This window comes from Neofelis nebulosa, chromosome 6 (assembly GCF_028018385.1).
Source record: "Neofelis nebulosa isolate mNeoNeb1 chromosome 6, mNeoNeb1.pri, whole genome shotgun sequence".
Lineage (NCBI taxonomy): Eukaryota > Metazoa > Chordata > Mammalia > Carnivora > Felidae > Neofelis > Neofelis nebulosa.
In genome coordinates, this window is record NC_080787.1 from 75,609,012 (window position 1) to 75,852,804 (window position 243,793).

The window sequence follows — 243,793 nt, forward strand, 5'->3', positions numbered from 1 at the left end:
AATATTTACTTTTAGGTCACTAGTTTGTGTGCAGGGCCATTTGGGGTTTGCTGTTTTCTTTAGATGTGACACATGAATCTAGGAGTCTATTCCCTAAAGTTTGACAGCACAGTGTTTGTTAACAGTACCTGTAGGGGTCCTTCCAGCAAGGTTGAAGAGAGTCTTTTTGGAGGTGTCTTTTCCAATAGGCTAAATCTCTAGGTGGCAAGGTATGATGCTAAAGGTCTTTGTCTTGTGGGAGTGTTCTGTGAAACCATTATTCTACTAAAGCATGGTTATTCTCAACTAAGGCAGTTAGGTCTTTACGGTATTGGAGTGTATCTCCTTTTATCGGCTGTGGCTCCAAAGAGGCAGGGCCAGGTGCATCGGGTGCCCTGTGACTATCTGAAAAAGTGAGAGTCTATGAGTTCCAAAGGGGATGGATCTCATATTTAGAAGGACCAATGGCAATGCTTTTAGCTAAGGCATTTGAAGGGTCTCTGCAAATTTTGTTGATTGAGTCTGAATGGTGCTGTTAGTGCATTCTACTAGCTCTGAGGGTTGAAGTTGGTAAGTAAAGTGTTGTAGGACCAGCCAAACAGCACACATCTATTAAAGTACTTGACTAGGGGCGCCTGGGTGGCGCAGTCGGTTAAGCGTCCGACTTCAGCCAGGTCACGATCTCGCGGTCCGTGAGTTCGAGCCCTGCGTCAGGCTCTGGGCTGATGGCTCGGAGCCTGGAGCCTGTTTCCGATTCTGTGTCTCCCTCTCTCTCTGCCCCTCCCCCGTTCATGCTCTGTCTCTCTCTGTCCCAAAAATAAATAAAAAACGTTGAAAAAAAATTAAAAAAAAAATAAAGTACTTGACTAGTGAAGTGGGTCATCAAGTGGCTGCGAAACTCAAGTGGGGTTCCCCAGGTAGTAGTAGTCTTTTCTAACAGACTTTTTGCCACAGAAGCCCCCAGGTAGTAGTAGTCTTTTCTAACAGACTTTTTGCCACAGAAGCAGCAGTGGTCTATATACAAGGGAAAGCTTCATTCCAGTGAGAAAACATACAAACTATAACTAAAACATATTCAGATCCATGAGATGGGGTAAACTGTATGAAATCTGTTTATCAAACCTCAAATGGTCCACTGGTCAATTTAAAATCCTATAGGGCAGTGTGGGCAGGTTTCCAAGGACTGTATTTAGGACAGGCAGGACAAGCTAGATAGGCATTTCTTGCAGCCTTATTAATATTTTCCTACCAATATTTGTTCATGAGTGCTATCATTTTGTCAGTAGACCAATGGCTTAATTCTTGTACAATGAGTGGTAAGTAGTGGAAATTTGGGAAATTTTGGTAGGGCTGGATTGTTGTTTGGTCCAATCCAGAGTTATCTCTTTTTATCAAACCAATAATTATTAGATTTCCAATATTGGTTTTTTTGTTTTTTTTTTCTTTTCTGGGGCCAATTGTTGGGTGTCTCTGGCCAATTTTTCCAGATTATCACTTAGGAGGACATCCCTTTAGACCATGATGGAAAGTTGGTATTGGTGTCCTTGACAGAAACATTTTTGGCTGAAACCTCAGCAAGGTAGTTTCCTTTGGGGGTCGAGTCTGGAAAGCCCGGGACTCATAATAATATCCAGAGCAGCGAGCAAAAGTATGGCATCTGATAAATTTTGGAGATGGGAGCCATTTTTAATTTTATCCCCAATGGAGGAGAGGAAACTTCGCTATTTCCATAACGTCTCAAAGTCATGAGCTATCCCAAAGGCATACCGCCTATCTGTGTAAATATTTGCAGTTTCACCCTTGGCTAAGGTGCAAACCTGAGTAAGGGCATACAACTGAGCCTGTTGGGCCAGAGCTGCCAAGGGTAAAATTGCCACCTTGACAACTTCAAAAGGAATTGTTGCAATAGCATACCCAGTATGATATTCACCATTTTCATCCTTTAAATAAGACTATCAGTATACCATGAAAAATCTGCATTGGTTAGAGTTTTCTGTAAATTATCACAGGGAATCAGAAGGTGATTTGTTGGCATCAAGCAGGGGTGAGGGGTTTTATCAGCTAAAGAGGGGAGAAGGACAGCGGGGCTTAGGTTATCACAGTGAGGAAGAGTTACATGAGGAGCAGTTGGCAAAAGGATTTCATAGAAGGTGAGATGGCCGGCCAAAAGATATTGAGGGGGTGAGTATTCAGAGTTCAGAGGGGCTTCTGCATGGGGCGCAGGATGGTCAAAGGGGATCCTGTGATTATTTCTTCAGTGGTCTTATCCAAAAGGGCAGTGGCAGGAATGGCTCTGAGGCAAAGGGGGTCCTTGTGCCACAGAGTCCAGTCGTTGGCTATAATATCCTATGAATTGATGATGGACCCCATGTTTTTGGATGAGTACTCCAAGGACATTGCCTTCCTTCTCATATACAAAGAGAAAAAAGGGGAGTTGATGATCAAGTGTCCAAGCATGAGGGGCTTTGTCAAGCTTTTCTTTAAAGTTCCAAAAGCTATGTCAGCCCGATCTTTCCAAATAAGAAGATCAAGTTTGTCATTTTTCAGTGAAGCATATAGAGATTGAGACATAAGAGAGAAATTTGGAATTGAATTTTGAAAGTAGCCAGTTAGTCAGAGAAAACCTCATAATTGGCACGTAATTTTGCATTGGGGAAGTTCAGGATACCGTGAAGCCTCGCCGGGTCTAAATGTAGCCCCTGTTCCAAGGTCAGGTGCCCTGAATGCCAAGTCTGAGCAAAACTGCAATATTTCTTTGGAGACTTTATATCCCTTTAAGGCTGAAAGTTTTAACTGGTGGATGCTGTCTCCTCTGAAGAGAGGTTTGAGAAGAAAAGAGAAGCAAGTCATTTACATATTGTAACAAAGTAAAACGTGCAGAAAACTTTGTCATTCAAATCAGTCTTTAAAGTTTGTGAAAAGTAAGGAAGATTCTCATTAAAACTCTGGGGCATTAGTGTTCAGGTTTATTATGGCTCTTTCTAAGTGAAAGCAAAAAAAAAATACTGGCTAGCCTTATCAACTAGAATACTAAAAAATACACTACATGTATCAATTATAGTGAAAGATTTGCCTCAATGGGAATGGATGTCAGTAGCGTATAGAGGTTAGGAACAACAGAGTGCCAAGGGATAACAATGTCATTTATTGCTCACAGATCTTGAACAAAACTCCATCCAAGGCCACTGGTTTTCTCGTAGGTAAAATAGAGTAAAGTTAGAAGGAACAATGCAGGTGATAATGAGGCCCTGAGCATTGTAATCTATTATGAGCTTGATGCCTTAAAAGCCTTCTTTATTTATAGATATTGATTAATTCTGGGGAGAGGTTTTCAGGGGTCTATTTGAATCTTCACGGAAGGTGCACCGTGGATTCTGCCAATATTAGTTGAAGATTTTGTCCAGAAGGAGGGTGGTAGCTGATCCAGTAGGGACAGCTTATCAGTGCCCTCAGACTCAGCTATAAAGCAAATAATAGATGTCGAAGAGGGATTCAATTCACCTGGTTGGCTATTTTGATTACTACCATAAAATTCTAACATTATTTCCCTCTTTTGGGAGAAAGAAATTCCAGCATGATATTTTTCTAAGAATCTTGGCCCAATAAATGAATAGGGATAGAGGGACTAAGGAGAAACGGGTGGTTATCTCTTGAAGGGCCTTGACAAAAGGGAATAGGTTCAGAGACAGGAACCTGTAGAGGGTTATTACAGACCCACACTATTTGAATCATTTTAGTACTCTGAGGCAGGGGCTGCTTTATAGCAGTGGTCCTGAGCATGGAGAATGTAGTTCCAGTGTCAAAAAGAACAGAGAGCGATTCCTCCTCAATCTGAAGAGTTGTTTCTCCTAGTCAATTAAGAGGGGTGGGGGGGGATTAGAAAAAAACCCTGTACTTCCTTGGAGCTCCATCATTTGGAATTAGGAGGACACTAGGAAGGCTGGCTAGAAGGTGGAAGGCATCTGGAGGGTTAAGTTTGTAACAGTCTTTTTTCCAATGTCCTGGCTCTTTGCAATAATAGCAGAGACCTTTACATTTTTGGTTTTGTTGAGAGGCCTCCATTTGCCAGAGTTGAATAGTAAGAATTTTGGTGGACTTTCTTTTGGTTGAATCACGTAGGGTGCTGGCAAGGTGATTGGCCAAATTAAACTTGGAGTGTACCTAGTTCCCCATTCCATCCTGGTCCTTTTAACTAGAAGAGAAAGATCCCAGTGGGTTCAGCCCATTGATGAACATAGAGTTACAAGACCCCGACTGGATTCAACATTTAAAGGTAGACCAGATTTTTCTTTAAAAACAATTTGGAGGGGCACCCTGGTGGCTCAGTAGGATAAGCATCCAACTCTTGGTTTTGGCTCGGGTCATGATCTCACAGTTCGTGAGTTTGAGCCCTGCATTCGGCTCTGTGCTGACAGTTCAGAGCCTGTTGGGGATTCTCTGTCTCCCTCTTTCCTGCCTCTTCTGCACTCTCTCTCAAAATAAATAAATAAACTTAAAACAACAACAATTTGGAGCTGGCTATAATAATCATACATGGGCTCACCGGGCTTCTGGGCATAAGCCTGAATCTTATTCCAATTAGTAGGTTTGGGGAAAGCCCTAGCAACGGACTGGTGAGGTTGCTTAGCAGAAGTTGCATGAATGTGATCATATAACAAGGCAGATGGTCATGCCTTGTAGTTCTCAGACTTCTAGAGACCTTCCAAGATTGTCCCAATTGACAGTGTTCATCCAGAGTTATGCCTGGCTCTGCTGAAAAGCATGTGGACCTGATATAAAAGTGAGAAACTGGGTTGATAAGTCTCAGTAACTATGTTAAACTCCTCAGCAAATTTTTGAGGATCCTCAATCACTTTGGGAAAGTGTTTGTCCCTTGTAGTTCAGCTTTAGGTAGGGACTGTCAGAAATTCGGGGTTTAGCATTTGGCTCCTCAGAGGGTCTGCCTTTAAAGGAGCAGTTTTTTTTTTTTTTTAATTTTTTTTTTTTTTTTTTTGAGAGAGTGCCAGTGGGGGAGGCACTCTCCCCAAGAGAGAGAAGGCAGCAGAGGACCTAAAGCAGGTTCTGCATTGACAGCAGAGGGCACAATGCAGGGCTCACAAACCTGAGCCAAAGTTGGATGCTTAACTGACTGAGCCACTCAGTGCCCCTAGAATAGCAAGTTTTATAAAAACAGCCCTTAGTAAAAACTTATGGAGTGTTAAGTCAAGTTTTTGGACCAAAGTTAATTTATGTTGAATTTCACAATAAAACCAGTTTTTCTTGATGGGATTAGATGGAGACAGTGGATATTGTATAAGTTTTGTCACGGATACAAATATTACCTGTTTTTTAGAAAAATATTAAAGATAACCTAATATGCCAAAATGACTAGGTCTGTAGTTTTGCTTTTATAAAATGCCCTCAAATTTAAGTGTAATTTCCAAGTAGCAATAAAGTCCACATCTCTGGATTATCTATTATTTGCGCTACAGGTACCAAGAAACCATTTTCCCTGCCTAGAATAGTAACCCTTATTATGCCTTAGAAGTGCATTTGTGAAATGTTGGTTTAATGTATACCTCATAATTTAGAATTTAATTAGGTTACCACTTTTAATACCATCTAAATACAATATACTGACCCAATCTAGAAAGTTGGATCAAAGTTTGAAATGAAGATTCACATTTTACCTTCCCAGGCTTGTTATTAACATTTCACATTTATACTCTTAGCTTTGACTTGTATGCCTCACAGATGAATTCAAATTTAATTATAATTCCACTACACCATGTTAATTAGGTAGCTTTCCCAAATCTGAGAACATCAATGCTAATCTCTTTGTGATGTTTTGAGGCTTCACAGCTTAAATCCATTATAGTATTATGGAATCTATAGTTTAGGATTGGGGAGAAAGGCTTCAGAGGAGTATTTTGTTGTTGTAACAATCCAATTAAGGGACCATTTCAGGAATTGTTGGAAGGTGGGTTATTCTGTAGTAACTATGCTTCAACTGTCATGCAGTACATCCAGAAACAATCCATTTCAACTTCTGAACATTTGGTTTGGAACACTTGTTTGATGAATTTTCAGTTAAACACTTGGATACAAGCTCTTACTTACGAGAAGGTCAAATCTCTGCCGTTTATCTTGGAATGTGTCTAAAGACATTCTATTCCTTCTGTTAACTCTACACACTTGTTGCTTGGATCTCCAGTGCAATGATAGACAACGCCAACACAGAAGGCTGGGCTTTAGAAAATATGATCCTGCAGTGGCATGCCTTAAGTTGAGTTTCTAGTCTTTCAAAATTAAGGCTATTCTTCTTTCAATTGGCAAGTTCTCTTGAGTGAATGAATAGTAGAGTTGCAGAAATTGAAAGGCGATAGTAGCTTTGACTTTCCAACATACCTTCTCCGATACAATCTTTTCCATTCTCATCAAGTCTGAAACCGTGAACCTATGCTGGTTTATTCGGATCAAGTCAGTTGCCAATGGGACATTCCTTTCCTCTTCTACTGGTTTTACAGCCCAACAGAAGCAGCTTGGCCCAACACACCCAAGGTCTGTACCTTCGTTTGGGACAGGAATCTGTCCAGTAAATTCACAGCTAGAGAAAGTGTCTCTGTATCAAAGCCAAAGAACTGTTAGACTAGGAAGATCTTTTACTTCAAAGTCCCTTAGCCTTGCAGTCATTCTGAGGCCATTATCGTGTACAGATTCAATTAGTCTCAAGCCACAGACCTTTGGCTGACATCTGCACTCCTGCTCCAACAGAGCATTCAGCTGGTGTAGCAGTTTCTGAGAGTCAGTTGTTGTCAGTACCTCTATTATCTTGACTGTGACTGTGGCTCCTCTGCGGTAACCTCCCTCCCTGGGCCTGCTCTCACCTCACCCCACGGTATCAAATCCGACATGCTCACGAGGCGAAGGGACTTGACGGTAAGAGGTGAGCGGCCTGGGGAGGGGGGGCTGTCTTGGGTGGAGGTCTCTGCAACGCTCCCAGACGACAGTGCCCACCAGAGTCAGCTCCTAGCCCTAAAAGAGCAGGTTTGTAATAGGTTGGGGAGAGGAAGAAATGGGTGAGGTTTGAAGAAAAAGGGAAGTTCCCTGAAAAGATTAGAATGAAGAAATAGAGGGTATAAAGGATGTGGAGCCAGTGCAGGAGGAAAAAAGAGAGATGGTGTCAGGACATCTGGCATAAAATGTCTGTTGCATACCTGGAGACAAAGAAGGAGGGGGAGGTGAGCAAGAGGGTGCCTGACACAAAGAGCATGGAAGAAGGGAGAAAGGCCTCAGAAGTTTTTTGTCTTCCATTAATTGTTCACCTTGGTTAATTTGTAAATGGTATTTTGTAAAGAGGTGTTAGAATCCTGAAAATGTCTGGAAGCCTCAGGTTACAAGTTAAAATAGGCATCTTATTATTATTATTATTATTATTATTATCATTTCATTTAGAGCCATGGCAATTTAATTCTGAAAAAAACGTTTGGGGAGATTGAAAGTTCCCTGTAATAGCCATTGTGGTGTAAATTATCTTTAGCTAAATTGGCCCATGTAATTAAAAATGTTCATGAGGAGGGCCATAGTGTTTAAACCGTAGGGTTTAAAACTAAGTGAGGGTCCCAGAAAAATGGCTCTCCTGAGACAGTTTAGAGGATTGGGATTTCATTACTCAAAACCAAGGTTCAACAAAACAAAAAAGAACTCACCAGAAAAGACAAAGCTTTCACAAAAACAGAAAAGATAAAGCTTTTAAGCAGATCCCAAATTAAGCCTGGAGAGCTCAAAACACATAGAGAGTGGGTCTTTAATCCAGGAGAAAACTTACCTCAAACTCCAGCATCAACCAAAAAGCAGTTAGAGCTCACTGGGTTCAGTGGGTACCACCACCTGTTTCTCACCAGCCTTGGAGTTGCTGGGGTTCTACTCTGGATCCTACTCATCTGACACCAAGTAATATTGACCTTAGAACATTCAGTTATTTTACCAGCAAAATGGCTTTATTCAGGAATAACAGAAGAGTCGCAATTCAGGTCATGTGAGCTATGGTAAAACCACAGGCAAATCTGGAGATCAAAGGAAAGGAGTGTTGCTTTGCAGAGGAAAGGAGGACCCTGGGGGGGCTGCTTTGAACAAAAGTCTACTGGAGGAAAACAAGAGTACAGAGTGGTGACAGTTTCTCATTGACTGAGTTGTGGTCTTTTCTCATTGGCTGAGGTAGTTGCTGGCATGGAGAAATTCTTCCTCCTGCTGGAGTGGTAAAGTACGTTTCTTCCTACTTAATGCAAGATACATCTCTTCGGATTGGGAACTGCAGTTGAAGAGAATGGTATGAAGTAAGAACTTCTCCTTCCAGCCTCACTACCCCGTTTTAAATGAGGTTTCCTCTATTCAATTTCATAACTGCTACCAAAGAGATAGACCAGACAGGAATGCGGAAGTGGGTCCAGGGGAGTCTAAATTAAGAGGAGGTAGGGGCGCCTGGGTGGCTCAGTCGGTTAAGCGTCCGACTTCAGCTCAGGTCACGATCTCACAGACCGTGAGTTCGAGCCCCGCGTCGGGCTCAGGGCTGATGGCTCAGAGTCTGGAGCCTGCTTCCGGTTCTGTGTCTCCCTCTCTGTCTGCCCCTCCCCCGTTCATGCTCTGTCTCTCTCTGTCTCAAAAATAAACGTAAAAAAAAAAAAAAAAAAAATTTAAATTAAGAGGAGTTAGGGAAAGTGTCAAAAGCCTGGGAATTCCAGCTATTGGGGTGGGCTCTCTGGTGCTTGAAATGTGTATTTGTAAGGAAGATGATAATTCACATGAGGTATCAGAAAATAACTGAAATTAGATGAGCAAAATTGTAAAGTAGGTTAAGGATGTTAAGGATTCTGATTCTAACTGCTTATGTGAGTTGCTTATAGTTTTAAGCAAAAAATGATATATGATTATACAACATAATATCTCTATATATCAAGTTAACCTGGTTGCTTTTTTGATTGAAATGGTAAATTCTACTTGTGTGTGCTTTCTGTAAATTTGTATTCATGGAACATGACCCTTTATTTACTACTTGAAGCAGCAAAGCAGGAATTCCTTAGAGTTTATTTTGGATGCAATATATCTGTGATGCTTTGGCATTGTCCTGAACATTTTACAAGTATTAGTCATTTAATTCTGACAATAGTCCTCTGCTGTACTGTGATTAAGCTCGTTTCACACATAAGAAAAGGAGACATAGAAAGGTTAAAAAAACATAGACAAGTGAAATAATATATCATTGGTGGTGGCAATGTGATTTGTCTCTGGTGCCTCTGCTCTGCTCTTAAGCATTAAGTTGTGGCGTCTCTAGGTAGAACTACTGCCTGGTTCTTTAGTCCTCAGTGGAGTGGGATCAGTGTTCGAAGTGGAAAATGCTCTAGGGCTGAATCTGTGAAAGCTTGTTAGCTTAACAGGAAGAGAGAAGGCAAAAACAATATAATAAAAAGAGGACAGATTTCAAAAAAGCAAAGTCATCTGGGACATTTGTGTACAAGGCTTTTGTAGAAGGAGTTAACTACCATTGGGAAATTTGGGGTGTTATTTAGTATTTACAAAGTCACTTCTAAGAAAAGGGCTTGAAATTCTATCAGGTAAATCAACCGAAACTATCCCTCAGGTGACTTTAGTCCAAAAAAGCTTTTCTTACAGAACAGTACAATAATGATACCGGGTATAATGATACCCTGGAGACAGTAAGAACCCCCTTCCATACACACATATGCATATACTTTCATATATGCAACTTAATAAGGCAGAGTTGTGTGTGACTCAGTTTAAAACATTTCCATGAATATCAAGTTAAAGCTTTTTTGATGCATCTTTGGATAAATATGATATATGTACAGTTCTTTAGTTCCCTGATTTTTTCTAAATAACCCTCAGAACTGCAATTTTATAAAGTATAGTATTTTAGTGTAATTAATTCACCTGTACCAATCCATCCATCTTCATAAGTTATCAATATTTTACCACTATTATATCCTCTATCCACTCTCCACCCCTTCCTGATTATTATTTGTACTTCATTTTATATAAAATGTATATACCTTTATTGAAATGTGCACATCTTAGGTATAGAGTTTGAACAAAGATATGTACACATGTTATTTGTGTATTTATTATACTATAGAACATTTGTAATTCACCAGAAAGTTTCCTCCCAGTTAACCCCTACCCCTTATGGTAGCCAGCCTCTAAGATGGTCCACAGAGATCACCATATTCCCTTGTACAGTCTCCTCCCACACTAAATAAGATTGACTAAGGTAACCCATAGGATGTGATAGATATGATGCAGTATATCTTTAAAGACATTTCAGATTTCATCTTGCTCTCTTTTGGATCACTGTTTCTGGGAAAGGTCAGCTGTCATGCTGTGAAGATACTCAAGGCACTGTGGCAAGGAACTGAGGCCTACTGAGGCCCGAGTCAGTAGGGACCTGAAACCTTTGCCAACAACCATCTGAGCGAGCCATATTAGCAATGAATCAGCCAGCCCTGGTCAAACCATTAGATGACTGCAGTCCTGGCCATTCTCCCGATTTGAGTCTCATGAGAGATTCTGAACCAGACCTTTTGGGCTATGGTACTCGCAAATTTCAGAAACTATTTGATAATAATTGTTTGTTATTTTAATCTGTTAAATTGGGGGTAATTTCTGGTATGGCAACAGATACTACTGCATTCTCAATATATTTGTTCTGAGTTTTTATATTATTATTAATTTGCCTATTCTAGAACTTCATATAAATGGAATTATACTGTGTGTCATTAGTAATTGATTTTTTTTTTTTATCTCTCTCTCTATCTATTATGTAATCTCCATGACCAACATGGGGCTCAAACTCACAACCTCGAGATCAAGACTCACATTCTCTTTGACTGAGCCAACTAGGTGCCCCAGTAATTGATTTTAAAATATAATTTTATCTTTAATAGTTTGAACTTTACTTGAAAAGTTTCTGAAGAAATTAGTTATTCATTGAATTACCAAAGAAGCAATGTCCAATGGATAATAGTTTTTAATTGCCTTAGCAATTTCTTATTCATGTGTGTGCGTGTGTGTTTGTGTAACCCATTATTTATTTAGCCTTTTCATCACATTTGTTTGTTTGTTTATTTATTTAATATATATAATTTATTGTGAAATTGGTTTCCATACAACACCCAGTGCTCATCCCAACAGGTGCCCTCCTCAATGCTCATCACCCACTTTCCCCTCCCCCCCCCCACCCCCCATCAACCCTCAGTTTATTCTCAGTATTTAAGAGTCTCTTATGGTTTGCCTCCTTGCCTCTCTGTAACCTTTTTTTTCTTCCCCCTTCTCATCCCCCCCGGTCTTCTGTTGAGTTTCCCAGTATCCACATATGAGTGAACACATATGATATCTGTCTTTCTCTGCCTGACTTATTTCACTTAGCATAACACTCTCCATTTCCATCCACGTTACTACAAATGGCCAGATTTCATTCTTTCTCATTGCCAAGTAGTATTACATTGTATATATAAACCACATCTTTTTTTTTAATATGAAATTTGTTGTATAAAAAAACCCACATCTTTATCCATTCATCAGTTGATGGACATTTAGGCTCTTTCCATAATTTGGCTATTGTTGACAGTGCTGCTATAAACATTGGGGTACAAGTGCCCCTATGCATCAGTACTCCTGTATCCCTTGGGTAAATTCCTAGCAGTGATTTTGCTGGGTCATAGGGTAGATCTACTTTTAATTTTTTTGAGGAACCTCCACACTGTTTTCCAGAGCGGCTGCACCAGTTTGCATTCCCATCAACAGTGCAAGAGTGTTCCCATTTCTCCACATCCTCTCCAGCATCTATAGACTCCCGAGTTGTGCATTTTAGCCACTCTGACTGGCGTGAGGTTGTATCTCAGTGTGGTTTTGATTTGTATTTCCCTGATGAGAAGGGACGTTGAGCATCTTTTCTTGTGCCTGTTGGCCATCTGGATGTCTTCTTTAGAAAAGTGTCTATTCATGTCTTATGTCCATTTCTTCACTAGATTATTTGTTTCTTGGGTGTGGAGTTTGGTGAGTTCTTTATAGATTTTGGATACTAGCCCTTTGTCTGATATGTCATTTGCAAATATCTTTTCCCATTCCATTGGTTGCCTTTTAGTTTTGTTAATTGTTTCCTTTGCAGTGCAGAAGCTTTTTATCTTCCTGAGGTCCCAATAGTTCATTTTTGCTTTTAATTCCCTTGCCTTTGGAGATGTGTCAAGTAAGAAATTGCTGCAGCTGAGGTCACAGAGGTTTTTTTCCTGCTTTCTCCTCTAGGGTCTTGATGGTTTCCTGTCTCACATTCAGGTCCTTCATCCATTTTGAGTTTATTTTTCTGAATGGTGTAACAAAGTGGTCTAGTTTCATTCTTCTGCATGTTGTTGTCCTGTTCTCCCAGCACCATTTGTTAAAGAGACTGTCTTTTTTCCATCGGATATTCTTTCCTGCTTTGTCAAAGATTAGTTGGCCATACATTTGTGGGTCCAATTCTGGAGTCTCTATTCTATTCCATTGGCCCATGTATCTGTTTTGTGCCAATACCATGCTGCCTTGATGATGACAGCTTTGTAGTAGAGGCTAAAGTCTGGGATTGTGATGCCTCCCGCTTCTTTTTCAATATTACTTTGGCTATTACTGTGGTTCCATACAAATTTTAGAATTGCTTGTTCTAGCTTCGAGAAGAATGTTGGTGCAATTTTGATTGGGATTGCATTGAATGTGTAGATAGCTTTGGGTAGTATTGACATTTTAACAATATTTATTCTTCCAATCCATGAGCATGGAATGTTTTTCCATTTCTTTATATCTTCTTCAATTTCTTTCATGAGCTTTCTATAGTTTTCAGCATACAGATATTTACATCTTTGGTTAGGTTTATTCCTAGGTATTTTATGATTCTTGGTGCAGTTGTAAATGGGATCAGTTTCTTTGTCTTTCTGTTGCTTCATTATTAGTGTATAAGAATGAAACTGGTTTCTGTACATTGATTTTGTATCCTGAGACATTGCTGAATTCATGTAACAGTTCTAGCAGACTTATGGTGGAGTCTGTCGGGTTTCCTGTGTATAGTATCATGTCATCTGCAAAAAGTGAAAGCTTGACTTCATATTTGCCAATTTTGATGCCTTTGATTTCCTTTTGTTGTCTGATTACTGATGCTAGAACTTCCAACATCATGTTAAACAACAGCTGTGAGAGTGGACATCCTGTCGTGTTCTTGATCTCAGGGGGAAAGCTCTCAGTTTTTCCCCATTAAGGATGATATTAGCTGTATGATTTATTATCATAAATGGCTTTTATGATATTTAAGTATGTTCCTTCTATCCCGACTTTCTCGAGGGTTTTTATTAAGAAAAAATGCTGAACTGTGTCAAACGCTTTTTCTGCATCGATTGACAAGATCGTATGGTTCTTATCTTTTTTCTTTTATTAATGTGATGTATGAATAATTCTTTTTATATGCTGTTGAATTTGATTTGCGAGTATCTTGTTGAGAATTTTTGCATCCATATTCATCAGGGATATTGGCTTGTAGTTCTCTTTTTTTTGCTGGGTCTCTGTCTGGTTTAGGAATCAAAGTAATGCTGGCTTCATAGAGTGAGTCTAGAAGTTTTCCTTCCCTTTCTATTTTTTGGAACAGCTTGAGAAGGATAGGTATTTTCTCTGCTTTAAATGTCTGGTAGAATTCCCCAGGGAAGCCATCTGCTCCTGGACTCTTATTTGTTGGGAGATTTTTGATAGCTGATTCAATTTCTTCACTGGTTATGGGTCTGTTCAAATTTTCTACTTCTTCCTTTTTGAGTTTTGGAAGTGTGTGGATGCTTAGGAATTTGTCCATTTCTTCCAGGTTGTCCAGTTTGTTGGCATATACTTTTTCATATTATTCCCCGAAAATTGCTTGTATTTCTGAGGGATTGGTTGTAATAATTCCATTTTCATTCGTGATTTTATCTATTTGGGTCCTCTCCCTTTTCTTTTTGAGAAGCCTGGCTACAGGTTTATCAATTTTGTTTATTTTTTCAAAAAAACCAACTCTTAGTCTCATTGATATGCTCTACTGTGTTTTTAGATTCTATATTGTTTATTTCTGCTCTGATCTTTATTATTTCTCTTCTTCTGCTGGGTTTGGGGTGTCTTTGCTGTTCTGCTTCTATTTCCTTTAGATGTGCTGTTAGGTTTTGTACTTGGGATTTTTCTTGTTTCTTGAGATAGGCCTGGATTGCAGTGTATTTTCCTCTCAGGACTGCCTTCGCTACATCCCAAAGCATTTGGATTGTTGTATTTTCAGTTTTTATTTTTGTTTCAATATATTTTTAAATTTCTTCTCTAATTGTCTGGTTGACCCATTCATTCTTTAGTAGGATGTTCTTTAACCTGCATGCTTTTGGAGGCTTTCCAGATTTTTCCTGTGATTGATTTCAAGTTTCATAGCACTGTGGTCTGAAAGTGTGGATGGTATGCTCTCAATTCTTTTATACTTATTAAGGGCTATTTTGTGACCCAGTATGTGATCTATCTTGGAGAATGTTCCATGTGCACTTGAGAAGAAAGTATATTCTGTCACTTTGGGATGGAGAGTTCTAAATATATCTGTCAAGTCCATCTGATCCAATATATCATTCAGGGCCCTTGTTTCTTTATTTATTGTCACATCTAGACAGTGCGTAGAGGCTTATAATTGTTAGTTCTTCCTGATGGATAGACCCTGTAATTATTATATAATGTCCTTTTTCAACTCTTGTTACAGCTTTTAATTTAAAGTCTAGTTTGTCTGATATAAGTATGGCTACTCCAGCTTTCTTTTGACTTCCAGTAGCATGATAGATGGTTCTCCATCCCCTCACTTTCAATCTGAAGGTGTTCTCAGGTCTAAAATGAGTCTCTTGTAGACAGCAAATAGATGGGTCTTGTTTTTTAATCCATTCTGATACCCTATGTCCTTTGGTTGGAGCATTTAGTCCATGTACATTCAGTGTTATTATAGAAAGATATGGGTTTAGAGTCATTGTTGTGTCTGTAGGTTTCATGCTTGTAGTGATGTCTCTAGTACTTTGTGGTCCTTGAAACATTTCACTCACAGAATCCCCCTTAGGATCTCTTGTAGGGCTGGTTTAGTGGTGATGAATTCCTTCAGTTTTTGTTTGGGAAACCCTTTATCTCTCCTTCTATTCTGAATGACAGACTTGCTGGGTAAAGGATTCTTGGCTGCATATTTTTTTCTGTTCATCACATTGAAGATTTCCTGCCATTCCTTTCTGGCCTGCCAAGTTTCAGTAGATAGGTCTGCTACTACACTACCCTTATGTGTCTACCTTCGTATGTTAAGGCCCATTTATCCCTAGCTGCTTTCAAAATTCTCTCTTTATCCTTGTATTTTGCCAGTTTCACTATGATATGTCATGCAGAAGATCGATTCAAGTTACATCTGAAGGAAGTTCTCTGTGCCTCTTGGATTTCTTACCTTTTTCCTTCCCCAGATCAGGGAAGTTCTCAGCTATGATTTGTTCAAGTACACCTTCAGCCCCTTCTCTTCTCTCTTCTTCGTCCGGAATTCCTATGATACAGATACCGCTCTCTTTGATTGCATCACTTAGTTCTCTAATTCTCACCTCGTACTCCTGGATTTTTTTATCTCTTTTTTTCTCAGTTTCCTCTTTTTCCATAATTTTATCTTCTAATTCACCTATTCTCTCCTCTGCCTCTTCAATCTGCACTGTGGCCACCTCCATTTTATTTTGGAGCTCATTTATAGCATTTTTTAGCTCCTCGTGACTATTTCTCAGTCCCTTGATCTCTGTAGCAATAGATTCTCTGCTGTCCTCTATGCTTTTTTCAAGCCCAGTGATTAATTTTATGACTATTATTCTAAATTCTTGTTCTGTTATATTGCTTAAATTGGTTTTGATTCATTCATTAGCTGTCGCTACTTCCTGGAATTTCTTTTGAGGAAGTTTCTTCCGTTTCATCATTTTGGCTAGTTTTTTGTCCCTTATGCGTTTTAAAAGCTTGTTGTGTGCTCTGCACCTGTGAGCACTGCTATATTAAATGGGGGTCATACACTGTCCAGGGCCTGGACCTTCAGGAGGTGTTTTTTTGGAGATTGTTACTTGCTCTCTGTTGTTGTGTTTGGTTATTTTCTTACCCTACTTGTAGTAATATTTTGGACCCTCCCCCAGGTGTGCTTTGATTTGTTACTTGGTGTAGCCCTGTAAAGGAAACAGATAAACAGGAGACAAAAACATACAAACGCACAAACAAATAAACAAAAACAAAAATCTAAAGACTAAAAACAAAAAAACCCAAAAACGCTGACGACAAGTAAAGAAGAGGGTGATGCGGTGCTGATGTAAGAGGACATACAAAGAGAGAAATGACAGGAACTGGGGTGCTTGGGGGGGGGGGGTGGTGAAGAAAAAATAAACATTGACTAGGCGGAGAGACTGAAAGGCTTAATCCAGAGAGAGTGAAAGTAAGATAAAGAAGGAGGCGGGGAAAACGAAAGGAAGATAAAATTACCCAGACCGGGAATCTATATGGCTAGATTATTCCAGAGAAAGAGAAAGGAGTGTAAGGAAGGAGGTATAGAACATGTATCAAGATAATATATTAAATATGCCTGTTTAGACAGACCAATAACCTGAGTAACCGGCCTAGGGGAGGGAAGAGATAAGGAGGAGAAACGGGAGGGCGGGGCGGGGGTGGTAATATATCTATATATCCAGAATTGACCTATAGTTAATCCTGGCAATACTGCATCACTTGTCTCCAGTAGCTGTCCGCAGGGTCTGTGCCGCTTGGGTGTATACACAGTTACCCAGTGCAAAGGGGCGTGGTTTGGTGTAATCTGAACCCACTTCCATTATGTGCCCCAGGAGTGATCCCTGAGGCCCTGCCTTGGTGGTGGTGGGGAAGGGGGGAATGGTGACTCCGAGTCTCTTCTCCACAGAGTCAGACCGGTGGACTCAGTTTGAGTCGTCCTCACTGTGCTGTGGGAGCAGAGGGGGCGGTCCTTCTCGCTCCACTAACACTCCCCTGACCCTGTGCTTGGGTAGGATTCAGAGTCCTGCTCCGTGAGGTCTGGCGCTGGAGAAGCGCCTCTCAGTGCGGCGATATGTGGTCCCAGCTGGCTTTGTCTGTGCCATAGCACTTCAGGGAGGACCGTCTTCTCCTACTGCAGACTGAGCCTCCCGCCTTGCCACCACGAGGCCTCGCCACCACAAGCCCCGCGGGTGGTGGACGCAGGCTGGCTTTGTCTTTTCCCACAGCACTCCAGGGAAACAGTGGCCTTTTCCTCCTACAGACCGTGCCCTTGGCCCAGCCACTGTGTTCGGGAGTGGCAGATGCAGGTAGGTTCTGTACTATCGCGCAGCCCTCCAGGGAGGGATCCACTTTCTCCAGCTGCGGACTGAACCCCTGACCTACCACTGCACCCAGGCCTGGTTCCCCTCCTCCCCAGGTGCTCGAGCAGGGAGCTGGCTCCAGTCCCAAGAAAGCCCCACAGTTTGAGATCAGATCCCTCTCAGTCTCAGTCTGAGGTCTTTCTCCTGTCCAGCTATGGTCCTGCACTTCCCTAGGCGCTCTTTCTCTTCCCTTTGTCTCTCTGCAGAAGGAGGTCCCTCCCCTCCGTGCCAACATGGCCTTTTTTCATCTCCCCCAGTTCACAATTACCCACCTATCTTTTTTCCAGCTTTCCCATTCTCTTCCTAGTAGATTCAGTCTCTTTGCCTCCCAGGCTCTGGTGTTCAAAGTCCTTTGGCTTCTACACTTCTTTGTTTGAGAGACACGGGAAGTATGGATTCCTCCTACTTCTCCGCCATGTTGGCCAATGTCTCATCACATTTATTTAAATAAAATTACTTATTTAATCCTTAAGAATGATCTTTTTGGGATATTCCACTAGGACCTAGCTCAGGGCCTTAAACCCAGTTTGTGCTCATTAATACATGGTAAGTAAATACACAACTAAGCCAGTCAGTTATTGCCAACAATTCCAAATGTCTGGGTGATAAAGGATTAGATTGTGTGGTTCTTCCTACCTGTTCTTCATTTTCTCACTCATGCTTGCTGACCTGTAACTTGTGTCACAAACCATAACAGAAGTAGGTGTTGGACAGGGCCAGTTTGAGATTTCTGTAGCAATCAAAAGCAGCTGGGACAGGGTCTTGCATCATCGTGGACCCAAAACACATACCACCTGCAGATTTTGGCTGGTAATTCTTAAGTCGGGAATGTCAGGATGATATCACAAAAATGGACAAAATGTAGTTTCTCTTTTCTGAATCCAAGTTTTACCAGTGTCTCTGGATAATGCTACCACTTATTTTTGAGAACATACACATTGTTTAATTCCAAAGACATTAAGATAGGAAAATCTAGGTCCATTGTATTCATAACCAATATGGGGTATGAAAATTCAATTCTATAATAGAGTTTTGAAATTTGTTGCTTAAGGAGATACAGGTGAAATTGTTGAATTCTGTTCTCAGTGATAACAACCTCTTGGAAGTCCCTGGGTCTCTGCTTACCTTTAGAAGACCACCTCAAATGTAAATCTTTGCATCCAGTTACAAGTGAATCATTAATTTAAAGCACTGCAAAGATAGTCTTTTATAGTCATACTCAAATGGCTAAGTTCACCTTGTGTTGATTTTTCTTTTTTTCCTTGAATATATTTCTCTCTTATTATTATTATTATTATTATTTATATACAGCTAAAAGTGGTCAATATTCTTTGAAACCCAGTCACTAGGTAAGTGGAAAAGTAGGTAACCAGAATATAAATTCTCAAGCCTCAAAATATGATGGGAAGAAGTCAAAAAAGACAAAAGAGCCAGTTTAAAGGGGCTCGCAGTGGTTCAATCTGGGACAATTGAAAAAACACAGTAATGATGATAGTAATGAATTATAACACGTGAGTATAACAAAAATCCATGGGTCCATGCTGACATAAGTACATTGAATAAATAATTACACGAAGGATAAGGAACTGCTATTTATTAAAGGAGAATTCTAAGTAATAAGTGTGGAAAGAATGATGAAAATAGAAAAGTCATATTTGGCAAAAAGGAGAGGAATAATTGTTTTAGGCAAGCATCATCAAATGGGTGCTAAAATTAGCACATGAAAGTATTTACATAGACCTGAAGTATCTTCCCACAAGATATTTATTAGTTACGAAGAGAAAAATAGTAACATTATAGTACAGAAACCTGGCAGACATCCCTTTAATCAAAGTTACCCTCAACTTTAAAGAGATAAATTGATATCATGTGCCTTGTGATAATCCCCATGAGGAGGACACAACATCATTTCCCTGGCATTCTTGTCAAAAAATGCATATCCTGAATTTAATCACAAGCAAATATCAATCAAACCCAAACTGAGGGATATCCTACAAAACAATAGGCCTCTATTCTCTAAATATATCACATTCTTAGAAGACAGACACTAAGCAAGTGTCTAGATCAGTGTTCTAGAACTTTAGCATATATCATAAATATCTGGGAGGGTTTGCTAAAATGCATATTGGTGTTTCCCACCCTTCCCCCTAAGAATTTCTGATTCCTAGGTCCAGAATAGGGCCTGAAAATCTGCATATCTAATGAGTTCCTGGGTTATACACATGCTGGTGGTCTAAGGACCACACTTTGAGAACCAGTGGTCTACAATGGACAAACTATAGCCCATCAGCTAAATCTACCTGGTTGTTTTTCTAAATAAAATTGTATCAGGACATAGCCACACCCATTTGTTTATGTACTGTTTGTGGTTGCTTTCGGCCAAGTTGAACAGTATTGCTAGATATCATCTGGCCCACAGAGCATAACATATTTATCACTTGTCCCTTTACAGAATATGTTTCCTCACCTCTGATATAGAATCTGGTTTAATTATGCAACATGAGAACTAAATATATGTCTCTTGAATTAGAACCTGGATAAGAACACAGTGATATCAGTGGGAAACTTAGCAAAATTGTATGAGATCTGCAGACGAGGTAGTAGAGTTTATCAATATTTTTCTGTTTTTGATGGTTGGACTGTGGTTCTGTAAGATGCTAGCATTTCAAGAATCTGAGTGGAGGCTATATGGGAATTCTTTGTATGACGTTTGCAACTTTGTGTAAGTCTGACATTTTTCTGAAATAAAATGTTTAAAGTATACCATAAGACAACTAAAAAATCCCAAAATTGTGTCCTTTGTAAGCTGACTGTTACACACGTGATCAGGTTAAAGATGTGCTGAGAGAGTACCTGGGTTGTAAATGATGAGAGAAGCTACTCCAATACGAATTGCTCCCTGAATAACAAGGAAAATTCCATTACATTATAGAACAAGTTTCAACTTATGGACCCAAAATTGATTGCACCTTCTACCCGGATGGAATAAAGTGCGAGAGGCATCCTCTCTCTGAATTTAGAGGGGAAAAAGCATTGACACCCAATTTAGCTCTCAACTGCACCCCCTTGTCAGGAAATACTGCGTGTCAGGACGTTTCGTGGGCAAAACAGTGCTTGACTGGCTCATAATAAACATTCTCTATTATTATTTGTTCTTATTGTTTCTATCATCATGCTTGGTTTTGTTGTAATGAAATCCCCGGATTGTAAGCTGACATCTTCGGAGGGCCCAAAGAGGCACTGTTAGGTACACATCTCACATGTGGCTATTGCAGGGAATTCAGTAGTGTGGGAATTCAGGAGTGGGAAAGGCATTCAGCTCTGAGTACACTCTATTCCCTGTGGATCTCTCTATACCTGATTATCTTGCTTCTTTCCAGCTTCTCCCTACAGATGGCAAAAAGGGATTCATTCTGATTTCTTTTCTTTCCTACCCCAAACCTTGCTAAGCCATCACAGATTTTTCCTGGTAGCAGAACAATTCAGTGATTTTTCTATAATAAGCTAATAGCTTCAACAATTCTAATCTTCACACATTTAAAAATTAAGTGTGTGTGTGTGTGTATATATATACATATATACATATATACATATACACGTGTGTGTGTGTGTGTGTGTGTATAAATGTATGTATAAACAAACAAGTGGGGTAATATGCAATTTTCTTTTTTCTTTATGTAGCTTTTTACTTTTAGTTTGTACTTGAAATTTCCCCATGATGTGTCTCCGGCCTGGTACTGAAGCCTGCCTTAGGCACTGAACTCAAGGAAACTCTCACTCTCCAGAGGGAAAATGGAGCTCCTGCCCCACTGTCACTTGATCCCTTGTCACGATCGTGCTTTATGAACGACCTGAGACTATGTTTCTAACCTCCTTACATTTTATGACCAGGGATAGAAAAAAAGAGAAGAGGGCAGAAGTCACACCAACTCCAAAACGGGATCACAAGCAAAAGGTGGGGGATGGAACTCTAGTGAATCTCTAGAAGCATATTCCACCCACTACAACCTTGTTTGTAGAGGATGAGTTCTACTGAGTCCTGTTTATTCACATTTTTTCTAGTCCTCACTGCATGCCAGTAATGAGAGGTAGGCTTCAGCATCCCCATTTCCAAGGTGAGGAAACCAACCATTAGGGATGGATGACTTAGCCGGGCTACACAGCTTTCAAGTCACAGCTTGTTCCTATTTAGCTCATTTTTGTTGTTGTTCCGTTTCATTTTTTAAATCAAAGATTATAGGTAATATGCCAAGAGCCCTGTCATGCATACCACGCAAGGTTCCTGATCTTCACAGCTTCAGTCTGTGACTGAAGTCTGGTGACTGAAATCTTTTCAAGCATCCCCTACTATTTTCTAATTCCCTTTTCACACAAATCAAGATTTATAGCAATAGACTCCCCCCTCCCCCGCTTTTATAACAACAAACATAACAATGCCGGTTTCTCCATGCTTCTATGATGGGGGGAATGTCTAGCTTCCTTGAGTCTCTTACATGTGTCACACCTTCTCCCATTCCAGTCTCACTCATCTAAGAGTATCTTTGGAAGAGAAAGCAGAAAGAGACAGAGATAACCTTTCATCCTGGGAGTGGGCATTTTCGTTTGCAGGAGAACTGGTTGGCTGACTGCCTCCTGCCTCCTGTCACCTGATGCTGACGCTTGCAAGTCCTGCTGTCAGGGATACTGAACAGCTGGAGCCTCCACTTTGTTGGATTTGAGGGCCTCTCCAGGGTTTGCAAGGAGGTACTGTGTTGCATTTCAAAATAATTTCCTCGGCAAAATTATTTTTTTCTGTTAATTTTAACTCTTAAAAATCAGTGGAGGAACTGAATATTTTGTGGTGTGATAATGGCAATGTAATTATGTACGAAAATACAAATGTTAAAAAATTTTCAAAAATAGGTGAAGCAGTTGAGCAAAGTCTTGATAATTGCTGAATCTGGGTCATGGGGTTCATTGGACCATTAACTTTACTTTTGAGTATACTCTGAATTTTTCATAATAACAATTTATTTTTTGTTATTTATTTTTTTATTTTTTTGAGAGAGAAAGAGAGAACGTGCATGTGTGCAAGTAAGCAGGAAGGGGCAGAGGGAGCAGGAGAGAGAGAATCTTAAGCAGGCTCCACGCTTAATGCAGACCCCGGACACCAGGTTCGATCTCACGACCCTGAGATCATGACCTGAGCTGAAATCAAGAGTAGAAGCCTTAACTGACTGACCCACCCAGGTGCCCCTATTTTTCACTTGTTTTAAAGTCAATTATATTTTTAGGAGGTGGTAAAAATATCATGAAATCCAACAAACAGAAAGTGTGCAATCCCTAAAAGGTTGGAGGCTTCTATCTGGGTCTCTGTTATATTGTTTAGAACACAAATTTAATTATATCTTTTAAGCCCTAACTGAAAAGCGGCTTCTTAAGTATAAACAATATAAAAATCTAATAAACACCTTGATATTTGTTATAAACAATAGAATGATAAATAGTAATATAATAAGTAATACAGTATAACATGTATGATCACATATAATAATAAACTATGGTATACTATAAATAATTATTCTTATTTGCTATTCTAATTAATAATTATAAATAGCTATAGTAAATACTGGTCCTCCACTAGAATGGTGCTATTGCTATCTTTGTGTACAGTTGAGGAAACAGCAGTTGGCCATGTGGCCCTCGGCCTTCTTTCAGGTGTTGTAGGCAGGCTGGTTCATTTATGCTGGGGTAACAAGTCTCACTTGCTTCACCCAGCTTATCCTCCATGTCTGTTGTGTCACAAGGTCTTGTGAAATGGACATATAACACCTAGTTTTCAGATTACCACAGCAGAGGAAGAGAAAACTGGGGGGGGTGGGGAAGGGGTCATTTGGCCCAGAAATAGGAAGTATCCCTTTGAAAAATTAGTGCATTGTCTATAACTAGTTACAGGGCTTTACCTAGCTGCAAGGAGAGTGGGATTAGGGCATGGCCATTTAGTGAGCGATAACATTTCTCTGACATGGGTGGATATATGACAACCCATGATCTGAATATGAGAGCGCTTCTGGCAGCAAAGATCCAAAAGCCTTGGGAAAGGAACATTGTTTTTACTGGATCTCCTAGAATGAACAGCCTCTGGAGAAGCAGTGTTGGGAGTGGAAGGATGGTGGTGGAAGGAGGGTACCTGACAATCAAGTACTAAATGTTTTAGAGATCTGTTTTGCTAAAAAGGACAGGCTCTGTAGGAAGTTCTGGGAATGACGTTTAGAAATCATCAATTATATAGAGTCATATATACTATGCCAATAGGTTTATACTGTAGACAAACTTACTGAAAGGTGTTTTTTTTTTTTAAAGTTTAAGTGTGTTTAAGTAAGTTTAAGTTCGTTTTTAAGTTTGCTCGTTTATTTATTTACATAATCTCAGCGTGGGGCTCAAACTCAGGACCCTGACATCAAGCGTCTCATGCTCTTCTGACTGAGCCAGCCAGGTGCCCAAAAATTTCCTGAAAGTTTTTGACACTTGAACTGATATTATGGAATAGGTAGGGGCAGTTTAACTGTGCCATGCCATGGATGAGGATTCCCTAAATGTAGAAAAGTATGGTGACTTGTGTAGGGCCATAGAGGTAATTAGTAAAAGAACTAGGGTTCAAATTTCTGTTTCCTCATTCCAAGTTCAGATTTTGTTTAGTTATTTCTTGATTATGAGATGATTTTGGAAGATTAATCCAGTAGTGGTGTACAGAATGGATAAGGTGATAGGAAGGCCAGAGATGGGAAGACCAATTTAGCTAATAAGTTTTTTCTAAATGATGGCGAAAGGACTCTGAACTAGGCTGTTTTTCAAGAGGTATGGAGAGAGATATGATTGGAGCTTGAATGAGAGAAGTGCCCTCCCATTGGAGTCAGAGAACACTTCTCCATGCCTTTATGACTTCATGGACCAGGATGTCAGCCACATTCGTACTTCTACCTCTAGTGAGGTTGCAAGGGGGAAATGAAGCTGTGTGGCTCAATCCCACATTTTCTCCCCTTATTTTCCTTCTCTGCCATGCAGTAGGGGGATGGGGGCCTGTGGTGGTCAAGCTCAGCTTTGCAACTGGTGGATGAGTAGAATTCTGTGTTGGAGGGGAGAGTGTTAGCATATTCATGTGGCCATGGATTTCAAGCCACATTTTCAGGCTCAGCACTGTCAATGAAATTGCTATTCTTCTGGTCACCATTTGTGTCTCTAGTGTGTTTTTATTTTTTAGTTGGTTCTAAACTCAGGAAAAGAACGGGTGGTTATTTATTACCCTCCTCAAGCTGCAACAGAAAGAATAGAGGCTGTACAAAGGGAATCATAACTTTGGGATGGAAAAGACCTCGGAAATTTTCCGGGTCAACACTTTCTTTTTATAAGAAAAAGAACTGAGTTGTAGAAAGTTTGGCCTACTTGAGGTCACAGTTACAGCTGAGTAAAGTGTTGAATACTATTAATTCAGAGATCTTTCTCTTTCTAGATAAGGATACAATGGTAATGGGAAAATAGTCAACTATAAACAGCCAGCAGCATGCGTAGCAGGGAGGTGGATATAGGCCCAGAGCTGTATATTTAAGAGATTTTTTCCACCCCCTGTGGAAGTTTTATGTGTTTGTAATTGAATCTCTCACTAATTTCTTTATGCTTTCCAAGTGTTATGTAAATATGTATCTAGAAAATAGAAGCCAATACAGAAAACACAAATATATGTTATATATATATATGTGTGTGTGTGTGTGTGTGTGTGTGTATATATATATATATATATATATATATATATATACACATATATATATCTATATCTATATAAAATGTAGGCAAATATTTATAGTTTGTTTTTTTACATCACAAACCTTAACCCAATTGGAATTTTGATATGGCATGAGGTAGGACATGTTTAAATTTTCATGTCAAAATATTGTTTAATTAATTTGCTGAAAATATTATTTGTTGGAAAACCCATTTTTTCTCACTCATATGAAATAACACCTGTATCATATATCATCTCTTATATATACTTGGTACTTTTCCAAACTTACCTTTCTGTCCATTGATCTGTCTGGCTGTATCTTTGCCAATTTCATTCTGCTGTAGGTAGTTTGAACTGCACCTGACAATCATCATGGACAGCATGGGAAAAGGTCAGGCATTGGGTTCAAGCTTACCTGGGTTTGAATCCAAAGTATCTCACTTGTAGATGTATATCCATATGGAAGTGAATTAACTCTCTGAGCCTCTGAGTATATTCATTGGAGAATGATAAGAATTGTCATTAACTAACAGAATTTCCATGAAGGTCAGGGAAAATACATGTAAAGCACTTACACTTAACACTCTTGGATAGGAATATTATATAAATACTTTGCATTATTAATAAGCTTTCACTTAAAAATTCCTTATACTATGTTAAATTCAATGTTGTGTATCCACATGCAAGCTTATAAAGCATAATAAACATGGAGATTGCTTCTTTTATTTTCCTGGAAAAGAGTTAACTTTAGTTATGTCTTTATTCATTCTTCTTTAGAGGAATTAAGGACGATGAGAGTCGATGTAACAATTTGTTTAAATTTTTTTTTAACGTTTATTTGTTTTTGAGAGAGAGAGACAGAGCACGAGGAGGAGAGGGAGACACAGAATCCGAAGCAGGCTCCAGGCTCCGAGCTGCCGGCACAGAGCCCTATGTGGGACTCAAATTCACAAATTACGAGATCATGACCTGAGCTGAAGTCGGTTGCTTACCTGACTGAGCCACCTGGGTGCCCCTTGATGTAACCTAATTTTTAAAGACATTTCTGTCAAGCCTTGGTTTGAATCCCATTTTTTCCCTAAGCTTCAGTTTTCTCATCTATAAACTAGAGTTAGTACCTACCTCCTAGGTGAGTTGAGGATAAAATAAAATAATGTGTGTAATATTTGGGGCTTGAGCTGACAGAAGCAAGGCAGAAGCAAAGCCTGACAGAAGCAAAGGCAGATACACTGAAATACTGACATGAAATTGCTACTAGAAGATGAATTAATACAGGCATTTTGAAATTTATATGTTGACTTAGCAAATTTGAATCTCAACCTTTTATGAACATATGTAATATGCAAATCATTATACAATTGTATTCTGAAGAGCATTATCAAGTGGCAATAATTTTTATTATCTCATGCCACCTGGTGCCTTGACCAAGTTACTACAACCCATAATTGTGAGTTGTTAATGAAAATAATCATAGCTAATATTTATTGGATATTTTTCTGGGCCAGGCCGTGTGTTAAACCTTTTTTATATGTTAATTAGCTAATTGATTCAACAAATATTTATTGAACGACTGCTATGTATCAGCCTCTTGTATGTGTTCTGTGATTTTATCAACATGGCATCCCTCTAGGTCAGTTTTAATGTTCTCCCTGTGAGACTCAGAGAGATTGATATACCCAAGGCCATACAGCCAGAGATAGAAGGACTGGTATTTAAACCTATTTCTTCTTTCACTGCCTTAGTAGCATATAATAATTAATTTATTCTATACTATATATTCTATAGTCTATAGAGTGTGCTGTACTCTATTTATGTAGTCATTTTTCTTTTACAAGATGATAATGATGATTTCAATATGACAACCATATCAATAATCTTTTAGTAGGTTTTCTTGCTTTGGGGTTAACTAAATATTTATTTCATTTTAATTCCTTTGTTAACTTCTTGGCTATACTTCTTTGAAAGCTATTTTAGTGGTTGCTCTAGGGATTGCAATACTCACTCTTTATATATTACTGTTAATCGAAACAGTATGGTATTGGAATAAAACATATACATAGATCAATGTAACAAAGCAGAGATTTCAAAAATGACCATGCATTTATGGTCAATTAATTTACAACAAAGGAGCCATGAATATACACCAGGGAAGAGATAGTCTGTTTAAGAAATAACATTGAGAAAACTGGACAGCCAAATGCAAAAGAACAAAGCTGAACCATTATTTTACATCATACACAAAAATCAACTCAAAATTGATTAAAGACTTTACGTATCAGTGTCTACTTAGACTTAGTATCAGATCATTTCATACACACTGTAAGAAATTTGAACAGTGTAATTCCATTTATTCTCCCATTCTTTACGCTATTGTCACATATTTTATACCTGAATACATCATAAACCTCACAGTACAATGTTATGATTTTTTACTTTAAACAAACATTTGCATTTTGATGGAGTTAAATGGAAAGGATAACTATTTTTTAAGTTTTATTTTTATTTTGAGGGAGAAAGAGACAGCACAAGTTGGGGAGGAGGAGGAGGAGGAAGAGGAGGAGGAGGAGGAGGGGAGAGAGAGATTGAGAGAGAGAGAGAGATTGAGAGAGAGAGAGAGAGAGAGAGAGAGAGAGAGAGAGAGAACTGCAGGCAGGCTCCACACTGCCAGTGCAGAGCCTGATGTGGGGCTCGAACCCACAAAACTGTGACCTGAGCTGAAACCAAGAATCAGAGGCGTAACTGACCGAGCCACCCAGGTGCCCCAGAAAGGTAACTTTTATATTCATACAACTATTAACCATTTTTAAATCCTTGGCATTCCTTTTATTTGACATCGTTTCCTTTATTTCATTTCTGATTCCAGTAATTTGATTCTTTTCTCTCTCTCTCTCTTTTTATAAGTAATCTCTACCCCCAACATGGGATTTGAATTCACAACCCCAAGATTAAGAGTCGCATGCTCAGTCATCTATTTCTTTTCTAATTTTCTGCCTAGTTGTTCTTTCCATTACTGAAAGCAGAGTATGAAGTTGTTGTTATTGTTGAATTGTCTATTTCTCCCCTTCATTTACATTAACTTTTGCTTTGTGTGTTTTGGTGTTCTGTGTTTATATTGCATATATGTTTATAATTGTTTTATCTTCCTGATGGATTGATGCTTTTATCATTATGAAGTGTCCCTATTTATCCTTAGTAATTTTGTTTTAAAATTTATTTTATCTGATATTAGTACAGCTGCTCTGCCTTTCTTGTGGTTGTTGTTTACATGATATATCTTTTCCTTCCTTTTATTTTCATGTGTATGAATGTAAACTGTGTCATTATATGGACAGCACTTAGCTGGGTTTTTGTTTTTTATCTAGTTTGACAATCAATCCCAGCCTTTTGATTGTCTATGCTTTTTCTGCTTCTATTGAAATGAACACTTTTTTTTTTTTAGTTTCTTGGTGTAGTCAATTGTGCTGATTGATTTTTATTTTTATTATTATTATTTTTTAATATATAAAATTTATTGTCAAATTGGTTTCCAAACAACACCCAGTGCTCATTCCAAAAGGTGCCCTCCTCAATACCCATCACCCACCCTTCCCTCCCTCCCACCCCCCATCAACCCTCTGTTCTCAGATTTTTACAGTCTCTTATGCTTTGGCTCTCTCCCACTCTAACCTCTTTTTTTTTTTCCTTCCCCTCCCCCATGGGTTTCTGTTAAGTTTCTCAGGATCCACATAAGAGTGAAACCATACGGTATATGTCTTTCTCTGTATGGCTTATTTCACTTAGCATCACACTCTCCAGTTCCATCCACATTGCTACAAAAGGTCATATTTCATTCTTTCTCATTGCCCTGTAGTACTCCATTGTGTATATAAACCACAATTTCTTTATCCATTCATCAGTTGATGGACATTTAGGCTCTTTCCATAATTTGGCTATTGTTGAGAGTGCTGCTATAAACATTGGGGTACAGGTGCCCCTGTGCATCAGTACTCCTGTATCCCTTGGGTAAATTCCTAGCAGTGCTATTGCTGGGTCATAGGGTAGGTCTATTTTTAATTTTCTGAGGAACCTCCACACTGCTTTCCAGAGCAGCTGCACCAATTTGCATTCCCACCAACAGTGCAAGAGGGTTCCCGTTTCTCCACATCCTCTCCAGCATCTATAGTCTCCTGATTTTGTACTGATTGATTTTTAAATGTTAAACCAACCTTGCATTCCCATGTTTGACTCCATTTGGTCATGATGTATTATCTTTTTGTATATATTGCTTTATTATACTTGACAGGATTTTGTTGAGGATTTTTGGGTCTATGTCCACAAAGAATATTTGGTTTTAGTTTTCTTTCTTTATAGTGTCTTTCTCTGATTTTAATATTAGGGTAATGCTGTCATCATAGAATGAGTAGGAAAGTGTTACCTTAGGTTCTATATCTTGGACTTTTTAAATGGAATTGGTAATATTTCTTCCTTAAATGTTTGACTGAGTTCCCCAGTGAAGCCATTTGAGCCTGGAGTTTTCTCTGTTGGAATGTTTTAAAGTATGAATTTAATTTATTCAATAGATACCGGATTATTCACATTATTTTCTTGCTCTAAACAAAGCTTTTCCTAAACTTCTCCCACCTGTGTGAGCCAATGACAAGTTTTTAAATTTCTCACTCACACATGAATTTGGACTTTGTAGACTTCTGTGTGTTCTTATGTTCTAACTATTCTGTAGATTAAGTTTTGTGTGTTTAATTTCCCTTGCTTTCCCTTTTACTCTCTTTCTTTTTTAGGAAAACGTGTACAGGGATTCATATTTATGAAGCCAAAATTATTCTGCAGATATTCAGAAGCATTTTAAAGTGCTCTTTTAGTGATAACGTTCCAGTAATGAACTATGTTTCATAGTGAGGAATCCAGAAGGAGGATTTTTCTGGTGAAATTTTCTTCACTGGAGGGACCACACAGGCACTTCCCAGGCAGGATGACTATATGGTCATTAGGTGTTCTTTTGGCTTCTAAGTACCAATTCCCCATTTGCTTGGTAGCAGCTCCTTGAGTTATGTTTGGGTAATCTTTTTTACTTTGTATATAGTATTGGTCAACAAAATACCCTCTCTTCTTTAGTCATGGGGTAGCAATGAACTAATCTGGGCTAACCAGATGCTCTCCCCGAGGAACTAAATCTTGAACAGAATCAACGACAGGTGAGTCAATTCAAGCTAGAGGTTTTAATATCTTTGTAAGTCTCTAAATTACCTTCTGTTACCTGGATCTCTGGGTCTGCACTGGTGTCAGCTCTTTCTGAGCTGTTTGTTTCCTCAATTTTCATGAGCCATCCCATATCTTATAAAGTAATTATAGTTCTGCGTAAATTAGCCACAGGTAATTCCAGTAGTTTGTAACTAAGTAACCCTAACTGGGGGTAAGATGGTGGCTGTTCTCCAGACAGGGAACATAGTGTATAGCAAGGCTGTATGGGATTTATAGGGTTTGTCTATACGATATGTGGACCAACCTTATCAAAGACACCAGGTAGGGAAAGCTTATTAAGAATGCAGATGCTCTACTCCAGGCCTAATGAGTAAGAATTTCTCAGTGTGGGGTTCAGGAAATCTGAAATGTGAACAAATTGCTCAGAGATTATTCTGCAAAATACATTTGAGAAACACAACATAAGGGTACAGGTCTTGAAATCTGAAAAACAGAGATTAGAATGCTTTATGCTGTTTTAACTGGGGTTAGCCAATTAGTCCCACTGGGCTTGTTTTCTCATCTGTAAGATGAGGATTGTAAGACCTTGTTCATCAAGTTGTTTAAAGGATTGAAATATGCATGTAGAGATTTTCATATTGCCTCAACAGAGGAGAGCTGCATCATTACTGGGTGTTTATATCCCAAAATCTAATATGTCTTAGGCAAAAATTGTGACTAGCAAAAATTATGGTTGAAGATCATGTAAATCTATGATAGTAACCTATGGTCACAGTTATGCATAATGTTGGGGACAAATGTATGGTCTTTCACCACGTATATAACTAAGAATCTCCCTGAACAGTTAGAATAGGTTAGAGTAGCTAAACACCATGTAAAGTAGTTGGCTTGTGCTTAGAAGTCGTGTGCTATTAAAACAAACACATAATTTTTTTTTTTTTTTTATTAAAAAAAAATTTTTTTTTTTAAGTTTATTTATTTTTGAGACAGAGAGAGACAGAGCATGAACGGGGGAGGGTCAGAGAGAGAGGGGGAGACACAGAATCGGAAACAGGCTCCAGGCTCTGAGCCATCAGCCCAGAGCCTGACGCGGGGCTCAAACTCACGGACCGGGAGATCGTGACCTGAGCTGAAGTCGGACGCTTAACCGACTGAGCCACCCAGGCGCCCCACACATAATTTTTTAAAGTATGTATGTATGTATGTATTTAGAGAGAGAGAGAGAGAGAGAGAGAGAGAGAGAGCGCGCACAAGTGGGGGAGGGGCAGAGAGACAGGGAGAGAGAAACCCAAGCACAGAGGCCAACCGAGAGCTCCATCCCATGAACTGCGAAATCATGACCTGAACCTCATACTGAGAAATTCTTATTCATTAGGCCTGGAGTAGAGATAAATGGGTAAAAGTTACATCAACAACAAAAATTGAGGCAACGTTAAGTGTGGGTGTCAAAAATTTCTTTTGGTCCCAGTACTCATGATTATGTAAGCCATAACTTCAGGCAGGCTTTTAGAAACCTGGCAATACTGGCAGGTATACAAATTATGGCAATACAAATTATGCGGGGAGTTAAAAAAAATCAAGGGGTGCCTGGGTGGTTCAGTTGGTTAAGTGTCCAACTCTTGATTTCAGCTCAGCTCATGATCTCACAGTTCGTGAGTTTGAGCCCTGCATTGGGCTCTGTACTGACAGGGTGGAGTCTGGGATTCTCTGTCTCCCTCTCTGCCCCTCCCCTGCTTGCCCTTTATCTCCCCCCCCCCCCCCCAAATAAATGAATAAACATTAAAAAATCAAGGTGGCACGTATTTCTGTTTATGGATAAATGGCTCTGCCTCTTACATATGCATGTAGACATCAATATTTGGAGGAGTTTTCTGAGTCATCATTTGTATCTAAATCCTTCCACCAGGCTAAGCACAAATGCCAGATAACGTCACTTTGAAAGATGTCCTTTCTCTGGTGTCTACTCACAAGATTTCTATCCAGGTAGATAGTTCAGGTTCCTGAAAGATTGATCCCAAGTGTATCTCAAGCCCCTGCCGGAGATGAGAAGTCAGAGAGAAGTTGTCTGGATGCTTGAGAAGAGCAGAGAAAGGGATAATTCATATGCTGGATGGTATAGTAAGCTTAGATCCATTGGTTGGCTTAAAATAATGTTCATTAAAACACAGTACCTGGCACATGCAAGGCTTTCAATGCACACTAGTGAATAGTAGAATCAGATTCTTAAAATTAGAAAGACCGTAAACAACACCTAAATGAAGCAGAAGGCCTCTGAAGAGGCTCCTCCCATAGTGTTCATCCAGCCTGTGCCTGCCTATCTCTAATGATAGAGAATTCATTACACCCAAAGACAATCTACTTAACAAGAAGTTCTTTATACAGAGATGGAATTTATTTCTTCTGTTTCTTGTTCTTCTCTCTGGGACCAAACAACAAATTTAGTCCTTTTTTTTACAAGGGAGCCACCAAACATTTAAGGAGAATTAATATATCACTTTAAAAGTCTCATGTAGAAAAAACATCTTATGTAGACCAAATATCTCTAGTTTCTTTAACTCTACTCCAAATCACAGAATTCTGTATTGGAAGAAATATATTAAACAATGTACAAAAACTCTTTAATAATGGAGGCATCTCCAGAAAGTTCATCAGAAGTATCTATTCAGCTTCGTTTCTACCACAAAATCTCTGGCTGTTATGGATGAACTGTACCCATTCCCCCAAAAGATATGTTGAACCTAACCTCCAGTACCTAGTACCTCAGAACACGACCTTATTTGGAAATTGAGGTGTTGGAGACGTAATTAGTTAAGATGAGATCATACTGGAGTAGGGTGGGCTCATGATCCAATAGAACTGGATGTGTCCTTACAAGATGGCCCTGTGAAGATACCAGAGACAAGAAAGGAAGAACAGTGAGTGAGAACATCTTGTGAGGACGAAGACGAGATTGAGTTATGCAAGTCAAGGAACACCAGAGACTGTCGGTAAAACACCAGAAGCTAGGAAGAGACAAGGAAGGATTGCCCTACAGCTTTCAGAGGAAGTGAGTCTGCCAACCCCTTCATCTTGTACTTCTAGCTCCAGAACTGTGGGACAATGACTTTCTATACCCAGTTTATGGTACTTTGTTACAGCAGCCCTAGGAAACAAACACGTTGGCTTTGACTATATTTTGAATTTTCTTTTCAGAATGATACCGACAACATTATTCCACATGGTAATAATCAGCAAAGCAAGCAAATGCTAAAGCTCTTCCATCTAAGTATTTCCAGCCCTGAATTGAAACCAATTTCAAACAGTCTATGAACTCACATACATGTCGTCAAATACATGCTGCAGGGGAATGAATCTCCTAAGCTACTTAGCTGTACAAATATAACTAACATTATTTTCCTGCAACTTGATTTTGAAACAATAGCTTTGCTGAGATATAATTGTTACTAAATTCACTATTTTAGTGTACATTTCACTGGTTTTTAGTACATTCACAAAGTTGTGCGACCATCACCATTATATAATTTTAGAATATTTTCATTACCTCAAAAAGAAACTCCATACCTAATAGCAACCACTCCTCATCCTACTCCCTTTCCCTAGCCCCTGGAAACCACTAATCTACTTTCTGTTTCCACTGATTTGGCTATGCTGGACATTTCATATAAATGGAATTGTATACTATGTGACTGGCTTCTTTCACTTAGGACTATGCATTTAAGGTTCCTTTCTGTCTTTTCATGACTCAACAGCTCATTTCTTTTTAGTGCCAAATCGATTACATTGTCTGGATATACCACAGTTTATTTATCCAACCCGATTGTTTATCCATGTAATGACAGAGATCTTGGTTCCTTTCAAATTTTGGCAATCATGAATAAAGCTGCAATAAATACTTGTGGGCAGTTTTTTGTATAGGTATACATTTTCATCTCCTTTGGGTAAATACCAAGAAGCATGATTGCTGGATTGTATGGCTACAGTATGCTTAGTTTCATAAGAAACCTTCAAACTGTCTTCCAAAGTGACTGTGCCATTTTGCATTCCCACTACCAATGGATGAGTTATATGTTTATTTTTTAATTAGGTAACTTATCTTTTTATTATTAAGCTTAAGAATTTTGAAAAAGCATATTCTGGATACAAATGCCTTATCATTCTGACTGCTGGGCCTTCTTAAGTTCTCTGGACATTGATGCCACACCTGCATCTCTCTTGGCCATATAAGAAAAGCATTCTGCTGTTCCAAATGCCATCCCATGGTGGGGAGTTTGGGGACTCTGTGGTACTCCTAGGTCTATCTACAAAGAAATACACCTACAGTTCTTTTGTGTTCTATGGGTCTGCCTCCATGGAAAGTGGGAAAAACTGGCTCTTAAATTAGCATGCTTTTTATAATATTTTGTTTAGATCATGAATTTTGTGCCCTAAGTCATTCAGGTTCTCTAAGTTAAACACTCAGAAACCAGTCTTTAAAACTCAAACTCTTCTCTCAAATTATTGTTTCTGCCATCAACATTACAATCTACTTTAAAATTCTAATGCAAGGATTTGAGCCCTTGGCTACTTGTGTCCCTGATGCCTCTAGTCAAGTTTGAGTGGGAACAGGGCCCAGGACATAAGGATATAATACTACAAATATTATGTTGCTACACATGAAGGGTTTCCAAAAGCAAGCTGAATTTAAACAGGTACAGACCTGTATAGGTAGTGAAGCTCAGTGACAAAGAATAAACCAAGAGTCATCTGAAGAATGATGAGCAACTTCTCCTTGTGTTCCCTCCGGAGTCATGGGTTCTGTAGGTGTTCAGGGAAGTTAAGGTTCCAGAAACATAATTAGAAGTAAATATTATAGAGCAGAATCTATTTTAAGGGTATCATGGCATCTCATAGTCTCATGGAAACCCAGGACCTGAAAGTACATAGGCCTCAGGAACAAAAAGCATCAGGAACTCACATGTAGTCATATTTTTCACCTTTTCTGGTCCACCAGATTTCTGAAAACTTTAAATTTTTGCATCTCCTAGTGGTATTTAAAGATACCTTGTCTTTCCAAAATAACCTTCCAAAATTCCCAGAAAATGACAGTTTTCCAACTTAATATCAATGAAACCTGGCCAGGGTGGGTCCCACTATAGGAACAAAGATATTTCCATGGTTACCAGGCAGAGGGTGTGGTGGGGATAGATAAAATTTAAGAAAATTATTTTTTGCTTGGCGGACAAATCTTTTGGGTGTTCTCTTTGTTGTTCCTGACTATATGTAGTTGTTAAGTCCATCCTTCTTAGACCAGCATATGAAGACCTTGAAAATATCCCTCCAATTTATTTTTCCTACTGCTGTTAATCTTTATACCCCAAGTCTAGCAGCTACCAAACTGTTTTCTCTTTATTGAATCCACTCTGTTCCTTCTGGCCCTGTTAGTTTTTGCATTTTTTTTTTCTTTGTCTAGAATACCTTTTCCTCCCTAGTTTGGTAATTTCTACTCATCTTTTAGCTAAGCTAAAAGCCGAGCATTACTTCTAGAAGCATTCTTGATTTCTAAAAACAGAGGTTATTGCTCTTTGAATGTTTCACTTTGTTCACACTGTTCTAGACCCCCTATCAGATTGTAGTTGTCATGTAATTTGTCCCCTTTCCCTACCAACTAGGACATCCTTACAGGCAAGATTATATATTGAATGTATTTGTCTCAATAGCAGCTCATCTTTGGCCGGCACATAGCAAAGTCTCAATACATTCTCACTAGTCCTTTTATTATTTTTCTGTTTCTCCCAGGCTGAAATCATCTCAGTACCCCAGCTCCCCAGACTATTAGCAGACAGAAAATAAAGTTTGATTCATTTTTATCTTTGCTCTTTGTTCTCTTCTTTTTTAAACGAAAATGTAGCTATGGCAATGTAATTTAATTTTTTCTGCTTCTCCTTTAAAAAATAATAAAAAATATCACACACATAAAAATGAAAAACAATACAGCACCCACACCATCAAACGGAAGTAAATGGTAACAAAACCCAAGAATAAAAATCCCCCGAAGGTTGCATTTTTGAGCTTGGTGTAGGAGTTAGGAATAATGGATATAATTCTGGTTCCCTCTAGCAGTTTTTAATTTCTGTCTCTCAGTTCCAATCAGAAAACAGGCAGTTGGTTCATCTCCTGCCCTTTCTCCTCACCCCATTTCTTCTCTTTGCTCTCTTGCCTCCCATGTAAAACCAAACATAGTTTGGGAGGCCAAGAATGACGGAAGAGGAACATTCTTTTCCCCTTTTTCTTCCTCTTCATTTTCTCCCAGTCTTCTCCAAATTCTGTTTGGGCTGGTCCTTCCCCCCCTCCCATCTTCATCTGATGGAAACACTTTCACTTTTGTCTCATATTCTACTGTGATTTTTACATTCATGAGCAGGGAAGGTATACTTTTAAACGTATGGATTTTTAAAAAGAAAGTTTGCGAAGTTGATTATTAGAAATGTAAATTAACCATTCGAATTCTCCAAGTTTTTAAGCTAGAGTAAGCCGGTCAGGTCCATTTTCCCTGCACCTGGGCAAAAATGCATCTGAATTCCTACTAAGTGGATTTATAGGCTGAAATCTAAGTTTATCTCTCCAACTATCCTCTAAATCCTGAAAAACAAAACCAGCAAAAATGTATACATGCTTATTAAGCATTCAAGATATGAAAAAAGAGCGGAAGCTTCTTTTACTTATAAAATAATACAGATAAAGAATAGGAGAGGAGAAAAAAGGTTACATTTTAAAAGAAAGTATAAATCTTAAAATGAAAAAGTTATCGGAGGTAACAATGCAAATGACATCAGAAAAGAACAAATCTAGGACTGGCGAGTCACATTACAGACACGCCTCCGCGTCCCGAGCCCACGCAGCGACTTTGAGAAGACTCCACCTTCAGGAACAATTTCATTGGAGCTCACCTGCCCGCTCGACCCCACCCCGTTTCCTCTGCCGCATGCGCACTACAGGCAAGCGCCTGTGGCCTCCTCTCGTCACCTTCCCCACCCCCGAACTGCGAACTCGGATTGGTCTATTCCATGGGTCCGCCCCTTAGACCCAACCAATGTAGAAGTCGCCTCGGTGCTCCGCCCTCCCTGCCGGCAGTGTGCGGCCGCGTAGCTCGCAACCCTGGGCTGCAAGTGGGGATGGCGGCGTTTGCGGCGACTGCGGGGAGGCTGTTGGGGCTGCGTGCGGCTGGGACAGAGGGACGGTTGCTTCGGCTGCGAGGCGCGGGGCTGCAGCGGGCCTTGTTGCAGCCCGCCTCGGCCACTGGAGATGCGGCACAGAGGCGGCAGGTGGCTCACTTCACTTTCCAGCCCGATCCGGAGCCTCAGGAGTATGGTGAGCTAGGGGCTGCCCTGTCTGCTCCTGGTGCAACCCAGACTCCCAGGCCTGTGGGCGCCTCGCCAGGAGTGCCATCCTGCTCGTGTCGGCGGCGGCCGGCAGGCTGATCTCCTTGCATCTTGGTGTAATTCCTTCCCTGCTTTCTGGAGCCTCCCTACTATAGGGTTTGATTGTAGTTTCCACCTCGCTCTATTTTTGTGACTGAGCAACCCACGAGAGGCAGCCCCTCAGAACCCTCGAGTTGGGTGAGAGGGCATGCCGCGGTCTGGAGAGGCCGAGGGTGGAGGGATGGTGCCCAGGGAACCCCTCCTTTTCTCATTTCTCCATCCTCGCTTTCTCAGCCGTGGCCCTAGGTGTTGTCTGTTTGTCCGGAGCTGGGCCATTAACTACAGGTAGCGGTATTTAAAAGAGAAATTTTTTTTTCTTCTTTTTAAAATTTTCTTTTATTACTTTTTTTTTTTTTTTTTTTTTTTTTGCTTTGGCAGAGAAGAGGAAACGGAAGGATTAAGTAATTGAATTGATTTTTCCCAAGGTCTTAAAACAGGTTGTTCTTAGACATGGGAAAGAACCCAGGTTTTCCATTTGAGTCTAGCAATGAGCCTCTGCTGGACTAGGCTGCCATTTAGCCAAGGAGCAGGTAATTGGTGAAGGTGACCGGAAGAGGAGGCCACTAACACTCTCATTGGTAGGAAGGGCGCTAGCAAACTCTTCACCGTATGACAATTGCATGACTTTTACCATTTCTTCTGCAAGTTTTATGTGGTCTCTGAAAGATCGAGTGTCTATTATCAGAACATTGGGAACACTTACCTTTTCTTTGTCTGATAACTTCTCACATGCTAGAGTGATATTTTTGGAAGGGTGTCTGTACTTGTGAATAATAAGTGTGAACATATATTGAGTGCTTACTGTAGGCAGGTACTATGCTGAAAAATTTACATTTGTTATTTCATTTGATGCTTAGCACAACTTTTAAAAGTGAGTAATGTTAACTGAGGTCTTGACATAGTTTGTCCAAGGTTACACAGATAAGTTAGTGATAGCTTCTGCTTTGGATTTTAGTTATTCAGATTCTAGAGCTTCCATTCTAAACAATGGGCTATAATGCATGTAGAAATAATTTACTAAGAGGTGTCACACTTTTGTGAAACAGTAGATACCATGGTGAGTAGCAAGTTTTTCTCACCAACAAGATGAACCTTGAATTCTGTCTTCAAAGCAAAGAAACTTCAGCCCAATACTTAAGGAATAGAATACAGTTCTTCTTCATCCCCCACCCCCCTTCCACAACTGTGAAATTACTAAAGTCCAGGTAGAATGATAATCATGTTTATATGTTTGTTCTTATTATAAAAACAATAAACACATGTTACATTAATTTGGATAATAGAAAAAAGCAAGAAAAAGTAATCTCACCACCCACTACTATTTGTAAATACTGCTAACATTTTGGTGTGTATCCTTCCAGGTATTTCCTTTCAGTTTAGTAGAATTAAATTTTCCTGTAATTGTAGTTGTTTTTTTTTTTCTTCAATATATGAAGTTTATTGTCAAATTGGTTTCCATACAACACCCAGTGCTCATCCCAAAATGTGCCCTCCTCAATACCCATTACCCACCCTCCCCTCCCTCCCACCCCCCATCAACCCTCAGTTCTCAGTTTTTAAGAGTCTCTTATGCTTTGGCTCTCTTCCACTCTAACCTCTTTTTGTAATTGTAGTTTTAATACAGATACAATCTGCATTCTTTAGTCAGAGGTATTTTCCCATATTATTGCATAATTTTCATAACCTTCTTTAGAAGACAGTGTGTTCCGTGGAGTAGAAACACTGTAGTCCAGTGGTTGAAATCTTGGCCCTAGAATCAGATTGTCTTAGGATTGGTTTTGGCCCTGCTACCTATGCCTTTGGACTACTCACTTACCCTCTATAAGCCTCAGTTTCTTTGTAAGTGAGGAGTTACTAATAATATGTACTTCACAGGTTGCTATGAGGAGTAAAGACAATTTTGCACAATGTACACAAACCCAGTTTTGTCTGCTAAGAAACACTCATTAAGTGGAAACTTTTAATAATTACCATTATGCTTTTGTTTTACACTTTTGCAGTGTTATAAACAATGCGGATAGAAACGTTTGTGGATAGAAAGGTTTCATGTATCTTTTGTGTATCTGAGATTATTTCTTTAGGATAAATTCTAGGGATGAAATTTCTGACTCAAAGACATGAACAGTTTAATGGATTTTTAATGCAGAGTTCAAATTATCAGTTTATATTTCCATCTGTGTGTATAGGAGGGTGAATATTGGGTGCCATGATAAAATCATGATTGTGCTGTGATACTGTGATTTATAATAAGAAATACATATTGGTCTTTGTCCCCTTTTCCTGGCACAGAGCTCCTGAAACCTTTGAAATTTCTTTTGATGAGAGTAATAAAGATGTCTTGTTATGCTGATGGTAACTTTTTTTGGAAGCTCCTTGTTCATCTAAGGGTGGGAGCTGGTCACTAGAGGAATCAGTTGTGAGATTAGAGGGTTGGGACTTTCAGTTCTGGAGGTTCTGGAGGTTGAATGCATTTGATCAATCATGCCTACGTAATGAGGCATGCTGTGGAAACCAAAAAGGATGGGATTTAGAGAGCTTTTGGGTTGGTGAATAGGTATTGGGTGAATAGAGGATTGGGGATAGTGGCATGCTCAGAGAACGTGGGAGCTCCATACCTTGCCCTATGCATCTCTTACACCAGGCCATTCCTGAGTTACATCCTTTTATATTAAGCCAGTAATCTAGTAAGTAAAATATTTCTCTGAGTTCTGTGAGCCATTCTAGCAAATTAATTGAACCCAGAGAGAGGGCTGTTGGGACCTCCAGTCAGAAGCACAGGTGACGACCTGGATTTTCAGCTGGCCTCTGAACTGGGAGGTAGGCACAGTCTTACAAGGACTGAGCCCTTAATGTGTGGGATCCGATGGTAGCTCCAGGTCAATAGTGTCAGAATTGAGGTGAGTTGTAGGAGACTCAGCTGGTGTTGCAGAATTGCTTGGCTGTGTGTTAAAACACACACACACACACACACACACACACACACAGGAATTGGTATCAGAATTGTGTGTGTGCATACATGCTTGGATATTATGTGCTCACAGCATTTTGTTTTAATATATATTTGTTTTATTTCTATTAAGGAATAGTTACCAGATATTTGCTATATTTTTTTCTTATGAATTGGATGTTCCTTGTTTTTGCACATTGAAAAATTTGTATGCGTGATAATCTTTTTCTATCAATACCGATCCTATGTACCATTATTGAACAACTGCTATATTCCACATGTGTGGTGGACATCAGTCTATAACCCTCACAGTAACCTTGTGACCTAGAGAGTATTATGCTCATTTTGTAGATGGGAAAATTGAAGCTCAGAGCTGTTAGTGGCCTGCCCAAGTCTGGGTAGTGGCAGGGCCAGAATTTGAACCCAAATATGTCTACCTTTAAAGTCTCCCACACTACTTTTGTGTTAATGTTTTGTATATTAAAGATATTAATGAAGATAATAACTCTTTGTCTTTCGTGGATGCTGCAAATAGATTTATTTTTAAAATTTTGGTTACTTTGACACATGATAAAGACTGCTTAAATAGAGTGATGGGCAAGGTTGACTCTGAGGAGGTGACATTTAAACTTCACTGTGAGGACGGACAAAAGAACTACCTCCACAAAGACCAGGGTAGAACAGTCTTTTCCTGAAAGAAATAAGGACAAAGAATGATGAAATCCCTGAGGTGAGGTAAGCTTGTTCACTGGTGACCAGGGAAAGCCATCACCGTTGGGGAGATAGGCAGTTCTCAGAAAGATAGGCAGTTGTTCAAGGGTAATGAAGAGTCCTCTTTGTGAGAATGAAGGTCTTCTTTCCAGTATTAGAATTTGTAGAGAAGGGAACAACACAAGAGAGGCTAGAAAGCCTAGGGTTTTATGAGGAATGAGAAGTAGTGATTTTATCTAGAGGAAAAAGGGGAGGGGTAGAAATAAGTTTGGAAAGCCAGAAAAAAGGTTGGGGGGGGGCGTGGAGAAAAGATTGAATGTGGCTAATGTAGCTGACACTGTGCCGGGTGCATTACACGCAGGTTCAGATTTTATTCTGTGGGCTGTGGAGGGCCGTTGATTGTTTATAGGCAAGAGAGTGACTTGACGTGTGCTTGAATGAGATTCTTGGGAGAGTTTATAGAATTGATTAGGAAAGTAAGGAGGCAGAGATCAGTTAGAGGGATGTTGTACTGTCCATGAGAGAGGATGTAATTGTTTAAACTTGGGGACTGCCAATGGGAATAGTTGTGCTTTCGAAGGAATTGGCTGCATTTGGTGCTGTTTTGCCCGTGGGGGCTAAGAGAAAGGGGTATCAAAGATGACTTTGCCATTTCTCACCCGGGAGGCTGAAAGGATGGTAGAGTAGTGGTATCGCTCAAACAAATGAGGGATACTGGCCGAGAGGAGAGTGGTTTTGAAGAGAGGATGACTTAGGTTTGGATATGTTGATCGGATGTCTTAGTCCTTTTGGGCTGCTGTAACAAAATACCGTAGGCTGGTGGCTTGTAAACAACAGTAATTTATTTTTCACAGTTCTAGAGGCTGGGAAGTCCAAGGTCAAGGCATTGACAGATTCTATGTCTGGTGAGGCCCCGCTTTCTGGTTCTCAGTCAGCTGTCTCATCACTGTGACATTGTATATAATGGAAAGAGTGAGGGAGCTCTGTGGGGTCTCTTTCTAAGGGCACAGATCCCTTTCAGCAGGGCTCCACCTTCATGACCTATTCATCACCCAAAGCACCCCGCCCCCCCCAAGTACCATTATATTGGGGATGAGGTTTCAACATACGAATTTGGGAGGGGAACACAAACATTTATTCTATAGCATTGGCAGTGTTGGCAGAATATAGCATCCTGAGGTCGGCTAGTCTGAGTGCTAGTCTGGCACCAAAACAACCATGTCAAAAGTTGGGACCTTTGAGACTAGACAATTCTCTTCATATCTCTTTTCCCAGTCTTATCAGAATTGCCCCCAACTGTGTCCTTCCTTTTTTCTCTTCCTACTGTGTTTCCTTATTCTTTATCATTGCTCATCCAGACTTCTCCACGGCACCCCACCAAATGATAATGATGACAGAAGACACTTTTATAAGAGGTCACCTGGTACCAAGCACTATTCTGAGTGCCTTTCATGCAGCAATTCGTTTAATCCTCATATAACAGTGCTGTGGCAGGTATCCTACAGCACTATATTATCAACCATATTTATCAACCTATATTATCAACCATATTTTACAATGAAGAAACTTAGATACAAAGAGGTTAAACTTCTACTTTTTGACACTTGGGTGATGGGTATTAAGAAGGGCACTGGTTGTGATGAGCACTGGGTGTTTTATGGGAGTGATAATTCACGTGAAGCGAATATGACACTGTATGTTAACTCACTGGAATTTAAATATAAACTTGGAGAAAAACCCCCAAACTTCCCCAAGTGACACTATCTGTACGAGGTGAAGCCAGGCTTCATTTTTAAGTAGTGTGCTCAGTTTGCTCTAAGAGGCCATGCCCTGAGCTCTCAACCACACTGTCTTTTGCATTATTCGTACAGTTTCTTCACACCACACTTTGCCTGCTCTTAACCCTACCTCAAACCTGGCTTTCCCCAAATTTGTTGCATCTTTTGTGTCTCATTTGAATAGAGACTCCTGTCCTCCTTTATTACTGTTATTTACCCACCTTCAAGTTTCTTTACTTATGGTCCAGGAACTTGCTTATTAGTTTCTCACCTCATCCCCGCACCTTTTTTTCATTTCCAGTGTCCAACACATTGATTCAGTAATTCTATACACTACTCAGTGTTCACCCAGATAAGTAAGATCACAATCTGTCAGCATACACCATTATTACAGTATTATTGACTGTGTTTCCTCTGCTCTATTTTTCATCCCATTCGTACTCCATTTTTGCTATCATTTGGGAAATTGCAACTTTCCGGAGGCACTATTGCACGGAAGCCGAGAGCTGGGGTTCTTGAGTCAAACGTGCCTAAATTTGAGCCCCACTTTACAACTTAGCATTGTAAGATTGGCCGGGTTTATTAGTCTTCATAAGCTTTCTTTTCTTCATCTGTTCTGCCTCAGAGCATCGCTGGGGGGACCCAGCGAGGTAAGTCATGTAATTATTGGTGCCTGGTACTGGTTGTGCTAGATTCGGTCTCCCGATTCTAGAGTAGATGCTCTTAAATATTTGACCTTTGATAGTAATCATCCCGCTGAATTCCCACACTGGCCCTAGACATTAGATATTATTCCTGTTTTATGGAGTAGGCAATGGAGTGTCAGTGGTTAAGTAACTTTCCCAATGGCCTCACAGATTCCAGGCCAGGCGTGCATGATTATGCCAGTGTGTGTGCTGCCTTCATTGCTCTGTGTTGCTCCCCAAGAACACATCGGGGCCTCTCCCTGCCCCTGATTTTGGACATTGTGTGCATGCGTGTAGGTTTCTTTATTCATTCTGTGCATTTTGGTTTTCTTCTAGCTGTCAAACTTTGTGCTAGGTGCTTAGCACAAAACACAAATGTGGATATGGACCTGTCTTCATGGAATTTAAGTCTAGTGGGGGAGATGGACGAAAAATAGCAAGTAAATGCATACTTAAATCAATCCCAATTGCAATGAATGCCCTGTAAGACATGTTCAGGTGCTGGGAAAGAGAATAATAGAGACCTAACAAGGCCCCTAAGAAGAGGTTAGTATTTGACCACCCTCTAAGCGATCAGGAAAGAGTATCCAAGGAGGTGTGAAGGAGGTGCGAGGCAGAGGACCCAACATGCGTGAAGGTTCTGATGTAGCAGGGAGCTTGCTGTGGTGGAGCTGAGAGAAGACTCAGGTGGTGAGCCTTGGGGACAGTGGTGCAAAATAGGGCTTTTGAAGTGAACAAGGATGAGATCAAGCAGGGCTTTGTGGATGTGATGAGGAGTAGGGCTTTATTCCAGGTGCAGTCAGAGAACTTGGAAGAATTTTGAGCAGAGGAGTAACATATGACATGCATTGCTTTTTAGGACTTCTTATAGCAGCTCTTTGATGAATGAGGGATGAAGGAGTAGAAGTGAGGAGGTGGTACTCTGGTCTGAATATATCATTTCCCCATTACTATGTTGAAGCCCTAATCCCCAGTGTGCTTGTATTTGGAGATGGGGTCCTTGGGAAGTAATTAGGTCATGAGGGTGGAGGCTTCGTTAATGGGATTAGAACCCTTATAAGAAAAGACACAAGAGAGATTATCTCTCTACCTTGTAAGGATACAGCAAGAAGATGGCCTTCTGCAAACTAGAAAGAGGGTTTTCATCAGGAACTCACCTTGATTTTGGATTTGGCAACCCCCCAAACAGTGAGAGATAAGTTTCTGTCGTTTAAGCCACTCAATCTGTGTGGTATTTTGTTACAGAGGCCAGAGCTGACTAAGGCCGTTAGGAGATGTTTTTCAGAAACAGGAAAGACATGGTGAGTTCTGGAATTAGGACATGGTTGGTAGTACTAGACTTTAAGCTATATGTTGGAAGTAATATATTTGGAAGCTGGATTGGATGGATTGAATATACAAAATGAATAAAAGGAAGACATTCAAGGATATTTCCTCAATTTCTGGCCTGGATGCTTGGGTGGAGGATAGTGCTGTTTGCTGAGATGCAGAAGACTGGTTTTGGGAGCAGACATCAAGCCTTCGGTTGTGTGCTTACTGAGTTAGAAAAGCCTGACACCCAAGTGGGGAATTGGTGATGGTTGGATATAAATCAGGAATTCAGAGGAGGAGTCTGGATTAGAGATACTCATTTGGGAGTGACCAGCATACAGAAGAGTTTAAAAAGCATTTAGAGACTGAGGAGAGAAGTGTCCAGCTAAAGGGAGGGAAACAACTGTAGTTTGTTATACCATGACATGAGTTACCAGGTGCCCTCAGATGGGGACCCAGGGCTCCTAGCCATAGTTTCTTCAACTTTAAGGCTTTCTTAGGTCCTCCCAATGTTGGCCTTAGGTGGCAGCCCCCTCCCCCTTTACTGGCACCTTAAAAAGGCATTTGTGTTTATAGATCCTTCATTTATATTTTAATATAAAAGATCCTGTCTCTCATATTTGAATGCTCCATGAAACTTACTTTATGGGTTAGAGTTTGGGAAACCCCATAGTAGGGATTAGAGTGGGTTAGAGGTACATTTCTGGCACATAGAAAGGGATTCCTGAAGAACAGGCATCTGGAGGGGTGGAAGAAGTTCTGTTGGATGAAAATAGGTAGTTTCTTAGGCATCTTGCCATTTTACAGTGTGGTTAATGCCAGATTATGCCACTAAAATCATCCATCATGCTTCAACAAGCATATACTGATGGTCATGTTTGTGTTAGGCACTAAATGCTGAGGTTTCTAAGGAATATGACATGAAAATGCTGTAATACACATCAAGGACTAGGCAGCTCTGAGGAGGGCCAGTGCTGAATGTGCTGGCAGAAACTTTGGTTTCTGAAAGTAGACCCTAACTTTCCATATCATAGCTGTGTATTTTTTAAAAATGTTTATTCTGAGAGAGAGAGAGAGAGAGAGAGAGAGAGAGAGAGAGAGAGAACATGAGTCGGGGGGGGGGGTGGAGGGACAGAGAGAGAGGGAGAGAGAATCCCAAGCAGGCTCTGTGCTTACGGTGCAGAGTCCAACGGGGGCTCAGTCCCACCAACCACGATGACCTGAGCTGAAATCAAGAGTCAGGTGCTTAACTGACTGAGCCACCCAGGTGCCCCCATAGCTGTGTATTTTTATTTGTTCAGGATCTAACTACAAACATACTTACTGTTAAACATGCCCTGCTGTTGACCTGATTTATTTCTAGAGACTGCTCCTTGGGCACTCATTTGCCATTTTTCTCTTACATGCTCTAGCTGTGTGGAAGGCTTCTGTCTTCAATGCTACTGCATACTGAGTAGTTAGTCAGAATAACTGAAGATGCCATAGCAGTATCACTTCTGCCTCATTCCCCTGCTCCTGCAGTCTGACTTTGAATTGTAACACTGGTAGATGTTTTATCTTACTGTATTTCTTTCTCTTTAAGCAGTCCATTAGCAATATGCTTTGTAGATTTTATCTTTATTGAACCAGCCTCATATGTTCATTTGTGCGGTCATTCCACAAATATTTATTGAGCACCTGCTACATGTCAGACATTGTTATGAGCACTAAGCATATAACTCTGATCAAAAACAGATAGGAATCCCTGACCTCTTAGGGCTCATGTTCTATTGTGTTCCTATTGTGTTCTGACCCTGCATTACCTGCCACTTTATCTTTGCAGCAGTGGCGATGGCCTATTTTTTCACATGCTCTACTTAGGATAATTTCGAGTGAGTAGCTCACTTCTAGCCATAAAGCTATCTTACCAATGAGTGCCCATTAGCTTGTATCCCTGACTAGGGAAGTTGAACTGCTATGTATATTTTTGTTTTGTTATAACTTTTTATCTGGGAAAGAAGAGATGTCAGTCTGGTTTAGTAGCTTTTTATTAATATTGGTAATTGCATGATTGGGCAGCGGTGTTGAATAATTTTTAAGTGCTCATAGTTACATGTGCTACAGGCACATACTTTGTCATGAGGAACCATAGGCATATCTTACCATGGTCTTTAACCTGTAGGAGAATAAGTAATTCTAAGGGAAATAATTATTTGAAATGATCTTACCTGTGAATAATTTGTGATTTCTTCCTGACCCATTCACAGACCATACTGCCACTTTAAAAATAGTTGGGAGTAGATGTTACTATATTAAAATTATTTAAATCTTTTAAAAGCATCTGGTAGAATAGCAGTTAATCCAACCCCCAAAAATTTTGAATCTATTTGAAAAATATTCAGGAGTAGAAGTTTTTGTGCTTACATGGAAATAAAACCTTTAAATACTCTTATACATTGTTTTCATACAAGATGAGTCAATTCTTGGTGGTAATTAAGCAATACTTTCCAGATTTACTTGGTGTGTTTTTTTATTGTTAAAGTCTTTGCTTTCTTTGTACCTAAAACTTGTCGAATAGCGATGAAATAAGATGTCTCGGAGGCATTCAGGATTAATTCAGATGGTCAGCATACTTGAAATAAATATCACCTTAGGTGTTTAGGCAGCATTTTTATCCTCCTTAGCTCCTTAGCTGTGAAAATCATAATAGACAAAAAAAAAATCTGACTTTAGGAAATGTATGAAATGGGAGAAGGAATGGGAATATCATGGCAGTCAGAAAAAAAGTTTTCCCTAAACCATTATCATCTGATGCTGGGTACCAATAAACACTATTAAAGAGTTTTTAGCAAATGGAGAAGGATTAAAGGCAAGCATCTATTTAAATGATATAGCCTTAGCCTGAAGAAAAATAAATTTTGAAGTTATCACAGACATGTGGTTTGATTATGTATCCTTTGGTATAGATGGCATAACAGTACTGTACTTTCTTGAATGAATTCCCATTATCCCCACCAAAAATAAGAGTAGAAACAGGACTTTATTCTTGGCACAGATGGCAGCAGGGCATTTTTGAGTGGATATTGCCAAGACTTGAAGCCTGGGCAGTTAAGAGAAGGTTGAGCGTCAGTGGATATTGGGAGATGGAAGATGTCATAGATCAGAGCCTGCTGTGGATCCAGGCTGGGCTTGGGACAAAGATGAGTCTTCAAGAAAAGGGTGAGTGACCAGCATGTGTCATGGCCAGAGCGTTGATGGCAACAGCACTAGCTGTTGTGACCCACATTGTGAATTAGATCTTGGCTTTTGGGACACAACAAGTTACCAAGGAGTACAGAGGTTAGATGGGACAGTAGTCAGGGTAACTAGCGGTATTCAAGGGATTTGCTACCAGCATGGCTAGCTATGGGTTAACGTGAAGATGGCCTGTGGATCAGAGAAGATTCAGGCAGAAGCCTTTCTCCATCCTGAAGAGTACTTTGGGAGAGGAGCTGACCTAAAGTTCTGGGATGTCTGTAGGTCCTGGGCAGCACCAAGACTTAAATCTCTAAAGTATGATGTTTCTGAGTTCCAACATTTGGAACTTTATTAAACAAAGTTTTCTACCATTCAGAATAATGCCAAAGTCAAGATGAAGGGCATGGAAAAAGTCCAGATTCTAATAATAAATAACTCATATTTGTTCAGCACTTACTGTGTTTGGGCACTGTTCTAACTTTACATGTATTGTTACATTTAACCATCCTATCTGTCTATTTAGGGAACTAGAAGTTGGCTTGCAGAGAGTCTACTTGAGCAGTGAGACAGTAGGAAGGACCAAGTCTGGTGTGTTGAGGCATGGGATTATAGTATTCTCTAAACACCAGCCTTCCTCATTGTTTTATGGCCCATGACCATTTGCTGTTACTGGCATATTTAACACGTGCCTTGAGTCACGTGTATTTGTCAGGGATACACACACACACACACACACACACACACACACACACACTTACTTATCTAATGTTTATATACTTTTGAGAGAAAGAGAGAGAGAGAGAGAGAGAGAGAGTTGGGGAGAGGCAGAGAGAGAAGGAGACACAGAACCCGAAGCAGGCTCCAGGCTTTGAGTGGTCAGCACAGAGCCCAGTGCAGGGTTTGAACCCACGAACCTTGAGATCATGGCCTGAGCTAAAGTCAGACGCTCAACTGACTGAGCCGCCTAGGTGCCCCTAGGTTTTATATTCTTAACACCTGTCCAAAATATAATCTCAGACCACTTTCACTCTGGCTGGTTATCTTTTCTGGCTTTTATTTATGGTCTACACACACTTGGTGACTGGATTATATTCATTTTTCCTTTTTTATACTTGTTTTTTAATTGTTTAATATGTGTCACTTTTGCTTCGTCGTCAAGCTCCGAAGTCTGTATTGCTTTTGTAATTTCTACAGAACCAGCATCATTGTGAATAATCCAATAAATTCACATAGTATATTCTATACTTTCTTTTCTACGTTGATTTTAATCATGTTGTAATCAACTGTTAAGAAACTGGTTATTTTTTATATACTTTACAATGTAGGGAATGTTACTTAAACTTTTTTTTTTTTTTTTTTAATTTTCACAGGGCAAACTCAGAAAATGAATCTTTTCCAGGCGATAACAAGTGCCTTGGATAACTCATTGGCTAAAGATCCTACTGCAGGTAAAATTCCTTTCTGCTTGACTACGGTAGCTGTGTTAATTCAGAATCAAAAATTTGCTGGAAATGTTGAGTCTGGAGCTCAGTGGTTAACATTACATTTACCTGAAATTTTTTAAAAGATCTGATCAAATGATTAAGGTTATCAGATCATGCTATTAACACATTTTTTAAATTAATTCATGGTGAATTAGTTCTGATGTATATCTAACATCTTCAAGTCAACTTTTTCCCATAGTGTGTGTGGTTTTGATATTATATTAATACTTTCTGGATTAATACCTACTGGGTACTTCTGTTTCTCCAGCATATAAAAAAAATGCGAAGTACCACTTCATTCAGATTTATGAATCTGTTTATGAAATGAAGATTTGATTCCATGCTTTCCTTTGAAATACATTGTCATTCAACTTAAGATATTTTGGAAATAACTGTAATAAATAAGTAGCTTATCAAATTTAATCATTGGTATAAAAACAGTTGTCCTGCTGTATGTTTTCTAAATTTGATTGGCTTTACTTATATGTGTTAGTATATATAAATATATATATATTTGGTATACCTTGGGCTTCCACTTGAAAATCCCTAGTTTTTATTATTAAGTTTTTTAAATGTTTTATCATTTGTTTTTGAGAGAAAGACAGAGTATGAGCAGGGGAGGGGCAGAGAGAGAGGGAGACACAGAATCTGAAGCAGGCTCCAGCTCCGAGCTGTCAGCACAGAGCCTGATGTGAGGCTCAAACTCACAAGCTGTGAGATCATGACCTAAGCCAGAGTCAGACACTTAACTGACTGAGCCACCCAGGTGCCCCTGAAAATCCCTAGTTTTAAGGTCAAGTGAAGAACGTGTTATTTTGTTAGGAGGAAGTAAGAACTATAATAGTGGATGATTAGATTTTGCTTTGTTTGAATGCTGAGAATGATCTTGAGTAAATAAGGGTGAATTGTTTCCTTGAGGTTCACAGAGCTGGTCAGGTGCATATATAGGAATAGAACTCATCTCTGTGAACACCCATTTTTATTTTCTTTGCCTTGCTCACTATGTCCCACCATACTTGCCTCCTTTTACTTGATTTAAGTCCTTTTCCTATTTGTGACTGTTCTCTCAGCTTGGGATATTTTTCCTTCAGCCCTTCAGAGTGTTGACTTTTATTATATACTATATATGAAAGAAAACAACCACTGGCCAGACACTCAGGAGGCTGGAGTGTGAGTCATGCTTTCTGCCTCTTGCTTTCTTTCTGACTTGTCAAGTTACTTTACTACTTCTCTGGCCTCATTTTCTTCATGGGTAAAACAAAATGACGTCCTAGATTGGTGGTTCTTAATCAGTTGGGATGATTTTAATCCCCCTTCCTCCTCTCATGTTTAACAAAGTCTCCAGACACTCTTGGCTGTCAGGACTGTGTGTGTGGGGGGCAACTGTCATCCATGGGATAGGGAGCAGGGATGCTGCTGTATATCTACAATGTATAGAATAGGCTGTTACAAGAAAAGAATTATCCAGTCCAGAACGTCGGTAATGTTGAAGTTTAGAAACCTTATTTTAAACCTTTGATCTATTTCTGTTTTCTGCTTTAAAATGTCAACATTGAAATTACTTATTTTTCATTGTTAGTATCATTTAGGGATTATCAGATAAAATATGTTCTTTAAACATTGTTTTTCAGTAATATTTGGTGAAGATGTTGCCTTTGGTGGAGTCTTTAGATGTACTGTTGGCTTGCGAGACAAATATGGTAAGTTAACATCTTTATATATGAATAGTATTCCTGTATAACTTTTATTTAAGTATCTTGAAAATAGAGAATATTCCTGTTAAATTGTTTGCCATATCTTTATTGTATAAATAGTTGTCGGTTTTGTTTTTGCATTTGTTTTTTTCCATCCACAGAATCCTTTGGTCTAGAGTTCTTCCAATGTGTTCTAACTGTAGCATCCCTGTGACCTGGTTCATATTACACATATTATGGATGCCAAAATAATGGTAGTTAAATGTATTGTTTATTATGGCATTCAAATCCAGGAAGCTTTCATCTCTTACTACTGCCTACCTTAGCCATTTTCACTTCCATTGCCTCTAGTTCAAGATTGTGCCTGATTGGTCTCTGTTAATAGATTTCATCTTTTATTACCTGTACTAATCACGGTTCTCCAGAGAATTAGAAGCATTAGGATATATCTGCATAACTATATCTATATATGTGTGTGTATATAGGTATTATATATGCATCTATATCTATTTGTATGTATATGTACCTCTGTATATTTATAATCTATGTCTATACCTGTATCTATATGTCTCTACCTATATCTATATTGAGAGAGAAATTTATTTTTTAAGGAATTGACTCACACAGTGAGGGGGCTGGCAAGTCTGAAATCTGTAGGGTAAGCCAGCAAGCTGGAAACCCAGGCAGCGTTTCTGTGTTGCAGCCTTCAGGCTGAATTTCTTCTTGTTTGGGAGACCTGCCTCTTCTCCTAAGGCCTTCAAATAATTGGATGAGGCCATCCGTATTATGAAGACTCATCCGTTTCACTGAAAGTCTACTGATTTAAATGTTAATCACATCTAAAAAATACTCTCATAGTAATATCTACGCTGGTATTTGACCAAATAACTGGGCACCATCACTTAGCCAAGTTGACCCATAAATTAACGGTCCCATTATCCTTCCAGATATTTTACCTCGGCTGATCAATGCCTTTTGCTTGGCATGTGATTGATTTCTGTCTATTGCTTTCACTTACTTCATTTGACTCAGACTTCATACTGTTAGAGTACATTTTGGCCCATCCCAGCACCCCCCACTCCTGCCCTGCCCTGACTTGCTGTGTAAGGAATGTATTTCAACTCCTTATTGTTAGGGGTGACTTTGAGGTGATTTGACTTCATTCATTTCTTCTCTGAGTCTTAACTGATCTGGAAGTCAGCAAAGCACTTATGTTTAGGGGGAGGAGTTGACTCCTACCTTTCTTCTTACTTTTTCCACTGCCCTCTGAAGCTCATGGGTGCATGCAAGTAAGGAGGGAGGGTCTTTCCGATATTTTTTTCCTAATTGTTGTTCCTTCTTGTTCTACTCTTCTCTGAGGTTATATTATATTTGGATCCAAGATACCATGGCATGGCCCATCTTGTTTACCAGGAAGTCCTTTTCTCTTTATAGCAGGTTGATTTTCTGAGTCCTGTCCCTCTGTTGTCTCCTGTTTCTAACAGCTGTTTAGATTTTGAGATGGTTGGGCCAATCTCAACTACCTCACACTATCTCAGTTCCAGCGAATTCAGACTCCGACAAACTTTAGCTCTTAAAAAAAATTAAAAACCTTTAAACATTTGATTTCAAAAGCAATGCATATACATTGTAGAAAATATGGAAAATATAAAAAAGCATAAAGGAGAACATAAAAATTGTCCATACTTCTAAAGTATGAAAAAAAACAATGGTACCCATCTTGATGCACACACTTCTAGACCATATTTGAATATATCTGAGTATATTTGCATATAGTAACTAATGTTTAAAACATAGAATTATACTTTTGTTTTCTTCTTAGGATTTTCAGCTCTATTTACATTGCCCATCAGTTCTTACATGCTGTTTACTTTATGCACTGGAGCCCTTAGCGCATTAATTATGGTTGTTCTAAATTCCTGGTCTGACAATTCCAATCCCTGCCATGTCTGGTTCTGTTGCTTACTCTGTCTCTTCGAATTGTGATTTTTGGTTTTTGGTTTGCCTTGTAATTTTCTCTTGATAGCTAGACATGATGCACTGGGTAAAAGGAATTGCTGTAAATAGGCCTTTAGGGATGCGGGAGTGAGGTGTATGGGGATGGGAAGCATTATATAGCCTTGTGATAGGTCTAAGTCCTTTATTGAGCCAATGCCTCTGGACTGTGAACTTCACAAGTGTTTTTTCTTCCCTGTCAGGTGGGACAGGATGGATGGAGCTGACTAGAGTTGGCCATTTTCCTTTTCCCATGTCAATTACACTAATTATACATACCCAGCAGATTAGGCTCTAGTTAACTGGTTTCACTTGAGGTCAGGCCTTTTTAAGAAAGGGGTGCTGTGGGGCACGTGGGTGGCTCAGTAGGTTGAGTGTCCAGCTTTGGTTCAGGTCATAAACTTGCAGTTTGTGAGTTCAAGCCCTGCATTGGGCTTGCTACTGTCAGCTCAGAGCCCACTTCGAATCCTCTGTTGCCCTCACTCTCTGCCCCTCCCCTGCTCATGCTCATGCTCTCTCTCAAAAATAAGTAAACATTAAAAAAAAAAAAAAAAAGGGAGTGCTGTGGCAAGTTTCAAAATGGCTCCTTGTCCGCTTCCCCAGCTGGAAGCAACAGGGGATTTTTCTCCGATGTTTATCAGAGCTTCTGGAGGAGAGCCTCACAGAACTGTGGAGGCCTCTCTCTGACTGGATTCCTTGGAATTTTTAACTCTCAGACTTGTACACACTGAACCTCCATCAATTCCTCAAGTACAGTTCAAGTTTTCCTATCCTGGCACTGGCTCTTGCAGTGGTTTTTGCTCGTCAGTCTCTGCTCTGGTAAGTCAAGATTCCCTATATTAATCTGTCTGTCTCTTTAGTCTTGAGGACAACAGTTTTCTCTGTGTCGTCCCTTGCCTTGTGGGCAAGAGTTGTTGATTTTTTAGTCTGTTCAGTTTTTCGCTTGCTATTAGGACAGAGTGGCTACTTCCAAGCTCCTTGCATGTGGAACTGGAAACCAGAGGTCAAATTATACTTTTGTTTACTTAGTCTTGTCTACATCTGGTGTAGCTATGCTTCTGAGCAGATTCTAGCCCTCACTAGTCTGTCTTGCCTTAGCCAATGTGGTAACATGCTGAGCGCTTGTTTAAGCTGGCGAGTCTTCTGTTGGTTGTCTGCCAGGTTCTCTCTCATCCATGGTGCTCTTCTCACTGTACCCATTCTGTCTGGGGCATTTCATCCACGTCCCCCGCTACTCACACACAAGTGACTTCAGATTTTCTAAATCCAGTCTAGACCTCTGGCTTGGGCTTCAGATCTGTGTATTCATTGTTCCACGGTACACCTTCACCTCAGTGTTCCAGCCACTTCAAACTCAGCATTTCCAAATTCCGGTTTTCAAACTCCACCCAGCAAATCCACGGCTCCCACCGCATTTCCTGTCTCAGTGAACATACCACTATCCATTCAGTTACCTGAGCCAGAAACTGGGGGGATTCTAGTCTCCTCCTCCTTTCTCATTCTTCACCCCCAGTCACGTCCTACAAATTCATCTTCACAGCTTGTCTCTGATATGGTCTCTGTATTCTTGCTTCCCTGGTCTGCTTTCAGATCCTTAATCCTCCCTGCTTGGAGATTTTTACCCCTTTTCTTAACAATCACCCTCCCTCCAGTCCCTACTTTGCTGTGATAATTCTAAAAGGCACATTTCTTGGTGGGATGTACAAAAGACTGAGCTCTGCCCTCTACCTACCTACCTAACCTCATTCATTGTATTCTCTTTTTTTTTTAATTCATTTTATTCTTTAAAAAAATTTTTATTTTATGTTTATTCATTTTTGAAAGACAGAGAGAGACAGAGCACAAGCAGGGGTGGGGCAGAGAGAGAGGGGGACACAATCTGAAGCAGGCTTCAGGCTCTGAGCTGTCAGCACAGAGCCCGATGCGGGGCTCGAACTCACGGACCGTGAATCACGACCTGAGCCGAAGTCGGCTGCTTAACCGACTGAGCCACCCAGGCATCCCTAATTCATTTTATTCTTTACCGATATTGAATTGCTAGAAGTTTTCTCTTAGCCTCTGCCTTCTGTTCCATCTCTCTTCCTTTGCACACACCATTTGGATCTTTCTCTCCCATCTGATTACTTGGTAAGCTCCAATTTTGCCTTCAGAAGCTTCCTCTCTGGAGCTCTTCCTGACCCTCCCAAACAAACCCAAGGGCTAGTTTTCCCTGTTCAGATTTCATGTCTTTCACATATTGCAGGTTGCATTGCAGTTGTGTCCCTACCAGATCTCTGCAGCGGACTACTTCAGGAAGACAACAGATATTTAAGTCATCTGTGCATCCCTAGCTCCTAATATTGTGTCTGGCAGTACTTATTAAGTGAATGTGGTTCACCCTCTCACCAAGACAGTGGCCTATTGCCTGGGAGAGGGGATTTCCTTATCTCCCTGTAATGATGTTGGTTAGTCTGATTGTTTTTCTTTTAAAAATGTTAAAACAGGGAGAAACTCTCACTTGAAAAAGTCCTCTACTCCTAGAGGGCACCTGCAGATTTATGTTTCTACGACAGGGGGTTGAGCTGATTAAGGGCTAGCTTTTTTAGCTTTATTGTCAGCAGCTGCTGTGAGTTTTTCTAAGCACTTTAGGACTATGACTTGAAGTTTTGAATAATTCCAGGTTGATCAATGTGAGCAATTAAATCACCAGCTCTGTGTAATGAGAAGAAGTGAGCTTCAATTTTTAAGAGTAAAGAATAAAGGGAATGGTGGAGAGAAATATATTAAAATAGAACTTTTTCTGTATTAAAAAAATGGCATGTATCTTTTAAAAATAATTCTCTGCCCTTTTGAGTACAGGCCAGGGTGTTTAGCTATACAGAGGCATGTTTGTATTTTTTGAAGTTAAAAGCATTTGTATTTAAGAGATTATATTGATATAGTTGAATGCATTGCTTTAAATGGCATAGCAAAGAACATCTTGCAAGGAATTGTTTAGCTTTCTGGGGAGGAGCTGAATGTTGGGAGAATGGATCACAGTCGGTAGGTGGCAGCCTACACTTTGAAATGACACTGTCCTTGTTGGCCTGGTACCAATACTTTGGAACTGCTGAGGAGCCTTTTAAATTCCATCAGAAGGGAGAATTTGAAGAATTGCAGGTTACTGACTTACTACTGTGATGCTGAATGCTACTTAATATTAAAGAGAAGGAGCTGTGTAATTAGGGACCATGCTGTTAAAAAAAGAGAGAGAGAGAGAGAGAGAGAGAGCTCTTTTGTACTCCAGACAATCCAGATGGGTGAGTTTACCACCACTCAACCATTTTTCTCCTTCCTTATCCTTTGATGGAACAAAATAATAGGGGTGGTTTGAAAACTGAAAATAGATAGTTTGACCTCATTGACACATTGCACACCAAATGTCAGCTTTAGCCTCTTTAAGCAAGGGATCCCTTGCTTGGGAGAACAGTTAGAACTAGGTGTCTTCTAGGGAAGCAGTGGGTAGGAGAGGGCAATTCAAAAAGTAGTTGATTTTTTAGGGTATGTATGATTTTATGTTGAATGTCACACATCCTTTCATTTATATAAGATTCCACGTGTCATACAAAATCTGTCCTCATTATTGTCCTTCTCTATATTGTCTGTGTTTTATTCACGTAACACTTTGGTATGTCAGGTTTAGCGTACGTTTTTATTTAATACTATTCTATATTAATGTGAACATTGCTGGGCTATGGTTCGTAAGGCTCTGTTTTGGTTCACTTATTGGGGGAAACTTAGGTGAGAAAAGGAATAACAGAGGACTTGCTGAATTAGTCTGTTGGCCCAAACATCTGCCTTTTCATGGGATTTGATGGTTTTCCATTACTATATTCATTCCTGTACACCACAACTGTGGCCTGTCCTAGCAGCTTGGGAAAACGAATATAACCACTTGTTTGTTTTCCTATGTAAATATCATAGAAATTGTATAACCAGACACTTCAATACACTGGATTCAGGAAGGAAAACTAGGGCAGGCATGTGGAGAAGATATGTTCTCCTCTATAATATGTCAGTATTTGGGAGTTGATTTTCAGCCTCTGTGGCCTCATCAGTAAAGGAAAGAGCTAGATGTTCCTTATGAGCTCATATTTTGGTATTCTTTGTGATTGTGTGTCTCTTTCAAAAGAGGAGTACATTTGCTTTATGTTTCAATTTCCTTTATATTTAAGGGTTTTAGGAGTATAGCAATTGTTCTGTCCTTTGAGAATCATGAGCACGTTAGGCCCTTAATTTTCTCATAAGTCCTTTTCCAGTATAAGTTTTAAATTTGGGGGATGAAAGGAAAAATCTTTTGACAAGTCTCTAATACTTTTATGTGAATTATGAAATTAACCTCTTCAACAGCAAAAGTGACCTTCTGCAGAGAAAGGATTACTTGGGTGATAATCATCCTCGCGGACATAATGTCAGGAATATCAATCTGTGAAAGAACGCTTGGCTTCTAGGCAGTTGAAACTAATTTTACTGAAGCAAAAACTTGGTAAAATAATGGCAATTCCTGAGGGAAATGCAGTACGTGATTTATTTTCCCTATGAAGTGTATACATTTATGACTTCATAGCAGATTGAACACCAGACGTAGGTTGTAAGATATTTAAATGTTCCATGAATTTAGAGTAAAACCAGGTATTGAGATGGTGTAAACTTTTTTCCTAATATGCTTATTAAAAAATATTTTAAAAGAATTGTTAGCTTTAAATGTCTTTCTTCCCAAAAGTCAAGCACTTTATATTGCTCTTGGTATTACAAGGCCCTTTGTTTTCTATATAAAAAAAAATTTTTTTTTAATGTTCATTCATTTTTGAGAGAGACAGAGTGTGAGCAGGGGAGAGACAGAGAGGGAGGGAGACACAGAATCTGAAGCAGGGTCCAGACTCTGAGCTGTCAGCACAGAGCCTGATGTGGGGCTCAGACTTACAAACTGTGAGATCATGACCTGAGCTGAAGTTGGACGCTTAACTGACTGAGCCACCCAGGCACCCCACATGGATGAGAGCCCCTAAAAGTACACATTGGATAGACTAGATTAAAAATAAAATAATATAAAATAAAAGGATTTTAAATGTGTCCTTTATCTCTTTTTTCCAGTTGAAGGAGTTACCCTAGAAAATGGGATGAAAATATTGTTGAGATATACTTCATTTACATTTGTTTTCCTTATAAATTGTTTTGATGTTCTTTTGTGAATTTTCATTCCCAAAAGACTTTAGAATCTACTAAAATTAGAATTGGTACAAGTTGTTATTGTATTTTAATTTATCTAAAAATCAAAATCATGTCTCACAATTGGCACTGTTGACCAGTGTCTTAACAAATAACATTTAAGAAAATAAATTTGATTTATTTTGATAAATAAATTTGATTTATCAAATTTGATTTGAAGGGGCACCTGAGTGGCTCAGTTGGTTAAGCAGCCTTCACCTCAGGTCGTGATCTCGCGGTCTGTGAGTTTGAGCCCCTCGTTGGGCTCTGTGCTGATAGCTGGGAGCCTGGAACCTGCTTCTGATTCTGTGTCTCCCTCTCTCTCTGCCCCTCCCCTGCTTGCTCCTCTGTCTGTCTCTCAAAAATAATAAACATTAAAAAAAAAAAAAGAAAATAAGATTGAATATATTTTGTAGAATATCAGAGCTGGAATCAGTCCGGTGATTCTCAACTGGGGGTGATTTTGCACAACTGGAGACAGGAGTCTAGAGACATGTTTGTCACAACAGGGGGTTGCTACTGGCATGTAGTAGGTAGAGGTCAGAGATACAGAGGTCTTACAGTGCACAGGGCAGCCCCTCCCTCCCATAATGTCAATAAAGCTGAGGTTGAGAAACCTGGATCTAGTCCTCCACATAATCTAGAAACTGAAGTTCTGAGAAGTTAGATAGTACCAAACTGTTGAGTGGTGAGTGAGTAAGCCAGATCCCAAGCTCAAGCTTCCCAGAACCCGGTTCTGAGCTTTTTGCATTATGTTGTTTTTCCTTCTACTTGTAAATGAGTGACTCTTATAAAACATGAAGAATGGAAGGAATATATAAGGAATTTTAATGAACAATGCTTAAGGGCTTTGATTTGAGTAGGAATAACCCATCCGTAGCATCAATAACCCCTATGAAAAAGTTCTTAAAAATTCTTTTTGTGGGGGCGCCTGGGTGGCTCAGTCGGTTGGGCAGCCGACTTCGGCTCAGGTCATGATCTCGCGGTCCGTGAGTTCGAGCCCCGCGTCGAGCTTTGTGCTGACAGCTCAGAGCCTGGAGCCTGTTTCAGGTTCTGTGTCTCCCTCTCTCTGACCCTCCCCCGTTCATGCTCTGTCTCTCTCTGTCTCAAAAATAAATAAATGTTAAAAAAAAAAATTCTTTTTGTGATTCTTTTGTGAACACGTTTTCTGATTAGTGCATTAAGTTGTTCTGGGATGGCAGCTGCTGCTTCAACTAGTTTTTCTGTTTTTCCATAGCTGATCAAACAGTAAATGTTAGAGCTGCCAACAGGTGTTCTCTTTGACATTTTGAACATCCGAGTGTAATGCCCTTAAGCCAGTTTTTCTCAACCTTATTTGACAATGGCAGGCTTTTAAAATGATCAAATATGAGCACCAACAGGGCTTAGGAGATAGGCTTGAACTGAAGGAGACCAGAAAAAATGGGATTATAGGTCATTATTGTCAGAACCTATAAAAATTAAGTCATATTTTTGTAAACATCACAATAATTAGAAAAATGAAACTATATTGAAAACACGTTAAGGAGAGTAAAAGATCCTTTGTTTTACACTTTCACTGTCCAGTATGCCATATATCATATGTCCTTAATATTAAGGATGATGCTGTGAAATTAGCTTCCGATTTAAATCTGGTGTCAAGTCTTATGAATCTCCTCTTCCAGACTGGTACCTTTTTTTTTTTTTTTTCTTTTTTTAAGATTTTATTTTTAAGTAATCTCCACACCCAATGTGGGGCTCAAACTCATAACCCCAAGATCAAGAGTCTCATGCTCTACTGACTGAGCCAGCTGGGCGCCCCAGACTGGTACTTTTGACAATGGGAAGAACGCACACTTTTCTTCAGTATTTAGTATTTCTTGAATGTGGAGGCAGTAGATATTATTAATTGTTTTATTTTGGACAGTTCACTTTCTAACTTTTACATATTGCAGCCGGTGATTTTTTTTTTTTTAACCTTTCATATATCCAGAATTGCTGCTTATTTGATTCAAATATACTTTTGGAATTACAAGGTTTTTCTTTTTAGATCTCAGAAAGTATCAGGGATGAAAGGGGGTCAGCAGGATAACAATTCTCATATATATTTCAGATTGTAGATCTGGGAGTCCCTGGCCGCCCCCCCCCAATTCTGTGCTGTTCAGCTCGAGGAAGCCAATCACAAGCCCATTAAATTACAACTGAGAATGCTTTTTCCCTCTAGAAGTAGCTTGCCTCATGGGCTTGTTAGCCCTGTGTTGACACTGCGCTCAGATATTGAGCTGTTATTGTCACTTACCTGAGGTCACATACCTGTCTCAAGAGGTTTGAATCTAAGTGCGTAGGTTGTTACATAGCTCTACAGTCTGTGCTTCATTTCTAACTTGTAATTCCACTGTCTAGTGACTTCAGTGCAATTAGAAATTCATGTAATAATTAAATTCACCAGGAAAAATGATTTTCCAGTCCAATTGGAAGTAGCCAGTACAAACAGCCCCGCATGGAAGATAGCCTTAATGCCATTTGACAGGTATTTGTTGAACGAAGCCTCGTATGTAAAGTCCTAGAGGATTGGAGCGAGTGCTTTGTTTTCTGTTCCCGTTTAGTGTAGATGAAATTTCTTGGTTGCTTTGATTGGCAGAGTGGATAAGGGATCAGTTAGGTAAAGGTTGGCAAATGTCATGTGCTAAGGAATCACTTGGGAAGCTTGTTGGACAAAAAGTTTTCAGTTTCCTAGTGAGCAGCTACACCCAAAGGCAGCTTTAGCAATGAAGTGCTTGACCTTCTCTGGTGGCGTCCTGCCATCCCTCTCCCCCCGAGGTCCTCTGGCCACCAGCCAGAAATGGTGGCATCTGGCCAACCTTAAATTAGCCAAAAGATTCTTTTTCTGCAGTTTTGGCTCCGGGACACTCAAGCATCATTGGTAATAAGGGATTTCTCCCACTCTCAATTTCTGGGCACGCTGCTCATTTAACCCTCATGTTTTCCTCTTCTGGTCTCTGCCAGCGGGGAGTCCAGCAGAAACAAAGACACTAGTTTCTAAGCCAGAAACACAAACACGGTATTACATTCTTAATTAATCAAGACCCTGTAGCTGCTAAATTTGAGCGTTTTGTTCTGGAAGACGTGGGGGCTCCTTAAAATTCGAAAGGAAACTTTTAAATCACTTTGGAAACATGTTAATTCTTAAAAGGGAGAAAGGAACATTTAAATGGCATACACCATTTTATATCTATTCAGATCTAAATTGAATACTGATAGGTAGACATTAAAGAGAGAAGTTCTGTAGCATTCTCAACCAACAGTTTCCTAAGTCTGATAGGGCAAATCAGTCATTTGTCTGAAGAAGTCACCTTTTTCTTCTGTCAAAGATTCTGGAGGTTCCTCCCAAGGACCATGTAGCCGTTGAGCTTTTTATTGTTTTGTTTTTAATTCTATAATATTAATTCTGTAATTAATATTTTAATTATATAAAATAATTACTTTACTTTTCTACTTTCAATATTGAAGTTGCAACTCTGCTCACAGTGTGTTTTAACTCTGTATATAAAAAGAGAAAAGTTAGGGGCACCTGGCTGGCTCAGTCAGAGGAGCTTGCAACTCTCGATCTCGGGTCGTTGGTTCAAGTCCCAGTGGGTGTCGAGATTACAAGACAAAGACAGAAAAGAAAAAAAAAAAGAAAAGTTAGATACTGTGGCTACAATGATTGCACTTCTGTTCAGAAATGGTGAAGAGCTGTACGTCTACTCTTCTCACTGCAAGACATGGATCTAACGTGTCAGGATTTCCTTGTTCAGTTTTGTTTTTTTCAGGTCCCCTTCTGGTATTATTTGTATCTATTTGTGGTTTCTAGCAGAGGCTTTGTTCAAGAGCAACAGCGTCTCCTCCCTAATTCTGCTAAAGGATTCGGCCCAGTGGGTAGCATTGGATATATTTTCTCCCTTCCAGATCACGCGGCATCTGTCCCCCCCGCCGCCTTCTCGTGGGTCTCCTTTTGGAGGCTTTAGTGGTTTGTCACAGTTTGGCCTTGCCTGTCCTTTTCTTCCCATCACTACGTGTGCAGCCCTAAGTGGTCTGATGTCCAGCCTCTGGAGGACAGCCAAAAAAGGCAATGAACAGTCCTCGGTTGATGGTGCGGGATCTGTGGTTCCTGATTTTGCTAATGTTGAGGTCTCAGGGGTGCTTGAGGTGACTTTAATCTTCACAGTTTCCCCAAACCATTTCATGCATACATAAAATCTAAGTTAAAACAGCAGGGTAGCTATGAAAATGTAAGATTAGGACAAGCTGTCTGGCTCTGTTCTCCAACCACAATGCTTCTCCTAAGCCTCTCCTATATAGATATTCTGGAGTCTCTGCTGCCTGGCAACTCCACCAGTTTTCTTTGTTTGGGTCAGTTTTATAGTTTCTGCAGAACTGGAAGGTTGCCACTCAAAACAGCCCTAGGTCCCTTCAAGCATGTGATCTGGATTGTGAGGCCAAGTGCTCACAAGTAACGAAGGGATAATGAAGGCAGCAGTGGTCAGGAGCGTGCTCAGCAGAGAAAGGCCCCCATTGACCCTTACCATTGCTACATTGAGCGGTGGGCGCAGGAAGTAAGTGGTTACTGTTAAAGTGTCCTCCAAAGGTTGTCTTGGGCTAAGGCACTTCTTTACTATGTCCTGGTATTACTCAGATTATTTTCCTGTGACCAGTTTACGGTGCCTTAAGAGTTTGTCAAAGATGCCATTCCAGGCAGGTAGATGCCTTTCAGTTGTATGTGTACACATGTGGGATAAGTGTTTGAAGTGGGTCTCCAGACAGCAGCAGCACTGTTCACAGTGGTGCTTCTCTGCCTGGCCCCTGTGTTGCAGGACACCCCAGAGATTCGGGTCTCACCCCAGAGATTCTGGGTTACTGCTCTGGGTGCGGCCAGGGTGTTGGAGTTTTAAAAGGTCCCCAGGTGATTCAAATGTGCAGCCAAGTTTGAGAACTACTGCTCTAGAAGGTACTAAAACTTTTAAGATGTGGTCTCTGCCTTTAAGGAAATCCCAGTACACTTACTGGGCCAAAGCATAATTACATGGTGAGTAAAATAACAGTGTAAGAATGAAATCACAATATAAAACTATGTAAGAAGGTGCCTAGTAACTTTGTTTCTTTTATTTAGGCCAGAATTTAAATGCCAGGGGGTGAACTAAGTGGTGCGCTGGGAGAGTTTTTATAGAAAATGGCACCTGAAAGTTCTGGAAAAAGAGAGAATTGAACATAAGGATCTATTTTTGTTCCTTCCCTAAACCCCACTAAAATGTTAGGGGATCCTCTTTCGTAGACGCCTAAATCCTCAAGGATGGGGAGAGTGGGATTGGAGACCACGTGAACAAAGTGTTGGACTCTGGAAGGTAAAGGGCTTAATAGGCTTGGAAAAACAGAACCTGGAAGGGGCAGTGGAGTGGCCAAGAACCAGCCCAGTTTATGTTGCACAATTACCCAAAGGCTCAGGAATTGGCAACACCAAGTTCCTCTGGGAATAGGGATGAAGGGAATGATGCTCTTGAATAAGGAAAATTGGTCGAAAGTGTTTTTCAGAAGCTCTTAGCTCTCCACCACCAGGCAGCATCCTAGAGGTTATTCTCCATGGGGAGGGTAGGTATAAATGCACCTAGAGGTGAAGGAGGCTGGGAAATGTAGTATTTATTCTGTGCGGGTGTGTGCTCAGCTAAAACCATGGGATTCTGTCACTGTAGAAAAGTAGAAAAAAGGGAGAATGAATATCGGGGGTACCTAGCGGTCAGTACCATGCTTACATGTACAGGTATTAGCTACATTAGTATAATAACATTAGTAATAGTGATGATTAATAGCAGCAAATTCTTTTTTTATTTTTATTTTATTTATTTATTTTTTAACAATTCTTTTTTTTTTTTTAATGTTTATTTGTTTTTGAGAGAGAGAGAGAGAGAGACAGAGCGCGAGCAGGGGAGGGGCAGAGAGGGAGGGAGACACCGAATCTGAAGCAGGCTCCAGGCTCTGAGCAGTCAGCACAGAGCCTGATGCGGGGCTCGAACTCGCAAACTGTGAGATCATGACCTGAGCCAAAATCAAGAGTCAGAGGCTTAACCAACTGAGCCACCCAGGTGCACCAGCAACAAACTCTTAAGATGCTTTCTGTGTGGCCAACGCTGTCCTGGGAACTTTATGTATATTAACTCATCTAATTCTCACAATCCTATGAAATTCTATTATCCCATTTTGCAGATGTGGAAACTGAGGCACAGAGAGGATAAGTAACTTCCTCAAGGTTTCACAGTTATGACCAGGCCTGCCACTTCATCTTTCTGTGATTAAACCTGACATTGTGATTAAGTTTCAGAAAAACCTGATTGCTAGTTAATATTGTTTAATGTTCTGGTTTTGTGTTCTCTTTGAAAAAAAAAATGATTATACTGACATATGCTTGGTAAATATAAGGAATTAATGCTAGTTTTATAAGACTATATTATGTGTTCACAAATTCAAATAACATTAAAATACAAATTTAATTTAACATTTGAGGTCTTAGTTTTTTCTGTTTAAAATGGGTTCATATAATTTGAATACTATTGTAGAAAATGGCAAATGACATAATTAAACTGGTAATTTAGAAGGTGACTCTGGCCACAGCTTGGGGAGCTAGCTGTGAGACTAAAGTCAGGGAGCCCAGGTGTTCTTAAACTTGAGCATGCATCCGAATCATCTGGAAGGCTTGCCTAAGCACAGATTACTGGGCCCTACCCCAGAGTTTCTGGCTCAGTAGGTCTCAAGTGGGGCCCAAGAATTTTTACTTCTTTTGTTTTTAAATTTTTTTAACATTTATTTAATTTTGAGAGAGAAAGAGAGTATAAGCAGGGGAAGGGAAGAGAGTTAGGGAGACAGAGGATCCAAAGCAGGCTCTGCACTGACAGCAGAGTCTGATGCAGGGCTTGAACTCATGAACCATGAGATCGTGACCTGAGCTGAAGTGGACGCTTAACCAACTGAACCACCCAGGTGCTCCCCAAGAATTTTTACATGTAACAGGTTTCCAGATGGTGCTGCTACTGCTGGTCTGAAGACCACAGTTTGAGAACTGTGGCATCTGAGTGGTAATGAGAATGTAATGTATGGCAGTGGAGGGAAGATGAAGTCAGGAAGGGGGGCAGTGAAGTCGGGGAAGAACTGATGAGACTTGCCATTCTTTGGAAGCTGGGACAAATGGAAAGGAAAGGACCTAGGGCTGTTGGCAGGGGTTAAACATTGAAAGATAGACTGAGAAGTGTTGATTGGGTATGCAGTGAAGAGCCCATTGGTGACTTGCTGACCTAAAGAAAATTTTCGTGGCAAAGGGGGGTCCGAAATAGACTACTGAGGCTTTGAGGAGCTAACGATTATCCTGTTCCAGCATATAGAATTTAGAGTTCTTTAATTTTGAAGCCCTGGACTATGCTGTGTATCATGGCTTATTTTAGCTGGACATCTGGTTTGGACCAAACTAAAGGCTTCCATCATGTTATGCATCATGATACTGTCTGGCTTTCCTCCTGACCTTTTGTTTAGAAATAGATCTGACACTAAAAAGTGTCCAGTTTATTTGAAGTGAAACTCCCCCTTTTGCATATGTGCGTATTAGTTTTAGATCAATGTGGAAACTGTTTTCCTTGCATTTTATTATGTATAGTGACTTTCAAGCTCTATCTGCTTCTTGCATCCTGCTTCTGAATCTTCAAAAGAACTCAGATTTAAGGGGCACCTGGGTGGCTCAGTTGATTAAGCAGCCAACTTTGGCTCAGGTCATGGTCTCACGGCTTGTGGGTTCGAGCCCCATGTTGGGTTCTGTGCTGGCAGCTCAGAGCCTGGAGCCTGCTTCAGATTCTGTGTCTCCCTGTCTCTCTCTGTCCCTCCCCCACTCACACTCTTCTCTCTCTCAAAAATAAATAAACATTAAAAAAAAAAAAGAACTCAGATTTAAAACTAGATATTGTCAAGTTCTGTTGGCTTTACCCTGGGTTTTCTCTCACTACTGTCCCTAGCATAGTTCATGTGCACTTAGTACCTTTGATCTGAATGATTATAATATTTGTCATAAGAGCCTTTGTTCTCACTCTCCTCCCTACTCTAGTTCATATTGTGTACATCTGTGAGTTTTCCCAGAATGCAGTTCTGATCACACTATATCCTTCCTTGAAACTTTCCCCATGTTTGGTACTAAAGTCCAGTGTTCTTAGCTTAGCATTTAAGATCTTAAGTGATTTGGCTTTGACTTTTCTTTCCAACATTAGTTTCCCCCCCCCCATATTCTTGGCTGCATCCACAGTGCTCACCAGTTGTACCCATGGGGAAGTCTTACCTGGGCTTCAAATCTGATTTATGCTATCAGACCTAGCACATCTTCCTCACAGCCTTCGCGACCTAGAAGTCATTTCTCTTATTCTCATCGGTTTCCATCTAGTGCTGCATCCATAACTCATCATGTTTATTTTGACCCCTATTTTACTTGTACATAAAATTCATTTTCATATCTCTTGTGATGCTCATAATAGTGACACAGAAGTTGTTTGAATGAATGGAAAAAAGGGAAGCCAGTTGTCATGATCTAGTGCGAATAAAGTGGTGATTCGTTTAACTGACACAGTAAGAGTATTGCATACCAGCAAATGCCTTTTACTGGAATTTTCTAATACTGCTGCGAGTGAGGCTCTAAGGGGACTTTGTAATGTTTTTTGGTCAGAAGTCTTTTATTTGACTAGTTTTTGGTTGTTCTAGATATTTTAGTGAGCTGAGTAGCATCCTTATTGTAAGATGCCCCTTTTCCATTATCCTGTTTATGGCAAGCTTGGTAAGCATTACCCAGAAGACACATGTATGTATAAATACACATGTACGTACATAAATTCACACATTTTTACCTGAGATAAATATGGTGACGAACCGTGTTTTTCTACACAGTAGATACTAGTTAGATGGACTAACGGATTCACTAGCCTGATTAATGATCTGGACCAGTTATTTTTTGCCTTTTGATAAATTCCATTGTTGTTTTCTGATTCTGCTTTCATTTACTCATTGGAGTGTGAACTAGAAAAGTGCTTTCCATAAGTGAATAGATTATAGAAGTGATGCAGGGTTTGTTGGGTATGATTGATTTTAGAGGAAGAAACATCTAGAACTAGCATAAGAAATTGTAATGCTGTAAATTATAAAAATCATCAAACATTTCATATTTAGAAGAGAATGACTTCAAAAATAACTGGCTTTAATTTTGACTAAATATCAATCATTTGGGGCTTTTAAATTGTGTTACTTTGGGGACCATATTAAGGATCATAATTACGGTATCTCTGTGTATCTCTGCCTGTGTGCGTATATTGAATTAGTTTCTATAGCAGTGAGACTCACAGATATTTTTAAAAGAGCTGATAGTGAATGTTTATTTTCTGGTTAAAACCGGTTCTCGATTCTCTTGAGCTTTATTTTATTAATAGCTCTTCAATTTGGACTTAGAATTGGTTTAATGTCAACTTTCTCCTGTTTACAAAGGGGAAAGCTCATTTATTTTTCATGCTTCTTTGTCATGTTGTTCCCTTTGCTTCTGAGAAAAGGGCACCAACCTATTTAGATAGGGAAGTTTAGGCTATTTATAAAGCTAGGCAGGTTAATTGAAGTTGACAGCTTGGTAATGTCCTCCTTGGTGAATGACGCACATGGGTTTTAGACGATGTTGGCATGCTGTTTTCACTTATAGTCAGGAATCAGCTGGCGGAATTTGTGTGCTTTGAGCTTTAGTGTTGACGTAGGTACCGGGTACGGATATGTTTTAGGAAACATCTCATTTCCATATAAATGAATGAAGACTAAAAAAAAAAAAAAATTAGATGGCTTGCCCTTAAATTCCAGCTGGTATCACAAGGATGACGAAGATATTTCTTTTGACTTTCTGGAAAAACAGCTTTGGTTGTATTCAAGCAAAGTGAAGTTATTACAGCTTTATTCAGAAATACTTCTTATATTCATTTTTTGGGAGTCATTTTCAACATCAGCTATGTGTACATATATTTGAAAAATTATATTTTTGTGTACATTTCCCTGAACTCCAGCTTTCATCTCTTAACTTTTAGATAGCTTCACTTAAGAAATTTATAGTCACATCAATAACCATGTCAATTTAATTTTAGTAAAAGGTAGAGGAGCCACAGTATTCATCTTTCTTACATGATAAAACTGTGGGTTTTTGTTGTTGTTTTTTAAGACTAAATAACAATTTGACTGAAATGGGTTTTTGTGGTTTTTCTTTCCAAGTGTCACTTAAATTTTTTTTTTTTTAATGTTTATTTATTTTTGAGAGAGACAGAGACAGAATGCGAGTGGGTTAGGGGCAGAGAGAGAGGGAGACGCAGAAGCAGGCTCCAGGCTCTGAGCTGTCAGCACAAGAGCCCAATGCCGGGCTCGAGCTCACAAGCTGTGAGATCATGACCTGAGCCGAAGTCAGACGCTCAACCGACTAAGCCACCCAGGCACCCCCAACCCCCCCCCCCCCCCGCCTCAAACTGTCACTTAAAGCAGAGTTGAACATACGCTTAAATAGTGTGATAGTACATATTTCCTAGAACCCAAACATTCAGATTACATTTATTTAAATTCAATTTCATTTAAGATAAGGTGATTTCATAAGTGAGAATTTTATCTCTTTAAATCACATTGATCATGCTCAAAAACAAAATTTTAGTTTCTGTTCAGGTGTCAAAATGCCAGTGGTTGATTTATTACTGGTTATGATACATCTTTCCTGGGTCCATAGTCCTCATCAAAGCCAGAGCTGGGCAGTTCCTGAGGATGTGCAGGGCTCTGAGAATGCTAAGTTGGTTCCATGCTGCTGTAAGGGTCATACTCAAATGTATAGTGAAAGCACACAACACACCTTTTAGGGACCAGACGTTGCTTTGCTCAGGTACCCTTGAGGGGAGTAATATAGATGCCATTGCTTCCAAGAGGATGGCGTTTATTTACTTTGAGAGAGAGAGACTGCGCGTGCACATGAGGGAGGGGTAGATAGTGAGGAAGACAAAGAATACCAAGCAGGCTCCACACTGTCAGCACAGAGCCTGATGCAGGGCTCAGACTCACGAACTGTGAGATCATGACCTGAGCTGAAACCGAGAGCTGGATGCTTAACTGACTGAGCCAGTCAGGCGCCCCTGGGTGCTTGTTTAAATAGAACCGTGGTCTATTGGGATCAACGGGGCCCTCATTTCCAAGCAGCACACTGGAAGACGTTAGGCTCCCTGGGATCCAGTCCTTGACCTGTGTGGTCTCCAGGCCTCTGCAGACACATGGCAGCAGCAGCATTCATTCATTTCTCAACTCAGGAGTTGCTTTGATCACCAACTCTATATTCTCACCCCTGGGTTATTTCTTGCAGGTTAGCAGAAGCCAGGCCTCCTGTTCATAACCCCCTTCTGCTCAGTGGTAATCCTTGGGATCTTTGGATAAGGATGATGCATGCATATAGACCTCCTGCTGTACGTGTTTGTGGTCTTGCTAATGGAACAAGATTTGGTTCCTAGTTTAGAATTGCCAGTCACCAAAGCTAACCTTCCTTCCCTAACCCACTCTTCACCCCAGATAAACAGAGAACTGACTGTGGAGGGTCAAAGTGCACTCACCTCTTCGAGCTGTGATGGATTGGGGTTGAACGTGTGCAGGATGCAATGCTGAGTGGGTTCTTCCACCTGATGGTCTGGGGATCTTGAAGACCTCATATGGTCCCAGTACCTCTCAGTGCCAACCCTTAGCCTTCCAACTAACAACCATTAAATCCCATTGATTGTGTGGTGTTCTCAAACCCTTTTTATTTACTATTATCCTGATAATAATACTTCACATTTTTATAATGCTTTCTGATTTGCAAAGAACTTGTACATGGCTTCTCTTATTACACCTCACATCAACCCCAGTTCTAGGCAGGTTCATTATTTTTCAACGTTTTTTATTTATTTTTGGGACAGAGAGAGACATAGCATGAACGGGGGAGGGGCAGAGAGAGAGGGAGACACAGAATCGGAAACAGGCTCCAGGCTCTGAGCCATCAGCCCAGAGCCCGACGCGGGGCTCGAACTCACGGACCGCGAGATCGTGACCTGGCTGAAGTCGGACACTTAACCGACTGCGCCACCCGGGCGCCCCGGCAGGTTCATTATTTTTATTGTCATTTGAGGATATGAATGAACAAACTGAAGCACAGTCTAAACTGACACAACCAGAAAGTGGAGTCCCATCTAAACCCACCCCTTTAACCACTGCTGACTTGCATACACACAGCAAACCTTTCCACCTTCATCTCCCACTAATGCCTCTAATCCCTTTATGCTTCAGCTTCCTTGGTTCATTTCCCAAACTCTGAGCTTCATGCCCTACCTCTGTGCCTTCAGTCACTATCCCCTCTTCCTCAAAAGGGGCCCATTCTTGAGTGGCCAATGGCATGCCTTCTCTTTCATGAAATGTTGCATGATCCCTCTGTGCCCATCTCTCCAAAAGAATTTCACTTCCCCCTCTCTTGTAATAGTATTTTATTTTTATATTATTTCCTGTGTCATAGTTATTTCCAGTTGACTTCTGTCCTTGTTACATAAGTTTTTCGAGTGTTTAAATGTTTGTAGTTGTTTAAATGATATCTTGCTTATCTCAATCATTTGTAGTATCCAACTACAGTGCCTTGTAGATGGTCAGGTATGTATTTTGTGTAAATATTGCATTGGGTGCAACAAATCCTATCAAGTTATCTTTTACTCGGTCAGAATTAAAGCCTCTGATGATGTCAAGAGGATTCGGGAGGCCTTGATATTGTCCCTTCCCATACTTCTCCAACAGGCTTGTTTAGGAGGGTATGCTTGAGATATCTTATTCTTATTCTATCCTCAGTTTGGTCCACCTCTTAAAATCTTTAATGGATCAGTTGTATCCCATCTAAATGATGATGCTGAGCACTTTGTTCATCTTAAAATAATTTCATTCCAATATTCCATATTTATACTCATCTCTCATCTGGTAATTGCTAATTGTAATTGAATTTCTTGGCAAACAAAAGAAGATCCAATTTCCAAGTATCAAAATCATTTTTATTTTACCCTTTAAGATTTCTTTATTATTCATTAAAAAGTAAAAATCTGTTTAAAGTTGATGCATAAATTCGGGAACATAGCAAGCTGGAAATGTTGAATGCAATGAAAGATTTTTAGAACTGACTCTTACCATAATTAATATCATTTGAACTATGAAACTGATATAGTCAGTTGGGCATGCAGGTGAATCTGAACTGATGTGAGGACTTTCTCTAAAATTCCCTTGGTGTCTATGTAGTTGCTCCCTTTTTCCTGAGAGTGGATGGTGTAAAAACCACTTGATTCTTTACTCAAAATCTTATTTTTATGCACAGTTTGGAGATTTTATACTACTATTTCTAGACAGAAACATGTATACATTTATACCGAGTAACATTGCTATCTTACTCTACAATTATTGACTCAAAGTTTAAAGCAGCCCTTTTAAAAGTTCTTAAGTTCTCAGTTGTTTTCATGATAATTTTTAAAGTTTACATATTTATTTTGAGAGAGACAGAGAGAGCGGGGGAGGGACAGAGAGAGGGAGACAGAGAAACCCGAAGCAGGCTCCGCACTGTCAGTGCAGAGCCCCATGTGGGGCTCGAATCCACGAACCATGAGATCATGACCTGAGCCGAAATCAAGAGTCAGACACTTAACCAACTAAGCCACCCAGGCACCCCCTTGATAATTTTTAATTACTGTTTTCTTTTAAAGGTGTTTTTTTTCTTTCACTTCACTGTTAGAAACTAAGTCATGTAATTTGAAGGCTTAACCCAGCTGTCTTTTTTGCTTAAACTTTTTGGGAAAACATTTGAGGGAATTTTAGCCTGTAAAGACTTAGTACATATACATTAAATGTTCAAAACTATTTTGCATCTGTGGCTGTAGTGCCAGATAATTAAGGTCTACTTTGGTACATTTTCGCATTTGAGTATAGAACCAATTTAGGAAAGAAGTTTCTCTAGCAGAGTGGCTCAGGCTTTACTTAGAACACCAAGACTGCCCATTACTGGCTGTTGTCCTTGGGCAAGTCACATAAATCGACTAAGTTTCCTCACTTGAAGAATGAGGGGCTGGTGGGCAGGTACCCAATGGTGCTAGGGTTTTGTGATTCTGTAATTTGTTATTCTGCTTGTTCTTATTCTACCGAACTTTTACATAATCATTACATTTTTCTCGTGGATTCTCTACCTAGTTTTTCTTTTTTTATTTAAAAAATATAGTTTTACCCCTTGTGAAATTTCTTATAGGTATAACTTTGAATTTTCCCCTAATAGATACAATATAGTTGTGTCCCTATATTTTCTTTAATTTAGGAATCTTTGTTTAAATTTTTTTTAATGTTTTAGTTTTTGAGAGACAGAGAGAGATAGCACAAGCAAGAGAGGGGCAGAGAGGGAGACACAGAGTCCAAAGCTGTCAGCTGAGCTGTTAGCACAGAGCCTGATGTGGGGCTTGAACCCTGGCCTGAGATTATGACCTGAGCTGAAGTCAGATGCTCAAATGACTGAGCCACCCAGGTGCCCCTAGGAATCTTTGTTTAAATGAAAAATGAACTTACCCCATGTGACTTATTTTTTCCAGTTAACCATGCAAAGTTAAAAAAAAAAAAGCAAAACAACTTTTGGTTATTAATACTAATGTTTTTAAACAGTTGCCACACTCTCCATGTGTAATTTATTTTAAAAATACTTTTTTCAGTTTTATTTCCAAGCAGAATTTTTTTTTCTAAAATTGAACAGTAAAGTTGATTATTTGCTATTATTCTATTCCTGGGATATTGTTTCTCTAACTCCTGCTAGCTAACTCTGTAAGTCCATGGATATTCTGGGAGTTTTCATATTGTCAGTGAGATTTTAAAATTTTGGGGGTTTTTAATATCCGTGATAATAGTTAAAAAAAACAACAACAAAAAACCACATTCTGGGTCATCCAGACACCTGCCATATACTTGGTTAAGTATTACCACATGATAAAATTGGGGTTTGTGTTTATTGCTGTGTTTGTGCCATGTGAAGTCGAACTACTTCACAGTGTCTGAAGTGTATGAAGCTCTCACTGAGCTTCAAATAACACGCAGTGATAGGAGCATTCCTGTATGCCACACCCAAAGGATGTGGATTATCCTGCATTATCGCAGGAGCATAGTGATAACGTATTCAAGTTAGAGTCAGATGAGTTTCGCAGATTCCATTTTTTAATGCATACCTTTCAATAGTTCACTAGCAGTAAGTTTATCAGTAATTATACACTGAAGAACTTTCTTCACCTGATTCCAGCAATAATTGAATAGCTACACATTTAATGCTGATTTTGATATGACTGTGATAACAACTTTCTCCTGAAGTAGCTTTCTTAAAATTATCATTCAAGGAATGCTTGCGGGTGGATTTATTTAGTAAGTCTGATTATCTTAACCTAGTAAAGAAAGCCATGAGGTCACACATACCATTTTGTAGGGTAACTTTAAGTGAAAAGGCATTGTTTCCCCATTAGAATGATTACAGTAAAAAAAAAAAAAAAGGGGCGCCTGGGTGGCTCAGTCGGTTAAGCGTCCGACTTCGGCTCAGGTCATGATCTCGCGGTCCGTGAGTTCGAGCCCCGCGTCGGGCTCTGTGCTGACAGCTCAGAGCCTGGAGCCTGTTTCAGATTCTGTGTCTCCCTCTCTCTGACCCTCCCCCATTCATGCTCTGTCTCTCTCTGTCTCAAAAAAAATAAAATAAATGTTAAAAAAAAAAAAATCTAAAAGTACATTGGTACTGTGATTTTAGCAGGAAACCATGGTCTGTTACACTCTGTCTTTTCTGTTAATCTGAATTTAATTGGTTATGTAGTTGTTTTTGTTTATAAATTTGTTTTGTCTTTGTTTTATCGGAGCAATAAATACTAAGTTTAATTTTGTATGTATTAAAATAACATAATAAAACTGATTGAACTTGACATTAGGAGTGCAAGCGAATGTTTCTTTTAACCAAGTTGTCCATCTAGTACTGGTTTGAGAAAGCTTGGTCTATGATGTTGACCGTTATTTTATCATAATCATAATGGCTAACCTTCAGCCAGATGTTACCCCTGTGAGTCTTGACGAGTTGCTTAAAATTAACTCTTTTGCTTTTCTGTCAATTTCCAAAACTTATTTCTCTAAGATGTGGGCACTAAAATATGGCGATGAAATAAATAAGCCATTAATTTTGTGTGTGGATAATTGGATTTTCAAGATATTATGATCTAGTCTGATTTTATAATTTTCCCTGACTTGGGCTATCATTTTTATTTTAATATTATTTTGATCACTTTTTCGTTCACTCACCTAGTTAAATATTTTTTAGATGTTGCCATGTTTAAGAACTGGTACTTGATAGAGATAATTGAGTGTAATTCTTTTTTTTTTTTTTTTAATGTTTTTTATTTATTTATTTTTGGGACAGAGAGAGACAGAGCATGAACGGGGGAGGGGCAGAGAGAGAGGGAGACACAGAATCGGAAACAGGCTCCAGGCTCCGAGCCATCAGCCCAGAGCCTGACGCGGGGCTCGAACTCACGGACCGCGAGATCGTGACCTGGCTGAAGTCGGACGCTTAACCGACTGCGCCACCCAGGCGCCCTGAGTGTAATTCTTATCTTTATGCTTGAGTGGTCCCTCTTTGTGGTCTCATTTTCCTATTCTATATTAAAAGAAAAAATTTCATGTATATGTTACTTAGTACATGTCTATTTCAACGAGATTTCTTTTTGCCTTGATGTCATATCTACGTGTCTTCAGTAATTGGTGGGACATTACCACATTCTGATTGCCACAGACTTAAATGCCTTTTCAACCCAAGCATGATGGGTCTTTTAAGCTTGTTCATTCAAGTAATAATATTCAATGACTAGTAAATTCAAGACATTGTGCTAGATACTATTGAATGTCCAAAGATGAAGGAAGCAGTCTGTGTTCTCAGGAAAGGACCTTACAACTTTTAATCTAGTCATTGAATCCTTGGAACTGATTGTCGAATCTGTGGGTATTTTTGGATCTGCTCCCAGAATTGTAGACTTCTTGATGACAAAGGGACTTTTGCATTTCATCCCTCCATCTGTTCACTCAGTAAACATTTACTAAGCATATGTAATTGCTCCTGATTGACTTTCATCTTTTAATTTTCCTCTCTCCCATTATAATGACTCAGATCTCTTTGCCAAGAGTATTCTGAGAAAGAGGTAGAATCTATAGGATAAGGCTCACAAACAGCCCTTTCTACCCATTGTTGCCTGGAGGCATTTGGAAAACATTGTAAGATCGTTGTAAATACAGGTGAACTTCCTAAATCTGGAAACCTTAGAACCTGGAGTCATCTGGAACCATAAATATAGTGTTACTTTCAAGTCAAAGCAGGATGAGGCAGAGGGAGATGTCGAGAAGCGATAGAGGTGCTAGGACCACCTTGGCAAACCCTGTGGGATCTCTAGAGTCATGATGACCCTTTCAATTTTTTCTAATTGTGCTGAAATGACCAGGCCTTTATACTGTCACACTTATTAATCATTGGATGGTGGCCACTGAGCATGACCTCGAACTAGAAAGTTTATTACAGTTGATACAGCCCCTGTAAGGGCTGACCACTGATGTCTGTTTGCCCACAGCATTCTCAGCAAGCAAGGCAACAAGTTCTCCATGCCTGGGGAGCTGGGCTGCAGGCATCACGGTGCTGCCCTGGACAGTAAACTGTGACCATTACCTTGATGGTAGAATGGCTTATTCAATTCATTTTTTAATTTTCCAGCTCTGAATCATGAATTTCCTAATTTAGGATGCTAATACATGGTAGATTACTTATGGCTAAGGTGAGCACTTGGCTTTATATTTTCCTTATTTTTATAGGGATGATAATATTACTTAACTCTAAGAATAGTGACTATAAGTCTTGGTTTATTCAGAACAGCTCTGTTTTTCCTGAGACTACTCAGTTTAGGCCTGTTGAGATCAATTAACATCTGATAATTATTTTTAGTATCCATAACACTTCTAGACATTACAGTTTGGACCATGAATTGTATAGTCATTCTACTTAGTATTTCTTTTTTAAAAATTTGTTTGCATGTTTATTCTCTAAATGTTTTTCTGGTGAATGGAATACTCTATTTACTTTTCTACTTATTTTAAGAGGTAGCAGTGATCTTCTAGATTAACTTTTTTATTTTTCTTGACCCTGAAGTAAATGCTTTTCATCTTTATCAAAGTCTTTATCAGCAAACTTTAAAATGTAACATCACAACATACTCCAGAAAGTCTGTGACTGAAATTATTGCGATATGTTATCTACCCTCTTTGCCCCCTGCCACCCCCGTCCAAAATCGTATCTATAATGGCTTTTCCTCTGGTTTATTTTGTAGCTTCGTCACGACTGTTTCATGTCCTTATTTACCCTTTTGCTCAGGAAATCTGGGACTCATGTTTCCCTTATGGAGTTGATCTCTTTTCTGGAAGAATACTCTCACCTATTCAGATTTGTGTCCTAAGGAAATCATGTTGCTCAGAGATGGGCAGTTTTAAAGCTGCCTTTTCAGAAGTTTTATGGTAATAAAAATTTTAATTCTACACAAGGTAGATTGAATAACTTGCAGGACCACTATGTACACAAGGAAAGCTCATTTGAAACTAGTTCTGGGTTCCAAAAAATGGGCACTAAACAGATGGAGGTACTCAATGACTTCTGTAACCTCCCAGGAGGTCATTGGTTGTCGCCTTAACCCATGGTTGGTGCTGCTTTTTTCTAATCGTTCTTTCTTTGCACTCTTCTCACTGTTTCTGCGCTAGTTGTGGCCTCAATGTTGTGGTAGAGAGCAGGGTTCCCTGGTGGACTCAGTTCTGTCTACTTGTGTTTCTTTGGCTAGAAAAGCCATCTGCTGGTTTTCTTTTGATATTCGACATTACGTGGTGGACAGTATCTTTAATGTCTCGGTGTGCTGCCAGTGATGTGAAACTTCTTAATCATGTTCCCTTTACAAAAGAAAAAACCTATTATAAAGTGGTGCTACAACTTTATGCCCTGATTTTTGTCAACATATGAGATATTGATGTGCCAGTTATTTAAACGGTCAAACGTCTGGCAATCTACTAGACCCATGTTTGTGTGGACTCGAGATCATGGAATTATACAAAGAGAGAACCTAAAATTTAAGCACAGGTAGCAAAACTTAAGAAGAAGATGGCATGTTGTATGAATGTCCTTTCTTCTAGGTATCTGCAGTATCTGTAGCAGTAAGTTTATCTGAAATGTTAATTGAACTTTACTCTGTTATTTAAGGTTTAGGAAGAAGTAATTCAGATAGTATTTCCTTTTTTTCTGACCTAGTCAAAGCTTGTTGGGCACTGAAGAACTTTCAGAGTAGGGATAGTTTTTTCCTTCTTATGAAATCAAAGCCACTCGCTACCTACCAGAACATTTATTCAGCTTGATTGACAGCACTTTGATGAAGCCTCCTCCCTGCAGCTCTGCTTAAGCTTAGAAACTATGGTGTCATTAGATGCAAGCTGTCTTTGAGGGTTAGGAATTGCAACTGGTCTTAGATTTTATTTATCATCTGGATAAAGATTTCAAATTTTCATGTGTTTCAGGGCTATCCATTCTATGTACGACCTGACCTGCAGTAACCGAGGTCCCTCCAAGATCTCAGTTTAAAGCATCTCCAACTCAGACTTCCACTCTGACCTCCCCAGCTCACTGCTTCTAGTACCTGTAATTCAATAACCCTTTGACCTTATTTATTCTTAACAGCCCTGTATTCTACCACCATGTCACTTTATCTCACTTTCCTGATGACCTTTCTTCCCTTTATACCTAGTTTAAATTCCATGTCATTATTTGCTTGACAAAATCCAATTGTAGCTAACTCCTCAATTATCTATCTATTTAAATTTTAGTTAACATACAGTGTGATATTGAGTTCAGGGGTAGAATTCAGTGATTCATCACTTACATACAACACTCAGTGCTCATCCCATCAAGTGCCTCCTTAATACCCATCACACATCTAGCCCCTCCCCCATCCACCTCCCTCCAACAAGCCATAGTTCGTTCTCTAATTGTTAAGAGTCTCCTGTGGTTTGTTTCCCTCTCTTCTCTTCCCCTCAACTTCCCATGTGTTCATCTGCTTTGTTTTTTAAATCCCACATATGAGTGAAATCATGTGATATCTGTCTTTCTCTGATTGACTTATTTTCCTTAACATAATACATTCTAGCTCCTTCCATATCATGGCAAATAGCAAGATTTCATTCTATTTGGTGGCTGAGTAATATTCCATTGAATGTATATACCACATTTTTATCCATTCATCATTTGATGGACACTTGGGCTCTCTCCATAGTTTGGCTGTTGTTGATAATGCTGCTGAAACATTGGGGTGCATGTAGCCCTTCAAATCTGTATTTTTGTATCCTTGGGGTAAATACCTAATAGTGCAATTGCTGGATTTTAGGGTAGCTCTATTTTTTGAGGCTCCTCCATACTGTTCTCCAGAGTGGCTGTACCAGTTTGCATTCCCACCAGCAGTGCAAGAGGGTTCCCCTTTGTCCACATCCTCTCCAACACCTGTTATTTCTTGTGTTGTTAATTTTAGCCATTCTGACTGGTGTGAGGTGGTATCTCATTGTGGTTGATTTGTCTGTCCCTAATGATGAGTGATGTTGAGCATCTTTTCATGCATCTGTTAACCATCTGGATGTCTTCTTTGGAAAAGTGTCAGTTCATGTCTTCTGCCTATTTCTTAACTGGGTTGTTTGTTTTTTGGGTGTTGAATTTGGTAAGTTCTTTATGGATTTTGAGTACTGCAAAGTTACAGGATATAAAATCAATGTGGAGAAATCTGTTGCATCTTTATCCACCAGTAATGAAGTGGAAGAAAAAGAATCAAGGAATTGATCCCACTTGCAATAACACCAAAAACCATAAGATACCTAGGAATAAACCTAACTGAATAGGTAAAAGGTCTGTATTCTGAAAACTATAGAACACTTATGAAAGAAAATTGAAGAGAATAAAAAGAAATGAAAGAGCATGGATTGGAAGAACAAACATTGTTAAAATGTCTATGCTACCCAGAGCAATCTATGTATTCAATGCAATCCCTATCAAAATACCACTAGCATTTTTCACAGAGCTAGAACAAATAGTAAAATTTGTATGGAACCACAAAGGACCCCAAATAGCTGAAGTAATCCTGAGAAAGAAAAACAAAACTGAAGGCATTACGATTCTAGATTTTAAGCTATATTACAAAGCTGTAGTCATCAAGACAGTGGAATGAAATAGAAAACCCAGAAAAGGACCCACAACTATATGGCCAACTAATCTTCGACAAAGCAGAAAAGAATATCCAATGGAAAAAAGACAGTCTCTTCAAATGGTGTTGGGAAAACTGGACGGCAACATGCAGAAGAATGAAACTGGACCACTTTCTTTTTTTTATTTTTATTTTTTTAAAAAAATTTTTTTTCAACGTTTTTTATTTATTTTTGGGACAGAGAGAGACAGAGCATGAACAGGGGAGGTGCAGAGAGAGGGAGACACAGAATCGGAAACAGGCTCCAGGCTCCGAGCCATCAGCCCAGAGCCCGACGCGGGGCTCAAACTCACGGACCGCGAGATCGTGACCTGGCTGAAGTCGGACGCTTAACCGACTGCGCCACCCAGGCGCCCCGAAACTGGACCACTTTCTTACACCATACACAAAAATAAATTCAAAATGGATGAAAGACCTGAATATGAGAAAGGAAACCATCAAAATCCTGGAGGAGAACACAGGCAGCAACTTCTTTGACCTAGGCAAAGCAAGTTCTTACTAAAGATGTCTCCAGAGGCAAGGGAAACAAAAGCAAAAGGAACTGTTGGGACCTCATCAAGATAAAAAAACTTCTGCACAGGGAAGAAAACAATCAACAAAACTAAAAGGCAACGAACAGAATGGGAGAGAATATTTGCCAATTACATATCTGATAAAGGGTTAGTGTTCCAAAATCTATAAACCCTCAATCTTAGAATGTTGCTGGGGGAAAAAAGTCCTCTTGTAGCTGATGTCACTTTTAGTTACAGACTAGTACTCTCCAGGGGATACTTACACTACCTCCCATTGTGCTGCATGTTCTTGGTCCATTCACTCCTCCATTTTCCCAGATGACTATTTCCTACCTTTCTCTCCTCAACACTGCCTCCCCCATCCTTACTCTTTACTAATAATATAGTTTCATATTTTGCCAAGAAGGTAGATGCAGTGAAGAGAGAACTTTGACAAGCTCTTACCCCAACACATGTTCATGTACCTATGTCAGTGCCCATACACTTTCCTCTTGCACCCTGACTGAATGCAGGGGTTCCTGTTAACTTCTCCATACTAGACCCCTTCCTTCCCATCAGAGACATAGTTCCAGTCGTTCTTCTGTCTCTCCATTTCATTAATTTTCTCAACTATTTCTTCCTTTCTTATCATTTTTATCTGCCTGCAAATATACTTTTATTTTTTTGTCCTACAAAAAAATTCCCTTTATTGATACCATATTTTTGTGCCGCTAGTTATGTATGACTCCTTTTTTTTTCTTTACAGCAAAATTTCTCCAAATAATGATCATCGCTCATTGTCTCCAATCTCTCTTCTCCCGCTCCCTCTGGATGTAGGTTTTTATTTTCTCTGTCCCTCCTACTTTGCACATACTACTAATGTCAATATCATACAATTCTCAGCCCTCATTTCACATTGAATTGGTAACAAACAGCACAAGTTGATTACTCTCGCTTCTTAGGAGAGGCTTCTAGCCAGCATATTCTCCTAGTTTTCCTCTAAACTGTGGCCATTTTTTCTTTTCAATTTTGATTATATTAGTTCTCACCTCTTGTCTTTTTAACGTTGGATCTTTCCTCTATGTACTCATTTAAATTTGCTTGGCAGTCTCATCCAGTCCTGTGTTTTTAGTGCTATCTTTATGCTGAAGACTTTCAACTCCTGTATCCAACAGTCTATTTGATAGCTTTGCCTTAACATCTGAGGGCATCTTAAATTTAACATCTCCAAAACTGAACTCCTGATATCTCATCCCAACATACTTCATAATTTGCCCTTTCTTAGTTAAGGGCAACTCTCTCCTTCAGGTTGCTTGACCTGGGCCAAAAGCTTTTAAATCATCCTTGGCATTTTTCTCTGACTCATACTCTACATCCATTTCATCAGCAAATCCTTTTGACTCTATCTTTAGACTATATACAGTCTCATACCTTTTCTGCAATTATGTGTCATCATCTCCCAACTGGAATTATTGCAGTATCCTGTAATCAGACTTGCTGTGTCCCTCTTGCCTTGTTAGAAGCTATTCACCAAATACCAGCTAAAGAGATGGAATGCAGTTGAGAGAATGGCATGATTTTGCTCAATGGCTTCCTGTCTCCCTCATCTACTTGTTGATTCACTCACTGTCCTAGTAAAAGAGGGCTTACAGTGATCGACAATGCCCTGTCTGCCCTGTGCCACCTCCCATCCCACCCTGTCTACTCTTCAGCTTCATCTCTTACCAGTATTTCTCTTACTCCAGATCAGGCACTCTGGACTTCTTACCTTTGTGCTGATGTAATAAAAATGCTCATACCCCAGGGCCTTTGCATTTACTAATCTCTCTGCCCAGAACATTTTATTCCCTCAGATATATGCACAGTACACTTTCTCAATTCCTTCAGCTCTTCCTGTATATGTCACCTCTCAGTGGGGCCTCCCTGATCCTCCTATTTAAAATCACAGTAGTCCTGCCTCCTACTTCTAATTACCTATTCCCTGCTTTACTGTTCTCATCTAATACACTATATGTTTTACTCATTTATTTTGTTTTTGTCTGTTTCCTCTGACTAGAATGTAAGTTACACAAGGATAGGGTTGTTCTATTTTGTTTGTTTATTCTCTGCATCTAGAATAGAGTCCCTACAATATTAAATACTTATAAATGTTTCAATAAGTATGTTAATTATTTTAATCTTTTTAGTATCATGATTCTTCCATTACAGAGAAGAAATTGGACCACAGAGAGTTTAGTAATTGGTGGAGATAGAACTGAAAATCAGATGTCTTGGCTCATGGTGCAATACCTGTATGTATTAATTTACCCATTGGGATACTGTGTGTATGAACCTTTTATCAGGTTAATTGCATTATCCCATAGAGGAAGTCATCAGTATTGTGCATTTTATGTGTGTTCTGTGCTCTTACCCTCAATCATTACCTTTCTGGGAGAAAATAGGAACAGATTTTAGTTCATGTCATTGTAGCTGTTGTTAAATTAAGCTGTTTCCTCAGACCAAGCATGTTTTTGAGTAATGGTTCTGAGAAACTCAACTTTGCCACCTTCTAGCAGAAAAAAAAAAAGGCTATATTTGCTGAGATGAAAAATACCTGAATCCAGGGAACTTGAAGCAGCAGGGAATAAATAAGAACACTGCATCTGGTTAAGGTGGCTCAGTTATTCCAGGGATGTGGATTCCACTGGAGGCACCTGGAATCTTTGTTCATTTTCTACTAATGAATTGTTCTTAGTTCAATGGAATTACAGATTTTCAGAAATGATCAAGCTTTTCTCAGTCAAATAGGGAACTGATGAGCGATAGAGGTCACAATTTCAGAAGATAGTCACAGATTGTGATGAGTATGAATCATGCTTTGAAGTCTCTGCAGCTGCTTTCAGAGTGCAAACTACAGGATGTGTCTGCCTGGCGTTTTCCAACACCTGCCCTCTTCATGGTTCATATTCAGAAGGCATGATTGAGCTGAGAGTGAATTCTGTGCACCAGGAAGAACTGGTATTCCTTGATTACAGAACTGAAATATGAATCCCTTATCTGTCCACAAACTTTGGGCTACCTGGCCAGACTCGTCATTACTTGTGTCCACACAGCTCCCTGAAATGAGGATTTTTCATGAAATGCTGATATTGGCCAAGAGGTAGTGAAATTCCAAAGGAGAATTGAACACTAGCAACATGTCCCTTGTGGTTTCAATGGAAAGCCTGAAGTGTTTATCAAGCTTTTTAATTTGAAGAGTCTCAAACTCCAAACTCTGTGTTCTCCTTAGTGGGTAGAGCAAATCTCTGCTCACCTCTTTGCACTTCCAGCTGTTATCTGCTGGACTCTTGGAGTCTTCTGCAGCCATAGAGGTCAGCCAAAGATTTGAGCGGAGTTTATGTGCAGGCTTTGGGGTGCTCCTATGTAGTGTTCTTCTTGTAGGGGCTTAGTCCCTCAATGTTCTGCCAGTGGTGGCCCTGGACCCAGTTCTCGGATATCTTGAGATAATAAAGACTGAGTCTGTCTTGTCTGAATCCTGGTAGTCCCCTGTCACAGAGAATGGGGAATCTCCTCAGGGGACAAGCCTTATAAATGTTGTTTGCCCACCGCTCTTCCTTTCTTTCAAAGGTTAAGCCCTCTTTGGTGTAGGCCTGCTTTTTGGCTCTCCAATGCCTTTAAGTAGTTGTTATATGTTGTCCAGAGTTTATAATATATGTGGGAGGATTAGTCTGAAAAAAGCTACTCTAGGGGCGCCTGGGTGGCTCAGTTGGTTAAGTGTCTGACTCTTGGTTTCAGCTCAGGTCATGATCTCACGGTTCGTGGGTTCAAGCCCTGCATTGGGTTCAGCAGTGTGGAACCTTCTCAGGATTCTCTCTTTCCCTGTCTCTCTGTCCCTCCCCCACTTGAGTGCATTCTCTCTCTCTCTCTCTCTCTCTCTCTCTCTCTCTCAAAATAAATAAACTTAAAAAAGCTACTCTACCATTATTGAATTCAGAACCTCAATGAGTTGATACATAGTTTTTATCATTCATTTCAAAATACTTTATAATTTCCTTATAATTTCTTCTTTGAGCCACAAATACTTACACATATTTAAACTTTTTTTCTAACATAGGATTTTCTATTTCTTTCTGTTATTGACTTCCAGCTTAATGTCATCATGCTCAGGGAACACACCCTGTATGATTGTCTTCCTTCAAAGTTTCTTGAGGTTGGATTTATAACCCAGTTTATGGTCAATGAATGTCAGTGTTCTGCTCACTCAGAAAGGGTTTGTATTCTTGGCTGTCAGGTGCAGTGTCCTGTTCATGTCAGGTCGTATTTACTAATTGTATTCAAATCTTACCTAGTCCTGCCTTATATTTTGGTAAGCTTTTTCTGTCCGTTACTGAGATGGATACAGTACTATGTCCAGCCATAGTGGGAATTTATCTATTTTTCCTTTTCATTCTGTTTTCCCTATTTATTTGGAGCCCATGTTGTTTCATGAGTATAACTTTAGAATTACGTCCTCCTTGTGACTTGACCCCTTTAATAGTATGAATTTTCTGGCTTTATCTCTGGTAATGCCTTTTCCCTTTAAGACTACTTTGTCTGTGATTCCTGTGGTGACACCAACTTGTTTGGTTAGGATATTCATTGTTTGTTTTCTTTCTTCCTTTTTACTTAGGACTTTTCTGTTACCTGTATTGTTTCAGTGTTTTCTTTTAAGTAGTTGGGTTTTGCTTTCTTTTGTCCCAGAGTGACAACCTTTCTTTCAAGTGAAACACTAAGATTACTTATGGTTAATATAATTATGTTTTATTTAAACTAGCCATCATGCTAGTTCTTTTCTCTCTTTTTTCTTTTTTTTCTTTCTTTCTAATTTTTTTTTTAACATTTATTTATTTTTGAGAGAGACAAAGCATGAGCAGCGGAGGGGCAGAGAGAGACAGAGACATAGAATCTGAAGCAGGCTCCACGCTCCAAACTGTCAGCGCAGGGCCCAGTGTGGGGCTTGAACCCACAGACCGCAAGATCATGACCTGAGCCAAAGTTATGATCCACCCAGGCATCTCTCTCTCTCTGCTTCCTTCCTCCCTCCCTCCCTCCCTCCCTCCCTCCCTCCCTCCCTCCCTCCCTCTTTCTTTCTTTCTTTCTTTCTTTCTTTCTTTCTTTCTTTCTTTCTTTCTTTCTTTCTTTCTTTCTTAGAAGGTGCAAGTGAGCAAGGGGCAGACAGAGAGAGAGAAAGAGAGAGAGGGAGAGAGAAGTGGGGTGCACCTGATACAGTGTGGCTAGTGTTTTTACTCTAGGTGGGGCTTAGGCTCACGCAATGGGAGGCTTGAACTCACAAAGTGTGAGATCATGACCTGATCCAAAGTCAGAAAGTCAGTGCCTAACGACAGGGTCATCTAGGCACCTGGTAGTTATTTTCTACTTCCTTCACCTATTCTATGCTTTTTTTCTCCATCACCATTTACTCCCTGAATTTTCACTTGTATTGTGTATTACATTACTCTCATTTGTCATACTCTTTTTATTAGGAAAAGATAGAGTTTTCAACACCCCATTGTGTGAACAAGGAATCGTTGGATTTGGAATTGGGATTGCAGTCACTGGGGCTACTGCCATTGCGGAAATTCAGTTTGCAGATTACATTTTCCCTGCTTTTGATCAGGTGGGAGGATTTCATTTTACTATAATTGAACATTTCCCAGACAGAGTTCGGGGAAGTATTGAAGTTTTGCCTCCACTTTCCCACCTCTAATCTTGGGAATTTTTTTGTTGTTGTCTTAGAGCTAATGTGTTACAAATTATTTTGTTATGGGCATATATTTAAAGATCTGATAAAATGGTTAAGGATATGGATGGGAATAAAGGACTCCTCATGACCCGTCCTTCCTCTCTTCCCCCCTCAGATTGTTAATGAAGCTGCCAAGTACCGCTATCGCTCTGGAGATCTTTTTAATTGTGGAAGCCTCACCATCCGGGCCCCTTGGGGCTGCGTCGGCCATGGGGCTCTTTATCATTCTCAGAGTCCTGAAGCCTTTTTTGCTCACTGCCCAGGAATCAAGGTATCCTCATTTGTGTGCTACATTTGATCTCTGTTGGATAGTTCCATTTTGGTTCATTCCGTTAACTAATGTGCTTATCTAGAGGAAAGCAAACAGGATTTATGGAATTTATGTGAATTTTGTTTTATTTTTAGAAAGAGAGTATTTATTTTAGATCAGCTATCCAATTCCCAGGTTTATGGAATATTCTTATTGAAGTAGCACTGGCTTAACCCTGACATTAATTTCACAGGCTTCAAAGAATAACATCATGAACATAGTTGGTTTATCCTCCCCCTCTTTCAAAGCTCTGTTTCTTTCTAATGGGCCTTTCTCACTTAAGTGATTCTGGGTTAATTTTAATAAATCTGTTTAGTGCATGCATATTTGCTTGAAAGTCAGAGGGATAGGACTTTTGCTTCATTCTAAGAAAAAACCTTTATTATCCAGATGTGGTTTCCAGTCCAGGTAAGGTAATACTTGATCAAACAAGGTTGAAGCATCTCTCTCTTCTTTTCTTTAAGTTTATTTTTATTTATTTTGAGAGAGATAGAAAGAGCAAGTGGGGGAGGGGCAGAGAGAGAGGGAGATAGAATACCGAGCAGGCTTTATGCGCTGACAGCCCAGAGCCCAATGTGGGGGTCGAACTCACAAATCGTGAATACATGACCTGAGCCACCCAGGTGCCCCAGTATGTCGTAATTTTTTCCATGATCTTTTTGATTTCTGTTTGCAAGAGCTTTCCAGGGAATCATGATAGAAACTCCTATATCTACCTAGGGCTGTGTGTGAGTTTGATAACATGAATTGGTTGTAAACATGTGTCTGTTTTATTTGTATTTTTTCTACCAGAGCAAAGTCACAAAGGTTTTTTTTTGTTTTTGTTTTTTCAATTGAGTAGAGGTTGCATAATTTTTCAATGTAAGCTAGAAGTGATAGGTTGGGACAGAAGCCACATTTGAAGTAACAGGTATTTTTGTGCTCGAGCTGAACATTCATTCACATTTATAGTTTAAATGCTTACCCAGCATTTTTTAGAATAGATTTTTGTTTCTCGATCCCTACTTTCTTTGCTTCCTTCTTTTCTCTTTTCTTTTTAATACCAAATGAAAACAGTACAAAATGCTAAAAACACATGAAGAAAGCAGACGAAGAGAAACTAAAGTAGGAACATAAAGACATTGTGTATTATGGTAAGCAATGTGTTCTGTTTTACAGAAAATAGTGAGATTTGTGCTATCTTTTAAAATGTTTATTTTTTTGAGAGAGAGAGAGAGAGAGGGAGAGAGACAGAATCTCAAGCAGGCTCCACACTGTCAGCGCAGAGCCTGACATGGGGCTTCATCTCACAAACTGTGAGATCATTGAGCCACCCAGGCGCCCCTGTGCTAGTTTTTCAAATCAGAATCCTTCTATTGAAAATGGTGTAAAATTGATTCTGAAAGCCAAATGTAGTTTGTTTCAAGGAATCTTAATTGAGTCTTTGAGATAAATTCAGATTTCTTTTAATAACTCTTCCTCTGTAACACTGGTATTTATGCAGTTGTGGAACAGTCATTAAAAACTAGACATAAGTTTGTGACTGGGGACAAAGTGGTGTAGTAAGACCTCAGGCTCTGGTTTCAAAACTGTGGGAGAATCCCTGGGGTAGCAAAGAGTATAACGTTGGGCAGATTATTTGGTCTTTCTTTTAATCCTTTGTCTCTCTCTTTCTAAATTGAGGAAAATAATAGCAGCCTCCTCATGGGTTGCTATGAACAGTAGTATCCACATGGAGTGCTTGGCCCATTTAACACATGTGCCACCTGCTGGTATCATCTGCTTCCTTGTCAAAGTCCTTCTCAAGAAGATCCTGGAGCCCTTTCCTCTCGACTGGAAGTGGGCAGTATCCACACTTTTCTTTCAGCTTTGCAATGTAACTGGACATTCTATTGCCCAGATCATAAAGTTCAGTGGATTATTTTCCACTTAGGAAATGAAGACCCTATTATTCATGGGAAAGGAGGAGATTTTCATATATTAAAATTAGAGAAGAGTTACACTTGAAAGTATCAGCAGAGTATTAGAAGATACTGACTACTTTGCTTTTTGCAGCTTCCTTTTATTATGTGTCTGCAAGTTTAGCTTTTTAAAAAAAATTTTTTTTAGTATTTATTTTTGAGAGAGAGAGAGAGAGACAGAGCCTGAGCCAGGGAGGGGCAGAGAGAGAGGGAGATTCAGAATCCAAAGCAGGCTTCAGGCTCTGAGCTGTTAGCACAGAGCCCAGCACGGGGCTCCAGCTCATGAACTGTGAGATCATGACCTGAGCCCAAATTCGGATGCTTAACCGACTGAGCCACCCAGGTGCCCTGCAAGTTTAGATTTTTAAGAGAAGAACAATATCTTAGTTACCAGAATATGGTGAACATCTGATAAATACTCATTTAACAGGTAGAATTTTTTTGGGGTGGGACAACATGTAAAATTTATAATAAGTGGGAATTAGGCTAAAAATACAAAATTTCTATAATTAGTAACAATTAGTTGCCGAAATATCAACCCTTTATAAGTGAGTTTACTGGGCTACATTTTGTACTGAAATTGTCTTTAAAAAATCTGTTTTTGCAGGTGGTTGTACCCAGAAGCCCTTTCCAGGCCAAAGGACTTCTTTTGTCATGCATAGAGGATAAAAATCCTTGTATATTTTTTGAACCTAAAATACTTTACAGGGCAGCAGGTAAAGGTTTCCTTTATTTGATAGTTGTGAATATCTTTATGTATTTTGTTTTACATAGCTCAAAAAAACTATAACTTTTTTATAAGCTTGATTTATATTTTCCTTATTTATAGAAGGTTCTGATTGCTCTCTTCTATACTTAGTTTGTCTTTCACTGTATATTTTATTTTAACTTTAGGGAAAATCCATCTAGCTGTTTTATGTTTTGATTGTGGAAACAAAGAAGCAATGTGAAATGTTAGTAAGAATATAGGGACTTATTTAGGTACATAGTAGATGCCTAGTAAATGTAGGTTGAATGGAAAAGTGAATGAGCGCATTGTGCCAAATAATATCTAATATCTTTCCAGCTAAAGTGTCTTTATAGGTCTTTATCTAAATCAGAATACATTTGGTAGTGAAAGGGGCACTGTTAATGCTGTGACATCAGGTCAACACTGGAATGACTGTCTAAGGCAAACTGAAATGTTCAGTTACATTTCCTTAAGTTCAAAATCATAATCCTGTAAACACTCATCTGTCAGCTATAATGGAAATTACTTATCAGCTATAATGGAAATTTTATTTATTTTAAAAAAAAAAATTTTTTTTTTCAACGTTTATTTATTTTTGGGACAGAGAGAGACAGAGCATGAACGGGGGAGGGACAGAGAGAGAGGGAGACACAGAATCGGAAACAGGCTCCAGGCTCTGAGCCATCAGCCCAGAGCCTGAGGTGGGGCTCGAACTCACGGACCGTGAGATCGTGACCTGGCTGAAGTCGGACGCTTAACCGACTGCGCCACCCAGGCGCCCCTATAATGGAAATTTTAAATATCAAACTATTCTGTCTAAAGTATATATTTTTATTATTTTTATTTTTTATTTATTTATTTTTTTAATGTTTATTTTTGAGACAGAGAGAGCCACAGCATGAGCAGGGAAGGGGCAGAAAGAGAGGGAGACACAGAATGTGAAGCAGGCTCCAGGCTCTGAGCTGTCAGCACAGAGCCCAACACGGGGCTCGAACTCACGAACTGTGAGACCATGACCTGAGCCGAAGTCGGACGCTCAACCGACTGAGCCACCCAGGCGCCCCTAAAGTATATATTTTTAAACCTAACTGTAAGCAAATGACAAAGACCCAGTTACCAGCTTTACTTTTTTAAACCTGATCTTAAGCAAATGACAAAGAGGTATATTTTATTTTGAATTCAAAGGACATTGCTTTGGCAAATATTTCTTTTTCTTGAATAGTTAGGCCTAACATTTTTTATCGTGATATGATTTGCATACAATAAAGTACACAGATATTAAGTGTTCAGTTTGGTAGATTTTTTGACATTCTTAGAAATCCAGGTAAAGATTGTGAAAACAAAATCTAGAAAAGTTTCATTACTCTAGGAAGCTCCTTCTGCCTCTTCCTTGCCGATCTATTCTCTTTGCACCAAACTTAGCCAGTTGCTGATTCTGTCCCCAGAGATAAGTTACACGTTTTGAGGGCTCATGTAAATGAGTCATACTCATGGGTATGAGTATACCCATACACCCTGGTGTATTGGGTAATACACCAGGAATGAAATTGGTGTGTCACAAGGTAGATGTAGATTTAACTTTGTAAGAATCTACTGAAGAGTTTTTCAAAGTGGTCATGTCATTTTATACTTTCACTGGAAATGTTTCAGAGTTCCAGTGCTCTTAAGGTAAACATATTTTAAATGGAATCTTTTCAGTTTTTAGGAACTCTGTTGTGATCTATATCTCATTATGGAATTAAAAATAGCATAAGAATTTAAAGTCTTGAGGTGGATAGGAAAACACTGATGGCATCACACTGAATAACTCTTTGATTGCTGATTACTGTGGATACTCTATGGGTATTATACTTGTAAGGCCAACCAACTGTTCAAGCCAATCAACGGATGCAGATTTTTTCAATACATATTTAATGAATGAAGTGAATAAGAAACTTGGAAAAGTAATATTCATTTTGCTGCAAATTTTGAAACCAAGATTCGTAAGGGAAATGTTTAATGTGACAGGATTCCAGCTAAGAGAAAGAGCTTGAGAAATTTTTTTTTTTTTTGGCCTGGGCCCTAGAAGAGATTATGAAAGACCCTGATGAGGAATGGGGCTCAAAAGTTTTTCAGAAGTTTCCCAGTGATTGATTATGTGCCATTTCAAGGACTTGAACTCTGAATCTTTTCTTGACCTCTAGGGGCTCAGTAAACAGAAAAACACAAGTTCTTTCACAGCTACAGAACTTCTCTGCAGAAGAGAGTAGGCGAGGAAAAAAGCTAGCCATCAAAATCTTTATATGGATGTTCTCTAGAGTTGATCCTTGGGTCAGCAGCATAAGCATCCTGGGAGCTTATTAGAAATGCAAGTTATAAAATTAATGTCTTCTGTAAAAATTTCAAGCATCAACAGAAAGTGAAAGTTCCTTTTCCCTACCCCAACAGCTTTTCTCAGACATTTTTGTGTGCATTTTTATTTGCATGCATATGTGAATTTATAGAACACATTTACATATAAACAGTTATATAAGATCATACTATAGACATTGTTCTGTAACTTACTTTTTGAGTGTTTTTCCATGTGTTTACATTTATACAAATCTGTGAATGTATAAAGCATATATAAACACATAATAAAAATAACATATTATAACTATTCTGTAATTTGCTTTACTTACCAATATGGTAATTTATTTTGGATATATTTCAATGTATACAATTTCAATGATTTAGCTGATTTTTAGTTCATAAATTATGGCACACTCAAAGGAATTTTATTCTTTCTCCTATTATGGAACTTCGAGTTATTTGTAAATTGTGCTTATTCTAAACCATGTTGAAGTAAACATCTCTTTTATTTATATGCATATATGTTTTATACACACAAACACACACACATGCACATGCATAGAAGGAAGAAATTACAAGCCTATGTTCTTTATTGTTTAAATTATAAAACCTATGTTTCTTAATTCCGTTCTTGTTTTTGAAAAGTCTCATATATTCATTGATTAAGCCCTGAGTAATAAATGATTAAAGCCAGACACTGCACTGTCTCTAAATGCAGTGGAAAAACTAGAAGGATAACGTATATTGACACAGGTCCTGTGGGGAGACAAACAGTTTACCTGTTTATGGCCTGAAAGCTAAGAATGAAAGCTGGAAATGTTTGCTAGGACATTTAACTTGAGAATACTAAGAATAAAAGTCTTGCATTTTTATTCTCTTGTATATCAGAATTTTGCTTGTTCTTGTATTTTTTTAAGACATCTTTTTTCTGTATTCTGTCATCATGAAAAATGTTAGTCTTCTTTGTTAGAAGTTCATCTTGAAATAACTGGTCTCAACGGTTTGTTACCCTCTTGGAAATGTCATCATAGTATCTGTGCCCACAGACTAGATGTCATTGAGAGCAGCGTTTAACCTGTTATTTCTAAATTATAGTTTTAGTTTTTAGTCTTTTAATTATATTTTTAGTTTTAAAGTCTTTGTTTAAGTAAGCAGAAAACATTAAAGCATTCTATTTCTTCTTTTTGCATCTTCAGTGTAATGATTCTTCTTTTCCAAGAACACGTTATCTCTATTTATTCTAACTTTTGTGTCCACTGATAAATTGTGTAGATATTGTAATTAGGTTTGACGCCTTTGTTGTTAGAGTTATTTTGAGATGCTTAGGGTCTTTTTTGCCTGTATGGTTGGGATATTTTTTTCCATTACATATTTCCAATAGGTTTTTATTACTGGTATATATATAGAAAAGGTATTGATTTTGTAGGTTAGTACTCCATTTGGAGACCATTCCCAATTCCCTGGTAATATTTTAGTTAAGTATCTTAGACTTTCTAGGTGGAAAACCTTATCTTCTATAGCTAATAATAGAGGCAGAGAGGGAGAGAGAGAATCCCAAGCAGGCTGCATGCTGACAGTGCAGAGCCCTACATGGGACTCAATCTCCCGAACCCTGAGCGAAAATCAAGAATTGGACGTTCTACCGACAAGGCCATCTAGGTGCCTCTCCACGGTGTTGAATTTTACCAAATTCTTTCTAGATATCTGATGAGATGATTATCTGGTTTCTCTTCTTTGATCTCTTGATGAGGATATATTTCATTAACCTATTTTCTGATGTTTCAATTCTTGTATTCCTGGGATAAATTCTACTTTATCAATGCATTGCTCTTTCAGCATATTGCTGGATTCAATTGAAGATTTTTTAAAAAGAGCTTTATGTTCATATGTAAAATTGGACCATAGTTTTCTCTATTTACATGTATGAATATAAGCATATATTTATGTGTCAAATTGGTCTATAGTTCATCATTCATTCAGAATCAGAAGTTACCCAAGTCTGGTTTCAGAATCAAAGTTGTTCCAGTCTTACAGGATGAACTGACATGCTTGCTTTTTCTGTGCTCCAGACTGGACTGAATAACTAGGAATGATCTGTTCTTTTTTTTTTTCAACATTTTTAATTTATTTTTGGGACAGAGAGAGACAGAGCATGAACGGGGGAGGGGCAGAGAGAGAGGGAGACACAGAATCAGAAACAGGCTCCAGGCTCCGAGCCATCAGCCCAGAGCCTGACGCGGGGCTCGAACTCACAGACCGCGAGATCGTGACCTGGCTGAAGTCGGACGCTTAACCGACTGCGCCACCCAGGCGCCCCAAGGAATGATCTGTTCTATAAGGTTTAATATAATTTGCTTGTAAAACTATCTGGTTCTTGCGAGTTTGGGGACACATCTTTGACTTTCTTTTGAGTATCTTTTATGGTTGTTGGACTACTACTTATTCTTGAGTAAATGTTGGTCATTTATATCTTTGTATAATGTATTTATTCCTTGGATTTTTAAACTTAGTAGTATAAAACTTTTCTTTCCTAGTATCACTTGATTAAATATATTAATGCATGTAAATTATTTATCATGCTTATCTGATAATTAATACTTGATAAATGTCGTGTACTAAAAGATGTTTCTGTATTTTTTAAAAATCTCCAATGACTTATTTTAATATTAACGATCTTAAGCATAAACTTTATGCAGCCTGTTGAGCCATGAGCACAACTCAGAGTGTTTGAATTAAGGAGAGAGAGAAAGGTAAAGATTTCAGAGAGCTTTAGCAGGAGAGGCCAGCCAACGTTCAGCCAGTTTCAGGAATAGCTGGTCCAAAATGGTTTTGTGAAGAGGGAGAGATTGATCTTGTGGTTTAGGATCTGTTGGTTGGGCAATTCAGTTTTCGCAAGAAGGTGGGGAAGAATAATTTCTGGGTCGGCAGTCATATCATGGCTACTCTAGGACATTTTTAATCCTTCAGGGACTCTTACAGATTATTTAGGATTATTTACGACATATGCTAGCTAGTTGGATGTGCATTGTATCATGTTAAATCAAACCAGTCTTCTACTTTTGATTATAGGCAGTTCTTAATATGTTTCTCAAAATGTGTGCAAAGGCAGATGTCTAAAAGTAAAATATGGACTTACGTGTGATAAACAGTGTTCTTTATGAAGAAAGTTAAAATATAAAATTTCCAGTTAAACCTCACCATGTGAACATAGTTGTCAATGACATAGCATACAGACAGTAATATTAACAAGCCAAAACTGAACTGTTGATTAGCAGATGGGGTGTTTTTAGTTGATATTTTCATAGCTGATCTAAAGAATTTTAAATTAGGAATACAAGGCACACAAAAAGCTCTTTAGGAGTTTTCATGTTTAATATATGTGAGTGTGCATTGAACAAAAAGTTAAAGATGTATAAATTACTTATACTTACAAGTTAGATAGTAAGCACTAAATTTTTAAGACCACTAGGGTTATATTTAGTAATTTTCACATACTTTTCACAGATAGAAATAAAGTGGTCAGGCTTATAAAAATTGCAGCTGGAAAAAGTTTTTTAATAACTTGAAATATGTATTAATTTTATCAATACTTTTTAGCATCCGTCAGTGTTGTATTTGAATTTATGGATTCTACCTAATTTATCTTTTTTATCTCTAGCATTGAATATAACTCGGGATTATGAAGTGACTATTAAGTAAATGATATTTGACTTAAGCCACTAGACTACAAATCATAGTTTCTGGCTGTGTAAGTATGCCTGGAGTCCTTCATAATTAGGTAGTTTTAATCCATAATTTGATATGAGGGGATTTATATGAAAGAAAAAGAAAGATATGAAGGAGTGACACACAGCACAACACACAGAGACCAACAAAGGGTGATATGTATGTGGAGAGTTTAAAGAATATTTGCTTTATTGAATATAAGGCCCATTTAATGTCTAAAAATTTAATTTGAGAAAATGAGGGTGAATTGCTAGAGGTCAATGAGAAATCTAGATTTAAATCTTGATTGGTTTCAGGGAAAATAACATTTATTTATTTATTTATTTATTTATTTAAAGTGTTTATTTATTTATTTTGAGAAAGAGAGCAAGCACGAGTTGGGGAGGGGCAGAGAGAGGAAGAGAGAGAATCCTAAGCAGGTTCTGCCCTGGCAGTGCAGAGCCCAACATGGGGCTCAGACTCACGAACCACGAGATCATGACCTGAGCCAAAATCCAGTGGGATCCTTAAACATCTGAGCCACCCAAGCACCCCAGCAATAATTTATTAAGATTATGTTTTCGGGGTGCCTGGGCGGCTCAGTTGGTTGAGTGTATGACTCTTGGTTTCGGCTCAGGTCATGATCTCACCATTGTAGGATTGAGCCCCAGAATCTAAAGCAGGCTCTGCACTGTCAGTGCAGCTCTAAACTCACTCACAGCACAGATCTATTTGTGAGATCACGTGACCCGAGTCAAAGTCAGGTGCTTAAGGGAATGAGCCACCCAGGCGTCTCCAGAGTCTCCACTTATTGTTGTCTCCTTAGTCTCCTTTTTTTTGGGATAGACCATTCTTTTGTCTTTTTTGTCTGTTATGACCTTCACATTTGGTAGAATGTCCTTCAGTCAGTATGTCTGATGTTTCTTCATGATTAAGTTCAGGTTATGTAGATATTTGGGCAAGGATACCCCTGAAGTGATGCTGTGCCCTTCTCAGAGTATCACGTTGTGATAACACATGATGGTGTTCTCAGCTTGCTTGTTTTGACTTTTCTGTTATTTGTATATACTACCCTACTGCTTAGAATGCCAACCTTTTGCTTTTGTGCATCTGATTATATTCATTCTTCAGGATCTATCTTTTTTTGTGGTTTTCTCTATTTGCTCTAGTTCATCTGCTTTCTCACTTTTCTGCAATCCTTTTACTCTAGTTCTCCGTAAGACCTTGACATGCTTATGGTGTGAAGACCTATGTTATCATGTGGCTGTGATCTTCAATCACTGTCCCTTCTAAGAGACTTCTCTGGTTTACTCCCTTGATATTGAGACTTACTGTATCAGTCTATGCTGTCCACACATGCTCCCAATAATCACCACCGGTTAAAATAGTATGAAAAGTTTAGTACTTAATTATTCTTTATTAAAAGTTAATTTTGTCTTTTAATTAGATAGTAATATTATAACAACTATTATAAGGACAGCTCATATTGACAAATAATATTGGTAACAGTATATTGATTTGGTCTTACTCATATAGACTGTTAATCTTTAGATTTTCAGTATTTTGAGGTGAAGAGATGATGGGAAAATTGGGGAATAATTTAAAAGTAATTACTACAATTACTATAATTACTATAGTAATTACTATAATTACTACAATTATACCAAAAAAATTCACTTAGTTTTCTTGTTCATATATTTTCTTACCTTTAACATCAGTGTTAGGAGGAGTTGTTGGTATGGAAGTGAAAACTGTTAAAAGTGTGATCATAATTAGTAGCCTCACCTGAAAGATTATTTGGAAAAATAATAATTATAATACAGAGATACTGGTTGATGGTTAAATATCAGTTTTATACAGCAAATGATAATAGTAGTAAGAATAACCGTTCCTAGAATGAAAAGTTTATAGTTTTAATGACTATAACAATGACATTGAATTATTTCAAATATAAAACTGTCTTCTTCCTAAGAACTGAAAGGATGACCACAGTGATTAACTTAATATGTCCTCATTCTGTCCTTATGACACGGTCGACAGACAAATACTGCTTTCCACAGTTTACAGATGGGATACTGGGGCATAAAAGTGCTACAATGCTTTCTAAGAGATCACCAATTTAGTTAGATGCACAGACAGGGTTGGGAATTGGGTTCTTGGTTGGGTGAATTTTCCTACCCTCTCCCATTAGACTGTAAATTCTGACAAATTCGGTAGACTTTCTCAGGTATGAAGATTTCCAATATGTTGTTAGTAATCAGGCAGCATTGAAGTAACATTTTAGAAATATACTCTGTTTCTTTTTAAGAAGAACATTTATGTTTTATCACTGCATCATGTATAATGCAACATGAATAAAGCCCTACTGACTTTCACATTTGTGAGGAAACTAGCATTACTGCAGATTAGTGCCAGGGCAGAGAAATGACCCTATTATCTCTGTAATGGTAATATTGTGCCTCACAGGGAAACTTGCATCATTAAGAGTGAGTTATTATTTCTTGCAGACACTTTCTGCATGTGTTATTAATATATGAAGCCAGAAGGAATTGAAAAGGTTTTCCTGGGGACTTTAGTATATAATTTAAAGCTTTCCCCTTTACCTGAAACAGCACATAAATGTATGTTGACTGGTGTTTGTAGATGCGCACACACGCACACACACACACACACACACACACACACACACACAACTTCACACCTCCATTTCTTTGTACACATCTTTGCTTTCTACATAGAATTCCCTTTGTATTTTCTCATCATCTCCAAGACCCCTGTCAATTGTGCCCTCCATGGTGGTACCGCTTCCTTGATTCTTACAACCAGGTTGTTGCTTCCCTCTGTATTCCTAGGGCAATTTATCCCTACCACTGTCTCTTGTTTTTGTTTGCTGATTGTGTCTTCCCATCTTCATACCTCCCAGTTGAGTATGTGCTTGTCAAAGACAGGGACTGCCTCTTTTAATTTCATATTCCAGTACGCTGTGTGATACCTGTATATATTGGCTATACAATAACTATTAAATGAATAAAAATATATAATACATAGTATATACATTTATATACAGCCTTATTTTAAAAATGTGTTTAAGATGACAAAACAAATTACAAGAAAATTAGAAGGAAAAAAGTGGGAGGATGAGGAAAAAAATTGGGGCGGGCATGAGCTAATTCATGCCATGAATCTGTAAGTATATATGTAATGTGACTGTAAGTGCATTTGCAATTACAAAGGAAACATATATATGGAATTTCCAATGTATGTTTTAAAAATCTGATATTTGAGCAAAAAATTGCATTTTTTAATTTTGGTTTTAGAGTTCTTATTTTTCTGGGTCACACATTTGTGTTAATATATATCTGATATTGAAGGGTTTGTCTGGAATATTCATTAGTGCTACGATTTGAATGTAATCAGCATTTGGTGAAATGGAATAGTCTCATTTGGTCCCACTGCTATGAAAACAGGATTCTGTAATATGACTGTATAGGGGCTCTTCAGTTCTTGAAGTTTTCTGCTGTAACTCCTCTTACCTGTTCTCTTTCAAAAATCACATAGTCATGGAGTAGGAATGCAAGAATGCTTATTTGTAATAATAAGCTTCTCTTGGAGTAAGTATCTTTTACATTGGGGTAGCTAAGGTACTTGTGAGTTACGGCTTACCCTCTAAGTGACCTGTGTGCCACGTTTAAATAAACAAACATATTAAAATTGTATTCTTATTCTCCGGCTCTCAGGATTAAATTTATGTGACTCTAGTAGATTTTTTGGTTGTTATTAATATGAGACTCTTCTTGAATATAATTCCCTGCACAATTTTGTTGATGGAGAACAATGTCTTGTTTGCCATCTCATTCCTTAATTAAGTGTTAAAGTAATGAGGTCTTATTATGCTGGGTAATTTATTTAATACAATGAAGCAGTTAGTCACTCACTGGCAATTTCTCAGAGGAAGTGGGCCAAGATGCTAACCCACTTCTTTTAGTGTGCCAGCCATTAGAATTGTGCGTTCCAGGGATTTGCTAATCAGCTGGCAACTGATATAAAAGGCGGGAAAGACGGGACTCTTGAATGACAGCCACTGACTCACTGAAAAGACAGTGTGTGTACTGGCTTCAAGCCTTGTCTATTGGTATGCAGATCTTGCTGCCCTAGGAAAGATGACTTGATGATGACAAAGAGCCTATGGTGCTACCTTTCACGGGTTTGCTGGATATCATCAGCAAACTACCATCACTTTGGTTTAGCAACTGAGAACTGCTAAGTAGAATATACTACTCCAGTTGAATGTTTGTCTTCCTTCTGTGTGTTCCTTTATCCAGCCATATATCTGTTGGTTCATCTGTCGATCAAATACTGGATTTAAGCTGTCAATAAATGGGCTGGAATTAACCTCTGAAAGCACTGTTTAGAATTGAGGTTGGCAAACTTTTTCTATAAAGGAAGAGGTAGTAAGAATTTTAGCCAATAGGCCATGCTATCTTTTGTAACTACTCAATTCTGCTGTTGTAGGTTAAAAACAACCATAGATAATATATAAATGAATGGATGTGGCTGTACTCCAGTAAAATATTGTTTATAAAAATTGACTTGCTTACTCCTGGTGTGGATGGAAGTATCTGGCTCAACATAATTTGTGTGCTACACAAGAACTTTTAAAGAAATGCTTTTAATTCTTATGATTTTAAAAAAAATTTTTAACGTTTATTTATTTTTGAGAGAGATGGACAGAGCATGAGCAGGGGAGAGGCAGAGAGAGGGGTAGACACAGAATCTGAAGCAGGCTCCAGGCTCTGAGCTGTCAGCACAGAGCCCCATGCAGGGGCTTGAACTCACGAACTGTGAGCCAAAGTTAGATGCTTAACCAACTGAGCCATCCAGGCGTCCCTGCTTATGAGTTTTCTAACACAGCTTGTGTCTCATGTTTGTTAGTTAGCTTACTTGTCATCTGCTTTGAGTAGTTTTGTGGATTTTAGTGTATAGTTTAAATGTATTGGTGATTTTAAAAATATTCATTTCTTTCTCTGGCATTGATTATAGAAATGTTATTGGATTGGAAATATAAAAAAAAGAAAAGAAAAAACTTTCCACATCACTGAGAATAGTACCATTAAATTTGATAGTATTTATTTATTTATTTATTTTTACATTTATTTATTTTTGATAGACAGCGAGAGACAGAGCACAAGTGGGGGAGGGGCAGAGACAGGAGGAGACACAGAATCTGAAGCAGGATCCAGGCCCTGAGCTGTCAGCACAGAGCCCCTAAATTTGGTAGTTTTTTAAAAATCATTTATAAGTAAAATCTATATTTTTGACATGAAAACATGGCCAAGATATGTTGCCATGTGAAAAAATAGTGAGATGATAGAAGACTTCTGAACAGGGTGTACAATGTGATTCTATATGTGGAAAAAAAGATTCACATGTGTTGATAAGTGTGCATACTTGACTATTATAAATATCTGAAAAGACACTGAATCAGTCATGGTTCTTCACTTTCAAGCCGAGATCAACTCTGGCCAATATAAAAGCAGAAAAGATTTATTGAAGGATAATGGATAGCTGAGATATCTTTGCAGTGCCTAAGAGCCAGGCTTAGAGGCCATATGTCTAAAGCAATACCCAAAATTCCACCGCATAACTGGTTTTGCAAAGATGCCCCAGCACCTATTGGTGGATGTGGAACTGCAGTCTTGAATATTGATACCACTGAATCTGAATGCTGGATCTGCCTCCACTGTTACCCATACTCTAGGATGAGTTCTGGGTACTTGCTGCTCTTCTGTGTCATCAGCTTCCATTTCAGAGTCTGCCTTTGATTGGCAGAGCCCACATGTTGTGCCCTAGCTGCAAGGGAAGCTGAGAAAGTGCATATGTGGACCTTACTTCTGTAGTGGATAAAGTGCCTTGCCTCATCAGATGGGGCATTTCCCCAATTTAGGAAGAGGGTTAAGAAGCGTGGATGACAGAAAGAATGAAAGCTGTCCCCGCAGACACCCAGGAAGTTGTTGGTATTGATTACTTCTGGGCAGTGGAGTTGGAAGAACTAACTGGGGCTCAGAGGGAACCTTTTTTTTTTTTTTTACTCTTCTTTGCTCTTTGAATTAAAAAAAAAAAGATTAAAACAACAATGATAAAAGATTATGGGGAAAGTCAACAAAAGGGAACTATTTTTCCCCACCACTTCTGCTGTTTCACTGCTCTCACATGGAATTCAAGAGGGCTTCCTAGCCTAATGGGGCAATTCCATCAACTTCCTACTCAATTTCATTTAAAAATTCACCTTATGATTTCCTCTGGAATTCAGTCAACTCTATATTGCTTGTGTTTGGTTGGGCAGAAATAATCATGAAATAGTTTTCTCTGGGATACCAGTGGCTTATGCTTCCTTGAGCCCGGTAGAGCTGCTTTAGCATATCTCTTCGAGATCTACAGGATTCAGCTCTGAAAATTAGGGTGTTGTCGGCTGCCATAGTGGATGAAGTGTTCATAGATGTAAGGCGCAAAAATAAAATATGCTTAAATATTTGGCCCTACTATGTATGTTTCATTTTTCAAACCTCCATAAATTTGCTTCTTGATAGAAAACTTGTCTGAGAACTTATTTCAGTCTGATCAAGTTTTAGCAGACATGTTAAAATTTTTTTTAGAATGGTTTTAGATTTACAGAAAAGGTATGGAGATAGTACAGGAGAGTTCCCATATACACCACATGCAGTTTTCTGTATTATTAACGTCTCCTATTAGTATGGCATATTTATTACAGTTGACACATATATTGACACATTGTTGACCAAAGCCCTAACTTTAAGTAAGATTTGATTAGTTTTTGTCCAAAGTCCTTCTTCTGTTACAGGATAGCTGATATATTTTATACATTTACATTGTACTTTTTCATATGTGTAGTGATGTCATGGAGCCATATAATAAATGCTATTTCTGTTTTAAATAACTTAGGGAATTTGGGGGAAGAGTAAAATAAAGCTTTGCCACAATGAAATTCTTATATTCTCTTATGCACAAATGCCACATGAAAAAAAAATAACTTTTTATTTTTTTCCCCCATTACATATTCAGTTGAACAGGTTCCTGTAGAACCATACCACATCCCCCTGTCCCAGGCTGAAGTCATACAGGAAGGGAGTGATGTTACTCTAGTTGCCTGGGGCACTCAGGTCAGTAACATTTATAAGAACCAATAATGTCCATATTGTGCTTGGAAGCTCTCATTTTTAATCCTGATACTATAAAAATTTAAAGTGTTTTTCTTCTGTCTCAAATTTTAGTCTTGCTTGTGCTACATCTGTATTTGGTATTGATTTCTGGTTGAAAGTGAGGTGCCTATTCAGTTATATTAAAATATATATGAATGTGGTAAAGCCATTAAAATCTGTTGAGTTTATGCAAATGGATTCATTCAAAACTGTTTCTTTTGAGGCACATATTATACATCACTCACTCTGGCTTCTGCACTTGACCTGGTGTCTTTTTCATCACATCTGCTGCCATCTCATGTGATTATGTAGCTGGCCACGTGGGACATCTAGTGATCCAGCGTCTGAGTTCTATACCTTCCTCTGTTCCAGCGAGCCTCAATTCTGATCTGTCTCCATTTTCCCAGTGCTTGTCATGCTGCCCTGCCTCCAGACTTTGAAACTCGGGACTCTTTGCTCCTCTGGCCATAGACTTCTATCTTTGACTTTTCTCTCTCCTTCCTTTAAAGAAATGGTCCATTTTTCTTTCTTCTGTGTAAAGGAAATACTTATTTTTAGAAAATTTGGTGCAACGTTAAATAACGAAAATAATAGAAATCATTTATAATACCACAACCTCCTACTCTCCTCTCCACTCGATGTTTGGCTTGGAGAGCCAGTCCTCCTGGTTTCTTACCTCCAGTGGGAAAATCTTGTATCTGTATCCCTTTCATGCAGCATGCATCCTTGCCTCTCTTTGTAATAGGGAAGTTAGTGTATTGGATACTATGTCCTATAACTTGCTTTTTCCTCATACCTTCCATGTCTGCTGCCACTCCTTTCTTCTTTCTCTTTGTACTCAAAAGAAGAGGTGTCTGGTTTTTATACCTACCTCTACAAATCTTTCAGATTATATTCTCTTTTACCTTCTCCAGGTCTATAACTTACCAGCTAGTCCCTTCTCTCTTTTGCATCTTCATTTTCTTCTTTCCACGTCCCTTTTATTAACAAGGTGTATATTTCTTAGGGGCGCCTGGGTGGCTCAGTCGGTTAAGCGTCCAGCTTCGGCTCAGGTCATGATCTCACAGTTCATGAGTTCAAGCCCCCGCATCGGGCTCTGTGCTGACAGCTCGGAACCTGGAGCCTGCTTTGGATTCTGTGTCTCCCTCTCTTTCTGCCCTTCCCCTGCTTGTGCTCTGTCTCTCTCTGTCTCAAAAATAAGTAAACATTGCAAAAAATTTAAAAAGGTGTGTATTTCTTCTCTATCTAAAAAATACCTTTTCTCTACCCTGCTTTTCCCTTAAATACCAGTACATCTCCTCCTTTCTTTTATCACTAAACTTGAACAACCATTTTCTACTACCTATATTTAATTCCTTAACTTCCTTATGTTCTTGTACCTATGAGTTCTGTTCCCACTAATTTACTACAATTATTTCTGCTAACATTCCTAATTTTCTAATGATTAAATCCAACCCTTATCCCATATTGCTATGGTGTATGATATTGGCTGCTGTTTTTATGAAACACTTTCTTCTTTAGTTTCTGGGAGATATTGTCTCCTGAGTTTTCTTCGTGTTTTTTGTTGTTGTTGTTGTTGTTTTCTTTCTTTCTTTCTTTCTTTTTTTAAAGTGAGCTCCTCCTTCTCTATTTTCCCCTTAAATGTTGGTCATCTACAGGGTTCCACAATCTGCTCTTTACTTCTCCTTCCTCATGCCCTCTCTAGAAACTCAACCTACTCCTGTGACTTTACCTTCTGAATGCTGATATCTTTAGAATCAATGTCTCTATCAATGACTGCTCTCCTTTTCTTTGAGAACATCTTTCCAACCGTTTTCTAGACATCTGTGTTTGATTATTTTGGTAGAATATGGGGTTCAACATGTCTAAGATGTTTAATTCTTCATGAAAATCAGTTTCTCTGACTTTAAACACTGTTTCTATTAATGATATCAGAATTCAGTTAGTTTTTCAGGTCTCAATCTCTAGTTATTCTCTGCTGTTTTTATTTCAGGTTCATGTCATGCGAGAGGTGGCTTCCATGGCTCAAGAAAAGCTTGGAGTGTCTTGTGAAGTCATTGATCTGAAGACCATACTACCTTGGGACATGGATACAGTTTGCAAGGTATGAATACAGTTTGATAGGGTGTCATTTCCTTAAACTCTTGGGGAATATTTACTGGCAGTTTGCAGAGTTGTTTTGAAATTTTGAGCTTCATGAGCACTTTCACCTGATTGAAAACTTTAAAAATTTACACCGTGACAGAAGCATGTGGTGTATAATCAGTTTAATGCTCAAGGAAACCAATCACTTGACAGTTTTTCCCTTCCATAGTTCTCTGTTTAAAATATTACAAAACTGGAGTAGTGCAAATAGGAGCATTTCAGGTATGTTGAAAGTCACCTGTGTTTTTAACTATTTATCACTTGAACTACTTAGGATTTGATAAGCATTGTTTAATATAGTCTGCTAAATGGTTTGGCTAAATTTTCATTGTCTCCTCTCCAAAAGAGAGGAGATGGATTATGTTCAAAACAAAACCAAACCAAAAAAACCCCTCTTTGCACGGTCTTAATACTGTGAATCACAGTTTAAATGTTATGTTGTGGGATTCTGGCTGCTCTTAGTTTTCTGTCTAAGCAACCGCTTGGTAGTCCCTTCTCAAGAATATAGTTCGGTTCCCATTTACTTGGCTATAACTGATATCTTTCATATTAACGTACAGATAAACATTCCCACTGTGGTATGTAAGGAAGATTAAGCCCTTTTTTTTGTGATGGTAGTATCTACTAAAGTTTAGGTAATGTTGCATATATTACTTTTCCTTGATTTACTGTTATAACAAGTGAGTCATAAGACTGAGGGTATTTTACATTTATTTTTTTAAGGAGTATTAAAATTTTTTATTATTAGAAGTATTCTTAGAATATATGTATAAGACAAAGAAGGAGGGAAATGACCATGAAGTATTAAAAGTTAAGCCAGAAATTTAATTCTGCAGAGGCTGGTTTATGTATCTTGATTTTTTTTTTTTACCAGTTTATTTCACAGCATTTATTGAGTACCTACATTAGCGAGTGTTCTAATAGACATATAAAATTAAGTAAGACAAGTTCCTAGAAGATTATTTTCTAGGAAACAAAAAACACTTTTTTTTAAATTTTATTTTTTATTTTTTAAAATTTATATTCAAATTAGTTAGCATAGAGTGAAACAATGATTTCAGTAGATTCCTTAATGCCCCTTACCTATTTAGCCCATCCCCCCCTCCACAACCCCTCCAGCAACCCTCAGTTTGTTCTCCATATTTATGAGTGTCTTCTGTTTTGTCCGCCTCCCTCTTTTTATATTATTTTTACTTCCCTTCCCTTAGTTCATCTGTTTTGTATCTTAAAGTCATCATATGAGTGAAGTCATATGACATTTGTCTTTCTCTGACTGACTAATTTCACTTAGCATAATACCCTCCAGTTCCATCCACGTAGTTGCAAATGGCAAGATTTCATTCTTTTTGATTGCCGACTAATACTCCATTGTGTGTGGTGTGTGTGTGTATATATATATATATATATATATATATATATATATATATATATACCACATCTTTATCCATTCATCCATCAATGGACATTCGGGCTCTTTCCATATTTTGTCTATTGTTGATAGTGCTGCTATAAACATGGGGGTGCATGGGTCCCTTTGAAACAGCACACCTGTATCCTGTGGATAAATGCCTAGTAGTACAATTGCTGGGTTGTAGGGTAGTTCTATTTTTAGTTTTTTGAGTAACCTCCATACTGTTTTCCAGAGTGGCTGCACCAGCTTGCATTCCCAAACATTTATTATTTTTAAAGAAGTTTAGCATTCTCCTAGCTTTTATAGGCTGTTTCTTAGGTTAGTCACGTGAAAAAAAATCTGCAACTACTACTGATGTAAAAGTACAGCATAGGTTATATTTAGGTAAAGATTGTTTTATAATTTAATGAAAGATTTAAGATTTGTTATAGTAAATGTTCCGTGGACTCACTTGACATCATCTAAACACTGGACATGGTTACAAATGGTTTCAACAATATTCTAAGTCTTTATATTTGTAGCTTCCATCATTAAGGGCAGTATTTTAGGTTGAATTATTCGTAACTGCATGAAAGTAATGCTTCTTTAGGCTTTTTCAAATCGAGTCAGATGCGGGGTTTTCTTTTAAGTAGCCAGCTGTTCCAAATCATGGAAAGCTGGAACTGATAGCCTTTGCCCCAGAATGGGCTTCTTTTTTTGCAACTGTACCCCACTTATTCTTGGAGTTTATATTTATAAAGTGAAAGGTGCTTTTGTATGGGAATATAATGTTTTGTTATGGTACAGTGGGGGTACTGATATATGGGTAGGATAAGTACTTTTAAACTTTATTTACATTTTTATATGTCCAAACAGAGTTTGTAGCAGCTTATGGTAAAACACAAATGTAACAACACTCCAAGCTGATAATTGGGAAGGTAATGAAGAGAGAGGAAAAAGAAGGGGGAAATTATTTGTTTACATTTCTCTCTACATCACTTGCTTGTGTGGAACTCCCCCTCCTCCTTTTATTAAATCTACTGGTTGCACCTTTGTATGGTCCTGGAATGTAGGTCCTATTTCCTTAGGGCTCTTTACTATTGGAAAAGATGAAAGAGGAGACTAGAGACCGCTGCTGCAATGAGAAGGTGATGCATCAAACCTCTGAGTCGCCAGCATCCTCACTGTAGTCTTGTGTTCGGGTGCTTTCATCTTGCCATTGTCTGGTTGATGACCCTCCAGTTATGACAGTGAAAGCCAGCTTGTCATATCTTGATTACTTTGGGTTCTTTGACTCTCTTCCCTGCTGGTCATGGTGATCTTGTTTTTTCCTTTCATGTATCAAAGGAAAGTTTTGATACTTGGCATCTTTCTAGGATTTGGAGATAACTTTAACAAGAGGGCCCTATAGCTAAACCTCATTAAAAGTGAGGCTTTCGTTGTTGTTGTTTAATTAGAGTTAAGTTTTTCTTTATGAATTCCATGGTAATCAAAATTTATGTTTATTATCTCTTTCAGTTAGTGCTGTGTTTTATCTTTTTTTTTTTTTTTTGTCTTATGATAAAATCAGATCCCTCAACTCTGTTCATGACATGTTAAGCTCAGCACCAAAATGCATCTTTCTGGAAAACCTAATCAAGAAAAGCCTATTAAAGGTAAAAAAAAAAATCCTTATTGAAAATACACATTAGCACACTAAGCATAGTAAAATGACTCTGGGACAGTTGAGGAATTGGTTAATGAAGTCTGAATTTAACTGCATTTTTAAAAACATAGTCCTACTTTTTGCTTAAGCCTTGAAGCATTGTTTGGAAGTTATAATTTTGAAAAATTGCTTGGGGACAGAAAGCAGCAGAGTTTTTGAATGTTGCTCCAGGGAGCTACAAAATTGGAGACCTGAGTAGATCTAAGAACCGTAGTTCATTTATTTAATTCTGAACCTGATATTAAAGGGCTAAGCTGGAAACCTCTAAAAAGCAGAATAAAAATTCCTGAGTTTTGAGTTGCCTAGGAGACCAAGACCTACCCCGAGGATTTGGGGTATGAGTGGGGTGGGGGAGAACATCAGTGAGGAGAGTTGAAGGCCCTGAAGTGAGTGGCAAATGGACTCTTTTTACTTGGGGGCACCTGCCAAGTAAGTTTCAACTAGAAATTGAGAATCCAAGTGTATAGACTCCATATTTGATTGGGTTGCAATGACAGAATGGGAAACTTGGTGGGATTGTGTGTGTATGTGTTAAATACACAGTTAGTCTTCCATTAAAGATATTTGCCAAATTTTAAACCTGTGTATGGTGGGCGCTAAGCAGAAAATAAATACCTAAAAGGCCAAGCCATCACTGGAGACTAAAGTGTCAAAGACCAATCATACTCTCAGTTGAAAGCTGTAGAGTCAGGTCTTAGGATATGAATCAAACCAGAAGTAGATCACAGCTTCCCCAGTCCGCAGCAGTCTCACCCCCTCTCAGTTCCTTTCCTGGATTAATGTAACTTACCTTATGCTCTGTCTGCCCAGCAGAATGAGGAAACAGTCCTCCCATCATCTGGAACCTCTATGAATCTGCATTCAATAAAAAATTACTAAGTATATGAAGAGACAGGACCATTTGATTCAAAACCAAGAAAAAACACAAACAATAGAAAGCAGAAACACAGGTGATCCAGATACTGGAGTTAGCAGACAAGGACTTATTTATGTTTAGGAACATAGAGGAAGAAAAGGAACAAAAGAGGTAAGAGTGTGGAGAATAATCCTAGAGGGTTGGTTGTGTGTGTGTGTGTGTGTGTGTGTGTGTGTGTGTGTGTGTGTGTGAGTGAGAGAGAGAGAGAGAGAGAGAGAGAGAGAGAGAGAGAGAGAGAACATTTTAGAACCAAAGAAATATTTGTCAATAACATCTCAGTGGATGCGTTTATAAAGTTATTGGACTTAGAACATGATAGTATTAATGAACTAGAAGGCAAGTATATAGAAAATGTTTAAACTCAAGCACAGTTTGATTGATTGGGTGAAAATAAAATAGACTAAAACAGAAGGGAGCATAAAACACATTGGAGATCTGGTCAAAGGATCTGTCCCATATATGATTTGAATTCCAGAAGGAAAAGAGAGAATGAATTGGTCAGAAACAATATAAGAAGTATTTCTCATGAAACCTTCAGGACATCACTATAGTCAAGAAGATTTGTGAACCTCTAACGATGTATTAAAAAAAAAAAACCCACACTCATGTACACAATGGGATGACATCTTAACTTGCTGAGGATGCCAACGTAACATTCTATACCCAGTGAAAATATACTCTTAAAATTAAAATGAAGTAAAAAATACTTTACACAAATATAAATTGAGAGAATTAATCACCAGCACATTTTCACTAAAAGAAATACTATAAGGGAGTTCTTTAGGCAGAAGGAAAATGATCCTTGAAGACAGTGAGAATGGGGCTTACATGAAGTTAAAATATTCCATTGTTCTAGGATTATTAAATGTAAAATTTTTATCAGATTACATTAATTTAGGGATGCATGTTGTAACCTTCAGATTAACAACTGAAATAATATTGAAAGTGTATTTCCAGCAAATTAAAAAGGGAAGTATAGATTAATAGAAATATTTGGTTAAACTAAAAGAAAGGAAAATATTTATTTATTTATTTATTTATTTATTTATTTATTTTTTTATTTATTTTTGGGACAGAGAGAGACAGAGCATGAATGGGGGAGGGGCAGAGAGAGAGGGAGACACAGAATCGGAAACAGGCTCCAGGCTCCGAGCCATCAGCCCAGAGCCTGACGCGGGGCTCGAACTCACAGACCGCGAGATCGTGACCTGGCTGAAGTCGGACGCTTAACCGACTGCGCCACCCAGGCGCCCCAGGAAAATATATATTTAAAAAAAAAAACCCAAAAACCTAAAAAGCAAAAGAGGTGTGTCCATAGAAAACAGAGGATAGATATAAACCCAAGTATGTAAGTAAGTAAACACAAATGGATTAAATCTAATAAAAGCCTTCATTAAAAACCTCATTAAAAAATAACACCAATATAGGGCACCTAGGTGGCTCAGTCAGTTGAGCGTCCAACTCTTGATTTTGGTTTGGGTCATGATCCTAGGTTGGTGGGATCAAGCTCCGTGTCAGGCTCTGTGCTGAGCATGGAGCCTGCTTGACATTCTCTCTTTCCCTCTGCCCTTCTCCCCCACTCATTCTCTCTCTTTAAAAAAATCAATCAATCAATCAATAACACCAATGTGTAGCTTAAGAGAGATACTTTAAATATAAGGACACAGAAAGTTTGAAAGGGATGGAAAAAAGACCGCTGGTATAGCCATACAAATTTCAGATAAAGCTTTTAAGGCAAGATGTGTTACTAGAAATAAAGAACATTTCATAACGCTAAAGGAATCAATCTACCTTGAAGATGTCACAATCTTAAATCTATTATGTCCTCAACAGCATAGTTTCAAAATACATAAAGCAAAAGAAAACACAATACTAAAAGGAGATGTAGACATATCCACAATCATAGTGGGACACTTTGACACCCTTCTTAAAAAACTGATCAAACAAGCAGATAATATCAGTAAGTATATAGAAGATCTGAAGAGTTAAACTTGTCCTAATTGTGTACTCAACTATATAAGGAATAATTCTTTTTTCTTTTTTCCACTGAAGAATAATTGACATATAGTATTAGTTTCTGGTGTACAACATAGTGATTCAATATTCATATACCTTATGAAATGATCACCACAATATGCCTAGTTCGATTGAATATGGAACATTTATCAAAACCAACCAAATGCTAGGACATAAACATACAATGATAAACCTCTGAAGTTTGAAGTCATTTAGAGTATGTTTGAACAGTGGAATTCAGTTAGAAATTAAAATAAAAAATACCAGAAAAGCCTCAACTTTTTACAAATTAAATAATTTACGTTTAAATCATGGGTTGTACCCTCCCCCATTCATGCTCTGTCTCTCTCTGTCTCAAAAATAAATAAACGTTAAAAAAAAAATTTAAATCATGTGTTGTAAACTGCAATAGAAATTAGAAAAATACTGAAGTGTTATGAAGTTATTACATATCAAAAATTTCAAGGTTCAGCTAAAGCCATGCTCAGACAGAACAGTATGACTGTGCAAATACATATATTTAGAAAACAGGAATAAGAACAAAAAAATTAATGATCTGAATTTCCATTCCAGAAAGAAAATCAAACCTAGAGAAAATGGAATAAATGTAGTGATAAAAAGTAGAAATCAGTAAAACAGAAAATGTACAATAGAGAAGCTTAATAAAGTAAAATTTAGATCTTTGAATAGATTAATGTACTTGATAAACCTTTAGGAAGACTAATGAAAAAAATAGGACAAAAACAAATGACAAATATCAGGTATGAAGAAGCAGAGAATACAGACAATAGAAAGATATTGAGAGGATATCATGAATAATTTTACAAATAAGTTTGGGTGAAATGGACAGACTCCTGCAAAAATATAATGTTTTCAAAATAATAATTAGGTAATCTCAATAGTCATATATCAAAGAAATTTAATCCATTTTTATTAATGCTTATATAAGGAAAACCCTAGACTCATAGGGCTTTATTGGTGAATTCTTTAAAACACAATTCTTATACAAATTCTTACAGAAAATAGAACAAGAGGAAAAACTTCCACATTCTTTTTATAAGGCTGGCTTAATATTCATATCAAACCTGTTTCTGACAGTATATAAAGCAAAATAATAGACATTTTTTTCTTAAGAATGTAGATGTAAAAATCTGAAACAAAATATTGGAAAGTCAAATCCAGCTATATATCAAGAGACAAAGCTGAGGGTTTATTTCAAGTATTCAAAGGGTGTTTGACATTCATAAACATTCACACAGTGGTTGATGCAATTTCCCACATGAACAGAAAATGGGAAAAACAATCCTGATGATCTTCATAATACAGAAAAACATTTGTTAAAAGTCAATATCCGTTCATAATGAAAATTTCTTAGTAGCCTAGAAATAGAATGGAATTCTACTAATATGATAAAGGGTAACTTTATCTTGTAGCTATGAAGAGCTATAAAAAGCCTGCAGCGAAAATTATATTTCCTAGTGAAATTTTGACCACTTTCCCATTGAGATCCAGGAATGCAACAAGGATGTCCATACATAAACGCAAGAGATACAAAGATCATATGGATTGGGAAGAAGAAGTAAAACTTAGTATTCATAGATAATGTGATTTGTATGTAGGAAGATCTACAAGAATCGGTAGGCAAATTATTAGAATTAAGTGTACCAACACCCCTGGAAACAAGGTCAATATACAATAACTGTATTTTTATGTACCAGCAACAAATAGAAAATAAATTGAAAACATTTTGCAAAAATATCAAAGAATCAAACATCTAGGGAGAAATTGAGTGATGCATATGTAACAGCTTTACACAGAAAATCACAAAATATTATTCAGAGAAATTAGAGAAGATGCAAGCAACCGACGCACATACCATAAGTCAAGATATGTTACAAGGTTATAGTAGTTACCGCGTTGTACTGGAGTGAAGATGGACTGCTGTGCTGCCATTGGTTAGCTTTTTATAGACTTAGAGCTTTGGTGTGCTCTGACCAGGAGGAGTTTTTTCCGTTATTCAGCCAGAAACCCATACCCCTAAGTAGAGCTGTTCTTCCCAAGCTCCCCAGGTATAAGAACCATGATTAAGTGTTGAGGGCTTGAGGGGACTTTCCTGCTGAGATACAGACCACATTCAAAGTGAGTTAAAAAGCGAGCTACAAGTAAAAAAAAAAAAAAAACAACAACCAAACAATGGCCAGGCATAGAGTTAGGTGTGAGGTGCTGTCCAGCTTGAAATGAAGTTTTTTGTTGTTGTTGTTGCTGTTGTTTTTAATGTGTAGAAATTCAGAGACGCTGCCTATGGATAATAAGCACTTGATGACAGTCTTTGAAAGAAACTCAGGATTCAAGAATAATATTGTCATTCAACATAGAATCAACTACATAAAAGTGCAAAAAAGAAAAGAAAAATGACAATTCATAAGGTGTGGGTGATTTCCATGTTTATGGAGAAGAGAAGAGAGCTCTGACACAGAGCTTTGACATGCATTACTTTAGTTGAAGATTAAATTCTGCTAATTATTTAAATAAATAAGGGTTTGCCTTTACTCCTTGGAGCCTTTTTTTTCTTCTCCCTTTCATGTTTTGCCTGCCTACATTCAATTCCAAAGCAGATCCTGCTGCCTTGTCTATACCATATGTCCAAAAATCTGACCATCACCTCTAATGCTGTTACCCTTGATCCTGGTCCACACTGTGAGCATTTCTCACCTGGGTTTTGGCCATAGCCTCAAACTAGTCTTGCTTCTGCACTTTACTTGCCCAAGGCAGAACTGATGCTTTCAAATGTGAGTCACATCATTTCCCTTCTAGTCTCAAATGGCCTCAGTAGTTTCCCATTAAATTTAGGGGAAAGGTCAAGTTTCTTAGCAAAGTCTACAGGGTTTTACTTCGTCTCACCACATTCCACACCCCATCATCCATCCCTCTTCAGGAAATGCTCTTCATGGACTCTCAGCCAAGCCAATGTGTTAGGTCACCACTCAAATACCATTTTCTCATTCAAGCCTTCTTTGACCTGCTTACTTAATATTAGATCCCATCCCTTTTACCAAGACTCCGTTTTACCCCTTCTTCCTTTTTTTTTTCTAGAGAGATTAAATGATCTAACCTATTACGTAACTTTATTATTTATACTGTCTATTTTCTTCCCCCATTAGCAGGTAAGTTCTGTGAGGGTAGGGGCTTTTGTCTGCTGGGTCACTGTTGAATTCTCAGTACCTGAAAAAATGCCTGGCATAGGTCTGGTGTTCAGTAGATATTTGCTGTGGAATTAATACGAATATCAGCAAAAGAAAGTTTGATAATATGCTATGAAAACTGTTTACTATTGAAATGTTTTGATTTTGGTACTTTTTCTTATTTTTGTTGCTTATATAAATGCGTAAAAAGTAACTCTAAAATATTGCTTTATGAATAAATCTATGTCAGGGCGTTTCAGTGGCTCAGTCGGTTAAGTGACTGACTCTTGATTTAGGCTCAGGTCATGATCTCACAGTTCGTGAGTTCAAAGCCTGTGTCAGGCTCTGGGCTTACCTGTGCTGAGCCTGCTTGGGATTTTCTTCCTCTCTCTCTGCCCCTCCCCGGCTCATGAGCATGTGCACACTATCTCTCAAAATAAATACATAAACTTAAAAATTTTTATTTTAAGCTGAAGCGTTTATTTTTAAGTTTTAGTTTGACCTTAGTTTTAATTTGTTTTATTTTTCTTGACCGTTGTCCATTTTTCATAATGGTATATACAAATTATCATTTGAATTCTCATTACAATAGGACCAATTTATTCTAAAAATCAAAGTGAAATTGACTATACTTAACCTCAGTTATCTGTAATTTCTGAGAAATGTGTTCTTTTAATTTTCTGCATAGATGAGAGTCACTATTTCTGTGTAGCAGCTTTCAAAACTACTTAACCTTTTGCATGTCAATATTTTCAAAACCTTTTCGCTTATACTTTCTCAAGGAAAACATAATGTATATAATTTCATCTTTTGAAAATAATTTAGTCCAAACAAACATGAGTTGTTACACTGTGTTAAGACGTTTACATTTATTAAGGTATATGGTTGTTTACTTCATGGATATATTTCTGTGCTTAATTTCATGGTTTTAAGCCTTTTTAAATTTAAGTGTTCTTTTATCTTTTGCTGTCATATCATCACCAGCTGTGCATGGGATCCAGATGACCAGACTTTATAACTGAGACTTGTACATTGGCCAGGGAAGGCCTGTAATGATTTCTCATGAATCAAGAACACATGCTTTACTCTTCAAACCTTATGATACTAATTTGGGCTTTTCAGAACCTTTCTCCTCTTATTTCCTTGCCTGCTTTGCAGGTGGGTCATTGTTATGGAATTTAGAGCTGGAAGAGTTCAGCCTGGGCCTGTTCCCTTTGGCCTCTCTACTGGTCTCAGGAGTGATCTGTGACTTTTAACATCCATCACAGCTATTATGCACTGCTTCCTATGAGGGGTTTTGTCGATTCAAACAGACTGGTACAACACACTGTCTCAAAGCCTCACCGCTTTCCCCTCTCCCCCAAAGTAATCTACTTTTTCAGAGGTACTCAGGAGATGGGTCATTACGTTTTTAAATTTTGGAAATGGTGTAGACAGGAACTTCCTCCCTACCTGTTTGCTCTTCTCTCTACCTCTCTTGCTTTCCCTCTCTTTTCCCTTTCCGCCCCGAAAGATGGTGATGTGCCCATCGATGCAAATGGTTGTTCTTTGGCTTCATGCTGAGGTATCTGTAGTGTTAGTATTTTGGGGGCATCTTAGGAGCAGGGCAAGGCCTCTGTGATACTATAATGTGGGATAGCAGCTGGAAGTAATTGCACTGTAGCCTGAGGAAGTGACTATAGTCAGGAGGGAGGATTTAACATCCTCTTCTCCTGTCCTTGCACTCCAGCTCTTTCCATTCTTGCTTTAAAAGACCTCCCTGGTGAGGTGCCTGGGTGGTTCAGTTGGTTAAACATCTGACTCTTGATCTCAGCTCAGGTCATGATCTCAGCGTTCGTGAGTTCGAGCCCCATGTGGGACTCTGTGCTGACAGTTCAGAGCCTGCTTGGGATTCTCTCTCCCTCTCTCTCTGCCCCTCCATCACTCCCACTCTCTCTCTCTTTCTCTCCCTCTCTATCTCAAATAAATAAACGTTAAAAAAAAAAAGAACAAATTGGGACCATGGATAAAGGTAAGGCAGGTTCTGAGATTGGCAGCTGGGGTCACGGCAGGAGGTTCTGGGAGCTGAGTCCTTCAATAAGAAAGGAAAGGTTTATTACAGGAGCAGAACTGGGAAGTTAAACCTTGGTCATTTGGGTGTGTCTAATCATTTATATATAAAGAACCAAGTTTGCTTGCTCTCTATATCTGTACCTGGTGTTAGTGTATTTGTGAATAGTGCAAAACAGTTTCAGCAGACTCATATTACCATTGAAGATCAAGATAAACTCATAAGGGTTATATTTTATGACTTTAATTGTAATTTTGTAGCCTTTGAGTTTATTTTTATTTTCATAGGGTTGATTTTAGATTACCTTAGATTTCATTTTTATTAAGATTGCCAACACTAGCAAGGTAATATTTAGGGTGTATACTTTGTACTGAATGGCTCTAAATTGGTTTTATGGGGCAGTTGGAGAATTTGTCTTTAGAGAATCTACAATGGTTTAGTACTACCTGTTATATACATTGTTTTTACTTGATTTCTTGGACTTGATTGAATAGTTCACTGATTGAATACTAGCTCTTTGGCGTGAGGATTTTAGTTTGTGAGGTATAGGGGAGAGAGAAAATCTGAGAATGAATGAGAACTAGAGCAATACTAGAGTGTGGGGGCTGGGGTGGGAAGAAAAGCTAATGATTACCTACATCCACTAGAGGCCTCTCTTAAGCCAAGTTTCATGGAAACCAGGCTTCCATAGTGGGGCCTGGCTCTGTCATTGTAAATTAAGCATATTTTATGTTGTAGTTCTGAATAAATAGTATGAGAGCATTTTTTTCCCTAGAACACATATTATAATCTAACCCAAATCAGAACTGATGATCTGTTAGGCTGAAAACAAATTAGGAACCTCCCTCTGCTCTTCTTTTTCACCCTCTAAATAAGCTTTTTGTAAACACATGTAATCAAAGAATATGTCCAGATGATATGTCTGTTTGACACGGCAAGGATATCTAGGTTTAAAAGTGTTACTGATTTGCCATGTTGTGTTTAATTATTGAGAGTGGTATATATTTTTCTGATGTAGACTATAAATAATTTTAACATTTTGTATATTTCTTTCATGACTATAATAAGCTTCTAATATCAAAAATCTATTTAAGAAATGATTCAAAAATCTTTTTTTAGACTTAATATTGTCTGGGGTAAAAATTAAATGCTTTCCTTTAGGAGTAATGAAATTATCATTTTTAGTTTGGAATTATTCTGGATGTGGGTTGACCTTGCCAAGAATGCAGACAGGGAGGGCAAGGTCACCCTGTCTGATAAGAACAGTTGTTCTGTTCCAAAATAGGAAGGCTGACCATTTGGAACTTGGGTCCACCTTTGCCAGCTCCTCGTTCCTATAGGATTTTCTTTGTCATGACCACAACTAGTTAGTTGTGCTAACTGGAGAGAGTTCTAGGTTCTTGGATGCTATATTTGGGATGTGACTTCTGCATCTACTGTCCTGCATGGTGGCTCTTGGAAGATTCCTCTGAGTTCCATGAGGGCAGGGGAGTTTTGTGAATTTTATTATTGTATCCTTCAGAATTTTGAAGAGTGTACAGCATAGAGAAGATACTCAGTAAATATTTGTTGAATGATCTTATTACATTTCAAAAATAGCACAAAATGTGATAACAATAATGTAATAATAATTCAGTTTTTCAGTGAAAGAAATTAAAGGAGAAAGTGGTAATTTCTGTAGGAAAAAATACCCTGAAAGTATCACCCCTGCTACGTGGTCTATTTTTGGTAAGACTTATGTTTTAGACATGTTTTGAGAAAGATTAAGATAATAACTGGGGTCTGATCTAACTTTGTATAATATACATAATAGAACAAGTTTTAACATAGTGCCTGGCGAATGGATGGTAAATAAGAGTTTAAAACAACATATTTTGTGCATACCTCCTTTAGTATTCACAACAGTTCTGCTAATTAGACACCAGTGTCATTATTTATAGGTGAAGAAACTAGGTTTGGAGAAGGTAGAGTAACTTGCTCCATCTGGGTCACAAAGCTGATGAGATCACTGGGCTCTTAGCCTTTGCCTTTGAGAAGCATGCATCTTCTCAAGCAGAGTTTGAGCAGAATTTGTAAATATTTTTCAGATGTGATGAAACAACTGTGATTGATGCTATAATTTGTATGTAACTTGCAAGTATAGACGATATTGGCAATAGAAATGTATTTATGGGGAGGGGTAGTTTCTGTTTATTTTATGCTGGGCTTTCTGTCAGAACTGTTGTGTTCTGATGTAGTCATTTCCATTCTCTAGGCTAAGAGTTTCTATTCGCATTTTAGAAATGAGGAAACTGTGTCTCAGAAAGCATAGAAACCTCCAGAAGTCACTTGGCTAATAAGTAGCAGAACTGCAGTTCAATCTTAGGTCTTCAATCCTGGCATGCTGACATTTTCATAGTATAACCATGCCTCATGTTAGGATAGTTATTTTACAGTTATCTAACTTCATGCTTTAGAAAGTATCATTTGAGTTTTGCTGATGAAAAGCTTCTAAACTTGAGCTTGCAAATATTTTATAACATTTCAAGAATTTTCTTTCACATTTGCCCACCTGTGTAACATTTTTTAAAGAATATAACATTCCTGAATACTGTATATACCTCATAAATCACATTACCATATTTCATTTCATTTGGCATTATTATTTTCCTTTCTACATGAACTGGAGAGAGCAAGATTAAATTTTATAATTACGTTTTTCCATTTCTAATCCTATTTGATGTGTCCCCTTATACACTTAAATTATTTGAGTTTCACTCAAGATTTTATTTTGTTGAAACGATTTGCTTTCGCTGTTAAGAATAGCAGTGAAAAGAAAGAAATCCATTACCTCATTTCATAGTGAAAAAAGCTCATAGGTACTTTGTGTTCTTAGTTGAACATTTTCGGTGTAATGTAAGAAATCTACATTCGTTGGCTTTTTCTTCTTCTTCTTCTTTTTTTTTTTTGGATGGCATTTAAACTGGTACTTACACTTAGGGAATTGTAGCATTTATACTATAATTGGTAAGTTTGCCTTGCTTTTTCTATTATAACACTCTAGTTTTGCAGTGTCTAGCTGTTATAATTTAACTTAAAACTCTATTGAAACTGTGATCTACAAAGTTTCTTAAAAAATAAAATTGGGGAATAATACCATTTGCCTCTATAATTTATCTACTCCAAAATTGAAACTGCTCTTATCTGTCATAGATTGTCAGCCCTTCCAAATACATACATTCTCTGTCACACACTTTTGTTGCTTTTCTTACAGGAATTTGGTTTTCTCTCTGTTTTATGTTTTCTTTTAATTAAAAAAAAATTTTTTTTAATGATTTTTATTTTTGAGACAGAGAGAGACAGAGCATGAACGGGGGAGGGGCAGAGAGAGAGGGAGACACAGAATCGGAAGCAGGCTCCAGGCTCTGAGCCATCAGCCCAGAGCCCGACGCGGGGCTCAAACTCACGGACCGCGAGATTGTGACCTGAGCCGAAGAAGGACGCTTAACCGACTGAGCCACCCAGGCGCCCCTCTTTTAATTTTTTTTTAATGTTTATTTCTTCTTGAGAGACAGAGACAGAGTGTGAGCAGGGGAGGGGCAGAGGGAGAGGAGACACAGAATCTGATGCAGGCTCTAGGCTCTGAGCTGTCAGCACAGAGCCCAATGCAAGGCTCGAACCCACAAGCAGCAAGACCATGACCTGAGCTGAAGTTGGACGCTTAATCGTCTGAGCCATCCCGGCACCCCCTGTTTGTTTCCTTCCTTCCTTCCTTCCTTCCTTCCTTCCTTCCTTCCTTCCTTCCTTCCTTCCTTCCTTCCTTCCTCTTTCTTTCTTTCTTTCTTTCTTTCTCTCTCTCTTTCTTTCTTTCTTTTCTTATGTTTATTTATTAGAGAGAGAGACAGACAGACAGACAGAGCATGAGTGGGGGAAGGACAGAAAGAGAAAGGGAGACACAGAATCTGAAGCAGGCTCCAGGCTCTGAGTGGTCAGCACAGAGCCCCATTCAAGGCTCGAGCCTATGGATTGGGAGATCATGACCTGAGCCGAAGTATAATGCTTAACCGACTGAGCCACCCAGGCACCCTGCCTGTTTTCTTTTATATCTTTAAGTTACATGTTTTTTTATGTAGTTGTTACACATTTTAAGTTTCTTTTTCAGTATTTTTTGCATTTCTGTTGATATTGTGAATAACATCATTATTATTAGTTTTTCCTGTTTCCCCCCTTTTTCTGTGTGTAATAGAAGAGATTAAAAAAAATTAAAGTCATACATTAACATGTCAATGACACATACAGTTTAATGGAGCATATAATGCAAAGCAACATTTTCCATCCCTGTTTCTAGGTCCACCCCAAACCAGCCACTTTTAACCACTTCTCTGTTTTGTTCTGATGGCTACTTCCATATCTCTAAGAAACTGCACTGTACAAGTATTTTGGCTATAATACTTTATTCATTTCTGAAAAGGCCTAAATTGTAAACAAGTATCAAAAATAACAGGGTCTGTGGAAAAAAGAAGGTTAGGCAGATCTCTTAAAACATACACAGCTTTGTTACTAGAGCAAGGAAGGGTTTGTAACTAGAGTCAGGAAGAAGTGAACCTGCTGAGTTATGGAGTTAAGGGCAAAATTCATAAAAGTTGGGAGAACCATGTAATAAACACTTCTAAAACAGAGCAGATGGGCTGGCCTGAGTCAAGAGACATAGTGTATGGAACTGTTTTTCACTGAGGCTCTCAGCTTTATGGTTATGCTTTGCCTCTTACTGTGTTTCTTAGCAGCATAAAACATTAATGGGCTAGGGCGAATTGCATATATGCCAACATGAGTAGGCCAGCTGCTGGTGTCTTTAACCTAAAAATAGGCTTCGTACCTTTTGCCAGAAAATTGGACTCCCCTTGCCCAGTCCCTCATGTAATTCACTGGTGAATTGGGTTTGATTGACAGCACCTAGGTTACATCTTTATGTTAGCTGTGATGGAGACTGGACAATAGTTTTTGGCATTCTACTTTGAGAAAGTGGGATTAATAATTAAGGAAACTTTTAGAATGTGGAGAATGTGTTCAAAAGTTTTGGGTTATCCCACAATGAAAGGTCCAATACATACATATTCACATATGTATATACACATCTATAAGTATATGTATCAATGTGTGTATACCTTCATTTATCAATTTTAAACATTATTCTTCATTCTGACATACATGTGTTTGCATTATCTATTAACTTCACCTTAACATTTCCCCAGTTTTTAGCTTTTTAATCTCTTCCACTGATTGTCTTTTGATTTTCATTAGTTTTAAATCTCTTGTTCTATTAATTTTTTCTGAGTATCCCTCCACATTTCACTGTATAAGATGACATTAATGCCCTCTACCCCTGGTTTCACCTCTCTCCTCTCTCCCCTCTCCCAAGTACTGTATTATAGCAACTATTTATTTTTACACATAAAAATAAACTGACAACATTGAATTCTGAGACTGACAACATTGAATTCTGTTCTGTAACCATAATTAAATCTTCCAAACTTTTGATTGTAAAAGTTAAAAACCAGTAAACACTCTTGATGTTATTATGATAACATAAATATTTTTATTTTATGTTGACCGAGGGGTAAGATTTTATTGTCTCTGACCCTGGGTGCCCAAAAGGAGATATTCTTGGCTTCTAGAACAAATGGTTTGCCTTTTTCTTTTATAGTTCATTAATTCCACAAAATCTTGTCACATTTTAGATGCTTTATTTTTGGCCATAGCATTCTTCTGAATCATTCTAGATTTTTTAGAATTTTGAATTACCTCTTCTTTTTTCCTTGAAAAAGCATAATCAGCCTTTAACATACCTTGAAGATCAGTACCATCACTTGGAGTCCACGTTCCCTCCAGGAGTCCTCTGACCTCCTCTACCAGCCTTGACTACCATTCTCTAAATCTGCTGCAAATTCATCTTCAGGGATAATTCTCCATTGCACTCTTGAAGACATTGTTTTCTGGGTCCTGTGACTTTCTCTTTCATGGTTTTCTCTGTCATCTTGCTGAGAAACATAAATAATTCATCAAGCAGAAGTTGTGTGTGTGTGGGGGGGGAGGCTTTCAACACCTGCATTTGGAAAAAATGTGTTTATTTTGCATCCACGCTGAATTGATATTTGGCTGGCTATAGAATTCTAGGTTTATAGTAACTTTCACTTACAAGTTTGAAGATAATACCTTTTTTTATACTTGTGTTGGGATAAAAAATGTGATGCCAGTGTGATTCTCATCCTCCTGTAAGTGATTGTTCTGTGTGTTTGTTTTTCTAGAAACTTTTATGATTTTTTTTTTTTTTTTTTGGTCCTTTTATACTGAAATGCCATAGGCGTGAGGCTCAATGACAGTCTCTTTCATTCATCTTGTTTTGCCTCTCATGCATTTCCTCTGGGAACTTACTACTTACTTAAAAATAATTATATCCTTTTTCTTTTCTAGATTTTCTTTTCAAAAACTTATCAATGGGACAATAGACCTTCTGGATTGATGCTCTCTCATCTTTTCTGTCCCACTTTTTGTCCCATTGTGTTCTTGTAGTGTTTTAAGCATTTTCTTTCTTTTTTCTTTTAATTCTTATATTGAATATTTTAATTTCAACAATCAATTTTTTCTTATGCTCCGTTCTTTTTGTACTTTGTTGTTGTTTTGTTCTATGCCATGTCTACAATTCTCCTGGGTATATCCATATAATATGCAAGTTATTTATATTACGAAATAATAGGCTTTTAAAACTTCTCTTCTGTAAATTATCTGTTTATTCAGTAGTTTGTTTCTTTTGTAATATAAATTTTTTCTTCTTGTTGATTATTTTGGAGTTCTGACTGGCTGTTTTCCTGTAGGTCTCTTTCCTCAGTAGGCATCTCTGTGGGAAGAACTGAGCAGACCTGTGTACCCGGGTGAGACTTTGCTTTAGGGTGAGTGAATGGGAAGTCTGTCCATAGGCATGAGGGGAGTGGGTGACTCTAGATAAACAAATAGCTAGGCTTGCCTTTTGGACCTCAACCCTCCCAGAATAGGCCTATCTTTGTAGGCAGTTTGAACGGTTTTATCACAGACTGTCTTCTTTGCCTGGATTGTCTCTGGGGTCAGGGTTGGAAAGATGTGTTTTATTTGGGGGAAGTGGGGCAATTGGTACAGCTGCTTTATTTAATTCCCCTGTTTTCACTCCTAATTCTTACACCCACCTTCCACACCTGCTGGTGAGCCCATCTGGGGTCTCAGGGGAGATTGGCTTCCTCTTCCCTCGTACTCCCTCCCTCTCCCATGGGTCTGGGCTTTGGCTTCTCTTCGTCTGTACCTTCATCACATGTCCACAAGACACTTGTTTTAGTCTCTCTTGTGTAGTAATCACTACTCCTCCCTAACGTTGTTTTGACTATTACAGGTTTTTCCCTTTTGTATTCATTTCCTGTCTTGGGAGAGAAAGGCTACAAAAGCATATATTCAGTCTATCGGCTTGAGCTGGAAATCTTCTCTGTTACGTTTTTCATTTTTTCTTTTTTAATAAGAAGCATGGTGATTTCTACAGTTCAGTCTGTGTACTGTCTTTTCACCAAAATCTTATTCATTTCAGTAGTTTCTTAGTTGATTTTCTAGGTTGGTCATCTTATTCTGCAAGTAAGACCAATTCTGTTCTTGTACTCTATATATATTTTCTCATTTGACTAAAACTATTGAAAAATATTGAACGATAATGATGATAGCTGACATTGAATGTGATATTTCTAAAGCCTAATATTCAACTGATTGAATTGTGAAGTAGAAAATAGAAAGTATTGACTTCATTATATAGAGTCCTGGCTCACTGAGCAAAACATCAGAAATTTCCTACACAAGTTGTATTTTTGAGTGAATGAATTTAGCACTTTCAGCCTGAGTACCTCTTGTATTTCTTTTACCAGTAACCACAAGTCAGAATTGGAGATGAGAAAGAAAGGAACGTAAGCTTTTTAAAATAAGAAATTCTTCCAGTAGAGTTTACCAAACTTCCGATGACAAAGATGCTTTCATTGTTGGGGAGCAAAATTAATATGATTTCTTGCCAGTAAATCAAGGAAAATGAGTTATGTAACTGGCAGCTATAATGGATCTTCTACCCTAACGTCAGTAAAGACTTAGAGAAACAACCATAACTGGACAAATACTGCATGTGATAAATACAGCCTACATGACTGACAACTAAATGACAAGGACAAAAATAGCTGGTTATTGATTATCAATAAATCAATTATCAGAAGAAATCAACTCCTTGTTTTATTTTTATGTTTTAAAGGTGCTTTAAGAATTGCTTTCATTCATGATGTGAAACTCTAGGGCATAGTATTTGGAAATCCTTGGTGGAAGCTGCAGGGAAGTGATTATCTGTCAAAGTAAAAAAGACTGTATGTCAGTTTTATCCTTAAAGGGACTTTAAATTAGTTGGGACTGTCAAAAAATGAAATGAACTGCCTTTTTTTGGATGTGAGAATCTCATTAATTGGAGAGACTTGATCATCTGGCAGAGATGTCAAGAGAAGGAAGGGGGAGGATGACGTAACCAGTCTCATCTACGTCAGAGATTGTGTGGAATAAAGGAAAACTATCCTTTAGCATTTGGGAATGTAGTAGGTTTTCTATCTCACTACTAAATGATGTAATAAAATAATACAGATATTAGAAGTTATTCATGATCTTTTACACAGGAAATTCCTTTTTAATATTTCTAGTAAAATACCTGTATTCCTAGACTTTTCTTTTGCCAGATTTATCTTCTTTTTACCATAATCAAGTAGTATGTTATTTCTCCAGTTTTGTAAGTAGAACAGACATCCACTAGCTGAGTTTTATAGTAACCTTTTGTAACCTCTCTGGTGTTTACCTTTTTTACTTTCCATAGCTGCTACTCTCTTTTCTCTCCCTCTGTTTCCCCCACCCTCCACACCCCCGTTTAAACCCACTTTGCTGTAGGCTGGGCCACCTGCTGTACCTCTCGAACCATTTGTTATTTTCCAGTCTCATTGCCTTATTCAGACTAGCATCATTTCTCCCCAGGGCACGGTGTCCTCTTGCTCCTTTAAAGTCCTTCCTTCTTGCCAGGGTAATTTTTCAATCTGAAAAACTTCTTGGTCTTACCACTCATAGTTCAATTCTGTCAGTGCTTTCGGATTGCTCCTGAGACAAAATCTAAAATCTTATTATGACATATTTGGTCCCCCATTATCAGATCCTGGTGTGCTGTCTCATCATTTTCTGCCATTTTCTCCACACAGACAGGATAGCCCAGCTATACCAAATTGATTGTGGTTCCCAGAAAACCTCCTGTTCTTTGTTACTGCAGTGCCTTGGCGTATGGGATTTCCTCTGCGCCTCCTTCCCCTGGATGGATCTGAGCTCTGACTAGTCTTCAACACTCAGTTTACAAGTTTTCTCTTCCAGGAAGCTTTTCCTGACCTGTTTTGCTGTCGTCTTTTATTTATTTGTTTGTTTGTTTATTTATTTAATGTTTATTTATTTTTGGGAGACAGACAGAACGCAAGCAGGGGAGGGGCAGAGAGAGAGGGAGACACAGAATCTGAAGCAGGCTCCAGGCTCCGATCTGTCAGCACAGATCCCGACACGGGGCTCGAATCCATGAAGCATGGGATCATGACCTGGGCCGAGGTCGGACGCTTAACTGACTGAGCCACCCAGGCGCCCCTCCTGTCATCTTTTAAGTCTGTCTTGTCACCTTCTCAGTGTTCACAGGGCACTACATCCAGTTTTCAGAGCTGCTTTCTTGGGTTGTAGTTTTTAATGTTCTCACCTATGTCTCTCACCACGCTGCCTTTTATATCTGTTTTCACAACCACAACAGCATATAGAAGGTGTGAAGTAAAAATGTACTTCTTGTCCCATAATATATGAATGAACTTTCCATATATTCAGAGATTAGGTTCTGTAGAATCTCCATTTTCCATCATGTGGCTGAGAATCTTGAAGTAGGTAGAAAAAGACTTTTAAGTAGCTTGAGGGAACAGCCATAAACCCAGTGCCTAAAAGCAGACACACACTAATCCTGTAGGAGAGACTATGAGGCCTTTGATCATGTGCCTTTACCTTTTACCCAGAATTTATACAAATGTGTTTACTTGCTGTCATAGCTCACATTAGATGTGGGGGTGGGCAAAGTTAGGATGTCAGAGGTAGAGATGTTGGCAAGACGAAAGCTGATACAATCATAGCCTGAGAACAAGGCACTCTATGGGAAAAGAAAAACAATAAAAAGCATATAAGAATATTTAAAAATCACAGCAGTTTGTAGTCAGTTAATGTAAAAACAAAATAGATATCTGCCTTGTTCGCATGGTATTATAATTGATATTCCGCATTCTATCCAGCATCATGAGGAGATTAATTTCTGTTCTATGCACTGTGTTTGAAATGCAATATTATTGCTTAAAGGTAAGAGCTGGGTGAACTCTCAAATATGTTGAGTGACCCAGCCTCCTACAGTGTTAGATAAATGAGTTCTTGCTGAGTTTCTTTCTGAAAGCTGCAGGGTACTGGTGCTCTGCTTCTGATCATTAGTTTCCCTTTGGTTATATTCATATTGCTAACAATGTTATGTAGTGATCTTCTGTTAGGGCATTTTTCTATTAATTTCTGATTTCTCATGTCACATTTGGAAACTAATAAAATGACCCCTTTCTCTTGGCTCTTATTGTTCTTCAGTTCTTATAATTATGGAACTGCTTATGAGTTTTCAGTGGTGGAAACCTCAGTATATCATTAATTCTGATGCTACTTTGTATTAAGTCCATTTGACATTTTCCAAACTTTTCTTTCATTTTATTAAATGTTTATTTATTTGAGAGAGAGAGAGAGAGAGAGAGAGAACGAGCAGAGGAGGGGCAGAGAGAGAGGGAGACACAGAATCTGAAGCAGGCTCCAGGCTCCAAGCTGTCAGCACACAACCCAATGTGGGGTTCAAACTCACAAGCCATGAGATCATGGTCTCAGCTGAAGTCGGACGCTTAACTGATTGAGCCACCCAGGTGCCCTCAGACTTTTCTTTAACTGAATTGGTGAGAAGGAAAAAATATGGGGAGTAGGCTTCCATTTTGAAGATGGAGATATTGAGGTGTGACAGTTACCATATATAGTAATAGTACTACAAATCTCTGTGCTGGGGTTTGGAGCCATTCCTCTTCTTGGTGTGAATCACTTGAGGCATGTTTCTTTTGTCTCTCAGTGGGGTTAGACTCCAAGGGAGGTGGGCTGGTGGTGCCAGAGGGTGGAGGGTAGGTTGACTAATCTGTTAAGTAGCCTTTTATCTGAGAGTCTAGTTTCTCATTAGTATTTCTGACCAAACGCATAGATGGTTAGAAATGGAGATTTTTGTTTTTAATTAGTCTCTCTAGGGATGAGAGGCTTATTTTTGAAGAATGGAATTTTAAGGAAGCCTGACAACCTCAGTTTTCATGTGACTGAAATATTTTGGCAGCTTAAAAAGCTTTCACAACTACGAGTTAGAGCCAGACTTTCCAGTGGCTAAGCTGCTCTTTGGGAGTTAGACTCTCATCTCGTGGGTAACCTGTACCTCTGCTCTCAGATCATAGTGGTGCCTTTTAGGGTGCTCATGGCACTTTCATGTATTTTGCTTCCTGATGGTTCCACAGGCTTTCATGGGGTTTATCCTTCCATCATGCGTCTTCTAAAGATCTTCACTCTTCCATCCCATATTTATGCATTTTAATCAGGTTAATTTTAAGACACCTACCACAGGCATAGGGCAGTATAATGCTTCATTATCTCTGCAAGACAGATCTTTTCCTCCTCTCTTATACTACCACAAAATTATAATGCTACTGTTTTACCACCGTTTTATAAGTTGAGAGGTAAACGGATTGTTTTGCCCCAGATCCTGTAAGTACAGAAGTAGGCAAATGTGAGCAGACTTGGGAAGCCACCCACTTCGGTTCCCTGTGCACTGCGTTGTAGCAACCTGACAGAGATGGTCAGCGGTTCCTGCCAGACTCTTTCTGTCCAATGAGGCGACCAGTGCTCTTGTACAGTTCTGGCTGTTAGAAAGTTCAGGTGAAATTTGCTTTTCTCTAACCTCTACCTATTGAATCCTGTCCGCTCTTGTAAGATCTTGTTTATACCTACTTTTACTTGACATGTCTTCAAATATTTGGACACCTTTCAAGTTTCCTTGTAGACTTCTCATCTCTGGTCTAAATATTATATCCATCCCTCTTACCTATCACTTAAATCCTCTGGTTTTCAGATTTCAGATGGCAATTCTTTGGACATACTCTCAAAAGGGTCCAATGACCCTTTAAACTTCAAATGAGTTAAAAATGATTCTTGAGATAATGTCTGTCAGCCACATGCCCACTCGGACTTGTTTTCTCCTAAGGTCTGACCTCTGTCATGACCTAGAAGGAGAACAATGCTTTCTATGTTTCTGTGTTGAAATACTTGAAAAGGTAGTGTGTTCCATGTCATTGGATATGTTAAGGAGATACACAGAGTGTCAAGGATGTTAATAGATAAACAGCAAATTAGGAGTGTAGGATCATTACGAAAGTAAATTAAAATGGCTATTTAAAAAGTACTTTTATGAAATACTAACTATAAAATACAGGACGAATTAGAGTACGTAATACTGGGAATAATGCTTGCGTGAATATTCTTCTCTCAGAAGGGCACTTAACATGCTTTTGTTCTTTGACCAATCCCTGAATAAACTTGCAGGGTTATTTTGCATCCGTGAAAGATTGCATCTTTTTTTTTTTTTTTTAATTTTTTTTTTTTAACGTTTATTTATTTTTGAGACAGAGAGAGACAGAGCATGAGCGGGGGAGGGTCAGAGAGAGAGGGAGACACAGAATCGGAAGCAGGCTCCAGGCTCTGAGCTGTCAGCACAGAGCCCGACGCGGGGCTCGAACTCACGGACCGTGAGATCATGACCTGAGCTGAAGTCGGACGCTTAACCGACCAAGCCACCCAGGCGCCCCAAGATTGCATCTTTTGTCAAACACTTTTAGCTCACAGAAGTCTCATCAACATTTTCCCTTCATGTCAACATACAGTGCTTTAATCTTCTCTACATTTGCCACATTGTTTACTCCTTCTTTACAGAGTCAACATTTGGGGCAATACAATTAGGTTGTAGGTTCTTAGAAAACCCTTAATCAGTATTGTTGTTAGCATTATTTTGACCGGTACCAACTACTCACCCATTTCCCTTAGGATAATGTTCGCTATGCTTTCTTAGGTAATCTGAGCCATTTATCAGTGACATTTTTGTAAATGGAGTATTGTTTACTCTTCATCCTAAAATTAAGTTATTGAAAAATATATTGACCTTGCTATAAATTGGGGGCTGTGTAGGTGATTGATTTTGCCAAATTATGGCAATGAGAACTTTAGTGGTGTCTATTTTAAGATAAGTGATTCTTTAATGACGTTAACATCATTCCCCTGTATAGAGTCTTACTGTCTTTTTTTCCATGAGGTAATTTTAAAAATGTGTGGCTGTTGTGAGACATTTAGTTCAATAATATATTGCACGTAAAGACACTCAATGAATGTGTTCTGGTGTTATAAGGAAAGGATGTTAAAAACCCAAAATCTCTCAAGTAAATTGTGGTTTGTAATAGTTTCACTCTCAGGGAAGGGAGGCACGTTGAAACTTCCATGACTATTAATCTTGAGAAAAAGCATACATGGTCTTGTTGGACTGAAGCCTCTAGCCATCTTATCAAGCCAGGGATACAAACGTAGGCTCAATTTGCATCCCTTTTTGGCCCATTAATAAAAATGAAGATGGTAGGAGTCTATGGATGTTAGGTTGAGTCCTTCAGCTAGTGTGGGAGATGAGTCATGAATATTTCCTGTTTGTTGATTTTACTAATTGTCTCCCCTAAGTCACTCACCGGAAATATACGGTAAGAAGTTGAATTCATTTGGCTCACTCAGCTTGTTTTGGAGAATGGGGTAGAAAGCCTTCCAACTGCAGTAAGCTGTCAGTTTTTTTCTACAGCAGGCGCCTGCCTTTAGCTTTTTGTGAGAATAGCCCAATGTTTTTCCTTCTTTTGCTACCATGAAGCATACCATCTCGACTTTGGTAGGCTTCCAGACTGTAAAGCTGACTGCATAGTGTGGTTAGTACACAGAGTTCTAGGGCATGGACAGGGATCTCAAGGCCTGGTTTTCTGCTGGTTGCTGGATGACCTTGGGCAAGTGACTCAACCTCTTCTCTGCTTTCCTTTCTACTTTGTAAAATGGAGACTTTTTCCCCTTGTTTAGTCTTAAAAAAGTTTATAACAGTTAAATAAATTGAACGGGTTAACACCTCTCTGAATACTTTAGTTAATACAGATAGGTTGACTCTTCAGATTATAAGAATAAATTAAATGAAATGGCCCAAATGGGTTCAAATATGTTTTCCAGATTGTCTATGTTAAATAAAAGATGTAAGTCTGGTCTAACTTGTATAAATTATTTTGATCTCTTTTGAGGAAAAGCAATGTGGTTGTTTATGTTGCCCATGTAAATGGTATTATAGCATTAAATATGTTCAGGCAACACTGAAGGATTGTTTAGTCACTGAAACCCTTAAAATCCCTCAGTTGGTGTAGTTGATTCTTATGGACCTTTTAAAGTCATCTAGTGAATCAAATTTTTTAATTGTATCAGGATTATTTCATCTCTTTAAGGCTCTCACTTTTAAATTTTGCTGTTTTTTTTTAAGTGGATGAATTATTCTCATTCTAGAAAAGTATTTGGGTTCTAGTTTATAAAATTTAATTCCAGTTTTTGTAACCCAGTTTACATAAAATTGACTTCAGTTTTTGTATCCCAGAAATCTATTAGGCCTTTAAGACCTTATTAGCTCATTTACCCTCCATTTCTCATATTTGGGTACCCTATAAATTTGTAGACTTTAAAAACCTGAGTTGTAGTCTTAGGCTAATAGTGCAATCTGATTTTAGGTGTATAACCATAAAATACCTTCAAGGGAGCCCTCTGTTTATGGATCTGAAATATGGGACTTGAGCTCACAGCGAGGCCAAAGTCTGATACGAGCTTTTGAAAAGTATAAAGCACGCTAGTAATGGTTGAACTGTTATCTAATCAGAGTAAGTCTGTGACTCATTGTGGTTCCCTTGCCTTTTATTCCCATGAGCTGTAGAAAGAACCCACTGTAGGGGGTTGGGAATATTCTTTCTTAGGATTGTGGGATGACGGAGTGGATGCTTTTTTCCAACCACCATATGTGGTGATTAGGCTCTTCGGAATGACATTGGGGTACTCTTTGAACAAACAGCAACAGCCTTCCAAATAACTTATAATAAATAAAGTATGTAAGACATTTTCTTCATCCAGATGTAATGTTCAATATTAGAGGAATAAATTTAAAGTGACCTCTTACAGAAAAATTTGGGAAATGTGTGGATGGATTAAGAAAGCAGTCATGTGGGGCGCCTGGGTGGCGCAGTCGGTTAAGCGTCCGACGTCAGCCAGGTCACGATCTCGCAGTCCGTGAGTTCGAGCCCCGCGTCGGGCTCTGGGCTGATGGCTCGGAGCCTGGAGCCTGTTTCCGATTCTGTGTCTCCCTCTCTCTGCACCTCCCCCGTTCATGCTCTGTCTGTCTCTCTCTGTCCCAAAAATAAATAAAAAACGTTGGAAAAAAAAAAATTAAAAAAAAAAAAAAAAAGAAAGCAGTCATGTTATTAGAAATTAACTCCTTTCCAGTTTTTAGGTGAGACTATATGATGGTTTACTTGAACTTCATTTCATGATTTCTTGGAAAATGCATTGATTGGTAAAACCTAAAACCTCCAGTGAACTACTACTTTATTTGAACTATTAGAGTCTTTGTTTTCCATACTCAAAAGCATTTAAGCAGATAGCACACTTGGGTGTGTGGTTCTTTTTCCTGAATGTCTAGTAATGATCTAATTTTGTAAATTAAATTGTATTTACATGTAGTAGAGTGAAATCCAATTCCTGGTAAGCTTTGGATAAGGTGGTATCTTAAACCTGTGTCTCTGAACTCCCTCTCAACCACCTAAAACAGCAGTTTCAGAATTTCTAAGAGAAGGAAGTTGGGGGATTGAGTGGGGATCAGCTAGAGAACTTGTCTTAAAATGGTGTTTTCTTTACACATGGAGTGCTTTTATCTGGGTTTTGTGTTTATTCCGATGGGCTTGGGGTAGAGAGCTTTATATCTGTCAGAGCCAAGCTTTGGTGTCTCCACTGCTGTTCAAATCAGACCCAAGCCAAAGCAAGCACATGTACAGAGATGAGAGGTGTCTTCCTGACTCAGACAGTGACCAGCCCGGGCTCTCCGAAGGCTTCAGAACTTTGTTTACTCTGCAGGATGGGAGGGGGGAAAAAGTAGCATTGGAGAGACTCATGTGAGGACCTAGACGTTAAAGCTGCCTGGGAGCCTGGGAACTCCTCAGGGACGCCTGGTACCTACCCACTAGTCCTATGGCAAGGAATCTTCCCTGAAATACTACAGAAGACACCCTGGCAAACTAGGATATGCTAAAGGCTTTCGCATTAAAATTATCCTTTCAGTTTATTCCTTGGACAGCTCGTCATGGAGCAACTGCTAGCACTTTCTAGGTGGCCTGGAAATGGAGGACATAGCAAACTGAATACTTGTTTTGTTTTTTTTTCCCCCTCTTGGAGTTTAGATTCTATTAGAGGAGACAACCAATAAACAAATATATATATGTTTAAGTCAGGTCATGATAAGTTTTATGGAGAATGATAAAGCTTAAAGGAATAGTGACATGAAAGGACACAGTTGGTCAGGGATAAACACTTTCAGGTGAGGTCTTCTGAGCAGATACATGATTTAAGGAGGAAGCTACATAAATATTTGGGGAAGAACAATAGGCAGCATTAATAGCACGTGCAAAGGACCTAAGGCAGAAATATGCTTTGCCTGTTAGCGTAACAGCAACTAGGCTGGTGTGGTTGTAGGAGATAAGATTGTAGAAGTAACCAGCAGGCAGATCAAGAACAAAATAGGGATGCCTACTCTCATTATTATTAATCAGCACTATTCGGGAGGATCTAAGTAATGATAGAGACTAGAACATTAAATTGTAACAAATATAGAAAAGAGAAAACTACCTGAACTTGACATGTTTGTACACTTGTGAAGCCTGGGAGACTTTAAACAATTAAGAATAAAAGAATTGAGAAAAGAAGCTTGATACACAATAAATGTTTTAAAAATACAATAGTTTTTCCCTATTCTATTGATAAATAGCCAGAAATTGAAAATGTCCAAAAGATCCTATATATAATAAAAACAAACCATAAAATACTTAAGAATACATTTTAAAAAGTTTTTTTAAATGTTTACTTATTTTTGAGAGAGAGAGAGACAGAGACAGAGAGAGACAGAGGTAAGCAGGAGAGGGACAGAGAGAGAGGGGCAGAGAGAGAGGGAGACAGAATCTGAAGCAGGCTCCAGGACCTGAGCTGTCAGCACAGAGCCCAATGCGGGGCTCAAACTCACGAACTGTGAGATCATGATCTGAGCTGAAGTTGGACGCTTAACTGACTGAGCCACCCAGGCACTCCAAGAATACATTTTACAAGAGGGACACCTGAGTGGCTCAGTCGGTTAAGCATCCGACTCTTGATTTCGGCTCAGGTCATGATCTCACGGTTCATTAATTTGAGCCCTACATCGGGCTCTGTGCTGACAATGTAGAGTCTGCTTGAAATTCTCTCTTTCCCCAACCCCCTCTTTACCCCTTTCCAGCTTGCATGCACATGTAATCTCAAACATAAAAGTAAACATTAAGAAAAAAGAATACATTTTATAAGAAAGATGGTAGATGTATACAGAAAATAATAAAATCTTATGGTAGACCTTAAAACAAGGCTCAAATAGACTGTGTTCTTGGATGGTACAGCAATATCACATAAATTATTTAATGCAACCCCAATTTCAGTCCTAATGGAGTTTTTAGTCTTTCTTTTAACTGCCTAAATATATTTGAAACTCTACATAGAAGAACAAATGCCCCCAAATAGCACCCCCCCCGAAAAAAAAGAGAATGAAGATTTTCTATTAGCTGAAGTTAAATTTACTGTAAAGCCATGTTAACAATCTGTGGCTAGCAATTAACATATAGATTAGGGATTAGCAAACTTTTACTGTAAAATGCCAGATAGTAAATATTTTCAGCTTTGGGGACCAAATTGTCTCTCCCTAGACTACTTAACTCCTTTAACTTTTAGGGTGAAAGCAGCTGTATGGGTGTGATTGGATTTATTTTTCAAACTGCAGTTTGCTAATTCATGATATATCTTAGAACAAAATAGTGCTCAGAAACTGATAGCACAATATGCAACAAAAGTGATATTTCAAGTCACTTGCAAAAGGTGCTGACAAAATTTATATTAATCTGGAAAAATGACATTAAATTCCAACTTAACACATAAAAATAAAATTCTTGATAAATATTTAAGTATGAAAACTGAACAACAAAATCTAGGACTGGAAGATGTACTTTTTTTTTTTTTTAGTGTTTGTTTATTTTTGAGACAGAGAGAGTGTGAACGGGGGTGGGGCAGAGAGGGAGGGAGACATAGAATCTGAAGTAGGCTCCCGGCTCTGAGCTGTCAGCACAGAGCCTGACGTGGGGCTGGAACTCACGAACCGCGAGATCATGACCTGTGCTGAAGTTGCACACCTAACCAACTGAGCCACCCAGGTGCCCCTGGAAGATGTACTTTTAAACAAGACAGAAAATACAGAATCTATATAAAGAAAAGGGAAAAGGAGTGACTTCTTTTCTCTTGGTATTAAACATTTACAGTTATTCTATGAGTTTTCATAGCTTGATAGCCCATTTCTTAAAAGTGTCAAATAATATTCCATTATCTGGATATACTACCATTTATTTATCCATTGACCTACTGAAGGATATCTTGGTTGCTTACATGTTTTATCAATTATGAATCAAGTTCTAAACAGCCGTGTGCAGCAAGTTTTTACGTGGACGTATGTTTTCAGCTCTTTTAGTAAATTCTAAGGAGCGTAAATGCTGATTCATGTGTTAAGAATGTGGGTTTAGTTTTATAGGGAACTGCCCACCTGTCTTCTAAAGTTGTTGTACCAGTTTGTTTTACCACCGGAAATGAGTGAGAGTTCCTGTTACTCCACGCCCTCACCAGCTTTTGGTATCATTAGTATTCTGGATGTTGGCTATTTTAACAGGTGTGTAAGTGGTATCTCATTGTTTTAATTTGCATATCCCTGATGACACATGATGTGGAGCATTTTTTCATATGCTTATTTTCCATTTGTGTATCTTCTTTTGAGGTGTCTGTTAATCTCTTTGATACATTTTTAAATTGGATTTTTTGTTTTCTTACTGTTTTAAGAGTTCTTTGTATATTTTGGATAACAGTTTTCTAACAGGCCATTTCTTTTGCAAATATTTTCTCCTAGTCTGTGGCTTGTCTTCTCATTCTCTTGATATACCAACTTTTGCAGAGCAGAAGTTTTTAATTTCAATGAAGTCCCGCTTATCAATTATTTCTTTCAGGGATAATGCCTTTGGTGTTGAAGCAAAATTGCCACCAATGCCTCCCACCCCACCCCACCCCCAACCCCAAGGTGCCTAGCAGCCGATTTAGTACTCGTACAGACCAGGAGAGTCCCACAGTTTAATTACAATGAAGAATCCTGAGTGTCTGCACCCTGTACTAACACCATGTGATTTCTCTTCAGTGCTCTGAATGCCAAAGTGCAAAATTCAATGAAGTGTGAGTAAATGCATTTTATTCTGGTCTGTTTCTTCTCTTTTGCTGTCAGGCTGTCACTTGTCACTTCCCTCTGCTGTGAGTTCTTACTATATTTTTCTTTCTCCCTCGTTTTTAATCTCTGCTTCTAAGTAGTAAAGCGTGAGCTGGTGTTGGTATTGTGTACAAACTGAGATTCCATAGGCCTGGAGGGAGAGGACTTTTGTAAGAACAATGTGAATGAGCTTGGAGAATATGGACATTACAGGGCCACCTGGGTGGCTCAGTTGAGTGTCTGACTCTTAATTTTGGCTCAAGTCATGATCCCAGGGTCATAGTGGGACAGAACCCTGCGCTGTGAAACCTATTCATCTTAATTAGGCTTTCTTAGTTCAAAGGGATTATTTAGAATTTCTTTAGGTAAATGTCATATCCGTTTGTAGTTCTTAATTTCTTCCTTTTATCTACTTTGCTGGTCAAATGCCCAATGAAATGAAATACTACTGCTGGGTCTTAATTTGTTAGGCCACCTCCTCTTTTATGATACTCTAAACGTACAACAGGCTTTATTCAGAAGCCTCTAAAGGAGTTCTGTCTTTCACTTCCTGAAATTCTAAACTTCAAGAAGTCAAACGGAATGGAAATAACAACAGTTGTATAGACGACATAGTGTCTAGTCACATTAATCTTGTGTCTTTTTCTTATTCCATGAAAAAACGAAGAAAACAGTTTTAAAAAAAACACATCATGGCTATTTAGGTGGATACTGATAGTTGGGAACTTAACTTTTTGTTGGCTATGATCAGAGATAGAATACTGTGCCTCAGGTGGAGAAGTAGGCATTTATATCTGTAAATTCAGAGCTGGGATAAAGGTTTTGAGTAGGTTAGTAACTTGACAGTGTGATATATTAAATTTACATTTTTAAAGTTTTCAGAGCAGATTCGAGCAACAGCAATAGTTAGTACATCTAGTGTCAGGCATTGACCAAGCACATTACATTTGTTCCTCTTTTAATGCTGACAACCTTAAGGAATACTTGCTGTTATCATTTCCAAACTTGTACAAGTTGAATTAACCTGTGGTTAATCACTGAAAATAAAAAGCCAATTCCTAGAATATGTCTTCAGTAAAGTAGAAGAGATTAATTTTGAATTGGCATTAGAGCTGGGATTTAAACCTAGGTTAATCCAATAGCAAAGCCTAGGTTCTTGATTTTTAAGGTGTATTTGTTCATATTTGATTGCCACATTAATTCTGTCTGAAGGTCAGTGGCAGTTAGTAGGTTCCTTGGAAAGAATTATAAGGAATAAAGTTAGGTCCTACCAATTCTCCTTGCATTTGCTGGCAGAGTAGTGGACAGCATAACTCATATCCTTCTTCTTGGACAGTCTCACTGTGTCATCTTTGAGCTTTTTACAGCATAAGATGGCAACAAGATAATAGTCTGAAACTGTTGGGAATTGACGCTTCTGTGGCACTGGTTAGTCATGCCATGCAGATGGAAATGGCTCTATTTAGCTGCGGAACCTGGGGATTAATGGCCAGTTTGCCAGTAAGATCAGGCTATGCTGTTCAGCCAGGCATTTAACTCATGCTGCATGTGAGAGGGCTGGTTCTGCAGCCCTTTGAGTTTGGAGTGAAGTGTAAAACTGATTTTTTTAAGACTAGTTTATGCAAAATATTATTCACAACAGTTGTTCTCTAGCTATTTAGATGTTCTGTTGTTTTTTAAAATAAAACAGTAGGCTATGAGTTATTGCCTCAAATCTTTAATGTGGTGTTGCTGTCTTCCCAAAGCACTTTACCCATACAGTGAATGCACTACCCATGTTATGGTAATTTGTTTACATGCATATTCCCAGCCTAGCCAAGGACTGTTTGAAAGAAGGGCTGTCTTACACAATTTTGTGTTCTAACAGGTGACAGACTTTTAGGTGATCAGTTGGTATTGAACTGATTTGAACTCTAAAATTAAAGTGCAACATTTCTCTGTTCAGAATGTATATATGGCACTTAAATTTAACTCAAACTATAGGTCTCAGTTTAGCTGGAAAAATGAAACTCTTATCTGTGAATATAGATGTAATTTTGGGTCTTGTGGTCTTACATATTTCCATATATATAGCCCGAGGCTTTCTATTATTTATATGGAAAAAGAGCAGAAGCCCTCACCGTATGGCTCTTTCAAGCATTTTACCTGTTTTAACTGATTTATTCCGTACCACATCAGCATGAGGTAGCTGGAGCGAAAATAACGAGGTACGGAGAGGTTAAATAATTGGTCCCAAGTTGCCCGCCAATAAAGGCTGAGCCAGGCAGCCCCGCTCCAGAGTCTGTACACTTGACCCATCTATGCTGCCTCGTTTATCTGTACATAGCGCATGCATGTATATCAGTCTAGGTCAAGGGAGAGATTGCAAGTAATGTTCTTTGTGTGAAATTTTATAATGGGCCTCATCACTTCTTGAAAAATATATAACTTTTTTTTTTTCAGAAAAATCTATGTTTTTCTAACATCAGCTTTTTACATGAAGTAAAACAATTACTTTTTTTTCATATAGATATACTTTATGTAGAATTTAGATGAATTGGAATGCGTTTGGAAGAGAACCACCAGGAGAGAAAGGGAATTTAAGTCCTGTTATTTAAGAGAATATGGATACTTCATTTTGAGAACATTTTATCATGAATTGAAAATGTTTTTCATATACTTGAAGGGAGAAATTAGTGGAGAGTTTGGCTTTGTTCTTTATAGCTTGGGCAGATAAATTTAGGACCACTTGGTTGTAGATGCTTTGGAACAACAGGTTCTTGCTCCATGTAACGAGGAGATTTCCTCATGGATGGGCTGCCTTAGAAAATGATGAGCTTTTTCTTAGCAGAATGCTCAGAATAGGCTGGAAGCAAAGCATGTCACTGAGGATAATCAAGCACTTGGCTGATCGAATAATTGAACGAGGTGACCGGATATAAAGTTCCTTGTAATTCAGTGATTCTAACAACTTGGCACAAAAGCAATTTTGCTTTATTACTTTACTCTTATTACACACCTCACCACCTAGAAAAGTTATAGGTCAGTGATTTTTAGTGAAATTTCTGCTCATTAATCACAGTGGTTGCAGAAAATAGCATCACAGACTTATTCATGATATCAAGCTCATGGAAATCATTCATAAAACTTGGTAATAATTGTTGCTAACGTTTCCTTCCTGTTTATTATGTGTTAGGCATTTGAGTAAGCACCTTATGTTTGTTACCTTACTTACTCTTCACAGTAACCGTGTAAGGTAGGTACTATTACTGTCTTTTCCTATTTTACAGGTGAGACATTAAGGTTAACTTGCCCATGTTTACATTAACCAGTAAGTTGGCATGGCCAGAACTTGAATTCAAGACTTTCAGACTCCAAAACACTCAACTGCTGCACAAACTTACAGCTTCCTAATCGAGGTCAGAAATTGAAAGTCAAGATAACCATTAAGTGATGGTTCTCACGATATGTGGCCTTTTGTTGTTTACATCAGGAGAAAAGTGTGAGTCCCCTCCATCAATTGGAGCAGACTGCTATTAAAAAAGCAAGGAATGAAATAGTAGAAAGAATGGGGGAAGAGAAAAGGAGCAAGGAAATTGTTGCGTGTAAACCATTTCCTATCTAGTTGAAATATGTTACAACACTTGAATGTATTTTTTAAAGTTCTATTTTGGCTGGCATGATTTCATAAAACCAAACTCTTTTCTTTTCCTCTTCCTCCCTCCCTCCTTGCCTCCGTCTTTCCCTCCTTCCGTCCCTCCCTCCTTCCCTTCTTCTTTCATTCATTCGTTCATTCATTCGTTCGTTCCTTCGCTTGTTCGTTCATTCGTTCCTTCCTTCCTTGACATGGTTATTGAGGAGATTATGTTTATTTATTTGCTTTTGAGAGGGAGAGAGAGTGTGCATGCACATTCAGGGAAATAGCAGAGGGAGAGAGAGAATCTTAAGCAGGCTCCGTGCCCAGTGCTGAGCTTGATGCAGAGTTCAGTCTCAAAATCGTGAGTATTAACTATAGCCATTGTGCTGTACAATAGATCCCCACAACTTATTCATTTTGTAGTTGAAAGTTTATACCCTTTGGCCAATGTTTCCCCATTTCCCCAACATCCTAGTCCCTGGAAAACATCATTCTATTCTCTGACTTTTTAGATTCCACATATAGGTGAGATCATCCAGAATTTGTTTTCCTCTGTCTGACTCATTTCACTTACCATAATGCCCTCAAGGCTCATCCATTTTGCTGCAAATGGCAGGATTTCCTTCTTTCTCATGACTGAATACTATTCCTGTGTGTGTGTATGTGTGTGCGTGTGTGTGTGTGTGTGTGTGTGTGTGTATCTTTATTTATCTGTTGATGGACACTTAGGTTGTCTTTATGTCTTGTCTATTGTAAATAATGCTGCAATGAACATGGGACTGCAGATAATGCTTCAGGATAGTGATTTTATTTCCTTTGGATGTGTGATTGCTGGATTATGTAGTAGTTCTGTTTTTAATTTTTTTGAGGAATCTCTATGCTGTTTTTTGTTGTGTTTTTGTTCGTTTGTCTGTCTGTTTTTTTAATCAGGATTTTAGCACTACACTGGAGGAGAATGCATTTCCAACACACTGACTTTTTCTTTTCTTTTCTTTTCTTTTCTTTTCTTTTCTTTTCTTTTCTTTTCTTTTCTTTTCCTTTCCTTTCCTTCCTTTTCTTTTCTTTTCTTTTTTTTTAAAGTTTATTTATTTGAGAGCTAGAGCAAGGGGGGGAGGGGCAGAGAGCAAGGGAGAGAGAGAGAATCCCAAGCAGGTTCTGCACTGTCAGCCTGGAGCCTGATGCAGGGCTTGAACTCATGAACTGTGAGATCATGAGCTGAGCTGAAACCAAGAGTCAGATGCTTAACTGACTGAGCCACCCAGGCATCCCTCTACACTGTTTTTTATAGTGGCTGCACCATTTTGTATTCACACCAGCAATGCACAAAGGTTTCCTATGATGTTAGCCATTCTTAACAAGTGCATTTTCCTGATTATTAATGATGTCGACCATATTTTCATGTACCTGTTGGCCAGTTGTGTCATCTTTGGACAAATGTCTATTCAGTTTTTCTGACAATTTTTTAAATTGAGTTTTTTTTCTGTTGAGTTGTGTGAGTTTCTTATGTATTTTTGATGTTAACTGCTTATCAGCTAGATGATTTATAAATATTTTCTTTCACTCTGTTGGTAGCCTTTTCATTTTGTTGATGGTTTCCTTTGCTGTTCAGAAGTTTTTTAGTATGATATAGTCCCACTTATTTATTTTTGCTTTTATTACCTGTGCTTTTGGAATCGCATCCAAAAAGTCTTTGCCAACACCAATGTCAAGGAGCTTCTCCTCTATGTTTTCTTCTAGGAGTTTAATCATTTCAGGTCTTATGTTGAAGTCTTTAATTCATTTTGAGTTCATCTTTGTGACTGGTGTAACACAGGTGGCTAATTTTATTTTTCTGCATGTGATTATTCAGTTTTCTCAGCATCATTTATTGAAGAGACTATCCTTTCCCTCCTGAGTATTCTTGGCTGCCTTGTCAAATACTAGTTGATTGTATGCATGAGGGTTATTTTCTGGGCTCTTAACCCTGTTCTATTGGTCTCTGTGTCTGTTATGGTAGTACCATACTACCATATGGTAGTATGGTACTACCATAATTTTAAACTATACTATAGCTTTGTATTATAGTTTGAAATCAGGAAGTGTGATACCTCCAGCTTTGTTGTTCTTTTTAAAAATTGATTTGGCTATTTGGAGTCTTTTGTGGTTCCATGCAAATTTTAGCATTGTTTTTTCTATTTCTGTGTAAAATGCCTTTCAGATTTTGATAGGAATTGCATTGAATCTATAGGTTGCTTTGGGTAATATGGACGTTTTAACAATATTCTTCTGATCCATGAACATGGGATATCTTAACATTTATTTGTGTTTTCTGCATTTTTTTTCCTCAATGTCTTTAAGTTTTCAGTGTAGAGTTTTACCTCCTTGGTTAAGTTTATTCTTAAGTATTTTATTCTTTTTGATGCTATCATAAATAGAATTGTTTTTCTTTTTTTTTTTTTTTTTCAAATATTCATTGTTAGTGTACTAGATTTCTGTATGTTGCTTTCATGTCCTGCAGCTTTACTGACTTCTTTAACAGTTTTTTGGTGGAGTCTTTAGTAAGATTTTCTCTATATAAGATCATATCAGCTGCAAATGGAGACACCTTTACTTATTCCTTCTGATGTGGATGCCTTTTATTTCTTTTTCTTGCCTAATTGCTCCGGCTAGGATTTTCAGTACTATGCTGAATAGGAGTGGTGAGAATGAGCATCCTTGTCTTAATCCTGATCTTAGAGGAAAAGCTTTTAACTTTTCTTCACTGATTATATTAGCTATGAGGTTGTCATATATGGCCTCTATTATGTTGAGTTCATTTCTTCTAGACCCAGTTTGTTGAGAATTTTTATCATGGGAAGATGTTGTATTTTGTCAGATGTTTTTTCTGCATCTATTGAGATGACCACATGATTTTATCTTTCATATTTTTATATAGTTTTACAGCATATGTATGCATAGCATTGCTTTAGATGTTTTATATTTAAAAAATTTTTACTGTACATGTTTTTCTACAATATGTGGTATTTTTTTACTCTCCATTATATTTTTTAGAATTTTTCATTCAACAAATATTTATGGGGACTGCTCTGTGCTTGACATTGTTTTAGGTGTTTTGAATACATTAAGCAAATGAAAGAAAGATCATTTTTCTCTTGGCATTGATATTCTAGCTAGAGGAGACCTATAATAGACAATAGACATTCCTAAAAAGTAACTAGGAGAAAACTTAGCTAGAAGGAGACACTATAGGGAAAAGGAAAGTCATCTGGGGTAAGGAGATTAGAAGTATTAGGGAGGTAGGGGATGGATGGTTGCAATTTTAAATAAGTTGATAAGGGTTGGCTTCATTGAGCAGTCCATTGACCAGATTTTGAAGTGAGGGGATTACCCCTTCAGTTTTCTGTGGAAGAAGAATGTTCTAGGCAGAGAGGAAGTCATTGTAGGGGCCATAAGGCAGAATTGTGGTCTCATATACTTAGAAAACACCAAGGAAGTTTGTGTGGCTGAAGCATTGATAGTGACAGCAAGTCTCATCATAGAGGAGGTGGGAGAAGTTAGAGAATGGAGTATTAGTACTTTGGCTTCTACCCTGAGTGAAATGCATGCTATTGTAGAGTGAAATGGTGTATTATATTGCAAAAGGCTTAATCAGGTTTCTGTGTTGGAATATACTGATTAGAGTCAGTGAGACCAATTAGGAGACTATTGTAGAAATTTGGAAGAGAAATGGTGGTGGCTTGGACCAAAGTGGACAATAGTGGAGGTGGTGAGAGAAGTGGTCAGATTCTGTGTGCATGTGTGTTTTAAAGGCAGAGACAATGGGATTTACTGAGCAACTGGGTGTAGAGGGTGGGAAAGAGAAGCAAGGATGACTCATTTTGACCAGTGCTATTGGAAGGGTGGAGTTGCTATTGAACAAAATGGTATGACTGTAAGGATACACTTTATGGAGGGAAGATTGGGAACAGAGTTTTGACTGTGTTGTTTTATACACCTCAGTCTGAAGTTTGGGAAAGAGGTCTGACCTGGGAATATGCATTTCAAAGTCATCCGTGTATAGAGGCATAATCCACGAGACTGGATAAGATCACCAAAGAAATGAGTCTAGACAGAGAATAGATCTAGCAAGGCAAACTCGGGACACTCCAGCCTTTAGAGATTAGGGAGGAAGGAAGGCACCAGCGGAGGGGACTGGGGAGTGATCAGTGAGGTAGGATACACAAGGTAGTATGAAATCCTAGGGTTGAGAAAGAAGGGTGGTCACCTGTGCCATATGATACTGATAGGATCTCTAAGATGAGTACTGAGAGCTGAACAGTTGGTTTATCAACACAGAGGTCATTGGTGAACTTAATACAAATTTTAGTGAATTTTTAGGGGAAAAGCCTGACTGGGGTATGTTTAAGAGAAATAAAGGAAGGGGAACTGAAAATTGCTAATGGAGAAAATTGTCAGGGAGTTATTGGCGAAGTGGAAGTAGGAGAGATGGTATAGGGTGGTAGAAGTTGGCTCAAGAATGTTGTTTTCTGTATTTTAAAGAGATGGAATTAATATAAATATCCATTTATAAACATTTTTGTTTATATGTACATATATTATGTACCATTTTGTTCATGTTTCCTTGTGCATTTATTATGTACATTTTTGCTCATGTTTTCTTGTGCAGACATGCACCATTTCTCTCTTGTAAATGTCCGGAAAGAAGTCTTGGTTTTTATCTGTATTGCCAACTTTAATCAATATTTTCAAATTGTTCTACAGTGTGATAGTACCATGTACATACTCACCAACAGTATGTGAGATGTCTTGTGATGGATTGTGTGAAATGTTATCCTGTTGGGTTCAAATTTATATTTCTACAATTACTAATGAGATTGAACATCTTTACATAAGTGTGTAGACAATTCTGGTTTCTCATCTCTAACTCTCCCATTTTTCTGTCAGGGAAAAATAACAATTTCTTACTGATCTGTAGAGTTCTTTCCAAATAAAAAACTTTTATTTTTTCAAAAAAAAAAAAAAAAAGCTTTATGAGCTATATATATTGCCAATATTTTTCCTCAGTCAGTTGCTTGGCTTTTCAGTTTTTAAATTGTAACTTTTGATACACAACAGTTTTAAATCCTGCTATGGTCAGATTTATTTATCTTTTTATTCATAGTTTGTGATTCTCTTGTCTCACTGAAATCATTCCTTATCACAAGATTATAAAGACATTCTTTTGTATTTCCTTGAATAGTTTTAAAGTTTTATCTTTCAGCCTTAGGTCTTTAATCATATTTGATATTTTTAGTGGGGCTTAAGATAAGAAGCATATTTTATTTTTCACTCTGTACCATTTTTTAAATACTCTGTCCTTTTCCATGGATTTGTGGTACATCTTCTGTCAGTATCTGATTTTCATATATGTGTGGGTTTGTTTAGGGCCTCTTGAGTGTTTCTTTGTATCTAAAGACCCTTCTGCTAATACCTCACTATTTTAACAATATAGCTGTAGGATAAACTTGGATAACAGTAGGACACATTTTCCCAACTTGTTCTTGTTCACACTTCTTCTTGGCTATTTTTGGTCCTTGTATTTTCTATAGGAATTTGAAGATTAGCTTGCCAGATCTCTCACACACACACACACACACACACACACACACACACAGAGCTCTGTTGGAATTTTGATGGGAATTACATTTGATTTATAGATAATTTGGGGAATGTGACATCTTGACTATTGATTCTTCCTTTCTATGAATATGTTCATATGTTCATATTTTCTATCCCTCCATTTCTTCAGACCTTTCTGAGTTCTTTATTAATCATTTGTAGATTTCCCCATGAACTTCTTGCTTATGTTTGGTTAGATTTATTCCTAGATACCTTACAGATTTAATTGCTGTGATGAATAGGATCTTTCTATTGTTTTTCCTATTACATTTTCTTTTCCTATTACTGGTCCAGAATACTCTCACTGAATACTGAGCTGTATGGAGGTTGAGTGGATTAGTCATGGAAAGGGCAGTTTGGATGCAGAGTCTCCTAAAATGGAGAGACCATAACGAGGGACTGACCCAAATTAGCATCAGTGAGATGCTATGGAGAAGAAAGCCTAGTTTCAAAGCTGTCTGAGGCAGCCCTCAAAACTTGATGACTAAGGAAAGTGAAGGGGTGAGTGAGGAAAGAGACTTGGGAACATGATAATCAAATGATGATCCTATTAAATGAGATTGGATGCATAAGAGGAAGTATTGAAGAGGGATAGTTGAAGATTCACAGGAGGACTGCATTTTAGTTAACTAACTTTGTAAGAACTAGAATTTATGACCACTAGCTCAGTAGAAATCTGGATAGCATTGTGTGGACTGAAGGGAAATCTAGGGAAGTCCAGTTACAGGAACTGGGAGTCCAGTTATGTCTCAGGGCTCTTTATCAGGTGGGTTTTGATTAACCAGCTCCTTGGTCATCCTGACTTCTTCAGCTCTCATCCAGCCTTTCAACTGTAGTACCTGCAACCAGCTGGCAATATTCCTGTCAATACTATTTTAAATTTCAAACTGTGATATTGGCCCAACCATCTTGTTAAGATGGCCCAACCATCTTGTCACAGGTTCTTGGCCAGCCCACAAATTGGCTGTTTTTGGCTTTTGTTTGTTTTGGTCAAGTGTTCACCATTGGTTCAGTCCTTCATAGGATGACTCCACATCCCAGTTTGCCCAGCCTAATTGTTGTCCCAGAACAATTATGTTAATTGTTATATAATATATATTATATAACATATATATAATATATATTAATAATATCCCTTTTTCACTTTGGACAGTACAGTATCGGTTATATTCCTCATCACCAGAGGCTACAGAACATGGCTTCTTATTCAAAAGGAGGGATTATGGGAGAGCAGTATGATTGGTAACTAGGCTAAGGGGTACTGAGTACCATCTCCTGTACTCCTAGTGTATAGTAATGGTACACTTGAAGAATCTGAGAGTCCCCTGGTAATGGGATCTTATGATAAGTGGAAAAGAATAGATAGAGTGTACCATTTGTGTAAATTTCCAAATACCCAAGTCAAGTAGAGGTAAAGGCATATCTGAGTATTCAGATTGGGGTCAGAGTAGAGAATGTTTTGGCAGGTGGTAGAGATTGGCATGTCTTCATCAGGAAAAGCGTTCCTTCCTTTGGGGTTAAGGAGAAAGGGCTCAGGCATGGAACATCAGAGCTCTAGGGACACATCCCAGTCAAGGACTAACTAGACAAGATATAGTCACTAAAAGGTTGGACAGCAGGGTACAATTAAGCTAAAAAGAGACAAAAGGGAGCATGACCTTGCACTGAGACCCAACTGGAAATACAGGGATATTAAAATAATACTAAGCCAGCTCATTTCCAGGCATACTGTCATGTTTTACTCTTTAGCACTAGCATAATGGCTGAAATGTCAGTGGGCATAATCCCAAAGGTAAGAATTTCCCCATCAGGGGAAGGGTAAGGAGTGGGGAGCCTTGTGGGTCATTACAAACTTTGGTCCATGGTGAGGTGATAGTAGCTGAATCAGTACATTTCTGATGTAAGAAGATTGAGGGTAGATAGAACAAACTCAGGTCAGGATAAAACCAGGTTCAGTTAATCATTGTTTGACAGCAGCTAAAAATGAGGATGTAAAATTTTCTAATATCTATATTTTTAAAAATCTTACTTTAAATGGGTCTCAGGTGTAAGGGCAGGGACATAGAATTATGAAGGATATATTTATATTTGCCTATCTTAATAAGTTTACCTAAGGATGAAGAACTTTTTCAGTAAACTACGACAGTGAGAAGTTACATGTTCTAAATGTATTCAAAATGTGTATGAAAAAGTACAGTATTTCATGATGACTGGTTCTATAAATCTGAGCTTATAAAATAACAGAAGCTCCTGGGTTTTTATGTTGAGGAAACTGTAACTGGGAAACACATGTTAAGTATTGATATTTGAGGAAGGCTGAGGTGTTTGACGACAGAAGTGAAGGCTGGAGAGGCGTGGAGAGGGAAGGGCAGAGTTTTGAGATTATTTTGTGTGTAGGTATATGTCTTGAACCATAAAATAGTGTAACTAAAGGCATGTGTTATAGTGGAAGTAATAGCTAGGCAATGAGTGGTTTCAGAAACATGTTAGGAAATTAAGCTTCCTTTTGAGTATTATCCCATAGAGATTCTAAAATGGGTTGCTCATAAATCAAATCCTGAAGGACTCCCAACATAATTATACAAAAAAATAATAATAATAACAGTTAAAATTACCATTAAAAGAATTAGTCATAAATCTTTTTTATTTTGTTGTTGTTATCCAAATAGAGAATAAAATTGCCTTTGTTCTGAGGGAAAAATGGATACCAGGCGTTTGTTTGTGTGGTTTGTACTTTATGTATGTGTGTGTCTACTATAACAGTAACAGATAATGTCTTTTAACAGCTCATGGAAAGAATTAGTTTTTTCCCTCCCAAAAAGCTAGGCTTGTGGAAGCTGACAAAAGTCATTATATTATTATGATTTTTGGCTCAAGAAAATAATGATATCTTGGAAAAAGTGAAGGAGTATGGCTGTGGAAGAAAGACATCTGTAATACAACAGACAAATTATTTAAACAAGAGATGCAGTGTTTCTTTAATTGGATTCTCATGGACTATTGGTTTAAAATGTGCTGACCAAAGGCAGTATCTAGAAGGAAGGAACTTCGGATTTCTGAATCTAGGTTTTCCAGCTTGGGTTAACAAACTTTTATTGAACATCTACTCTGGAGCGTGTAGCCTGAGTTTGATCCTCAGTTCTGTTATTCTGCCTCTCCGTGCATCTGTTTCCTCATCTCTGAAGGGGAAATGATAATAGTTGTCCTTATCTTCTGTTATTATTTTGAGGATGAACTGAATTATGTAAATTGTACTTTACAATTTAAAATGTATGTAAAGTGCTTAGAACTGTGCCCACCACTTTGGCACAGAAAGTCAAGTGAATTAGAGACTGGGGATTTAAAGATGTTTACATTGTCTTCTTGGGAGAGACAGGTAAGCCACCCAACAATTTGGTATTTCCTGATAATGCCAAGAAAATATTATCAGAAGGTTGCTATGGGTACACAGACCTGGAAAAAATAACAACCTTAGGGGGATAGTTTTTTGGAGTAGATTTCAAGAAAGGTTTTCTGTAGGAAAGGGGAAAAATTTTCCCCCACAAGGCCAGGAAACAAAAAGTAGATGAAGCCAGAGGCTGGGACACGTTCATTTGTAGCTTTTGGAGCTTCTTTCCTTATTAGGTTCACCTTCTTTCCTTATTAGGTACGATGATGGAGATCATTTTAAGTTTCAATATGTCTTTCATTTGTACTATTGGTGACAGAGTCGAGCTGAGTCTAGGAGCCTTGGAATAATTGGAATAGCAAAAGATTATTCCCAAGTGCATTTCTCCGTAGTATTAGACCGAGTATTGACTTCAGGGCTGGGTTAGAAGGAGGCCACAGAGAATGAGCAGCACCCACGTGGCAGCGCCCTTTCTTTCCACTCTTTCAGTTCTAACGATTTAGAAGAGAAATAAGTATTATCTTGTTAAAAGAGAAAAAGGAAGACATTTTAAGATCAACATGTGGGAATCATACTTTAAGATAATCTTGCTCTAATAATTTGTGATTCTGTAACCTGTGAAAACTTCAAACTGTTCATCAATGTCAAATTTATACATTTGTGGGTGTGCAGAAATATGACTATATTTCTCTGTAACTGAACTCAGCTTAGCTCTGGAAACTCCTTTTCTGCTGGTATGAGCAAACATGTAATATTGCTCCTTTAAGTTAATCTCTCCTTAGCACTTGGGAGTAAAAACCTAGTCAAGTGCAAGATGTAATGCAAAACTCATAGTCATTCTTAGAGCTGTTCCCATTCTGTGGTTCTTCCTCCACTCCCACTCCCACCATTCCCCAGCACACTCCAGATAGTCTCAATGTAGGGAAAGCCTTAGAAGAAGGAAGGTGTCCATCTAAATCATTTGTCCCCTGGGCCTACCTGGCCTTTCTCATGTGTCTCATCCTGATAGGGCTTTGCCTTTGTCTTCAGGTTTCCGCATCTATGGTTGTTTTTATTTATTTATTTTTTTAGGTGAGCTAAAACCATGATGACTGCTTGCTGGATTCATTGGCTGACCCCATAGTTCTCCATGCTCAGTATCCCCACCCTGTCTGCCATTGCTGCAGCAAAAGCTCTGCCAGACCTCCCTTGAAGGGGCCATGGGAATGTTTTTGGATTTCTTTGACATCCAAAGAAATCCTGGCTCCTGGGGATGATAGGGAAGCACAGAGATCTTAATCCCATTTTGCCACCACTCTGCTCTACCCAACACTGACTACCCAACCTAACCATCAAAATGGTTCTCCCAGAGGTGTTTAGATAGGAGGCTGGGCACAAGCCCCTAATGTTTATGGATACCCTTCTCAGTCTATCTGAATTTTTTTTTTTTTACCATCTTGCCACTCCCATCTCCTGTTTATCCCCCTACAGGCATTCACTTGCATATACACACCTTCAAGGACCTAGACATTGTCTAAACTCTAGTTAGACACCTTGGTCCTTACCTCTTTGTACCAGCCAATCAGACTTTTGTCTGTTTTCCTAGAGCCAGGAAAACTGCTCTAATACTATGTTGTGCTGTTGTCATACTCTGTGAGTAACTTTTACATGAACTCTCAATCATAGGTGTTGCAAGTCAAATGCTTTTGGGACATTTCTCTCTCAAGTTCTTGCAATATGGAGTATGGGTTTTAGGACAGTTGCTTCTGCTGATCTTGTTTTAAAAATTCTATTTGGAAAGTTAGATCTGAACAACAAAGTCTTTGTTTTTGGCTATATCTGCCTGTCCCCCAAAGCTGAAGGTGACTCATCCTTACTGGGTACAGCAACAAAATCAGGAAGAATGAAAAACAAATCAGGTCCTATTTCAAAAATACTATCCTGTTAAATCTTATTGCCTAGACCTGAGTTGTTATGTCACAGGAGATGAGTCCTCAATCATTTATAGCCCTAACTTTGTGATGAGTCAGGCTGATGATACCCATGCATATTTATAAACAGAATTATTAGTTTGTCAAAGATGTGTTATAGGTGAGCTAATGTTAGATGTTGAGGGGAAACTGTTGGTCAAAATTTAAATTCTGATTCCTCTCTGATTCACATGGATGTCTTTACAATTTATTTAAAGCTTCCAGAATCTTATCTCTCAAACAGACAGAATGACTCACTTATGACAATAAAGCATATTGTCTGTACTTTTGGAAACTCAATGAAGGATGTCAGCAGCCAACCAGATTCTATTATTAGAGATGTAAAATGAATAGAAATGATTCTTGAAGTGACCCTGTTCAGTTCCTGAAATAGCAGCTCCTTGGATGATCACGACTGTGAATTGCTGCTCATGGCTGTTAGTGGAAGTCTGTGTGATGATGAGAACCACTTGACCCTGGCTGTGTCAGGCTGCTGTTGATGTTTTCTGCTACTTAACATTCAGAATGATTGAGGGCCTGCTTGTTCAGAGTCTTTCAAAGAATAAAATGAGATAATATATGTGAACATTGCAAGCATCAACTCTATGCAAGTGTTAGGTTGTTATTTTTAAATTTTGACTAGCTCTCCTGCTGTACTCTCTTTCTCTTTCATATACTTTTCTCTTGTTTCATTGGTTTGAGGTATTCATGCCTGGAAAGCTTGATTTTTTTTAGAGGAAGTAAGCTTAAAATCAGCACCCTGGATGGTCAGTTTCATTTGTTATCTCAGCATCTTTTCCACTCTTTAAACCATGTCCTGGGACTTCTTTGGTTCTCTTTGGGTCTGTGACTCTTCCTGTTGTTTGAATATGGGAAATGTTTCCAAGTGTGAACTACATTCTCTGCTGCATGGTTTTAATTTTTTTCTCCAGTCTTCCTTGAGCTTATCACTTACACATTGGTTTGAAAAAAATTGATTCGAATTCAACATTCAGATCAAGTGCCAGTTATGTGCAAAGTGTAGTGATGGTACCGGGGAGGGGGATGAGCCCCGGGTGTCCAGGCTTCCTACTTGAGTTGCGGTCAGTAGTGGTGCCATTCACCAAGGCTGGGAACACAGAGGTGGAGTGGAGGAGGAGGGTGGGCAGAGTCAGGGAGTAGTGAGAGATTGCTCTGAGTTTGGGATATGGGGAAAGCTTGACTAGGAGATGCTTGGACTCCAAGTGGCAGATTGAAGCCAAGGGAGTGAATGAAAGAAAAGGGAGATGAATTCCATGTTGGGTAACTACCAGGCTTGCTGTGGTTATTCTTCTGTAAACAGATATCCTGGTGGGGGGAGACCCCTCAAAATAGCTATCATGATGTTGAGGTGTCTACGTGCTGAGTGTCATTGATGGACTTTCTGGAAATTACAGTTTTGACAATCAATGACAGACTTGGACTAGAGCTTCCCCACCTTGGCACCACTCGCATTTTGTTTCGGATAATTCTTTGCTGTGGGGGACTGTCACGTGCATTGTAGGATGGTTAGCAGCATCCCTGGTCTCTACCCACTAGATGGTAATAGCATTTCATTCCTTGCCCTTCCTGCTTTCAGCTGTGACAACCCAGACTGTCTGCAGACATTGCTAAATGTCCTATGGGCTAGATAAAGCCACCTGAGCAAGTTCTTCTCTTGAGTTTATGTAAAGCATGTTTGGAGGAGCTACATTAGCTTTTCTCTTCCCAGACAACTGAAAAGTACATTTGTTTCTGCAATTATCCTGATCCCCATTTAGGAAGCAGGTTACTTACCTTGGAAGATCTATTAAGTAATTTTATAGTTTGTTTTTTGTTTTTGGTTTTTTTTAATTATGTCCTGCACATAAAAGCACAAATAGCTGCTAGGTTCAAATCAAATCTTGTTTTTCTCTGTGTGAATCATATATAAACGAAGGGGATGCTGCACTCCAGAGAATGACCTCGCTCGTGGTTATGACACAGCCATTTCACAGGAATTGCTGCTAGTTCCTTATGTGCCAAGTGTTTTAAGGCAGACCATACAAAAGAGTTATCTGAGAATACTCTTGGGGTTGGAGGTAGGAGAGTGGTGTTCAAGTGAGGCAAATATGAGCTTGTTATAATAATTTGAATGTAAAAATATTAAAACATGAGAGCTAGTACTTAATAATTTTTTTTTCAACTTTTTTTTTTTTTATTTTTATTTTTGGGACAGAGAGAGACAGAGCATGAACGGGGGAGGGGCAGAGAGAGAGGGAGACACAGAATCGGAAACAGGCTCCAGGCTCCGAGCCATCAGCCCAGAGCCTGACGCGGGGCTCGAACTCATGCACCGCGAGATCGTGACCTGGCTGAAGTCGGACGCTTAACCGACTGCGCCACCCAGGCGCCCCAGTACTTAATAATTTTTAATGCATACTCTCTTATAGTTCATAAAGAAAAAGGATGTAAGAAAGTAACTTGATAAGTTACCTGCTCTAGTGGCTGAATAAACTTGTAGCTTGAAACAGTCCTCTTTGAATTAGTACCCCAGTTAATAGACTATTTATAAGATATGTCCATGGCAAGCACTGGCCTGTATATATGTTGCTCTGAAAGGATGCTATTAATTATTCCATTGGAGTGCAAATTCGGTGAAGACAGGGATTTTGTTCCCTTTGCTCACTTTCTTTTCTTCACTTCCCACACTTCCTCCCTCTTCTAGTTCACAGTGGCCTGGGGAGCAGCCTGTGAGAGTATTTAGCATCCTTTTTGGTTGGCTCTATTTCTTCCCTGACCTCTGGCGCCCTTCCTCATAGCCTAGTGTCCCTGACCTGCAGCTGGGGAGAGCTAAGGCTGGTAGTACCACCTCTTCTCACGGATCTTCCAGCATGTCTTCCTGTCTGTGGCTACTGCACATTCTCTGTGCCTCATAGTACTGTGGCTATTATGACTTCCAACCCCAATCTTAATCTCATTCTACCAAATGGAGGAAGAAAGATGGATTCAAGCCTTTGTCACATGTATTCAGCCCACACTCAGAGGCATCCATACCTATGTTCTCAAAATCTGATCACAGCCTTGATTAACAGAAATGGGAGGGCTTGCAGAGAAAGGAGAGAATACCAGAGCTTGGAGGTCTTTGTACTGCTTTTCCTCCTGGGGACAAGAAGAGTGGTATCTGGACAGCTGAGGGAGGCGAGGGCCTTTTCTGTGTACTTCTGTCATTTGGTTGGAATGAATAGGCCACTTTGGAACCAGTAACTGTATTTTATCATTTGCGATAGAACTAGATTTGGGCTAATTTGGTGTTATACAGTACAGGAAATGTGGAGTAAGTATAGTATGGTAACTATGAGTCTCCTCTCACGAGAGTCTCCGTGGTGCAGTGAGTGGATAGAGTGTTTATCCAAGCTTGCTTACTGGCCCCCTGTGTCTGGGTCAAGTTAATTAACCTCTCCAGTCCTGACTCCTCATCCCTAAGGCCAACTCAAGGTTGTCAGGATTTAATGTGATTGTTGTGTAAAAGTGCATAGTGATTTCTATGGTTTAAATGCTATAGATTGTTTATTTGCTCAGGAATTGTGTGATAACGGCTTCAGAATTGTTGCCAAGTTGTTGAAGATTAGGATTCTTGTTTTGGCTTTACTAAAGAGGTAGAATCCTTGGCTAAGCCATTTAACTTTGTGCACCCTGGATTCCTCATATCCAAAACAATACACAGAAATGATTGATCTTTTCATTTTCTAAGCTCTGAAATTCAGTTTTATTTTACTATTTAAAAATCTCAGTCCTCTTGTTAGAAATGCATCTTGTGACTCATTTGAGCTTGACTCATCTCAGTTTGAATAGCCACTGCAAACTGTGAAGTCACAAACAGTCCTATCATTTTTAGGTAAATATGCACAAGTAGAGCATGTTGCTGAATTGATATTTTACAACTGAATTATGTCTTAAGGAGTCCTGTGCCAGGTGAGAGGACAGTATAAACTTTTTTAAAATGCCTCCAGAGCACTCAGTGTGTCACAGGGACCCACGACAAAGGCAAAATTCTCTGAAGACGATAGTTGTAACCAAATGCTCCCAGTTTCCCAGCTCTCTGTTGCTCTAGGGGGTGCGAATCATGCATCCTTTCTGTGTTTAGATTTTTCTCCTTCGGCCATATGTTTATTGTGTGAACCAAGGAGATTATGTACAATTTAGAGAAAACAACTTTCACCCCTGGCCTCAGAGTTCAAGTGTCACTCATACTGTCTATTCTCATGGAAAACTACGCTTCGTGTCTTAAAGACCATCTTCTTCTTTTACGTATTTCTGTTTGTTTTCATAGTGTTGGTAGCAACCAACATCAACAGATGGTTGATTCCTGCATATATTATTTTTAAAGTAATAACAGGGAGTTAAATTATTAAAACTCCAATCAAACTCACAAAAATACTTTCGTCATAAGCTGTGTACAGGTTTTTGACTAAGCTGTTAATTTAGGGGGTTGTGCTGCTGCTGCATAAAAGTCAGTAGGGACTTTATCATATAAATATTTAAAAACTACTGTAAGTAAAGAGAATAAGAACTGACACAGAACAGAAAGTCACTTTTATGCCCTAACAACAGCTAACAGAATGCTTACTGTGGTGCCAGGCATTATGGTAAGCCCTTTCTGTACATTATTTCATTTAAACATCCCAACAGTGCTCTTAGGTCGGCACTAGATAGGCACTCCTGCTGCATCCATTTTATAGATGAAGAAACTGAGGCTCAGGTCGAGACACTTGCCCATGTTCACACAATGCGTGAGCTGCAGGGCTGGGGGTTGATCCAAGCTGCCCAAGTCTAAAGCCGGTGCTGAAGTTGCATTTTACAGTAAAATTTCCAAAATTTCCTTCAGACAACACTGGGATTTATTTTTGTGTATATTAAATGAAGTGGCAAATTGAGTGGTTTCTAGAGAAATTCAAATCCAAACAATGTTACTGCTGAGATCATTCAGATTATTTTGTCATTAGCATTTGATGAATAAGACTGTGTCCTGAACTGAACATGGTTATAGAATTAGGAAAGTACCTTAATTCTCCACTGTTTTCTGAACAGAAACTGAGAAAAAATTATAAATTGTTTTTAAAAGCATCAAATAGAGCTTATCTACTTTGCACAAAACTAGGGTGATATATGGCTACCATCACAGATAGCTACTTCTCTCTGAAAATGTTTAATATTTGCAACAATTCAAATTTAAATTATTCTCAGCATTGCAAGTTTTGAAAATGTTAATTTTATTTAAATCTAAGAGATACTAAAAGTAAGACACTAAAAGTAACAGATAAATATTAATCATTAAAAATATAGTTGAATGATTAAAATCTGCCATCACACAGTTAAAGCAAAGCCATTTAGACATGCCTCATTGTAAAGTTTCTTACAGTGTAGACTTTCCTTTTCTTTCTTCTTTTTCTTTCCTCACTTCTTCCTCCTATCAGCATCCTGTTCATGATCATCATCACTATCCTCTCCATCAATTTCTTCCAGACTCTACATCAGTGTTTTAATTGCAAGCTAGAGAAACTTACTCAGGCTTAGTTAAGCAAAGGAGTGATCTAGGATACCTTGCAGTTTGCAGTTTGAGTACAGTCAGAAGAATCAAGCCTCTTCGAGCAGTGCCAAAGCACACTGATGTGCTTATAGTGGGTTATAGATATTGATCTATTGGGAATAAATATTGATCCCTTAGTCTAAGGTCGGCTGGGTGGTTCCTGGGGCCATTTCTTCCAGCCTGTTAGCAGTCTAGCCCTCTAAACCCAGTGTGCCATGCAGATGTTAAATTTTAACGAATGCTAAGACTTAAGATGGCTGAGAAGTATCTTAGAAGAACAGGATACCCAGCAGATCTGGAGATGAAAGAAAGTTGCAGCAAGTAGTGGATGGTCTTTTCAGTTGTCACTTTGGCCGGGCCGGGGGGGTGTCAAGGAGATTTTGACCTTTGTGCAAACATGCTATTTATTCATATGTCAGCTTTCAGGAGAGGTTATTAGCCTTACCTTTGGGCTCTGTGTTCATTCCTTGCTCAAGAGAATGTCAGGTGCTTTGGTTGATGGCGCCTTCAATATGTCACCTTACAGAAAGGGGATGAAATTCCAAAAGAAAAATCACCTCCAGGAGAGTGGGCATGGGTGGTAGGGAAAATTGTAACATGTCATGTTATTCCATGTCACTTTATCATGCATCAAAATAATATATCTTTTTAAATATACTAATCACAGGGATCTTTGGTCCAAAACTCATGGCTGTATATATAATGTTTTTCTGAATATTATGTAGTTTTCATAATGAACATTGATGAAAAAAAAATTTTTTTTTGAGAGAGAGGGCGCAAGTGAGCAAGGGGTGGGGGTGGGGGTGGGGAGGGGGTGGAATCCCAGGAAGGACAGAGGGAGAGAGAGAGAGAGAAAGAAGTGGGGCTCACCCAAAGCGGGCTCATGCTCATCCGGAGCTGGGCTTGTGTTCATCCACAGTGGGGTTCGACCTCACCTGATATGGGACTCAAACTCAGGAACTATGAGATCATGACTGGAGCCAAAGTCAGATGTTTAACAACGTGAGCCTCCCAGGCGCCCAGTGAAAGAAGATTGTAAGCCATAACTTGTTTTTAACCCTAAAGGAGAAGATAGTAAATTTTAGCTTTTATAGATCATTAATTCCTATCAAGGTTTCTAAAACTTAAATATTGTTGAAATAGAAATATGCTTTTAAAATATCTTCAGAAATTGAATTAAGTTATCTTTAGGCAACATTTCATAAATAGTCATTTCTCTGTTGAAATAATCATGATCCTTCCTTTATTATAAAATAACTAAGGTGTATCAATGTTCATGTTTGTTTGATTTAGGCTTTTATGCAGTGTGCATATAGGATCATATAGGATGGGCCACAGAACATTTTCCCTGTTTATAATTAAATCTAAGAAACTAAAAATTTCTCCTCTGATTTCTTAGTATCTTAATATATTATTGTTACTTTATACCCATAGCTATTTTATCCTAATCCTATCCCTCTGTTTTTTAGTGAACCTGTTTTTTTTGTTGTTGTTGTTTTTACACGTCATGGTTTTTAATCAGATTCTTTTTGAGAATTTATTTTTCTTTCCAAATACTGTATTATTAAGTGTGATTGTAAACTAATGTGAGTGATCTTTTTAATTGTCCATAAACAAATTTTAAAGTTAATTACAAAAAATTCCAAAGGTGCATTAAGCATTTATGACTAGAATAGCATATTGGTATATTTAAAATTTTTTTAATATAATTTATTGTCAAATTGGCTAACATACAGTGTGGACAGTGTGCTCTTGGTTTTGGTATTTTGGAGCACAGTGTTCATTATTTGTTTAAAAATGAATCTGATTGTATTGACACTACAGGTTGTATATGTTTTATCTATATATTTTATTATTATTATTATTGTTGTTGTTATTATTTTAATGTTTATTTACTTCTGAGAGAGAGAGAGAGAGAGAGAGAGAGAGAGAGACAGTGGCATGGTGGGGGAGAGGGCAGAGAGAGAGGGAGACACAGAATCCAAGGCAGGCTCCAGGCTCGGAGCTGTCAGCACAGAGCCCAACATTGGGCTTGAACTCACAAACCGTGAGATCATGACCTGAGCCGAAGTCAGATGCTTAACCAACTGAACCAGCCAGGTACCCCTCTGTATACTTTAAAATATACCTTCAATGATTTTCTAGATTTTAAGTTCCTTAGGCAGAGCCCAAGTGTTATTTTTATTGATTTTGTACCTTATTAGCTTTCCTGAGTGTACATTGCACCTACATAAACTGAAGTATGGAAAAGAGATGTGTCCTATATAATTCTTTATGAGAATTATAACATCGTTACTAATATTTTTCTCAAAATCTGTTAAAAGTAGCCATCCTTCTAGAGTTTGCCAAAAATGAATCTTCCATGAAGGGTTTTTCACATTCAATTCTTTCTTTACATTCATAGTGGCCTCTCTTCTTCTGTTTTTAAAAACTGTTTTGGTATTAATTTCTCAAATACTTTGATTTGCAAAAAATGAAAGGACAAAATTCAGATCACCATAGATAGTTCATCACTAAAGAGCCTGACATTACAGTGTGCAGTAGGGAAAAAACCAAATATGGAGCAAGCAGTTTTCCGTGTTACAGGATGATAAGGTTTTAGATCTCTGTGCAAAGAACTGGGGGCAGAAACCAAATGTATTTTCTATTATCTTACACCCCTAAAGGTTGGAAGTTGTCTTTGAGAAACCATTAATTTCCCTTTGGGTCTTCAGATTGGCAGCTGAATAGTAAGCTTAATTAAGTCAATAAAATTCAAAGTTGGCAAAAATGTTTCACATTATTTAACTTCTTTAATGTTGCATTTATATATATGTGTGTGCATGTATATGTAATTAGGTCTATATACCTATATGTATGCATGTGTATATGTATATATGTAAAGTTGTTTACGTAAACCTCTATTTAAATTCACGAAATTGCCAATTTTTGTAATGTTTTTTATAGTTTAGCTTTTTTTTTTTTTTTTTTTTTTAAATTTTTTTTAACGTTTTATTTATTTTTGAGACAGAGAGAGACAGAGCATGAACGGGGGAGGGGCAGAGAGAGAGGGAGACACAGAATCGGAAGCAGGCTCCAGGCCCTGAGCCATCAGCCCAGAGCCTGACGCGGGGCTCGAACTCACAGACCGTGAGATCGTGACCTGAGCTGAAGTCGGACGCTTAACCGACTGAGCCACCCAGGCGCCCCTATAGTTTAGCTTTTTATTTAGAAAGAAAACAGTGTCATGGTAGTTCTTCCTAGGTTCAGCTAAATAGCACTTTTCTCTGTGCTGGAGAAATCAGGTAGCTCTTTTAGACTGAAGTCATACTTTTAAAATTAAAAAACCAATTGACATCTGTTAGCGTTTCAGGCAGGAGATATAATTGTTAATATTGTTTAGCCATGATAAATGCACTGTCTCATAGTATACTTTTTTTGGACAACAATATTGTTCAAAACAGATTTCTAATTATACAATTATTGGGTAACAGGAGAGGATGTTTTCAAATTTGCATATTATGGTGGGTGATTTTACTTTAAAATCTAGTGGTTTCTTGCACAATTTTATGGTTTCTCCAGTTGCTTAAATGTGAATACCTACATTATTAAAAATAAATTTCACACAGAGAGAGACAAATACTATATAACCTCACTTGTATGTAGAATCTGAAAAAAACCTCAAACTCATAGAAACAGAGACCAGATTGGTGGTAGCCAGGAGCAAGGTGTAGGAGGTGGGGAAAAAGAGTAAAGGTAGTCAAAGGGTACAAACTTCAAGTTGCAAGACTGGTAAGTTCTGGGGATGTTGTGAGAAGCACAATGATTATAGTTAACAATACTGTATTGTATACTTGAAAGTTTCTAAGAGAGTAGATCTTTAAAACGTTTTCACCACACACACACACACACACACACACACACACACACACACACACACTATAACCACGTGAGGTGATGAATGTGTTAGCTAACCTTATTGTGGTAGTCATTTTGCAACATATACATCACACACCTTAAACTTACATAGTATTATATGTCAGTTATACCTCAATGAAGCTGGGGAATAAATAGTAAATTTGGAAAAATAAATTTTCCCGTTAGAGTTGCAGTTTCTTTGTTATATATGAGACTACTTTTAAAAAGGAAAAAAAAATGTTTAGCCCTTTGACAACTGAGGCACCAAGGCCCAGTCATAAGAAAAAAAAAAAAAAGAAAGAAAAGAAAAGAAAAGAAAAAGTCTGGTGCACCTGGGTGGCTCAGTTGTTTGGGTGTCTGACTTTGGCTCAGGTTATGATCTCATGGCTTGTGAGTTGAGCCCCGCATTGGGCTCTGTGCTGACAGCTCAGAGCCTGAAGCCTGCTTCAGATTCTGTCTTCCTCTCTCTGTGCCCCTCCCTCACTTATGCTCTTTCTCTCTCTCTCAAAAATAAATAAACATAAAAAAAAAATTTAAAAAAAACAGAAAAAGCCCTTTCTGTATGAGGCTTACATTCTTACACTTGGCTGATTGACTACTTAAAAAAAAAATTCCTACTTCCTCTTTAATATCTCTGTCTGCACACCTCCACATACCTTATCCCCAAAATACATATATACATATGCACACACATACATACAATACTATCTACATATATGTATGTATATAAGATATATAAATCCCTTGTGTCAGGCAACTCATACATTTTTTTTCTTTTTTTATGATATAACTTGTAAATCAGGGAATTATGTTTAACAGTAATGCACATTCTAAGGATTTCAAATCTGTCTTAAATTTTTTTTCAATGTTTATTTATTTTTGAGAGACAGAGAGAGACAGAGCGTGAGTAGGGAAGGGGCAGAGAGAGAGGGAGACACAGAATTCAAAGCAGGCTCCAGGCTCTGAGCAGTCAGCACAGAGCCCGACGCAGAGCTCAAACCCACGAACCATGAGATCATGACCTGGGCCGAAGTTGGACGCCCAACCGACTGAGCCACCCAGGTGCCCCTCAATTCTGCCTTTAAATATTCCCTATTAGGTGTACTAAGTTTTCCACTTACTGTTCTGTCTCTATAATACGTCCTCTGCATTACTTTGTTCACAGACTTTTTCCTTTTCTTTGCTTGACTGAAACAAAATTAAATGAAGAGACGAATGAGGCACCATTTCTGCCTGAAAGTTCAAAAGCAGTCAGAGATCAGTGGCAGGTTGTTTTCACCAGCTCCTGGTCAGCTTTTCATAGTGGAGGTATCTGAGAGAGAAGGTCACCAAACTGAGCAAAGGATTCATATTTTCAAGGGCTTTTGGAGCTTGAAGGGACTTAGGCAGTTGTTCATCTAACTCGTAGAAAACCAGTAGAACACTGATTACAAATAAGGGGCATAGTAATGGATTAAGACACTTCCTTCTTTGTTTAGAAGGATATCAGAGAAAATCTTCAACAAAACTTTCTTTCCTTAAGAAGAGTCAAACTTGGGGTGCCTGGGTGGCTCAGTCTGTTGAGTGACTTTGGCTCAGGTTGTGCTCTCAGGGTTCATGAGTTTGAGCCCCCTATCAGGCTCTCTGCTGTCAGCACAGAGCCCGCTTCAGATCTTCTGTCCTCCCTCCCCCTCCCCCACTTGTGCGCATGTTCTCTCCCTCCCTCCTCTCTCTCTCTCTCTCTCTCTCTCTCTCTCTCTCTCTCTCTCTCTCTCAAAAATAAACTTAAGAAAAGACTTGTAAACATTTTGTCATCACTAGCCTGTAGTTCTGTGTGGAATAAAAAAATTGTGAAGCAGCAAACAATGATTACTGACCCTCTCTTTCCCACCTTTCTTGATGTTGACACTGTTCTACTTTGCTCTTCTGGTGGGTTGGATGCCTTGGGGGTAGAGATGGCTCTGAGCCACACCCAAGCACCAGGAGCGTGAGGATCTGCCTTTTCTCGGCCCAAGATCCCCAGTTAACTCCTATGCAGTGATCCTGTGAGAACAGGCATTATAAGGGTGGTATCAACATTTATTCCATGACGACAGGGCAACAGTTGAGCAGAACTAGTATATTCTATCCCTGAAACTCAAATTAACACATGAAAGTATAAACCATATTCTTCAACTTCATGTTATAACTCTTTGGTTGTAATTCTCTCTCAAACTCCTCCCTAGAACTTTCTCCCAGGCTGGAGTTAGAGTGGATGTCACTGTGGTTCTAATTATGGTTTGTTTCATTTGATGTCCCCCCTCCCCCCAACATAAGGCTATTGCTATAAGATGTCCTAAGGGATGGCATCCTATGGTCAGGACACTAGGAATGGAGAATACCCCTGGTTAATGGATCATTCTTTAACTTCTCTCAGGTCAGATCCTGTCCTTGTTCTGGGAACCTTTCTCTCTTGACCTCTTGAACATATAACCTCCTCATTTTGACTTTTCTTCAGGGACTGAGATTCAGGAGGTGCTATTAAGTTAATATTATTGGTATAAATTTCATTGCTTTTTTTTTTTATATGTTCTTCGAAATTTCTTTGGTGTATGGTTGTATAAGAGCTATATACATAAGGAATTTTATTTTATGCACATTTAAGTGTCAGAATAAGTTCATAAATTAGTTTTCAAAATTTTTCTCTTAAATGGTGTTTATCTGAACATTATTCAAGCTGAGACACATGGGACAAGGGCCTCTGTGCGTGCAGTTTGCAGCGTACTGGCTTAGATCGTGGGTCCTGGGAAAGCACACACTCTCTCTCTCTGAGGTCTACCTCCTGTGTCCCCTCAGGCCCACCACTGTTGTTCATTGCTGATAGTGGATGGTGATTTGGAGCCTGTAGTTATAAACTCTCCACTCAGCGAGGGCTTGCAATCTATTGGAGCCCAGATGCTACCTTAGGAATCACATAATTCAAATGAGGTTCAATTTTGTTTAGGGACCACAATCTACTTAACCCCCCAAATTGGTATTCGTCACATTTGCTAGGGTCATCCATCCTTTTAGGACCAGTTTCCCAGTCTTTAAGTTCATATAGTTTGGTGTTGATGATGATGATGATGATAAAGGCAAGCAGCTATTGTCATTCAAGTGAGTACTTTCTAGTGCCAGGCATGTCATGTATGGAATTAGTGGTTCTCACAGCAACCTTGAAAGTAGGCAATACGATCCCCATTTTATGGATGAAAACCTGGGCTCAGAGAAGTTATCTTACTTACCTTAAGCCACATAGCTGGTAATGAGAATCGAGGTTTCATTTTAATCTGAGTCTTTCTACACCCCCCTCACCCCACCTATGTGCATTGCACCGGTTATGTTGTCTCTATTTCAAAACTGAATGTGTGTTTTAGAAAAGATGGGAATGTATGCTAGGGACACCTGTTGGTGAATTTGACTTCTCTTTAGAGTTCTTTACATAAAGATGATTATTTGAAGATAGATGCCAGCTCCATGACCTTGTCTTCTTGTTGAAGACTTAACTCATGATTTAAAAAAGTCACCCAAACAGTTCAGTATTGAAGGCAGATATGTTTATTAGTATTACTGATACCACCACTTAATTTTATTCAAAGAACTGGTCTTTGACATTTCTCAGATTGGTTACTGGCTCTAAGTGGCTGTAGCTTATTGAGAATCTGCAGATTTATGTCTCAAATGGTGTTCCCCAGCCACCCTTCCCTCCCCACTGCCTTGTTCAGTGAGCAGGGTAACTTGCTGGCCCAGGCCAGCTACAATATTATGGTTTCAGTGTCGGTCATGCAGAACCAGCCCTGTTCTGATTTCAGAATTATGGTTGGCTGTCCTGGTGTAAAGTGACTCCCTCCTTTGAAGGAGGGTGGGACTGGGAGCAATAACATTAAAGGTTATGCTAATATTCCATGCTCGTGAAGGTTTCCTGGTTTCATTTGAAGCTGTCGTTTAAAATCTATGAACTTCTAATAGTATTGATAAAGAAGTGTGAAAAAAAGGTGTGCATAGAAGCAAGCACACGTATTTTCCAGGTCATGCATTTTTTAAATAATAGATGTGAAAAAATGGTTATTTTTCTTTAAGACAGAGATTTATGAGTGATTTCTTATAAGTTTTTTTTTAGAACTCAAAAGAATAACAAAACCCTAGTATGTTTCCCTTAATTCACTGGAAATAATTATAACATTAATCACCATTAGAACTAAAGGGGAAATGTATTATAGATTCAATAACATCCATTTTTATGCCTAACAGAAATGAATTTATGATTAGTGAAGGGCAAAACCCTTTATTTTTGAGCATTTTGAACCTAAGATGTACCAGATAGGGGGGTTGGTAACCTTTGGGAGGATGGTAGCAGTGGTGGTCAGGTGGTAATTACCCATCGTCCTGAGCCCACATCATGAACTGTTAGGAGAACCTTATGGTCCTATCCTCATCATTTGGATCTTTGGATTTTCCAGCCCCTTTTCTGTGTGGGTCCTGAAATAAACCTGATTATTTTCATGGAACCACCTTCATTCTCTTCCTCTGCTTGAAAATGTTGGTCATGGCATCTATGCCTCCTTGTTATTACCTGTTCCTTGTAGCTAAGGCAGACACACCAACTTTGGACATTACTCTCGCTGCTGTTGGCCTGGCCCAGGTCCAATATTGATGGCCCAAATTAGCAATTTACACTTGCAAAAATTGGTGGATGGGAGTAATAAAGAGTTTTATAGACTCCCTTTTACATAAAGAAAATTTCCTAGAAAATTATGTTTTTGATAGGAGAAAAAAGTTGTAATCTATGAAGGACTAACAATAATTGGCACACTGATTTTCAGCCCTTCCCTAGGGTATAAACACACTGGAGTTCTCGTGGTCAGGCCATGTAGGACACAGTTACTGAGCGCATTGCAGGGAAGAGTTTCAGAGCTGTAGGCCACTTGTTTTTTCCTGCACACGTAAAATTTTAAGTGCTGTAATTGTCCACTTATGATGTCATTTTGGAGCATACAGCAGGACTACCGAAAACTTAGTTTACACATTATCTTGGATAGCTTATTGTTTTTCTGGGTTTTAGAAACACGTGGTGAAGAAATGGCTCAAATGTTTTTCTTCTGAAACACTGGGTCTGCTCTGCTAAATGTAACGTTCAACAGAATGGATGTTTATCCTGCTAAATATCCGCAAAATGTTTGGTAAGGCCAGGGTGGAAGGCTGCCTAACTCAGTGTATAATTTTGTGGTAAAGATAACATGGCAGAAAGTGCATCCTGACATTTGGAAAAAAAAAAAAAAAAAAAAAAGAAGTGTTATTTTGCCAGAAAGATGTTTCCTTAAAGTATAGGTTGCAACTCTTAGGCAGATCCGGACTGGAGGCATATTTTGCTTGGCATTCACAGTATTAAAAACAAAAAGTCTGACCACCTAGGTTGGAGACTCTGTTTGCTGGTTGTCCACACTCCCACCACTTGCTTTTGTCTTGGTTGCTCACATTACTCCCCAGGGTTCTGAGACGTTTCTTTTGTGTCTCTTCCTAAAAGAAAACTATTTGTAGGCAATGTCTGATTGCCAAGCCCTGAAGTTGCCATTGGACTGTTAGAAGAACCTCCTTCTTGCTCCTGCTCCTTGCTCCTCTTGGCTTCAGCCCAGGTTGGGCAATAGCAGGCCCCTGGTGGACTTTGGGAAAAGGAAAATGGAAGGAGAAGGGGAAGAAGTCCTGTCTGTGCTTCCCCAGCACTGGTCCCCCAATGTCCAAGGAGGTGGAGGGAAGCCAGGGAAAGGCTGCTCAATGCCATGCTCTAGCCAGGGAAGGAAGAGAAGACACCCCTCTCCTTACTCATCTTGTCTTCCTGTGTGCTTGTTTCTTGCCCCTGTATTTTTTAACACATGTGTGGGGTCCAATTAATCTGTTCTCATTTATGCAGCATACAGTTTTGAAGTCCACAGAACGTGGGTCACTGCGCCGGGGTCGTGGAGGGCAGTAGGGGAAGATACCCAGATCTGTCACTGCTGTGAATTTAGTTCTATTATTGTGGTTTTAGTTCCCACGTGAGAATTTCGAGGGTCAACTATATCCTTCACCAACCATACAATATCCTTAGAATTTTTATTTCTGTCTCTTAGAGACTAGAACTTGTAGTCTCTTGACAGTGCACAATAGTTGCTTAACACTTTCTTCTGGCTCTTGAGTAGATCATTTTCAGAGACAGGGTACTTTCCAGCAATTTTTTTTTTTTTTTTTTTTTTTTTTAGTAGGCTCTATGGTTTATTCTTTGTTTTGCTTCCTTTACTCATCTTTGAACAGGGCGATATCATTTTGTCCGCACTCATTTGCCAATAGCCAGAGTGTGGGGTTCACTTTGATTCTGCCCTGTTTGTTTGCTGGGGGAATCCCTTTCTCGAATTTCCAGGCCAAAGGGTAGGCCATGCAGCTCCCAGCCTGAACGCCAAGATAGGAGCTCTGCTTCCAGGTAAGAGCTGCTCCTGCCCTGCCAGCTTTTTCTACCTGCTTCACTGCCACTCTGAACCAGGGGCTGTAAACTCAGGGGCCTGAAGAAGTTAGGCAGATGAAACAAAATTATTATGGAAGCCATTGGTCTTAGACATTATGCAATGTATGGTGGCTGTGGAAGGCATTTAAGTGCAATATTTCTAAAGTGCTTTGCCCCTTTTTTTTAATGTTTAATTATTTATTTTGAGAGGGGGGGGGAGGGGCAGAGAGAGAGAGAGAGACAGAGACAGAATCCCAAACAGGCTCGGCACAGAGCCCCATGCGGGGCTGGGCTCAATCCCACGAACAGTGATGTCATGAACCATTACATCATGACCTGAGCCAAAATCAAGAGTCAGATGCTTAGGCAATAGAGCCTGTGCTTTACCCTTTAATTTTTTTATTAAAATAATTTTTTTAATGTTTATTCATTTTTGAGAGAGAGAGAGAGAGAGAGAGAGTGAGTTAGGGAGAAACAGAGAGAGATAGAGACAGGATCTGAAGCAGGCTCCAGGGTCTGAGCTGTCAGCAGAGTCTGACATGGGGACTGAACCCACGTGTTACGAGATCATGACCTGACTGAGCCACTCAGGTGCCCCTCTGCTTTGCCCTTTAAACAGTTCGCCCATGAACCAAATATGGTATTGGAGTCTTTTGTGTGAGACCGTGTTTCTAAAACAGTGTTTCTTAAACTTTTTTTGATTTTTTTTTTTTGACCAAGTATATGCACATGATTTTTTTTATTAATTAATTAATTAATTTAAAGTTTATTTATTTATTTTGAGAAACAGAGACAGGATGAGTGGGAGAGAGGAAGACAGGGAGGGAGAGATAGACTCCCAAGCAAGCCCTACACTCAGTGCAGAGCCCGATGTAGGGCTTGAATTCGTGAACCACGAGGTCATGGCCTGAGCTGAAATCAAGAGTTGGATGCTTAACTGGGTAAGCCAGCCAGGTGCCTCTGCACATGATTATTTTTAAAACAGAAGTCCAATATTTTATATTTTGGGGATTCTTTTCTGAGAGTAAATCTCAGAACTGAGATTGCTTATTCTAGGAGTCTAAAAATTAGTAGCGTTTTTTTGTTTGTTTTTAAATCTACACCTTTATTTATTTACTTTTCAGTTAGTTTAAATCCTTGAGGGGTACAACATCACATGGATTCTCTGGCCAATGGCTTTGGCAGGAAGGTAGCTTGGGAATTTGGCACGAACCATGCCACTATTTCCATGAGCATGAGTTACTTTTCCCCAGATTACTCTGGTTTTATTTGGTTTGCCACCAGGAGTCGCTGTGTTGTTCTTTGCTTTGTACACATAAGCACATCTCTTGCCTAGATAGAATTCAGTTTCATCTCGAGCATAAACACCTTCAATTTTAAGAAGAGCTGTGTGCTCCCTCTGGTTCCGGAGACCCCACTTACACCAGCAAAAATGGCTTTGGACCCCAGGCTTCCAGACATATTTGTCATTTCAGGACTCCTGTTCTCAGCAGGCCTCCATGGGTTCCAAGATGGCAGAAAGAGACTAAACATTAGTAGCTTTTGATAAATAGATTCCCAAAATGTTTCTCAAAAGATTTATGCTGGTTTACATTGCCTAGGCAATGTTTTTTTTACTGTAACCAGAATTCAAATTTAAATTATTTTGTGATTTTTAATGGATGAGGTATTATTTCATTCTTTTTTAATTTATATTTTAAAATTTATTAGAGTAGTGGAACATTTCATTGGTTAGTAATGTTATCTTCTCTTATAATAATAATATTCATAAAAGATATAGTAAAATGAGCAACTTATGATAAAGTAAATCAACAAGCACAAAATCTTCTTAGATCACCCCTCAAAAAATGACTTTATCATTTATCTGCAATAGATATGTCTCACTTTTTGTGGTATAATGGCCACAGTTATCTTACTCTATTTTATTAGTCCTTGTCAATAAAAATGTTGCAGAACAGAGAACTGTGCATCAAACAAGAGTGGACTGTTAATATTTTTGTGGTTTATAAGGAAAGAAATTTTCAGGGTGTTTTCCCTGGGGAAAAAAAAGTTTAAATCTAGATATAGTTGATTTTTCAATATTGAGTTTTATTTCTGGAAAACTATTATACCACATATAACTTCTCACTAGTATTTCATTACCAATGGATTTTGATACTGTAATTCTTACCTTGAGATATGTGTACCTCTGAGCCCTTTACCTTCTCCAGCAAATCAATGAGTGTTTTGCAGACAAATATTACTATTCCTGCTAGATGGATTCTTTTCCTGACTTTACCTGTCATATAAATAGCTTCTCCCCATCATCTTGGTTTTAATGAAAGTATGAAATCTATATACTTTTATTTTTCTGTATGCCATCTTAGTAATATATACTCAAAACTACATGTATAACTTCTGCTGAAATATCTTTTGAGTTTTACTATACTACTCTTTTGAGTCATAAAAAAGACCCAAAAGATTTTAAGCCTTGCCCATGTATTATGAACTACACATGATTTTTGTTTTGTAATGGACTAAAAACCCATTTACTTCAACAGAATTGGACCAGGTTTTAGAAAATAAAAGCATTTATCCATGGTGATGCAGAATTGTAGCAGTGTTTATACTTTTGATCATTCCTTAGAGAAGTATTACCTTGGTAGACAACCAGCTGGCTTCAGGGAAAATTGTACCCTTGATACATGCTTAAAACAGCAGTGTAAAACGTAACTGGCTGACCGTGCTGGTTTTGGTTAGGGTCACTTTCTTATAATTCATGGTATGCTGGGAGCACAGGGGATGATATCAGTTTCTACCCTGTAGAACTCTTATGATGGCCAGACATAGTATTTCCCTTTGTTGTCAACACTTGAGAAAAATTTGCCAAGTGGAGACTTAAGAATAGAAAAGGAGAGAATATTAGTAATTGTGGTTTGTTTTCAGAAGAGAAAAATGCAGTTTTTCAATGTTATTTTAGAAAAGATCTTAGGAGTTAAAGTTTAAAATTCTAAAAAACTTTTGTTTTTAACAAATAGGGCATGATTTTCAATCCCAGTATTCTTTAATTTCTTTCCTAAGTATGTTTTGTCCTAGGACATTGTGGCAACCCATATTACAGTCCTTTGGGACCTGGGTTAACTCATCTTTGTTTCCCTAGTATTGGCACATGTGAACAGTTCAATAAATTGTTTTTGACATGAACCAGTGACCTTGGAATTTTTACAACATTAAAAATTAATTGAGAAATTAAATGGGAAACATAATAAGATGATGGTGATTTTTCTGGTTGGTACCAATGTTCCAGACTTTCTTAGTTGGCGTTGTTTTATCTCCTAATTACTGGCAGAGTAGGGAACAAAGACAGGAAGCTCAGAAGGTTCTCTATTATGTAACTAGACCCCATTGTTTTTTTGGGCAGTGGACTACAGATGCTGTTACTACCTGTAAGTTATCTTCATGATTCTAATTGGCTGATTTACCTTTGAAGTTTTTTTCGGGAGAGGAAAGCCATTTCAGACAATCAAGCTGGGAAAGGATCTATGTGGCATTAGTGATCTTAGGAAAAAAATGTCTTTGTGTCTGTTTCAGAACAGAGGATAGTGAGGAAACCAGATGCATGGTTTTCCAAGAAAGAGGGCATGATGAACAATTAAGTTTGATTATATATTTTTATATTTGGGATGTTATATTATGAAGAGATTTTATTTCCAGATCCCAAAGGGACCGATGTGCATCAACAGCAAAAATCAAACAGCCTGATTTAAAAAAAAAGTAAAAGATTAAAGAATTTTCAGTGATGAAACTTCACTAATCATCAGGGAAATAGAAATGAAAACCACAATGAGATACCACCATATACCTATTAGGATGACTGCTATAAACACACACACACACACACACACACACACACACACACACAAAACAAAATGACAAATGTTTTGAGGATATACATAAATTGGAACCCCTATGCATTGGTGGTGGGAATGTAAAATAGTGCAAATGCCTTGGAAACTGGTATGATTATTCCTCAAAAAGTTAAACATAGTATTACCATGTGATCAGCAGTTCCACTTCTGGGTATATACCTAAAAGAAGTGAAGGCAGTGACTTGAATAGATATTTCTACACCCATGTTCATAGCAGCATTTTCACAGTGGCCAAAGTATGGAAGTAACTCACATGTCTGAGAGATGAATGGTTATAGAAAATGTGGTTCCTGCATGCAGTGGAATAGTATTCAGCCTCAAGGGGGGAAATTCTGACACATGCTACAACATGGATGAACCTTGGAGACATTATGCTAAGTGAAAGAAGCCAGTCACAAAAGGACAAATATTGTATGATTCCACTTATATGAGGCTCCTACAACCGTCAAATTTATAGAGTCAGAAAGTAGATGCTGGTTGCCAGGGTTTGGAAGAGGGGACGAATAAGGAGTTGTTGTTTAATGGGCACAGCGTTTCCGTTGGGGAAGATGAGAAAGTTCTAAAGGTGGATGGTACTGATAATTGTGCGGCAGTATGAATGTGCTTAATGCCATAGAAGTGTTCAGTTAAATGGTTAAACACTTGGGGGCAGTTAAACAGAATGGTTAAAATGGCGGCACCTGGGTGGCACAGTTTAAGCGTCTGACTTCGGCTCAGGTCATGATCTCATGGTTCGTGGGTTCGAGTCCTGCGTTGGGCTCTGTGCGGTCAGAGTAGGGCCTGGAGCCTGCTTCAGACTCTGTGTCTCCCTCTCTCTCTGCCCTTCCCGCACTCACACTCTGTCTCTCTCTGTCTCTCAAAAATAAATAAACCTTAAATTTTTTTTTTTTTAAAAAGAATGATTAAAATAGTGGAACAAACAAAACTATCTGTATGGACATTTCAGTCAGCCCATAATCATAACCTAGATGCTAAACATGAGTCATCTGTGAATTATCAACCCCTTCTCCCACACAATATGTCTATATTACCATGGTAACAAAATAATACTACTTCAGTGAAGGTAAACTACTTGAATTAATAAATGTAGTGGAATGGTACCACCATTGGTCTTCACTGTTGGATCAGGTTCTAGATTTGCCAAGAAGTGTATAGGAGCTATTATACTCCAGCTTCTTCATTTATTATGAGAGTATAATCATATTGACAGCAGAATTTTAGTTGTGGTATTTCTGAATGCTTCTGTTGCTGTAAACTCCAAAGAAAAAGTCTCCTAGAACTCAACATGGTTCTAAGGCTAGAAGATGCAGAAGATACAACTCCCTGTGTTTCCAAAAGTACAGCTTGGCTTTGCACTAGGTCTTGTTAACAGTTTTCTAAAATAGTACAACATGGAAGTCAATAATGTTCATATCCAAATGACATGTTATAGCTTTTCTTCCTGAAAAAAATGCATAGGAATTGCAGGGGAGATGGGTTATGAGTTTATGGAAATATTCTAAATCCTGCTGAAAAACGATAGGGCCATGATAAAATGAACACAGTAAAAAAGCTTGAGAAGTGGCTGCTTTAGTCATTGAAAAATTGTCTAGGCACAAAAACATGTTGAAATTTATGGATGGTTGTGTTTTGCATGATGCTTAAGCTAACGGAGAAAATGAAAAAAGATCTTTTAAGACACATTTATTTATATATTTACTCATGGCTTAACTGCATATTTAATAAATGTCCACCAGTCCAGTTAATGCCTTTATCATCATGGTGACATGACCTTTTATAAATAGAGAAATGAAATTTATGTTCAGTACCAGGGAAAGGAAATGTTCTGTTCATGTTTTTGTTACAAGTATGCATTTAAAAGGACTTCTTTTTTAATGTATTTTATAGCTCTGTGCAGTCTCTCCTAAAAGCTTAAGGGCATCAGAGTATTGGGTGTTTAATGATTCATTTAAATCACTGTGTTTGTATGCTTCTTCCTTTTTCTTAAGTGAACCTTAAAACATTTCTTGAGTCCTCATCCACAACCACACATTAGGTATTGTAGTTAGGTACATAATGCATGATACCTTCTGAATTTTGTGCTTTTGAATGAGTTAGAGTCTTCTGGGAGAGAGAGTACAGATACCCCCACCTACCTCTCTAAGAAAAAGAATACCCTTAAAAAAAAAGAAATAAAAAGATGCTTAAGTATGTCTTCAAGCTGTTTGTTTTAATAATATATACGTTTGTCTGCAAATAATAACATGAGCATAATTTGCTCAATTTAATGCATATTTGTCATATGGTATGTTCTGCAATAGACATAAGCAGTTTCTGCCTTCAAATTTGTGATTTTGAGTGTGGTTGGAAGGGCTAATATGACAGATGTACACAGGGTAAATTACTAGTATTCCTAAGAGAGAGATAATAATGAGTGTTGCCTTGACCCTAGTACTTGACCCTTGCCCTTGTACCCCAGTTTTATATTTCATAGAATATCCTTGCATTGTCAGCTACTTCAAATTCTGTTAGGAAATGGTCGCTAGAATGTATATAATATAATATGAAAAAGGGGACCAACGAGGAGGTATTGTGTGAGATGGGTCTTGAGGGAGGGATAGAATGCCTGCCAATATGGGGAAGGAAGTCAGAGGTGGGAAAGTATGGGTCAGATTCACAGAGTAGTGAATGGTCTTACGTGACCTAAGCCTAGAGGGACTCTAAGGAAACAAGCCAGAAAGGTAAGGTTGACTGGTAGAAACATGTTTATCTGACATGGTTTGAAATTACTCCTGAAAGATGTCCACTTTTAATTTTTGCAAGAGTAGTTTGTCCTTGACTCTTCAGCATTTGAGCTCTGATTGTACAAATAATTCAGACAAGAATGAACCAGTGAAGATGTCTGTAATTTTCCCAGACATTTCATGCCTTTGTTAGTAGTATTTGTTCATTCTTTTCCTGTTGATTTTACTCAGTTCTCTGTGCTCTGCTTGCTCCCTTACCTACTTTTTTCCACATGGGTGATAAAGCCCCAAGGATTTAGTTTTTCTCCATTTACTCCACTTTCCTACAATAGCAAAATATTTGTAACCCCACCACTAATATCCTTGCCAAAATGGACTTTTCCGGACTTTCTCTGGAGTTCATGACTGTTCTTTCTCTTTCAGCATTGGTATTTCTCCAGTGGAATATCAGTTCATGGTCTGCGCATGAAGATCATGCAGATTAATAATTGTTATTGGGCATATTACACATTTGCTAGCCTGTGATTAATTGTGATTTTTTTCTGGCTAACATTTCAAATGCATTTGGCTACTAAACAAGAAAACATTAAAAAAAATTCATTCGCAATGATATTTGAAGCTAATTTAAATCATGTTCTTAATGATTCTGGATTATTTAAATACTGATGAATACATTCTTGATTAATGAAACACAGGTGTGTGATTTTACTATTACTTCTGCTTATATGTATTTATAAACATTTGATTTCAAAAGGAAATGGTAAGGGCCCCGCTATGGTGTTTCTTTTGCTTTTCATTAGCTTTATACTCAGATAAAAACAATGTATAAAAGGGCTGTAAATTACCTACCCAAAGTATTACTTTCTTAATTTATCTTATGAGCAGTCAGAATAGGCTACTGAACTTTGTGTTGGGTGGGTTGAAATGCTCTGTAGGAGAAAGTCTTGCTATGGAGTTTGAGAAAGAAATATATATATATTTTATATATTTTGCTTTTTGAATATCAGTGTTACACATTCAGGCGTATGCAAGCTTAATGCTTCGCTTGTCTGTATCATTTTCTCCTGGAATGACAGCTTAACAGTTTTCCTGGTTGGATTGTGTTAAAATCTTTAAAGGCTACATTCACTAAAACATATGTCCAATGTTTGGGCAGCCAAAATCTGTGCAGTCATTTTAACAGAGTATAACTTAGCAATCCTGCTATTACCACAGATATCTTATTGTCATTTCTACATTAAAATATCCTCAGTTTGGAGTCTACTATTTCATAGTTAAATTGTGGGATGTGCTGAAGTATACTTTTGCCTATCTTAAAAATGGAGCTAGCTAAGAAAGCAATAGCTTCAGTAAATCACAGGAGGACATACTTAATATAATGAAATTATTTTATAATAGGTTTTTATCTAATTAACTTTTCTGGAGCATCTGCCATATTCTGAGCATCGTACTAGGTATCCTGCATAGAGAACTTGAAGTGATAGCCATTTGTAATGACGCCTGGGTAGAAGAAGTACTACAGGAACACATCATGGAACAGTCAGACCAGGAACAAGGCATCGCCAGGGTTCCATCAGAACAGAGGTGTCTTGATCTGTCTGCTGTAGGCAACCTTGCTGAGTGTTCAGTATTGAAATTCTGATAACTCCTCTTATGATAGGCTGCCGCTGGTGCCCTGGGGGAGAGGATGGCTAACTGAAATAGTGAGAAAGTGAGACTCCATGAGAGAAATCCAGGGCCAACCAGTACTAACGGACTTAGCAGCCACAGGATATTTTACTCCTCCTAGCCTTTCAGAATTGCTTTTAAAGTTTTCTTGACAAATCTTCTGGAGCCATAGGGAACAAAGCCCTTTTGTTGAGAGGTAGGGGATACAGAGAACAGTTATTCACAGCCCTGGTCTTTAATTGGCTTAGCTTTCCCTGGTGCCATTTGTTGCCTCTAACTCACTGGTGCTCCATCTGCCTGAGGCCAGAATCCTGGAGCAGGTCTTAGTGGCAGAAAGTTGAAGAAGCAGATACTGGAAAATCCAGCCTTACGTGATCTTTCCTGGCTCTGATAGGTTTAGCTTTTCATATTGAAAAGTTGTTTAAACTCCTTTAAATTTTTTTCAAGTGGTGAAATAGGTTTATCTCAGAAGAAAACTTGAAACTTTAAACATTTCTTCTAAAGAAAATGAATTTTAAAGTATTATTACTATTTATATTTATGGTTATTTTAAAAAGGTTAACAGCTGTCCCTGTTGAAAGGCACCATATTGGTGTTTACTAAATATATCAAAATACTAAATTTGGCTAGCAGTATGACTTGGCAGTTGTGTACCATTGTGCTTAAATGTATGAAAATTAAGTGCCTGTTAAAGTTGACAAAAAACATGCAATTTAATCAGAATATCTAATTGAATCACAAAGAATAGTGTAACACTGTCCAATTTTCTAGATTTGTAATGATCTCATCAGAGTATTAGCAAAGTGTTAATAATTTCCAAAAGTATAGAAAAAACCAATCATCATAAATTCTAGTAAATTAAAACTGCAAATGATAAAAAAGAACATACCAAGTTGAATTTATTTATATCTTACAAAATTATTGAAATGCATTTATAGACTAATCTTTAATAATATATGCTAATTCTTTGATGATAAGACTTTGACAATATCAATGTGACTTCTAAATTTTGGCAATTTTCAGAATTTTGATGTAATTTTATTTTACACATTTTAATACTTTTCAGATGTCAGAGTTGATTTTAGGAAGCAAAAATGAAACTTAGGTGCTTTCCAAATTAAATTAAGTAATCAATCTAAAATGGTCAGCTCACAGCCTAGCACATAGCAACTTGCAGGACAACCAGTTGTTTATGATTACCATTATTTCTGTCTCTTCTCTTCTTGCCACACTGTCTCCCTCTGGTTTGTATACCATAATAATTTCCATAAACTCACAGTGTTATTACTTTTTGTTGTGTCTACCCTTTAGCTCTTGGTGTTTTAGAAATTTCTAGAATTTCTTCTGTAACTGTCAGCATAACTCCTGATCTAAGAACATGCATGTACATAACACACATATGGAGGTGCTGAAGAATTCTGTTTCCTCCTATACTAATAGCTGATTTACCGTGCTGTCTAGGATCCAACAATTTGAGGGTCAGGAGGTGAGCTGGATATAATCCTGACATGGAGCATATCACACAGAGACTGACAAGGGAAGGCTGAATCCCTGTGTTTTTAGTGTGCCTATTTGCTGCTGGAGTTTGGGACCTTAGGGTTTCCTTGTATGTGAAGCTACTCCAAAATGCCATTAAAAAAAAACCCAAAACACATTGTTAACGTTTTTTGAGGAGATTATGACTACAACATAGCAAGTACTTGTTGCCTTCACCATTAATTCAAGGGCTTTACCTTTATTTATGACTTATTGAGAATACTTTCAATAATATAAAAATACTTTTTACATAAAGTGAAATACAAAAGCCTTTTCCCAACAATTCCTTCACTGTCACTCTTTAGGAGGAACAAGTTTTGGTAGTTCGGAATAAATCCCTCCAGACTGTTTACACAAGTTGACTCAGTACATACAGCTAGTTTTATTGGTGTCCCACTGCTGTGGTAATTGGGTTTTTTTATTGGTTTTTTTGTCTTTTGTAAAAATGAAGTTATATTGCTCTGCAGTTTGCTGATTTTACCAATTAATTTACCATAGGCCTCTTTCCATGTCCTCAGTCTTTTTCATGACTGTATAATACCCAACTGTATTGCTATAGCTTGGTTTATCTAGACTTTCTCCTGCTGAAGGACACTCAGATGGTCTCTGGACTTGGAGATTTTTCTTCTGGCTACATCTGTGCTTAGTTTCCCACTACATTCTGCAGGCTTTAGGAAGCGAGGCTGTCTGCCCTGGTTGGTTATCAGCCTCCAGGGATCATTCTGAAGGCTGTCATTTGATCTTGCATGGGACTCAGCTCAAATAAAAAACACCAAATCTGTTGTGTGGAGGTCTAAGGTAACAGTAGCATTTTTATAGAAGTGTCTCATTTCTACCTCCTGGAGATTTGAGATGCATCCTCTAGCTGGGATGGATTTTAACGAGGTCATCTCTGGACACTTAGGCATTGGCAGATTTCTGAGATTCAGAGCAATAAGAAAGGTTTAATTGTCAAATCTGTTTCTTCTCATTGGTAGATCAGCATTGCTTTGAGAACACATTTGTTTTTTCATGATCGTGGACGGTTTTTGTCTCTGTATATTCCTAACCAGGTGCGTTGAAATTTGTGACTTTCGTAAATGGCATAATTAATCACGGTCATAAAATCCAAGCAGCAGTATCCCAAGGTTAGCATTTCACTGGGGGTGGGATGGTATTCATTAAGGTGTCCATAAAATTTTATGTTCTTAAGTCACTATTTACTCAGTATATACAATAACTTATTTTTATCATGGCTATTGGCCATATCTTAGGGTTTAACATCTGCTGACTGAAATGGTTGCATACTTTTAAGATTTTAAACTCTAATTGCTTAGAATGAAGGAAATCTTTTAGCTTATGTACATATTTTTGCTTGGAAGATCTTATTTCATATTCACAAAATATTAATGTAGAATTTAAGAAAGTTGTTATCAAATTATTAGACGTGTAGAGGAAAATTACCCCTTTGGTAACATGTAATTATTCAACGTATTTTAAGCAGTAACTTGCTGTTGATTTTAATATTTTTTACCTTCCAACACAGCTGGCATCCTGCTATGATATCATAGCTATTCTTTTTGATTTATTATTGTACAGAGTATATCATGCTGTGTGAACAACCACAGTGAGCCGGTATTGAGAATATATCTTTATTGTTTGTGACATTTCCTATGTTAAAATAGAGTTGTGGTCATTAACCAGGTTTTAATGCACAGGGACAGAAATGGTTATAACGCTTTTACTTCTGCAGGGATTTCTTCCTGCTCAGTTTCCTTAAATATCTAGGAGCTTGAGTTTTTCCTGCAGTGCAGCTTTTACATGCTATTTTTGTGTTTTCCTTTTCCACAAAATAATATTTTCAAAGGCTATTTATTTATATTGCAAATACACCCCAAAATGAACCAAAAAAAATCACTTTGATTCCTAAAGCAATATGAAGAAAAAATGATTTTGAGATGACAGTGTGAAATACAGTAATTATGTTTGTAACACAAAAGTATTTTATAATGGAATGCATTTTTGATGATGATGACAAGATTACAAATCTCATTTTTCTTTGGTAGTAGGATTAGAAACTATATTGAAAAATTTTGTAACAATGCAAGTACCAAATAACTGTCCAGTGTGAGAGAGTTTTAACTTCTTTGGCATAAAATTGTATTATTAATTTTAAATTATTTATTGGACTGAAATCAGTTGTTTTTATTCCTTACTCAAAACTGCCATCGTATACTTGAAAACATGTATTCTCTTCAACATCAGATTTCCCCTTTCTTTTCCAGTCTGTGATCAAAACAGGGCGACTGCTAATCAGTCACGAGGCTCCCTTGACAGGCGGCTTTGCATCGGAGATCAGCTCTACGGTTCAGGTAGAGTCACTTCTTGGCACTGATTTTAACATTCGTGCGATGGTACTTGCCAATTCCAAGAAAAAGTTACTTATCACGATACATGCACTTTTTGGAAATGCATGTTTTCCATTTGACTCCACTGTCCTTTAGTTAGTTAGTGGTCTAATTACATCTTCAAGAAATCTTGAAGTAATAAAAACTGAAATTTTTATAGGAAGAAGAAAGTTTGAAGTGAGTTTACAAAACAAATGTAAGTTCTGTCTGCTAGGATAACAGGAAATGAAAACTTTTAAATGAATGTGGTATTTCTCTTTTGATAAAACTTAAGCTTTTTATGCAATATGTTGATTTTCACAGCATTCACCTTAAAAAAGATGAATCTGTCAACAGGTAATAATATAAATTCAATAAATAATTTCAAAAATCAATAATTAATTTAATTAGTTTAATTAATAATCATATTATGTTATGCTATTAGCCACGCTTTAGAAATGGTTTAAAGCCTTCTTTTTTTAAAAAAACTCAGTTAAACTGCAGCAAATTTTCCCATATACTGCTTTATGGAGGAGTTTTCTTTAAAATATTTGTTTGCATTTATCTCACAGATAGGAAATTAAGATGATTTAAATAAGTTTCATTTTTCCGAGTTTTTTAAATTAAAAATTGAATAACGATTTTAAATATAAAGTATATGCTTTTTAAATTCAGAATATCTTTACAGTTTGCAAACATTTTACTTCTCTTTACTGGTGTTCAGATGATTCTGTTGTTAAGATACATGTAAGTTGAGAATTCCTTTAAGTGTATGTGGTTTAAAATTTTGATATAAAGTTATGGTATATGAATAATGATAAGTTGTTATAGGTTAAGCTTTTAACCAGTAAACAATGATTTCTACCAATAAATTATTTTTAAGTGCAAATTGATGACATTGTAAGCACTTTGAAATTAAATGAAGCAAATTTAAACAAATGTTTATAAAACTAGATTGACATAATCTATAATTTATAGTAAAAAATTATACTGCTATTTTTATATGTTATATATTGTCACTAACGGAATTAAGAAAAGCAAATATTTGAGTGTGTAGATTTGTTTTTTTATTTATTATATAAATTAAAATTTGAGGCATACTGTTGCTTATCATTATATAACATGAGTGCCTGGTATTGTACATTTTATTCATTGAGTAACACAATGTACTAACTTTGTAAAAAAATGGGGGTGTGAGAACAAATCACCCTAATACCAATATGCTGTTTCAAGTCAGAGGCAAAACTGGAAAAAGAAACTGGAATTTTCTGACTCCTAGTCAATATGTAGTCCACTAAATCATTTGAAATGCCTGTGACTTGCTAATAGAATCTTGATCTAATAGCATTATTCATTTTGCTCACTGAATTCCATAGTGTTATCTCAAAAATTTCATTTTTAAATATAAAAAGAAAACAAGTACAACGCAGAATTAGACATTATCTCTTGTGAAGTTCACTTTCTCTAAGTGTGCTTAAGCTTGATCTCCATAAATTATTAGTAAGCTGCAGTAAGTGTAACATATTTTTCAGACTGGAAAGGAATTAGAAAGATCACCTAATTTAGTGTCTGTCGGTCTTGAATAACGTGTGGACTTGTGTTCCCAGAAAAATGTCAGGTCTCAAGAATACATTTGTGAATTTCAGTTTGAGGACCATCGTATCACGAGTTAAACAAAGTCATTGCAAAAAGCTAACACGAACAAGATCATAACCGCTGTGTTAAGACCAGATCCTGAAATTACTTGATAATAATTGGTGGTAAAAGTTGTGAATGAGATTATCCAAAATATAATTATATTTGTATCATAACATGAAGACAACAAAACAAGACACCTTGTAACCCTCTCAGACTCCCAAGAATATGCCCATAGGTGTCTGCAGTCTACAGTCTGAGAAATCATGGCCTCATCTGACCCTATCCCTTTTACACACTCGTGTTTGTCATCCAGAGTGCATTTCACTTACCCAGTTTAAAAAGAGAGTGGAAGATCTGGAGCTAGGACAGGAGTCTGGAGCAAATGTTGAGTGTGTGCATATGCACTGTTTATTCAAGGTTTCCCCGAATCCCAGGAGGAAGATAGAAGTTTTAAATTTATTATAAAATGTTCTGTTTTCCATGTTAAAATCATTCAACCAACCAACCACAAAATGAATTAAGGCAATGATGTAGAGGGGTCTGCATTTGATGTTTTGGGGAACTAGTATTTAGATTTAGTAGTATGAGGATGAATTTGAAAATACAGGTGTTTTTGCTTATTCACATTTTATTTGCACAAATGGAAAGTATGGAAAATGAATTTTAATAAAATATATCAACATAGTGTCCCCAAATGTTTGCCGATTGTGGCTTTTATGTATTGATAAGAGAGGGGGGATAAAGACACCTTGAGAGGTTTTGTTGTTGTTGGTAATAAGATTTGCATATAATTTGCATATAATTTGCATGTCTGAATGATAAAATCTACTTTTCCGTAATTGTTTCACGCACATATGCAGCTAAGTGCAGTGTACTATATTGAGCATCTTTTTTTATGGGAGGCCTCGTTCCCTGTTACAAGTGAAACCCACATCCTGTTACCAGGGCCTTGGATGATTTAAACTGAAATTACTTAAGTGTGACATGCACTTACTTTCACCACTTGGAATGATTCATATTTCCATATTTCTTTTTGTCGTATAAACTACAATGTAAGGTTAAATAAAAGACAAAGCAGGGTTAAGATATTGAAAGCCAATTTTCTGGGACAGCAGGGAAAAGGTACACAGAGAACTTTTCATTGTTGTCTTGGAAAACAAGTCTGAAACTATGGATGAGAATGATCTATAAATTTTGAGCACTATTGATTAAAATACTGAGTTATTCTCATTGTTTTATCAACTAATGTAAATTTTATGTAAAAGTGAGCACACACACACACACACACACACACACACATCTGCTCCACAAGCACTAGTTTGTGGAAGATCTCTGGTACTTCAAAAGGTCATGGTTAATCTTATACAAAATTGCTCTTAATATTATAGTATTTTCAGAGAATGAGGATTAACAATAAAACTACTGTTTTTAAATATGTTCAAATCTGAGAGCACCATTTTGTTTCCCTTACATTTTGAATTATTACCCATATTAAAAGTAAAAAATATTGAAGGCAATACAGCACTTTAGAATATTCTTTTAAGTGTATGGTCGGTATTTTTAGATAGAAAAATTAGATCATACTATATAAAATTGAATATCAACAGAACATTTTTTTCTGCAAGGTATAGGAAGTATATTGCTGGCATTACTATTAAGGGTGTTTTGTTGTTGTTCTACAGATAAAATATGAAAAGAATGAATATGAAATGTATTCATACTTTATTTACATAACTTTTCAATTTACGGCAGATGCTCTTCCATCATACAAGGAATTCATTGTCCACATCTTAAGTTTGTTCGTGCCTGTTGCCTCTTTTTCATAAAGAAAATTTTATTTTATTAAAAAAGTATTCATTGTTAGCAGCCTTAGTATGAAGTAATGTTAAACTCACAGAAGTGACTAAACATAACATTTTTAGAACATGTTTGTCAATAGCTTCTTTGTGAAATTTATATGAATGCTTACGGAAATCAAAACCAATGCATCGAATCTAAGAACTGCTTTGCATTCCTATTGGATTTAATTTGGATGTTAACTAAGAGGCAGAACAAACTGAGGTCTGGTGTATTTGGCTTCCCCGCTGGGGAAGATTTCTTGGTCCATCATCCAAAGCTTCCCTGTCTCTTCCCATCTAATTTTACATTCCCATCTGTTCTCACTTTGGGGGTGAAGGAACTTTTTCCTTCTTTCATTTGACACATACTGAAACTTGGAGATGTGCTACTTTTAGGGAGGTATGCGTTCCATTGTGTACCCTGATTTGTAGAAAAGCACAAGGACAACAGTTTAGGTGGTTCATTGACCTCACAGTGTAGTTTGAGCAAAGATTTCATTGTTTCAGAGAATTATATAAATTAATTATGTGTGATGTTTGTATTCCTCAGCTTCATGTAACCCCAGGTTAAAAAAAAAAATCATTCCTTTGCAAAAAGAAATGTGTTAACCTTATCCACTTTAATATTCCTCTAATTAATTTATATTATATGCTCTAGAATGCAATGTTCAAAATAAGCATTATTTATTTAAATATTAAGGCCAAGTAATTTATGGCATTTGAGTAGCTTTAAATAGTATAATTTCTTTAGCCTTGTAGAAACCAACCTTTATTATTAATTTCTAACACATTCCCATCATGATGAAATAAATCTTGACTCTGATAGGCTTGTGATAATTTTTTTCTTCTGGATTCAATGCTTAATATGGGCGCCAAAAATTTTAGGGATTGGGGTTGGCTTACAGGTTTGAATTTTTTTTTTTTTTTAACACATGGAAGCAATAAGTCTGCAATAAAGAGTCCAATTGGAGAGGATGGTAAGTTTCCATACCATTGTTCCATCCTTTCTGTGCGGTCTCTTTTCCTAGAATAAGAACTCAGAAATCGTGCATACTGACATATATTTTTAAGGTAATCATATTCTAATAGTTTGAGAGGATTTTTATAGGGTTTACACAAATCACTGTGTAAAAGGAAACTTTCATGATTTCAAATAAAGGAATTTTTCTTTTCTTACTATTTCATGCTAGAAAGGATTATACAGAAAGACTTTTTAAAATAAACTTGTTATTACTACCAAATTTATGAACACTCTGTTTAAAAACATCAATCTGAAGAGGGAAAAACTCCTAAATGGTCTTGAGTTTTTATCATTGTGGAAAATGTTATGTTATATTAAAATTATGATGTTACAAAGTAAGAGTTATCAGAGAAAGCTGTCAGAGTAGTAATTTGATGAATAGTTTATTGCAATTTTATAATCTTAATTTTTTAATTTATATTTTTAACCAATGATGCATTTGCCAACAACAACGGATATAACATCCAGGAGAAATGTACTTCTGCATTAAAATCTATTTAGATGGAGCCAGAGCATCAGAAAAGCAGTTTAACATAGAGTATTCAGATATAGGATGGCCTTCTTTAACATGGAACTTTGCCTGGAAGCCTGTTCAGTGGTCAGCAAACAGTTTCTATGGCCATAGATGTGAACCAAAGACTAAATCTTTCCAGGGATACGTCACGGCCGGGGCCACTGCTTCACTATTTGTAGTCATAACCAGGTTACATGTGATGGTCCTCCTCCTTCCCCTGATCATGCCAGTGTCTCTTTCTCCTTTGCTCAGTAGTATAAATGTGGCCAAGGCTCCATCTTTAGCCCTCCTCTCCCTATTCTTTCTTGGGCAGTCCCAACCTTTGGGTGGCTATTCTTGAAACTTTCAAATTTGAAATCCTTCAGGACTTATTCTGCCTTTTGAGTGTTAGACTAAAAATTTCAACTTCATGCTAGTTTTGCTAGTGATAAGAAATTTGTATGATAAAATGGTGTATGTGTAAGGATTTTTAACATGAGACTGAGAAAAGGTGGGCATTAGCACATGGATATCCTCCAGTTTCTGGAAATCAGCTTATCTCAAAATGAACTCTTATTTTTCCTCAACTCTTTTGGGACCTTTTATTTTTTTTATTTATTTGTTTTTTTTAAAACGTTTATTCATTTTTGAGACAGAAAGAGACAGAGCATGAACGGGGTAAGGTCAGAGAAAGAGGGAGACACGGAATCCGAAACAGGCTCCAGGCTCTGAGCTGTCAGCACAGAGCCCGACGCGGGGCTGGAACTCACGGACCGTGAGATCATGACCTGAGCTGAAGTCGGACGCCCAACCAACTGAGCCACCCAGGCACCCCTTTCAGGACCTTTTAAATTGTCTTGTTATTTATCTCTGCCCCTCAGCCTCTCACATCTTATCAGATTACTATTTCCTGTTTTCTTAAAACACATCAAATTTTGTGCATCCTCTGTTTGAACACCTCCAATAGGTCTTCTTGGGCTATAGAAGTAAGATCTTTATGTTGACACTGAAGATCTTCATCTGCCCAAACCAATGTTTCCAGTAATATCTCTCACATCTTTATGTGACTCCAATGTACTGTCCTACTGGCCACTTCCTGAATGATAATTCTTGCAACCACACTTTATTGAGTGCTTTGGGCACAGCCTTAATTTGGGCATTTCATTCAAGAAATGGAGTTCTTGTTTTGTGACACAAATTTAGTAGCAAAAATAGATGCTAAACAGATAGTTATTCAATGGTACATGATTAGATAGAGAAATATTCTGAGGACTATGGGATTATAAAAAATTTACTCACCCAACCCATATTCAAGCTGAGTCAACTCTTGGAGGATGAGTATGACCCCGTGAGTGAAGGTCAGTGGTGGTTCTAGGCAGAAGGAATACGGAGGCAGGAAAAATATTTGATTTTCTAGCAATTTCAGTGGTTTGGTTATGGTTGAAGAGTAGTATATGAGGCTATAGCACCAGGTAAGGGTCAAGAAGTTGGTATGGTTTAGACCCTAAAGAATCTTTTTAATTTTTTTTTTTTTCAACATTTTTTAAATTTATTTTTGGGACAGAGAGAGACAGAGCATGAACGGGGGAGGGGCAGAGAGAGAGGGAGACACAGAATCGGAAACAGGCTCCAGGCTCCGAGCCGTCAGCCCAGAGCCTGACGCGGGGCTCGAACTCACGGACCGCGAGATCGTGACCTGGCTGAAGTCGGACGCTTAACCGACTGCGCCACCCAGGCGCCCCTAGACCCTAAAGAATCTTAAATGTAATACTAAGGAATTTGTTTTTGCATGGAGGAAAAAGATGACAGAGTAGAGCCAGCTCCCATAGATAATAAATTTCAGTTCTCCTATATAATTTATTTAAAACACACCTCACAAATTTCCTGGCAAGTAGGAAATACAGCTCTTCCTTAACTTTATGGGGTTATGTCCCAATAAACGCACTGTAAGCTGAAAATATTGTAACTGAAAAATGCATTTAATATACCTAGCCTGCCGAACATCATAGTTTAGCCTAGCCTAACTTAAATATGCTCAGAACACTTATATTAGTCTGCAGCTGGGCATGATCATCACACACACATAGTCGATTTTGTAACAAAGTATTCAATATCTCATGTAACTAACTTATTGAGTACTGTGCTGAAAGTGCAAACTAGAATGTTTCTAAGTGTATGGGTTGTTCCCCTTTGTGATTCCTGGCCAACTGGGAGCTGCAGCTCACAGCCCTGCCCAGCATCAGGAGGAATATTGTACCACTAGCCCAGAAAAATATCACAATCCAAAATTCGAAGTATAGTTTCTATTGAAGGTGTATCACTTTCACACCATTCATAAAGTTGAAAAAGTGCAAATTCAACCATGGTAAGTTGGGGACCATCTGTAGTAGTAAAATGGTGGTCACAATTACTTTCATTATTTAATGTAAAAGGTCATAATAGGATTTTAAGCAGGAATTAACTTAGAAGGATTTGCAATTTAGAAAGGAAGACTCTTTGGCACTTGTGTTGAGGACGTATGGTGAGGGCTGAGACAGGAAGTCACAGAGATTAACAAAGGAACTATTTGAGTAATTTAAATGAAAGATTTGAGGGTCTTCTAATCAAGGGCATGAGAGTGGTGTTGTAGAGAAAGGTGAATCTTAAAACGGGGAATTTGAAAGAGACTTGTTGACTGATGAGACACGAGCAGTGAAGGAACTGAGGTGAGTGACAGAGGCAGGCAGGAGTTAAGAATAAGGCTTAGCTTGGTTTCTAGGTTGGATGATTTTTGAATGGAGGTGCAGTTTCATTGGAAAACAGGTGTAAGCATATCTTTTGTGGAAGATGATGAATTCATTTTGGACTTGTAGAATCTGAGATGAGGATGAAAAAGTGTGTCTTCAGCCCAGAAGAGAATCTAAGGTGTAGGAAAAGATTAATGATTTATCATCTTATGGTGATGGCTGAGGTCATGGGTATGGTTATGATCACAGGGGAAGTTTCTAAAGAAGTCCCCAGGTACATCAACATTTAAGAGGAAGAGAGGAAAAAGCTGTCAAGGAGTATGAGATGGAGTGGTCAGAGAGAAAGGAGTAGAAAAAAGCCATTTCAGAAAACAAGTATGGAGAATTTCACCATAGTGTATGTAGTCAACATTATTAAATTAGCTAAAGACTGATGGTTGTAACTGGAAGACACTGGTAACTGAAGACATCGGTGACGTTGATGAATGTAGGGTGGTAGTCAGGATGGTGGCTGTGTTATATTTGGGCTGGTGAGTGAATGAGTGGGGAAGACCTGAAACAAGGAAACATGACTTTAAGAAACATGACTTTTAATAAATAAAAGGGGGAAGCATAAAGTAGAAATCAATCTCTAAATGCTATTCACTCAACATAGAAAGCCATTTTTCTCCATTTGAACCCCACTCCCTCAATGCCTCTTCCTGCTCGTCTTCTCCCTTACCTCTCCATCCCATGTAGCGTTGAGTTTTAAACATCTCTCAAACATGCCCTTTGCTTTCTACTTTTCTAATAAACTCTCAATGGACTTAGAAAGAGCGGCACCTAGGTGGCTCAGTTGGATAAACATCCGACTCTTGATTTTGGCTTAGGTCATGAGCTCATGGTTGGTGGAACTGAGCCCTGCATCAGGTTCTGCGCTGACAGTGCAGAGCCTGCTTGGGACTCTTTCTCTCTCCGTCTCTCTGCCCCTCTCCCACTCGTGCTTTCTCTCTGTCTCTCAAAATACATAAAATTTAAAAAAAATAGAAAAAAAAGAGAAAAACCCCACACAATCTAAAAGGAAAATGTAGGAAATAACTGATATTAAGATGGGTAAGAAGATTTTGAGCAGATATTTAAAAAGCAACAATTACCCACCATGTTGTCATAGATTAATATATTTGCATAAAGTAAAGAAAACAAGCACAATTAAAAAAAGAATGACAACTAGGTCAGTGTTGAGGCACATAAAAAATTAATATTATATTAAACATTCTTAAATATCAATAAGGAAGCTAATAGTACCTTTATTTCAAAGGTCAGAGACAGATTTTTTTTTTTTTTAGAACTATTAGTGGCCAGCAAAGATGAAAATATATGCCACTTGGGGCGCAGGGGTGGCTCAGTTGGTTAAGTGTCTGACTTCGGCTCTGGCAATGATGTCAGAGTCCATGGATTCAAGCCTCGTGTTTGGCTCTGTGATGACAGCTCAGAGCCTAGAGCCTGCTTTGGATTCTGTGTCTCCCTCTCTCTCTGCCCTTCCCTGCTCACACTCTGTCTCCCTCTCAAAAATAAAATAAAAACATAAAAAAAAGAAAAAAGGAAATATATGCCACTTATGACTAAAAATGTAAATTTCAAAAATGAGATAACTGTCATTTGTTACTAATAAGAATGGTGCTGATTAAAAATAAATTGTATTTAGTATTGAGATGGTGAGCACAAGTGTAAAAATGGATTTCTCTTTTAGGAAAGCAGTTTGGGAATGTCTATTGAGACTCTTCAAAGTGGGCATATTCTCTGACTGAGTAATTCCAGAAACCCTCACTTTGGAGTTCCATACCAAAGAGTGTAAGGACATTTTTTTCTCAGTGCCAGCCATATGATAAGAAAATACTGAGAATAATATTAATGAAACAGGAATATAGTTGAACAAGCTATGGTTTATCCATGGGATGAATGTTATAGATTTATTAAAATTGTTAAAAGAATAGTTGACAGCATTTCTATGGATATAACATTAAATGAAAAACTCACTATGCAAGCCTACAGGTGTTTTTACTTGCCCAGCTTTGTGGAAAGAAAAAAAATCAACAACATGTATATCTAGGTATAAGGGAAAAAACCGTATAAAATGTGACTTTTTGATTTATATATTCTTCCTAATAATTTCCTCATTTCCTACGTACAGATATCATTTATAGTAATTAAAAGCTTTATTGTAGTTAGGTGTATCTAATACATGTCATAGTAAATCTTCCAATTCTTGCTAAATTGTTTTAAGTAAGAAAGCCCATGTTTGCTCATAAATTTGATTTTTAAAATATCATAGTACTTTACTTTGACTTGGTTCCTTAATCATGTACATTTGTGTTTGGGGAGCTGCTGTCCTTAGTGATCGTGGCTACCTACTCAGATTTGTAAACTGAGATAGTTTTAAAACCAGGAAACCCTACTTACATAGATTAGGTTATTCTGCAGATTAGTTCCGTCCCTCACATGTATGGCCTCTATGATTTATTGCTCTCATCATAAAAGTGAAAGCAGCATTATATTGAGATATTCAGATTATTTAATCTTCCTATGTTAATTGGTTAGTGATACTGAGACTAACATTGGAAATCCTGCTTATTTTCTCTCCCTCCTTTTGGTATTAGCTTTACAAAAGATTGCTGTCATTCTTTTTGAAATCTTTTTGGATGTGAGCCAGTCAGAAGAAAGATCATCCACATTCCATCTTTCTGGGTAATGATAAAGTACTCCAGTTTTTCTCACACAATCCTTAATATTTTCCCTGACAGAAGTAGTCCCCTTTGAATTCAAAGGCACATTCATTATGTACCTCCCTCCTTTCTCCCTTTCTTTGTAACCTCTGGTTAGCATTTTGTTGTGTCCTTTTGGTGATGTCCCAAGACCACTCCTGTCCATCCTGCTTAAGACAGACTGATCTGCCAGTTGGATGGGAAAAAGTAACTGCTGGAATGTTTGAAAAGAAATGTGAAAAGTGAAGGGTTATGTTATAAATGTGTAGTCCTTAATCATGAGGTAGACGTTATTTAAAGGAGTATGGATTCCCCAATAGCCTCAATTTTGAACTAGCATCTCCTCAGAAAGGCTCTCCCAGATGTCCCCTCTATAGTGGCTGTCCACCCGAGAGATTTCCCCCATCACATTACTCTGTTTTACTGTCCTCATTGCCCTTGAACTGTCTGTAGGTTGCTTGTTAATTTGTTTAGTGCCCTTCTTGCCCAGGAGAAGGCAAGCTTCATGAGCTTAAGGACCATGTCTGGCTTGTTCACATCTGCCAGCCTGGTGGCTAGAACCATGCCTGATGCTAAGCAGGCACTCAGATGATTAAATGAATTTTTTGCCCACCCCCCCCCCCCACCCCAGCATCACTGCTGTTAGCAATTTCTTTGAAGAAGAATGATATCTTGCTGGTTTGTGTTGTATATAGAAATTGCCAGTCATGAAAACTGCTAGATTGGACTGTTGCCTTTTGTATACCACCACCCCAATTTGTTGACTGCCCCTGCACCCCCAAAAGATTTGTTCTGTTTATGAGTTAACTTCCAAAATGAGCACTGATATCATGTACTGGTGTTCTTCACATTTCTACTTTGTGTCCTCATTTCTTTTGAATAATCTGGTGATACTTTTTTTGTTTTTAATCCTCATAATTCTCTAGTGAGGCTAAAAAAGACATTTTCTTTTATATAGTTACCGGTGAAGTTTCCCAGAATGAATAGACTCTTTAATGAGTAATATAAATTCTTTATAGAAAAGCATTACTTTCTTTTGAAAGTTACAGTGACTTCCTATAAGTTGAATTGTGCTCCCTTAAAAACTAAAACTAAAAAAAAAAAAAAAGAGTGATTTCTTTGATTTGGTACCTTTAAGTTATATTTTAACACCTAAAGAGTTGTAGTTTACTTTCAGAGCAATTCTTGAAGATCTGGTTGTAGCCTCAAAGAAAATTATAATTGATTGAAAATATTTCATTTCCTTATTTGGTGTGAAATAGTTTTTCTTTTAAAATATGTATAATCTTAAGATTTTTCAAACTAAAATAAAATTATTTAAAATTCTGTAAGTGAGAGACTGCAGAGAATCTATCCATGACCTGGCCAACTCTCTCGGCCACCTTGTAACATCAGAGGCAAATGTGGAGAAGCATATTAAATTTGTCAAGAAATTTTAGGTATGTTTTGTCAGCATTGTATTCACAAACAATAAGGGGCTGGGTTGGCTCTTGGAGACAGAACAAAATTTCTCAGCTAGTTCGTCATGCTTCTTGGTGGGCAGTAAAGTTGCTCTTGTTGAAAGCTCATTTTATTTCGGTAATTTAGTGTAATTAAATTTACAGCTCAAATTAGTTTATGCTTTGTTACAAGGGCCATCATCTCTTTTCATAAATGAGTTCACAGCTCACCAAAACATGCTTGAGTTTAAAATAGACATTAAAATGAAGATTAACTACTGCTAATGAATTTTCTGCTCAGTTTGAATCCAAACACTTGTGAAAATTAAGACGAGGTAAAATCAACACTTACCTCAAAAACAAGCAGTTGAAAATGAAAGTTATAGGCAGAAATCATATAGTTTATAATTGTTTTGATTTTTAAATCTATCAAAATTAATGAAAGTGTTAGAGATGTTTTAATTTGCAGAATGTCTGAAAATTTGCATGTGATTGGGGAAATGTTGAATATTTGATTATTTTCTTTCAAGTGACATTAAAGAAGGTACTTTATTTTTTATTCTTGATCTACTTGAAGAGACACACTTTTCTGTTTTAATCCTTTAAAGGACCATATAATGATATTTACTATTTAAGGTAGTTTTATATTACACATGGCACCACGAATTTTCTTTATCAAAATTATTAGGTGAGAAGTAGAATTCATAACTATTCTCATAAGAAGGTCTAAATATTTATGTTTTAAGAAGTGCCTTGAGATGACTAACATTTCAAAATCCATATCCTTATTTATATCATCCACAATTATAGTTGTATCCTTGTTTAAAACAAGTCCTGATTATTTCCTTTCTTTTGGTAGGATTATTTTACCCTCTTAATAATTACATTTCTGCATTTCTTCACTGCACCAATTTTATATTCCTAGCTTAGAATACAGATGTTGTAAAATACTCCCCATGCCTGCTTTTTTTTTTTTAATTAAGATTTTCTTTTTAAGTAATCTCTACACCCAATGTGGGGCTCAAAGTCATAACCCTGAGATCAAGAGTTGCATGTTTGACCGACTAAACCAGCCAGGTGCTCCTTACGCCACCCCATGCCTGTGTTTTGAGTACTTTCTGGATCAGAAAGACATAACCTTGGTTTTCCCTGAGATGGCTTATATTTGTAAGTTTTCTAGCACCATTTTTCTTCTTTATTCCTTTAAAAATACCAATGGTTAACTCTATATTAGCAGTTAAATAAACTGAAACTTAGTCTTACCTTTACAACTCATTACTGAAGAGTCTCCTTCCTCTGCACCCCAACAATAAATTTATGCTTTATTTTTCTAACCGTGAAATTTCTGGGCATCGATTTCTACCTACGAGTGCAGAGCACACAAAATTGAATGTATTTTGTGAATAATATTCCAGCATCACACAGTCCTGTGTTATTAAAACCAGCTTTCCTATGGCAGTTCCAAAAACATAGTTCAGGTACAATAAAATAATGAAGTATTATACAAATACTGATAAAATAATCTTTTAATGTGAGGGAATGTTTTATTATGTATGCAGCTGTCAATTTACCTAATAAATTAAATACAGTATCCATTTTAATAAAACCCATGTATTTTACAAAACTAGGACCTTGACTAACCTATATTTAGAGTCACAAGAGCCACAGTAGTGTGGTTGAAGCTAAAGGTTCCTATTAGTGAGCAGGCCAGATTCCTTTTGTTAGCCCACCAGAGACCAAGAGTATCTTTTTTTCCCCTCCTTTTTTGCCATCTTGCCTCCCTCCCTTTCTTTTCCCCCTGCCTTTCCTGACAGTTTTCTTTATGCTAGCCTCAGCAAACATATGGATCTTTGCAGCAAAACTATAATTCTCTTCTCACCTTGGACAGTCTAGCATTATTCAGGGTAGTTGGTGCTTATGAAAGCCTTCTCCTTCCTAGTAGGCAAAAATTGGAAGTATCCTGTAATATTGGTTGAAGGTAGAGGGATATGGTAAATGTAGGCAAAGCTTTTCTTTTTCACATGGTTGATCAAAGGTGATCTTTTTAAAATGCATGGAATTAATACCATTTGTGACACATTTTTAAAGGGAATCATTTATCAGTATGAAGTATGTGCGTGTATATTTTTTACTGGTGATTTTTTTAATGGAATAAGGGAATGGGGTGTTATGTGGGATGCTTCTGTCTATGCTGTTAATTTCCTCCAACAGTAGTTTTAATGATGCTGTTAGAGGATAATTTACTGAAGTTGAAACTAGGGGGATCATTAGGGCACATAATTAAGACAGACATTCTTTTCCAAATCTGAAATAAATAAAAGAACAAGCAGAAGTCCATAAAACGTTTTTTTATTTTGCCTAAGAGAAGACCCAATTTTCAATTTTTTTTCCTTCACAACAAACATCCTCAAAAAAAAAAAATTCTCATGTTCATTTAGTGGTTATCCTATTTGAAGAAATTTGCTAAGCCCTTGAAAAGTTCATTTTGAATGACTTTTCTTACTACTTGCCTTGTCACTCAAAATTGGGACAGAATATTATTTGTTCATTCATGAAGATGCATTTAGTTTAATAATATAAAGCAGAGTTGTCTCTAACATCATTATTGTGTTACCTCTATTAAAAAAAATTCTAGAACCAAGGCTTAGTTCACTTGCTTCCAGCTAATGAGTTTGTTTTCCTCAGGGACAAACAATCTTTAAATAATGTTTTCTGAGAGGATAGAATTCCATGTTATACAAATAGAGATGCTTCCCTTGAGTTACAGGGAAGGATGGGTGGGCTTATCAGTGGATACTAGTTTGTCTGTTGAAAGTCTTTTGCCTCACAACTGCAAAGCCAACAGTCTCTCTACTGTCTAGAATATTTTAAAATTGATGACTATTTCATAGATGAAATCTAAAGTCCTTTGTTTTTAGTGACTTATTTTATTCTTTGGTGTCGTAGAGTTAAAGTATGATCACCTGTAATATTTGTCTTTTCATATTCTTTGCAAGTCAAGCATTTTAAAGGTGATTTCCTCTTTTTTTTTTTTTTAACGTTTATTTATTTTTGAGACAGAGAGAGACAGCATGAACAGGGGAGGGGCAGAGAGAGAGGGAGACACAGAATCGGAAACAGGCTCCAGGCTCTGAGCAGTCAGCACAGAGCCCGACGCGGGGCTCGAACTCACGGACCGCGAGATCATGACCCGAGCCGAAGTCGGCCGCTTAACCGACCCAGCCACCCAGGCGCCCCGGTGATTTCCTCTTTGCTTTGGTTTTCATGAAGACTTGGGTCATCTGTATGTCAAATAGAACTGACATCTATATTAGGATACATTTATCACAAGAATAAACGTTCACAAATTTTATAGTAACTGACCGTAGTCTCAGCTTCCATCTCAGGCTAAAGAGAGGTGAACTGGTAGAAAGTAAAGAAATTGGTTCAGCTATTTAAAAAGTTATTTCCTTTCCCACCTATTCTCATGTCCAGTTTCCTGAATAGGAAGCCTGTCATAGGGACAGTGAGAACTTGACCTAGTAGTGTAACAAAGGTGATCGTATATTTTATCTTCCAAATTTGGACAGTAGGCATAAATTGGGGTCATTCCATGACAACCAGGATGTGTAATTACTGACTTGGGCTACTTTAGGGAATATGTCAACTACCATGTTATACAATTAATCTTAAAGATTAGTAACAGTGGAATTAGAACTATGGAGGAAAGATTCTTAGTAAATCAAATTTAGATTTCTTAAAGGTCCAAGAACTAAAAGAACAAACATGAAATAACTCAAGAGCATAAGTGCCATTTCTTCTTTCAGTTATGTCTTTTAAATGTAAAAGAAGAATTTAAGATGGGTTGTTTTTGCCTAGTGGCTTGCCGCTGCTTGTTCTCATGTGTAATTTATTTTTAGTTATTGGCAAACTACCTGGGAATCATTGAATGACTTGTTTGTTGTGCTGGACATTAATCCTTAATAGTTTTAAAATGTCAACAAGTTCTAAATGTATTTAAAATAACTTTAAAATCTCCCCTAAAGTGAATGTTTGGTTGTTTGTACTATGTACAAAATGAAGATGAAAATATAATTATATGACAATATGACTCAATATGGCTTTTACTTCTTAGCTGCTCTACCGTTCTGTGAATGACAAAGTGACCCTTTTTATTAGTGACAGCTTTTAATTTTTAGAAATTTGACGTTTTGAAATAACTGCTGAAGGGGGAAATTTTATTGTTCCTGAATGGTAAATTAAGAATCTGGGGAGATTCATTAACCGTTTCAGTGATTTTAGTCTTTCAGTAAACTTTATTTTCATTGCATTGAATCAAATTATTGGGAGGCCTGAAATGATTCTATGACGATTATTTAATTGCTTACTGACTTTGGGGTGTATGTTTCTGAAAAATGCCTTGATGAGAAAGACCCACTTGGCAAGATCAAGATCTCATAGATAATAGGGATGTAGGAGCGAATGTGACATTAAAAATACTTTAAATATGTACTTAAAGTAAGGTAAATCAGGATACTACTTCCAAAAGAAAGTGGAAAATGGATTTGCCTCTTGCATAGGCACCCCTTCTCCTGAGTGATCTTTATTTCACACAATGGTGCAGAACCACATGCACCATCAGGTATATTCTCTCACAACTTTTGTGTTATACAGACTATACTTCATCTTTTAAACATTAGCTTTTAAACTTCATCTTCTTTTAAGATTTTAAAACTTTTTTTTTTTTGCATTACAAGCTATTTGTGTGTGTGTGTGTGTGTGTGTGTGTGTGTGTGTGGTTTTCCTTAAATCTGGGCAAAATACATATGAAACTGCCCAGCCTTTTCACACATTGTACTGGGGCTTATGGCTGTGGTTTTCATTTCCTGGTCTTGGTCCTGTATGCAGTGTCTAATAGGCAGTGTTTAGAAGCCGGAGGTGTAGAAAGCAGGAGTGGTTAAGCGTCCTTTTGTTTAAGGGGACAGAATGTAACTGTGCACATATATAAATAGCTGTCACGTTTTAAAACTCTGGTGGACAAACGTGAAGCTGTTTTCAGCAAAAGCGATTGGTAAAACGCTCATTGCTAGATGGTTACTGAAGGGCCAATCTGTGTATTTCTAGAACTTTTAAATATCTTATTTTTGTGTGTGGGAGAAGAGGAGTTTCTTTGAATTATTTTTTTTATGTTGCTAGTAAGGTATTTTAGATAATATGGTTGCATTTAAAATTTTACTCCATAGTGCAAAATTTAAGTGAAATATAGCCACCTTTTTACTGATTCCATAGCTCTTTAAGGGTTGTACACAGTACAAAGTTGGATTTCTCCCTTCTTTGAAAAGGTAGGATTGCCAATTATATAAGGTGGTGAAGTAATTATCAAATTGGAGTGATTAACTGCAAAAATATCAAGGAATGAACAAAATGCAGTGATAAAAATAAATGTTAGAAAATAGTGGTCATTTGTAATCTTAAGTGATAAATAACTAACAGATCATTTGTCACTTGGTATAGTTGGCCAGTTCCCATAACATCTTGATTTGCTGTACTAGAAAATTTAGTTAAATATATTTAGGGTCGACAGATACTATCTCACATGCTAGTACTTCTATTTAATAAAGAGTTCTTTTTAGAGTTTTCAGAGAAACCTTTGGATGCTAAAAAGATATGATCAAAGGGGACTTCTGCTTTAAATTATAGTTATATTTCTTTTTTGAGATATTTATATATAGTCACTTTTGGGTAAAATCATTTAGAGAAGGTTATCTTTCAAGTTTATTTAGAAAGATTCAAGAGAATTATTCTAAAACTTTAGTAGATGTTTGTTTTTTCTAGGGAGAGGAATTGTATGTATGAGTGATTTTTAATTCTTTTTTTATTAATTTTTTTTTTCAACATTTTTTATTTATTTTTGGGACAGAGAGAGACAGAGCATGAACGGGGGAGGGGCAGAGAGAGAGGGAGACACAGAATCGGAAACAGGCTCCAGGCTCCGAGCCGTCAGCCCAGAGCCTGACGCGGGGCTCGAACTCACGGACCGTGAGATCGTGACCTGGCTGAAGTCGGACGCTTAACCGACTGCGCCACCCAGGCGCCCTTGATTTTTAATTCTTTATCGAAGGCCTTATTGATTCCAAAATTTCCAACTGCTTGCTTCATACCTCCATTTGGCTCTCTGAAAGCTCTTTAGGGAAAAAAAAATGTCCAAACCCACTGTTATTTTCTCAGTGTTCCCTACCTCAGGCCAAAAGCTTGGGAGGCCTCATGAATGCCTGTTTTCCCTGTATGCTGTGTTCAGTCCACCAGGAGGTGCACTGCTCTAGAAATATATCTCTAATCTGACCACTTAGCACCTCTACTACCTAAGTCAAAGCCAGCATCTTTCTTCCCTGAACTATCAACTTCTCACAAGTTTTTCCTGCAACGTAGCTGGAATATCCTTTAAAATGTACAAATTAGATCCTGTATTTCCTTGTCCCAGTTCAGCCCCTCACTCTCACCATGAAACCCTAACTCCTTACTATAGCCTGAACAGCTCTACTTCTTAATCTTATTTTCAAATTCTCTCTGCCCTCTTCACTCTTTTCTAGCCTCAGGGACCTTTTGGTCCTTGAATGAATGTAATTGTGTTCAAAAAAAAAAAAAAAATTAAACATAAGGCAAGAAGCAGATACTTCTGATGATAGCTTCAGAATATCTTAGTGATTAGACAAAACTAGAAAATTTGATCCAGATAATGCAAAAATGCCCTAGACAAGTAACGTGAGTTTCTTAGGGTGTGGTGTTATTTTTCATCTTTCTCATAATGCCATATTTTGAATAACACAAGTTGCAACATATAGTTAATGCCGATTTAGGTAATTATGAAAGTAGCTCTGAAAAATTCTTTTAGTTTCCTAGATAAATGTTACATTTGGTTGTATGTAATTCAAAATTTTCTGTAATTTTAATCACTAACTCAGTTAACAAAAATTCAATGTAGGACTTTCTTTTTTTTTTTTTTAAATGTTCCACATAGACTTTTTATTTATCTCCTTGTAACTTAACTGATGATGAGAATTGTTCTCCATTACACTGTTAATGTTGTTATAAAAGTAATTATGTAATTGAAGTTTCAGAAGGGAAGGAGAAGGATAGGAAATTCAAAGACATAGATAGAATTTATAGACAGACAGTAGCCAGAGGAAAAAAAGAGGAAAATTACATACATATAGGCAACAGCACTCAAAGTTGTCTTATTTCTCATTAGGAATAATGGAAGTCAGAAGACAATGGAGTGACATCTTCATAGGGCTGGAAGTAAAAAAAATACCAACCCAGAAATTTACATTCAGTCAAACTAGCCTTCAAAAATGGAGGGAAAAATAAAAAAATTTTTCCGATGAGCAAAAATGAGAGAATTCACTGCCATTAGACCTGTGCTACAGGAAATACTAAAGGAAATTCTTCATGCTGAGAGGAAACAACACCAGATGGTAACTTAGATCTATAACTAAAAACTGCAGAACACACATTCTTTTCAAGTGCACAGAGAATGTTGGCCAAGATAGACCATATGTTGTTATACCATAAACAAGTTTTAATAAGATTCAAACGTTTGAAATCTTACATAATGTGTTGTCTAACCACAATGGAATTAAATGAGGTATCAATAAGATACCTAAAAAATATTCAAATGTTTGGAAATTAAAAGGAAAATTCTAAATAATAATAGGTCAAAGAAGAAATAACATGGAATTTATAAAATCTTATATTTAATTTTTTTAATGCTTATTTATTTTTGAGAGACAGAGACAGCATGAGCAGGAGAGGGAAGAGAGAGAGAGAGAAAGAGAGAGAGAGAGAGAGAGAGAGAGACCCAGAATATGAAGCAGACTCCTGGCTCTGAGCTGTCAGCACAGAGCTGACGCCGGGCTCGAACTCATGAACTGTGAGATCATGACCTGAGCCAAAGTCAGGTGCTCAACCGACTGAGCCACCCAGGCGCCCCTGGAATTTATAAAATCTTATGAATTGAATATTAATGACCATGCAGAATAAAATATATGCAGAGAAGCTAAAACAGTATTTAGAGGAATATGCATAACTGTATTTGCTCATTTTAGAAAGGAAAAAAAAAAACCACCTTAAAACAATGTTTAAAATTTCCACCTTAAGTAGGGAAAGAAAAATATACCTGTAGTATACCGATAGTATATATACTAAATATACCGATAGTAAGTAGAAGGAAGGAAATAATAAATATGATAATAGAAACAATTAAAAAAAAAAGAGAGAGACCCAAGAAAGATCAAAATGATGTTAAGGAATACTACGAATAACTTTATGTGCTAGGCATTCCTTGGTCCCCATTCTCCAGTAATGGTTGAAGGGCAAGGACAGGACGTGGGAGGGCAGCAGAAGGCGGGGCAGCTCTCAAGCACCTACTGTGTGCCGAGTGCTCTGCTGGGAACTTGACACACCTTTTATTTCATCCCTTGCCATCTTAATGAAGTGTCTGTTATATTAATTTTTATAGATTAGGCAATTGAGGCTCAGGGAGGGTAGTTAATTTGCATGTGGCTAGATTGCATGCAAGTAAAGGAACCGGAAACTGCCCCACATCTGCCTCCAGGTTCCATATGCTCCCTTGACTCTTTATGTATTATGAACATTGCAGTAATTAATCCAAGCAAACCAAGGAGAAAACTAACTGAGCATGTGAAACTGGATCGCCTAGGTGGGGTGTTACTCAGAGGTGTCTGATGACCATGTTGTTTCCTCTGTTTCAATTCAAAATGTAATTATTTTTTTAAGTTTCATATTCGCAAAACCCATTTTTTCTATTTGTAAATGAAATCCATTTTTTTTAAGTTTATTTATTTTGAGAGAGAGGGCGTGCATATGTGTGCGGGAGGGGCAGAGAGAGAGAGAGGGAGAGAGAGAGAGGGAGAGAAAGAGGAGGAGAGAGAGGATCCCAGGCAGGCTCCCCACTGTCAGTGCAGAACCAATGAACGGTGGGTGAGATCATGACCGAGCAGAAATCAAGAGTCAGACGCTTAACTAAGTCACCCAGGCACCCCTGAAATCCATTGAAATTAAGCAGAAGAGTGTTATAAAAATACTTTGAATATTAAGAAAACGTTTTTCCCATGAAGTTGGAAGTACCTTCCACCCCAGCATGGATGTTAATAGCATTTCAGTAATTAAATATTCATTCTTATGAAGGAGGAGTGATAACACTCAGAAAAATAGATTTTATTTTGTTTTCTTTCAGGGTACACACACACACACACACACACGTATATGTACATATGTATGTATGTATGTATGTATGTGTGTACATACATGTACATGTATGTATATATACACATATATGTACATATATGTATATATGTATATATACGCACATTAGGAAAAGGTTTTTTTTTTAATTTAATGGCTATTTCCTTATTATATCTGGCAAGTAGAATGTGTCAAGAAAAGATTGTTTCTGTTTGTAGAATGCAAAATATTTTCAAACATATTTAAAAATAATGAAAGATACAATTGAATACAATTTTGTAAGTATTCCTTTGCATTCTGATTCAGCTTTTATAATACTTAAATATTTACATTAGGAGATGAATTCATGCTGGCTCAGTGATTCATCTCAGAAATATGTATGTGAAGCTTATGTTAAAATTCTAGGAAAGAAGTATCTTTGCAGGTACTGAAATATATTTCATATTAAATATATAATTAAAACTGTTATACTAAATTGTTTTTGAGAACAGAGCCTAGATTTTTCCTTTCTTTCATTCTTCTTTCTTTCTTTCTTTCTTTCTTTCTTTCTTTCTTTCTTTCTTTCTTTCTTTCTTTCTTTCTTTTCTCTCTTTTTTTTTTTTTTTGATCCTAGATTTTTTCCTACGAGTTTTGTGCTCTCTTGTGAGTGCCAAAAGCTTAAATACATCTTTTTATTTTGCAGAATTTTGAGTTGTATAATCATGATATAGTCAACATGAACAGTGTTGGAGGACTGGTTGTTTGAAATGCTGACTTGTCTGGCAAAGCCATATGTTGTCAAGTAGGTGATAGAAGCATTTCTAATACAGCTAGCACAGTATTTGTCATAGGTCATTGTAAAGCAAAGGCATTTGCATTTTCTGACTGGTCAGACCTTGACAACAACGAGTTCTATCATTAATTGAGGTTTTATTTTTGTTTAGCTCTAAACTATACTTTGGATTTGTGGTTTTCTTCAGTTACACCGTGAAAGGGAAAATACTCTATGAAGTTGTGCTGAAACAAAATTCTGGGGAAAAAATGAAATATGAGCTATTCTGTGAAACATGGCAATGTGGACATACGGAACAAAGCAGTATTTATTAGAAAACTTCATCTATGAGGTGGCAGCACTACTTTGGTTTGAGATTCACAAACATCAGTGGGAGCTTAAATGGGATGATGGTGCTCTAAAAAAAAAAGACAATTTCCAGTGTTCATGGCAAGAAATATAGATAGGACCTTATTTTATTAAAACTAGGAAAAAAACATGCAAGGAAAAGTCTTCACATGATATATTACCTGAACTCAAAGAATAACTCTGTTGTATCTTCTGGCTTTAGTTAGCGGCATTTATATAACCCTGTGTCAGGATCCTCTGGCACTCGCTCATGTGGTGTAAATGTAGCAGACTAGATGGAGAAAAGTAAGTATTTTCAAAACTAGCGACATGTACTTAGGAGTTGTAACTGCATAAGTCTGGCAAAAATAGATGACAGACAAAGAAAACTAAACATTAGGGCAGAACATAGGAAATCCTAAGGAAAAAAAGAATCTTAGAGAATGTCCAACCCAACTTCCCACTTCCTGTGCTCCCTGGGAACGTTTTTGCATGCTCATGAGTATGCCCACACAAACCCACCCATGGGACAAACACAGGCATCTGCATAAGAACCAGTAAGGGTTTGTAGGCCTAGAGCAAGTTAAGAAAAGACTAGAGTCTACTCTGCTTGTGCCAAAATCTCTTTTTTAAAAAAATTAGTCCACAATAAAATGAGAACAATAAGAGTGTTGTTTCCTTCCCTTATTTAATGGAAATAGAAACTCTTCAAACTTCCACATTCCTCCTTGGGAAGGACAGTTTTTTTTCTGCGATTTTGTCTATCTTCCTTTTACATATGTTTTTCTCTTATCAATGGATTGTGTTAATTGGCTTTTGTGTTATTGTCTTTGCCAACAAGTCAGCCTGGTGTTAATCATCCATTTCTTTCTTTTTTTGTGTGTAGGCGATTGTACCAATTCATAAAATGGTTCTATAGATTATACAGCTGAAGGTTCCACTTAGATGGGTCTCCAAGAAAATATTAATAGGAACAGCCTGTACTAAAGGAGTGTTCCAAGACTGTTCAGCTTTTTCAGTAATTTTTAAAAAAATTTTATGTGGGGGCACCTGGATGGCTCTGTCGGTTGAGCATCTGACTTCAGCTCATGTCATGATCTTGTGGTTCGTGAGTTCGAGCTCCATGTTGGGCTCTGTGCTGACAGCTTGGAGCCTGGAGTCTGCTTCAGATTCTGTGTCTCCCTCTCTCTCTGCCCCTCCCCCACTTGTGTTCTGTGTCTCTCTCAAAAATAAATAAACATTTAAAAAAACTTTTGTAAGGGTCACCTGGGTGGCTCAGTCAGTTAAGTGTCTGACTTCTACTCAGGTCATAATCTCCCAGTTCGTGGGTTCAAGCCCTACATCGGGCTCTGTACTGACAGCTCAGCTCAGACAGTCTCCCTCTTTCTCTCTGCCCCTCCCCAACTTGTGCTCTGTCTCTTTCTCTCAAAGATAAATAGACATTTAAAAAAATTAAATTAAAAAAAATTTTTAATTAAAAAAACCTTATACATTTCAAGGTTTTAAATATGTTGGAGCTAAGTAATTAAGGAATTCAATTACAGGTACTATTGGGCCATTGAAGTACAAACTAGGTAATTAATTTCAAAGAGATACATTTTTAAAGTTTTTTTTCCCTCCACTTTAATTCATTTTTTTTTTTTACCAATTGCTATGGGTTTGCTGCTACTCTGTTTAAAGAAAATAGGGAATGTGAAAAGTGAAAATAAAGGATGTATAGCCAGCATTTATTATGCTAGACACCATTTTAAACTTTTTACCTGGGTTATTTCATTTATAATACTGTTAATACAAAACTGTAACCAAAAAAAAAAAAAATGATACTATCAAATAGAACCCCCTCTGGGCTGCATTTTACAGAAAGAACTGCATTTTACAGAAAGAACTGAAAGAACTGAGACACAGAGAAGCTTAGCAACCTGATCAAGATCACACAGCTAGCGGGTAGCCTATTTAAACCTTGGTCATCTGATGATAGACTGTTTAATTTCCCTAAAATTTGTCTGACAGAAAAACAAATACTATATCTCTAGTAAAAGTTAAAAAATACTTCCATTAAATATTTGTAAGCACACTTATGAAGAATTTGAACCACTGGAATTAGTTTTAGGATGACTTTTCCATCTGTTTTAATACACTTTTATTGATAGAAAAACAAATGCTGCATATAATCCCTAGTTGAACAATCCTTTGTATTTTTAAGCAGCAAAATAACTTTGTAAGCATTTTAAATTATGAAATTACGCCACAGTTGATATCACCATAGATTTTGGCCAGGTTGTTTTTTTGTTTTTGTTTTTGTTTTTACATAAGTAGGTATTATTTGTAACATCATGTTTGTGATAATGTTATTTGGGTTTTTTTTTTTCTTCAAGAACTATAAGGTTTTATTCTATACAATTTAAAAGTTTGTAGATAATCTAAGTTTTAAAATATCAATTAACTTCCACATTAATGATAAGAGAAATTTGGCAAGCAAACTTTCTGACTTACTTTACAATTGTTCAAAGACAATAGAAATAAGTAAATTGTTAGATGGTATGTCTGTATGTTGTGGGTTCTGAGTGTGAAGTATTTGATCTTTAATTAGATGTTCAACTTGTAATGTTATTTCCCAGCATTGGTTAATAAGCTTATTCTGTAAGACGACCAGACTCTTGCCTAAGAAATAGAAATGCAAGGAAACTTTTCCATATTTTAATATCCTTTAAAACTTTTATTTTTACTATGCTCTAGAATTTAAAATCAATATTAAATATAAAAGAGGTGAAATATATAATGAGTTAATTATATACATCTTTTAAAAAATTACATTATCAACAAACATGAACAAAAGCTGTAAATGGGAATGAATCATTGTAATGATATAGATAGTTGGAGAAGGAATATAGGTTTTAGATTTTCATTACCTAGTTGACTCAGTTAAAAAATACTCTTAAAAATAACAATATCAAGAAAGCACAGCTGTTATTCAGCACTTGGTTGTTTTTAGTCACTAACTGATTTCTGTGGACTCGTGTGCCTGGATTTTAGTTTTACTAGTGAATATCTTATTTGAATGAATTGTGAATAGATTTGAGGTACTCATAAAACCTTTGGGGAAATTGTATCTCATTTTTGGGGGGCACTGGAGCATTTTGGGGTTGGTAATTTGCAGGTCTAGAGACTGGATATTGTTTGCTGGTCTTACAGCTCCAGTCCTCACTCAGGAGAGGAGCTGTTCTATGCTTAAGCTGGAAGCTTCCCTCTAGGCACGGGAGAAGGTAGTAAACTTACTTAACATCTTTTTTCCCCTCAGCTTTGTTTTTAACTTCCTATTTCCCTAACTTTGTTATTGTGCCATCGTTATATTTCCTATTAATTGTGCTTATTTCCATGGGGAGAAGAAAGCGGAGAAATAATGGTTCTTAGGTCGTTTGCTCACACTGATATTTCAGGGAAATCAACTAACCCTGTTTTCAACCTACACCGTTATGATGGAGGTTGCAGGAACCTCTAAAATGTCAGAGTGAGAAAATTGTTCATGACCTCTTAACAGCTCAAAAAAAATTGGATGCAGTTTAACACCATCTGTGAATTCTTTTGAGACTCTGTCACATCTTCTTTCTTTACTATTCTTCCTTGCTCCTCCCAATTAAAGATCCCCCTTTTTTTAAAAAAACAATAATACTTTCCTCTTTTTTTTTTTTTAAATAATGCTTTCCTCACTTAGGGCCTCCTAACCATTTGCTGTTTCTTCCATATATCTTTAAAAACTAATGATTTTATGAGCCATTTAAGTATCATCCTGGGGACTTGTTAGTTGACTTTGAAATTCCCTTTAGTTGTGGAGTTTATTACTGAGTTGCTTGGTAGAAGCTTGGGAGCACAGTGTGACTACTGATTAAATTTTTCTTGGTCTTAAAGATGAACAGATGCTACTTCTTTCAAAGACAGCTATTTTCTGAAAATGTTAACTTGAGTACTTTTATAAAAGGCTTTTAGAAAATACAAGTTTTATATTTCAGATCACTTATGGTGTTTTAGAAATCACAGCAAACACTAATTTTTTTCTTCCAAGATTCTAAATGACTCTTTAAGGTAACAGACCGGTTCTCTGCTGTGAAGCTTTAGATGGAGATGCCATGTAAATTTTTAACTCCTAAATTCCTTAGGTCTATTTGCTCTACCCCAGCTCTTTTTACAGAAATTTGAAGGAAGAAATGACATATTGCTGAAGCAGCTCATGCACAAGGTTCTAGGGATTTGTAATCTTATTTCTGATTGATAGATGAAGGCCTAATGCTCAATATCAGTTAAGAGTGAAGTATGACTGAGTGTCATAGTTTTGTGTAATTTGGTCAACATCTTCTTGAAGTTGGGATGCTAATTTAATGGGGGGAGAAAGTAAAAAAATGGAACCAAACTAAAGATTGTTTTATATGAACACAAAGGAATGTTGGAAAGAAATAAAGTTTAGAAAATAGTTTATAATTTGCTGGAGATAAGGAAGGCTATGGTAACAACAACTGATTAATTCAAAAGCAGTTACCATTCTGATGAGATTAAATGCTCTGAATTACACTTGTAAAAATGTCATAAGAGTATAAGAAAGTAGACATGTTAGCAATGCCATGGTATTTTCATTGGTTCTTATTATAAGGGGCTTTTGGCAAATCTGGATTGTCATTGTTATCTTTAGTGGGGTAGAGATCTGTTGATATCTTTTACCATTGCTGCATTTTGGATTTGGGATTTCTGTATCTGATTTAGTGGGCTTGCTATAAATTTTTACTTGTTTTCTAATGACCCCTCCAAACTTCTGAATTTAATTTTGTGGATGTCAGTTTAATGCATAGTTCTGACTTTCCTAGAAAAATAAAAATGAACCAAAATTGACCCAAGAAGAAAAAGAACTCAGATCTTCCTGTAGTTTGAAAGAAATTCGGCCAATAGCTTATCTTCTCTTAAAGACAGCAGGCACATTTGATTGTATAGGTAAGTTCTACCAGAGTCCAATGTTTTATATGGTTATAGACTAGAAATTCGCCTAGAGAATAGAAGAAAGATCCTGGCCCATCTCATTTGATGAAGTTGCTATAACTTGAAAACCAGAAAAGGACAATACAAGAAGAGAAAACTGGAGACCAATCTCACTCATAAACTTAAATGCAAAGTTCTTATAGCAGATTCAATCCAGAAATATTGAAGACCAAGTTGAAGTTATTCCAGGAATGGCAAGTTGGGTTAACTCTGGACAGCCCATTAATATAATTCATTATGTTAGCTGACTAAAAGAAGAAAAACTACACAGTCATCTCAGTGAATGTACAAAGAATAGTCAGTAATTTTTAGAACTTGCTTATAATTAAAAGTAGGAAAAAATTCTTAGCAAATTAGTAATTTCCTTTACTTGATCAAGGCCATCCACCAAAAATATATAGCTCACCTTATATTTAATGGTAAATGTTGGAAGCATTACTTTTTAAATCAGAAGCCAGGGTACCTACTGTAACTAATTATTGCTATGCTAGATGTCCTAGCCAGCACAGTAAGCCAAGAAAAAGAATTGAAAATTCGTAAGAATAGGAGAAAAGAAGAAAGAAAATTGTCATTTATTGATGGCGAATATGATTTTCTACAAAGAAAACCCACCTTAATTCCTATATTGCTTATTAGAATTAATTGGAGAGTTTAACAATATTTCTATAGATAAACCTCAAATACAAACTGAAAATAAATTTAAAAAAACACTTTAGTTTCTATAGCAGCAATTATAGTTCTGTGACAGTAATCTTTAAAAAATTACTGAGACCTTGATGGGAAAATTATAAAACTTACAAAATCATTTAAAAAAAACAACTTTTAAATGATTTTTTAAAGACTATGTTTATAGATAGGGAAGTTGATTACAATAGTAAGTCGTTGTTTAATCTATAGATTCAGTCCAACCTCAAACAAAATCCAGACTTTTTTCTTGAAACTGACAAATTGATGCTAAAATGTTATATAGGAAGAATGAGATGAGGCATAATCTCTTCTTCAAACTAACCCAGAAGGAGAAGTGCACGTGCAGATAATGTTAGCATCGCTTACACAGCACTGAGAACTGTCTGCCCTGCCACTCACCTGCAGAGCCATGGGACCAGATCAGTGGATTCAACTTGATTTATACTCCTAGTATGTTCATTCCTCCTGTCTCATAGAACTGCTTTCAAGGATTAAATGAAAAGGAATGTATAAATCACTAATACTGGCAAGGTTTTGACTGACAGTGGTTCAGAGCAGTGACCGCAGAGCTACATGGCTTAGATTGAAATACAAGCTCCACCCCGTATTTGATGTATGAGCTGATGGGCATTTGATCTTCTTCTGCATCGGCTTCCTTGTCTGGAAAATGAGGAAAATAACTGTTTGTTTGGGGATTTTTTGTTTTGTGTTTTTGTTTTTTGGTTTTTTTGCAGAGTGTTATTGTGAGGAGTAAATGAATGAATTACTTCATGTAAAACTAGCACAACATTATCTGGTACACAGTACTCAGGAAGTATTAGCTGTTACTGTTTTTATTTCTTTACATTGTTATTCTTTTTCTCAAAATACTTTAATCAATGTGCCAGCTTTTGAAAATACCTTGTTTTAGGTTTAATTCAGTGTTAAAATGCTGGTGTTCAAACAGTATATATCTGAAGCGATAAGAACAACAGATAGAATACCAAGTTTATTTAACAAATGAATACTGAGCACCTACTGTAGTCTGGGTTTAAAGAGGAGCTATCAGGCCAAAGATACAGGTTTAGTGAAGACAGACATTTGTGGGCGAATGTTGTGATTTTCGAGATGCCAGTACAATGGCAATACATACACAATACAATCTGAACATAGAGAAAATTATGCCTGAACGAACCTAAGAAAAGCAGTCAGAAGACTCCTAAAGAATGTAGGATTTTCTCGGAGACTTGAAGAATGAGTAAAGGTATCCTAGACAGTAAGCAGCTAAGCCAGGGCTGATATGACTGGAGTTCCATTCATAGGAAGGAAGTATTTAATAACCTTGTGGCAACAGGATGTGTGTTGGTGGAAAGACACTATCAGACACAGATGAAGAATTTAGTTTCACTAAGAGAAAATGATACAGAAACTTATGGAAACAAATCCGGTGAGGACACAGCATGCTGTCACATGGAGGTATAGCTTTGCGTTTTCCAGTGCAGTCATGCAGCTGTGGATTGATACCAGGCCCGAACACTTCCCTTTGCCTTTGTCCTGACCCCAGCTTCCTCCTGGAGATTCTCCTTCTGGAGACTGGCTCCAAGCCCACCTGCTAATCAAGAGCGACTGGCTGGTACAAATAAACCACAGCACATTTCTGAATGGTATTTGCTGTGAGACTGAGGATGTGAAGGTCAGTTTCCAGAAGCATTGCTCATTAGGCCAAGCGCCAGCCCATCTGAGACCTGTTCATGAAATTTCTTCACCCTTGAAGCAGAACTTGGGTTCTCAAGCCTCTCCTGTCATTTATGTTACATAACCAGCAGCTTATTCTGAGATTTGCTCCTCAGTCCTTCAACGGGTCTTCACCACCAACTTTTCTTTTCCAAGGGGAGAAAAAGGCTTTAATTAAATAGCCTGCGCTTAGAATCTGTTACACAATAGCTGTGTTTTCTTGGGAAAGTGATTTTCTTTTATACATCTTAAGTTCCTTATCTGAAAAATGGAGACGATCAATCTAACATGCACTGATCATATGCAATAATGTATGTAAAGTGACTAGTACATTGCCAAATGCATAACGAAATGCAGTAAGTTATTTGTATTATTTTTTCCATCATCTAAAATTGGACCATATCCAATATTAAATGTCTCTGCTCCCTCCCTGTCAGTGTCCTTTGCTTCACAGCGCTAATGATTTTCTGTTACCTTTTTTTCAGACACATCCCCCATGAAAGAGCATGTTTCTCTTAAAATTTCGGTTGAGTACAATGAAACTTAAAAAGTCTCCAGGTGTGTCCATTACTGTCTACAAAAATAACTTCTAGTGAAAAATGTCAGTATCATACAGAAAGGGTAACAAAACTACAAAATATGTAGATATTTTAAAAAATTTATAATTTATTTGTGTTCACTTTTAGGCATATTCTGTTTTAATATGGGACATGGTCTAAATGTTCAAGTTGCCATTTGTTCTCTGCAATTTTAATATTAGTTTGTTACACTAGTTCCTCATTATAAACCTATTGGATATTTTCTGGTTTACTATTAAAAATATAGACTATTGGCTGTGAATTTGAGGAACAAGAATGCATTTACCTAGGGGCACCTGGGTTGGACCTGGGTAAGTGTCCAACTTCATGCTCAGGTCATGATCTCACGGTTCATGGGTTCAAGCCCTGCGTCAGGCTCACAGCTGACAGCTCAGAGCCTGGAGCCAGCTTCAGATTCCGTGTCTCCCTCTCTCTGCCCCTCCCCCGCTCACACTCTGTCTCTCAAAAATAAACATTAAAAAAATTAAAAAAAAAAAAGAATGCATTTACCTACTATTTTTGTCTCACACTTTCTGTAGCCACTTCAATTTTATTAAAATATTTTTCTCTGAAATAGTTACCTGTTGTATAATAGTGAATTTTAGTTCTTTTAGAGAGGAAGTAGTTTTATCAGGTATTTTAGCCTGTTGTTTATTTCATCTATAAAATGTAGCTGATAGTATTTCACTGGGATGATGTGAAAAGGAGTTCTTTGAATATTTATATAGCACCTACTGCAATATCGGACACGTAGTAGGCACAGAATAAATGACCATTTCCTTCTCTGTCTTCTTTGTTGGCAACATTGAGTTGGGGCACAAACTGGTCTGCAGGGGAGAATAGAAGGAAAAATGCTTTATCAATTGGAGCCTTTTAAAAAGTAAAAATATCTGTCAGGGATATCATCCCACCAGGCAAGTTGTTGGACTAGAGTGACCTCTCAGGTTTCATTCAGATTCTGTAATTTCAAGTTTCTGAAGCAGTGAAAACAACTGGTAGGCTTCGTTAGGTAGTACAGTCTCAAATTTAGGATAATTTAGTTTGACAGTTAAATCCTAAAACAGATGTTAAAACATTTACAAACCTCAGTGAGCTATTTTTTTTTTATATTTTATTTTTTTAATTTTTATTTTATTTTTTTATTATTTTTTAAAAAATTTTTTTTTTCAACGTTTTTTATTTATTTTTGGGACAGAGAGAGACAGAGCATGAATGGGGGAGGGGCAGAGAGAGAGGGAGACACAGAATCGGAAACAGGCTTCAGGCTCTGAGCCATCAGCCCAGAGCCTGACGCGGGGCTCGAACTCACGGACCGCGAGATCGTGACCTGGCTGAAGTCGGACGCTTAACTGACTGCGCCACCCAGGCGCCCCAGTGAGCTATTTTTTAATTGAGCGTCCAATCATCTTAAGAACTAAAGTTATACTTGATTATCTTAGATTTTCCTTGAATCATAATGATTTAATTTGTAAATGAAAAGTAATTCTAGTTCTGTATCATTATACGACATAATATTCAGCGAATCTCAAACACAAACAGGCTATTTTTTATTTCACTTTGCGTCCGTGTTTTTTTTCCATATTACATGGTCATTATTTTAATTCTCTACAAGGATAAAAATATGCTTCTTTCCATCAGAACTTCCCAGCAACTACCAGGTTCGTATTATATGATTATATGATGGGTAACAGCATAAGCAAATGTGTTTATGATGTCCATTCTTCGTTCACTTTATCCTCACTCTTAATTAATGGAGAGAATTATGAAATCAAGATACTTCCCACAGGAGTTCTTAAAATAAAATGCCTCAGACCACTAACATTTGCCTTGTGATTTTTGCTTTCTTTGCCTAGAAGTACTGGCAAAAATGAGAGGAAAGGGATCTTACTTGTTTTGATCTCTCAGTGGTAACAAGCTATTGTTTCCCTGCTTCTTGGGCATGGGGTTTGTTCCAGAAAGCTTTGTGGACTGGCTCCTCGTCTCATGCACAGACTGCTCTGACCTTGGATTGCAATGGAGGGCAGAGACCGTTTAGGAGCACTGAACAGTGTGACTCTTATTCTGTTTGTTTTTAGACATTCTGAGTTGGCTCAAATCAGCCTTCCCAGAAGAGAATCTTGGGGTGGGGTTTAGAATCAGAGCAGCATTCCTCCAAGGATGAAAAAGATTTATGCTATCAGCCTTTTATATTAGGTACTGTCTCTGGGCTTGCTCTGATTCTCTAAAAGGTTTTCCTTCCAATTCCTCTCAGGCTTCATTGAGCTGTCAGGGTCAGATGTGGCCTTCCTCTCAGCCTGGGCTTCTAACACAAACTTGGAGCCTCTGCAATGATTCCCTCAAGGGGCAGACTTGACTGAGAATTTGAAGACCCCTGTATTAGTTTTCTATTGCTGCCACAACAAATTATCACGAATGTAGTGGCTTAAAACAACATAAGTTTATTATTTTACAGTTCTGTACATCTGGATTCAACACATGTCTCACTGGGCTAAAGTGAAGACGTTGGCAGGGCTGCGTTCCTTTCTGGAGGATCCTCTAGGGGATCATCCTTGCCTTTTCCAGCCTCTAGAGGCTGGTTACATTCCTTGGCTCATGGCTCCATCTTCCTCCATCTTCAAAGCCAGCAGTGTTGCATCTTTCTGTCTTCTTCTGTTGTCTTAGCACCCTCTCTCTGACCACAGCTGGGAAAGTTCTCCAAATTTAAGGATTCATGCAATTAGACTGGCCCTACCTGAATAATCCAGGTATTGGTTTCATCTCAATATCCTTGATCTTAATCAACTTCTGAAAAACGCTTTTTGCCGTGTACGGTAATATTTCCACAGCGTCTGGGGGATTAGGACAGGGGCATTTTTCAGGGCAATCACCCTTCCTGCCACAATCTGCTTCCCTTTGTGTCAGCGGGTCACACTAGTCTGGGGACCTGAGGGAGACCAGCATCCCTATTCTTCCTCATAGCAGGCCCAGGATATAGTTATTTTAAAAGCACAAAACCCAGTGCATAGATAAAGGCTTCTCAGCCTGTTGCCCTTCTGTTTAACAGACTGGAATTCTGCCTGTCTCTCCCTCTAATTCCCTCCAGCAGCTCTACGTCTTGCTTTGACATGTTTTCTCCCCCTGAGTTCTCAAAATGCCGGTTTTCTCTTCTTCTTGTGACTTTCCTCGACTCCTTGCATCAGGATGTACACTGTGCTGCCCAGAAATGGCAGCGAAATCCCAACAACGGTGGGTGTTTGGGCAATAATTCAGAACCCTATTGTCTCCTACTTATTCCCACTGAAGCTTTTCTCTTTCAAAGCAGGTTGAGGCTTCTAAAACCAGATGAGAAATTTAATCACTTAATCACTCAAGTGTGCAAAGTATAAGGATAATCAGATAAAAAGTTTAGGGCCCCTTTCCTCAGGAAGCTAACAATCTAATAGGCAGATATGCAGTGTGATCATTGCCATTACAAGATGGATGGATGGATATGTGCGTACATTTATATATGTGCACGTGTGTGTATTATCATGGGAGCTCAGGGAAGGTAAGCCCTCAAGTCTCCCTGGGGGATTCAGACACAGTTGTCCAGAGGCAGCTAGGGTTGGGCAGATGATGGTATGACCAGGCTAACCAGAGAAGTCTTCTGCTTTTACCCTATCTTTGTGGAAAGAGTTATGCTTGTGGAATTTTTGATGTAGAAAGAAGTCTGTGGCACAACTTGCATTTTTTTTTTTTTTTTTTTTTTTGCTTTCTCACCCCTTGCTTTTAAAGAAAACCAATAGGAATCCAAATACTGGCTGGCACCTTACTGAGAGTGTAGTCTTGCACAAATTTCTTAACCTATCTGTAGTTTTTCCACTGGGGGCACCCATCTCGCTGAATTGTTGTGAGGTTTGAATGAGTTAATAACGTTAAGCGTTTAGAATGGCATGCAGTGTACAAAAAACATTCAATAATTGTTGTAATATATTACTGTCACCATTTATCATCATGATATCTCTTGAATTACTCATCACTTTTCTGCCATCATAATATGGAACAAATGTCTTGATTCAGACCAGCTTTTCTCTCTTATTTATGGTTTAGGAGTTGCCTCTGGATGCATAAGGAACCTAGATGTCCTCTGATTGTATTCCATAAGTGAAGTCATGTGAATACAACCTACAGACACGGAAATGTAATATAGGAATTGTCAGTTTCCACAAGATAATTTATAATGCTTAACTTATATTAGGAAGATAGCTCACATTTTTCTTTAAGCATTATATGTTTATAAATTTGGTGAGATAATATGGAGAATAATAATTTAAAAGAAACTAATTTTTGTTATGCTTAAGCTATATGATTAGTCTTTTTTTTTTTAATTTATTTTTGAGAGAGAGAGAGAGAGACAGAGCATGAGCAGGGGAGGAGCAGAGAGAGAGGGAGACACAGATCTGAAGCAGGCTCCAGGCTTTGAGCTGTCAGCACAGAGCTCAACGTGGGGCTTGAACCCACAGACTGTGAGATGACCTGGGCTGAAGTCGTATGCTTAACCAACTGAGCTACCCAGGCACCCCATAAGCTATATGATTAGTCTTAAATGTGACCTTCAAAGTAGCTTCTTTAAAATATTAATAGGATTGTAGAATCAATTGTTTTTTGGAGTTGGATTATCAGCCGTATGTCATATTTGCTTATGAATGTTTAATAAAATAGGAAACATTGTATAAGTGTTGCTAAATGAATATATTGCTAAATTTTAAATGTAGTAAATATAAGCATTTTCTCCTTAGTCTCAAATGAGCAAAATGAAATCTGACTGATACCAAAGTGAACATGTGTTTGTTTTTTTAATAGAGAAAGCATGAATTCAACTTTCATGAAAGCATTATAAATAAGACTAAGTCCTTTTTTCTACCAAATTTGATAGAGTATGTTTATATTTTAAATTTGCTTTAATTACAGTATCATACTATAAATAGTAACCAATATATCCATACATTATTTTCTTTTAGCTTCTTGCTTTATAATATATGTAAATAAATATTTTCTTACATTTATACATGTACAACAACCATACTTTTGAAATGTAAAGGCTTCTCAGAGATTATTTTGGCCACTGAATAAATTAAACCTTTGATAATCTCACAAAAATGAGATGTTTCTGCACTATACCTGTGACATGCTCTCCCCAAAAAGTATGAGATTAATAAAAATCCAATAAAAATACCTAGAGACAGTATACCCCAGGATAGAGTCTATTATGATCTAAGCAAGCTCACATTATAAAAGTGTGACATTGTATCAGAAAAAGAATTAGACAGTGTAGTTTATCTAAGCTGATATCAGCTACCTGAAGCTGATAGCTTTCATTTCACCTGCCACTCCTGTCATTTTGGGTAGGAGCTACCTCCAGTGTGTGTTGAGAAGGCTACTGCATTCAGAGAAACATGCCGCCATCTGGTCTGCCACAGGTGGGGAATGACAGCAGTGGGTGAGGAGCGGCACACATTTTCCATCCTTAAATGTCTGGGTGGAAGGGACATAGAGAACAGTAGACCCCTCATCTTCCGACTCATAACTTGGGATCTTTACCCAATTTTGTTGAATCACCTTTCCTGGAAAACCCTGTTTCTGTAGTCCTATCCTTTGTCAGGGAGGATTACCTAAGCAGGACACCTGAGGAATGGTCATAGTAATTTTTTTCTTCCTTTTCACCTTGATAAGTGCGGTCATCATCTGTCACCATACAGTGTTATTAAAATATTATTGGCCATTTTCCCTGTGCTGTACTTTGCATCTCCCTAATTTGTTTTGTAACTGGAAGTTTGTACCTCTTAATGCCCATCAGCTATTTCATCCATACTCCCACTCAGCTCCCTTCTGGCAAACACCAGTTTGTTCTCTGTGCTTGAGTCTGTTTTTTTGGTTTGTTCATTTGTTTTGCTTTTTAGATTTCACATGTAAGTGAAATCACATGGTATTTTTCTTTCTCTGTATCTGACATATTTCACTTAGCATAATACCCTCTAGGTCCATCGATCTTCTCACAAATGGCAAGATCTCATTCTTTTTTTTATTAAGTAATATTCCATTGTATGTATAATATATAGCCCACATTTTCTTTATCCATTCATCTGTTGATGGACACTTGGGTTGCTTCCATATCTTGGCTATTGTAAATAACGCTGCAGTTAATATAGAGGTGCATATAATCCTTTTGATTAGTGTTTTTATATTTTTGGTATGGGGTAAATACCCACTAGTGGAATTTCTGAATCATATGATATTTCTGTTTTTAATTTTTTGTGGAACTCCATACTGGTTTACAAATTGGCTTCACCAAAAACAGTGCATGAAGTTTTCTTTTTCTACACATCCTTGCCAACACTTGGTGTTTCTTGTGCTTTTTTTATTTTAGCCATTCTGAAAGGTGTGAGGTGATATCTCACTCTAGTTTTGATTTGCATTTCCCTGATGATGAGTGATGTTGAGCATCTTTTCATGTGTCTATTGGCCATCTGTATGTCTTCTTTAGAGAAATGTCTGTTCATGTCTTCTGCCCACATTTTAATCAGATTGCTTGCTTTTTGAGATAGAGTTGTATGAGCTCTTAGTATATTTTGGATACTAACCCCTTATCAGATATCTGCCCATTCAATACGTTGCTTTTTTATTTTGTTGATGGTTTCCTTCACTGTGCAAGAGCTTTTTATTTTTGCTGCTGTTTCCACTGCCTGAGGAGACATATTTATAAATATGTTGCTAAGGCTGATGTCTAGGATTATGGCCTATATTTTCTTGTGGGAGTTTTATGGTTTCAGGTTTCACATTCAGGTCTTTAATCCATTTTGAAATTATTTTTATGTATGGTATAAGAAGATATTCCAGCTTCACTCTTTTGCATGTAGCTGTCTGATTTTCCCTACACCATTTATTGAAAAGATTGTCTTTTCCCCATTGTATATTCTTACCTCCTTTGTCATAGATTAATTCACCATGTAAGTGTAGGTTTATTTCTGGGCTCTCTATCCTGTTCCGTTGATCGACGTGTCTGTTTTTGTGCCAGAACCATACTGTTCTGATTACTATAGCTTTGCAGATTGCTTTGGCTATTTGAGGTCTTTTGTGGTTTCATATAAATTTTAGGATTATTTGTTCTAGTTCTGTGAAAAATGCTATTGGTATATTAATAGGGATTGCATTGAATCTGTAGATTGGTTTGAGTAGTATGGACATTTTAGCAATATTAATTCCTAATCCGTGAGCATGGTTTATCCATATGTTTGTGTTGTCCTATAGTTTTGTGTTGTGTTTCTTAATAGTTTTCAGAGTATAGATATTTCATTTCCTTGGTTTATTCCTAGGTATTTTATTCTTTTTGCTGCAGTTGTAAAAGGGAATTGTTTTCTTCATTTCTCTTTCTGCTACTTCATTATTAGTTTATAGAAAATGCAACAGATTTCTATGTATTAATTTTGTATGCTGCAACTTTACTGAATTCATTTATTCTAATACTGTTTTGGTGGAGTCTGTAGAGTTTTTGATATTTAGTATCATGTCATCTGAAAATACTGACAGTTTTACTTCTTTCTTACTAATTTGGATGCCTTTTATTTCTTGTGTGATTGCTACAGTTACATCTTCTAGTACTAGACTGAATGGTCATGGTAGTTAACTCACATGGACATAGATGAATTGCCATCCATGTGGTCATAAAGATTATGTTGGATTCCTAATGTGGGAGCTTGATAAGAGCCGTATCCAATACTTAGTCCTTTAGAAACCTAAAAATGTATATTTTTAATTAACATAACTGCAACTTATTGAATCCTCAGAAACTTTCAGAGAACCCAAACTTGCCTAAATTTTAAAAAAGGGATGCTTAAATGCTGGATAATTCTTCACACATCATCATCTTTAATGTATTTCAACTAATATGAAACAGGAAAATAATGTCTCATATTCTTGAGAGCTATAAAATATTCAGGAGTTATCAAAACATAAAATGTTCCTTTCCTGATCTTCTGTTTCTATGTACTCCCAGTTACAGTTTGTAAAATTAAACAACTACATGTGAGATATTCCATAGAAAAATATGATCGGAAATAAAATGTGTTTCCTCATCTAATATGTATATTGTAGTGTTTTGTTGAATATCAAATGTTAAATGAGCTCAGCGAATATTTACATGGAGTCTACCACATGTGTTGGGCAGTAGAGAAGCAGTGATGAGTAGAATATGGTACTTGCCTTCAGGGAGCATTCACTTAAGAGGAGAGATGCTCTAATTTGTATCATCACTACATAGAGCATATAATGTGTATATTTTTTAGCAGCTAAAAGGTGAGTACTTTTCCAGAATACTGCCATCATTTCTCCTTTATTTACTATGAAGCTTCATTTTCAAGACCATGGAAGCCAGCTGGTAGTGTCTGTATTCTAAACAGAAATGAATTCATTAGGAACTGGGAGCTGCTTAGCCACCTTTAGTTGGAGACTTTGCCAAAGTGACTTGTGGTTGTGTGGAAATGGAAAGCAGAGCCATTGGGAAATATATTCACAATGGGAAGACTTTAAAGTTGCAGAAATAACATGAATCAAGAATAGTATAAAATTATAATTTGTCCATCACCAATAAACATTCATGGAAAACCCCGAGTGACTGGCTCTGGATTTTACGTTTTAGGTTAAACTTGCTTTTGCCTTTGGTTTTTGCTGTCCTGTAATTGCCCAACACGTTCTCTGTCAATTTGCCTAATGATTTTTTTTTTTTTAAATATAGTCTGGTGTGTCTGGGAGTTAAAAAAAATTAATTTTTTAACTCATTTTGGTGGATTCATAACAGTGTATAAAAGAGCATATCAATTAAAGACTCAGGCTCTGGAAATGGACAGAGGTGGTTTCAAATACTTTTTCTGGCACATGCAAACAGGACTAGTGACCTACCTCTATGCCTCAGTTTCCTCGTCTCTAAAATGAGGATAATGAAGTTTCTTTCCTCTCACAGGGTTCATGAGGATTAATGACATAATGCAAGTCACACTTAATACTGGCACCCTGGTAGATGAAGCTATCTATTTGTGATAGTATTATTAGTGTTATTTCAGTTACCGAAAGACACCTTTGTAATTTTTTTCTGCTTTCGAAGTATTCTCTCTTGAAGTATTGTGTTACTTGTGAATGCATAACACAAATATGCCTTTTTTTAATGATCATTTTTGTCTCTGAAAACACACAAAGAAATTCTGGTATCTCATTTTCTTTTAACACACACACCACCTCCCACCACAAAGAAATTTTAAGGCACTATAACACCTTAAAGGAGTTTTTCTGAATCAGTTTAATAAGTGGGTTTACACATTATAGAGACCCATTTCCAATTGTTCTGTAGTAGAGAGGAATTTGATGACCATTTTGTGTGCACTGATTTCTCCTCTTTTCCCTTCAGTATTTTTCCTAACATGTACTTTCTCAAGCAGTATTGTTCCCCTTAAAATTCTGGCACTTTAGCTATCATAAGTTACATATTCCTAGAGCTGTTTTCTGCACATTGATTTTGTTCTTCTCTTTTTCCAACTTCAGGGGACGTTTGGTGAAAAAAAGTATTATTTCTCCTCTTTGCTATTTTCTACCAGTCCAGCTTAAGGGAGAAACAGCTGAGCAAAATTCATTGACTCCAGTGATTCAGAGGTCATTTGTAGCAGCTGCACAGTGGTATAGTGGTTCTCGATCCTACTTGTACAGTAGAGTCTCCTAAGGTTTTTAAAACTCCTAGTGACCTGACTATACCTCAGACAATGAAATTAGAGCCTTTGGGGTTTGGAACTGAGACATCAGTTTTGAAGCCCTTCAAATGATTTTTTTTAATGTTTATTTATTTTTGAGACAGAGAGAGAGAGAGCATGAACTGGGGAGGGTCAGAGAGAGAGGGAGACACAGAATCAGAAGCAGGCTCCAGGCTCTGAGCTGTCTGCACAGAGCGCGACGCGGGGTTCGAACTCACGGACCGTGAGATCATGACCTGAGCCGAAGTCGGACCCTTAACCGACTGAGCCACCCAGGCGCCCCCTTCAAATGATTTTAATATGAGCCCTACACTGGGAGAGTGTTATGTAAGACACAGATTAGAATAATTGCAAGAATGAGTGGCAGGGGAAGAAACCAAGACAGGAAATGTGGACTATCATTTTGTTAAGTTTTCATGGTTAAAGGAAGAAGAGAGATAGGACTGTACCTCAAGGAACCATAGCTTGTACATATCAGTAACAATTTAGTAGCATATTTGGGTCAGCATACATAGCAGGGAGGCTCAGCCAGTCCCTTAGGGTGGTGAGTTGACAATTTAGGGGTCAGGGATGAACCTGAAGTTCATAAAACCTCTAGGTAATTTTGATACACCTCTCCTTTCCCAAGTAACCTCTCTGCTGTCCCCATCCTTCTTTCTTTCAGTTGGTTGAGCGTCTGGTTCTGATTTCTGTTCAGGTCATGATCTCAGGGTTGTGGGATCAAGCCCTGCATCAGGCTCTGCGCTGAGCATAGAGCCTGCTTGGGAAACTCTCTCTTACTCCCTTTGCCCCTCTTACCTGCTCACCCTCTCTCTCTCTCTCTCTTTTCAAATAAAAATTAAAAAATAAAAATAAGGGCACCTGGGTGGCTCAGTTGGTTAAACATCCAACTCTGGGTTTTGGCTCAGGTTATGATCTCACTGTTTGTGAGTTTGAGCCCCGGGTCGGACTCTGCACTGACAGTGTGGAGCTTTCTCTCTTCTTCTCTCTCTGCCCCTCCTGCATTCTTTCTCTCTCTTTCTTTCTCTCTCTCCACAAAAATAAGTAAACAGACTTTAACAAAGTAAAAATGAAAAAATAAAATAAATATTTAAAGTCATATTTCCTGAACCAGAGACTAATGTCAGGAGAATGGAATATGCCAATTTGCTAAATCAGTAGAGGCCCACGCTTGAACTGGGGAAAGTATCAGCTTTCCCCCAAATACATGGGGATATCATCATATTTCTGGAGATTATCAGGCAAACAGATTGCTATCCTTTTTTTGGTTGCTATTTTATAGAAAAATGTGGTTCCTGGGTATATCATTTGAAGATTCTACAAACTCTGCCTAGAGAATGGAACAAATGCTAATGAGAGCTTTTTAAAAAATCTATTTTTAAATTTATTTATTTTGACAGAGAGAGCAGGGGGGTGGGGAAGAGAGAGAGGGAGAGAGAGAATCCCAAGCAGGCCCCATGCTGTAAGCACAGAGCCTGACATGGAGCTCATAGTCAGGAACCATGAGATCATGACCTGAGCCAGGAAATCAAGAGTCAAATGCTCAACCAACTGAGCCACCCAGGAACCCCGCAATGAGAGCTTGGTAAAGGACTGTCAAAGCCTCCTACACAGTTGAAATAAAAGAAGGTTGTTAGAGGTCTGAAGACTGTTTAGGATAAAGCTCACAACCATCAGTCTTAGAACTGTTTTGTGTTTAGTTGTAATTGACAAATGTTAGGTTGATCTGTTTAATGGTGACAATAACGTTCTTAAGAAATGTTTAGTATCCCAAAGCAGTTTCTCAACAAGAGAATAAACAAAACCACTTGCTAGTTTCTGGAAATTTAAATTGTCCAACTTAATCACCTCTCTTCAATTTGGGATTAAAGTTTGGGACTAAAATTACTTGAGAAAAAAAACCCTGTGACTTCACTCCAACCATGAGAAAATCATCAGACAAAGCCCAATTGAGGGACATACTACAGAATACCCGACCAGTACGCCTTAAAACTGTCAAGGTCATCAAACACAAGGAAGGTCTGAGAAATGTCACAGCCAAGGAGATGCTAATGTAACAAGAAGACACTCTGGAGTGGAAAAAGGACATCAGCAGGAAACTGAGGAAATAGGAATAAAGAGTAGACTTTAGTTAATAATAATGTATCGACATTGTTTTGTTAATTGTGACAAATGTACCATTACTAATGTGAGATGTTAGTAATAGTGGAAGCTGAGCATGCAGTATGTGAGAACTCTGTACTATCTTCACAATTTTTTCTGTAAGTGTAAAGCTATTTTAAAGTTATTTTTTAATTTTGGGGAACATATTTTGCAGAAAAGACTTTCTACCACAAGGTAATGGCAGCCGAGCCTCAAGCTACTGCTTGACTAAGGCCAGAAGTCCTGTGTTCTTTGGAGTCCTCTGTGCAGTCATTGAGGCTAAGGTAGCCCTGAGATTTGACATTTGGACTTCTTCTGGGCCTATGACCTTCTTTCTGTCTGGCTGTCTGTTTCACTATAATGTAGTATAGGTTAAGAAACCAGGAAACTTACATCCACTGTGTGGCAAGCACGTACTGGACTTCACTAAAATTAACACATCCAATTTTTAAAAGCTTGTGGAATAGACCTACTCTTTCCACAAATGAGAAAAACTGAGATTCAGAAGACTAATTTTCCCAGAATCAGATGCTTCCTGTTAGACTCCACCCAAGAGCCTGGTTATTACTTCAATTCTAGGCCTTTAGACCTCCTTATATGTGTGCCTTCATTGTGTTTTGTTTTTGTTTTTGTTTTTTTAAGTTTATTTATTTATTTTGAGAGAGAGTGAGTATGAGCTGGGGAGGGGCAGAGGGAAGTGAGAGAGAGAATCCTAAGCAGGCTCCACACTGTTAGGACAGAGCCAGATGCAGGGCTTGATCCCACAACAATGAGATCATGACCTGAGCTGAAATCCAGAGTCAGATGCTTAACCCGACTGAGCCACCCAGGTGCCCCAATGCCTTCTTTGTTACGGAGAGATGCACATCAGCAAGATATTCTTTTTAACCTATACCTTTAAAAAAATATTTTAAGTAAGTGTTTGAATGATTAGAAGCACTCAGGAAGTTGCAAAAAAATAGTACTCACAGCCCTCTGTACCCTTCACCAAGTGTCCCTCCATGGTGACATCTTATATAACTCTAGTATGATATCAAAACCAGGAAACTGACATTGGTACAATGCTGTTAACTAGACTACAACACTTTTCACCATTTATTCAACCTATATTTGTGTGTGTGTGCACACGGTTCTATGTAGTTGTGTCCCCTGTATAGACTTGAATAGACACCACCACAATCAAGATACAGAATTGTTCCATCACGATACCTTTTTATATTTGCACCCTCCCCCATCTCCAGTCCACTGTCAACCACTAATATTTTCTCCATCTCTATAGTTTTGTCATTTCAAGAATGTTTATATGAATGGAATTTTTTGAAATTTGACATTGTTCACTAAGCATAGTGCCTTTGAACTCCATCCAGGTTGTTGTGTATATGAATAGTTTGTTCCTATTTATTACTTATTAGTTTTTCATGGTATGTCTGAACATACCACAATTTTTAAACCATTTCCCCCATTGAAAGACAGTTGAATTGTTTTCAGTTTTTGCTATTGTGAAGAAGTTGTTGTGAAATTTGTATGTTTTTGTGTAGATATGTTTTCACTTCTGTGAGATAAATGCCCAAGAGTGCAATTGCTGGGACATATGGTATGAGTGGATGCTTAGTTTTATAAGAAATTGCCACTCTGTTTTCCAAAGTGTCTATACCATTTTACGTTCCCCCTACCCATGTATGGGAGATCTCCACATTCTCACCAGCATTTGGTGTTGTCACTATCTTTATTTGTGGTTCAACAGGTGCATAGTGGTATCTCATTGTGGTTTTAATTTTCATTTCCCCAGTAGCTAATGTGTCGAATATTTTTCTATGTACTTATTTGGCATCTATCTCCTCTTTGATGAAATGTCTGTTCCTGTGTTTTGCCCACGTTCTAATTGGATCATTTCTTTGTTTACTGATGAGTTTGGAGAGTTGTTTACATATCCTGTGATATAAGACCTCTGCCAGGTAAGTGATTTGTAGGTATTTGAATCCAGTCTTTCCTGTGCCTACATTTGCTAAATCAAACATTTTACCATGTCTTAGAGGTTCTGATTTTCCCTTGAGGGATGCTACTACCTTTTAACCTCAGGAATTTATGCTTTCGCATTTCATCATCAAAGAAGTTTTTGTCAGACTTCTGGGTTTTTCTTACAAATGAAAGAGTGTTTTCCCTACCCCCTCTGCCCTCCTTATTCACGAGATTCTGACACTTCTCTTTGATGACGTCTTCCCCACCCATTTTATTAATAAGATATTTTTCACCAATATGGCCAACTCTTAAGTACTTTTGATCTCCTTACTATGGAGTTAGACCCTTTCAGTGTTTATTCTTTTTTTTAAATGTTTTATTTTATTTATTTTGAGAGAGAGAGAGAGAGAGAGAGAGCGCATACGAGCCAGCACTTGCATGTGAGTGGGGGAGGGGCAGACAGGAAGGGAAAGAGAAAATCCCAAGTAGGCAGGTTCCATGCTGCCAGCCACAGAGCCCAACCCTGGGCTCGACCCCAGGAACCAAGAGATCATGACCTGAGCCCCAGTGTTTATTCTTAAACAAAAGCATTTTGTGATTTCTTAAGGTCCTTGGGGCTTTTTTTGTTTTCTTCCTTTTATTTTTGTTTGTTTTGTTTTGGCTCTGTGGCCATCTATATTATCATTTTTTTTACCATTTGAGTGTCAAAATGGTCATCTGACAACTTTGAGTCTAAGCTTTGTCAAGAAATCAGGGCTGAAATTCTTTTTGTTCAGTATCTATTGGCTTCTGTTTTCAGTATTGAAGGGCAAATGACTCTCAAGCCCTTGCCCTTTTCCTTGTCTGAAAAATGTGAAGATAAGTGAAAACTGGAGTTTTCCAAGTAAACCTCTACTGAGTGAGTGCCTGCTGTGTGCCAGACATTGTATGCTAGGATGACTTCTAGTAAAGGCATTCAGGAAGGGCATTTACTCTTTCAGTGACTGGAGTTCGATTTCCCTTATTATCATGCTGATCAATGCACCCTGGCAGGCAGTGTGAATGATTAAGAGAAGCTAGAGCCACACTGTCTTGTCACTTACCTAGCTGATAACAGATTCAGGACAAGGACCCGAGTCTTTTACTTTCTGGTACAGTAATTAGTCCAAGAACCAAAGAAGTTGAGATGTTTTGTCATTCTTTTTCACAAAAAGAACATTTTTCCACAAAACAAAAAGACAGCTAATTGGAATTAAACTTTCTAAGAGATTTCAACTAATAATTCCAAATGACAGAACTTTCAAATAATCAGAATCTTTATAAATCAGAATTAAAATAAATGCTAAGCAAAAACAAATAAACCCTTCTCAACGTTGTATAATCGAGTGCATGGGAAACTTCCTAATTATATTTTTCCTTCATTTTTATATTACCTCACAATCACCCCAGCTTGCTAGGTAGCAACATTATTATGGGACTAGCTCAGAATTTGCTATACTGTAATCAGCTTTGATGACAGAAAACCCAGCAGGGATGGGCTCCTGAGTGGCTCAGTCAGTTAAGTATCTGACTCTTGATTTCAGCTCAGGACATGATCTCATGGTTTGTGAGATCGAGCCCAGCATTGGGCTCTGTGCTGACAGCTGGAGTCTGCTTGGGATTCTCTCTCTGCCCCTCTCCTGCATGTACACACTTGTGCTCTCTTTCTCTTTCTCTCTAAATAAATAAATAAATAAATAAATAAATAAATAAACAAACAAACAAAACACAACAAAACAAAACCCCAGCAAGCACATGAATGAGAGGAAAGGTTTTTCTCTACTGCCCCTAGATGGAGTATATGAAAATATGTTTCTATCTGCAATGGATTCCTAATCCTTGCCAAAGGAACAATAAATAACACTTACAAAAATATAATCTTCATGCACGTTGCTAGGTTTTTCCATTTTGAGCCTTTTTCTTTATAATACATAACCATAAAAAAAACACTGAGAGAGATGCGGAGATAAGAAATAGGGAGAGGAAGTCAGTAGTGTGAGTAAATGGGAAATTGATATTATCGTTAAGGAATTAGATATGGTAGTAAATCTACTGAATTATTAGAAGAGAAAAGGTATTTGAATATTCACCAGGAAGGGATTCCAGTTAGCCACAAAGTATAGTAAAGTACTTCCAATTCTAAAATCCCCTATTTTTATTTTCCTCAGAAGTGGGCATTTCAGTGTTGATCCTCAGAAAGTTTTCTACTGAATGAAGTGATCACTTCCCAAAAATTTATTTGGAGAATAAATTCCGCTCCCCCCCCCCCCCCCCGCCCCGCCAAATAGTCTGTTTATGTTGTGTGCTTTGACTTACTACTACCCTCGTCCCTGTGTTCTTTGGTGTCTCATTATCAGCAAGTCCAGTATCCATCTCTGATGATATTTCTGATTTCCTGAAAATGAACCCTGGGTCTACCTGGAGAATCTTGTAAATCTCTGTAGGTACTCTTGTATGTACTCAGTAAAATATAGATATGTGAAGTATCAAAAACATATGTTACTGTTTTCCTGCCAGGGCTGGTCTGGTGGCCACCTGGCCATCTGGTTGTCCCGCCCCGTTGTTCCTCCTCCCTTGCGAGCTCTCCCCTCCTCCTGTGCTACAGGCCCACCAGCTTTCTCTCCCTCTCTGGATCACGCCAGGCTCTTTTCTGCCCCTGGGCCTTTGTACTTGTATGACCTGGCAGGAATGCTCCTACCTGTTTCTGGGCAGAGCTAGTTGCTCGTGGTTTTCAAATACCACCTCCTCAGAAAGCTCCTTCCTGAGCTCTCGGTATCTCTTGGAGCTCTAGCTCCCTGTTATGATCTGTCACAGACCCCTGCATACTTCCTTTCCAGCCCGTCCTCATACTTATTTCCCCCACTAGAATATAAAACTCTATGCAGGTAGGGACATAATAGGCTCTGAAGCATTTGACGAATGATTGAATACATGAATTTTAAAAAATCAAACATCAAGGTTGTGAGGCTTCCTGGAAAAGGGCATTTGAGCTAATTTTGCAATGTGGACTGTGTGAAGCTAGCAAAGGATAGCAAAAGCAGGGAATTGGTGAAGAGAGGTTTGTGTAAAGGCAGTGTTATAAAATGGTAAGCTTTTTTACCATTTACGGAATGGAGGTGGGCCTGTGCATGTCTGTACGGGGCTGTGAGAGAAATCGGGGTAAATAAAGAATAAGCTTTGGGGAGCCAAGGAAAGCTTTTAACTAGGGGAGGGCATGATGACAATAAACAGTGTGGCGTCTGGTAGATGAGTAAGACAGCATTCAGTAATCGTTAAGGAGCAAAAACGTCCACACCCCAGTTCCTGTCTTGTTGACTTTTTTGCCTCATCAGTGACTAAGCTCATTAATGCCCCAGAGTGAAACAATGTAAGGAGAAACTAGATCTGTTCGGTTAGGAGATATCTATTGGGGCCCACTCTGTGTCAGGCATGTACCTCTAAGACAATGGGCTGTGGAGAGCAGTGTGCATGAGACTATGTAGTGTTGGTTTTGCACACCTCGAGTGAGGCACAGCTGGAGAGATGGATACTTGAATCCGTGAAGACAAAGCTGGCAAACGCTCGTCTCCTTAAGTAGGAGGGAGATGTTATTTAATTTAATAAATGTACTCAGCTTATTTACTACCCTGCACAGTAATAATTACGTATCTGGAAATAACTACAGATAAGAAATGCAGCTCTTCAAATGTGTGCTTCTTTTAAGAGACTCCAAAAGCTGGGTGGAAGCATATGTTGTTTTCTTGGAAGTTTTGCTTCCGATATGTCATTTGTTCTCGGGAGACCAGTTTTATTCTTCTGCCTGGACCTCCACACATCACACATTCCAGCTGTGACATCCTTAGATTACTTACGTCACAACTTTTACCTTGTTTTGAAACTGAACTGGGGTACAGTGGCTGATTTCACTAGTTTTACATTTATTTATAAAGACGAATTCTAGTGAATTCAGTCAGCAAATGTGTTGTTTGTTTTGCACGAAAAGTGGGATATTTCAGTCTGGAAACTAGTTCATATCGTTATGGCCACAGAAAAGGAAACCATTTTTTTAAGAATATCAGTGTTCGGAGCTGTTGCTTATTGATAGGGAAAGGGTAGTTGCCATAGCGATCTAACAGCCTCTGGAGGGAATGCGGTCATGGCCTGAAGCATCCGGCAACCCACCCAGTTTGCAGAGCCCCTCTGAAAAGAATTTCCTTCCATGGAGATTATTTGAGTTACTGAAATAAAAATAGTTTAATTTCTGTAAATTCAGATTTGTCCATAGATTTGTTTTGCACACTTACTGACTGTAACTAAAAGAAAAGTATTTACAATAAACACAGCATATGTGATTTTCTTCAGGAATGAGGTTAACTATACTGCATGTTAATTATTCCACAAATATGTTCTCAAACACAACAAAGCAACTTTGACTTTTCTTGCGTGAGGAATAGAGCTTGAAAACCAGTTCAACAAGATGCTGATCGAGTGCATTTATCACTGTTTGGGGTTTTCAGAGTTTCCGTGAGTATCCGTAGGTGGAAGAAACTCTCATGACATATAGAAATCTGTTCAAGCTGTGCTGGGTGAAAATACCCGTATATAATACTTATTTAACAGTAACATAAACCTGTAATCGGTAGTTCTGAATCCGAAATTGCTCACAGGGCAGATTGATGTGTGAACACTGTATTTACAGGACCAAGACCGCACATTTGCTCTGCAGCTGTGTTTAATGGTTATCAGTTTGGCACGCAGCATGATTGTCTTGGAGGGAGAATAGACACTTCAGATCCCCTTCGGCAATTCTGAAGTAACTGAAGTACCTACTGCTGAAGTGAATCATACACACTTAATTAGATTTGCTACATAATTAGCATTTGAGGAAACCTAAGGAAAATCCTCGTGGGTTGGTGATTTGTTTTGTCAGACATATAAGCATGCTCATTCAGGGGACTGAGAACTGAAAATGATGAAATTTTAATGCATCCTAACTCAGATATATTATATACATATATGATTTTTTAATTGAGCTTTTAAATGTGATATTTTCTTCGGGATGTCTGGAGTTCTTGTCCCAGACAACTGGGACCTATCTGTTTTCACGCACGGGGATGGACCCGTCCACACACAGTCATGTCCACTTGGTGGCACTTATGTGTGTGCAACTAGCTTTACACCTATAATGAGAGCCCACAGCTATTTAATAAACACCCCAGTGCCAGCTGTGGAGCCTGTGCCAGTAACCACTAATTGAAGCCAGTGAGTACGGTCTGAGACAGGGAGACCCCATACTGCACTTAAATTTACACTTTAATTTCAGATTAATTTAATTGCAATGTCTTATTTGTTGATTGTTGTTTTAATTGCAAAAAAAAAAAAAGAATTTAATCTTATTCTCAAAAGACATTTCTTTACTCCAGGAATTTTCTTCAGTACTGTTAGAGCTCTACTAAGTGAGTTAACCGTGGAGAATAGCTATAAAATATTTACTGCAAGGAGAGGATTAAATTTCATATTCCAATTTAAGTTAAAGGCTAGGGTAAAACTTGTAAACCTGTGTGTATTTAAACTGTTTTTCCAATCTATCAAAAAGCTGTCACATTCTTATCAAATCACTTAGCTACTTAAGTTAAATCTCGATTTTCCCATAGATAAGGAAATGAAAGGAAGCGAGTTTCATTTCCTGATGAAGCACTTAAATTATTGTCTTTACTCTTACAGTAAAAGAAACTTTAAGCTCCCAGCCTAACCACTGGTGGAACATTCAGGTTTTTTCCTTAGAATTCAAAGTCAGTTTCAGAACTCACAGTGGCAGTTTGTGCCCTGCACTCAATCAAACCAATAGTAGAAACAAGATCTGTTCATGTCCTCCCTTCCCCTCATTTTCCCGTCTTCTCCCCAACAAGCATCTAAAAGAAGCCAAACAAATAAATCTGAGCTTAATCTGCTGTAGCTCTAGAGACCCATCTCTTCCTAATGACCACCGTGACCCAAGACTCTATACTGCTAATAAGCTTTTTATTAGACTTAATATATATACATACATACATATATATATGTATGTATGTATGTGTATATATATATGTATGTGTATATATGTATGTATGTGTATATATGTATGTATGTGTGTATATATATATATATATATATATAGGACTTGGCATAAACCAGTAGACAATTCCACCAGTTTCTCTTTCACAGGTATAATGAGAGCACTAAATACAAATTTTGCCCTATATCCAAGCAGTATTCTCTTGCCTACTCATAAATCTAAAGCCCTGTGCAGGATACCTAAGAGTAAGCAGCAGAGCTGGTTTGAATACCAACAGAACTGTGGGCACCTGCGTGATGTTGGCCACCTCACTTAACCTTTGCCAGTGGCAAGGTTCGCTTTGACACTCCATAGGGTTGTTGAAAGAATTGAGACTACATAAATAATTGTACTTGTTTATTATTAAACAAGAACATCTCTTTGGTTACTATTTAGTAAATGTCTGGGCTTTTTATTCTCTGTAAACATGTACATATTCCTTTTTCTGAAGTGACAGGCACATGGACAAATACATTTCTTTTCCTGTAAGCCTCCATATTGTTTCTCGGGATATTCACGAGGATGTGTTGATACACACAGAATTATTTGTGTCCATGTGTCTATGCCCAGTAGGGAAACGCCTGTGATCTCTGTGGGGGAATCCGTGCTATGTATTTTAGCCTGATTCCTCATTGAGGGACCTGATTGAACTTTTATAGAGTTCAGCCTCAAGTAAGTAGATAAAAAATAGTAAGTAAATGCTTTGGTGCATTTACATAAACTGTGTGAACATCACCCTTTTACAGAAACTACATAAATTGAGTTCATCTAAAAACAGTACCTTTGGCATTTTTAATATTATATTTTTGCACTTAACTGTGAAATTATCCAGAACCAGGTCCCAGTTACTATCACTAGTGTGTCTGTCGTTTTATCAGGCTTATTAGAAGTTTGTCCACAGTGAGCATGCAATATGGTCTTTGTGAGAATTGGGTTCATCTTACCTGCATACAATTTACCCAGTTATGGGAGTAAAAAAAGGAAGTATGTGTATTTTTCCCCTCATTCTGAAATATCTCTTATTCTTGAAATTCTGAAAAGGTGTGTATGCAAAAACATAGACATTTAATTTGAAAAGCTTCTTTGTAAGAAATATGAACCAACTTTAAAGGTAGAAACATAGATCTGTAAATACAGTAAAGAGGAAAATATATTTTGGATTCTGCATTTTATTTTAATTGAATGCAGACAGCAATTACAAGTGCTAGATTTGTTTTAATGAAAAGGTTAAACTCATCCTATTAGCAAAAGTCATCTGCATGTAAATAATGAGAGCCCAAACAAGCCTCTTCTTACTTAGGTCAGAGACTCCTGCCAAAAACTTGTTTGCTTTGTTAATTTGTTCAGTTATTAAACTTTGGGAGGGCTGCTACTGCAGGGATCCAATTAACACATTTTTGCCTACATCTCCCTAATAATTGATGATAGCCTTAGAACATTCATTTCTGTTGTGCTTTTCTTAGTAAAATTGTAGTTATCTGGTGACCAGAATTAAAGTGCTGAAAAATAACCTGGTCTAATTTATTCATTCAGCAAAACCCAGCTTAAAGGCTATGTCGCTATGACACCCAAGATTAACTTAAAAAAAAAAAAGTGTGTTTAATTTCAGTAAAAACATTGACACATCTCTTTGGGCATTCTGTAGATAAAATAAAATTGATTTTTCCCTTTTCCTTGCCTTTTCTACATTTAGCAAGTTGTTTTAGCATGTTTTAAACATAAACTAAAACATAAACTAGAAATTTGACATATTTAAAGAAAATGAAAAAGCAGTAAACACACACACACACACACACACACACACACACACGAAACTTTCTATTGTAACAAGAAATCATTCATAGAATAGCAAATATTTTAGCCATCATTTCTTTATCCAGCTTCTCAAGCTTTTTAGAAAGATGGTGCTAAATAGGGGCTAGTAGTTTCGTTTTGTGATCAGTCTCAAAACTTAAAAACAGGTTGCAAAATTGGGACAGTGACAGATCCTAATAGAAGTTTTCCTAGTGCAGGTTCAGTTTCCCAAATTCTAAAAGAATCTATTTTTTGTATCACGAGACAAAGGAATCATTAAGCTGCTCTTGCCAAGGATTGATTTCTGCCTTCCGAGGACCATTTGGTAGCAGAATTCTATAGGAATAACTTTATGGTAAAGACAATCAGAAAAACGGAATGCTTTATAAAATCATCAAAAGTTGCTTTATAGGAGTATTTGAAGTTTCCTGTTGTCAAACAAAAGCAAGAATCCTACCTGACAGAGAGTGGTTTGTTCGTGAGACGACCCAGTACTGCACGCCGCTTATGTTTATCGTTATGCACCCACATTCTCAGGAAATTCCACTTTCAAACTTTGCTGCTGCCGATGCTTTCTTCTATAGGGAAGAATTGTGAACTATAAAATTTGAGAAGCTTCAGCGTCTGTGGAAATTTGAGAGCATTGCCTTTTTTCCCCCTCTCTATTGAATATGAATTGTTTTAACAAAAGCATTGTTGCCGCGGTACGTTTTGAATGTCTGCACATTTATATATCTGCACATAGGATATCTGAAAAGAATCTTAACTTTAAATTTTGAACTTTTAAAGCCTCAGAACAGAACAGACTGACTGCTGCAAATAAGCACGATGCTTCTTTGCAGGAAGACTTAATGAAGAAATGACCTTTTTAGCTGCTGTTTCTCACCGTGCTGGTCAGGTGAAGGTGATGCGGGAGCTCAAGACAGTATCTGGGGCAAAGTTGGGAAGCGGAACCAAACTTGTACCGGTTTTACCTGGAAAACCAAAGTGGTTTGGATGGGGTGCTAGTTTTACCTCTGTGGTTGCTAATTTAGTTTTTATGAACAACAAAATGAGTTAGTGTTTGTAAAGTAGTTAGTTTAGTCCCTGGGCCATAATGAACACTATGTACTTTCTTAAAAAGTGGTTTTAAAAAACATCAGAAATTGTAGACATGAGTTATCACTTACTTTCACTTATTTTCTGATTTTAAAACAGTGAAATTTATAAAAGCCATCATTCTGAGAAACAAAAGCAATCCCTTTTATATAATAAATTGTTTGTTGTAATGTTATAGTTTGATTTTAAAATGTGTTCTACTTTAGTTTCCACAGTTAATATATTGAGATTCATAGATAATTTTATAGTAACATGTTTATATCTTAACGACTATAGAATTTGAGGCATGAATCGTTTCTATGCAGATTTTAATATCATACTCCAACTTTGTTTTAGGTAGCTAGCCTATATCCAGGGAAACACATTTAGTTCAGAAATAATATTTCTAACTTCAGAAAATAAGCTTCCATTTTAAAAATGGAATTTGAATTTAAATGAAAATCCTAATTTAGAATTCAGCTCCATTCTTTAGCTAAAGAAATCGTAGAAAACAAAAATTGTACCAGATTGCCAGTAATTTGCATTCAAGAGGAAGAAATGGGATTTTTTTTTAAGTCCTCAGATACTGAAGACATTTCAGCGAAGTTAAATAATAGAAATCTCAGCTTTTAATTTAGTCAAGATTATGATTCTACAGAGAAGCCTTGCTGAAATACATGTTTTTGGGACAGACTATACATGTTTTTAGGTATTATAGAAAGCTAGATAAAATTATATTACTCATATACTGTTTCAGTTAGTTGTACTGGTTCAGCTGTGTTTTAAACGTGAGAAGCTTCAAATCAACAAGTGTTTGTTGAATGCATCTTGTGTGCATATGGTATTAGAAACATAAAATAAACGTAACTCTAATGTTTGAGGGCAAATTAGGGACTGTGCTATCTGAAGATTTAATTTCATAGGTCTGTGTTATGTGGAAAATTGGTACAGCCTAATATGTCTTCTAAGCTATATTTTAAAAACATGATACATACTACTTAAACCATTATTTAAATGAAAAATAATATGTTACATTAGTAAAAGTTGTATTTATTTAATTCAGTAATGAAATTAATTTGGAGTTGCTGGCATAGTGCCTTCACAGGTTTCTGTGACTCATTTGCTAAGGAAGTGTGATTCAAGACACCAGAATCATTTTTTTCTCATCTGCTAAAGCTCATGTTTTGGCTATGGGCAAGTTTTGATGGCAGATTTAAATCAAATTTAAAACAAATATTCTCTGATAGTATTGGGAGGCTGGGTGATGTCTAGCCTTACATAGATAAGACTAATCAACTTAAGTCTCTAAGTTCATTGACTTTATGGCTATCAAGTTAACATCATCTGGTATATTCAGGTCTTTTTCATATTTTTTAGAGTTTTACTCTTGCACTGCTCATTATGACCTCTAGACAACTAATTGAACTTAGAAGCAAAATCTCTTGTTCTATTGTTAATTTAACAGTTTAACTAAATTAGGACTAAATGGTATTGGAATTCAGGTTGGAAAGTAAGCACATCCAAAATCATTTAAAGCTGTGTATTATTCTTTTTCTCCTAGAGAAGAAATGATAACTCTATGATCTATGTCTGGCTTGGTGCTTATTACATTTATAGCTTAATTTACTCCCATCCTATCCCCCTCTTGGAAACAAAATATATTCTCATAGTTTAAATGGGTTATTGGTGGCATAATAATGATTATGTGATATATTTGGGAGCTTTTTGTTTGCAAAGTAATTTAAAAATCAATTTCTGAGCTATAACTTTGAAATTAAGTAATGAACTGATGTTTCTCATTATTCCAAGGAGGAACATAAAATCTTGATTTATCAGGTAATCCTATAGGCAATGTATGCCTATTCTGACTTGTGATGTGTTTCTCATTACAGTGTCCTGCCTTTCTGACCTTCCATTAAATGTTTAGAAAAATTAGTTTTTCAGGAAAATTTAAGTAATGTAAACAGCCTATATCAGCTGTAAGAAATTAGGTACATACATAAAAAACATTGAAGTTTTCTTATCTCACTTTTAACTTTTTTTCACAACTTTCCAACTCAAGAAGGTATGTGGTCTTACACAATAGGCTGTATCCAACTTTCTGTCGTTAGAAGAACTGAATAAAAATTATCCAGAATTTTTCCTAGAAAGAAATCCAAGCCTAGGTTTGCCTTGAAATAAAAAGCAAAACCAAATGGTTACTTTAAAACTAAATTAAATGATACTGCATGGTCTTTATTCTTTACTGTTTTTCAAAGTATATATGCCCTGATTACATTCAATTAGATTGGGCTCTTTTACTTGTAACCATCCAGTAGCTAACTGACAGCCTACTTTTCTATAGTGGCCCTGCTGGGAAATTATGTTCTTCTGGGGGAGAGGGGGTAGATTTTTTTAACCATTTCCAGAGCTCTTGACTTTCTTATCTAGCCACACAATCTGTCATTCCAGCCCCAGGAACTGGCAATTTGTGTCCACATTCCCTGACTCCCACCAGGGGGCAGCACCGGACCCTTGCTTTCCTTGAGGCCTGAATGTAGCCTGTTTCTCTCATAACCTCAGTGATTTCTACCCTCCTTCCTCATACAGCACTTAGTTATTTTTGGTATTTTCTTACATTTTTTAAGGCTTAGTAAGTCTCCAGTAAAGGGTAGCTTTTCAGGCACAGTGCTATAAGGGATATTACTTCTCAGTGTTGACCGTTCTGTGTACCAGAATCTTCTCTTCATTGATGATTTGATCTATCATTTCAAATACTTTGTGTTTATTATAACTTAGAAAATCTTAAGAGAAAACAAAAACCTAGCAATTACTGAGCACTACACTATGATGTGTCAAGCTTGAAACCTGGTACTCTTCATATGCTACTGCACAATCTGGAGACGCAAATAGGCAAAGTAACAATAGAATTATGAAACAATAAGATAATATAATATTTTTCAATACCTCTAATTTGCTATTGAGTAAACAGGGGCTTGGAAAAATGAAATCATAGGAAAACAAAGATTCCCTTTAAATAGACTTCCAAATTCCATGCTGTATCAATTATATTACACAGCTTTGCCATAAAAACAGTGAAAAGATTTGTGGAGAGAGTGATTGAAGCCACAATGTGGAATGCCTGAGACTGATTTCAGTGCCATAACTCCTGTGACATTGTGACAGGAGAATTTATGGTTGATATACTTAAAACTTTAATGGGGAGATGAGGTTACATGTTGAGAGATTTTGTGAGATCCCATGAAAGCCCTAATATATTCATATTCGCATGCACATACTATACAATCTATATTACAGTCACTAAAACACAGGACTGAATGTAGTACACTTAATTTTTAGAAATGTATTGCTAATTTTATTTTTCTTCAAACAATAATGGATCCAATTTAATTAATTTTTACTTGTTCTCTCTTACCTGCTAAAAAATATGCAGGATCTCTGTCCTCTGCTATCTTAACAAGATACTTAAAACTTTGTTTTGTTTTGTTACAAATAGGCAAATAAAGAATATATTTCGTTCGCATCTATAGTTTTTATGATTTGGAATTGTTATTTCACATTGTCTGCTTCCTTTTCTGGTTATAATATGCGTAGCAACCCAGATGGCTAATATATAAACAATTTGAGTTATGTTGATTTAAATCACTTAGGATAACTCAGGAGGTTGCTGATACCCGGGACCATCTGTTTATTGCTCTATGTGTGACTTTTAGGCTTACATGTGTGCTTTTCAAGTTCTTTACATGTCTTAGCCTCTGCCTTCCTTATGTATAAGACTGCATTTAACCCATTATGCCTCTTGAGACTCTGTTCTAAAACCTCCATCCCAGCCTGCTTTCTATTTTACCATTCTTCTTTATTCCTATTTTTATCTATCTATCTATCTATCTATCTATCTATCTATCAATCATCTTTCTTGTTATTACTATCCTCAATAGTCATTTTGCAGAAGAGTGACTAGGAACACGGGCTTTGCAGTCCAGTTGGAATCTTAATTGGCTATGTATGTAGCTATTTGACCTTGGACAAATTCTTTCACCTTGATTTCCTCATCTGCGAAATGGAATATAATACCTACCTCATAGATTTGTTAGAGATAAAATATAAAGTATAATTCGTTAAGTACCATTCCTGTTACATCGTTAGTACTGGTTACTCTTATTAACATTTTATTTTAAAGGTTTTTTTTTCTTTGTTTGTTTGTTTTTTTGAAAGAGGAAGAGCAAGAGCAGGGGCGGGGCAGAGAGAGAGGGAGAGAGAGAATCCCAAGCAGGCTCATGCTCTGTGTGGAGCCTCATGCGGGGCTTGAACTCAGAACCACAAGATCATGACCAGAGCCAAAACCAAGAGTCAGATGCTTAACTGACTGAACCACCCACACGCCCTATTGTTAACATATTTTAGAAAAAAAAATTCTCAGAATGACAGATATTCAGAAGTAAATTTTGAATACCATATACTAGAATGTCACACAATGGTCTTTTGGAAGGAATTTCTGTTTCCTTTTAAGCACCTGATTACTATGTGAAAGCACACACCACAACAAAATGTAAGTGTAACTAGGCGATTGCTTCAGGGTTCATGTACACTCCTTCTCACTGGATCCATGGTGATACTTAGGACCATGAATAGCTGGAGAAAAGTTTCTCTTGGCACCTGTTTGGGTTCTCTTCTGATGTCCCTGGTTACATATTACACTGTAATCTGCTTTGGAACCTCACAGTTACATCTGTAATTGTCCCATGTGGACTGAGCTGCTCCACATACAAGCTCTCCAAGGAGAGGAGCAGAAACCGATATTTCCCATGTTAGCCCCTGTGCTGGACAAGACCTGTAGTTCTCACAACTCTGTGGGTTAGGTAATTATTTCTTCTTTAATTTTATGTGAGTTACTATTTTTGAATGAAAAATCATCAGAGTTTTTATTTGTTTATTTTTGAGAGAGAGAGAGCATGTGTGTATAAGCAGGAGAGGGCCTGGGGGGATGGTGGTGGGGAGAGAAAGAGAGAGAGAGAGAGAGAGAGAGAGAGAGAGAGAGAGAGAGAGAGAGAGAGAAGAGAGAGAGAGAGAGAGAGAGAAGAGAGAGAATCTTAAGTAGGCTCCACACCCAGCACGGAGCCCGACGAGGGGCTCCATCCCATGAACTATGAGATCATGATCTGAGCTGAAATCAAGAGGTGACCACTTAACTAACTGAGCCATCCAGGAACTCCAAGAAAACATCAGTTTTTAAAATACGAGTGTACTTATTCAGTCAATGGAAAAGAAAAATACAGTTAATCTGGCCTGTCTTGGAAATTCAGGTACATGGTTACTATAATTATGGTGTCATAATGTGGTATATAATAGAGATATGATTTCTGGAGGATTAATCTGGTACATTGATCTACAAATCTGATGAAATTCAAATATTTTTTTGTAAATGTGAGTGTGAATATAGTTTCTGTATGAAAAAAACAGGGTGAACAAGGTTGCCCTTTTTTGATGGTTGCAGAAAGAAACATATAGCCACACATAAATCATTTGTGTATGAACCAGTTCAGTAGGAAGTCACTGTGTGCAGCTGCTTGACCCAAACATCTTATTTCCAATCTCTTTACAAGAAGTTTTAACACAAGTCCGTGGAAGGAATAACTTAAATCTCTAATATTACTTCAGTTAGCAAAGCATTAAAATTTCAAACTGTTTCAATTGGTTAGGGCCTATCCTGACAAAAATTGAGCCATAGTCCTCTGTTATCTATTCTTATATTATCCTCCATGATGTTAAAAATATACTTTATATATTTACATATAGTACTTTATAATCCTTTAATTCCATTTAATGTACAGTAATTATTTCCAAATTAAGGAAATGCTACATATAAAGTTACAAAACTAACATAAAATAGTAATTTTTATTCACATAAAGAAGGTGATCCTTTACTCTTTTATGTCAGTGTCATTTAATTACGAAAGTAATACTGTTTCATAAAAACTCAAACAATACATTTAGAGTGTGAAGTAGAGTCCTTTCTCGAAAACCTCTTTGCCTCAGAGGGTGACCACTGGTTATAGTTTAAGTGTGACATTTCAGACCTTTTTCTGTGCCCATGCAAACACACAGAAGTTTGTTTTTGTTTTTAAATTTAATTTATTTTTTTAAATTTACATCCAAGTTAGTTAACACACAGTGCAACAATGATTTCAGGAGTAGGTTCCTTAATACCTCTTACCCACTTAGCCCATCCCCCCTCCCACAATCCCTCCGGTAACTCTCTATTTTGTTCTCCATATTTAAGAGTCTCTTATGTTTTGTCCCCCTACCTGTTTTTTTTTTTTCCATTACCTTTGCTTCCCTTATGTTCATCTGTTTTGTACACACAGATGTATCTTGTAAAGAGTGACTTTAACATTCTTGAGGAATTAGGAGCATTGCTATTTGAAAAAAAAGTTTGATGATGTTAGTCATTATGTTAAAAGGAGTCATTTTCACAAATACTGGCATATCGTTCTGTTGTAGCCCAGCTTTCCAACTTTGAAAGAGCAGTATTTTATAGCAGGTGTAAAGTCAAGGGCATTTAGTAAAATGTTTTACCTTTGATTTTCTGTACTTGCAGTTATGAAGAGTAAAATAATCAGGGAAGATGGGGAAAAGCCCATATCAATTAAAGTAATAAGACTGAGTTAATCCCACATCAACAATTTAAATCCCTTTAAAATTACTTGTTGCAGTCAAGAAACAGTCCACCTGTTTTGTGTTTTTTTTAGCATATCAGTAGTGGAATTTCTTAGGTTACTCTTTAAGCCTTATGTATATAGTGTTCTCAAGTTGTTAATGAAGATTTCCTGTTGTGAGGAAAAACTAGCACTTACTTGGTGTTTGATAATATAAACCACAGTGGTTATGGGGGCAGAGTGAGGTCTGTTAATGGCCGGTTGTATCTTGATGCTAATTTGTTCTGTTCCCAGGCTCTTTCTGCCCTAATATGCTTGTCACTTGAAGAAATATCCACAGAGGATAGGTATTGAACATGAGTTGTCATGTTTCCTTCATGTAAAACTTTCTGCTCAAATGAAAATGTCAAAATAATACAATAGCCAACTATGGAAACAGCCCAAATGTCCATTGACTGATGAATGGTTAAAGATGTGGTGTATGTATGTGGTGGCATGCATATATATATACACACACATATTATAAATACGTAAAATATATTTTTAAATCATGTATACACACACACATGCACACACACACACACACACACACACACACAATGGAATATTGCTCAGCCATAAAAAGGAATGAAATCTTATCATTTGCGATGATGTGGATGGAGCTAGAGAGTATTATGCTAAGTGAAATAAGTTAGAGAAAGACAAATTCCATATGATTTCGGTCGTATGTGAAAATTAAGAAAGAAAGGAGAGAGGCAAATCAAGAAACAGATTCTTAACTATAGAGGACAAACTGATGGTTACCAGAGGGGTCAGTGGGTGGGGAGGAGGGGTGAAATAGGTGATGGGGATTAAAGAGTGCACTTGTGATGAGCACTGGCTATTGTACAGAAGTGTTGAGTCACTGTATTGTACACCTGAAACTAATATTATACTGTATGTTAACTGGAGTTTAAATGAAAACTTTAAAAAAATAAAACATTTGTGTTAAGCAAAAAAAATAAAGTGCAATTAAGTACAATACGTAAGGAAAGGTGAACCTCAAATCCTTTGTAAAGCAAGGTAATGTAGAATGCAGATGCATAAAAAAACCTAAGGGTTCTGTTGTTGCTCTTGTTTTGTTTTGTTTTAGTGTAGTTGACACACGGTGCTACATTTGTTTCAGGCATGCAACTTAGTAATTTGACAAGTTTATACATCATGCTATGTTCTCCACAAGTGTGGCTGCCTCCCATTACATGGCTATTACAGTATCATTGACTGTGTTCCTTACGCTCTGCTTTTTATTCCCGTGACTTACCTCATTCTCTAACTGGAGGCCTGTACCTCCCTCCCTCTCACTTTGCTCAACACCTCCACTCCCCTTCTTTCTGGCAACATTCGGAAAACACCTAAGATTTAATTTGAGGTAATAGCTGTGAATGGTAGCATTAATATCATTTTCATAGGAATAGTTTAATCATATATCTCTCTTCAGATTTTTTTAACCTCCTAAAAATTTTAAGTATGAATTTGCCACCTGAATAACTTTTTTTTTTCCCCTGAAGATAATTTCCTACAGGATTCTTCTGTGGTTGGGATTTTACATTTTTGAACCAGAGCTCTAGCTTCATGGAGTTCATTGTCTCTCAGGAGAGACAGATAATTAGGCAACTTGCTGATCTTTCTGAGTTCAGTTCTGCAAGAGCTCAGGGCAGAAGCCCCTCTCTTATCGGTGGTGCAGGGTTGGGGAAGTGCCACCAAGGAGGGCTTCCCAGCAGAGGTGACTCCTAACATGATATCTGAGAGATGTGCACACATCAGTCAGGCAGAGAGTGATGGGCTTGGGCAGTGACTTGGGCAGGGGACCATCAGCATCTACAGAAGCCTAGCCATGAGAGAATGCAGGCACAGCTAAGTAACTGGTAGATGTTCAGTGTGGCAGTGTAGAATAATTACAAACATAGATTATGAACATAATGCATGTCCATTGCATACACAACTAGAAAAACACAGGAAACAAGAAAAAACATATACCATCACTAATTTTAAGCCGCAGAGTTTCCTGTGAACATTTCATTATGATTTTGTCATGACTTACACTTGTATTTGTAGGACAGCGTGTTTGGTATAATCCCAATTAGACTTAGGCGGTAGAGGTATGTGTAGGCATAAATTCAAATGCCTTAGATGAAAACATTTTAAGTAAAATTGGGATTGAGCCCAACATGCTGTTTGTTACTTTATTTTTTAACTTTTTTTTTACATTAAAATATACTTAATTATTTTAATGCCCTTGGATAAAACCGTATTCTAAATGAAAACATTTCATCTCTGTGAATAAAAGAGAATATTCTTGAAGTTAACTATCTGTGTTCTTCTCTGCAGGAAGAATGTTTCCTGAACCTAGAGGCTCCTATATCAAGAGTATGTGGGTATGACACACCATTTCCTCACATTTTTGAGCCATTCTACATCCCAGACAAATGGAAGTGCTATGATGCCCTCCGAAAAATGATCAACTATTAACCATATTGGTAAGTCTGCCCTGCATTTTGAGAAAGCTAGCATGCCACTCTCATGAATGTACCATTTTTACGAAATTTTTTAAAGTTTATTTATTTTTGAGAGAGAGAGAGAGAGAGACAGAACACGAATGGGGGAGGGGCAGAGAGAGAGGGAGATACAGAATCCGAAGCAGGCTCCAGGCTCCGAGCTGTCAGCACAGAGCCCAGTATGGGGCTCGAACCCACGAACCCTGAGATCATGACCTGAGCCAAAGTCGGACGCTTAACTACCTGAGCCACCCAGGCACCCCACCCATGAATACTATTAACCAATGGCAATGGTCATCAATGTGTTGGCAATTTCTAAAACAAAATGTGGACTTAAGAAAAAAGTTCACATTCATAGTGGTATATTTACATTGAATAGAAACGCATCGATTATTATTATCTGATGTATTATCGGATATCTATAAAGCAGATGTGTGCACATATTAACATTGAGGAATCAACAAAGAGGAAGGTGCATATGCTCTGTGCCATGGTTGGATTGCAAATATACCTTACTCCACTGTTCCAGTTTTATCCTCATTTCTGTATATTTTTTATCAGCTATTTAAACTGTTCATGAAGAGGGTTAATTTCTGTTACTTAAAAATGGGCCTTCAAGCATCATTAATGTGGACTCCAGTGAATTAAACTATATGATGATCCATAACATAAAATTTGTATTATCTAAAAACAGGTTTGTTGAGCAGGAAACTTATTTATTGTGTATTAGGGAAGTTTCACTTAAAAGAATCCAGAACCACCGCCATTTCCAGATTCCTTTTTGGCAAGTGAATGTTTTGGCTTTTTTAAAGTTTATTTATTTATTTTGAGAGAAGGGGGAGGGGTAGAGAGAGAGGGAAAGAGAGAGAATCCCAAGCAGGCTCTGCACTGTCAGCACAGAGCCCAACACAGTGCTGCAACCCACGAACTGTGAGATCAGGACCTGAGCTGAAATCAAGAGTCTGACACTTAACTGACGGAGCCACCCAGGCTCCCCCAAGTGAATGTTTTTATTTCTTTTTTCTTTTAAAGTGAATGTTTTTAAATTGTGGATAATAAATTGATATTTATTCTTTACGATTTTTCATGTCATGCTTACCCCTTTGGCAGTATTGTTCTAGCAAAAATGAATACCATTAAAAACTGTTTCGTTTTCAGGGCTTTAATACAGAAGTTACTATCACTGACACACTGCTTTATTTTATCTTGACATTTTTGAAATACATAGATAGGATTAAATTTTAGATTTAACGTTTGAATATTAACATGTGATATTTACATTTTAATATCTAAAAATAGTAATAACAATACATTTTGAAGAACCACCATCTTGCTAAGAAAAAGGGAGAATAGACTCTGTGTAGTAATGTAAGCACATACTTCTTCAAGATAAGAAATTCTGTCATTCTTGAATTCTGTGTTTGAGGAGTAAACCTAGCCCACCTAAAAGCAGAGAGATACCTTTAAATTTGTACAGAGAGAGAAAAAAATCCCCCCCCCCAATCTACCACTGTGATCCCCAGTTTTTTGGGCCCTGACAATGTTGCAGATGTAAATTTGGGCCCTTAGTCCCAAACACCAGAACATATCCCTGGTGTTCTTTCAGACAATAGTAGATCTGGTGTCCTCTGAATGTCTATGAAAGCCACTGGCTTCTACAGTAAGTCACACCTATGACTAGTTAGAGGAACGCCATCTTTGTTGTCCATCCTATACCTTCCATGGACCATCTCTAATGGACAGTCAAGGTAATAATAATGTGTGGCCATAGTATTTAGGTGCTGATTTAAATTTGGATACATATTTCTTTTTAAACATAAAAAAATGGTTAAGCCTATCATGAAAACATGACAAAAGAAGAAATAGTTTTTCTGTGCTTAAAGCAAAATATGGCATTGAGGAAAATAGTCATGCAGTTAAGAAATCTGTTAGTTCGTGGTGGCCAGAATGTCTATAATTGTTATCGAATTTCTTTTACAGAAAAACTGGAAGATTGTGACTAGATACGGAAATATTTTTCTGAACATTTTTCTTTTTATTTCCTCAGACTTCTCTCTTCTTGAAAAGAGTTTTTATGAACTGAACCACCTTGGATATTGGCTGAAAATTTTAAATTAGTTATGGTATTAACACATATGAATTGATGATTTCCAGTAAGAGTGTCTCAGATTAACTTTTTTAAATGTTCCACTTGGTAGTCTTATAAATTCCATTTAATTACATCTGTAAATATTGGATTGGGATAATATTCAATAAAGCAAAATCAGATTGTCCTCAGGTCATGTGTCCTTTTTTTTTTTTCATTAGTTAAAAGAATTTTAGTCAGAGTAATAGATTATCTTGTCAATTAAATCTGAATGAAAGTGAAATGTTTAGAAATGCAGATTTTCAAATTCATTATATTTATTATAGTTCTTTGTGGTTAAGATGGTTGTATGTATGAAACTTGTGGAATATTTTTCCTCGTCCTTCTCTCTTGTCTCAACAAGATCCACTGATGGACATACTCACTTTTTCTCCAGAAGCTGGCAGGCATGGCAGGATTATCCTTGCTGCCTCGCTTCCCAATTGTGGGAGCTGGACAGTATGAGCCTTTTTTTGTTATAAAATTGCCAAGCTTTTGATACAGTTGGAATTTTTTTTTTTTTTTTTTTTTTTTGCCATGATGTTGCAAAGCAAATATCTTTTTCCATGCCCTTTCTATTATTATGTAGATGAAAGCAGAACAACATGAGCAACAACAAATGCTCTGGCAGAGGAAACCTCTGGGCTGGGGACATTGCCAGGGCCCCTCATCTCTCACCCTGCCCTTCATCATAGTTTGAGACAGGCCTGAACAGCCTCAGGAATCCCTTCGCTGAA

General features: G+C 37.8%; 1 protein-coding gene and 2 pseudogenes across 4 annotated transcripts; 1 reads left to right on the forward strand and 2 right to left on the reverse strand.

The window, feature by feature from the left end:
• Nucleotides 1–5,691: 5,691 nt before the first annotated feature.
• LOC131515435 (cyclin-G1-like) lies at nt 5,692–25,526 on the reverse strand (annotated as a pseudogene).
• An 11,919-nt stretch (nt 25,527–37,445) lies between these two features.
• On the forward strand, nt 37,446–243,208 carry BCKDHB (branched chain keto acid dehydrogenase E1 subunit beta). 4 transcript variants are annotated; one of them, XM_058734547.1, is made up of 11 exons: nt 37,449–37,698; nt 49,828–49,905; nt 51,573–51,641; nt 86,250–86,383; nt 86,625–86,780; nt 89,367–89,475; nt 102,606–102,703; nt 104,736–104,846; nt 178,587–178,673; nt 240,765–240,913; nt 242,912–243,208. In XM_058734547.1, the coding sequence occupies exons 1-10, from the start codon at nt 37,503–37,505 to the stop codon at nt 240,903–240,905; spliced, it is 1,179 nt and encodes a 392-aa protein (XP_058590530.1). In that variant the 5' UTR covers nt 37,449–37,502; the 3' UTR covers nt 240,906–240,913; nt 242,912–243,208. The 4 variants fall into 4 exon arrangements, 2 of the variants coding, with proteins under 2 accessions (XP_058590530.1, XP_058590529.1); XM_058734546.1 differs by having other exon boundaries at nt 242,979–243,208; XR_009263089.1 differs by lacking the exons at nt 178,587–178,673; nt 240,765–240,913; nt 242,912–243,208 and adding exons at nt 107,848–107,932; nt 108,793–108,872 and having other exon boundaries at nt 37,446–37,698.
• LOC131514481 (large ribosomal subunit protein eL33-like) lies at nt 167,599–167,957 on the reverse strand (annotated as a pseudogene).
• Nucleotides 243,209–243,793: the final 585 nt, after the last annotated feature.

Excerpts from the sequence above, each read along its gene's own strand:
- BCKDHB (XM_058734547.1), top strand. The coding sequence starts at position 37,503 with ATGGCGGCGTTTGCGGCGACTGCGGGGAGGCTGTTGGGGCTGCGTGCG. Across the intron at positions 51,642-86,249 it reads TGGCTTGCGAGACAAATATG|GAAAAGATAGAGTTTTCAAC; the intron begins GTAAGTTAACAT and ends TCTTTTTATTAG. Across the intron at positions 102,704-104,735 it reads TAGTTGCCTGGGGCACTCAG|GTTCATGTCATGCGAGAGGT; the intron begins GTCAGTAACATT and ends TTTTTATTTCAG.